This window comes from Sceloporus occidentalis, unplaced genomic scaffold (genome assembly GCF_023333645.1).
Source record: "Sceloporus occidentalis isolate IW3139 unplaced genomic scaffold, rSceOcc1.0.p SCAF_2, whole genome shotgun sequence".
In the NCBI taxonomy this organism is placed as follows: Eukaryota; Metazoa; Chordata; class Lepidosauria; order Squamata; family Phrynosomatidae; genus Sceloporus; species Sceloporus occidentalis.
In genome coordinates, this window is record NW_028316982.1 from 75,522,191 (window position 1) to 75,810,548 (window position 288,358).

The 288,358-nt window shown below is 40.4% G+C and overlaps 2 protein-coding genes across 4 annotated transcripts; one reads left to right on the top strand and one right to left on the bottom strand.

The window, feature by feature from the left end:
* The first annotated feature begins 5,284 nt into the window (after positions 1 to 5,284).
* Positions 5,285 to 241,664, top strand: GRK5 (G protein-coupled receptor kinase 5). 3 transcript variants are annotated; one of them, XM_089510030.1, is made up of 17 exons: positions 5,285 to 5,549; positions 75,444 to 75,539; positions 125,148 to 125,260; positions 145,336 to 145,413; positions 196,013 to 196,113; positions 199,305 to 199,397; positions 207,104 to 207,167; positions 209,521 to 209,661; positions 210,669 to 210,859; positions 219,008 to 219,045; positions 220,755 to 220,844; positions 222,744 to 222,952; positions 230,947 to 231,084; positions 235,865 to 236,002; positions 237,427 to 237,558; positions 238,872 to 238,940; positions 239,858 to 241,664. In XM_089510030.1, the coding sequence occupies exons 1-17, from the start codon at positions 5,498 to 5,500 to the stop codon at positions 239,876 to 239,878; spliced, it is 1,764 nt and encodes a 587-aa protein (XP_089366156.1). In that variant the 5' UTR covers positions 5,285 to 5,497; the 3' UTR covers positions 239,879 to 241,664. The 3 variants fall into 3 exon arrangements, with proteins under 3 accessions (XP_089366156.1, XP_089366155.1, XP_089366157.1); XM_089510029.1 differs by lacking the exon at positions 239,858 to 241,664 and having other exon boundaries at positions 238,872 to 239,369; XM_089510031.1 differs by lacking the exons at positions 220,755 to 220,844; positions 239,858 to 241,664 and having other exon boundaries at positions 238,872 to 239,369.
* A 22,609-nt stretch (positions 241,665 to 264,273) lies between these two features.
* On the bottom strand, positions 264,274 to 270,926 carry LOC149318563 (uncharacterized). Its single transcript, XM_089507819.1, has 2 exons — positions 270,574 to 270,926; positions 264,274 to 265,708 (listed from the first exon to the last, which is right to left on the bottom strand). The coding sequence occupies exons 1-2, from the start codon at positions 270,781 to 270,783 to the stop codon at positions 265,226 to 265,228; spliced, it is 693 nt and encodes a 230-aa protein (XP_089363945.1). The 5' UTR covers positions 270,784 to 270,926; the 3' UTR covers positions 264,274 to 265,225.
* Positions 270,927 to 288,358: the final 17,432 nt, after the last annotated feature.

Here is a 288,358-nt window from a genome sequence, read left to right on the forward strand (position 1 = left end):
TTTGGCATCTGCTTGCCCATGGGTTCCAAGAACCTAACCTCTCTGGGAAGGGATTTCCGGTGCTCAGGAGCAGCCATTAAGAAGACCCTCTTTCGTCTTCCTGCCTAAGGTACCTGTGAGGGTGATAAGACAGAGAAGGGCCTCTTCAGAAGATCTAAAAACACAGGCAGATTCCTATGGGAGAACACAGCCCTTTAATTAACCTGGGTCCATATAGGGCTTTATAGCTCATCACCAACATGTTGAATTGGGTCCAGAAAAGGACAGGCAGCCAGTGGAGCTTTTGCAACAAGGGAGTTGTGTGCTCCTTGTAGCCAGCCACCATTAACAATCAGACATTCTGTTTTTCTCTTGACATGGGACTCAAGGCCGTTTACAACAACATTAAAACAAAATGCAACTAAAAAACTGGCGATAGTTAAAAAAAACACAATTAAATTAGCTGTCATATTACAACACAAATAATTGAGAACTGTTTCCATTTAGCTCTACAATCATTTAGCTCTAAAATGCTATTTTATAGTAATATATGCCCATTTAATGTGTCTAATCTTTCCTCCTCCTGCTTTGTTTCAGTTACACTAAATAAATAAAATACCAGCTTGGCTTTAACTACTTGTTTACATTGCTTTAACGCACTTTTCTTTTTGACAGACTTGTAAATCAACCTGAGCATTCTGGGGGGCAAGAGTGTGGGTCAGAGGTTAGAAAATAAATAAAACTTTGAAAACATATTAAAGTGTTTGGTGATAAAGCACAAGTGGACCATCAATGACAAAGGCACAGAGCCTTGGCTATGTTTTATAAAGGCACAGGTGGCCAACTGTAGCCCTCTAGATGGTCTTGGTCTACAGCTCCCATCAGCCTTAGACAATGGAGCCACTGGTTAAGGCATAATGGTGGCTGGGGTCTTAAAATATCTGTAGGGCCACAGAAGACAACCTCTGCTATAGGACTACCCCCCTCACATACTGCACATCTACCTGTTCTCTGGCTCGCTAGACTAGAGGCAAAACCACATCAAGGAATAGGCTTCTGGATGTGTTCTTTTCCATCTCAAATAAGGAAGCCACTAGGTGGCACCATGGTCCAATTCAAGGTCTACCCTAGGCGTTGCAGTGGTCAATGAAGTGGACTCCAGCCCAGTTGTTGCTGAAGTGATGTTATTAATCATCCCTGAGAAGAGACAAAAGATCTGGATACATTCATCTCCAATTTGTAAGCATCTGAATCACATTTCTCATGGGATCTTGTAATCGTTCTTACATCTCAGGGAACTTACAGTAAACAAATTTAACTTTATACAAGGAAGAGCCAATCAGCTAAAGGTATGGGAATGAATAAAAGAGTACAGCTTCTCTCTGCGTGGAGACCACTGAAAATTGGTTCCATGTGACCTGGCTAATAACTCCAACAGAGCTGCTTTCCATGTGACTCAGCCTCATTTGTGTGGAATCTCCTGGCCTATGCCAGCATTGTGTAACGTTTGTGTTGAGTCAGTCCAAAAGGAAAGCCATTGATTGAACAACCATTGACACAATGTGGATGCTACAGTAATAGGACAGCATGCATTGAGTCTGATAGGTCCAGCTACCTACTCTAAAAAGGAATATCTTTAAACCACTTCTTTTTCATAAGATCTCAGCATTGCCATTGATCAGCCAGATCAAGAAGGCAGCTTCACATGTTTTTGCAGAAGCCATATCCCTGAAGTTTCAGATGTGTACATTTCAGACAAGATGTAATCAACAGCCATGGTAGAAACATGAAAAGTTCCATTTGTGAAGCAACCCTCACTTGGGCTGTGGTTTTCAAATGGCCAATGTCTGAATATTTCAAATGTAGCTTGAACCTATGCAATGGCTGTAACTCCCATGAATTAAAAAGGAAATTGCTTGCTACTAATTATGCAACTGGCAATCTTTTCCCCAGAGTATTATTTCAAAGTCAAATAAATGGGTCTTAGAGAATTGAGTCATGGCAGTTAAAGTGGTGTCAAAGTGTATTATTCCTGCAGTGTGGATGCAGCCTTGGAGGTACCTCATTCATGGGGTTGCCATAATTTGAAGTTGACTTGACAGCAGTTGACAACTACAAATTATTTCAAATGTTCTGGCAAAAGGTAGATGATTGTATCCATTGATGACAGTCCATTGTTATAACATGGGCCATGCAACACTAGTATATGCATGCTTCATATTGTTAGTTCAGCATGAAGCAGTATTTAAATGAAGCTGTTCGTTTTTGTTTTGCTTACTCAAAAATAAGTCCCATTTTGTTTATTGGGGGTTATTCCCAAACAAGACTGTTTAAGAATGAAGCCATACACTGTAGCTGTCATCCCAGCCTCTCTCTCTCCTTATTAGAAGCAAGATCAGCAAAGTGGTTTTACATAGGGATAGGGTTAAATATAGGGTTGCCATGCCTCCGGACCTCGAAACCGGGAAAAATGTAGGACAAAAGTTTCAAATGTAGGACACACAAAAATGTGTCCTAAATTTGAAAATTTTGTCCTACATTTTCCCTCGCCGCTTGGGCTCCGCCCCCCACCGCGATCGCAGCGAGGCCCGGGGCCCAGGCGGGGAGGGAAAGCCTCCCTGAGTGAAGGATTCCCTCCCCGCCTGGGCCCCGGGCCTCGCCGCGATCGCGGCGGGGAGCGGAGGCCAAGCGGCAAGGCAAAGCCTCCCTCAGCTTGCCACATCCTGCCCGGGGGCGGGGGCAAGCCGGGGCGGGACCGTGCGGACCCGCCCCAAATTGGGAAAGTCCCACTCCCAGGTGGGATATGGCAAGCCTAGTTAAATATCAATGAGTCTTTAGCAAAAACTGCCCTGTATGAAAGGCATTGCAATACTGTTCACTAATCACAACCTTTTTTTTTATTGATTCACACTGAGAACTAAAGATCATATCCTGTCCCAAGGCCAAGAAATGAAAGGTACTCTTATTTCATACTGCATGACAGAAGGGTTTCTAATAACAGGGCAGAGACCTTGTGGTGAAACCAGACACTCTGTGGGGCATGGATGCTTGCATCCTTCATTTTCTGGCTACCAGAAATTTGAAGGGTAGTTTCCAAATAGTACTAATAAATACCAATGTTTCCAAATACTTGGAAGGAATGGACTGGAAGATCAGGAGGTTTGATTGTCAGCTTTGCCCCAGGCAGAAATTCAACAAGTTCTGATTGTTCTAGTATGGAGATAGAGAAAAAGTAAAAACAGCACATCTGTGTTTTGTTGGATGCTGACATGCTAATGTGATGAAATACTTAACAAGTACTGTTCCTATTAAATAAACACAGTGTGAAGCTTCCATATAGCATCTTTACTATTCAGACTGGAGAAACTATTCACATTATACCTTGACATTGTTATCAGTATGCAAAGGGCACCTTTGGGATGAACCAAAAGAGAAAAGATGGTAGCACGAGCTTTCATAGACTTGAGCCTACTAGATTCATCTACGAAAAAACTCATGCTACCAACTTTACTCTTTCAGTTTGTCTCAAAGGTGTTACGAGACCCTTTTACATATTGATTTTCCAGACCAACATAGCTATGTTGTTGAATTCTTGCCATGGTTATGAAACTCAATTTCATGTATGAGAGCATTTTCATCAGTGTCTTATTTAAATGTCAGGTGGAGCACACAACTGATCTTGCCAGTGGTCATCTAGGCTTTTCATTGTTCATTGTCATTGAGTCTGCCTGGACTCATGCTGATCCTGTGGGTAAGACATCTCTAAGCCCTCCTGTCCTCCACTGTTCTGCAAATCCAGGCCCATCAGCCCCTGACTGAATCCATCCATCTGGTGTGCGGTCTTTCTCATTTTTTGCTGCTTCTACCTTCCAGAACATTATCGTCATTATTTTGAATGAGTCATGCCTTCTTATGATGTGGCCAAAGTACGGCAGTCTCAGTTTCATCATCTTGAATTCCATTTTGGGGGAAAGGTGGAATATAAATCTTTTAAATCAATCAACCAGTCAATCTTGGCTAAGTGTCAGTATGGAGGATGTCACCTGGAAAGGATACATGCTCACCCTTTCTGCTGCTCCATCACTGGGCTTCTTCCCCAAGGAGAAAGCCTGGTGATGGTGCAGCTGGGTGCATGATGTGGCCAAAGGATGACAGCCTCAACTTGATCGTCTGGGCTTCCAAGGAACATTTGGGCTTGATCTGTTTGAGGCCCCAGTTGTTTGCTTTTTGGCCACCCACGGTAACTTCAGCCCTCTTCTCTAGCATAAATTGATTTCCAATAAATTGATTTTCTGGGCTTTCGCAGGGTGACCAGACAATCCTCCTTTTCCAGGACATGTCCTTCCTTTTTACCTTCAGTCCAGGAGGCATTCCAAAATGTCCTCCATTTTGAGAAGGGCTAATAAGCTTACATTTCTATTTACAGGTGTCTTTAGCTTTTGTTTTGTAATCTCCTGCTTCTTTTTTCTTCGTTTGGTGGTGCCTGGCCTTGTTTAGCAGTTAGGACATCTGCTGACCCTGGCCTTTCTTCCCCAGTCACCTCTCCCATCCTTTTTCCCAAATACCCATCCCTCTGAATTCATTTCCCCCTTTTCTCCTGCTGCTTCAAATCTCCTTGCCAAAGGGTGCAAGCCACCTTGGGTCCTTTCGGTGAGAAAGGTGGCATACCAATGAAGCAAATAAATAAAACACCAAACAGTGATGTACTAAAACAAATGACAGTATTTGCCTATAGGGAAACCATACTTGCCCATAGAGAATCATTGGAGAATATTTTCCCATAGAAGATAATAGGAGAATACTTGTCCATAGGAATCATTGAAGAATACTAGCCCATAGGGAATAATAGGAGAATACCTGGCCATAGGGAATCATTGGGGAATACTTGCCCATAGACAATACAGAAGCTGGGTTTCTAAAACATTTGACTTTAAAAAGGGGGGGAACCCATCATAAGTGATTCTCTGTGGTCAAGTATTCTCCCCTGCTTCCCTCTAGGCAAGCGCAGTCATTTATTTTAGCAGCTGCAAAGATGAGCCTTCCTCTTCCAGGCAGGAGGATGCAAGAGGAGGGCAATAAGAGAGACCCCCCCCCATGCCTCTTGTCTTGCCCCCAAAAAACTACACACAAAGAGACTACATCTCCCGACATGCTCTGGGCTCCCAAACCAGCCAGCTGTGGATCCTGGCGCCTGCGCAATTGCTGCAGAACGACAGCTTGAGAGAGTACCACACCCCCGGGAAAAAGGAGGGAGGGAGGGAGGGAGGGAGCATCTGAAACCTTAAACCATCAGAGGAGGGGAGGAGGAGGAGGAGAATGGAGTAGCCCAGAGAGAGAGGGAAAGGGAAGGCAGGCAGGCGAGGAGGGGAGCTGGAAGGGCTGGAGCATTGCAAGCCTTGCAGGGAAGCCAAGGAAGAGGAGGAGGAGGAAGAAGAAGGAGACCATGCACTAAGGCTGCTCGGAGGCTGCTCTTTCCACCTCCATCACCCAGCGAAGGAAAACCAAGCAGTTGACATCCATGGAGCTGGAAAACATTGTTGCCAACACCGTCTTGCTCAAAGCCCGAGAAGGTAAGGGAACCAAAGCATCTTGGGGAGCATCCGCACTGCAGAGGTGATCCGGGTTGATCCCGCTTTCACTGCCATGGCTCAAGGCGAGGGGATTCTGGGAATGGTGCCCCAACAAACGACCATTCCCAGAATCCCCTCGCCTTGAGCCATGGCAGTGTAAGCGGGATCAACCCGGATCAGCTCTGCAGTGCGGATGCAGCCTTGGCTGCCTCTTCCATCCTCCCTCCATCTCTTCTTCCTGATCTGCCTTAATGTGGGTTTGTGATAGGAATATCTTTGCATCCTTAAAAACCAAAACTTGCAAGGAGGCTTGGTCAGGATTGGTCTCCCCCTCCTCTCCTCTCTCAGCCTGGCTGGTTTTGAGCCTTTTCCCAAATAAATTAAATAAATAAAGAGGCATAAAAGGTGGGCTGCCAATGCGATCCATGGTAGAGAGTTATAGGTCTGGGGGTCTGAGGTGGGGTGGGATGGGTAAAGGGATGGGTGGATGATGGGCTTGCAAAATGCATATACACACACAACACAAACCCCGGTTCTCCAAGGGTTTGGGGGGAGATCTGAGAGTCAGAGGGTGAGGATGGGAATGGGTTGACTGACTGGGATAAAGGGGTGGATGGATGATGGGTTTGCAAAAGACAAAAGAAAAAACCCACAAACCCTAATTCTCCATGGGTTCTGGGGAGATCTAAGGTGAGGGTGATAGTAATGGGTTGACTGAATGGGATAAAGGGGGTGGGTGGATGATGGGCTTGCAAAACCAAAAACAGAACCCCACAAACCCTAATTCTTCAAGGGTTTTGGGGAGATCTGAGAGTAAGATGAGGATGATGGTAATGGGCTAACGGAATGGGATAAAGTGGTGGGTGGATGATGGGCTTGCAAACCACTACCACCCTGATTCTCCAAGGGCTTAAAGTAAGATGGTGATGGTGGGATTGGGTTGACTGAATGGCATAAAAGGGTGGGTGGATGATGGACTTGCAAAAATAAACACACACACAGCCAACCCTAATTCTTCCAGGGCTTTGGGGAGATACTAAAGTAAGATGATGATGGTGGTGGTGGTGGTGATGATGATGATGATGATGATGATGATGGGTTGACTGAATGCCATAAAGGGCTGGGTCAATGGGTTTGCAAAAGAAAAAGAAAACCTAATTCTCCCAGGCCTTAAAGTAAGATGATGATGGTGGTGGTCAGAATGGATTGACTGGATGCCATAAAGGGGCAGATGGATGATGGGTTTGCAAAAAAACCCTAATTTTTGGAGAGCTTTGGGGAGATCTTAAAGTAAAATAATGTGATGATGATGATGATGCCTGAGGCAAGGCAAGGGGCACCTTCGCTCCCTTATTGCCCATGGGAAGGGTCTCCCCAGCCACTGCTCAAGAAAGCAGAGGCAAGCTGGGAAAGGCGGTTGGCATCGTTGCATTTGCCAAAGGAGCCCATGCCTGACTGCAGCCACAACAGACCTCTTGATACTCATGGCAGCCCCAGTGAGTATCAGCAGCACCATCTCTGGCTCCGTGGCTTTTCTGTTGTGAGCACCACCACCCTCCATCATCTGGGTGGGCGAACCATACTGAAGGCTGGAATGGCTTTCTCTTCTTGAATGACAGGATGTATATTTCCCCCTCCTCTCTTTTGTGCCCCCCTCCCTGTTTTCCTTCCTTCCTTCCTTCCTTTTTTTCTTTTCTTCTTCCAACTGAATCACAGAGGAGGATATCCTCTGGGAACCCAGCTTGCAGCATCTGGAGCTTTCATTCACTGTCAATGATGAATGAAAACATGGCTATTGTAACCATCATCACAAAGTCTTGTAATTGCTGTTGATCTGATCTGATGCTCAGGGTGATGCTCACCTGTTAGGTCAGATGATGGGAAGGGGAGCATTCCTTATCTGAAGAAGGAGGTGACCACTTCTAATGGAAAGGACTAATTCAAGGCACTCACCTCCCCTTGTGCCATAATCCTGTTGCCCTACAATGAAGCGATGGCTGCTGTCCTTAACGTCAGTTTTTCCTTTCTTTACCTCTCATCCCACCAACACAGTGTGATGTTTTAAAACTCCTCACCCTGCAGCATCCATAAGAAAACCTGATTAAAAATACACTTGACGGTCCCTCATTTATTTTAAGAGTCTGGTCTGGGTTGCATAAGCAAGGGTGAGAGAGCTTCCAGGCGGCTGCATTAGATAGCCTTTTAGTCCTTTTAAAATTTTATGAGCACAAGACGCTTCTCTCCTTTAACTTCTTTTATCACAGCATTACTTTATTGGAGTTAACCGACCATTGGAACAACATGTTAATTTTAAAACAGTGTTGACAGGTATTCAGATCAACAATATAAATCTAGTGAAATCAAATAGGTAGGTATAAAAATGCAATCTATTAAATATAGTAGAATTACATAGACAAGGATAGTCTCCTTGAAATATTCAGGTTTTAAAATTTTGCCCCTTGTGTGTAAGACAGGACTAAAAAACCCCATGTAACTCGGGCCAGTCCTGGACTTATCAAACCATCAAACTCCACTACCCAATTGCTGTGTTTAATGGATTTTCTTTTATCAAATCTTTGCAATCCACCTTTGCAACCCACCTTCCATGGGCATGTCTTACAGGACTACCATCCAGTGAGCATTGTGTTTTCTCCTTAAGGATTTACCCCTATCCAGTGAAAGTAAACATTATTTTATTTATTAAAATGATTGTAACCTGCCTTCTGTCAAAAGATCACAGAATGGAGATCAACCAATAAATGCTGCCCATGATTTACAGAAAGAACCAACATAAACTGTAGTCTAAGATCAACAATAGTAATCTGAACCAAGCTGCAGCAGGCAATGCTAAGGCTAATTTTTGTGATTAAGAAGGAAAAGGGGCTTAGGTAAAGGAGGCACATAAAGTGCATTATTTGAGAAAAGATTCAGGTACTATTTACTACAATGTCATCATTTGGTGAACATTCTTGTGCGTTGACAAGATCTTTCAGATCAGCTTTTGCACAGAAAAGCACCATGAGTATCTGTGAAGGCTGTAGCATATACTAGAGTGCCTTCTGAATGCCAAAGGAGGAAATGACCATACAACATCTGTGATGAGCCACCTAGTGGCTGAACGTTATTATGGTTGCAGCTTGGGAAAAACTTTTGAACCTTTCCACAGCTTAAAAAAAATTGAAATCATTATATGGTTGGTATGCTGTTCAGGTGTAAATATTATTGTTCCTCTCCCTTAAACATCTTGGTTCATCTACAACTGTAGCGTAAGTGCCAGACAAAGCCTGTGCAAATACTCTGTATGGTTTTTTAATTTCCTGAGTGCTAGACAGTATATGAAGTGAAGTTTGCCCATTTTGGACTGTTTCTTGCAGACTCAAACCTCAGGGTGTTTGGTTAATAGAATCCTAAGAATGATTCACGTATGACATTCTTTCTGTATGGAATGACTCTATAACACTTGAAATTATGATTAACTAGATGCATATTCCTCACATGCATTACTGTGTGTGTGTGTGGGGGGGGAATTCCCCCTACATTTTTCTTCCTACAAGAAAAAACACCTCTGAGTAGTGGTTCTTGGCACTGAGTGTTTTTGGTGATGGGTCTAGGCTGCCCCATGACACTCCCAGCGGAGAGCTTGCACATTTTTTGGACTATCCTTTATTATTCCCACATTCCTTCATAACATTTCTGGCCCTGAAGTTCATGGCTTTAATTTTATCTTTTGGAATGAGTGCAAATGTAAATGTAGCAAAGGCAAATGGTGGACAATTTTGACTGCATGGAATAGAACATTTAAATACTTGCCTGTGGTTAAGTTTTATTGAAGTACATCACACTGGTACATTGAGTTGGATCTGGTATCTGTCTTCTATGGACAGAAGGGCTATGGTATGCTCAATCTCTGGGCATCCCTATACCATGATTTATCAGAAGTCAGCAGCATTTCCAGGCACAGTTGCCAGCAGTAGAGGATAGAAAAAACATGATCCATCATCCCAGTTTCTAGTTAACCAGGACAATCTTAATTACTGTACATTTTTCAGCCTTCTTTCTCCATTTCAAGGGCATTTCAAGCCATACTTGTTTTCTGATAGCAAATTCCAAAATTATTCTCATGTGAATTTAGAGAAGGCTCTTGTTCTTCCTTTGTCCTCATACCTTTTTGGTAAGAAAATGTATTATGCAAGGCTATTCCGGGGTTGTTCATGCCATTGTATTTCCCAGCACTGTGTATAGGTGTGAGAGCTGGACAGTGAAGAAAACTGATCATATAGTGCCTCTGTTCATGGGACTACTCAGTTTGTGATGGTCCTCCACAGAGTTGTATAACAGGGCAGTGCAATAAATAATGTGCCTAGCAATTCAAGATATGGGTCAGGCAGAATAGGTTGATCTTTGCCATAATGTTGTACTTTCTGGTGAGAGCACTGAAGTACTAAAGCAAAAACAGTGCTTTAGTGCATACCCTTCTTGCACACCATTTTAATATTCCAGTGCTCTTTTTAAAAATATACAGATTAGCTATAGTCCTTGTTCAACATATAACTGGTCAACATCAATTCCTTTGTGGAATATGCTGGTCTGTGGAAAGACTTAAAATCCATTCATGCGGTTGTACGGTCACTATAAACCCAAATCTTATAGACGTTGCACCATACTGAATTATTCACAGGTCTCCTAAACTAGTATTGAATGTGGAGGCACAAATCAAAAGAAACGTCATAAATACAATATGCCTCCACAAACAGTGCTGCCAGGTTTTCAAAACAGCAATAAGGGACAGTTGAAATTCATGGCATGCAGGGTTGACAGTCAGAAAGCAGCTATTAACAAGTTTGCTTTCTTCCTAAATACCAAATGAAACTTTTGATTTCAGTTCACTCAGTCATGTATTTCTCAGTAAAATTAATATACTGCCTACATTCATATGTTACATGATGTATAGATTTCCGTCTTTATGGAGGGCCCACACACCCCAAATACAGGATTTTGGGGTATCTAATTTAGTCTGTATAGAAGGAAAAGCCTTCCTTTCAACCAGAGTGCTGCCTTATAATAATGGGCAATTGCCAGCCCTATCAGGGACAAGCTTTTATATTATCTAATAAGGGACATCTCTTACAATAAGGGGCACCTGTTATTATTATTATTATTATTATTATTATTATTATTATTTATATAGCGCTGTAGATTTGCACAGCGCTGTACATAAAAACAACAAATATAAAAGAGTAAACCTGCCTATGGCGTACAATCTAAGAAATGATAGGATGATACAAATAAAACACATAGCAATACAGGAAATGGTTCAATAAAACAGGCATCAAAAGAACCTCAGGTAACTCTATCCACAAAAGAATTCAGGTAATTGTTTTGGTCAGTACGCTTTAACTGATTCGTGTGCAGGAAGTCCTAGGTTTAATCTTTGACATCTCTGTGTAACAGCAGGGTAAACAGCTGCCTTAAAATCCTGGAGAGTGGATACAGCTATCAGCTACAGTATTGAGCTATGACAACTAATAGTATGACACTTGGTGTAAGGCCACTTCTTATGTTCCTATCATGGGCTTGGGCAGGGGCAGCACATTCATAATTAATTTTGCAGGAAAATTAGTCTATTGAGCATTTAAAAGGTTTCCTAACTTATTTTTCAGTATCTGCTACATGAATTATTACTATTTCAGGGGAAAATGCCTATGTTAGCTTTTTCTCTGGCCTGGTGATATACACTCCCTTTTATTGCGTAAATGAGTTTTAATAGTAATTTAGCATGTCCACAATGGTATTCAGTGAAAAAAATTCAAGTTATCTTAACAAGCTCAGCGCAAAAGGATAAGAAGTATGTATAAAACAAACCAAGTGATGTCATGACTTCTGGAGAGCTAGAGTTCTAAAAGAGACTTGCCCAGACACTTAAGATAACAGCATGGCGTAGAGGCCTTGATGTTTCAGAAATGAGAGAGATATGCTAAAAGCAATATCACCATAGCAGCAGCAGAGTAGACTAGAAAAGTAATGCAACACAAGCAAATATATGTTATCTTTTCCTGATTTGCTTCTGCTTACTTTTAAGAACTATTTTTTTAACATGGTCCCTTGATTTATTCAATACATTTTATTTATCTACTTTTTTAATAAAAGAAATTAATGGTATAACTGCAAAAACTTTTCCTATGATTTGTTAAAACTTGTTATATTACTTGTTGCTTTTCCATGAGGGGATCTTAAGGAAGCAAGAAAGGACCCAATTTTTGGGAAGACAACAACTTCCCAACATGTCCCAAGAAAGCATGTTTAAGTCCCAAAGGTAATAAAGAGATGTAGTATATAAATGTTAGTTGTTATATTGGGGGGTGGGGGGGGCACATATTACCAACCCTTGCTTTTCCTTCTGGGAAAGTGCTATAATTATTTCTTCTTTGCCCCTAATTTGTTGAAGGTGGCATCAGTATTTGTAACCTACTAGCTACATGCTTTGCTTCTGCGTCCCAGATCAAGTGCATACTACATTATAAAGAGTAATCCCAATAACTAGGGGAAGAATACTTTGCCTATTAGCCCATTAAAGTAAACAGGCTTACTTAATTTATCGCAAGTCCAAATCACTACAGTTGCTCACCTCAGACTAAATTGTGGGATCCCTCTGATCTGGATGTGATTTTCCCCCTAAAATATATTTTGTATTAATAATGTAGTATTCTGTCTAAATGAACAAGAAAATTCATAATACCTGTATAAATACTTGGTTCAAATGTAGGGTACTTTCAGATGGGGCACATATGTTGGGAGGGTGCAGTAATTGTTGTAGTTTTTCTCCTGCCCCGCTTTTAGTATCCAAACAATGTTTCTGTTCTCCCAAAATATTTTACGACAATTCCCAGCACCGGCTGAAACATTTTATTCCCACCCTCAAGTGGGTTAATTCTTAGACATACCAGGACCAGAAAAAAGTCTCCTTTTCTCTTCCTCTCTCTCCTTTCTTTCTTTTATTTAAAAATACAGAGTTATAGTACATCACTGAAATGACACTTTTGCATTATAATGCTGCAACTCTAAGAATTGTTTTTAAAAATTGAGAGAGGACCAAATTTCCCATTCAGACCATAAGATCATTTCAGCAAATGACGCCCTACTGTAGATCCAATAAATCTACCATAAATAGCTCTGTAAAGGAATGAAACATGTGGGTGTAGGGATGTCAACAACTGGCAAAACTCAATAACCTATATTGTGAGAACTCACACTTTTTGAAACCAATCTGGAAGCCCAGATAGCTATGTAGTGGACTCTTGTTATATGCTGGGGTTTGGTTCCAAGATCCCCGGTGGATAACAAAATCCATGTATGCTTAAGTCCCATTAAATATAATGGCATAGCAAAATGGTGTTCCTTATTAAAAAAAATGGAAAATCAAGGTTAGACATTTGAAATTTATACTTTTTTTGAACATTATGCTTGAATCCGTGTATAAAAAAATCAGTGTATAAGAAGGGCCAACTGTAATAGACTAAAAACCTCCAGTTCCAGTGCTGCATTTCCAAGTCATAAATGCCTCTGAATTTTTTAAAAATGGTAATAAATGAGTGTTAACATATATACTCGACTATAAGCCGACCTCATGTATAAGTCAAGGGCACGTTTTTGGGCCAAAATTATGGATTTAGCTATGGCCAATGGATAAGTCAAGGGTAAAATTTAAGGGCATATAGCAAAGGAGCTAAAGGCTGAAACAAAGCAAAACAATGTCAAAGAACGTACAAAATTCCAGCAAATATAATTCTTGGTGCTTATTCTTAAGACTGGATGGATGAGAGCAGAGGGGTTTGGTGCTTCGTGTATTATAACCTTTCTTTTCACCAGGAGATGGTTTCTTCTTTTAATTAAGAGTTAAGATACAGTACTTACATTGACCTGTGGATAAGTCGATTCAAGTTTTTTGGGTCAATTGAATACAGTATTTATTTATTTACAGTATTTATTTTGAAGGAAATAAAATCCATATGTCTGTTTATTTCAGTTGATTTTTACATGGTCCCCCCGCTCCCCCGGTTTGCTGAGAGATCTTGGTGTAATTCTAAAGTACTAACAAAAGGACTCCTGGAAATCCTCCTACAAGTGCTTTTTAGTTAAGTGTTATGAACAGCTTATATGACTGGCCCTGGGAAGTTTACATAGCCGTTGTGTTTAGCCATAACCATTTACTATGTTTGCTGGTGGCTTAGGTTTATAAAAGGGATTGAAGGAGCCTTTACCATCAGTTGAGGAAGAACTTGAATCAAATTACCATGACAGTGTTTGATATATATAAGACTTGTAAGACATTAATTTTGTACATAGTGATAATGTGATAAAATTTTGTCAGGAGGGCAGCTCCTGAGATATAGATCACAACATAGTTTTTGTTGTGTTTTTTTCAAGCAGTTGTCCATGAAAGGGAAGGGCCATAGCTCAGCCGCAAAATAATTGGGTTATCTAAGCAGCAATACCTCCATTCCAAATTATGCTTTCTCTCACATAAAGTACACCTTTTTTTGTAAGTGGAATTAACATTTATTAGTCTCAACAGAATCTACATCTTTGACTATTTTTGCAATCTTAATTTTGTTAAGCTAACTGGATTTCTTGTAAAGATAAAATACATAGGGGTCACATGGCTTTGCCCTGAGATAATTTAGTTCTTAAATTCACACTTGGTAACACCTTTAAGTCTACAATGTAGACTCTAGAAGGCCTGTTAGCACAGTGCAAGGCAGGACCTTGCCATGCATAAGGTCACATATTCAATCCTATCATCTCTAGTTAGTATTTCAGCTAGTAATAGCAAGGAAAAATTGGCATGAAACTTTGACGGTCTGTTGACTGACAAAGAATCTTAGGTTTGCTGGACCATTGATCACTCTGTGTGACAGTTTACTTTTTAATAAGCAATTTTAAACTTGCAAGTTATAAAAATAATTGTTGTCATTGGGATAATGGTATTAGTGTGTTACAACAGAAACATAAAAGACTTGTAGCATTTTAAAGACTTAATACATTAACTGTGGTATCATGCAGTAGAATGGATCTTGTGCCGTAATAGATGTTGAAGTCTTTGAGGTGCCACAAGAGTGTTTGCTGTAGTAAAGTAATCTACATACACCCATCTTTCCATTTTTCTTCTCCCTAATGGATGACAATTTAATTTGGGACTCATCTTGAATAAGTCTTTTCTTTTGTATCTTAAACTTTTGGGTGCACATGCACACATGCAAAATCACATCCAAAATATCTGACCACTTTATTAACCACTATTACCCATTGCCTGGTGAATGGTATCCTCATCCGACCCTGGGATGAACTGTGCCAGGACCAAATGAACTGCTTTGTGTATTTCTACCATGAAATTCAGTGTAGTTGTAAAGATAACTTTATAAGCTTATATGGTGAAGTATGAAGGCTGCAGTCCTAAAAATTCAGGCATATATAGACTTGATTTTCCTGCTACAACCATGCAAGCAGCAGAAGAGGCAAGGATATCTTAAATTAAAAAGCAGCTTGCCCCTAAAGCCACTTAGCCACAGAATCTTTAGGTATTTACACCTGCATGCCCCGTTTTCCCCCGTACATGTAGCAGTGCAGTCTTAGTGGCAGCCAAGTAAAATCCCTTTAAACATGGAAGGATTTTACTCCAACAGATAAATCACTTTTGGACATACTTATTTCCTTATACATGGATTTGTACTTCTCTTGAAGACTGGATAGCAATTCTATAAATTACAAAGAAGATAAATAGTTTTGCTTTATCATAACCAGTATGTTTTTTTTTTAAATTCCACACAAATTTATTTCTATGAAAGTAGAACTGAGTGACCAATCCCTTGTCAGTCAGCAGGAACAGCCAGAGTCCCTGGTTTTAACTAAATTTGCACAAGTGAGAGCTCAATAAATGAATATATAAATGAATATATTTGCATATATATTTATAATATGAGAAATGAAAGTATTAATATTTGGGGCATGTAAAAAATCAGAGCATCGCATTCCATCCCTTTGGGGAGATAATCAGGATATTAAATAAATATATAAGTTAATAAAATCACTCTATCGACCCCCCCACCCCCACACATTCTTCTGTAGGCATATGGCATGAGTTTGATAACTAGTGAAAGGGCTGGATTTATGCTGGAGGCAGAGGAAATGGAAGCAGGGAGCATCACTATTCACATTATTTCATGTTGTCAAAAAGATGGTTCAGAGCTGACCTCCTTTATTGACAGGAATAGTAAAACCTGACCATTTTACTTTTTTCCATATTCATTTTTTAAATCTCATTTTAAAAATGTGTATATTTGGGTAAATTCACTGAAGAAGAACTGAAATGAAGCTTTCCCTCAGTTGCACTTTCTATATTCATTAGGTCTAGTAATTCCCAGTATGGAGGAGATCAAATTGCAATTGCCTGCCCCTCGTACAACAATAAAGTTTGTTGACCCCAAGACGTCAAAGGGTTAAGCACTCAAAACCTAGTTCTGATTGGACAAATCTGTCAATTTTTGTGTCTCTCACATTTGAATTTTAAAATAGAAAGTTTCTTTCACCCCTAACATGAGGAAACTGGGGGATTGTGGGAAATTCTAAGAAGAAAGGGAAAGGAAAGGAAAATTTTTCACCTGTTTCTAGTGACTGACTCAGTAGGAAACATGACCCATCCATACTCTGCCAATGGAATGACTGGATGGAATTTTTGAAGAAACCTGCAGCTCTTCAAAATAATTATCTACTTCTTTATTGTCTTACCATGGGCCACTGGCATGTTTGTGTGCTGTAATGTAAGAATCTCTGGTGTGAGCTTGTTACGAAATACAATCCAATCAGTTGGTACTCTGGCTTACTAGAAACTTGGCTGCATCCCAGATATTCTCATTTCATCTAGTTGTGAATTATGTTTGTTTGGGATTTGGTCTTAGATATCCTTTTGGCACCAAGTCTTACCAAATTGGAGTTCAGATCAAAAACTGGGTCATTTTTCATTTGCGATGCCAGCTGCAGACTTCTAATGCTGGAACAATGCATAATCTATGTGTTTTGTGGGTTTAACACTTCATTCTAAGAAGGCAAAAAGGGAATGTGAGCTGATTGGAAATGTGTGTCATCTTAATAGATGTGGTGGCAACCCTTGTTGAATTTTGCTTTATCTGTTTTGCTCACAAAGAGAAAACAAGCAATTAGCCAACAAGCCTCACAGCTGCAGAGCACCCCCCATGTGTAAGGGTTGAGTAGTGTACTGTATACACAACTGGAACTAATTAAACTCTTCTCATTACAGAACATAGTAAGAATGAAAGCAGTTTGAGCCAACAAATATTCAAGTCTTAAGGAATTTCTGTAGCTTAAGTTTTTTTTCCTGAAGGATACCAAAGCCACAGTGTTATGAATAAGGTTATGTATATATGATCTGTTGGCCTGACTCTTCCAAACATGGAAGAAAAGAGCATAGATTGTTGAAATAATTTCTTAGGAATTCCACAGTGGGCTTCACCCAGTCTTGTGAAGACGTTATCCAAGTGTCAGTGCAAGTTATATTTTGGATCCTATGGCCTAGTTCTGCTGCTGTACATGTCCAACTAATCTGTACTCAGACAAAGACTGCAGTGTGCAACTGAGCACTAGGTATGTAATTAACACTAAATCAGACTCTTTTTAGGAGTCTGAACTCAAATTGTTAACTGAGGGGCTAAACAGACAGGCAAAAAGAGGTGCTTTCAGGCTGACATGAGGGTGTGGTGTTTAGATGACACATGTCTTGAAGCCAGCAGGAAAGTGCCCTCTAGGCACCTTATGCAAAGAAAAGCAGTTTCAAAAAGAAGCAGCTTTTTCCCGCTTCTTCCTGGCTTGAAGCCATATCATGTGGTCATGACATGAATACTTCAGCTGCCTTGGGAGCTAGGCGGTGCGGTTGGTGGGGTTTCAATGTGGCTTTAGAAAAGGCAGCGTCAAGCCACTTTTTCCTGCCCATCTGTTTTGCCCCTGAGTCTGATTTAAGGTAGTAAACAACTCCCTTGTTGCAATAGCTATATAGGCAGTTTCATCCATAATTCAGAGTGCTGTTGTGATCCATAAAGCCTTATGGCTTGGCTGTAGGCTGTCTGAACAGCCATATCTTCCCATATGAGTCTACCGGAGCTCTAAGAATTTTAGAGGAGGCGCTACTCTTGGTCCCACCACTTTCATAGACATGTTTGGTGGGAATGCAAGAGAAGGCCTTCTCCAAGGCTGCTCCTGGACTCTGGAACTCCTATTGTGGGGAGGCAATGGTAGGTCCTCCTTTGTTGTCTTTTTGGCAGCAAGTGAAGTTTTATTATTCCAGCAAGCTTTTGGGAATTGGTTGTTTTACAAAAAGGCCTTTTATGGTACTATACTGCTTTTATGCTTTTCTCTACAGTAATATTTTAAGTGGTTTTAATTTTTTTGTTTATTGCTCTTTTAATCTCAGCTTTTTGTATGTGTTCCACTGCAAGTGTTTCTATTGTGATTCTCTCTATTTTGTAAGCTGCTTTGAGTCCCACTTTGGAAAAAGGTGGGGTTTTAAAAAAATGATGAATGGATGGGTAGAATGTTGGGATCTCGCATTGTTTGTCCATCAAGCCCAGTGTTTTTTTTCCCTTTGATTGACAGTGAATCTGATTCCAAAGGCCTGTCCTATCATGATCTCCCTGATACTCTGCATGCAAGATACTGCATGGTTTTAAAACTCGTAAGGAACTTACTTAAATACAGTAGACTTCTGTTACAGAAATTTCCACTGTATTGGGTGGGGAATTGCATGGCCAGGCATAGGGACCGGAGTGAGCCCCACTCAACTGTATGGCTTAAAGGCCACAACAGAAAATCTGCTATGAAAACTCATGCTGATGCTGTACAAGTAGTAAAACAAAGTGGTAGAATCTTCAGGAGAAGAAACTGATTGAACTACAAGTCCCAGATGCCACTTTTGACTGTTCCCTCTTTCATTGTTAGAAAATTCACATTAAACCGCTGAAATGGGGTGGGGTGAAATAAAATGCTTGAAGTCAAAACCTCTGCTGAGAGAGTGTGACTTCCCTAAGGTCACCCAGTGGGTTTCCATGGCGAAGCAGGGATTGAAACTCAGGTCTCCAGAATTGTAGTCCACTGGCTCTGTTTATGTACACTCTATGGAAATTACATTTCTAAGTTTGAAACAATGTCTATTCAAATGTAAATACTTTTCTGCACAAATAAAGATTTAACATACCATAGACTCTTGATATCTCTTCATTTTGTTGCCAGGACAGAAGAAATGTTTATTTTGTATTTGCTCTCTGTGTATGTGTACATCTGCACAGACATAGATTGATTAGTGTATGTATACAGATGATTCCCAATATGCACTGTATGAATGTGAAGTGATACTAGTGCTTGAATGAAGCAATCATGGAATGTGGTTTTTCAGCTGATGCATTTTATAACTGATGTCAAAAATGATGCGAGCCATATCATTTTTAGAAAATGCGAAGATACACTTTTGCCATTGTTTTGTCTCATTTTGTGATAGGTCAAATGCGTGGGGCCTTCAGCATTTGTGATATCTGATGTTCTTTGATTTTTGACTTGGCAGAACAGCACTGTACTTATAATCCTCAAGGTTTTGGGTAAGGGTGGTTGAGAAGACTGTCCTTGCTAGGGGAGTTCTGCCTACCATGATTTAACACCACCAGATTCCAGAGGGGGAACTAGACTGAAGGTTAGGAGATAATGAATTCACTAAAGGCAAGTTCCTTCTTCCCCATCCCTAACTGTGTGTTGGATATTGCCTAATTTTTAGGAAAAGAGTTCCAAAACTACTTTGCCAGCTGTACTAATTCATTCAGCAGAAGAGGCAGAGTGGGGACAGTAGCACCAGCACCAGCAGAGGTCAAATCATGTGAACAATTAGAATTAGAATATAATAGATTTCTGTTTCAGACTCGTGCAACACAGGGACAGGATGGAGAGGCACTTCAGTCCTGTTTAGCTGACATCCCAGTTGATGATAAGCACATGATCTTCAGAACCCCCCTGCTTTTAGTAGAACTTTGAAAGTAAGCCTGCTTAAAAAAAAGTTACATTTTTGGACTCTAGCTTCCACAGTGTTTACTATTTATGTATTTCAGAAGATGTAGTGTGTATTCATATTATTTATATCCTGCCTTTCTCCTGGCATGGGACTCAAGGCAGTTTGTGACAAGGCTAAAACAAAATCAAGCTTGGATTAAAAACAAGTTAAAACACAGTTAAACGTGTTATATTCAAACACCATTCATTTTAAATAGTGTCAAATAATTTGAAAAACAAATTTAGAAAATTTAGATTGTTATGCAACTATGCCACTATGAAACCATTAAAACACAGTACTGTACATTGAATTAAAATAGTCATTGTTATTATCATTCTCCACCTGCAGGTGGTAATAATCTGAGTACCAGGAAGGCAATAACAAAATAAAGATCATTTAGTATACTTCTGACTGATGATTGCTGAAGGGACTCTACCACATAGAAGTCTTGATGATCCAGTTTTGCCTGATTTTGGGGGGAGTGGCTGAGTCCTCAGCCTGGCATCAGGAGGGTTTGAATCCACCTCTGTTCTGTGGTGCATGACCACCTGTCCGCTGCCAATTCTCTGGTGGACCATCTAATGCTGGAATTCTTGCTAAGAATGTTGGTCTAGGACAGGTAAACCTTCGTTTGAATCAGCAATTCATTGTTAAGGTAGAGTGCATATATGATAATCACTTTATGCTTGAGGCATAGCTGGTTTGTGTTAAGATATCCTTAGTATGCAGTCTTGCTTTGTAAATTTACAACACTTCTCTGGAGCCCTTGGCTTCTACTTGCTGTTTTAAAAATAGACCATGTATGTCATCTGCTATAGTTGACTTGCTCTAGATTTACAGAGTAGTAAGATCACCTGAAGATACTCTTCTGGGTTTTGAAGCTAAGGGGAAAAAAGATGCCTGCTAGTAGAAGACAAGACACATCCTATTTTAGTCTTCTCCAACTTTTTCCTTTTGAATTGTGTCTGGCTACAACTCACATCATTCCCTGCCAGGATTGCATTGAGAGAAGCTGTGTGCTATAAAGCATGTTTTATTAGGGTGGTCTGCAGGCTGGAATAAGCAACAGCTCTTACTCCATAAGCTGTACAGAGAAAAGAGCACAGGAGCAAAAGAGAAAAAGCAGTTATCAGAGGTTCAGTCTGGCACAAATCATTTTCTGCGTGTTCAAGATGCAGAGCAACAAATTTCCAGGCTTAGAGACAGGGTTGCCAACTCTTTCCCCAGCAGGTCTTTCTATACCTAGCATAGATAGAAAGCCACCCCAACTGCATTTTGTAGAGAGGCGGGATATAAATTAATAATAATAATAATAATAATAATAATAATAATAATAATAATAATTAGGCTGCACTGGGTCACAGGGTCTGCAGACAGGTTACTGTGCATGATGTTTCTGACCTATCCATCTTCCCTGATACCTGAAGTAAAAGAAGAATCCCAGCATTATTGCATTTATCAAAGAAGCAGCCATGTTAATCTCCTGTAGCATAAAAAGGAGAACAAGAAAGGGAAAGGGAAAAAAGAAAGAAACGTGACAGCATTTAAAACTAACTGGTTTTTATTTTTGTACGAGCTTTAATAGGTATAACGCAAGTACTTTTAGAATACAGTTTATGCCACTCAGTACTTCATCTGAAGAAGTGGGTTTATAGCCACAAAAGCTCATCCAGAGGAAAAAACAGTCTTAAAGGTGCTGCCACATTTCTTTTCCCCCTCCTCCTTCCTTCCTCCTTTTAAAGCAGTGTTGTATGTTTTCAGATTTGCTTCAGTTGACGTTGGACCCCAAAACAATAATAAGTATTTCTGATCTGATCAAAAATTAGAGCTTGCACACAGCCCCTGTGATCACATAATGTATAAGCATGAAGTTGGCATATCAGAAGAGTTTACATTTATGGTTCTCCTAACAATTGAAACAAGATTCCTATGGTATTGTATTACAAGGTCAAGTAGGTTTAATTGAGCTTAGCAGAATTTGTTGAGAGCTTGACACCTTGGTCAACAGAAACCTGGAAAGGCCTATATGTTGCTAGGTGCCTGGTTGTTGTAGAACTTGTGGAGGAAAGAAATCTGCATTCTGTTTTCTGGATACAGTACCAAGACATGGAGAGTTTTCTATTTCTACTGAGAGTGCATTGGGCACAAAAGTAATCACAGTTTGGATAAAGAATCAACAGCACAGTTTGGATCAATAGTACAGACCTGTTGATTTAAAACAGTGGTTTCCCAGCTTTGGTCCTCCAGATGTTTTGGACTCTAGGTCTCCAGAATTCCTGAGTGTTAGCCAAGCTGACTAGGGCTTCTGGGAGATGAAGTCCAAAAACCTAGGGAACAAAAGTTTGGGAACCACTGATTTAAAAGGATAAGGTTAATAGCAGGAAAGCCCCTGTGCAGGAGTTTTTTACCGATGAAAAGCAACATGAAGCAAACAGCTCCCACATAGAAATATTATGGCCTATTCAGGTAGAGGTACCTGATGGATAGGGCGTGAGCCTGGATTACTGACTGATGTTTAAAGACAGCTTTAACGATAAATCTGTAGATTAACTGGATCACATTCTTGTGATTGCAAGCAATGCACTACTTATACATATCATAAGAAGAAAGCCACTTTCAGAAGCACAGTGACAGACAGGGCCTACTATACTAAGCAAAATATCACCTGAAATTTTATTTATGTGATTGAATGCAGACTTATTATTATTATTGGCGGGGTACAAAAAGCGGGTTCTTTTTGCGGCGCCATAATGATGCCACGGTGTGCCAATGGTGCACTCACGACATCATTATGGGGGAGTGACGTGCGGATGCTAAGCATCTGCCGCATCAAAATGGTGGCACCCATGTGTACAGGGAGCTGCCATTTTGACGCCCTCGTCACGTGCTGGGGTGAAGCACATATGGGTGGTGCGCCCTTGGCCAACCCCTAGTATGTGACGAGGCCCGTCTAGATCGGGCCATTATCATCATCATCATATTTATTTATATCCCACTCTTCTCCCAGGGCTGGGACTCAGGGTGGCTTAAAACACTAAAAAACACCATACAGTTAAAAACTTACAAAAATAGTATATTAAAATAGAATTAAATTACTACAATAATTAAAACAAATTCCATGCTACAATCAAGTACTTTAAAAAGATTAAAATGCCATCTTCCAAATGTGGGGAAAACAGCCACAGATCTTCACAGGCAGGAATTGCAAGACTACAGTCCTGATCTGGAAGCTTGAGCAACCAATGGCGAGACCCTTTAACTCAGAATAACACTATCTTTCTAATCTGTCTGTTTTTGGAATTGTGGTACAATCTCTTTTAAATACGTTGGAGAATTTCTGCATCCACAGACTTAAGACCTCAGTGTTGCATACTCTCAACAGAGAGGATAATACATAACACCACCATATAGTATTCTGGAATGGATGCATCTCACTTTTGTTTTCAACAAACAAAAAGGCACAAGCCAAAATTACCTGCTAATTTGTTAAATTCTGTCTGTGAATCATTCATATATGTTTTAGTGATTAACTGCATTCTTCTGGGATCCAGAAAAAGTCTTATCAGAATTATTGCTTGTTTTAAATCATCCATATATCTATATGTTTGTGTATATCTCTTTATGTGGATGGATAGATGGATGGATGGATGGATAGATAGATATAAATTTCATTCCATATGCCTGTGTATTAAGGTGCCACATGATGGTGGGGAGATTTACTGCATTTATCATGAAAGTTTATGTGTGTTGTGGAATCATGAATGCAGATGCATATGGAGTTCATCCCCTTCATAAGAGGATTATTGATGGCTAGTACCAGTTTGCAGAGTGATTTTAGAATAACATTGACAGCTGACTAAAGGGAGAAATGGCTTGGTCTATTCTTCTGCATTTTTGAGAGATCAGCCTATAGCAATTAACAGGACAAAAATTCCATCAGGAAGAGTTAACCATTATCGCTTGCTAATGCCCACTGTTCAAGCTGTTGTGAATGCTATAGCTTTAACATTAATGGAAAATTTCACATAACTTTATTTATGTAAGAATATTAATATGGCACCTATCATAACAACATATGCAGCCAATGTACAGTGGTAAAATTACAATACAAATATATACATTTAATTAAAACAAAGTACAACTATAAAAAGTGATCAGTAGGCCATAAATTAAAATTTGAAAATTGAAACAGTTGTCATATTTGTAAATGCTAAGGCAATTTAAAAAACTTTCAGCAAGCAGAGCCTGGGTATAACCAGTCACAAGTGATATTGTTTCTTGTAACTGGTTTCCTTGGGGGCAAGGAGATGGAATTGTAATGATGCCACATTCCAGAAGTAACACAATAATAGTAACATTTATTGGCATAATAAATAATAGTTTCCAGTTACTTTTAAATCTTACTTTTAAATAATGTTTTAGAAGCATCTGGGCAGGAATGTTTCAGATTTTGTGCCATCCTCTTGTTGATTCTGAGATTCTTCCCCCTCCCTTTTGAAAGAAAGAGTAATATGCAGTTTAACAAATCATGCATCTAGTTTTTCAGTGTTGCCGTAAATAATGGTGGTGGCTTACTTTCGAAATAGTGAAATGACTAATGGGAATGAACTGGATTTTAAAAGAAACTTTTCAAGATCTGTTAACATGTGCTTAAGCTTCACCAGTTAGTACATTTACTTCTGGGGAGATCACCACAGAAAGGGGCCTCTTCCTGGTTATTGGCAAATGGACATCTGCAATGCATAATACACAACCAAGAGGTCCTATGATGATAATCATAACAGCCAGGCAGATCTGAATATTCTTTCAGAGCTCAAAATCTGTCCCTGCAGCTAAATGGAAGCCAGACCTAATTCTTTCAAGAATGGGGATTATATGGCTGGTGCCAGGTATACCACACAATGTCTTCTATACTTGTTTCAGCTTCTGAATTACTCATAGGAACACCTCCATATAGAGCACATTAAGTAGTCAAGATATGAGGCTGGCAATGCATGATTTACCATGGGTAAGGCATCGAGAATCCCATTCTGTACATCAGGACTGGATAGCATCTTGGGGCCAAATCTGTCCCTCTTTCTGTCCCACTCTGGTTCTTGGGGGTTCACCATATGGTTGTGTTTCCTTTCTCATGCCATCATTTGTTTCACTTCCTAGCTTTTCTGTTTCTCTCCATTCCAAAATTCCAAAAAGCTCTGCTTTTCTGCCCTAACACAGAGAGGGCAGTCATGCCACCCACCTACTCCTCACTTTTATGTGTCCACCTGGGAAGGAGAAGGTGAAAATAGGACTAGTCATGGTAACTCTACCTATAATTCCATTGATATATAAGGTGACCCAGAGGTAATGAACTGCATTTGGCCAGTTCTTTGCAATACCGTGGGCCCTTGGTGTTTGGTTCTAGGACCTCCCATAGATACCAAAATCCATGGATGCTCAAGTCTCATTATATGCAATGGCATAGCAAAATGGTGCCCCCCCCCCCAATATAAAATGGTAATATCAAGGTTTACCTTTTGGGATATATATATATATATATATATATGAAAATTTTCAAGCTATGGATGGTTGAATCCATGTATAAGTAATCCATGGATAAGGAGGACTGACTGTATGATAATGAGCTAATGATGCATGTTATCATATTCAAATAAGTGAGCTTATTCCCCATCTTAAGCTGTTCATCTAGTAGATGCATCTTTCACATAATATGCTCCTAAATATTGGATAGGAAATTGTCATAGAAACCCCCTGTGGTGCAGAGCTTGTATAGCAACTTTACAAATGTCCCCACAATCCCTTTCATCTTTTTCTAAACCACATCTCAGAGTACTATTTCTGGAAAAGATCTGGAACCACAAAGAAAGGGGAAGGGCTTGTATGCATGTTAAGAAAGATGCCTTGTGGAAAAAGAGAATCAAATTTAGACTTTAAAGTCATCCTTTTCCTACTGCCATCTTCTAGATGTAAGAAGAACAATTTAAGTAAACTACTTGTGTTTTAGCTAAAATTCTGAATCCCTGCCCCTAGTTACCATTACAGTTTTTAAAAGCACTGTATGTCTTTAATATTTATCAAAAATAAGTAAAATAGTTGCTTTATAAATTTATTATAAATAATAAATACTTTTATTTCTTTAAAAATTATATCTGTATGCTACAAGTTGCTGGCCATCTCATCATTGCTTCCGAATAAAAAAACAGAAAGTGAGGCACAGTACAAGCCGGAACTTCAACCATGTGACAGTCCTCATTCACTGTTTATTGAGGCCAAAGCTTCATAGTGATAAAAGTAACTGAAAAGTTATTGTCTGACAGCAAAAGGAGGTATTCCTTATTAAGTGACAACTGTGGGAATGTCTCGACTTACCATAAATGGATCCCAGGTTTTCTAGATTCCTAGTGCCCTGGGCTTGTCTACACTATTACTATGGACACTGAGTAAATAGTGGCAAATTTGGCTATATTGTTGTTGTGTGCCAAAACTAACAAAATTAATTTTGACAGGGTGAAATGTAGGGTACTACATTTAGGCAGTAAAAATGAAATGCACAGATATAGGAGGAGTGACAACAATACATGCAAATGGGATTTGGGAATCTTAATAGACCACAAGCTGAATATGAGTCAAAAGTGTCATATAACAGCTAAGAAAGCCAATATGATAATAGATTGCATAAATAGGAGTATGGTGTCTAGATCAGGGGAGGTAATAGTGCCACTTTATTCTGCTTTAGTCAGGCCTCACCTGGACTTGTAGTTCTTGACACTACAATTCAAAAAGGATGTTGACAAATTAGGGCATGTCCAGAGGAGGATGACCAAAATGATGAAATTTGGAAACCATGGCCTATGAGAAGTGGCTTAGGGAGCTGGGGAAGAGAAAGGTAAGAGGTGATATGATAGCCCTGTTTAAATATTTGAAAGAGGTGTCATTGAAGATGGAGCAAGCTTGTTTTCTACTGTGCCTGAGACTAGAACACAGAACAATGGATGCAAGCTACAGGAAAAGATATTCCACCTAAACATTAGATGGAACTTCCTTATGGTAAGAGCTATTCGACAGTGGAATATGATGCCTTGCAGCATGGTGGAGTCTCCTTCTTTGGATGTTTTTAAGCAGAAGCTGGATGGTTGTCTGTCAGGAGTGTCGTAATTATGTATTCATGTCTGGCAGGGGGTTGCACTGGATGGCCCTTGTGGTTGCTTCCAACTCTGTGATTCTGTGATTCTATGGTTCCTGCAGTATCATTTTAAAAACAGAATAAGTCCCTTTCTTCCTTTCATCCCTTGTGCGAGGAGGCATTCTGCTGCAGGTCTGTTTTGGGAGGCCTTTTATGTGTAGACTGCCTCTAATAACCAAATTTTGAACAGCAATACACTTAATTCTCCTTCCCTCCCTCTCTTTTTTCTGTATTGAATGTATGCGTACCTTTCCTGTTCACCCTTCTTCTCTTCTTCAGCAGTGTATGTACACTAATTATGGGTCTAGTAAAGTAGCCATCGGCTACTAGGTGTGTATGTTTGAATGGCACTGCCAGCATCTGTGCCCCATTTCCTGATCTCCTGGTTGAAGGCTTATCTTGGCATACTCTTAGTTATGGCATCCTGCTTGCCAGTGAACTGCAGGCCCAACCAAAAGAAAAGGCTTTGCTTCATTTTGTGGCCAGAATAGTCGGGGAATAACTGCTGAAGCCTGTTTAGTTAGTATGTCATTTATCTGCAAAAGGATATCCTGCCAAAAATAACGGGTGACATATTTGTCAAGACAAAATGTGTGCCAAGAGGTTGCTGCAGTTGTTAAAACAAAAATCTTGTGAATCATATGTGTGAAAAGCACAGCCATGTGTGCTTAAAGAAATATGGAGCAGTTTCCATTTGTAGAGACTAATTATTAAAGTTAACTATTTTAAATCTATACCTAGAACTGTCAAGGGCGAAGTGGTAAAAAACATTATGTCAGCCAAAGTTAATTCCAACTAATGCTTTGACGTAGCCTCCAGACATGGAAGGCTAGTAGCACCTTAGCTAAATGTTTTTTTTAATTGTATATTTTTCTCAAATATAATGGGTTTTACATAAGAAAAATGCTCACACACGTGTGTTTGGCTATAGTACAGTAATAATATCAGTAGTGCCAGTGGCTGCTGCTTATTCAAGTTTGGCCTAATATTCTTTTGTGATGAAAAAAGGAGAGGACATTCTAGACTAGAGCAAATACAATAAAGCTGCAGGCCAAAGAATGGCCTCTGTGTGGAATGGAACCAGAACAACTGTACTATACAGCTGAAGTGCAATAGCTGTAATCCTGTTAACCTGAGTCCTTTTCAGATAATGCAACCAGTACTGTGTGCTATATAGTCTGATGGCTATTATGCAATAAAACCTCTGTAACTTATCCACCTTCCAGATGGTTGATTTATAGAGCAAAAATAAATATGAAACTGCTTGGGGTTTTTGTATTAGCTTGATGTCTTCCCTCAAGCAAGTACTTTGGGGTTGTTATACATTTCCAAAGTTCAGTCAATAACAGTAGTGTTATAGAAGCACAAAACCAGGATTCACAGAGTGGAGAAAGAGCTTGTCTCTTATAACCCATGATGCAGACATGGTAGGCTTCAGGGCTTGCAAAGTTAATGTTATTTTTATTTTTTTATTTTTAAAAATGGAACTTGTTACAATTATAATTCCCAAGCCCCAAGTGGTAGCTAGTTGGCAATCTGGTTACAGTTTTTAAAAAGCAACTCTTGGTTTTCCTAGTTTTCATAAGTAATTAAAATTGATACTTTTATTAACATTGAAAAATACATTGAAAGCTACAAGCCAGTGACCTGTGGTACAAAACACAGTCTCCTCCCATTACCTCATTTTTACCTGAATACCCTCAACAAAACATAAAGCAGCAGTTTAACCACACTTCTGTTCACGTCATCATTGCCTCAAAGACCAAAACAGGCATAGCACAAGCCAGCATTTAGACATGCGAAATTCCTAGAATGTGAAGTAGGGGAAAGGAGCTAAATATATGTACGTAATCATTCACTGAAGAAGCCAGTGTGGTGTAGTGGTTTGAGCACTGGGCTAGGACTCTGGAAAGCAGGATTGAATCCTCACTCAGCCATGAAAACACACTAAGTGACCTCATGACAATCACACTCTCTCAGCCTCAGAGGGTAGTACTGGCAAACTCCTTCTAAAGAAACTTGCCAAGAAGACCCTGTGGCAGGGTCGCCATAAGTTATGAGTAAGCTTGCTTTTGGAGGAACAGTTTTGCCATGGAATAAAAGCAAATTCACCACACCTTTGATTAACTAAATGCCACCTTGTATAATAGCATAAGACAACTTGCAGGTTTAACAATTCACTTGAGTTGTCTATTTGTGTGAGCAGTGTAGTATTAGAAGACAAAACTGGGCTGATCTCCTAGGCAGGGCTTCTATGCTCAAAACCCATAAGATACTACTTCAATGGAATTTTGAGTGTTTATACTTTACACATCACACTGCTCACATGAAAACACTCCTCTCAGATAAATGGTAAGATATTTAAAAGAAGGTTGCATAGAGCATTGTTTAGAGACTGCTGAGTTTCCAAGCTCTGATACTAGTCTGGGTAGAACAAAAATGAACAGCTGTCTTAAATTTACTGAGGTAACTATCTCTAGAACTTGACTTTTCAAGGTTTGGGTGTATTTAACTGTGGATACACAGATTGCCATCTACATTTTCCAATTAAACTTGGTATTTGTGGGACGTTTGGGTAACCATACCTTCATCCTGTTTCCCACAGTTATTATTAATGCTTTCTGGGATTATAGCATCCAACAGAAAATTTTGGTTTTGATCATATTTTTACTTTCTGTGCATATTGTCGTATGAGATTTTTTACTCACCCAGTTACAGAAGGACCTCAATATAACTGCAAAAAGTATATTCAGACATTTCTGAATTTGGATAAAATCTGCATATCAGTTTTGCTTTAGATGCTTTGAAGTGAAGGGTTTTTGTTCTAGAAGCTGTTTTCTAAAGAGCTTGGTAATTTTGCACCCTCTGCCTTGTTCAGTGACAGTGGAGGAGCTTCAGACCAATGTTCCAGGAGCAAGAAATAGAAATGGGGCCCCTCCAATGCCTCTCATTGTTTTCCCATGAAGGCCCACTATTTTTTTAAAAAAAAGAACAGTTCTTACAGCCACTCCCTGTAAACATGCTGGGTCTTCCCAGCGCAAGAGGCTGATCAGGCAAACTAACCTCACCTTATCTTAAAAGGACAACTGCCAATCATATGTGTATTGAAGAAAGTCTTAAGGTGGGGAACCTGTAGATGTTGTTGGACTCTGACTAGTCAAGGATGATGGGAATCCAAGTCCAACAACCTCTTGTGGAGCACACCTGTTTTAAGAAATGTTTACCCCATTATAGTTACTTAAATGTATGACACACATCAGCATGGACTTTCAGTCTAAAGTCTGGTCTCCATCAGAAATAGATTGCTGAAATATGTTGGCTTACTAGTTTCTTATAAAGCCAAGCTGTTCTCAGTTTCCTTCATTTCTAGCCTTATAATCCAGAGTAGCATGTTAGCTGAGTATCATTTAAAAAGTACAAACCCAATTAATAATTTTAAAACAATTCTGTAATACATAAAAATAAAAACTGTGTCCCCAGAAACCAAAAACAACTTTAAATAACAATGGTTTTATTTATTATATAGATGTTATGTATTTTTAGGTTTCTTTGTACATAAGAAATCCAATGCAAGAATAACGTACAAGAATTGTTGTTTCCTTGCTCTGCACTCTCCAGAGAACCATTGCAACCACAGATATGTGTCTGGCTGCCAGCATAAATCAAGGATTAGCTCTTGTATTCACAAGGTGGTTCCAGAAATATCAATTAAGTGCTTTGATCTATAACCATACTGGGGAATGTGTGAGGTTGTTGCACTGCAAATTCCATCATACCCCACCATTGGGTGGATTGATTGGGTCTGGTGGGAGTTGCAGTCCAACATCTAGAGATGGGAAAAAAATAAAATACCTTCCTCAGTTTATAGGAAGAGTTCTACTAATATACTGCCAATTGCACAAACGTCATAAACTGTAACTGGTTAGGGTGCATGGAAATTTCCATATGAGAAATCATATAGAAGTTCACCTTATGACCATGTTTATAGTTGTTTATAGTAATAACAAGCCATAGAGTGATTTGTTGACATTTGGATAATGACATTTGGCCTGTTAGAGAACTAATAGGAATGTGGTAAATTCAGTATTAGTGTTTTATCAATTGTATTTGTATTACTGTATTATTTTATTGATGTAATCCCACCTTGATGCTTGGGAGAGGTCGGAAATATAAATAAACTTTATTATTATTATTATTATTATTAATCATGATAGGCAAACCTACCTCTGCCAGGAAACTGGTTAACCAGCCATAAACTACAGTTTGAACTCACAGTATGTTGTTGAACTACAAGTTCTATCTTGTTTAAACTGCAGTTGTTGTAATGTCTACACTTGCAAGCATGGTTCATTCCTGGTCTGTTTCCCCAGCTGCTGACCCTGAAACAGCAGCTGACCAAAAAGTGTAGGAGAGAAGCAAACCAGAAAAGCTGTGCTTTGTTTATTTTGTTATGCAATTCATGGTTTAAGCAATGAACAATGGCTTATAATAACATGCAAATATGTTCTCTAATTCACATATATTGAGACCTCACAAAATGTCCTGAACATTCATTTTGATCAGTGATTATTTTTCTGTTATTTTTCCCTTAATTAATTTGTCTGTTTTCCATTGGCTTGGGCATCACTGTACAGCAGAACTATATATGTGTCATATTAGTATCATATTCATATAATTTCCTGAAAACTTGCTGCAGACCAGCCTCTAATGATTCATGGATACATACTGGTCTACAAAACACAACTTTTAGTGGTAATGTGGTAGAGTTGGGCTTAAGTATTCTCGGCCAGTGTAATAGTAAGCATATAATTCCATAACATTTCTTGAAGTGTTTCTTTGGAACTTGGTTAATACAGATATTGGTTCCTGATCCTATGAAGGATTTTCTTGTTGTTAATTGTCATCAGTTTGGCTTCAACATATGATGAACCTATGAACGAGAGACCTCCAAGACACAATGTTATTAACAGCCATTGTTGTTGTTATTTCAGTATCCTATATGGGATTTACAGATGTGTAAGCACCATAGTTAGCATGCTATGCAGTAAATCCCAGTCTGAAAGCCCCATCCTCATTTATTGAGAAGCAACTATTGCAATCAATGGACTCTATTTCCCTCTTGCTTTGGGAGCTGCTGTTGGGTGCTGTATTCACCTCCTCCTGGAAGCAAACACCAGGGTGACAAGTAAAAGCAGGATTTCTGCTGCAGATTCCCTTTGTGCCAGAGATTGCTTGTGCGAGGGTGCATGGGACTACCAGCTAGCCGCTTCCCGAGGGACAAGGAAACAGACCCACATCAGTCACAGGGGCTGTTTCCCAGTAAGTGGAGATTGTGGGACTTTCATAGTCCCTATGCAGCCTTAAACTAGAGAAAACGTGGGGATCATGAATATGTAATATTCACATACATAACTCTAGGTTCTCCATTCATAACTGCCATAGAGGATTCTAGCCATCATTAATATGAATATGATGTATCAATTGGTGTACAGTAGGACCTTGATATCCTCCAGGGTTTGTTTCCAGGACTCCCCATGGATACCAACATTCATGGATGCTGATGTCCCATTACATACATTGGCATAGTAAAATGGTGTCCCTTATACTAAATGGAAGAATTAAGGTTTGCTTTCTGGAATTATTTTGAATATTTTCAAGCTGTGGATGGTTGAATCAGTGGATGCAGAATCCATGGATACAGAGAGCTGACTGTACATAGTGAATTTTACAAAGGAGAATAAGAGAAGCACAGTCAGCCCTGCCAAAGGAGTGCAATCTAAAATAGACATACAGATACGCACACACACATTTGGGGGAGGAACTAATAAAATATAAAACTAATGCAATACAAATGTAAACAAATTATCCAGATGAAATACAAAAACCCCATGTTTATAAAGCTTATAAAACAAAATCAAACTAAAATTCCAACAGGTTTGGAAAACAATAATTTTTAAATTGAGATCTAAAAACAATAAGGGAAGGAGAAGCCTGCAAATGCTCTAGGAGGTAATTTTAGGAATATGGAGCAGCAAGGATGGAGCTGAACTGAAGAAATTATTATAAGGTCTTGTAAAGTGAGGGCCATGCCTTCCTTCATTGTGTCTCTGAAATTTTGCCATGTTGGCTGGGGAATTCTGGAACTGCAGTAAAAAGAAAGTAAAATTCCTTCTTTTAACCATTCATTAAGAAACCAAGCCCTTCCTCCAGTCCATCTGCCTTGGTCCAGGCCTCGGAGGTGGAGAAGATCTGCTGGACCTGATCCTATTCCCCACCACCACTTCCTTCTCCTTTTGTGTCGTGTCCTTTTAGATTGTAAACCTGAGGGCAGGGAACGGTCTGACTAAAAGATTGTATGTACAGCGCTGTGTAAATTTACAGCGCTTTATAAATAAAGGTTAATAATAGTAATAATAATAATAATAATAATAATAATAATAATAATAATAATATTTCAAGTTCTGTAAGGGGAAATGTGTGAATTGCTCCCTTGTCATTTCTCTTATATGATATGATTGCTTTTTGTAGAGAGGGATATAAATAATAATAATAATAATAATTGTTGTTGTTGTTGTTATGAGTCAGGATGTGTCAGCTGAGCTGCTAAAGATCACAGAACAATAGAACCATAGAGTTGGAAGAGACCAACTCTATGGTTTCTTAGTTCCTAGCAGCGTTCAGGAGGAGGGTCTTCAAAAGAGGACACAAATTATTGGCTTATTGATATGTTACATTTTTATCCCATCCTTCTTCTGAAGAGATCAAGACAGTATACACATTACTTTTCTTAATTTTTATGCTCACAACTACTGTGTGAGGGAGGTTAGGCTGAGAGAGAGCAATTAGTCTTAGCAGATCCAGTGAGTTTCATGGAAAGTATTTTAGATGTCATGCAGGTATTGCTTTCCAGTTAGCTGATAACACCATCTACCCTTGTGTAACATACACATATAGACAACCTTTACTGATAATGACAGCATGCTAAGCTTTGGCTCAGTTTCTCCTTGATGGACATAATTAGAAATCAGAGATGCTTAGAATGAGAGGCATGACAGAATCTCTTTTTTAATACAGTGGACTTTTTTCTTGTAAACATTTCTCCATTTAATCTGTCAGCGTAGGTTCTGAGAACATGTCTGAGTTGAAATAGTTAACCAGCTTTGTGGGGAATGTAGGCGCAGTAGGTGCATTTCAGCAGTGACTCACCGCGGCTCCAAGTTTTATGCTATTGGGAAGGTCAGTGAAGATTTTGCAAGCCCTAGAGGCACAGTAGTGTATGGTTACTTAATGCTGTCTGATACTGGCGCTGAAGATTCTGCAAGCCCTAAAGGTACAGAAGTGTATGGTTACTTAATACTGTATATCAAAATGGGGATTCCTGCTGATTATGGGAAGGGAAACGGGCAGCAAAATGAATCTTCTGGAAGGGCTGGGAGATCAGTGAATAAACCTGAGCTGTTAAAAATCCTTCTTCTAGTGGAAATAGTGATGAATGAGTGTCTTTTTGATCGAAGAAGAATGAAGAAGTAATGTATTATTTATTCACTAAGGCAGGTTTCCCTAAGCCTTCTGAAACTGTATGCTGCTTCTCAACTTAATAGATTGCCAGCCCCTCCCTGCAACCTAGAAATCTCCTTGCACACACCAACCTAGCTCTTACATCTCATGTGAAGCTGTCCTCCCACCTATCTGGCTCCTGCATTTGCCAACACAATCCATAAACAGTTAGTTGGAGCTAAAGACTTATGCAGCTAAACAGATGGCTCCAGCTGATACAAAAACAGTGATGCTGCTAGACAGATCCAAATATAGTTCCAATATTCACAGTTTGTAAAAGTTACCTTTGTGGACTACAATTCCTAGAATCTCCCCCCTACAACTGGGTCATGGATACTGGGACTGGCAGTCCAAAAAGGAACATTTTCCAAGCTCTGGCTGTACATATATAACATTTATTCTCTTTGAGAACATTGGTCCCACTTCAGAAATTAGAATCACTGTGGCATGACAAGAAACATATTCAGGGGTAGGCGTGTTGACGGTATAGCAAAGTACAGTAACATCCAAAATCTGCAAAAGAGTGATACCTTTAATCGGCCAACCAAAATTGGCTGATAAAAGGTATCACTGTATGTGGATTTTGGATGTTATTGTACTGGGGCATTACAGTGAGTGGCCCAAGTGTCTGGTCAAGGAATCCGTGAAAGAATAAAGTTGCTGAGCAGTCCTGTGGAAGTGGTATGCCTAAAATTGGATGCTTCAACTTTTGCAAGGAATGTAGGGGTGTCTTGGACTCAGCTTCACTGTTGCTGTGCATGCTATGCTCTAACCTCTGCAGGGCTGTTATTTCCACACTTAAGTGGCAAAATGTGAAGGGGATAATGTGCACTTTGGGATAAGTAGGCATAAAACAAGTATAGTCTGTTGGACAAAGTACATTGTTGAAGGACATAGGAGAAGGCCTTCTTTCCTGTGGCAGCCTGGTTACCTTCCCTCTCAGGCCCCAAAGGCATCACTGCTGTTCTCATTCCAGCAAAAAGTCAAATCATGGCTTTTAATTAACATCCTTAGGATCTAACTGATTTTATCCCTGCGCATATGCTAGGTTCAGCATTCTTTTAAATTGTTTTAACGGATTTTTAAATTTCTGGCTTTAAGTGATGAGTGATTTAATATATATATTTAGTCTTTAAAAATTATTGTTATTTCTTGTCTTAAATTGATTTTATTGTACATTTCCCTGAGATCTTCAGATACAGGATTGGATATAAACCTAGTAATATATGAATATATAAATAAATGGAAACTTTTGTGTATTTTTGGCATCTTGTTTAGTTTCTTTAGTTGAGTTTCCTCCTCAGTTCAGGGAAGTTTGGGGTCGAACAAGCAGATACATGGGTATGTTGGGGTCAAAGTTGGTGAGTATGGCCCTAATGTCTAATAATGTCTGAACCAAAGCTGCCATCTCTTGAGCATGTGCAGAGACCCCACATTCACCACCGAGCAACTTTTTTCCATAGACTTTCCCGATGATGGTGTATCATCTATGGAGAATGAAGACCTTACGTTAGATGTTGGAGTTGGAGAACCCCAGCCTTCTTTAATCTCTTAACTCAACAATCTTCTTTTCTTTTCATTTTGGTTGCAACCACTCTTCCCAAAAACAGGTTTTGTTCCCCTCTCCTCCTTTTCTGTTTGTTATATTCAGTCTTTTCTTCCTCACTCCCACCTTGTGCCAAGATTGCCCTTTTGGTCCACTCTGGACAAAATGTCAACCTCTTCCTCATTAATTCCACATACAAAAACTGGTGAGATTGGCAACTGAATCTTTGACACTGGGGATCTCACAATGTCTTACCAAAAATACCAGATTAGTTGGGAGTAGCAGCACAGGAGAGATCACATGGACTTTACATCTCTGTCTTATGACAACTTGCCATTATCCTTCTCTTGCAATTGCTGTGCGAGGTGACCATTTCATGCTGCTTAATAGCAAGACTGAACTTGAGCCCGGGAGACATTTTTTAACTTCAGTGTGAGTATGGGAACACAAGAGGCCCTTTCACACTACACAGTTACAACACTGTGCTTCCACTTTAACTATCATGGCAAGATCCTGTGGATTCCTGGCTAAGAATGCTAAATTCTATTCCCCAAACTGAAAAAACCATTATTCCATAGGATGTTGTTGTGGCATCTTTAAGTAGAATCATAGTGCTATCACTTTGTTGTGTGAAAGGACCAAAGGAGAAGAGTGTCACTGCACTTGTACAACATGCCTTACTCTCACCATTGAGCAATTGTGGTCTTCCATTTTCCCACCCAGGAAAAGAACCAAACTACTGTTATGTTAAGGTGCTCAATCATACTACACAATTATAGTGCTATGAATCTACTTAACTGCTATGATTCAGGCAAACAGAATCCTGGGATTTGTCATTTTGGGAGGGGTATTTAGAATTCTCAGCTAAAGAGGTCTAGTGCATCACCTACAAACTACAAACCCTAAGATTCCAAAGGAAATGGCCCTGGTAGTTAAAGCAGAATCAAAGTGCTTTATTTCAGTAGTGTGAAAGGATCCAGGGTAACACTCATAATTTGTCAAGAGTTTTATCCTCTCCAGTTGAGAACTGAGAACTGCCCCCCCCCTCCCGCCACTTCTTGGTCAGTACATGGAGCTTGAATTGAAAGCTGGCAATCCTTTCTGAAGGATTATTCTTTGAAATTGCTGAATCATTTACAGAAAACAATTTTGATGTGCACATCCATGCACAATATTTTCTAACTTCTGCATTCACAGGATTAGAAAGTCACTTTATTTGAGGTAATGCTGTAATTATAATGGTATCTGTTGAGGTTTGGTTCCAGGATCCCCTCCACGGATACCAAAATCTGTGGATGCTGAACTTCAGTTATATACAATGCTGTAGTAAAATGGTGTCTCTTTTTATAAAATAGCAAAATCAAGGCTTGCTTTTTGGAATATTTTTTAAAAATATATTTTCAAGCCATGGATGGTTGAATCTGCAGGTGCAGAATCCATGGATATTGGGGGCTGACTTATTTGCCTAAGTAACTCAGTTAAGTTAGAGTTGTGTTAAAAATATTTTATTTTCCTGACTAACTTGTAAGATTTTTTTCCTTACTTAATTCCCCCCACCCCCGCATATACATACAACCGTTCTGTGTATTTAACTGTTTTCCAGTGCACTTGCTGACCCCTTTTTACTTGCGAATTGTTAATGGATTTTATAATCTCATTAGATTAATATTGTGTCTGGCTTCCACCATAAACGAGACTCTCTCATTTAAAAATTAAAGCCTTTGAGAATGCATTGTAAGTAATTTTGCTCTAAGCCTGCCAACATCATGCAGAGTTCTGCTCGTTTTTCTTCCTTATAACTGCATGGAGAATAACACATTGATCAGTGATGGTTACTCTTGAGAAAATCACTTCATGATCAGTCCACTCTACATGTAATGGGTCCTCTCTAGAAGACACTTGAAATAGCTTCTGAAAGGTAGCTATGCAGCGTATCAGATGGAACAAGTTATTACACTAGCTTGCATTATCGTGCTGAAAGTATGCTGAGTTTACTGGCATTTGTAGAAGTGGTACAGACTTAAAAAAAATAATACTAATAAATAATAATAATAAATAGTTTATTTATATCCCGCTTTTCCAATTTTGATCAAAGCGGCGTACAAGTTTAAGTACAAATTACATCAAGATAAAAACAATTCAAACAGTATCTAAAAACAGTCACAATAACAATAAAAACAACAGGTTCAGCTGAGTGGGGGAATCCATAAACATCACAAGGTCATCAAACCGAGGGGGTGAAACATGAAGGAACATCTCATGGGGGGAAGGCTTGAGAAAAGAAGAAGGTCTTAAGGTTCTTCTTAAAAGTATCTAACGATGTGGTGGAGCGGAGCTCATCTGGAAGATTATTCCATAATCTTGGGGCCGAGATGGAAAAGGCCCGTTGCGAGGTCCTTGCATAACGTGCAGTTGGGACCTCTAGCAGATTCTTCCCTGCTGACCTGAGTGAGCGGGGCAGATTATATGGGGAGAGGCGGTCCTCCAAGTACCCTGGGCCCAAGCCATTTAGGGCTTTATAGGTCATAACCAACACCTTGTATTGAGCCCGGAAGCGCATAGGCAGCCAGTGAAGATCTTTCAGGATTGGTGTTATATGATCTGACCTGGAACACCCAGCGACCAGTCTCACTGCCATATTTTGCACTAACTGTAGCTTCCGGGTTTGGTACAAGGGTTGCCCCATGTAGAGCGCATTGCAGAAATCCAATCGAGAGGTTACCAGAGCATGTACTACAGTTTCAAGGTTCCTCCGGTCCAGGTAGGGGCGCAGTTGGCGTATCAGCCGAAGCTGATAACAAGCGCTCCTGACTGCCGCATCCACCTGAGATGACAGCTGGAGCGACGAGTCCAGGAGTACTCCCAAGCTGCGAACCGAGTCCTTCAAGGGGAGCGTGACCCCAGTTCAGGACAGGATGGCAAATCTCACCGCCCGGACCTGGGGAACCTATCACGAGTATTTCCATTTTCTCTGGATTCAAACTGAGTTTGTTTTCCCTCATCCAGCCCATTACCGACTCCAAGCAGGCATTTAGAGGAGAGATGCCATCCCTAGTCACTACATCAGTCGGAGACACAGAGAAACAATACTGTTTCAATACTGCCTCAGAATACTGATGGTCTCAGTGCTTGTTCACCCTATACACTGTTGTCTCGATATGGCAATGCCACTGATTTTTTTTAGGCTATATTTCATAACAAGGCTATTATGTTTTGAACCACTTTATCATTCCAGTGTCACACGAGCCTTCTGTATGTAGTCTGCATGTAGATTTTTAAAAAATTAAAAATTAAAATTAAAAAAAATTAATCACTTTTCTCTCCCACTGAGCCTCTCCTCACCCACACCATCTCTTCAGCATTTTAAAGGGATGCAGGCAAACACCACAGCCTGTTACTGACAAAAGGCAGGTGTTTGGTGAGTAGTGGTGTCAATCTTTCTTAGGGTGTCACCTGGTGTGGCCTGCACCCCTTGCACTCCTGTAGTGATTTTCCTGCCTTGAGTCCCTCTTGGGATACAACTGTGGCCAGGAATTATTACAGGGAATAAATAACTTCCTTGTTTGAACAGCATCCCTGCTTCTGGCTCTTTTCAGAGCCCAATTCAAAGTGCTAATTATGAGCTATAAAGCCTGTTATAGCTTATATCCAGGCTGTCTGACAGATCATATGTCTCGATATGAACCTTCCCTGACCCTGGGACCTTCAGGACAGACCCTTCTTTAAGTCCCATCACCTTCAGCCACATGGTTAGTAGGAACACAAGAGTTTGAAGATCCTGGGGAGATGGGGCTTTCTCTCTGTTCCACCAGGCATGTTTGGGAAAGACAGGAGAGAGAGCCTTTTCAGTGGCTGCTCCTACAGTGTGCCCTCCCATGAGAAGCTAGATTGATCTTCCATCTGCTCTCTTTCACCTGACAAGTGAAGACCTTTTTGTTTTACTCAGGCCTTTGACAGCTAATTACCCATTGAAGAATTTCCTAATTGGAATGTACAATATTTTTTATCATTATTATGATGATATTTTAACTGCCTTTTAACCTGTTTTAAATTAATGGTCTTAATATGTTTATATTAATTTTTTTTAAAAAACCCTTCTGTATCAAGCATCATTTTAACTGTACTGGTTGAGTCACCCTTATCCAGAATTCCAAAATCCAAAATACTTCAAATACTCCAAAGAAAGAATTTCACATTTATATTTGGGTCCCATCTTCAAGATACCAAACTCTGAAAACCCAAACACTTTTTATTCCAAGCATTTCAAATAAAGGAGACTCAACCTGTGTGTGTGTGTGTGTGTGTGTGTGTGTGTGTGTGTGTGTGTGTGTATTAACTTATATTGTGAGCCACCTTGGGTCCCTTGTTAGCAGAAAAGTAGGATATACATTCACAAAAGAAAGAGGTAATTTTTTTCTTTGTACATGGGCTTTCAAGACTCTTCATTATAGATGTATGTAGGGCTATTTGCCTTATCTCCATTTAATTTATAAAAATGTTATTCTGCTCTCCACCAGCCGCATGCCCAAAATGATATACAGCAGCATACTCAAGATGTGTACAATAGTCTGTGACATCTCAGCACATATTTATTCCCTGATATTACTCTGCATGAGCAATAGCATGTGACTGAAACTGTGGGTGTCTTTTCTATTTCTCTTTGTTGCGAAGAAAGAACGCTTCATCACAGTTACAGTCAGCCTCATTAAGTAATTCTTAAGCTTTTCCTATTTATGTATTTATTTCTGTATCGCCTCCCAGCCCATGAGGACTCCTGAGGCAATGAATAAATGAAAACCAATTAAAACAATACCGAGATAAAAACATTTTTGAAACATGTTAAAATGCTCTTTAAAAACTCCTGAAAGCAGTCTAATAACAATCCTAGAAAACAGTTTTAAGACAGCTAAAACAGCTATTTCAAACACTAATGCCATGTGCAACAGCACTGTTTTGGCTACCCACCAGAAGGTAAAAAGAGATGGGGCCAGCATAACTTCCTTGGGTAGGGTAGGGAGTTCCACAGTTGAGCTGCAAAGGAAGCCCTGTTACATGCACCTACCAACCTAACTTCACAGGGTGTTTAGACATGTGGCATGGCCTCTTCTGACTTAAGCAATACTTTTTAAGGGGTGGGGTACAAAATAATAACCAAGGACAACCCCCCTAAGTGAAATACATATTATTATTGTGCTGATAGTTTATACAAGTAGAGTCAACCAGTAGTTGAGGCTCTGATCTGGAGACTTATGAAGGGCCTGCTTAAATCTGGAACTGGAGTTCATTTTAAAGCTGTTTTTTAAATTATACTCCCCAGTCCGATCCACTGGATATTTCCCATCTGCATTTATTAGGATGAAGCTGGTTGGAAGGACTGTAGGTTGCTACAGAGCTAACTGGTAGCATGCAAGGGGATGAGATAGAGGTGTTTTTCTTCTTCTCTCTCTCTCTGAGAAAGCTTCTGTCTGTCTGAGACCTTGGAGAAGTGTTGTTAGGCAGAGTGGACAGTGTTCGGTTTGATGAAGAGATTTAAAACTCCCTGCTAGCTGGAGGATTCTGGGAACTGAAGTGCAAGAAATTATCCCCCCCCCCCCCAGCTCTGCTTAGCAGTCTTATCTGATGAAAAGCATTTTCCTGACCAGAAACCAGGCCAGAAACATCTGCTTTGTTTATTTCTTTTCCTTTCCAGATTTCATCCAGCAGCCTTCCATTGCTGTTTCTTTGACTGAGAAAGGGCGCTTACTTCATCTTGTCACTAGTTTTGACTCTGCCACTTGCGAATACAGATTCTCTTTCTCTAAACAGATAGTTGTGGTATTATAATGGCCACATCAAGTTCTTCCTGGTTTACAGCTAGGACAAAGATATGCCTACAATAATATTGAAGAATGCTTCAACATTTGGACATTGTGGTTGTTCTTATTGTATTGTCTGGTTTTTTTCTTTTTTGACATTCCAAAGACCTTTCTCCTTCTCCCCTCACTCCCCCACCTCAGTGTTTGGTGGGATGTGTGTGTTAGGGATTTTGCTCTCACACTGAGCACTAAACCACAATGTAAGAATATGGTATTCACAAGAAAAGCAGATTGGGGTGAGAAAGGGGGCTCCCTCACATGAATATCCAAGGCAAGCCAACATTCCTGGGATTTTTATTGTGAGCAGCTAAGGAAGGTTGACAGGCTGCTGGACAAGACCTTGTAATGAAACATCTGTTGTGGTAGGCAGAGGAAGATGTAAACATGGACTGCAGTATTATTTTGTTTTCAAAATTATTTATTACATTTTGGTTCCAACTGAGATCATGTGGAGTAAGTATCCCAGCAGAGGCAAAGGCAGCAGAAACAGTGGACTAGTCTACACGTAAGTGTATTATGTGAACTGCGGTGGATTTTCGCTCATTGGCATTGACACTCAATTGTCTTCTCTGTGCAAATTCACATCTAATTGTCCTCCCTCTGCTGAAAATGAGCAGTCATGCAAATCCATGTGCAGTGGATGGATGGCCTCACATTTGATAATGCACATCCTCATAGATATGCCGATAAAAAACGTGATTCCCTTTTCTGCAGAATTTGAGGAGTCCTCTCCCCCACAAAAAGCCTGATGTCAACCAAATTACAGTCACATAAAAGAGGATGTGGCCACAGCTGCAGTGATGGAAGGAGGGAAAACACTTTGTTGCCAAAAGCCACTTGTTAGATGGGTTCCAGGATACCAGATCTGGGTTTTTAGGAGAAGTAGGTAGCAAAGATCCACTGGAAAAGCCACTATGTTTCATTGCTTAAAAGCAATTGAGACATCCTGTGTGAAATGAATGTGCAGCTGCCTAGTTCTCCTTCTTTGGACGTCCTTAAACAGAGGCTGGATGGCCACCTGTTGGGAGTGCTGTAATTGTGAGTTCCTGCATGGCAGGGGTTGGACTGGATGGTTCAGATTATTTGAAATACATTAAGGAAAAGGTCAGCAATTTCAGAGGAACTTCTTGCCCCCCTATGTGATTTAATTGTTTGCTTTAATTGTGAGTTCCTACATGGCAGGAGGGTTGGACTGGATGGCCCTTGTGGTCTCTTCCAACTCTATGATTCTATGACCTCTTGGAAAAATCAGTGTAGAAAGTGTGATGTGGGAGGACATGATTCCCACTGTTCTTAGCAAGCAGAAGTGTGTTGGCTGGGAGTAATGTGAGTTGCAGCCTAGTGCTGGACTCATTCATATTTTAAGGTGCTTGGTTGGGCTGGGAGGTTTGTCCTGCTCCTCTGCAGTGACTGCACTGCACTCTGGTAGTGCCAAGCAGTGAATTTCCCCCCCTAAAAATATTTTTTTTAAGATCAGTGTTCTATGTATATGTATCAGGGACATAGCCAGGATTTTGGGAAGGGGGGGTGTCTGTGGGCCTTCCATTATATACAGTGAATGTTGTGCACTGCTGCGCCACCGCGCCCAAGCCCCATTATAATGGTGGCACTTAGTCTGGACCCCTCCCCCCTTCCCAAAATCCTGGCTACGTTCCTGTATGTATGCATGTGCAGACAGCCATTCCAGCAAAGAGAGCCTGGCCTTGAATGCTTAAATATGGAAACTGACTGTGTTTATTTGCTTCAGTGTTTAATATGATGGCAAGAGATGTTATCACTGCTAATCCGTGTGGTTTTTGGAGGAATTTCTTGGTCTGGGAGGATTAGTGGTTCACTGGTGCATTCCTTTAGCTGGCTGCAATGTCTGCTGTAGAAGCTTTCCAAGGGCATCCCAAATGTATGAAAGCCCCATCATTGACAAAAACCACGGGCTGAGGCAAGATTCTGATGGAAGCTTTGGGCAGAACTGCATATAATAGCTTATTTCCTCCGTTACCTAGATAGGAAGCAGTTCCACACAATATTTTTTTAGAAAACAACTACAAAGCAAATATACCCTTCCCTGTTTCTTCTTCTGCAGTACACTACCTGTTCCCATCTCCTGGTATTCCTTTATCAAAATAAATCCCATCGAATTTCTAATTGATGGAGTAGAAGATGTTAGCAATGGTTACCACAGTGAAAAAGTATCCAAAGCTGGACTTGCTACTGCACAACCTAAATGTAGATCAAGATGACACAGTCTGCACCATAGTCAATCTCTTGGTTAGGAAACATCCATAAAAAGTCATCATCTGGTATTGCTTTCTTTATTTTTAGTAGCTTTGACTGATTCTCTCTTGCTCAGAATTAGCTGGATGAGAAAGGAGAACAGAACTTCATCCTCTAGCTCAGAGGCTGGCAGGTTGTGCCCCTCTTGATGATACTGAAACTCCCATTAGCCTTAGCCAGAATAGTCAGTGGTGTGAGATTAGGGGAGTTGATCTCACCTGATTTTTTTCAGCCTTTCTTAATCTTATGGCAGCAGTTGCCTTGGCTGAGGGTGGGTGGGAAAGGAACATTTAGTTCTGACTCAGTACTTTCATTTTTTTCAGCATTTATTCAAAGTCTGTATTACTCACCTATAGAACTCCATAATTATGAAATTCCTTGCTGCCACCTCTATAGCTCATTAAAAACTATTGTACAAGAAAACTGTTTAAAGTATATCTCGTGGCTTGGGAGTGTCCATCCATCCATCATTTTATTTATACTCATGCCTTTTTCGCAAGGTGGTACCCAAGACAGTTTACAAAACAGAGAAGATCGCAAATGAAAACACACATAGTTAAAAACATACAAGAAATGATTAAAATATTATTAAACTATCTACAAAATAAAACCCATTTTAAAAATTGATTTAAAGCAGAGAATTAAAGCAATATATTACACTTTAAAAACTGTTTTCATATAAAAAAAAATAATTTCCTCAAAGCCTGCTTGAATAAAAAGGTCCTCAATTGACAATGAAAAGGCCACAATGAGGGAACTAAGGGGGAGTACAGACCACTGAAAAACGGCACCGGAGGGTGCCTGTTTTTACTTTGGAGGGATGACGCAGCCCCCAAACCATGCGCCATCACTCTGGAGTAAAAAGAACCCAGAAAACCCGAGTTCTTTTTGTGCTGCCATTGTTATGTCATGAGCATGCCAATGGCAAACTCATGATGTAACAGACACACCATGTACACGGGACGCCACCATTATTGTGCCACTGGCACGTACTAGGGTTAGGGACCTAACCCTAAAATCAGCACCAGCATGGCGCATTTGAATCATCTCTTCCGGGCCTTAGTTGCCCTAGCAAGGGAGTTCCCCAGGCTGGGAGAAGCCATGGTGTATTTCCACCAAATGGGCTTATAGTGGTGGTGGTGATGATGATGATGATGATGATGATGATGTATATTCTGCCTTTTCCTTACAGAATCAAGGAAGGCTTGTGTGATATCTTGAAGGATGTGTGATATCTTCCCTTAAAGATCTTAGCATTTTCCCTGGATCATATGGGAAGATACAGTCGTTTAGACAGCCTGGATCTAAGCTGTATATATTACTTTATAGCTCATAACCAGCACTTGTAACCAGTTGTGCCCAGAAACAGACTGGCAGTCAGTGGAACTGACTGCTCCTTGTAACCGGCCCCAGCTAACAGTCTGGATGGAATTCTTTGGGCCAATTGCAGCTTCCAAACACTCTTCAAAGGCATACCATCTACTCCCCTTGTACAGATAAAGTCAGAAACACTAGGTCATCCCCTATGAGATGCCCATAACACAGCTATTTCTAACATCAGCATGGTCACTGTTTCTGGAGAAAAAGAAACTGGCTTGAGAAGGAGCAACAATATAATATCTTTCCAGATGATTGTGAGACTCTGACATTACCTTTGACTGAGGATAGGAATGACTCGTCAGTACTGTCCATACTTGGATAATAGCACCAGAAGATGTCCTAACCTGAACAGAGTAACAGTGTAGGATCCCAGACGTCTTTAGATTTTAAACAGGGGTTGTATTCAGGACAGTAGGTCAAAAGATTGTGTATATGTACCTTATGAGAAATAATGCTTCTTATATCATCTTCATCTTTTTTGAAGGGGTGAGGTGGGGAACAAAACCCAGCTGTTTGTCTCTGCCAATGAAAAGTAGTATAGAAAACGCCAAACAAGATGAGATGCGAGCCAGCACGGCATAGTGGTTTGACCCTTGGACCATGACTCTCGAGATCAGATTCGATTCCTTGCTTGTGCATGGAAACCAACTGCGTGACCTTGTGCAAGTCACACTCTCTCAACCCTAGAAAACCCCATAAGTAAGAAACAACTTGAAGACACACAACTGCAGTATAGATGGTGCTGTAGACAGCTAACTGGGGCAGATTGATTTGGTCAGCAACACTGTTCCTTGTGCTAGACATTTTGAAATAAATATTAATAGCATAGTTATTTATTCATGTGGGCAAAGACACAAAATGTCTTCACATGTTGCTGAAGTTGTGGCTGCTATCAATACATATTTTCTCTGTTAAAGTACAAATCTAAAATAGCAGGACATCATGTGGCTTAGATAGACAGGAGCCAGCCCACATGTTTGTATAGCATTTTTCTTGAATTAATCAGAAGATAGCTAAATCAGCTAACCTTCCTAAGGTTTGTAAATTCCTAGAGCAAATTCCCTGTTTGGAGCCACATGGCAGATCTCGTTTCTGATATGCCAAGTCTCCCAGCGTGTGCTGGGCTGCTATTGACGTCATTGAGAGATACAGTCTTTTCAGGGATAAGAGAAGTTCAGAATCTCAATTGAGCTTACCAGATGAGTTTTATCCAATATATTTAGAATGGGGAAGGGCTTTTAAAAAAAATGCTTAAATTTAATTATTGTTGATCTTTCAGTGGAACTTAACCAATAATTTTATAATGAGTTGTGTATATCTGATTAGCTGTTGGGAAGATCAAAAATTCAATAAATACTGTGATTAAAACATCTGTCTCTCCCTTTCTCTGTTATAGACACAGCTAATTAGTTCTACCAGCAAGCTTTAAAAAGGAATACTCACTTTCCCTTGCACTAAAAAATGTTCCCTCTTGAGATTGAGAACTGTACGGAAACATTCCATTCATTCCACCCTACTGCTTTTTTTTAAAGGCACATCTGTCAGCATTAAAGCCTTAGGCAACAGTCAATAACTGCATCATAGTGTGTTCATAACCCTTGGCATTTAGATTTGAGCCCTAAAGGTCAAGCTGTGTTCAAATCAAGGATTTGAGGTCTGAGAAGCTATTTATAGACTGTTATTACGTCTACAATCCTTTAAATGAATGAAAATATCTCACAAACATTCGATTGCTACAGCATGGGGCTACTATTAACACACACACACACCACACACATTTCTAATCTACTGTTTTCATACTAGCTTTCATAAATTAAGATAAATGTTAACAATAAAGGGGAATATTTCTCTGTCAAACTTTAGTCTTTGAAATCCTTTATGCACCATTCATGCCTCAAAATAGATACTGCAGAACTGGAAGAGGGTACAGAAAATGGGAACCAAAATGATGAAGAGGTTGGAAAAGCTCTCCTGTAAAGAATATTTATAGGATTTGATATGGCTGAACATTTTTAAAATGGCAAATAAGGAGATAAATGACAGGGGTGTGTAATGTTATGTGTGGTGTAGGGTAAACTTCACATCTTCCAGTGAAACTAAGAGGTAGGAGGCTCATTACAAATTATAACAGAGCATGATGACACTTTTAGATTTCCTATCACAAGATGCACCAGCAGCCACTGATTTAGAAAGAAGTTAAACAGATTTGTGGCTGTAGGTGTCTCCTGGGGTGCATCTACACAGTAGAAGTAATACAGTTTGACATTGCTTTAACTGCCATGGCTCCATTCTACAGAATCCTGGACTCTGTAGTTTTGTGAGGCACTAGCATTCTTTGGCCAAGAAGGCTAAAGATCTTGTAAAAACTACAAATCCTGGGATTGTGTTGATGCACCCCTAATCACCAAGGCTATTCATTCCTTTTATGCAAATAGGCAACTAATACTGAGAAGGCACAGTCAGAGCCACTTCTTATATTTTGTGAGATGATTCCCATGAAATGAAATAAATGCAAGTCAAGCATCTTGTATTCATGAGATACCCATGCATCCAACTCTCTCTGTTAGTACCAAAATCCATAATGTCCTTTGACTCATAGGGAAAAGTACATAATGAGCTCTTTCAAGACCTTTATACATGCTGCGGCACCTTGAGATGCAGTCTAAAGTAGTCAGTTGTTTTAGGTTTAGCTTTTTTTGCAAAGCACTTCACCTGGACTGGATTGCCCTTGTGGTCTCTTCAAACTCTATGATACTATGATTATATAAATGATATCTGGGAAGCACTAGGGTACTTAACCCTGCTCTAAGATCTCTCCAAACCCAGATCCATTGCTGCTTTGATTTTGGATCTCTTAAATCAGGTGTTGTCAAATTTGTCATGCATGGGGTCAGTTTGTAGGATACTTCATGGGTACATCGAGGGGCTGTACAGTTTGTAGGGTACCAACAAAAGTCCCAAACGACAAAAAACTTTTGTGTTCTTACAGTTTGTAGGGTACTTCATGGGTACATCCAGGGGAAAATTAAAAATGAAATCTGGAAGTACCCTGCAGTCCACTGCTAGTTTGAAAAAAATGTATTTTTGATGTTGAGTGGTGCAGGAATCGCAGTTTAAAAGATGAGCTGCTACTTCCAGAGGCTTCAACCCCCCCCCCTTCTCTCTTTGCAAGGAAATGAGGGAGTTCAGTGGAGGTCAGGAACTGCAAGGGGTTTGCATGCAGCTCCAGCCCTTCCCTTCTTTGAAATGATAGAAATGAAGATTTTGTCCTGTAATTTACATGACCTGATAATCTTGCCTATTACAGGGTCAATGGCTACCTTGAAGATTTTGTTATGGAAACCTGAAGTAGAAGCAAAGTTATGCAACTTTTGGGGGGGTTCTTTCAGAGAACTCTCAGTGTATCAAAACAATGGATATACAACATCAACAGTATTGTATGTTGTGCCAAAGGTGAGGGACCTTTTTGAGAATTCTTCAGTTGAGTAGTATGCTTGACGATGTGATGGACTTTGCTATTTGTAAAATATTGTTAGTGCAAATGCTATTTTTGCTAGCTATATTTAAATGCCCTTTTTGCTTCATGGAAACTTTCATGGGAAGGGAACGTTTTGGCTAAGTATTTTTGTAAGATCCTGACCTATGTCATCTACACATGCTTGCTGAGTTAATGGAAATGGAATTTCTGTTTTCTAAGCATTAGAATGGTGAGTTTTTTTTAAAAAAAGCTGGTGCATGAGGAAGGAAAATTCACACTTGGGTAGATTCTGAACAGGAAAATACCCTAAAGGCACCAAATCTGGTCTGATCTTGGAAGCTAAACGGGAAGACCACCAATGAATACCAAGTTCTGTAGGCTATATTTCAAAGGATGGGACTGGCAATACCACCTCTGAGTCTTCCTTGCCTAAGAAAACCCTATGAAATTCATGATGTTGCCATAAGTTGCAGATAAATCCAAATGCAACAAGAACAGTGCAAGCTTTCAAGTTCACCAGAAAAAGTTAATCAGACTCAGTGGTACAAGAGGTTAAGAAAGGATAACGATTCAATAGAGTCCCCAAATTAGGCAAGATGTTGTTCTGCAATTAGATTTCACCTGAAGAGGGAGATCACTGACTGAATTGGTGGTATGTGTGCAGGTATCAAATTAATACTCAATAGCATATACCAGGATGAACAAACAAACTGACTGGTTTCCATTCCTGAGAACAAGAAAGCTGTTTCTAACTTTGAGAATTATCCTTTGCTATCAACTAAACACACAGATTTCTGAATCAGCATAAGAAGAGAAGTATGCAGAAACATGACTGTCATGACCACCTTTAGATAAACATTGCTAGAAATGATATTTTAGGTGGTGCCTTCCACATTATGAGTATTACTATGGAGTCTTTCACACTAGAGATAAACACTTTGATTCTGCTTTAACTGCCATAACCATTTCCTCTGGAAATCAGGGTTTTGTTGTTTGGTGATGCATTAGAACTGAGAATTCTAAATATCCCTCCTTAAACTACAAAGCCCAGGCCGCCATAGAGTGGGAACCAGGCTGGTTAAAGTAGAATCATCATAGTGCTATAACTGTGAAAGGACCCCTGGTAGTTTGAAGGGATAAAACTCTTAATGCAGCCCTTTTTTAGCTGGTAGATTTTGCTCTGAACAACTGATGTGACATTTTCCAAAGCAGGTTAAACAAAAGCAAGAATAGATGTATTGGCCCATGAGAAAAACAAAACAAAACCCACAGTTGCTCAATACCTTATGTTTGGATAGATACTGGGGCTCTGGAATGTATTGTTGAAATTATTAATCTTTTTTCTTTTTGTCTGTTGTCAATTGTTATGCCTCTTGTTTGCTTCCTTTAGCAAAGTAAAGCTTGGCACCATGTTAGAGAAATTCCTGAAATAAAATCCAGAAAGTGTTTTAATAGATGAAAAATCCTGTAGAAGTAAAATTGATGCAGCTCATGTAATCTAATGACAAGAATGTAATGTGATGAGTATAATGATTAGAAAGTAACATTCTGAATCTCTTTGGGTCCCATTCAGGAGAAAGGTGGTACAGTGGGCCCTCCACATTCACTGCGTTTAGGGACACAAGACCCCCATGAAAGTGGAAAAACCACAAATAAAAAAACACTACATTTTTTTACCTGAGAGAACACCTCTCTAAGCATCTCTTGATCCTCCAGTGCAACTCTATGGTCAACATCCACCAGAGGCTGACCATAGAATTGTGCTGGGAGACCTACAAATGCCTAGAGAACGCTCTCTAGGAATCTCTAGGTTCTCCAGTGCAATGTCTGATGAAAGTTGGCTGTAGGGACATGCTGAACAACCTAGAGATTTTTTAGAGAGAACATATTAACCAAATCCACAAAAGTAAAGCTGCAAATGTGGAGGGCTGACTGTATATAATAAATAGAATATGCTGGTCAGGCTGAGCAATGCTAACTTGTTTTGTCTTCTTAAAGTACAGAACAGGGGTCCATTCATATTACAGAATTATAGCACTATTATTTCACCTTCAGTTGCCATAGTTCCATCCTTTGGAATCTTGGGATGTATAATTTGGAAAGGCCCTAGAACTCTCTAGCTAAGAATTCCAAATGCTTCTCTCAAAACTGCAAATCCCCAGGATTCTATAGGACATCTCAGTTAAAGTGGAATAATAGTACCAAAAGTTGACAAGCGCACAATTCTCTAGGCCCCAAACACACTCCCTTTAGAGCCCTACAGGTTAATTATATATAAACCTGCATATAAATCTATCGCATCACTACATGTGTGGAACCTGAACCAGTATGGAATGTTATTTCAGTTTTTTTTTTCTTGTTTTCTGTTGTGTTGTTGTTCTTTGAGGGAGGGGGTAGCCATTATGTACTTTTATGAAACCTGACAAAGGTAATTCTTTCTGGTCATTCTTTTTCTTCTTTTGCTTGTTACATACTTAACACTACTCACTACTTTTTTGCTCCTTTAAAAATCCATCTAAAAAGTAAGAAAATGACTTCAACTTTGGAAGAAAAAAAATCCCCTCAAAACCATTTTAGTTCTCAAAACGTAATAAGAAAAATGTGTAAGGATAATGTATTTGCAACAGAACATTATTATGCACTCATTATCTCAAAAAGTTGAGTGTTACAGGTAACTTGATTGTATGTAATGCATTATTTCCAAAATCTGCAAAGGTCAAAGCTCAACAGACAACACAGGATGTGGGAAAATGAGGTCAGATCCACTTTTAGCCAGCAATAAAGTTCACTTGGATTGTCTTGGGACAAGGTCTTTCTCAGCCTAATCAATCTCACAGGATTGTTGTGAAGGAAGCATAAGATAACTCATGGTTTCTCTTGGCTTTATTGGAGACTTGTAGGAGAACAAATGTAATGAAATGACTTTCTCTGTCAGTACTGCATTTATAATATATAATTACATTTGTAAATACGTTTAGGCTATGCATATGATATTGTAATTTAAAAGCATAATTTTAATTTTGCTAGTTGTTTATGTCACACCTATTACCATTACGTTCAGTGATGTACAGGAATTATGATTTATGAGTAACATTAATACAAAAAACATCACTAAGGATCTGGTATGGTATGGTATGGTATGGTATGGTATGGTATGGTATGGTATGGTATGGTATGAGATCAATGGGGGAGTGACACCATAAGTTACTGCACTGAGTGACTTCAGCCCTAGCCATTGGTGATGGCGGCTACTAGTCCGTGGAGGTAAATTCTGTAAACAGATACTAGTTATGATAGCTATATGCATCTTTAAGGGTTTGGAAGCAGTTTGCTTTGGTATCTATTCCTTGTGAACAAATACAAAAGAGAACTATTGCCTTCCTACTGATGGGCTTATCAGGAAGCATCTGACTGGACACTGAAAAACAAGCTGTTAGATCTGTCGTGGTGAACCTATGGCACGTGTGCCTGCTTTGGCATGTGAAGCCATCTGTGAGGGCACACAGAGAGATGGGAGGGCAGGGAAAGAGGAGGAACAGGCTTGTTCCTCCTCTTCCCCCACCCTCCCGTGCCTTTAGCTGCCTCCCCCAGAAGTCCTGTCCCTCTGGCACTGAGTGATACACAGTGCAGGAACGCCTCTGTTTGGGCACTCGATCTCTAAAAGGTTTGCCATCACTGGTCTAGATGGATTGTTGATCTGGTTCAGCAATGATCACCTAATGTCTTTGCTACAAGGATGGAAAGTGAGAATTGCAATGCAGACAGAGATATCAATAAGTGATTTGTGAAGCCACAGTGATGGTAGTGGTACAGACTGCTACCTATCTCATTCTTTTGTTCAAAGGCCAGGAATATAAAAGAGAAAAGAGAGAGAGAGAGAAGCAAAGCATATGGACTTGCACATTTCAGAAGAGTATTATCTAAGCAGAGCTAATAGACTCTCCTGGAGAAGATGAATCGTTACAACTTTTCAATCCAATGGGATCTTTCAAAAGCCAAATTGCAGGCACAGGAAATTATGTGTATATAGATTGTGTGTGTGTGTGTGTGTATGCACGCATGCGCGCGCATACAGAGAGAGAGAGAGAGAGAGAGAGAGAGAGAGAGAGAACTGAAAGAATGTCCACTCCTTTTGTTGTGCTGATGTTTCAGTCTTTCACATAAGTACTTTCCACATCTGCTTGTATTTTTCCTGTGAAGAGTTGAATGGAAAAACTCATTGTAAACAAGCAACTGTAGAGGCAGAGGCAACCTTGTGGCTGAGGACACAATGCAAGTGCATTATTTCTAGAGGTTAAGAGAAGCTTTGAAGCCTCACCTGCAAGAACAACCTGTCCAAGAACAGTTCTGTTTTCCTTTTGTTGTTCTGTGCCTTCATGTCTCCATTGGCTTATGGTGACCCTGTCATAGGATTATTTTGGGAAGATTTTTTTCAGAGATGGTTTGTCACTGCCTTCCTCTGAATATAGCCTATAGCAACTGGTGATCTCCCTTCCAAGGCCTGTCACTGCTTAGCTTCTGAAATCACACAGGATCTGGTGCCTTTCAGGTATTTAGGCAGCCTCAGTTTTCTGCTACTTTCTCCAGATCTCTGATCCATTAAGCCTTTGCCTTGGAACACAGAAGAAATAGGATAAACAATGCAGGGGGCAATCATGCCAAAATTTATAGTGACAGAAGCAAAGGATACTGTCCAAAAGAATTGGAATGCTTGACTTAGAGCAGGGGTAGGCAAGCTTTTTGAGCCGGGGGCCGGGTTGCTGTCCCTCAGACAACTGGGGGGCTGAAGCCAAAAATTAAATAATTAATTTTTTTTTAAAAAAAAAATTAAATAAATAAATAAACCAGGACAATGTAGGACAAAATTTTCAAATGGAGGATGTATTTTTTTTTAAAATGGAGGAAACGCAAAAAAAAATTGCTGATTTTTTTAAAAATGTTTATATAAATGCATGTTTCGGAGGCTTCTATAGACAATTGCCCCCCTTGCCCCCCCTTGCCCGCCTCCTCCTGATAGGCCAAAGGCCCCATGCCCTCATGCGAGAGGCCAAAGTCTCCGGCGGCAATCAGCAGCAGGACCGGGTGGGGGCCAGTCCCAAGGCCTTGCCGGGCCGCATCCGGCCCGCGGGCCGCAGGTTGCCTACCCCTGACTTAGAGTGTCTATTAGGACTTAAAGATATTGTGGAAGTATTAATAAAGACACTATTTCACAACGTGGTGATTTCTAGATGCATCCAGCCTTCCATATTTACTGATGTTAGGCATGTATGAGCACTGCCAAAGTGGAAAAACCACAAATAACTCTAGCGCCCACACACACACACCAAACCATAAAAGGTAAAGGTATTTTCCATTGACAAGGTTGTCAAATCGTGTCTGACTGTAGTGGGCAGTGATCATCTCCATTACTAAGCCAAAAAGCCAGTGTTGTCAGAGACTACTGTGTGATCATGTGGCCAGCATGATTGTTCAGAACACTATTTACCTTCCCACCAAAGTGGTACCTATTTATCTACTTGCATTTGCATGCTTTTAAACTGCTAGGTTGGCAGAAGCTGGGACTAGTGTTGGGAGCTCACCCCATCATGTGCCACCTCGGCTTTGAACTGCCAACCTGCCGATCTTGCAGTCAACAGAGTGAGCGTCTTAATCACTTGAGCCACAATCATATTTAACACAAAAAGTACAATCCACAGATTCAACCAAGTATGGATACTTCAAGGGTGTGGAAATTTCTTAGCTAGGCAGAAATAAGCAGTTGCTGCCACCTCCACTGTTGCCCTACACCATTTTCAGTAGGGACTTACAAATTTCTCTACACATTTGCAGTCTCTCAGTTTTTTAAGCTTGTGGTCCCTATTAAAAATGGCATAGGGCAGATAAATTAAAAAAAACAACAACAGCATGGGGCAGCAGTGAAAATGGCAGCAAGTAATCCATAAATAATCAAACCCACAAAAATCAAACCTGCAAGTATCCTCCAGGTTATGACTATGGGAACCCCCTAACCCAGTACAGTCAGCTCTTCGTAACCATGGTGGTTTCGTTCCAGACTCCCGGTGGATAGCAAATTCCACAAGACCTCATGTCCCGGTCTCCTCAATGGAGGCACAACATGCGCATGGCCATGTTGGTGCAGCTGCATGCATACACTGCCATTGTAGGGAATGGGGCAGGTCTATCCATGCATGCTTCAATCCGCAGAAGAAAAACTGTATGGTCAGTTTTGACTGACAATGTCTCTTCAGGGCAGGCTTTCAAGCATGATTCTTTTCTTATCATGTCTGGAGATCACTGGTATTCCCTCCCAGGTGATCTGCTGTCCAAGTCTAACCAAACCCAGTCTTCTATAGCTTCCAAAACTAAATAAAATCAGGAGTGTCCATGTGGTACAGTATAGTGGTATTCAGACATAAAGAGAAAATGAAAAGGTCTTTGACTCATGCCAGTGTAATCAAAGAAGACAAGTATCCCAGGAGAGGCCATTTTCAGTCAGGGTGCCACCACTGAGAAGGCCCTTGTCCCGATGATCAGTGTACCATAGCTTGGATTGCAGGAGAACCGAGAAAAAGGGTCTGTGATGGTGATCTGACAGCAGATTAACAGGAAGTCTGTCAGGTATCTTGGTCAAAAGCCATGAAGCAAAAATACCAATTGACAATGAACCTAGAAACTAATCAGGAGGAAATGTGATGGACATTATAGAACAGGGAAGTGTGAGGAAAATGGAAAGGGGACTTAGAGAATGTTCCCTGTGATATGTGGTCACAGTTTTGGGGGCTTTTTAACTTTGAAAAAAGCACAGTAAGGAATATGATACAATATGATACAGTGGAAGTAGACAGATAAATATTTTTGTAATACTGAAAACTACGATTGCCTGGTGAAGCTAAATGGTGGGAGATGCAGGAGAGGGAAAGGAAATACTTCATCACACAGTTCACAGTTAAACTGTGGAATTCACTGTCATAAGACATTGCGATAACTTCCAGCTTGGATGTCAAAGGCATAGAGAATGAAGCTGTCAATTTGTGCTAGTCAGGATCACAATGCCTTATCTCCAGTATTGGTGGTGATACACTTCTGTATACTAGTTACTAGGAAACATGAGAAAGAGAATATTGTTATACACATGTCCTGCTTATAGGCTTCCCTTCAGCATCTGATTGACTACTATGGGAACCTAATGCTGAACTAGATTTGCCTTTAGTCCAATCCAGTATTAGTCATCTATATTGGGAGTACTTCTTGATCCATCTCTGCAGTTGTCATCTCATATAGATGCGACGGCCAGGAGTGCTTGGTATCAGCTTCGGTTGATACACCAACTGTGTCCCTACCTGGACCAAAAGGATCTTGAAGCAGTGGTACTTGCACTGGTAACCTCTCATTTAGATTTCTGTAATGCGCTCTACTTGGGGCTACCCTTGTACCAAGTTTGGAAGCTTCAATTGGTTCAAAATGCGGCAGCCAGATTGGTCACCAGTACATCTAGGTTTGACCATATAACACCAGTATTAAAATCTCTTCACTGGCTGCCAATTACCTTCCAGGCGCAATATAAGGCGTTGGTCATTACCTTTAAAGCCCTACATGGCTTGGGCCCGAGTTACTTCCAGGAACGCCTCTCCCTACACAATCTGCCCCGCACTCTCAGAACATCAGGGAAGTATTTACTGGAACACCATAGTACCAGGTTAATGACAACTTCCCACAGGGCGTTTACAGCAGCGATCCCAAAATTATGGAATAGCCTACCAGAAGAGATCTGTTGCATCACTACCTTAGAGACCTTCAAGAAGGCACTCAAAACGGATCTCTTCCGGTGGGCTTATCCATTATATTCTATATAGAAGTTGATAATATCCCACTCTCAACTGTGATCACTGACTACTGACAAATTGATTTTAGAGTACTAATTGGGATTGGTAAATTCAATATTAGTGTTTTATTGATGCGTATTAATATTTTGTACCATTTGTATTTCCTTGTATTATTTTATTGTTGCAATCCTGCCTCGAACTTTGGAGAGGCAGGAAATATAAATAAACTCTATGATGATGATGATGATGATGAAGAACTAGTGTGCTATTATAGTAACAGCAGTAAAAGAAAATAAATGTATGCTGAGCTATCACTGAAAACATGGAGCCATTCTCTGACCCCAATTTTTTCAACTGTTTGTGGTAATATTTCAGCATTGTGAAGGGAAATGGTGGCTTATTCAAAAACATGGCAACTTGCTGTTTTAATGTGAATACTCAGATTAAACCAATATATAAAAATAGAAACATTAGAGCTGTGAGCAAATTTTTATCTCTACACAAAGCGGTTTAAATCCTATTATTAGTCCCTACTAGAGTAGACCCATTAACCCTGTGGGATTTACCTGTGTATTAACTCGCCATTCAGCAGTTGTTTTAATGAGTTTACTCTAGTTGAGACTTACCAACAGGAATCAGGCCATTATTAGTAAAACCACAATACTACCACAATACTGTTTCTTCTTTGCCAAAGTGTCAACAAAATATTGGCAGAGATTTGAGAATAATTGCAAAAATATTATCCAGTGGTCTCAACAGTTCATGCTGGGTAAGGAATGAATGGATGGCTTTGCTTCAGTTGATCCTTAACATTCACACAAGCCTCTGTTGTGTGGCCAAGTGGCTAAGTATACTTAAACTAGAAGCAAATTATGTTCAAACAAATGGTTTATTTCTAGTAAACAAAGTTAAAACCATGCTGGAAGTTTAAGGGTTCCTCGGAGTATGCATATAAGGTTATTACATTGTTCTTCATTTAATGCTTATGAAACCAAGATAGTAATTGTTCGTTGCATATAAATGTTGTGAGAATTAATTAATGTGTATAGTAGGCAATAAAAAATGAAGTGATTTGTAACTGTTAAGTGCTATTAAAACAGATGCTGTCATTTGGAACAACGCTGCTATGTTCTTCTCCACTTACGAAATGTCTTAAGAATAAGGATTTATGGTATAGTCTGTAGTCAACACCTCTCTTCCCTCGCTCTCTCCAAAGTGCATAATAATACAAGAAGAGGTTTAACTTCATCATGCAAGACTTCATGGCTGCTTAATCCTGTTCCATTTTGTTTAGTATCTATAATACACCTTCATTTGGTCACCTGGCCTGGAATGAGTGAATAAAAATATGAATGAATTGTAGTGGGGTTATTGTAGTGGGGAGGAAGAAGGCCACATAATCTGCCTTTCAGCCTCTTAGTGGAAACATAGGTTATGTGTATAATTAATCCAGAAATAAAATAAAAACAACTAGAATGATCTTCTACATGCTTCTGACAAGGCTGCTTATAAGAATTTCCTGTGCCAGTTATAAGCTGCATAGAAATGTTATGATATGGGCAAAATATAAATATTTTAAATAAATAACCAATACTGTACATCTTTTGCAAGGATATAGACTGTCTCATAGAGATTGGCCCTCCATTTTGAAAGCCTGCCCATCCTGATATAATATTCTACTAGAAGGCATTTGCTGGAACTGCAGTTTCCAAGGAATACGGAATGCCTTTTCACTGCAGAATTAAGCTGATTTAATCCTTGGTTCTTCCCTTCTGTGAATACCTGGGTACCTTGTAAGTACCTTGCCAAACTACAAACCCCATAGTTCTTTGAATAAGTCAAGACAAGTAAAAGTGCTTATGATATTGATATCAGTGTGTAGTGACTAGACACCTTAAGTCTGATATAAGAAAAAGGAGCAGCAACTTTGAAAATGAACATAAGCAGCTGCATGACAGACTGAGCAGATACACTGGTCTTTCAGTCACACTTGTTTCCTGTTATAGTGAAATATGCTATATTTCCATTTAAATCACATCAATTGCTTTAAAATGTGTACCACTGCATATGTGGTCTCTTAGCCTCTTGTCCTGATGTCTTAAGACTGAAACCTGTTGAAGGTAACCCAAAAATAGAAGTGGATGGGAGGATGTTTAAGGGGAAGGCCAAGAAAGACGTAAACAAATGTTTGAAGAAATCAAATCTCTTCCAGCAGGTCATTCCATAGTCTAGGAGTGGTTGAAGAAAAAGTCCTCTAGCTGGCAGTTACCAACCTAGTCCTGGCTGACTGAAGCAAATATCCACTAGAAGACCTGAGTGTAGGGAGCAGATTATATAGGAGGAGGTGATAACTGAAGGTAACCTGGACTCAAACCATGTAGAGCTTTAAAGGTAATAACCAACACCTTGTACCTTGCCTGGAAACTAACTGGCAGCCAGTGGGGTGATTTTAATATTGGTGTAATGTGGTCACTCCTGGATGTCCCAGTGATCAGTTTGGCTGCCATGTTTTGAACTAACTGAAGTTTCCAAACTAGGTACAGAGATAGCCCAATGTACAGTGCATTGCATAAATCCAGCGTTGAGGTTACCAGTGTGTGCACTACAATCTTTAGGTCTTCCAACTCTAGGTAGGGGCACAGCTGCCATAACAGCTGAAGCTGATAATAAGCACTCCTGGCCGTCACATCTATCTGCGCTGTCATTTGGAGCAACAGATCCAGAAGCATCCTCAAGCTGAAAATCTTGTCTTTCAGAGGGTGTGTAACCCCATCTAGGACTGGTTGACACACCTCCAAACCCAGGTTAGGACTTTTTATAGTAAGCACCTCTGTCTTCTCTGGATTCAGCTTCAATTTGTTTTTCCTCATCCAGCCCATTACCTCCTCCAGGCATTCATTCAGAGGAGAAAGACTAACCTTAGCTCAAGCTGTATCTGAAGGCATAGATATTTGGAAATCATCAGCATACTGATAGCACCCTGCCCTACGCTTCCAGATGGTCTCTCCCAGTGGTTTCGTATAGATGCTGAATAATATTTTATTTCTATTTATATTGGATTTATTTATTTATTTGTTGCAAAGTTCACAAATGTAAATTGGCCCAAGAAAATTTTATGCAAATCTTTTTCTCTTTCTCTTTCTTGTAAGGTTTTAAAATGATTTTATCTGTGAGCCATCTTGGGTCCCTTTCTAGGAGAAAGGTGGCATAAACATGAAATAAATAAATAACTCCCCTCATTTTTTTGGAGGGGCTGATGTATTTGCTCTTTGGAGGGAGTAATGTACTGTATTAGGCCATCTGTTTCTTCCCTCTTCCTCAGAAGTTCCATTAATTCCAGAAATTTCCAGACTCTCCTTTATCTTCACATCACATTGGTTCTCCCACAGCATTTGACCTCTGTAGCAAAATGGCCAATAATTCATGTTGCTGTGAAGAAGGTTGCTTGCCATGATATGATTGCCTGGGCTTATCATCACAACATCCTGTCAGAATGCTGTAGATTCACTAGGTCTTGTACTTTCTCCACTCAGACTGTTTGTGGTAACATTTTAGGTTTACAACCAGCCCCTCTTCAAAGAACTTTCAGTATTGAGGGAAAGCCAAAAACTCTCCCTTCATTATTTTCGCTTTAAATTTGCCTCTTGCCCTTCAGCATTATATTGTTTTGTAATTTTAAATAAACATATTTCAACCCATTTGATTTTTTCCCCTTTCTTGTTTTCCTACATGCTCATGAATGTCATATGACTTCAGGAAGCCACCTCCTTTGCTATCAGATGAGTGTAATCATTTTCCTTTTCCTCAGAAGTATAATAGCCAATTTTTATCAGACCTCAGTCATTTGTTTCTCATTAACATCCAATGACAGAAATACAACTTGGCCAGGAATTAGAACCATAGACGTCTTTCTGCAAAGGGAGGATACCTAGAGTACAAATGAGAAGTGCTGATAAATCTTATTCCCAAAAGTAGATATCGTTATGTGACATTTATATTGTTAAAAGTAAGATATACAACAAGATGAGAGCCAGTGTGGTGTGCGGGTTTGAGTATTAGACTATGACTCTGGAGACCAGGGTTTGAATCCCGGTTTGGCCATGGAAACCCACTGGATGACCTTGGGTGAATCACACTCTCTCAATCTCAGAGGAAGGCTATGGCAAAGCCACTTTGAAGAAACATGCCAGGAAAACCCTATGATAAGTTCACCTTAGGGTCGTCATAAGTCAGAGACCACTTGAAGGCACACAGCAACAAACTGCAACATACACCAAGATATATTCCTGTTCATTTTTTGAGCCCAGCCACTAACAGGAAGCTTGGAGTCCTGTTCAGGCAGTACCCAATGCAGCACTGTGGGGCATAAAAACTAGTACTGCTTGGTTCTCCTTAGCTGGGTACAGTGATGCCACAGAGCAAATCAGCCCAGGCACCTGGATGAAGGATAGGATAGAAGCAGCAGAGGTGTTTCTGCCAAGGTGGGTGGGGTATTAGGTAAAGTATCTGTCCTAGTAGAGTGCATACATTCCAGTAGTTGTCCAGTTATGCCAGCTACTGTTCCCAGTTCTGTGCTGGACTGTCAATCACTCTGTGATGGTGGAGCCTGTGCTCTCAAGCCTCTGAGGACATTACCACACAAACCCCATTTTTGCCGCAATTGCATCAGCTAATAAAAATGTAAATATACCAGTTTCATAGCAGAGTTTATCTCATGTCTTGTCAGTTGCACGACTGGGGCTGTTTCTGTCATTGCACTTTCTTCTGCACTCTCCTTTAACCCCACCTCACTGCCCTATGCTCTACCCAGCATACCTTTCAGGTTTTTAAATTTTTATGTTCATTTTCAATTTTTCATGCAGTTCCAAAGTTCTACTAATACAATTTAAGTTTTAAAAAGAAGAAAAGGTTTTTTGTTTTTGTTTTTTAAATGATATTAGCCTGCTTGGGAATAGCAAGGGGAGCAGGGACAGGGAAATGAGGAGACACTGATAGTATATGAATGCCAACATCACAACAGCTCTGGCAGCAATGTTTTGCACCCAAAGACTAGCATGAGTATGAGCTTATTGAAGGGTTTCCCCCATCAGTGAAAACCATGCATCGCAGACACAGCAGCTACGGGTCAGAGGTATTGTGTGATAAGTATTGGCAAAGACACTTAAAAGCCACATGTAGTAATCTCCTGAATGACCATGTTGACCTGCAAGCTTTACTCATATTTCAGTCCTCCTTTGATCAACTTCCCCCTTTTGTGATTGGATACGTGAGAACAAATTGCTGATGAAAGATTTCTCCTGTGTTTGCAGCATGACTGTGGCACAGTATGGCTTAGATGACCCTGTCCTCAACTTGTATATATCTACCTGAGATAATCAAAGGTGGTAGGCAATAACACTGAAAACTTTCAAGATAAAAGTTCAATTGGAAGGAAAAATACCATTATTTATTTGAAAAGATAACTGAACTGCATTAACTAGGATTCTGTGATCAACAGTATTAATAATAATGTTGTCTTAAATAGTACAAAGTCATAGGGTTATATATCTCAGTTTCAGCATAGGGGAAAGATACCCCCTTTTAGACTGCAATTTCTAGACTCTCCCACCCAGCATGATCATTGTTGGTGGAATTCTGAATGCTGTAGTCCAAAAACTTAGAAATCCCATTCCTTGCCTAATGTGATCAACTGAGCATATGTGACGCCTTTTTCTGGCTTGTTCCATATTTAGTGTTAAATGGGCAGATTGTAGTAGGAGAGAACTATTTTTATTTTTTATTTTATTTTATTTTTATTTTTTGCAGTTTTTGTACTATTATCTAGCCTCTATGAGTTTTTATGTTCTGTATTTGTATTTTAATTGTTGTAATCTGCCCTGAGAACTTGCTTAGTCAAAAGGCTGAATAAAACTAAATAAAACAAACAAAAAAGTATAAAAATGTATTTTTTACACAATATGAGACTGCTCAAAATCCCAATCAGTGACTTCAGTATGCTCACCGTTACTGTCACCCCTACACATTCGTGGGAGTTAGGGGCCAAGGACTCCCATGAAAGTAGGAAAACTGAGAATATGTTAGCCCCTCCCAACATGAATGATAAAGAGTCCGCTCCCACCAAGAGCACCACCTGTAACTCTCTTTGCAATCTTGAAACACATAACTTCCCCCATATTTCCAAACTGCTTCCACTTTCAATGGGCCACAGGTGCAAAGGATCCACATTCTCTTCTCTCCGTCCCTCCCGGCCAGACCAAAGGAACACCTTCCTCATTTTGACAAACTTTGCATTCTTCTCATTTCCAAAGTCTTTCCACTCTAATTATGATGTTTGCAGCCATCACCACAAAGGGAAGGCACAGTGTTGTTTTTGTCTGGCTAGGAGAGAGTGAGAGGAGGAGAAAGAAGTTGGATCCTCCCAGGGATGGCTGCAAACACTGGATTCAAAGGGAAGGTTTCTGGAAAGAGGAGGATGCAAAGTTTGACCAAGCAAGAGAATTTAGGTGTTGGTTTCAACTGGCTGGTAGAAAGAATGAAGTGAGGGGTTAAAGAGGTTAACCTTGTTAAGCAGCAGCTACAAAGTTGTAAATAGTCAAAACTGCAAATCTTAAACCTGCGAATGTGGAGGGCTGACTATAGATATACAGTGTGCCCACGTCATATGTGGGTATGTGATACGCAGCTTCCAGCATATGCTGGAAAAAGCCTTGCGCACCCTGGAAGAAGTGATGGGGTGCGGGACCATGGCATGCTTGCGGCAGGTACCAGCCCCATTACTTCCAATGGGGCTCGAGCTTACGTGCTTTTTCTTTTACATGAGGTGGTGGTGGTCCGGAATGGATCCCCCACGTAAAGAAAGGGTGCACTGTACTTCCTTTTCAACATGCATTTCTTGGAGGCAAGATTCTTGGTCATAATAGTACTAAATAAAAATAAAAGGCTTACTCCCATGAATTGTTCATTTCTTCATCCCAGTGAAAACTCGATCATTCCAGTGTGATTTTGCACACAGAAAAACTGTTCAAGTCCTCAAATAATTAAATGTACTTTAAAAAACCAAGAGAAAAAAGTATCATCCCACAAGACTATTGACTAGTAGACTGCGAAGTCTTTTTTTCTGTGAAGACAGAATTTTATTCAGCATAGAATTCCCATGTATTTGTACAAGCATCTTAGTACTGCTGTCAGAAGCTGACTCATAACAGGAGCGCCATCGATGTAAACGTACTGAAAAACATCAAGGCAGAGTTGTCAAATGCAGAAGTGGTAACCTGACAGAATGGAGCTGTAGCATTGTTATTTTTCCATTAAGGGGGGTTGTTTCAAGCCTTAGAAAACTTCTACAAAGAAAGCAGTTTTGTGCAGATGATGTGGATTTTTAAAGATATATCACATATGGAGTCATACGCCTCACATTAAGAGCAATTATTTATGTTGCTTGCATTTCCAGGAAGGTACTGCAAATTGAATTTAGACTTCTGCCATTTTAAATGCAGCTACTTTTTATTTGTGAAGGGATCACGTCTTTTACAGAATGCTGCATAAAGTCTCTTCTGACCTCTTGCAATAGACTTATGAGTTTCCTATGAAACTAAGGAACTATTTGTATATTTGCAGGTACACCTTGTTCTTGTTCAGCATTATAACTTGACTTGGGAAAACATTAATGAGCCTTTGAATGTTTCAAACAATAATGGTTTGCTGGCAGTGTACACAAAATTTTATTAACAAGAGAGGGCCTTTTTAGCGGTAGTGTCCTGGTTGTAAAATTGCTGTTTGCCGGGAGACTTCCTGGTTGTGTTTTTTCAGCAGCCGTTTTGTGCTATTATTTCCCCTGTTTCTGCTTTTACTCTGATGCTGTTTTCAGCTTGCTTTTGATACTCTTCTCTGTTTGTACTGTACACTGCCTAGAGAACTTTTGGTAATGGGTAAACAATGCAGTAAATAAATGAAAATGTGACACTGGAATTTACCTTCTGTTGTTGTTCCTATTACAATGACATTTCCTCTTTAAAATACAGTAGGTCAAGAGTTCCACAGGAATGAAAAATAAACTTTCTCTCTGAAAAAAAAAATCCTAAGTAAACATTGTTTCAAAACATGTAGAACATGGTTATTCAATGCTATAGATGGCTTATTTCAAGTGGAACAGGGATTTCTATTTCCTTTGACTTTTGAGTCTTTGTGAAAGTGAACTTTAATCCCCATCCATAAATTTGACATGAATTCCACATAATACCATATAAACTGAATATTCCTTTTATTTTAGAATATAACTAACTCTAGTGTTCTAGATACAAATTTCTCCTACAAGCTATCACATCCCATGCTTTCACGTCTTGTTCTTCCTCTAAATTAGGGCATCAGAATAGAGTCAGGTGCTATTGAAGTGGGCTTCAGGAGCTATTGAAGTGCAGGTCCTAGCAGCCCTTGCAGACTTCTTGATGGAAAGAGATGATGAGAGTTGCAGTCCATAAACATTTGGAGAGCCACATGATTTCATTTGGATCTGACTGTGGGACACCCATATCTATTTGAGTGACCATGGCCCATTCCGCACGGGCAAAAAGTACGTGCTCGGCACGTACTAGGGTTACGAAAAAACGTCACTTCCGGACGCCCTAACCCTAGTAAGTGCCGAGCGCGTACAAAATGTCAGCACCCTTTCTATATGGGCACCTCCATCTTGACGTAGCAGACGCTTAGAGTCCGCACGTCGTGGCGCGGAAATGACGCTGCAAGTGCGCCATTGGCGCCCTGTGGCGTCATTACCACACTGCAAAAAGAAGCCGCTTTTTGCGGGTTCTTTTTCCGCCGCCGGGAACCCTCCCCGTTTGGAGGCTGAGGCTTCCTGGTGATGGAAACGGAGGCGCCAGCAGACCGCCCTTTTTGGGCGGTCTGTAAAGCGCTCATGAGAAGTTGCAGCCTTCGAGAGAGGTAAAGGTAAACCTCCTCTGAATAAATTTTGCTAGGAAAACCCCATGATAGGGTTGTCTTAGAGTCTCCATAAGTTGGAAATGAACGCACACAACACAGCAATCTATGACGCACACTTCAGCAAATCACACAATTTATTTGCCACCTGTTCTTGCACATAGTTTGTTCCAACTTTGCTGTTTCATCTCTTCTTCCTGCCATCCTGAACATGAAGCCAAACCACAGAGATACCTGATTATCAGTGATAATATACTGTCCAACACATACAGTCAGCCCTTCTTATACACAGATTTTTTATACATGGACTCAAGCATTCATGGTTTGAAAATGTTAAAAAATATATAAATTTCAAATATCAAACCTTGATTTTCCATTTTTTATAAGGGGCACCATTTTGCTATGTCATTATATTTAATGGGACTTGAGCATCCACAGATTTTGTTATCCACAGGGGATCTTGGAACCAAACCCCAGCGTATAACAAGGGTCCACTGTATTATCCCCTTGTATGGCTTCTGTGGGGGCATACATACCCTAAAGCCTCCAGATCCTGTCAGATCTTGGAAGCTAAGCAGGGTCACATCTGGCTAGTACCTGGATAGGAGACCACCCAATGAATATCAGGTGCTGCAGGCTATATTGCAGAGCAGGGCACTGGCAAAACCTGCTCTCAGTAGTCCTTGCTTAAGAAAACCCTATGAAATTCATGGCATCACCATAAACCAACAGGTATATTAAAGGCACATGATAGTTCCCAGCTAGAAACCTCTAGCTTCGTTCCTTCCTTGGCTGAACATGGATGTCTAGGTAGTGTCTGCTGCAGAACAGAAATGTTGACCAGTTGTGCAGGTCCACCATGTCCGTATGTTAGGTGGACTGCAGTTTGTGGACTGCGTTCTTAAATACAGACACCATGCACACTGGTGCTGTGTACCCATCTAGTCTTGAGAAAACAGAGTCATGAGCAAGGGTACATATATCTGCCAGATGTGTAGTCACTCCGTGCGTACATATTGATACATTTTAGATATTTTGAAAGTTCTTTATTGCTGAAAATGCTTCAAGAATCTGCAGGTGGTTTTATACTTGTATTTATAAAGTAACAGTTGCCAAGTTGCTGAGCAGACGTGAAAGCACATTGAATAGGGAAAGTAATAAGAAAAATGACATTTTGAAAGGGCGTAGGGGAAGGAAAATGGAAAATAAAGTTTTGTTCTTGTACCCCTTGGCAAGAACAAGTTACAAAAGGTCCCAGAAGGCTTAGTGTGTTTATGCAGAAAACACCTCTCAAATATTTTCAGTCATAAAGGTTTGAAATATATTACTCACTGCAGCTCACCATTTATTTACTTAGTTTATTAGCAATAATTTTATTCACCTTCTAGAATGCATGTTTCCAAGGCTGCTTACATAGATTGAAATGGACAAAAATGTAAATACATATAAAGTTATAAAACATTTTAGCAAAACATTTAAAAAACACAGGATAAGCTCTAGTTAAATTTGTCCTGGCACTGTGTCTTCCAAATGAGAGAACAAACAAGCCACCATTTGAGAAACTAATGGCAATGTGGAATTGGAAAATAGCCCCAAACTATAAAGCTGGCCCTTAGGACAGAGAATAACTCCATCTAAGACATATATTTTCCAAAATAGAGTTACTTTCTGGTAGACTTTCTGTGAGCTGTCTTGCTATCAAGTTCTCAGCTGGTTAAGGATTAATAAATTTATCACTTAATTCCAGTATATCTGAAATTGATAAAAAAAAGCAGTCGGGGGGGGGGGGGAATAAATCTGGGCATCCCAAGCATACTATGATGCTTCTCTCTCTCCATGTCTCTGGACAGCTCTCTCAGCCATTAAATGTCTATGGGGCTCTACAGACTGCCCCTAAGGGGCGGCCTACACCTGCCCCTTTTCGCGCCAGATTGGGGATGTGGCTACTGCATACCGCAGCCCTGATTTGACCTTTCCAGGGCATGAAAGGGTGCCATAGCTGTGTTGCCACGGTTTGGCGGTGCTCCTTTGGTGCTGCATCATATAGACGCAGCACCAGAGGAGCGCCATGATGCCACATGCCATGTGGAGCGGTGCGTGAAGTCATGGAGCCCTGGGGGCGGAGTTGAGACGTGCATCATCTGGACACAATACCCCAACTCTGCCCCAGGCCAGCCTTAATAGCTGGTCTGAAGAAGGCCTGACTTGGGAAATGTATGGAAGGAATAACTGAACCTTACAGTTTCCATGTGGAGAAATAACAATATGTGCATTCCTCCTCCTGCCATTCAGGAAAAAGCAGGGACACAAAGCCTCTAACCTAGAAGATGGTCCAAAAAGTTGCCATATTTAACAAGAGGCACCAAGTGGTCCAGGAAAATCAATTGGGTCATTCTTACATCTCAGTTAACTTCTCTGAGTTTTGATTTTTGACTAGACTGGCCATGACATTTATGCCAAGCCCTGACTTTGAAAGGGATCTAGATCCAAACCATTTTGCCTGTGGTGGGAGTGGTATTTCAGAGCATCTAGAGGGCACTAGGTTATGGAAGGCTGAGCAGCATTACTGAAAAATTCATGGAGCATTGCAAATACAATTTTCTTCCACACAACTTGCCCAGAAGCTTGAGACTAGACGTATAATATATTAGTATGTTTTTCCTCCTGAGCCCTGAAAGAGGCATTTTCATTCTTTGATATAATCTCTGTAGTATACATATTTAATTCCAATTATAAATTCTGACATTGTATTAATTTTGGAAAGCTCAGCTCTGAAAGAATTTATTCAAAGAGCATGAGAGACTTAAACAGAACAGTCTTTAGCTGTTCTGTTAACAAACAGAATACCTTCTGACTTCGTGGAACCAAGTTGTTGTCCCTCATTTGCCTTAAAGGGCTACACGTCTTCTTCCTTATGTTTATTTTCCACCATGCCAGCATCCTTTTGAGCACATGGTGTTGTGGCTCATGTGAATAACTTTGCAAAAGAGGAAACAGTCATTAATCAATGTTAATTCAGTGGGTAATTAAGCCAGTGACCTCTGACTTCTCATCATTAGCTTCTGGGTGCAGGGAAGGATTCCACCAGAACATCTGTTCACTGTCAATCCCCCAAGCTGCCTTTTATTTACAAAGAGACTTAGCCTTTATCTAGTACCAGACAAACATATACACTCTGTAATGAGAACAGCTAATAACCCAAGGACCGGGGGCAAGAGCAAACAAGGGCCATCTCTCTGTCATTAAAGAAAAGTCCAGTATGGGGAGATTTTGGTTTGTTTACATTTAGTAATGTCTGTGCAGACTCCTCAGCATCTTTGAGATCTGTTCTAAATTAACAGCATGAATGCAAGGGAAGACTTGGGCACCACCGATGCACCTGGAAATAAGCTCTGTTGGGATTAAGCGTCCAAGAAATAATGTGAGTCACCTAGGTCCATTTGTTGTGGGAGTGGTGTGGGAGCTTTTCTTTCAAGATCTGGTTGCATGGTGCTCAAATAGCAATCCTTGAGAGATATCAAATGAGCCAGTTATGATTCTTTCTTCCCATGGAAGGGCACCAGGAACTAGAGAGGAAGGGTTCACTGTGGTTGCCTTTATCATCAGAAACAGATGAAAAACAGATCTAAAGATACAGATGTAAAAGAAGATATACTCATTACTAACTGAACGTTGAGGGCCAAATTAGAGGTCACAATAGCACAGATAAGGCTGTGGTGGAGCAATGTGTTCAAATCTTGTTCTCAAAAGGCATATATGTGATAAGGTTACAGGCCTTCCCGCTGCTCATCTCTCTTACTTCTCCCTTAAAGTCAGTCACTTGCCTTTTTAAAAAAACAATAATGCAATGCGCATCAATTACACAACAAGAAAATGAAGCTTCAATAAATCAAGCTGCATTTGTAAGTAAAAAATAAAGGCCATGGTTCTTGTTAAGCATTCCTGAGGGAGGGAGACAAAGTTACAGCATTGCCCCCCATAAGTATTCTGCCCCACCAATGAATATTTCCTTCCGTCCCCAAATTTCTACCATTGTGGACAGTGAGACGCTGAAAATAATTTCCAACAAAAACTCTGTATTCACATACCCTTTTGTTTGGATGCCTAACCTGTATTTCTAAATGTTCAACTGATTTTTTTAATTGACATCAATGCTAGAAATTTGGAGAGTGAAGGAAAATTTCATGGCGGACAGAATTGAAGAGGCAATACCCACATTTTACCCCCTTCTATAGCCATACCCCTGCTCCTTCCTCTTTGCCAGTTCTTCCCAATTCCTACATAAGACTTCATGTGCTTTCCAACCCTATGCTTGACTGTGTAATCATTTCAACAGCAGATAAGAACTAGATACATATTTGATCCATGCTTCCTGTTCCTCTGCAAATCCAAAAAGCTGTGTTTAGATGCACAGACATCACTAGACCTGCCACATGTTGAGAAAGCTGTAATTTATATGGGAAGCACAGGAATTGTGAGGATCTTGAAAATCCTTTTGCACTGGTAATGTCTGCCCTAAATACTCTAAAGGCACCAGTTTTTTTCTGATCATGGAAGGTAGCAAGGCCAGCTGTGATTATCACTTCAATGGGAGACTGCCAACAAATATCAGGTGCTGTAGGCTATATTTCAGAGCAAGGAGTGGGCAAAACCACTTCTATTCCTGGACTAAGAAAACTCTAAGAAATTCATGGTGTCACTAGAAGTCAACAAGTAACTTGAAGGTGGCATGCTCACACAGACACACAAAACCTGGAGCAATCTTGATGCCTTAAAAAGGTGTCTTATGTGTTTCTTTGCATAGGAAAACCTCTTAATTGTATTTACACAGGTAGTGCTTCTTGTACTTTTAGATGAAATGGAAAAGCTTTGATCAGAAGGTGTTATCAATGGTGATTAATCCTGAGGACAATATACATTCGGATGTATGCCTCTGAGCACCCAGGTGCTGGGGAGTACAAGCAAAAGGATCTTAATGCCTGTTTGTGAACATCTCTTAAGCATTTAGTTGGTCACTGTGGGAATCAAAAAACTAGTCTAGATATGCCTTTAGTCTAAATCAGTATCACTATATTCTCATTTGCTGTTGTTTGATTTTTTTAAAATGAGATTTCTACCTAGCCAGTAATAGAGATGCTAGTTTTAGCTTTTGGCTATTAAATTATTTCTGTAGAATAGTCTTTTAATGGAGGGTTCTGTGTTATCCTCATTGTTATGTTTTTAAATGCTTGCAAACTGTTATATTGGTGTTGTTTTAATAGGATAATGTATTTGTTTTTTAAACGTGTTTTTATTATTATGATAGGGCTTTTTTAAATATTGTGAACCACCTTGAGTCCCATGTTGGAAGAGAGATGGAAAATAAATAAATAGAAATGATCTCTGCATCAAGTTATAAGAACACCATGTGTTCAGGTGAATACAATGCTGAAGGGATGCTCACAAGTGGATCACAGTGCCATTGCACCTTTCTGCTTCTGCTCCCCAGGAACTGGTGTTCAGGGAAGCTATAGGCAATAACATTTTATAAAGCTAAAAGTTCTGTTCAGGTGAATATTTGAGGGCTAAAAGTGGGAGTGGGCTGTGCATAGAAGACCCCTTGCAGCATCCTTGCTCTGACTTGCATATTTAGTACAAAAGTCTGAAGGAGGTGCAACAGTTTTGGACCACTGTGCTTAGAAACTTTCCTGAAATTAAGATGCCTTGATGAGAGTTCCCAATTGCTTGGAAACCTCAGAACATATTCACCTGAAGTCTGCAAAAGTCAGAATCATAGAATCACAGAGTTGGAAGAGATCAGTTGAACTCCCTGCCATGCAGGAATATACAAAACACTTTTTACAGATGATCATGCAGCCTCTGTTTAAAAACCTTCAAAGGAGACTTCACCACACTTTTAGGGCATGGTTTCAAGATCTTTCACCATTTTGGTCACCCTCCTTTGGTCACCATCCTTCTTGAATTGTGATGCCCAGAACTGGGCACAATATTCCAGATGAGGTCTGAATTAAGTGGTACTATTACTTCCCTCAATCTAGACACCATACTCCTATTGATGCAGCCTAGAACTGCACTGGATTTCTTAAGTGCTGCAGAGTGGGGCAGATAAGGGCAATATTCCTTAGGATATTGAGGTGGAGTAAACATGCACATCTTAGGGCCCACTTCCAATTTTAAGCTCTTACATTCAGATTGAAGATGGGAGCTAAATGGGGGTAAACGTGTATGTTGGAGTGGAAACAGACATGTAAAATATGCAAAATGTGATAGTCACCCTTGTGGTGCATACACACAGAATCTATCCATAATGAAGCACTGAGCATTTCAGTTTCTTTGTTTGTTCATTTAGTATAGTTTCATATATCCACTGTTACCTTTCCTATTTTGTGCAAATTCTCATCAACCTGTAGTCTACTGGGAGTATCTTCAGTGGTTTAACACAGTACAAAGCTCTGTCCAAATGCTGAGTCTTTTTAATGAGACGTACAGAGACACCACATTCTAGTCGTGCAAACTGCCACACAGTGCAGCCAGAAAACTGAGCCATTAAATCCATTTAGACACCTTCAAGCCCAAGAGGCTCCTTGTGTGGTGCTTTTATCAGTTCAGAAGTAACAAAAGCAGCGGTGGAGATCTAGAGGGCCTTCCAACATGAAAAGACAGCTTGGCAGTAGGAATCAAGGCAGCTTTTGAAAAGCGTTCACTTTCACACCTATGCAATTACTATCCTGAGATCCTTCCTTTTAGCTTTTGGTTGAGCCAGCCAATTTACCTTGTCTCAGCTGTCTTGGTGCATTATGTCCTTCAGGTCCTCCTACACTTGCACGCACACCCACCCACCCACTCACCCGCCCACGTGTCCTGCTGAATTGTATTTGGAGCAAGTAAGCAAGGATGGCTTCAAGATATAGGCTGCAAGCTGGAAAGGTCAGGCAGACGAAAACAGTTGATTGGAATCTTTAACGTAAAGACGTCACGGGCAAGCAAGAGAGTGCCACTCGATTACGCTCGAATGCAAGCAAATGAGTCATCCAGTGATGCTGCTGTTTTTGTAGGACAAGAAATAGAAGGGGAGAAACTATTGGTTATCCTATGCACCAATCATGCTTGTGTAACTAGGGAACTTTTCAGCCACCCCCCCATTGCCCCCCAAATCTTCACAGAAATGCATGTTAAAAATACATTATTCTGATACGCTTGCACCCACCTTTCTTTTCTTTTATACGATTCAGAGTATTTACATCCTATTTTTCTCTCGTGGTAGCAACTTTTGTTTCTTTTTTATTTGTAACCTAATTATATTGCAAGGTTTTTGCTCTGCATTTAAGGCTTGCAATGATTATTCCATATTCTTCTTGCTGTTGGGAGTAAATTTAAATTACCAAATTTGATAAAGTTACTGTAGTCAACTGTTTAGTACTCTGTTTGGTAACTAATACTTTTATACTTCTGTGAATTCCCTTGGGTGATTTTATAACCAGGGAATAAGGGTATTTAAAAAGAAAATCCGTGAAATTCAAGACAACAGAGAGAGGATGACAAATAAGATTATTTGTGGGGGAAGTAAAACAATCTGTGTGTGTATCAGTAGATAGACATGCAGAAATTTTGAAAGGTGGAGGATGGAATTTGAGGGAGAATGTCCTTACAAGCAGACTCAGAAATGCACAGGAAGGTAAAATGATATATTCTGTAAAAAGGGACTGAGGGAAAGGGGGAGCAAAAAGATGAACTAGGGGTTGAGATGTGGATAATTAATTAGACTGCTGCTTAAACAGGTTATTCATACCAAATCTGAAAGTGTTTCTGTCCTTGGAGACATCTTCAAGTCTGATCTCAAAATGAATCTTATGAAGTTTTCTCATTTTGATTTAGGAATTCATTACTTGGCAAGAATTTATATTATTATTGTATTATTAATGGACATTATATAGGCATGGCGTTGTTGTATGTGTGGTTGGTATTTTTACACCACCTTTCAGTAAAAAGCACAAAGGCAGTCTATAACCAATCAAAACTAATAACAGCAGCAGCAGCAGCATCGAAAACAAAACTGTCTCAAAAATAACTTAAAGGACAAAATTTAAAAGATGTGTCTTGATAACTTTCTAAAAAGAGGACTTTTAAAAGGAGGACTAATTATAACTCTAAGGGAAACACAATTTGGGAGAAAGCCCTCTTGTGCAAGCCTGTCAAGTGAGCCTCTCTAAGTGGCAGCATCCTTAAAACCCACCACCGTTGCCCACCCCAGCTTAGACCAATACCCTGACTTGAGTCAAGAAAACAATTGACAACCAGGGCAGATTTTTTAGGTATCATAGATAGTATCCCGATACCACACAGACATCCCAACAGCTACATTTTATACCATCTAAAACTTCCAAATGCAGTTGGCCCCCATAATCACGGATTCAGCTATCCACAGCTTGAAAATACATTTTTTTTTAAAATCCAAAAAGCTAGCCTTGATTTTGCCATTTTATATAAGGCCACCATTTTACTATCCCATTGTATATAATGGGGCTTGAGCATCCACACTTTGCTATCCACAGTGAGGAGGTCCTGGAACCAAATCCCAGCAGATGCCAAGGGACCACTGTACTTTTCAAAGGAAAACCCACCCAGTACATTGCTAAAGTCTAAATGTTGTGTTACTAAGGCATGGCTAGTGCACTTGACACAGTTATGCAATAATCAGCCCTCTTTATCCACAGATTCTTTATCCAAGGATTCCACCATCCACAGTTTGAAAATATTTTTTAAAAATATTACACAAACCTTGATTGTATAATTTTACATTGGCAAGCTCCGACCCTGTTCTAGCAGGGGAAGTGCAAACCACTGCAGATGCCTATTCACATTACACAATTATAGTACTATTTTCCCACTTTAAATGTCATGGTTCAGTCCTATGGAAAACTGGGATTTGTAGTTTGGGGAGGTGCTGGAGCAGTCACTCTGGGAATTCTAAATGCCTCTCTTTGAACTGCCAATCTCAGGATTCCCTAGAATTGAATCGCTAAAGTGGAATACCAATGCTATATATTCTGTAGTGTGAAATGATTGAATCTCAACTTCTGAACTAGGCTTCAGGCACCTCCATCTTGTTCCAGTTTAATTTCATCTTCATTACATGTTGAGATTCAAACAGTTTAGTTTTATCCAAGATTAAGCATGGGCAGCATTCAAGAGCATTCACTGCTTCCTTGAAATAAAATAAGAAAGTGCAATAATGCTGTGAGTTTCAGAAAAGACAGCAAAACCAGACAACAACCTGCTGTAGCTATTGAGTTGCTCAGACTATTGGGCCATCTTAGCTCCAATGTTCTGTAGGCCTAGGTAAGCAGCAGCTTTCCATTGCAGCATTTAGCCTAAGCTGGGTTTATTAGAGAGGCCTTGATCAGGTGGCTCAGGAGATAAGGCACCAAATTATGATTACTATGTCCCCAATTCTAGACACACACAAACAAAACACAAACCGGCATGTGTCTGCTTTGTGCCATACATATGGCCGGCCACATTGCAGCTTGCCGCTCTGCCCACTTTTGGAACGACAAGATTAAAAACTGCTTTAAAATGCCCAGGATTCATCATATCGTAATACAGAAGTCGTTCCCGCACCCAATACTTTATGTTGATGAAAACAAATATTTATTTTCTTTTGAATGGTGTGTGTTTACATATTTTGTGTATGGAATTAGAAAAATAAAAAGGGTGTATTAAAAATAACCAACACCTTAAGCTCAATATATATATTTTTCTTCTTCAGGAGGTGGAGGAAAGCGCAAAGGTAAAAGCAAAAAATGGAAGGAAATCCTGAAGTTTCCTCACATTAGCCAGTGTGAAGATCTTCGAAGAACAATAGGTAAGGACAGATTTTCCAGGTTTGTTTTTAATGTTTTGATGGATAGTCTTTCATAATACTGGAGGTTCCTTTTAAGGCTGAATCCACACTACAGAAGTAATCCAGGTTGACACCACTTTAACTGCCATGGCTCAGTGGTATGGAATCTTGGGATTTGTAAGTTTGTTGTGGCACGAGAGCTCTCTGACAGAGAAGGCTAAATATCTAATAAAACTACAATTTCCAGAATTTTATAGTATTGAGCCATGGCTTCCGACCTCTTAAATGCATCATTTAAACAGCATACCTCCAAAGTGACCTGAAGCAGCTTTATTTTGGCCTGTCTGTTCAGGCCCATATCTCATCTTTTGTTCTTACACAGGAGGCACACTATGAATGGAGTTAGGCCTTATCTGTACAAACTTTCTGTGCACACCTAGTCGTGTTTAAATGAACCTAACATGTACTGAACTACTCACAAATTAATAGCAGCAAGGGCAACAAAGGATGACCTGAATTTGTGTACTGCTGTCAAGCTTTACATTCTATAAACTGTCACAAGAGTGGACTAATCCAAGAAGGATGGAAGAAGAAGTAGGAAGTAGGCAAAGGGAGATGATGAATGGATGGATCCATGCATGAATGAATAGACAGATAGATGCACAGAAGCGTATTACGTTAGATAGATAATTGCTGTGATATTTGTTGTGGATCTTAGATTTATGGAAAGTGGTTACAAATGATAAAGAAATGGCTAAGAGGGTCAGCCCTGGTTAGTACTTGGATTGGAGATCATCAACAAATACCAGGCAATGTAGGCTATATTTTAGAAGAAGGAACTGGCAAAATGACCTCTGAGTATTTCTTGCCTAGGAAATCCCTATGAAACCCATGGGTTCACCATAAGTCCACAAACATGGGCATGCGCGCGTGCGCGCGCACACACACACACACACAGTTCCCATATTTACATATCAAGGGTATATGATATAGCACTTTATTGTTTACTCAGCATATGTCCTGCTAAATTAAATAGATCTTATACCTAAGTGAATGTGTATAGCAGAGTTATATATTTGCATTCATTAATAGAATCACAGAATTGGAAGAGACCACAAGGGCCATCCAGTTCAAGAATATACAGTCATAGCACTCCTGACAAATGGCTATTCAGCTTCTGTTTAAAAACCTCTGGAGAAGGAGACTCCACCACACTCAGAGGCAGTGTATTCCACTGTTGAACAGGTCTTGTGCAAGCAGTGGTGGCTTAGAGGGGTGCAGCCATCATGTGAATGGGCAAGTGAGAGATGTGTGAGCAGGGTGACCAGATGGCATAATTGCACAGGAGGAAAAATGTAGGGTAATTTAAGTTTCCTAAGGCTTCAGCCTTTGTAAAGGAAACAAAAAGATTTAAATATCAAAAATGTCACCTGTAAGAGTCTAGCTTTAAATCAGCAGAATAGCAGAAATGTACCTTTGTCAAACTATGCATCCCTAAGAACTGAGAATGACTCCAAAAACAACACAAGTAGCTTGTAGTTCAAAGAAAAATTTACTAATGACTTTATATATACATAAAAGACATATCCTAATCTAGCTAGTGAATAGTGCAGGTAAAAAGAAGTCTTTATCTCACCATCTTTCCAAAGGAAGTTGGGAGAGGAAGAAGATGGAAAACATGCAGTTCTGTTGAAAATCTTTAGACAGAATGTCTGTTAGTCCCAAAGGGGGAGTGACCTAAATCATATGATTAGTTTGAATGAGAGAGACAGAGAAAGGAGAGGAGAGTTTGAATGGAGGAAATCCCTATCTATCTAAGGAAGGGGAAAGAGTGCAAAAATTTTCCAATAACAAGACACTGCAAAATGTAGACATTCAAAAATATAGGACGTTTCAAATAAAAGCTCACTAATATAATTTCATTTCATATGGTTTATTTATAGCTATAGTATTTATACTGTATTTTATTATGGACTCAACCATATTTTCCTGATGAACATGTTTGTTAAAATGCCTTGTTGGCTTACAATATACTTATAGAACTCTAAGCAAGACAAATGATTAAAATTGTACTTTACTAGCAACAAACCCTTGATTGGATTTATATTTCAATTATACCTTCCATTTGTCCATTTTGCTGAAATTAAGGAAGGAAACTCTTTGACATTTTCACTGTGTTCTCAAGCAGTCCATTACCTAACATGTTTGCTACTTTTTTCCCTCTGAGAAACAAAATGTGCCCTGTGCTCTGGAGGCAAGTCTTGTCTGCTGCTGTAGACAAGATGTAAATGACAACAGAACTTCGGAAGGGATCCATCCTATCCCCCTATTTGCACTGAGGACAGTCTGCCAGATAGATGCATTTCTCAAAGGGGAACAACAAATGGTGATACTGAATGGGCTTCTTAGTCATGCTCAAAATGGAAAACATTTCCTCCTGGACAGAAGGTTGGAATGCAGGATATGTCCTGGAAATGGAGGACATCTGGTCACTCTTTGCAGTTGTCTTAGTCTGCCTAATGATAGGGCCATCCCTTTCATGGGCTGCAGCCTCCTTCAAAGTATGGACTGTTTCTTTAGATGTTAGGTTCTTATATACATGCTTGGGTGGGAGGATGTCATTAGTGGGGCGAGAGGGAACTGAAATGCAAAAAGTACAAAGTTATGATCATCATAACATTGAGCAGTAGTAGGGTGGTGGAATAGACCTCCCAGCACATATGAGCTGATTAACACGTTTACAGTGATAAATATTTCAATAGGGCAAAGACAGTTAAACCAGAATATTTTCTACTTAAAATAAAATACCTAATCTGCATCTGTATATTCATTTTGTATTTAATTTGTATTTACTCTGAGTTTCCCCCTGTGAATTAGATGATATTTACAGAGTATCGTTTACAGAGCTTGCTGTGGTAGATAAGTTTTTACTATCAGTTGTTTTTTTTTAAAAAAAAAACCACAGAGAACAAAAATCTAACATTATGCCACTAAAATTTCCTGTCTATGACAAAATTGTTGCTGCTGATGTTGTACTTGTTAATTTCTGTATTGCCAGCAATGGACACAGATGTTTTGCATGGCTTCTCTCCTTGCATTTATCCCCACAAATACCCTGAAAGTTGGTTTGGTTGAGAGTTAGTCGCTAGCCAGAGGTCACTTGTTAAGCTTTGTGATTAAGCTGGGATTTGAATTTGGGCTGCTGTTCCAAGTCTAGTATTCTAACCATTACACTATACTAGCTTTCTCATATCAACACTTACTGTATAAATAGTTTCAAGCCTGGGATATAATAGTGGTTCAAAAATAATGTGGCAGTTAATGTACTTAATCCGCATAAAATGAAAATGTGCACAATATAGTCAATTGGCATATTGTACAAAATATACAAATTAGGCCACCTGAAATTGGAAAACAGGAATATGGAACTTGTACCCAGTGTTCTATGTGCTGAATGCTGTCTGTTTAAAAAGCAAGCATAGAAGCCTTGAGTGCCATTAGTCAATACTAGTGTTACATTTTGCAGGGAATGCTTAGAGTTGGTGATGCACATGATGGAGGGGCTTTATGTAATGAAAGAAAATTTTGTTTAACTATTAAAAATGGATGCCTTTCTGCTTCAAGAGCAGAATCACTGAGTGGAATCTCAATTTAGTCATACTTAGTATAGGCCCATCAAAATAAATGAAGCTTAAGTCAGTAACTTAATTAATGGGGATTCAGACCATTGACTCGTCTTCAGATAGTCATTTAAAATAATGCCAGAACGAAGATGGAAACTATTGTTACTCATAACTTTTCTTGAGGCTAGAGCAAGAGTAATTTTAAATTGCTTCAAGGAGGTAATTGTAAATTTGCGACCCAGAAGACTAATTTCAATAAGCACTGTGCTCCATTATTATTACTATTATTTCCAGTCAAACAGTGAACAGAAGGTCAAAAGCAAAGATGTCCAATTATTTCTTGAAGCACTTGGTAAGAAGAATAGCCTGTAGGGAAAACAAGGGAATTTCCATGTTATCAAAGGGAACTCAGATTAATTCCCAGTGAAGTTCCTGTGGCCTGTTGCCCAGTATGTTTAGTCAGTAAACATGGAGAAAGATGCTTATTTTGTGGTAGTGAGAAAGTTATATTTTATTTGCAAAAGCCCACAGGAAGACAAACAACAACAATAACAACTCTCTCCCTATCAAACAAATATCTTTTTGCTGGATGCTTACTTGATTCAAATACTGCAAAACTAATGTTGGTGGTGGTGCAAGTTAAAAGGCTTGCACCAGTTTACTATGAAATTCGATCCTCATCAAAGCACTTCCCACCATCCTGAAATAGTTTTGCAGCCCAGAGGTTGATAGAAACAGGTCCAAATTGTTTTGCTGCCTGAGTCAAAGGACAAGATGGTGACGATGTTCATCTCCTCCTTCCATGTACAGCAGCTGCTCAAATTAGTAGTGATTAGCAGCTTCCTTTACACTCCAGAAGCCAGATCATATGGCATATACACCTTTGTACCCTTCAAACCTCACTGCAATCCTCATTGTTACTCCACTGCATGAGGGAGCATCTTCACCCTGCCTGAACAAAAGTCAGACTAACATCTACTGGTAGATTGCTGTATGATCCTGGGTCCCAATTATTTCATAATAGCAGCAACGAAATGGCTTCTCCTCCTTCCTAGTTCCTACTGCCAAGAAAATTTGTGTAAACAGAGGTGGATTTTTATGTGCATCCAAGAACTGTGAATGCTGTTTAGGTCTGGTAGTTAAAACAAACTCCTGGGCTCATAATTCTTTAATTGTAAGAGTTTTCCCCCTTGCATCTGGCGGGTGAACCTTAGGGTTCTAGTAAAAACTAAACCTCACAACCCTGCAATCAACTCACTTTAAAAAAATAAGATAAAAATCCCTTCTTGGTGTTTGTTGGAACTTGAAAAAATTACATTTGGGGATTGCAGTTCCAGGACCCTGCAGCCAGCAGAGACATAGCTGACTTGAAGATTATGAGAATTATAGGGCCTGAACAGACAGGCCAAAATAAAGCTGCTTCGGGTGACTTTGGAGGTATGCTGTTTAAATGACACACACATCTTAAAAGGCCAGAAGCTGTGCCAAAGCTGGATTTGGCATGGGTTGCGGCCTCTTAGGATGCACGCATCATTTAAATAGCGTACCTCCAAAGTCACTCGAAGCAGCTTTATTTTGGCCTCTCTGTTTGGGCCCACGGTCCCCAAAAGTAAGTTTTCCAGGCTTCTGGCTGATAGCTTTGATGTTCCATAGCTCTTGCCTCACCTCACCTCCTCTGCAGTGGGAGGAAGAAATTCTGCACATGTCTTGAGTAAGCATCATGGGATTATGAAACAAATGCAGGCCATCCCTAGTTTTACCTTGATGACTTCATTGTGTGCTACTACCCTTGCTTCTTCATGTTTTAGTCTCAAGAAGGGGAGACAGATTTATACTTGGTCGTTTCCTACTGAGAACAACTTGTATTAAGAAGAGTTGGTAGATTATTAAAAACCATGAATTGAATTGCAAGAGGCATTAACTCTGAGCTACTTGTGTTGGTAATACAGAAGAAATTAAGTAAATCAGTGAGTTATTTGACCATCCAGATGGGTCAAATATGTCTGGAGGGTGTGGTATATTTTTTTAGTACTCAAGAGTTTCTCAAAATATTCTAGTGCCACCACTGTTGTCTGGCAATTCCCAGTACCAGCTGCAACATTTTATTTCTACCTTCAAGTGGCTTTCTTTTAAATTCCAAGACATGTTGCAACAATTAAAAGATTTTCCTTGGACTGTTTTTCTTTTTAAAAAAATCTTGCAAAAAGTGAGATGAAAGGGGTAATAAGAGAAATTGGAGAAAATAAATCACCAGGAATAGGTGATATTCCAATCGAATTACTATAGTCCACTTGGACAGATTCAATTCTAGTGATAACTAATATTTGTCAACCAATATGAAAAACAAAACAGTGACCAACAGACTGAAAGCAATCAATATACATCTCTACCCACAAAAAGGAGATACAAAAGACTGTAGCAATTATGGGAATATAGCATTAATTTCCTGTGTTTCAAAAATATAATAATAATAATAATAATAATAATAAATTTCCCATGCAAGCAAAATTACACTCAATTTTTTACAACACAGACTCCAATCATGCATGGAAAGAGAAATCCAAGAGGTCAAGGAGAGGAAGTTCAGAAGAGGAAAAGGCACTAAGGACCACATAGCAAACAAACAATGACTAATGGATCACACCAAGGAATTCCAAAAGAAAATTACCATCTGCTTTATAGATATATTAAATCATTTGACTGTATAGACCATGAAAAATTATAGATGGGTCTTAAGGACATGGAAGTCCTGATCCATCTGATAGTCTTGATGAAAAATCTGTACAGTGTGTCCATGTTATACATGGTTTTTAGCATATGCTGAAAGCCACTCAAGGCGCATGGGGCAGTGCGTCCCATTCGGATGAATGGGGCGCACACCCGTGGCGCACACGTGCCGCTGCATACACGAGCCCCATTCACTTGAATGGGACTTGAGCATGCATGGAATTTGGCTTACGCAGGGAGGTCTGGAATGGATCCCCCACGTAAGCCAAGGGCGGACTGTACTTAGAGCAAGAGGCCATGATTACAACAGAATACAGAGGAATATAATGGTTCACAATTGTCAAGGGGCTCAGGCAAGGCTGAATTCTATGACCTGATTTGTTCAACTTGTACTGTATGCAGAAAATATCATATGAAGAGTGGGCTTAGACTCAGAAAAGGGAGGAATAAAAATAGGAAGGCAGAATATCAACAATCTTCTTCTAACTAAGCTGTGATGGAGGATCCTCTTTTGGTCCCCAAATTGTTTATATATTAAAATGTGATCCCATAATTTTTATGTGAACATACCAGAGAATATTATGGCATCTCAGAAAACAAGTAACATGCCTAGATGGCCTTTGTCTTGTCTATTGTCTTAACAAATTTGGTACACTTCCCGCCAGGTGCATGGCCAGCCTGTTCAGTGCTGAATGTTAAGAAAACTGACCTTGCTGATGCTGGGGGGGGGAGGGGTTAAGTAATTGCTTTTATTACCCAATATATCTTTAATATTTAGCATACTACTTGAGAGGGCCAAGTTGTAGGCTAGCAGTTTCATTGGTTGGCCTCATTCTGTAAATCCAGTGCCCAATCCCTGACTGACCATGAGATCTAGTAGGACATTCGGCATCCCCCCCCCCCCAAAAAAAAAAACAAACATAGCTTGTTTCTCAGCAGCTATCGGAAATGAGTAAACTGAGAGAAATAATTTTCATCTTAGTTCAAATCCTGATTCAAACAAATTTCCTCAGCACCTTTAGAAATCATTTAAACAAATATGTTATTGTGTGACATCTTCCATATTACTTGAACTAGTGTTAAGCTGTGACTAAACACTGTCCTTTAGCTATTTTTGGATCTCTTCTTTTAAAATACTTGAATCTCAAAATTATTTTCTTTGAACGCTGTCCCAGTATTGGACAAAATGTGGAGTGTTTTCTGCCATTTCTGTCTTTGGATACGTCTGATTTATTGCGATGCACGGAATTAAATGAAAAATGTGTTTTTTCTTCTTCATACCATCAGAGAAAAGCAAGCCATTTTATGTATCTACAGAGACTGAAAACACTGAAAGATGTACAGTGCCTATACTTGATAGCTTCCAGGACTTTAAGGGGCCACAAGGGAAATGAGCTGAAATGATCTCAGCCCATGTTCTATTTACAGAATTTATTTCACAAAAGTTAATCCATTAAGGATTACCTTGGCAGTGGCAAACTAGAGAGAAACCAAGAAAGTTGTTGCTCCTTTTCCATAAAGGTCAGGGAACAAAATCCCCACCAATCCCACCCTGCACAAAACTAGAAGACCCATATTTGACCTGTTTTCACAACTGAAGCCTAGTAGTATTACCACTAAGTAGTTTACTTTATTTTATTTGTGGTCAAGAGTTGTAAATTGCCTACACTGAATTCCACATGCTACGTGAATGATATGACATAAGCTGAATTTCTTCCAAAATAAAGTACAGTACAATCACAGGGAAAAAATGACTTGCTTTGAATGAGTGTGTGGAGTTATAATTGAGAGTTTCACAGTTCGCCATGATTTTATTGGGTAATACTAAGTTATTAACTCCAGTTAGTACTTATACAGAGGTTAGGATCCAATAGTGCCAAGGTGGTTGTTCAACCACTGGATTATGGTGAACAGGTATTTCTTTCTAGAGGTTGTTCAAGGAGGCACCTGCAAGGTCCTTGTACAAGTATTTCACCTCTGGTCTTTCTTTCACAAGGTAAGATAGCCAGTGAAAATCCCATAGGATGTGGTACCTGATGTTCCCAGCCAGTTATGTAGATCCCACTGATGTTCCAGCCTCCATCCATTGTTCCCAGTGAGCCAGCTTAACTAGACTATTGAGTTCTTCACTCTATACACAGCCAGAACCTTTGCAGCTGTGAGGCAGTATATACGTCCTATCTGTTAATGCTGAGAAATAACTTTGGCTGAGCTCATTTAATAGTTTTTGAAACCAAATTTATGGGCCAAACTACACATAGTATGTGGGATTCATGGAGGGGGAAATAATATAGGGACAGGGACATCCTGTGACTTCCATGTCAAAGGTGTTGTGAGTCTTTTGTTTTTTAATTTTATTTTTATTTATTTATTTATTTATTTATTTATTTTTAACATTTATTTATAGAGCGCTGTAAAGTTTGAATAGTGCTTTACACAGTAAGGGTCAAATAAAATAAGAAAGAAAAAAGAGAATAAAAACCTGCCAAGCGGCGTACAATCTAAAACAACATTACATTATTCTCTAAAATAATACTAACTAGTATACAAAGAAGACAAAGTAAGCAGCAGATTATCAACCAGTCATTTGAAAGGCCTCCCTGAACAAGAGTGTCTTCAGCTCAGCCTTAACATTTGCCAAGGAAGTAATAGTTTTTAATTATGTGGAGTGGAGATTCCAGGCATGAGGAGCAACACAGGAGAAGGGACGAATTAGAGCAGAGGAGGAGGAGACCCTTGGCTGGGTCAGGGGACGAGTGTCTTAAGACCTCAATGTGCATGAAGGGCAGTAAGGAGATATGAGCACTGACAAATAAGAAGGAGCCAAGCCATGAAGGGCTTTAAAGGTCAGAAGAAAAATTTTATATCGGATTCTGAAAGGAATGGGGAGCCAATGGAGGGATAACAACAAGGGGGTAAAATGATCAAAGCAATGGGCAGAGAAGATGATCCTGGCTGTTGAGCGTTGCACACAGATTAGGGGGCTAAAGTAGGAAATAGGAAGACCCACTAGCAATGAGTTGCAATAATCCAGGCATGATGTCACCAATGCATGCACCAAGGTCGTTAAAAATATTTGTATTATTATTATTTTAAAAAATGGGGACCTAGAGAAGAAAGTTGCAGTATATTCCTGGCCATTCAATGGAGAGATTCTATTCTAGGCTCTAGCAAACCTGGAACAAAATGCTGCAATAAATCATAAAAGCCTCAAACGCTCATTAGTGAAATTCTTTCTGTTAGCAAGGCAGCTTAATAGGTTGTTTTAAAAAATCTGGACACTAGAAATCAGTACCAAAATATGCCACATGGCTTTTATTCCTGCATTATAAATTCCAGCCCTACTGGTGGTACTACAGTGGCCTCTCTCTAGTTTAAATTCTTTGGATTGGCTTTCATTGCCCTGCTAGTTACTGTAAGTCAGCTTGGAAAGGACCACACCTTGAGGAAAGGATCTAATCCTGATCTGTTAAAAGCATCAACACCATCCTGCCAGTCATGGTATTGTGGTTTTTCCATTTTGGACAATTTAAGGCTTGGTTGTCAATTGAATTTGCCAAATGGTTTCAGAAATTGCTCTGCCATGGACAAAACATCTCGTAAATAACATTTTAAAAGTTCACAGTCATTTTTAAAGTGTGCACTTTAATAAGACATTTACCAGGCTTTGGGGTGGGGTTGAGAAAAAATACATCCCATTTAAAAACAGAAAATAACTCAGTGGAGTATGAGCATCTTGGTACAAACACCAAGGATGCATGTACCAGATCTGGGCTGAGCAAAGGCGGATCAGAATAGCCCAGATCTATCTACCTCTAAATGCATGCATTCAGTGTGACTTCATACATTTGAACAAAATACCATTGGCGGCTGCTGTACAGCAGAAATAAAACAATTTGATACCACTTTAACATCCAAGGCAAAGACACTCCACTCCCTAATTCTGTTGTTCCTGTCAGGGCTGGCAAAGGATCATTTTAGTGACAGTGATTATTTTACAGTAAATGAAAAAGGTGGTAACACATGAACATGAGTATTCTTAAACAGAGATAATAAGTAACAAGTTTAAGTAATACAGTCACCTTAATGAATTATCTTGTGTGGCAACAAAACAGCAACAGAATTACATTTCAAAAAGACTATAATGAGTAAGAATGGCCTTACTTGCTTTTTGTGTAACAAATAAGATGTACTCTTTCCAGTCAATTTAAAAAGAGCATCTTTAGAGGCATATTGAGAGGGATTTTTCTAGTTTTCTACTGCTATTATTGTTGTTGTTTTATTTATATCGTGCCATGAATTTGCATGGCACTTTACAGGCATACTGCTCTCTCTTAATCCATCCAAGGTTTGAAGGGTGAGTGAGATACATACTTGTTAGTGGGGGGGGGGGGGGGTGCCGGTGGAGGTGGTAAGGAAAGAAGAGAGTCAGTAGATTAGTTGCAGAGCTTAAATGCACTGAGTGTACAATTGCCATTCTTATAGGGCAGCCTTCCTCAACATGGTACCAATGTGCTGAATTATAAATCTCACTATCCCTAGTAAGCAATTGAATTGTGGTATTTGTATACATCTCAAAAGTGCAAGGTTGGGGATGAAATTTACAGAGCTAGGCATAAAGGACAAAATATGCCAATCGTGGGCAACACTGGTAAATTTATATGCCTCTCTGTCAATCCTTTGGTTTCTAGCATTAATGCTGGCAATGTAATGGCATCTCAAAGTGTTTTTTCTCCTCTATCCAACATTAATGTGAACAGATTCCATAATCACAAAAAGTCAACATGGGTTTCAGAGAAACAAGTCATGCCAGACAAATCTGGTCTCTTTCTTTGATAAAATTACCAGCTTGGTAGATGAAGGGAATGCTGTGGATATAGTATATCTTGATTTCAATAAGGCCTTTGACAAAGTTTCCCATGACATTCTTGCAAACAGGCTTGCGAAATGTGGGCTAGACAAGGTAACTGTTACATGAATTTGTAATTGGTTGACTGATCGAAGGCAAAGGGTACTCAGTGATGGCTCCTTTTCATCCTGGAGAGAAGTGACCAGTGGGGTCCCACAGGGCTCTGTCCTGGGCCCAGTGCTATTCATCATCTTTATCAATGACCTGGATGACAGAATTGGGAGCAAACTTATCAAATTTGCAGATGACACCAAATTAGGAGGAATAGCTAATATTCCAGAGGAAAGGATCAAAATTCAAAATGACCTGAACAGACTAGAAAGCTGGGCCAAAGCTAACAAAATGAAATTCAACACAGGGAAATGTAAGGTACTGCACTTAGGATGGAAAAATGAAATGCACAGATGGGGGACACCTGGCTGAACAAGACTATGTGTGAAAGGGATCTGGGAGTCCAAGTAGACCACAAGTTGAACATGAGTCAACAGTGTGATGCGGCAGCTAAAAAGGCCAATGCAATTTTAGGCTGCATCAATAAAAGTATAGTGTCTAGATCAAGAGAAGTAATAGTGCCACTGTATTTTGCTCTGGTCAGGCCCCACCTGGAATATTGTGTCCAGTTCTGGGCACCACAATTCAAAAAGGACATTGAGAAACTGGAGCATGTCCAAAGGAGGGCGACTAAAATGGTGAAGGGTCTGGAAGCCATGCCCTATGAGGAACGACTGAGGGAGCTGGGGATGTTTAGCCTGGAGAAGAGAAGGTTAAGAGGTGATATGATAGCCCTGTTTAAATATTTGAAGGGATGTCACATTGAGGAGGGAGCTAGCTTGTTTTCTGCTGCTCCAGAGAGCAAGACCTGGAACAATGGATGCAAGCTACAGGAAAAGAGATTCCACCTCAACATTAGGAAGAACTTCCTGACAGTAAGGGCTGTTCGACAGTGGAATACACTCCCTCAGACTGTAGTGGAATCTCTTTCCTTAGAGGTCTTTCAACAGAGGCTGGATGGCCATCTGTTGGGAATGCTTTGATTGAGAGTTCCTGCATGGCAGGAGCTTGGACTGGATGGTCCTTGTGGTCTCTTCCAACTCTACGATTATGATTCTATGATTTTATGATTCTTTGAGATTAAATGTTTAGTCATTACCGAGCTATATTTACTAGCATTCCTATCTCTGTTTTTTGAAAGCTACAATTGATTGCCTTAAGAGATTACAGTACTAACTGAGGAATATAAAGGTGTCAGCATGATCACATCTAAATGTGATACAATATGAAGGGAGCTGTCCTCACCCTGGTTCCTCTAAATTGAAGCCCCTAGATCAGTGATGGCAAACCTTTTAGAGATCGAGTGACCAAACACAAAGGTGTTTCTGCACTGGGTATTACTCGGTGCTGGAAGGCGGGACTTTTGGGGCAATGGGACTTCCAGAGGGTGGGACTTCCTGTGGCAGGACTTCCTAGGAGACAGCTGAAGGCATGGGAGGGTGGGGGGAAGAAGAGGAACAGGTGTGTGTCTGTTCCTACATGTCCCCCACTCTCCTTTCTCTCTGCGTGCCCTCAGAAGTGGCTTTGTGTGCCAGAGAGGGCACAAATGCCATAGGTTCACTACCATGGCCCTAGATGGATCACTATAGGCCCTATGTAGACTGGCCTTAAAGGCTGGCTTGGGGGTGGAGTTGGGGCATAGCATCCACATGATGCACACTCTGACTTCGTCCCCAGGGCTGCATTACACCATGTGCCGTTCCACATGATGTGTGAGATCACAGTGCTCCTCTGGTGCTGCATCTGCACAATACTGCACCAAAGGACTGCCATAAAGCCACACGCCACGGCTATTATACCCTCCAAAGGCCAGATCAGGGCCTGGTGTGCAATTACTGTAGCCTCAAACTGGCTGTAAAAGGCCACCCCTTAGGGGCTGACTTATTGTTCATACTGATGTCAGCCGATGGGAGTTATAGTCCAAAACCTATAGTTAGCATCAGACTAGGGAAGGCTAGCAGAAGACATAAGGAAGTGGAATGGGACAAACATCAAAACCTAAAGATGTTTAGAGCATGAGAAAAGAAACATATTACATGTGGTGATAACTCATCCTTCTTGAGGCAAATTTTGTTTTCCTCACCAATGGATGAACTTTGGTTTGAGAAAATCAAGGTACATTGTCATCTTCCCAAGATACTCATACTACCTGCATCTTTGCAAGTTCTCATCAACTGGATTTAGTGGAATCAGAACTCAGAGTTGGGTGATAACTTTACTGGGCCATAAAAATATCAATTAAGATGTAAGCATTCAAGTTCTTTAGAACTTATATGAGCCCCAAATCATCTTGGTCAGATGTTAAAGCATTATGAAACTGCAGGCTTGAACAATCAGCTTGAGATGTGGTGATGTTAGGTTATATGTTGACGGATATACAATGAAGAGGGGTTTTGAAGGATTTGAAAGTTTGCCTTTTGAAAAATATTTTTAGTAGTCCAATAAAGGCCTTACCTAAACCTTGCTGTTGATTTTATGAACCACAGTTTTCTTTTTCATTTGATTTAGTCACATGATTGGGCTCTGCCCTAATGGAACTTTTATATTCTTTCAGGACCTTGAAAACTGGCAATTTACATTTGAATTGGCAATTTGCATTAGAGTGGGAGGAAAAAATGGTTTAGCCTTGATGCTTCCATTCTTCCTTGTTTAGAGCCTTATGAATGTTAATGTTGTTATTGCTGCTGTATAGGTATGGAGATTTGCAGTTTTATTAGTATATCTATCTTGCTGATAAACAGTGTCTCCTTGACTTTCCAGTAGTTGTAACTTACCTATCCACTGCCATTTTCTTTCATTTTACCGTTTTTTCTTTCTCTTGATATCTCCCAATGTTCTGGTCTGTTCACCTCTAGTTGTCAGCTTCTCTGTTTAGCTGGTCAGTGACCCCTTTGCTTCTTATATCTGGCTTATGATTTCCTGCACTTCTCTTTTCTCTGCTTATTAGTCTTTTCTTTTCCTTATTGCTTCTCAGGTTTGTGAAGGTCATAAAATCATGGATGAGAGAAGGGGAGGGGAAACGATCTGGAATAGGGTTGCCATATGTTACTCTAAGGTGGGAAAAATTGGGAGGTACCACCAGCAAAGCCAGCATCTCTCTAAAAATGTGAGCAAGTTATAGCTTAAGGATGGCTTGCAAGGGGAGAGTAACTGAGGAGACCTTTCCACCTATGTGTACTGCTACTGAGTGCAAAGAGAATCCAGTTTCCAGTACAAAAGTTTTTTTTTAATTTAAAAATGTGCAAGGTTGCACTCAGCTTTACAAGAACTGATTCAACCATATGAACCACACAAAGCTAAGAGAAAGAACGGTGTGAAAGATTTAGAGGGGTTGATAATTACCAGTCCTGAAGAGAGGTGTCCATAGGAAAATGTCTCAAGTGTCTCAGACAACAGAGAGTTGTGCTGGGGAAAGTGAACAACATGACTAGGGTTGGGGGGGGGGACGGGGACTTATATCCTTGAGGTATGTACTGTGTTACCAAAAAGTGTAACAAACACTTTAATAGCCTTTCCAAGGAGTGGGCAAAAGGGGCCATGAAACTTTGATGGTTTTGATATCAATGCATTGATGGGATCTGAGACAATCCCTTTTGTGATCGAGCAGGGAGAAATGAAGGGACATTAAGAGGAAAGACACAAGATAGAATCTCTGGATGTTTTAGTAATTGCTTTTCTTTGTTTCCACTGCAAGAAAAAATGTGAAGGAGGCAGGTGGGGGAAATGTGAAGTGTTTTGCAAAACTCATCTTTTGTTTCATCTAAGTCCCACTTGTCCTCAGTCAGCGTGAGGTCAACACTTCTGCAATTCTAGTCTCCTCAGGTTATCATGACTCCAACATATGTATCAAATCATCATTACCTCTACACATGATCCACACTATATATGAATTATGAAACCCTATATCCAGCAGAAGGGGGCACGCTAACACATATCAGCAGCATTCCGTTCCCTAATATTTCAGAGTCAAAACCAGAGGTTCAGTCTTTGCGACATCACAAAGGTGGAGCAGGCAAGAATTGGGAAGTAGATTAGAACTCTTCCTGGGTCAATTGTTTGTGAAAGTGAGCATGGGGACAACCTGAACGCCTTCTCAGTGGCTGCTCCCAGAGTGTGGAAATTCCTCCTTGGGAGGTCCAGTCGCCCTGCTCTCTGCTCTCTTTCCATCATTAGACAAAGACCTTTTTTATTTAGACAAGTCTTTAGTTCTTAAATCATGTGGGAGAAGTGATGTGCTGTGCTTTTATCTTTCATATTACGTTTACACATATTTACATATTTTACATTTAAATGCATTTTAAACTGTTTTTAGCCATGCACTTTTTTTAGACAAAATTATTTAATTGCTTTTTTGTAAAATAATATTTTAGCAGAACTGTGTTTTAAAATATTGTAAGGTGCTTTGGGTCTTGTACGAGGAGAAAAGGGATATAAGCTAACGAGCTAAGTAATTAATTAAACCCAGGCAAATAATGACCACAGATGATTTACATAAATCCAACCTAAATAATGCAGAAATGGTAAGAAATAATTATTTCCCATACCTTGGATCAATCATTGATCATAATGGAGATTGTAGTTAAGATATCAGAAGAAGACTAGGAATGAGAAGTAGAGCTATAAAAGAATTAGACAAAATTCTAAAATGCAAAGTTATAACACTGAAACACTAAAGCATTGGACAACCTATTATATTCTCCCACAACCATGTACAAATGTGAGAGCTGGACAGTGAAGAAAGCAGATAGAAAGGAAATCAACTCATTTGAGATGTGATGCTTGAAAAATGTACTGAGTATACCATGGATGGCCAAAAAGTCAAACAAATGGGTCCTAGAGATCAAGGGAGAGATCAAGCCTGAACTGTTCCTGGAAACTAAAATAATCAAATCAAGGCTGTCATACTTTGGCAATCTCATGAGAAGGCATTACTCATTAAAAAAAAAACAATAATGCTATAAAAGGTGGAAGGCACTACAAAGAGAGGAAGACTGAATGCCAGATGGTTAGACTCAATCAGGGAGGTCACAGGCCTGAACCTGCAGAACCTGAGTAGAGTGGCTGAGGATAGTAGGTCTTGGGAATGTCTCATTCACAGGGTTCTCATGAAGCAAAGGCAGTTAACAGCAGCAGCAGCAGCAACAACAACAACTGGGTAAAACTCAGCTGAGCAAGCAATATGGTATCAAAGAGCCACGAAGAAGAAACACCAAAGAATTTTTCAACAGAGAGCAACATGTACTCAGTTAGTAGCACTAGTAGCTGCTGCCCAGCCTGACACAAGGAATTTCCCCAGGTGTTACTGGGGCTTGTGAAAGATTTATTGCCACATTTTGGGGAGCCATTTCTCCAGGCTGGGTGTTGCTGTTGCCATTGGTTGTACAACATGAAGGCTCATGAGATGTGAAGCTGGTGCTCCATTGCCTGCATTGTTCCAAATGGGCCCAGATTTACATACCCACCATCTCTCACCAGTCCTCTTTGACACTGTGGTTCATTGGTGTACAAGGATGACACAGCCAAACCCCATGATATTGAGCAGAGAACTCAGATGAGAGCTTTGTTGAGATGAGTGCCCAGGCTCTTACAAAAGTCAAGCTTTCTCATCTTCTAGTGCTGCTTCATCTGTCTCCCTGCCTGGAGATGCAGATAACTGGAGCATGCTGATACCTGCTCTTGGCAACTACTCAATTAAAAATAATTGGGTAGTAAAAGATCTGGCCTGATGTCTTGTAATGTGTGGGTTCAGGGAAGATATTGTAGTGTGCATGCTTTTCAAAATCCTCAACAGCACAACTCTACATTTATTTATTATAATTTATTAAAAGGATTTATTTGCTGCACATCAGGTCATCCAAAGTAATATGTAATAAAATTCATTGGAAAAAACATTTAAAATTAGAAACATTGTTAAAAATCCAGCATTAAAAAAACAGAGGCCATATGGAAATATATAGTTGAAGCCACAGGCTGGAAGCTTAACAAAGAGGGAGCCAGACTAACTTCATTTGGGAGAGAGTTCCACAAGCAACAGGCTGCTGCAGGATAAAAGATTTCAGATTCATGACAGGCTCATAAATGGTAGGTGGCAGTCCTGCACATCTTGGCAGTCTTGCATATCTTGATTTCAGGCTTTGTAGTTCAAAATCTATACTTTGTTTTCAGCTTGCAAGCAAACTAGAAGCAGAGCATTTGGTTCAGGATGGGTAACATATGGTCCATAAAGCTCATGTCAGATCCTCCATCCTCCCCTAAATTCTGAAAACATACGTGGGAGTTACCCTTCAGCTCTTCTACATCATGAGTTCCTAAAAGGGAAATCTCTGTTTGTCTAGAAGAAACAAACATACATCTGCTGCTGATCTTAACATTATCAGAGTGCACAGTAGTCATCAGACACTGAAAGGAATGAGTATTTCCTTTTTTGAAAAAGAAAATAGTGCGGAGCAAGGCAATGGCAAACCTCCATTGGACAAAGCTTTAAGGAAAAAAAACTGTAATAGGGTTATTTTAGTGTCACCATAATAAGCCAGAAACAACTTGAAGACACACAGAGGCAACAACCACCAATTCTGGTGTTTTGACTCTAGCATGTCAGGAGTATGGAACCTACTGCTAAGAAAACAAAGGTGGGGTGGAGCAAAGAGGTGATATGCTCATGATCTATGAGTTATTTGAACAACTATCTCACAGGCCCATCCCTAATATCATCACTAATGATTTTGGGTAATGACAGGAAATGTGGTTGCATACAACTTATTTTCACACACCCTCATTTTGCCCAACTCCAAATGGGAAGAATGGAAAGCTAGAATGCACCAAATACATCAACCCATGCCTGTTGTTTTCTTCAAAGTGGCAGAGTAGAACCGTCATCTATTGGTATTTGTCATCAAGCTGGCTTCAAGTTATGGTGACCCTGTGAATGAAAGACTATCAAGAGCTCCAGTCATCAACAGCTCTGCCCAGGTCTTCCAAACTCAAGGCTTTGGCTTCCTTGTTTTAATCAGTCCACTGGTAGTGTGGTCTTCCTTTTTCCTACTGCCTTCACTTTTACCAGGTGATATAGTCTTTTCCACATTTTCTCATGATATCTTCAAAGTAAAATAACCTTAGTCTAGCTTCTAGGAAGGTTTCAGGCCTAATTTGCCCTAGAATCAATTAATTTTGCCCTCTTCCAGTTCATATCTGTAGAACTTTTTTCCAACACATTTCAAATGAGTTGTTCATCTTCTTGCCAGCATTCTTCCCAGTGCAGCTTCCACAAGCATACATAGAAAACAGAAAACTATGTCAGATGATTCTAACATTTTTTGGTATTTACTGAAATATCTTTACAATTGAGGATCTTACCTAGTTTCTCCCTAGTGTTCTGATTTCTTGGCTATATTCTTCATTTTGACTTTAGTTCCAGGCATTCCATCTTGATCCATTTCAACCTGGCCTCAGGCCTGCCTATGGGTCACCTTAGCAAATGACCTACACAGGGAACTAGACAGGAGTGTGTGTCCCTGTTGGTTCTACTGAGTCTCATAGTGGCTTTCAGTACCATCGACCATGGTATCCTTATGATCTGCCTCTCTGGATGGGGCTCAGGAGCACTGTTTTACAGTGGCTCTGGACTTTCTTGGAGGGGTGGACTCGGAAGGGGGTGCTGGGGGATGTATGTACAATATCCTGTGATGTCCCTCAGAGCTCAGGACTGTCCTCCATGCTGTTTAATATTTATATGAAACCACTGCGAAAGGTCATCCACAGTTTTGGGGTTCAGTGTCATCAGTATGCTGATGACATACACCTCTGTCTCTCCTTCCCATCTAATTCCAAGTAAGCTATTTCTATGCTAAACCAGTGTCTGCTGTTATTAATGGACTGGATAAGGGTGAACAAATTGAAACTTAATCCAGACAAGACAGAAGTGTTCTGAGTCAGTTGTAAGGCAGGGGTTCAGGAAGAAGGGATTCAGTTTGTGCTGGATGGGATTACATACTCCCTGAAATTACAGGTTCACAGTTTGAGTGTGCTCCTGGATTTGGATTTGAGCCCAGATGCCCAGTTTTTGGCAGTGCCCAGGAGTGCATTTGCACCACTTCCTTGCGAAGTCACATCTGGCTATGTTGAGGAATGCCTTGATTACATCCCATTTGGACTACTGTAATACACTCTATGTGGGGCTCTTTCAGAAACTGTTTGAAAATGTCAGTGGGTTCAAAATGCTGCAGCCAGGCTGTTGACTGAGGCTGGGTACAAGGATCACGTGGGTACAAGGATCTCTGATCTTTTTCCAGGCATGACTTTTAATTTTAATTATGGAGCAGTAGTGTTTGTGCAAAGTGGTGTGTTGTCTCTCAGTGTGTCTATGTGTGTGATATTGAAATTATGTTTTAAATATGTTTTAAGTGTTTTAGCTGTTCTTTTTTTTACTTTTGTAAATTAATGTTTTAGCAGGACCTTTTAAAAATTATTGTAAGCTGTCTTGAATCCCATTTTGTGAGATTAAATAAAAATAAATAAATAATGACTGAGCCAAGATGTGGAAGTCTTTAACTATTTATGTGTCTCCATTACCCACTTTAGAGTTCTATAAATTATCTGTTGTTGTTATTATTATTTTCCTTATATGCCCTTCTCTTTTCTGTTTATTCACTCACTCTTTTCATGGTCTCTTTCCTCTCTCAGACCTTCCATTTCCCATCAGAATCAGCTGACAAAAAACTCCTTCTTCTCAGAATCTCCTATGACAGCTTTCTAGGGCTGAAAAGAATTGTGCTCCAGGTATCTTGCAAGGGAAGAAAGCAGCCATGCTCTCCTCATCATATGGTGGAGTCTTGATCTGTGCAGCATTATATATCCTGACCTTGTGAAATTACATTGCCCAATTAAAGAAACAGGCTTTACACATAGAATGTACTAAAATCTTACTGCAACAAAGAATTCCTCTGAAAACACTGGAATACTGGCCATATTCTAGCTTCAGAATGAAACTGAGCATTCAGAAGAAAACTGCCCCAGGTTGCTACCATAGGCTTTGATGGTGCACTACTCAAAACTTAATGAAGCCAGCGAAAACTGCCTTCCTTGTGAAGCCTGAATAAAGTACATCAGTCATTTTCACAAAAATGTTAATAATGACAAAAGTATATGATATACCTATCCAAAAATGATAGTTAGGAAGGGCAAATATATCTACTTTCAGCATTTCTTTATTTGCTGTACTCAGGGCTGTTTGACATTTTGAACAGTTGTAGGCCCCATTAAGTAGATAATGAATATCAGTCTTCAACAGGTGCCACTTTTATAAGCAAAGAGATTTTGATGCTTGCTAATTTATTTATTTCATTTATATCCTTCCTTTCTTCCCGGAGGGACCCAAGGCGACTCACAGATGAAACTTATAAAATTATTATAAAATTCATATCATAAAATAATGATAGAGCCCCTCCCTTTTGCAAATTCCTGGAATTGAATGAATCCTCCTGTACTCTTCAAATATATTCATTTTACAGATAACATAATCACAGACTTTCCTCCTTTCCTGATGTCTTCAACATTTGTTGCAGATTGTCACCATTGATATGTGAGGAACATGCATGAGAGCAACTCTGTGATAGCAATAAATGAACCCAGAGACTGCAAACCATGCAATAGGTACTAATCAGATAACTCATAATATAATGGACTTGCTGTTTGTTTGTGTTTGGATTTTATCCTATGTTGTGCAAGTGGACCTCTACTTACATAGTGGGACTTCTTTCAATCCATTGAGTCCTGGAGAAGTTAATTCATTGAGTCCTATGCGCTAAGCATCTGGGAAGCATGAGGGAAACTAACGGTAAAGTGAATCCATTACATTCCTGATGTCTACTGATTTGATGGATGAATACTATTGGATTTCCTCCTCTGTTTCCAACAGTGGCCATCCAAATGCATCTGCAATACCAGCTTCATTTATATACTACTTCATACCACACTAAGCAATCTCCAAGCAGTTTACAGTTGTAAGCTAATTGCCCCCAACAAACTGGGTACTCATTTTAGCAACCTCAAAAGGATGCAAGGCTGACTCAACCTTGAGCCCCTGACTGGAATTGAACTCACAACCTTGTGGTTTGTGAGTGAGTGGCTGCAGTACTGGCCACTCTAATGAAATTGGGGAACTCAGAGGCAGGCCAATATTTTTAAATTATTATTATTTCCTTCCTTTCTCGCAGCATGGAACCCATAATAGGGAAGGCATCTACCATTCAAGAAGATACTAGCATTATTGAGAAGTTTGCTATCCATGCAGATTGATTCAAGAACAAGCCTATCAAATTTGTGGGCTAGTTTGCATATTGATATATCCACCAGCCACCTGTCCCACTAATCCAGTGATTCTCAAACTTTGGTTCTCCAGATGTTTTGGACTTCAGCTCCCAGAATTCCTCACCATTGACCAAGCTGGCTAGGGCTTCTGGTCGTTGAAGTCCAAAATACTTAGATAACCTATACACATACCGCTCCATCCATGGAGATAATTTTGCTGATCAAGGTTTCTTTCCACCACTGTGGAGGAGATATTACTGTTGATGTTCTCCTTCAGTGTAATAGTTTGGGCAGTGAGTCAGACCAGTATCTTGAGTTCGTTGAAATGTGTCCTGGTTAATCCCTTCACATTTGGTACAAAGCATGGATCCCCACATGCACTGTAACAGTAGCTTTATTCAGTCATCTGATATTTTTATCAGATGCCTGAATAAAGCTACTGTTACTGTACCCATGGGAATCCATGCTTTGTTCAATTTTTAGGAGACTACAACAAATTTTAGGCACAGGCTTAAAAGATACATTGGACTACTCTCTATCCACATTTCTAAGAACTCAAGGAACTAGTTGTAGGAGTTCCCAGCCATACCTAGTGTGTATGTGTGTGAGGAGTGGGGGCTGTTTGCTTTCAGAAAGCCCTTTTTATGTGTGTATATTATATATATTATATATACTTGTCTGTCAATATCTATATACTTTATTGGGCTGGTAATGCAAGTTTAGCAGCACATGAAACAAGAATGAAATAGCAATGGCAGTAGTCTTGAGAACAAATTCTTGCCAAGAACAAACCTCCAGCTGTTATCAATAACACTATAAACAGCTTTCCTAGTTTACAGATAAGGCAGGATAGGAGCTATAGTGGATGTGACTAGAAACAGATGCAAAAGTGGCTTGTCTTCACAGGTTCCCTGGCCAATGTGATGCTGATAAAAATAGCAGTACACACAGGAAACAAATGAAACCTGAGCCATCACAACAACTCTTCAGGTTAACAGGGCTGTGAATTCCTTGATTTTGTTAATGATAGGCAAAGTAAACCTTGATGGCTGCATTAGTGAACAAGTTCCCTTAGCCCCTTTGCAGTCTCATGTTTGCCTCTATCCTGTTAGATTGTCACTAGAAGAGAGGCTGAAAATGGGAAAAGGCAGAAGAGTGTTACTTTTAAAAGGCAACAGTTAACTTGGGAGGGCTAGAATGATTTAGTGGTTTGAGTGTTGGACTAGGACTTCTGAAGACCAGGATTGAAATCCTCACTTGGCCATGGAAACTCAGTTGGTGACCCTGGACAAGGCACACTCTTTCAGCCTAAGAGGAGGGTAATGGCAATCCTTTTCTGAACAAATATTGCCAAGATAATTTCATGATAGCTTAGTGTCGCCATAAGTCAGAAGTGACTTGGAATAAAGTTCTGCTGTTGTTAACTCTGATTCACATCCGAAAATTATGTTTCAATTCTGCAAAGAACTTGGCAGTCTACGAAAACAAGTCAGCTTTCTTCTTGATACAAATCATGTGACCTATTATTGAGCTCTGCTCCCTCCCTTTTAGAGATGCTAAGCACCATATGGAAGATGAAAAATTATTTCTCATCTAGTAGTGTTATCTGCTAGAGCTACTATCCAGTGGTGTCATTTTGTTAGCATAGATGATGTCGCATTTATGGAAACCTGGGCTGGTGTGGTTTAGAGGTTTGAGCGTTGGACTATGAGAGTCAAACCTGGAGACCAGGGTTTGATTCCCCACTCAGGCATGGAAACTCATTGGGTGATCGTGAGTGAGTCACACACTCTCAGCCTCCCAAAAAACCTGTAAAAGGTTTGCCTTAGGGTTGCCATAAGTCAGAAATAACTTGAAGGCACACAACAACAGAAACAGAAGTTCTGGACTACATGAAAGATGTAATCCATACCACAGTTCCTGTGGTCCAGAAGAATAAATGTACTACTACTTGTGCAAATCAGGAAACCCAGTTAATCTTCACTTAATGCACTGTTGTCCCCTGCTCATCTTACAGGATATGTTAGTTTTGGGTAGTTAGATTACACTGTAGGTTTTTTATTAGTGAAAAGGATTTCATTCAGTAGTGGAAAACTTTACCTCTTGCATAAGGTAAGGTACCTAGTTCTTTTCAGTCTTCTAGCAGTTCCCACATTTCCTCCCATAACTGATCCTTAGATGCAGAGGATATGGTTCAGATGGTTTCAAGAAGGGGACATCAAAAACCAGGGGACTTAGACCACCTTATGCAGTGGAAACACTTTCCACTAGCACAAAACTGGCATTAGCTTCAAAAAATTCAGCCTTAACACTTCTTTTGGGTTTTGCCATACTGGGCTAAAACTGTAGACTTGGGATGTGTGTTTCTTTTCTTCTGCTAAAATCATTCTAGTTTAAAGCCTGTTTAACTGAAACTAAAAAGACACCAACACCAGCCAGGCTAGAATGAAATAAACCACTTTTAAAGGGTTTATTTTAAAGAAATGTGGTAGGGCTTTTCATCCTGTGCATCAAAGAAAAGGAAAGAATGAATCAAGATTTAACAATAAAGACATTTTTAAAAGTGTTCAGTGTTTTGCATGGAGATGAGGGCAAAAACATTGAGGCCAATACCCTTGAAAGGTGAAAGTGAGAGCAGACCAGGACAAAAGCATAAGTCATAATATCTGAAACAGTTATGATGAATACAGTTTTACTGATTTTCTGTGTATGTGTGTGTATTTGACATTTTGAGCATGTGATTTAATAGTGGTTTGGCAGCTTATAGAAAATAGGGAAGAAAATGTTCCTGGCCTTTGGCAGAAGTGAAAGCAACAACCTTCCCAACACCCTCATTTCCTTTCGTTTTAACGTCTGGCTTCCAGTGGGTGGGAGGCTGCCATCACATCATCAGTAAGTTCAGATGAGAGCACCAAAATGCCAAGGAGCTGAAAAATGTGAGGGGTGGGGGGGAGATGTGAAAGTACAGATGACTTTGTTCCTTTCCTTTGGGGCATGTCCCGAGTGTTGCCAGGTGGGGAGATAAAAACCACTGGCATAATGAGGCTTGCCCCCATAACAAATGTCACTCACCAATCTGTACCACAATTTGGGAAGGTTGGGGTCAGTTCAGCTTCTTACAATGCCAAGACATATAAACTGTGGTCTGTTCAGTTTGCTCTCTGCGGATCTTTCGGAGGAGGTAAAAACACACACTAGGTTTCTGTCTGCTCTGACTCTAGACTAGTCAGTGTCTGGCATGTCTTGTCCATGTGCTTAAAACAAGTATTTGGAACAGGACCCTTTTTGGGCCTTTGTAAGTAGTTCACTTTAAGACTTTCCCTTGGAGTCTATAAATTAGCAGGTGACCAATAAAGGTTGTCTCCTAACTAGGAATTTGTTCTACCACTGTTTTCACACAATGTTTCAATGTTTTATTTTATACAACAATACAGTTCATGCTGACTGGGACATGATGGGAACTGTAGCCTGAGAAAAGGATACTGTTTGAGTGGTGAGTTGATAGAAATCCTTGGAGTGCTGGAAACGTGATTTCCTGCAACAAATATGCTAGCCATGGGAAACACATTTGGATTCTCTTCAAACAAGCAAACATATGGAGCTGAGTCATTTGTCTTCCTGGTTTCAGACTAGCAGATGTTTTTTAAGGTCTTCAGTCCAGATTTTCCCAGTTCTTCTATAGAGAATCTTTTTTTTTTTTTAAGGGAAATGCTGTGGATTTTCTGCATGCAAATTACGTAGCATGTTACTGAATCCTTGGCCTCCCCCAAAGATTCAGCTCCTTTCACACATTGCAGACTTTGCCTGGGATTTGTACCCAAGACTTCTCACAACCCAAGTAAAATTCACCCTTACCAGTAATTCACAGAAGTCAAATAATAAGTGCAGATATGTATAATTAAATTTATTTACTAGATTAAGGGGAGCCTTAATTGTTCTGGCATTCGCCATGTGGAATGATGTTTTCACAGATATTAGGTAAACTCTCCATCCTAAATGTTTCCCTTGTCAACTAAATACATATTTCCTAAGATATTTTTGATTGGTACTATTCTTCTTAATAATTTCTTTATAATAGCTTCATTAAATTAAAAAGAAACACACAAATAATTTTAATTAATTTTCAATACATATTTGCTGAGGTATTTTCTTGATTGCTAACATTGTAACTTACTTTTATTCTTAATGAATTGTTTTAATTGATTGTATTCCCTTTTTGTTTCTTTCATTTTTTTGGCCATTTGTTTCATTGTATATTCTTTAATGAAAACCTCTCTGAGATGGATAGACAGATAGGATAGACTGATAGCTGATAATATGCTGTCAACTAAATAAATAAACTGCCATATAAATATTATTACATATATATTTATTTAAACGCTAGTTCATACTTTTAAGCGTTGTCGTAAAAATAACCAACAAAATGTGATCAAAATATCAGTGAAGTAATGCTAACATTCACCGTTCAAAGCTGTTCTGGAAAGTCTCACAGTAGCAAATAGCTACAGTAGTGTGTGATGTTATGGTAAAAGAAATGTTGGCATTTAGCAAAAACGGCTCCTGAAACTTGGCAAGATATTTGAAGCCAATATACTGTAGTTGAGAAACCAGACCAGTCTACGTATTTGTTCATGTCATTGTATATTTCCAAATTTATTGTTAGTGGAGACATAATTGACTTGAAGAACTGGTTGAGCTTGTTGTATTTTTAGACATCTCTTGCCTATTTAAGTGAGCAATTATTTGCTTCTTCCTCATACTTGGGCTCATAGAGAGCCCAGGCAAATGAATACTATAATGGTATCTGTTTCCACACATGAAAGAGTAAATGTTTCAATACACATCTTGATTATGGGCCAATATTTGTAAACTGAATCCACTTTTTGAATATTTTGCAGCTGTGTTTTGAAATAAATGCATAGGTATATTCAGATGTCACCAGTATGTTTTATTACTCCTTTCTATCTAATCCCAAGGAAGCTGTTTCTGTGCTGCATTGGTGCATGGAATCCCTAATAGACTAAATGAGGGTGAACAAATTGAAATTTAATCCAGACAAGATAGAGAGAGGTTCTTCTCGTCCATCAAGCCTGGGGTTGGATGGAATTACACTCCCTCAGAAGATGCAGGTTCACAGTTTGGAAGTACTCCTGAATTCAGCCCTGAGACTAGAAGCCCAGGTCTCGGTGGTGACCAGGAGTGCGTTTACATAGTTAAAGCTAGTGTGCCAACTGCACCCTTTCCTAGAGAAGTTGGATCTGGACATGGTAATACATTGAAGAATGCTAGAAAATAAGAGGCGAAATCTGTTCACTTAATGCTGGAGATTCTGGCTATGAAATCAGAAAGAGAGAGGCAGAAGAATTACCTGGTGAAGAAGGGTACACCCAGAACACATCAGCTGAACAAATAAAAATGCTTTTTCCATAACAACATGGCTTAACATACAATTCCCCCTCACCCAAGAATGCCAGAGTATACCTCTTATTTTCTAGCATGGCAACACATGCCTTGTTTACATCCCATTTGGATCGTACTGTGTTGCATATCAGGCTGTCTTTAAAAAGCATTCACAAACATCAGTTGGCCCAAAGAGCTACAGCCAGGAAGCATACAGCTTCCTTGTTGCAATAGCTCCACTGGTTGCCAGTCCATTTCTGGGCACAATTCAAAGTGCTGCTGATGACTTGCAAAGTCATATATGGCTTAAGTCCAGTCTATTTGAAGAACTGTACCTCCCTTTATGAGCCCGTTAGAGCTCTAAGGGCCAAAACACACTGCAGAAATAATCCAGTTTGATATCATTTTAACTACCCTGGCTCAGTCCTAGGGAATTCTGGGAACTCTAATTTTGTGAGACATTTAGCCTTCTCTATCAGAGAACTCTGCAGACATTACAAACTATAATTCCCAGGATTCCCTAGCACTAAGCTGTCTCAAACTGGATTATTTCTGCAGTGTGTTTTGGCCCTAGGCCTTGCTCACTGTCTCACCTCATTGTCGTTTGGTGGAAACAAGGGAGAGGGCCTTCTTGATGACTTCTCCCAGACTTTGGAATTTATTATCTAGAGGGCCAGGATTGCTTTATCCTTGCTCTCCTTCTGACAGCAAGTCAAAACATCCTGATGCCATCAGCCTTCTAGAAACTAGGTGAGATGGGCTTTTAATTGTGTGCTGTGCTGTTTTATGATTTGCATACAGTCTTTTAATCAATTTTAATATTATAATTTTTTTAAAAAAAACATGTCTTTTAAATATCTTTTATATTCATACTTTTTTTCAAATGTTTGTATAGAACCATTCAGAAAATGACTTTAAGAGGAACAATTTGAGTGGAATAATAGTGTTGACTTCAAGCTGTGAGAGACAAACTTCAGACTTGTGAGAATAACTTGTATAACCCCAAGATACCATGTAAAAATGCTGGTTCAAGGGAGTAGATATCCACTTAGAATCAGATATTGGAAGAGTTACTTTCTCAGAATTGCTCAGTTAGGATGGTCAATGGCTTCAGAGCTATATGTTCAGTAGCAGAATTGACCTCGCAGTCATTTCATCCAAGAATTTATTTCTCCTTTTTTTTCATTTCAGTGTAACTGACATCTCTTCCACATGGCAAAATAAAGTAGTTTGACACCACTTTAACTATCATGGCTTCATCCTGTGGAATCCTGAGATTTGTAGTGTGCTGAGGTATTCAGCTTGGTCTGCCATAGAGATCTGGTGCCTTACCAAATCCTAGGAAGGAAGTTAAAGTGGTGTCAGACTGCTTTATTTCTGCAATGTAGACAACACCTCTAGAGGGTAGAAAGGAAAGAAAACAAGATGCTTATTTGTTCATCCTATTTTTTTAATAATTAGAAGTCAGAAAATCTTTGCCAATCTACTTTAAATAATTCAGAATTCTATCAGTAGATTCCAATCTATCTTCTATCACCTTGAAATCTAAACTGTTCTTTCTATACAGTCTCATGTTTTGAAGCAAGAATGAAGACCCTGTGGCCCTCTGCATAATTGGCTGTAACTGCCAGCTGTGTTAGCCAGTAGTCTAGGATTTTGAGAGTTACCATCCAATGGCCACTGACATCTAGAGGGCCCCAGCTTCTCCATGCAGTAGAGAATGTTCTTCATTGTATGGCAAGGCAATAGGTCAGTGTAAGACATTATAGTTTATATTCACATGAGTCTGGTTTCGTCCCTAGCTTTAGCAGTGAAAAGACTATAGGAAAAACAGTTACCTGCTATCCTGTCAGAGTATTTTGTACTGAGCTAGATAGACTGATAATCTGACTTTGTATTAATTAAGGAGCTTTTATATGTGCATGCCCATCAGGTTTACAAACTAAGAAAATAATTGCCACTTTCAATTGACATAACATTTACTCTGAACTAAACTGCAGGCTCTAATATGATTATCAGTACTGTAGAAAGAGAGTTCCAGACTTTTATTCTGTCCCCTTTCACTCTACTCCTCCATTCCCTGGTCTGCACTAACCCTGAATCTCACTATACTTCATGGAAACCACTCTCTTCTGCTTTGGTCAGAACTCACCTGGAATACTGTTTCCAATTCTGGGGCACCACAATTCAAGAGGGATATGGACAAGCTGGAGCATGTGCAGAGGAGGGCAACCAAAATGATGAAATGTCTAGAAACCATGGCTATGAGGAGCAGCTTAGGGAGCTGGATATGTTTATCAAGAAGAAGAGAAGAATAAAGTGGTGACACGATGGCTATGTTTGAAGACTTGAAGGGATGTCATATTGAAGATGGAACAAGCTTGTTTTCTGCTGTTCCAGAGACTAGGATGTGGAGCAGTGGATTCAAACTACAGGAAAAGAGATTCCACTTAAACTTTAGGAAGAACTTTTTGATGTTAAGAACTGTTCACAGTGGAATATATAGCCTCAGAGAGTGCTGGAGTCTTCTTCTTTGGGGTTTTTTAAACAGAGGCTGGATGGCCATCAGTCAGGAGTGCTTTGATTGTGTATTCCTGCATGGCAAGAGGTTGGACTGGAAGGCCGTTATGGTCTCTTCCAACTGTATGATTCTTTGATTCTATTCTATGAAACCTGGTTGGTGTTCTTTGTCTTGCTCATTATGGCTTCCCCATAATATTGGGTCTCAGGCTATTTTAACTGACCTTTGAATGCAGTCATACTAATTTGGACTGGAATGGTGACTGTTTTGAGGAGGTTCAAATGTGGGCGCTTGAACAATGTTTTTATTTTATTCATGGTGGTTGCTGCTAGCAACTACTATATAATGTGGGTGACTAGTTCCTGCTTTTAGATTATTTCAAATTATTGTTACTGCTGTTTAACCTCTTAAATTAGCCCCTGAAAAGAGAGCCAATGCAAGATTGTCTGTCTTCAGAGGCCTCAGCAATCTTCATCATATTTAATCTATCGGTGTGTTTCTTTCTGGAGCCTTAGATCATTCAAAGGCAGTTGTTCAAAACAAAATAATTTATTAAAGGAAGCCAGGGTTCAGCAGGTTATTTTATGCAGGGGCCCAGGGCTTGAAGAGTTATTTTTATGAACAACAGTTCCCAGAATGCCTTCACCCAACAAGAACACTGTTGTCCAAAAAAGTAGGGGGGGCAGTGATGGACAGGTACTGCTTTTCACCTACACCGTCCCTTTTTCCTACCACTTCAGACTGAGATCTGTGGAAAGCAAAATGGGAAAAACCAAGAGGTGGCAAAATCTATTGGTGGAAATGTACTTTTCCATGAATGCCTGGCCTGATGGGCTGCACATTCCTCTTTACCTGCTGACAGTATTATATGCTGGGTTGTGGTGGGTAGTTAGGCAGCTACCCAGAGCAGCAGATCCCAGGTGCCAATGAAACTTTCCATTGACTGTGGCGGGCTCTGTGCTAGTTGCAACAATTCTCACGTCAAAGCCCTTTCTTGCTGGCAAAATGCAAGGCTCACTTGGATGTTTTCTACAAGACATTATTCCCTATACTTCAGAACTCAAGATATATCTTTGCAGGATACCTGGACCTTGTAAATGATTGTGTAGAAAGAAATACATTAAGGTTGGCTGATGTTTCATATGTTGTTGCTTCTGCTGGCATTTTATAAGCATGGTCAGTGACTCAGCTTTGAGTTTTCTGAAGTTGGGCTGTCCAGGGAGCTGTAACCTTAGAAGCCCTTGCTTTGTGAGAAAAGCTGTTGAGTGTAAGGAGACTTTGGTAGAGCTCTACGTGCTGCTAGAACCTGTCCAGCGTACAGTGAAATGTAAATACAATAATTCTTGGATGATCTGTAAGTGCTAGGTATAATTGGTGATGTGTACACTTCCTTAAATGTAGATCACTAACATTATAGAGAGAAAGGGAGAAAAGAAGGGAGGAGCATATTGTAATGTGAACCTTCTTATTAAGGACCAAACTAAATGTACTGGTATTCATATGATCCCCAGCACTGTGAATTTTTAATAAATAAATAAATATAAAGCACAGTGCCCCCCCCCCCCCCCATTAACTGGTGAAAGTTGAGGAAGAAAGTGCTAATGCAGTACTGTAGCTGAATATTAAGAAAACAAAAGTAATGACCACAGATGATTTACATAACTTGAAAGTGGGTGAAGTCAACATAGAAATCATTAAAGATTCTTTATACTTTGGCTCCGTTCATCAATCAGAATGAATGTTGCAGTCAAGAAATCAGAAGGTTAAGACTTGGAAGGGCAGTTATAAAGCATCTAGTTAAGATACTCAAGTGTAAAGATATATAATGAAATTTCACAGTCATTTAAAGTCAATTTCAGAGTCAAAGACTACATTACAGGTGGATTGATTCAATCAAAGAAGCTACATTTTCAAGATCTGAGCAGGGCTGTTGATGACCTGGCATGGAAAGCTCCTTATTCATAGGGTTTCCATGTGTCGAAGCCTCTATTGTTGTTGTTGCTGTTGTTGTGTGCCGTCAAGTCATTTCCAACTTATGGTGACAGGGTTATCATGGGGGAGGGGGTTGACAATATGTGACTTGCCTAAGGTCACAGTAGGTTTCCATGGCTGAGTGAGGAATCAAACCCTGATCCTCCAGAGCCATCATCCAATTCTCAAACCACTAAACGACAAGCAACAAAAAAGCTTTTCTTCTGATACAAACATCAATCACAATAAGCCAAATTTGGACTGCACCCATCTATTCCTAACCCCCAGCTGTTCAGGTCCAGTCCAGATTGCAGGGGCATGCCTTCTGCTTTTAAAAGCATATACTACACAATAGCTAATTGTATGAACAGCATCATGTCTCTTTTAGCCTTTGTGTAGTTTACCCTGAAACTGACCATATATATATAAGTAGAATTCAAACATATAGCTGTGTTAGTCTGTAGAATCAGTATGTGGATAGATCTTGTAGCACCTTTGAGACTAACTAAAAGAAAGACATTGGCAGCATGAGCTTCCGTAGACTTCAGTCTACTTCCTCAGATGCATATGTGTAAGTGTTACTGTGTATGATTCCAATACATCAGTAGAATTTTTCAGTCGTTATATGTAACTGCTTTTGTGAAATTTTCAGTCACAGTATCATCATTTAGACCCACCTCTCCTTTTTCTTTTTATTAGCTCAAGTATGGGGGACAAAAAGGGCTTGGATGAGCAGATTGTGTCAGCATGCAGACAATAAATTTGGGAGTGTCTGCAAAATTTGGATGTAAAGTATAAACATGTCTTTTAAGCATGTCTTAGCATCTGTGTCCAGAAGTTGTGGCAGGTAGCCCATCGTCTCACTAACATTGGCTGTGTTAAAAGGATAATATTTTTGGATGAACTGTTCCTTCAGTGGCTCCTAATATTAAAACTGTTGGCACAAGCAGACTTTCAGGACAGATATACAATTCTGCCTTTTTCTATTTTATCCTCTAATCTTTTTAAAATAAATTATGTCACTTGTACAGCTCTCATCCTAGAGGTTTGTTATATACTTGGCCTTTTTGTAAATTGCAAAGTTAGATAATTTAGGAACATTTTCACAAGATAACATTTTTGTATGGCAAAAATCATTTCTGTTTTGCTGTGTCTATAAAACTGATTGATTTTGTGACAGGTTTATTCATAGTGGAGTAAACATTTCATCTCTGTCACATTTCAGAAGGCTGCCCATTGTGTATTTTTGTGTATGCATGTAAAAACATGAAGTGATATATGTGTAAGGAAAATTATCTTGCCTGACACAGTAATTAGTCCTGAGTTAGCAGGAGACTTGGCTGTCTGCTAGTGTTAATGCACTCCCCCCCCCCCCCCCAATTTTCTGTTTCATTTTCTCTGTTAGATTATGAATGCATGCATAGAATATGAATGTGCATATTCACCATGCAAGGGTTCATATTACAGCTTTTCAAAACTCGTGTACAGTAGATATTTGCATGTTCATCATTAACAATACAAAGTAAACTGAACATCTTATGACAGATTACCATATTAATGTCCTTTAAAAATTGCATTGAACATTTGTGCTGCCAGACTGGGAAAGAGTGTAATTGTTGTTCTACTTATATCCTATAATAAACCACAAGATAATTATGACAGTGGGCTAGTAATTTGTGAATTCTTAACATTGTATATTACAATTATGGGTAATACAATAAAGCCTTCCACTGACAGAAGCATGGGAGAGGAGAATTTCCACCCATCTCCCTTTCTCCCTGTGTCCCCCATATCTGCTTTAAAGCCTTGGACCCTTTCCAACATCCTTCTACTGTTACTCAGTAGAGGGCACAAGGGTCCATTTTGAATTTTAAAATGAGTTCAGTGCATGTCAGGAGAGCATAGCTGGGTGCAGCCCACTGGAATCTAGTGGAAGAAGGAAATATGCATTCCCCAGACCACTGGCAGTTACTAACCTCAGTTCCATTGTCTCACCAGTCCTCCTGCAGCCTAGGTAGAAGGAATCCTCTGTGTCCAACCTGCCGTTTCTGGTTTTACATTAAGTTGAGGTAGCAGCCCTATACATCCAGGTCATGTCAGTGTATCTTTGCACACTTTCAGATGGCCTGATCAGTTATCTCCTTGGTGTCTACTGCCGTACAATTGTATATAGCTATATGACAAAGTCCGATTAGCCTACCTTACACAGATCGGTGGGCGCAACATTATAGATTTCCCATTCTTATAGATATCATTTTCTTTTCTCTGTATCCTAAGTGTCTTCGGTGGTAGCCATAGCAGTGTCTATAGGGTCAGGTTGACCATATGCACAAAATGAACTAAGGATGAGCAACCTGTGGTCCTAGGCCCACATCTGGTCCTTGGCTTAATTTCAAAAGCTTTCTGCATGTAATGAATTCAGCTCTCTAACAAGAATGATCTGTCCTTCTCTTTACAGCCTGCTAGGGAAAAAGGGAGGGGAAAAAGACGGTACTGGAAAGAGGTCGAAAAAGGGGTGTTTATCTTGTTCTGACCATTTCAAACATGTGCTCCCCAACAAGTTACTCAAAGGAATCTGGCCCTTGACAGAAAAGGTTCCTACCCTGTCTTTAAAAAGTTACTTTTTTAGAATATAGCTACCAAAAATTTTCAGAATCATTCAATAGTCCTATTGGCTGGGGAGTTGCGTTCCCAAAAATAACTTTTCTAAGCCCTGCTTTAAACTAAGGTGGTCAGTCTTACCCAGTGTTCTCTCATGGAGTTTTAGTGACTTCTTGGGCCCTTTCTTGAGGATTCCCTCCCCCCTTTCCTTTCCAAATACCACTTAGTAGCTTTGCAGTCTTCTGTTTAGGAGGCATGAAATTAGTTGGAATATGCTTCCTTTAGTTTCCTGGAACCAAAATATTTGCTTTGTGCTGCGTACCACAAGAGTTCCAGAACCTTCTAAAGCATTCAGAGTAGCCCATTAACCTGAAATACTCTGTAAGTGGATATCATCAAGCAGACGATTAAATAAATAAAAATAAAAAAACACTAGAGAAGAAATTAAGTCATGTATTTCAGTTAAAGCAGCCATAACTGGACACAGGCATCCGGAGGTAGAAGCTATTTTATTTGTTCCCTCACTTGATGACAGAATACTTAAGAGAGCTGTTAGTGCCATCGAGACTAAGACCGAGGAGTATCTGTAAACTAAAAAGTGATTTTTGAGGTTCAGCATTCACCTGCCCCTAATCATAGCATTTGTCAGCTTACAATAGTATTGAAATCTTCTGAAGATGAAGATAAACCTAGCTGCAAAAGTAAAAATAAACTAATGTTTTAGAAACATTTCACTGACAGTAAAAATACAGTAGACTTAAGTATGGCATACTAATGGAAGAACAGCTGTTAACGGCAGGCAAACACAAAAACAGGAAGAATTCTGATGAACCTAACCGACAAAGCCATTTATATTACTGTATATACTCATCTAGAAATTTTAGTCAAAAAATTGACTCAAAAAACCAGGGTCAACTTATCCATGGGTCAATGTAAGTACTATTCTTTAACTCTTATCAAAAAAGGAACCATGCCCTGTTGAAAGGTGAGCGCTTAATCGCTCCTTGGAGCACCTAGAAGAAGCATCAACCCCCTCTACTATCTCATCCACAAACAGTTACACCTGTCAAAATTTGTAAAGATCATTAGCATTATTTTCCTTTGCTTCATCCTTTACATCCTTCATTACATGCTGCTAGGTTTTAGCCTTGACATATCCACGGGTCATATCAAAATTCATAATTTTGCCCGCAAAATCTGCTTTCGACTTATACATGAGGTCGACTTATAGTCAAGTATATATGGTACTGTAGGCTCTATATATTTGGCATACATGGCACACAGAGATAACTAAGAGTATAGCAAGAGTGTACTAAAAAAGTCCCACAATCCTGTATCAGTGGGTCTGCCTACCTTGGTAATTTACCCTGAATTCTCCCGTGCTCACTGTGCCCTTTTTATGTGATGCGGGACCAAAATCCAGAATCAAGTCTAGACTGTCTTCACGGTGTCTGCGTCCAATTTGGGGCTTCCTTCACCTAATTCGCATTTAAATAACACACCCTTATTTAAATGGGTGACAGAGGCAGCAGCCTTTTCACTCACAGTCCTTACAAGCTGCCCAGTGCTACTGCTGCCTGTTGAAGTCAAGCTGAGATCAGAACGAGATGTCCAGCATCAATAGCATGGCTGGGTGCCTCATTCTGACATCAGTAATGGTACCATGTGATAAATGGGGACTATGTGGGAAGGCAGCCACCTGTCATTCACTTTGAGAGGTGAAAACCCTCAGCAAAAGAAAGCAGGCAAAGAGGGGAATTTAAGGACAGGGGCTGCCCAGAGTATTCTGACAAGTTTAGACCCCCCCCCCCACACACACACACAGTGCTTTACCAATTTAACTGTCTTGCTGGTGCTCAAATAAAGTAGTTTGGTGAAGGCAACAGAATTTGCTGTTAGATATCTTTGCTGCATACATAGAATATATGATTGCTGGACAAAGAAAACAATTATTAAAACAGTTTAACTCTGTAGATCTGAACAGTTCTAAGGCTGCAATAGGGTCTAAATACCATAAAGACATCAGGTCCCATCCAATTTTGGAAGCTAAGTAGGGTCAACCCTGGTTAGTACTTGGATGAGAGACTGCCAACAAATACCAGGTGTTGTAGGCTATATGAGTATGTACCTTGAGGTTGCCCCTTGACTTATAGTGATCCACTTTATTTCATGGTGTTTTCTTAGGGAAGGAATAGTCAGAGGTGGTTTGGCCAGTTCCTTCCTCTGAAATACAGCCTACAGCTCCTGGTATTCATTGGCTGTCTTCCAGCCAAGTACTAAACAGGGCCAATCCTGCTTAGTTTTCAAGGTCAGACAGGATCTAGTGCCTTCAAAGATATCTAGGCCATAACTACTGTACATATAACTAAAGGAATATACTCAGAGAGAATTGTGAACACAGGGAAGCTAAGCAGATTTATTGCCTTTTGGATTGGCTTAATAATGATATTACAGCAGTTTTCAAATTGAGGAAGTCTTAAAGGTATGGTATACCTATCTGAGAGAGCCAGCATGGGGCAGAGGTTTGAGCACTGGACTATGACTCTTGATATCTGGGTTCAAATCCCCACCCAACCATGGAAACCCACTGGGTGATCTTGGGAAAGTTACATTCTCAGCCTCAGAAGAAAGCAGCAGCTTTCATCTGAACAAATCTTACCAAGAAAACCTTGTGATTTGGAAACAAATTGAAGATACACAACAAGAAAAATAACTATCTGGATTGGTTTCTGTACTGTATTTATTTTCCTATCTATTGGGTTCTCTATATATTCTTAATGCTGTATAGTTTTAATACTGGTTCCCTCTCTGCCTCAGCCTTGAGAACCTGTATTGAGACCTAAATTATATTTAAAAAAAAAACAAACAAAAAAACTTGAAATAACAATCATGGAAGCTTGAAAACATTTAATGTAGATCACTCTCTTCTCTATGGTGGCTGCGTATGTCTTGAAAAGAGATGTACTAATTCTTCTTCCTGTTGCTTTCCAAATTCTGCAAAGATGTTCCCATAAACATTTCTGGTGCAAATATTTGTATGAACACATTTGTGCAAGTACGTGTGGGATTCTACTTTCCAGTGGCATTATAAGAAGGAAAACATCCTCCAAATGTTTGTAGAAAACACATTTTAAAAAGGGATTTGTGGGCAACATTGAAGCACACTTAATTAGGAAGTCATTGAAATATTCTCCAAACACTGTTTACAATATTGGCCTGGTTTCTGTCCTGGAACATTTCCTACACTAATGTAATATAATGTGTTATACATGGTATGTTGTTCATCCTTGTAGCGTAACATTGTAAACGAAGGGGGGTGACATAAAAAGGGAAGATACACAAAGCAAACATTATTTGCATCTCAGTAATTAAATTTCATAAATAAAGATGGAAACTTATTTTTTTTGTTTGCTTTTGAGAGACACAGTTGACAAGCAGAAGAAATTAAGCTGGCAGGACTTAAATACCATTTTGAAAGAATTCTATTGTCAAATGTTGATTGCATCTATATTTTTAATTAATTAGACCAGCGTCATATGCATCAAAGCTGCACTCTCTCTAGGGGTTTAGTTGTGGATCTGTCACAGTTTCCATTATAAAATCCTTCATCCAAGGGGGAAATAACTCGGGCATAAAAACATGCTCCAGGCTGGAGCTGTACCGTACTAGGTCTAGACGGCTTTGAATTATGCAAGTGTTAACGGGGGGGGGGGGGGGACCTTTTACTTTGCCTCGAACTGGAAACGGTCACAGTTTAATATTGGAAATTTGGCAATCAATTAATTCTTCAAATAGTCTAAGAGATTGGAACGTATAACTTGAAAGAAAAAATGAAAATGAATGAAGTGAATTTAACTGCAGCGGAGATAGCATTTATTACTAGTATAGTCGCTTCTTCACACAAGCTGCTTTCAGATCTGATGTTCGGCACCTGTGTGCTCCTGATGGTATGTGGTGCTATGCAATCTGTTCAATCTCTGAAAAACAGAAATACTCCCCCTTCTTGCCATGTACATTCACATCAACCAACGAGAACTAGTTCAGTTTCACAGCCACAGCATGGATTCAAAAGAAAGATAGATGACAGACTCCTAGTGCACATTTTTAAACTTTCAGAGATTTAGAAGCAATGTTAGAGCTGTCGCTTCCTGGAATACATACCGAGTACATTTTAATCCTCCTCACCTGCCTCACCACTGCTTTCTTTTTCACCAGGATGTCTAAACAATCAGACCTTTATTTATTTGTTGTTGTTGTGTACCTTTAAATTATTTCCAGCTTATGGTGACCCTAAGGCAAAGGCAAACCCTTTCTGAATAAATCTTAAAATAAAATAAAATAAATATTTTTTTTATTTCTATTCCGCTTTTTGCCAGGCAAACAAAGCAGCGTACAGCAAGTTAAAATACGTCCATATATAGATAGTCACCCCTTAAAACAAGATTAAACAGTATAAGATTAAAAACTACATACTAAAATCCAAATAATCCAAATAATAGTCATCATGGGCAGAGTTCGATAGATGGAAAGTCTTATTCGTGGCCGAGTATTTTATTCTGGGAAGGCCTGCTGGAAGAGATCCATCTTAATGGCTTTTTAAAAGCTCTCTAGATTGGTAATTTGACGGATCTCGTCTGGCAGGCCATTCCATAAATTGGGAGCGGCTGCAGAAAATGTCCTCTGGGAGGTCACCATCAACCTGGTTTTTAAGGGCTGTAGTAAATTCCTCCCAGAGGACCTGAGCATACGGGGCGGTTTGTATGGAAGCAGGCGATCCCTTAGCTAGGTAAGGCCCAACCCATGTAGGGCTTTAAAGGTGAGAACCAGCACCTTGTACTGTGCCCGGAAACTAATAAGCACAGTACAAGGTGCCAAGAAAACCCATGAGGAGGTTTGTCTTTGCCTTCCACTGAGGCTGTGTGACTCACCCAAAGTCACCCAGTGGCTTTCTATGGCTGAGCAAGGATTTGACACAGGGTCCCCATCTTGAGAGAAAAGCAGGAAAATAAATAACAGCTCTGCATCTCATTCCTATAATGTGTTGTTTGTTGTCTTTGTTATCCTGCTCTCCAGCCAAAAAGGTTCCTAGATTAAGTGCCTACAATTAATAAAATATCATAATTCATGCCAAAGGCTTACAGTTTTAAAGACACAAAGCAAAAAGAAGAAATTGAGAAGGAATAGAGAGAAAACAGACCCAAGACACCAAATTTTTAGTTTAGTAGTTCTTATAAGGACTAGCTGTAATGGAAATTCATGAAATGTGTTCAAAATATACAATCCTGTCTTCCCATTAAGCATAGGCAAAAGCAGACTGCTGCAGCCTCTCCTAGTTTGTGCGTTCTTCCTCATTAATAACTTTTGTAAGGGAGGCAGTTCTCTCTATCCCACCACTTCACAGGCATGGATAGTGGAAATATAGGAGAAGGACTGTCTTGTGGCTGCTACCACACTTTCAAATTCTCTTCCTAGGGAAGCCAGGATAGCCCCTTCTTTGCTGTCCTTTTAGCAGCAGGTTAAGATCTTTCTTTTCCATCAAGGCTTTTTGGAAATTTATTTTAACTAAAGGGCTTTTTATGATGCTGTACTGTTTTTTTATTTTTGTATTAAAGTGAAATTTTAATTCTCCTGTTATTTAATACACTTTAAATCTTAATTTTGTATTTTAACTACATGTGTTTTGTTGTATTTTATGATTTTTTTTTGTAGTCCACCTTGAGTCCCAGCCTGAGAGAAAGATGGGATATAAATGGAGTGACCACACTCTGATGTTGCTTGACCGCATGTGTCCCAGTTTTCATCTGTGAAATGTTGGGAGGCACGGTTTCTTTTCCTGCCTCCTTGTTTTTCTTTGCTCTTATATATACAACAGTGAAGTACTCACTTTTAATACAGTGCAAACACATCTAAACTGCATGGGTCTGGAACATGGTGGGAAGGATTGCTAATTCTTCTCCTACATGGCCACTCTTCCACAAAATCAAAGGCAAGAAATTTACTGTCTAATTAGTTCATGTTTTCCCCCTCCCACTTGTGACATTACATTTGGAAGCCAGTTCACTTGCCATTTCATCCTATTTCTAGTATCAGATTGGAGAGTTCGAGATGACACCAGGTTTTTATTACTTTGTCCATAAGTTGTTGACATAGTAGATGTAGATTCCATGGCTAAAACTTATATCATGGTCTGCCAACATGGTAGTGAGAGGAGTTATATTATCATATGCCCTAAGGTTGGTGTCTTATCAGCAGTGATTTAAAAAAAAGCATCACATGGTAGGGTTCCATTTATTTTCTTGTTTAAGTGGACTATGGCAACCTTAGTATTGAAAGATTACAAAGATTGCATACCACTATTTGTAGTGTACAATGCTTACATCATTACATTTTAAGTAACTTTGGCGGGTTACAGACCGCCGCAGCGGCGGTCTCCCGCCGGCGCCATTTGCTCCGTGAGGGAGCTGCAGCAGCCACACCGCGCGGCTCCCGCGTGGAGCAAAAAAGAAGCTCCATTTTGGAGCTTCTTTTTGCGGCGCCTCTATGACGTCGCGAGGCGCCTGGGGTGGACTCGCGACGTCATAGACGCCGCGCGATGTCCAGACGCACAGCGTCCGATACGTAAAGATGGCGGCGCCCGTATGAACAGGGCGCTGCCATCTTGTACGTATTCTATACGTACTAGGGTTAGGGGGGTGCGGAAGCACCGCCCCTTCCTAACCCTAGTACGTATAGAATACATACTAAATGGCGGTGTGTAACCCGCCAATGTCAGTTTCACTTCTGTCACTGCTTTTTAAAGTAACGTGTTGGTTGCTATGTCACTTTGTGAGAGACACGTTCCTGTCATGTTAATAATGTGTTACTTTTTATTACTTCTTAAATTATTTCTAAAACCCCTTAGAATTATTTGCAATAATTATTAAATAGCTTTAGAAATTTCCCCCCAATAATCCCTCAGAAACAGCATTGCAAAGGTAATGAGGTATTACTCAGTGCACACACAAAAGTAATGATATAATGAGTCATTGCATTATTTTGCAAAAAATATAAAGAAGTGAAAAGTTAATTTTTTTTAAAAAAAACCTTCATTGTTGCCTCCTTCTTACCTCAAAAAGTAACATATTTTATTTGTCATTATTTGTAACACATTGCCTCCATTTTCCAACAGTGTACATTGAACATTGCTTTTTGCTGGGGGGAAGTACATTTTCTCATTAAATATTATGGTTCTTGCAAGGCAGGTACTGCATAGTGAGTTCTTTGGCTTTGAGGGGAATTTGAGTTTGAATAATAGTTCTTCCTACTCCATGGCAACTGCTTTTCACTTGGAGGGGAATTTTGAACACAGTTTTTGTTATGGCATCCGGGTGCGCTGTTTAAAAAACCAAAGTCAGTATCCCACCAGGTGTGCAACAGCCATTTAATATCCCTAAAGTAGCTCTTTGGCATCTAGCCATAATGTCTTTCTGTGTAAGAAAATGATGGAGGTGATGTAAGGAATAATGAACTTGACTTAGAACTCTTTGTGAATTAAATGCCAGGATGATCTTTAATGCCTACACCCTATTATTGCAAGCAACTAAACTCCTCTTGCCCCAGCGCTGCCCCATGCCTGACTTGCAGTTTTATGTTTTAACCTAAAATACAATAGTAACACAGATAATATGAACTGGTACGAGCAAAACAACACACAAGCCCTTATAAAGAGCCCATTAAGAAGCTTCTGATGGGAAGCTACTTTCATCTTATTTATAATCATGGTAGATTAGTTGGCTCTTTATTGGCTTTAAATGGAGACAACTGCACTTGCATTTGTAATTTGGCTGGAATTTCAGAACTAAAGGAACAAGTTGGGTCCTGCAACAAAATGTTGCTGTGAGCAGGGCTTAAGAAGGTTATTTTTTAGGATTATCCCCTTTCTCAGACCTCCAGTTGGTAGGCAACTTGCTTGTGAGAAATAGGGAAGCCTACCAGCATTGGAAAGGAGAGATGGAGGGACAGATGGAGTCAGTCTGAGTCAAACCTTCTCAAGTAGGACTTCAGAGACTGTTTCCCACACATCAGCCTCCTGTCTTGGAAGGGGGAATTTTGACGATGAAGACTAGGAAAGGGGAAAATCAACTTAATCCATAATTTCCAGCACCCAGCCTGGGACAACGCATGCCAAGATTTGAGAGTTTTGAAGGAAGCAGTAATACAAGAAGCAGAGTGGGCTAGAAAAGGCTAAAGCCATAATCTGAAATTCAGCACACTCTTGAGTAATTGTTTTATGAGACTTACCTTCCTCCCTTTCCATGTTCCATGCATACATGTATGTAGAGATTTCCTCCTTTTTTATTGGACACAAAGTAGATAATGTGAGTTAGTTAATTAGTCTGTGGCAGAAGATATGGCTTGAGCATTGTAGCCACAAAGACCTTAAACCAAATGTCATGGGTTATGTCTTTTCTTTAAATATGGATACATTCTGATTTATATATGTCATTTTGAATACACTCAAATTCATCAAAGTTCTGTGGCACCATGTATGAGGATTGAAATACCACTTAATGGAGCACACCACTTTGACCAAGGATCTTTGATCAATTTTGTTTGGTATTTGTAGTAGAAATATTGGGTGAGTTGTAATAAGTCCACTGAATTCGGGTGGTGGTCTCCTACCTAATGGTGTATACGATTGCAACCCCATTCTTACATTGGGCAGCTTCCCAAACCAGACTGGACATTTTTTAACATGTAATGGCACATTTATCTCCATTATAATCTATTGTTCAAATGAAAAAGGTGCTGATACCTGTTACTTTAGATGGGCACTTCTTGCTGCATTCCTCCCCACATGTCATGGCATCTTGGAGGATTCCTTGATCGTCAGGACTGACTGTTTGGCATACAAGGCATATGGGGATGGTGAGGGAAGGGGTGAGTAGGAAGACACCATTCCACAAGCACCACAATCCAAAGCAGTTTCTAGACCTGGCTTTTATTGCCCTGGGCCCTTTGACAAAACACAATTATAGTTCCATGATCCTACTTTTAATGCCATGGCTGCATCCTGTGGAATCCTGGGGTTTGTAGTTTGGGAAAGCAGCCGGTGTCTCTGGGTGAGACCTGTAGATGCCCATCCCAAACTGCCAACCCCAAGACTCTATAGGATGCAGCCATGGCAGTTAAAGTATAATCATAGTGCTGTAATTGTATAGTGTGCCTCATTTTAGGGATTTTACAGTGATATCCACATGACATCATCTTGCATATGTAACCCTCCCATGTTTTTCCATTGGTTTTTCTCACTTTTTTGGCTTATAAGATATAATCTTTTAATGAGAAAGATATGCTGCAGATTGGTGCACAGTTCCTTTCAATTAACAGTATTCATTGGCAGCTATTATCACCTGTGTCAGTGGAGCTGTGAATCTGCTTCAAATTTTATTCTAAATTTTACAGGAGGTATCCAGGATGTTGAATGTGTTTTGGGGAGAGAGTCTAGCACCTTGGATATCTCATCTAAAATGTAGACTAATACCTGGAACAGATTCAACACCATCATGGAACCCATCATCTGCCAGGGTTTGCATTAAATTCCACCCATTTGCTTATTTTTAAAAAGTAAATATTCTTAAAACTGACACTCAGTGGTTTGCCTAAACTTTCTCCTAACTCTAGGGCTTCTTCTTTTCACTATCTATTGTCCACACAAGTGTTATGTCTACTACATCTTTGCAAACATATGGTTTCACTTCCAACTAGTTAACATTTCCTCAGGAAATCATTTTCTGTATTTGTAAAATGTTTGAATCAGACCTGCTGTTTTTATTGGTGGCCGCACAAGGAAAAATATATTTTAGTCCAAGGCAGGTTATTTTTTTAATGCTCCAGTTCTCTCTTGTTCCCATTTTTTTAAAAAAATAACAACACATTGTTATTATTATTTTGAGGCTGATGAAGTGGGAAGTAAACAGTGTGGATGATTTACTGTAGGTCTTACAACTTGGATTGTGTTGTAATTTTAAAAAGAAAATCCCAGAAAAGAAAGACACCTGGTATGAGGATAAAAGACAGAAGAAGCCATTAGATGCATGGTACTGTAGTTACTGAGTACTTCAAAGACCAATAGTTGGATGTCAGATGTTAATACCTACTGAAGGTGTTTAAAATACATCGGACTCAATAAATATCTTCTTTTGCCTCCTTTGGGTGTGGTTGGAGGACTCTTAGGCTGTGTTGTGTGCAGAGTTTCAAAGTAAATTGTTACAAATTACAAGGAACTAGTTTTGTTTCTCAGTAAATAAGGTACAGTTGGCATTACCTTACAATTCTAACTTAACAAAGAAGATGATTGCTGCTTTTCTGTGTAAGTTACTTTTTAGGGTTTTTTTGCCCTCCCATGGAGGTGGCCTTACTAAAAGTTGAAGAATATCACATGGTCAGGTATTGGCTTGTGCTGTGTTGTCAGTGTTAAGGCAATAATGGGGTAGATGGGAAGAGCGTGTTTTGTATCACAAGCCAGTGGCTTCTGGCATTCAGATATATATTTGTAAAGTAACTAATGGACAATCATTTTAGTTCCTTAGGAGAAACGAGAGAGCAAAGAGTTATTTTTAAAAAGTGAAACTGCAGGTTGAGCCTCCCAAAATGCTTGTGACCAGGACTGTTTTGGATTTCAGAATACTTGTATTTGCATATATGTACATAATGAGGTAACATGGAACTGTCCAAACACAGTTATATTTCATATACACCTTATACAAATAGCATAATGGTAATTATATATTTTTTTATAATCTTGTGCATGAAACAAAGTTTGTGTACATTGAACCATCAGAAAGTAAAGGTGTCACTATCACAACAGCCCATTAAAATTTTTGGTTTTGAAATATATTTGGATTTTGGAATTCCAGATAAGGGAGACTCAATATGACAAAGACAATTAATTACATCTCTTTTGTTGCTTTGGAACTGTAAATAATTGTTTTTGAGTTTTTTAAAAAATCCAAACTCTGAATGTGTCACTAGGAAAAACTCTTTTAGGTTTGTATTCACATAATAATGCAACTTAAATTAATTGGTAGGGGGGCCCAGGACCCCAACATACCAAATGCAGTCTTTCAGTCCTAAAGGATTAGAAATGATTTTGCTCCATCTCAAAGGAAAAGAGAATTTCATTTATTATTTTACCAGCAAGTTCATCCTGTTCTCATAGATTAATGTTGCCAAGGACTGGATGACTTAGAGCTGTTGTACATGCTTTTGCATTTATCTGAGTTTATTTTTTGGCATGACACTTCTCCTTAATAAAAAAATGATGAACGTTTTCCTCTTTTGGCCAAAACATTATAGCCACAATCCAGAGAGCCCTTTAAAACATGCAAAAGATACAGAAGCCTTTGTAACATACTGCTAGCTGGGGGTTTAAAAAGCTCCTTTAAAAAAAAGGTTTTATGCAGTCCACAATGATTTGCAGAGCTTGGAAAAAGTTAATTTTGGGAACTACAAGTCTCAGAATTGCTCGTCTAGCATGTCTAGTTTATGAAGGGCAGAATACAGATTAAATTTTGCTAAGTAAAAACAGAAACCATATTTGATACTTATGCCTTGATAAGTTTAAGAGGGATGTGATACTTTGATGTAAATTGGGAGATGCATTTTCTGACTTGTTATGAAAATCTTAGGGAAAATTGTGACTTGAGATGCACATTTCTATGCCCAGATTATGCAAATTTAAATTAGTGCTGTGTAAGATTAGAGTAGCTACAGTTTGTTATAAGCCTTCAAGATACTTCCAATTTATGTTGACCTTAAGGCAATCCTACCATGGCTTTTCTTGGCAAGATTCATTCAGAGTGAATTTTGCCATTGCCTTCCTCTGAGACTGAGGCCTGTTACAGACAGCCAAAATAAAGCTGCTTCGAGTCACAGTGGAGGTATGGTGTTTCAATGATGCATGCGTCCTAAAAGTCCAGAAGTTGCACCAAAGCCACGCTCCAGCCCTAAGGACTGGAGTGTGGCTTTGGTGTGGCTTCTGGATTCTTAGGACGCATGCATCATTGAAACACCAAACCTCCACTGTGACTCGAAGCAGCTTTATTTTGGCTGTCTGTAACAGGCCTGAGAGTGTGTGACTGGCCCAAGGTCTGCCATTCCTGGTCTCCCTGAGGCGGGATACAGACGGGCAGGGGAAGACGTCTTGGAGGTGTATTCTGCTGAATACGGAACCTCCAGACCGCCCACCCCGGGGGCGTGGCTCAGGAGATGGGGCTTCCACATGGGGGGCAGTGAAGACGCCTCACCTGGGGCCGTTTCTGACCCGCAGTTTCCAAACCGCCACCTCGGAGGACGCTGCAAAGAGAGAGGCAGCTTCCTCACGGGCGGCCAAAAACGGGGCTTTTTTTTTTCCTTTGCCGGCTGGCGGATGCGCAGCTGCGCAGCTGCAGTACTAAGCAGCGGCGGCAGAAAGCCTATGGGCACATTTAAAGTGCCCAAGCCCCTTTAAAACTTTTTTCCCCGCTCTGCCCAAGAACAATGGTGGTCTCCTGCCAGCTGGTGATCAGCTGGTGTTGGCATCCTTGCCCGCTTGCACTTTGCCAGTGTCACCAGCATCATGGATGCCTCCTCTCCTTTGGTCCCCGCGCTCCTGCTGAATCTGCAATGCACAGCCACAGCTGTCGCCGCTGCCACCGCTGTCCCCCTGCCATCCCCCATCACCTCCCTTGTACATATGTAAATATTTACAGTTTTAGGGTTTTTTATTGTTAGGTGAAAATGGCACAGGAATGTGTGTAGGGGCTCACTTTAAAGTCCAAACTTTCCAAGCAGCGCATGCGTACATGTTGCTCTAGGGTTAGGGTTAGGGTTAGGGTTAGGGTTAGGGTTAGGGTTACGAGTCTTAAAATGCGCTGCAGCTGTGCTGCAGCTTCCACACCTGCATGGCAGCTGACGCTGCAATTAAAGCCTGACTGCAAACTGCGCATGTTCCAGGACCCCGACTCATTATGCGACGCAGCAGACACGGAGCTTTTAAATGGGCAACTTAAATTAGCGGCGTAGCAATTCTGGCGTACCGGTGCAGCAGCTTACAGACGGAGCTGCACAGCTGTGCATCAAACGGAAAAGAAGCGGAGAAAAGCAGCACCTTTTTAATGCCGCCTCTTCCCGCTTGGGGCGTGCGGGGGGCGTGTTCATGGCGGCATTCAGGTAAGGCCCGTCTGAAGGCTCTACCTTCATGATGTCATGAATACACCCCTTTTTGCCCGTCTGTATCCCGCCAAAGACATAGTCGAACACTCAGACCACAACACCATGCTGGTTCTCAGCTACAGCTAGCCACTAGATAAAATGTGAGTCCACTGTCCGTAGTCACAAGCAAAAATATGTGCTGTGTAGCTATCCTGGAAACCTCTTCTAATCTTCATAAGTCTGAGGAACAAGTGGCCCTCCAGAGATGGATGATGGGAACTGTAATTCCAAGTCTGGAAACTTTCACATGGCTCAGAAAAGCTCAAACAATGCCAGAAAATAAATGTCACTATAATATCACAAAGATCACCTGAAAGTATGGGATGTGTCCTCAGTTCTAAAGATTTAGAGTTAAAGTTGCTTTTTACATTTTAAGGCACAATTAGGGATATTTTGACAAGAAATGTTTAGGTTTGATGCCATTCTCATAAACTTTAAGCCCCATCCCCTGGTGTAACTAGCAAAGCAAGATGCAACACAGCTAGTTATGTTTGTTGCATTCTAATATGTTAGGGCAAATAAATAAATCAACTGTAATAAACTAATGATTTTAAAAAAGTAACCTACCAAACTGTTTTGTGGTCTGCATTCCAATATGTTTGTTTTTTATATAGAGAAAATATAAACATTATCAGACAATCCACATTTTAAAATGCCCTCCCCAACATCACCACAACCATAGGAAGCTTAAACCCAGAACCTCCAGCCTGAGTTGGGAGCCTGGTACTAAATTTTCCTCCATGTTCAAGCTATTACAGTACGTAATCTGTAATAGGTCGAGCTAGAGAATTTGTCTTACTGCCATGCAACATCATGTGTTAAGGTAAGGAGTGGGTTGTTGCTGCAACAACAAAAATTGGCATATGGTTCTGAGAAAACTAAAGATGAGAACATTTGGAGGAAACACAGTCTGTAGTTTAATATTTTGAGAAGAGGGTTTTTACTCATAATTTTATATCAGTAACAACCTTACATACCAGCTGGTTTTATATTTGTGCCAAGTCAATTGAACTTGATGTATATTTCTTCCATACATATACACCAATTTGAGTGTTTGGTTGAGGTGGTGATGACGATACTGATGACGATGTAAACTTTCATGAAGTCTTTGTTCATGGCAGAGAAAGATGGGAAAATATGTCTCCCTAGTTTTTAGATAAGAGAAAACAAAGCTGCCGCTACCTGTAAATGGAATATTGTGCACACTTGAGAGGGTCACATGAGATGAGCATTCATCTGAGTTCTGTTCTTAGATGGATATCTGTCTGGCAGTAGAGCATAGATCATGGTATGTAGAATGTTACACACTGTAACAACAGGGTATGTGTAGTCAGTAGTGCCTGTATTCAGGCAGCAGAGACAACATGGGTATGCCCTCCATGATGTGGCAGACCACCTTCTCCCTGGCCATCTTGCCTGGGTCATTGGCCGGAGTCCTATTGGTAATCCTTGCTAGAGAAGACTCATCAGATCAACTGGAGAGGGAATTGTTCTGCTTTCCACTTGTTGGAAAGGTCACTTCTTTGGACTATGTATGTGTATTTTCCTTCAAGTCACATGTCAACTTATGGCGACCCCATTTACTTAGGCAAAGAATACTCAGAGGTGGTTTTGCCAGTTCTTTTCTCTGAAATACAGCCTATTGTACCTGGTATTCATTGACTGTCCCTCATCCAAGTGCTAACCAGTGGGACAGCTCCCCAAATTCCCAGTCTCACATTTTTGGCTCACTGGCAGTGCTCCCTCTGGGATTTTGGTGGCTGTAATCCAAAAACAGGAAACTCACCCCACCCTATCCCCATTATTGCTGTTTTTACAAGTTCTGGAAAGGGCAAAAAATTATGTATTGGCGCTCAAATTCACTGGAAACAGTGCCCACCCTCTCCTCTGCTGAATTTTTTTCCGGGATTTCAACAGACGTTGGCCACTTACTTTCAAGGCTAACTTTGCAGCTGTGAGAGCCAGCAACATGCATTCTTTTCTTTCTTTCTTTCTTTTTTTCAGTGGTGGGTGGAGAGGGGGAGGAAGCCGAGAATCTCAGGATGATTTCACTTCCAAAAGCAATTAATCTGTGTCCAAGGCACAATTGCAAAACACACATAACCTTGGCTGCAGTCTCTGTTTCTGCAAATCAGTAGTGTGTCTCTTTTAGATTATGCTTGTTGGTAAAGAATTTTTCGAAGTCCTTAATACCCTACACACACTCAGACCCCAACTAGACTGAAAACCATTAAAAAGTACCTAATTTTTTTTTCATCTTCCCTCCTCTTCCTCTTTATTTCCTCCAGAGAGAGATTACTACAGTTTATGTGACAAGCAGCCAATAGGAAGAATTCTCTTTCGGCAGTTCTGTGAGACTCGCCCGGAGCTTGAGTGCTGTATTAGGTTTCTGGACTCAGTGGTAAGTTGGTTCTTATGACTCTTTCAATGGTTTATTGCACCTTGTTCTTTGGTTAAAAACTTTATGGGCCCTGATGTGCTGGAACAAAAAAAATTAAGCCTTTTTTCTGGAGGATAATGTTCTCTGAACTACACCCTGGTCTTTCTATTCATATCACAGACTGTACCATTCACATTTCATGGCTCTATGGGGCTTCATTTCTCAGTCCTCCCCCCCCCCCAGGTTGTGTATGTTTGTGCACACACAGCAGAGCTTGGAAAGAAAAGTGGCCTCCTTGTAATTCATTCCCCTTTCTAACAACAAGGGTATAATTAAGGCTGCATTCGCACTGCAGAAATCATCCAGTTTAACACCACTTTAAATGCCATGGTTCAATGGAATGGCATTCTAGGAATTGTAGTTTTGTGAGATTTCTCTGTCGGAGACCTCTGGTGTCACAACAAGCCACAGTTCCCAAAATTCCATAGCATTGGGCCATGACAGTTAAAGTTGTGTCAAAATGGATTATTTTTGCCGTGTAGACATAGCCTAAATTACGCACAATTGTAGTTTGCAGCAGGATAACATTTTTGTGGTATATTTGTAATGGTTTAGTTGCTTTTAGTTATTTCTATAGCATTATCAGGAGGAGAGGAGGAGGAATATCCTATCATTCCAAGTGCTTCCTCATACTTCTGCTTTATGTTGTGTTGTGAATTTTGAGGTAGTGATATGGTAGATGGAAGGAAACTGTTGCATGATGCAGGCTAACAGCTTTATAGCATTCCAGGCTGGCTATTTATTTATTTTAGCAACTAAAAAATAACTGCACCACTTTTAAAAATGTCATGACTATTCAGGTAGTTAATTTCTTTGTAGCATTTTTTAACTATAACTGAGTGATTTTTTTAAAAAAAAATCCACAAAACAGTGATATTTGGTGTGTAGCAGGATATCATTGCAGGCATGTGGAAACCAGGGACAAAGGGCAGTAAAATACAGGCAGTAAAATTTCAAATCCATTAGCAGCAGCAATGTCCATTGAGGTATTGTGGGACAGTGTTTGCCTGGATCTCAATGAAAGATACTTTGCTGCTGCTGTTAGTTCTGATAATGACCGAGAAGAAGAGTGGCCTTTGCCTGCACTGATATCCCTCTCTAGACCGGTGGTTCATAGAATCACAAAATCACAGCATTGGAAGAGACCTCAAGGGCCATCCAGTTCAACCCCCTGCCATGCATGAACACACAGATGGCCTTCCAACCTCTGTTTAAAAACCTCCAAAGGAGGAGACTCCACCACACTCCAAGGGAATGTGTTCCACTGTTGAACAGCTCTTACATGTTCAGGTGGAATCTATTTTCCTGTAGTTTGAGTCCATTGCTCCAGGTCCTTTTATCTGGAGAGCTGCAGAAAACAAATTTGCACCATCCTCAGTATTTCAAATATTTAACTAGGGCTATCATATCATCCCTTAACCTTCTCTTCTTCAGGCTAAACATACCCAGCTCCACAAGCCGCTCTTCATAGCACATGGTTTCCAGATCTTTCACCATTTTGGTCACCCTCCTGTGGACACACTCCAGCTTCTCAACATCCTTTTTGAATGGTGGTGCCCAGAAATGTATTCTAGATGAGGCCTGACCAAATCAGAATAGAGTGGTACTATTACTTCCCTCAATCTAAACACTATACTTCTGTTGAGCCTTGAGTCACATTGGCTTTTTTAGCTGCTGCATCACATTGTCAACACATGTTCAACTTGTGGTCTACTAGGACTCCTAGATCCCTTTCACATGTAGTCTTGTTAAGCCAGGTGTCCCCCATCCTATATCTATGCATTTCATTTTTTTCTGCCTAAGTGCAAGTACTTGGTACCAGAGGAAGAGGGGAGATTTTCTCCTCCTTCTCCATGCCAATTTGAGACTAGAACAGATTGAACAGCAATGCACAGGCCCAGCCAGCCCTTGCCATAGGTCCTTTCGTGTGGCCACTTGGCTGCTCAGCCAGCCTCCCACCTTCCAACTCTGCCCATCCTGTTTTCACTCTTGATTCCTACTCTAACAAAGCCACCACCACAGCAAGAAAGAGAGAAAAAAGAGTACAGACAGTGAAAGCAAGCGGGAGAGAGGGCAGTTTCTTTATGCTGGAGTAGTAGTTGGGAGTGAGGTGGAGATATGTGTGTCTGACCCATACACTCACTTCTCTCTGAGCCTGATCCACTAGTGGAGATTGAGGGACTCTGCTTTTGCCTAGGAAAGCCACCACTGCAGTAAGGAAGAGAAGGCGGAAAGGAGATGGGTGGGGTGGGAAGAGGGAAGCAACGAGAGCATTACCAGGCTAACAATGTCTCTTCTCTGCCTCCTCCATTTCTGTTCCTCAGCTGCACTTCCCCATAGAATCTGAGCCACTAGAAGCCAGAAATGGGGAGAACTAAAAAAAAGGTGCACGAGTGAAGCTTTGAAAGCTTTCATGATGTATTTTATGCATTTTACTTGTTCTGATAAAGGTATCTCAATTTGTGTTTTCTTGTATATGAATAAGTTTCCTGATTTTTAAAAGTAACTCCAGGTTCTGTGGAATGAATGTAGCTATTTGGTTTTATTTGCACTACACAATCTGCCCCGCACTCTCAGAAGATCTGGGAAGAATTTATTAGAATACTCAAAGATGAGATTAACAACAACTTCCCACAGAGCTTATACAGCCATAGCCCCTAAGTTATGGAACAACTTGCCGGAAGAGATACGTCTTATTACCACCTTAGATACCTTTAGGAAGGTACTAAAGATGGATCTCTTCCGGCGGGCCTACCCACCTGATCTTCTATGAAGAACCTAAGGAAAATTCTACTTTTGGCTGTAATACTGCATGTTAGATTATGTTTTTATCGTCCTGAATTGTATTTTTAAGTGATGATATTTTATTGTAATCAGATATTATTGTGGTTTTATGCTTGTAATCCCACTTCGATCCATTGGGAGAGGCGGGAAATAGAAATAAAAATATTATTATTATTATTATTATTATTATTATTATTATTATCCCTCCACATTTGCTGGGGTTAGGGGCACAGGACCCCTGTGAATGTGGAAAAACCACAAATAATAAAAATACTATGTTTTTACCTGAGAGAACATCTCTCTAAGAATCTCTAGGTCCTCCAGTGCAACTCTGTGGTCAACATCTGCCAGACATTGACCATAGAATTGCACTGGAGGAGCTACAAATGCCTAGTGGAATGTTCTCTCTAGGAATCTCTTCAGTGCGACTTTTGGTTAAGGTTGACCATAGAGTTGCACTGGAGGACCTAGATATTCCTAGAGAGAACATATTAATCAAATCCGTGAATGATCAAATCCACAAAAGTCAAAGCCACAAATGTGGAGGGACAAGCGTACATGGTATACAACATGGCACTACATGCTGCATAACCATATACAGATGTGAGAGCTGGACAGTGAAGAAAGTGGATAAAAAGAAAATCAACTCATTTGAGATGTGGTGCTGGAGAAGAGTGCTGAGAATACTGTGGGTAGACAGAAAGACAAACAAATGGGTGCTGGAACAGGTCAAGCCTGAAATCTCCTAGGAAGCCAAGATGATCAAATTGAGGTTGTCGTACTTTGGCCATATCACGAGAAGGCATGAATCATTAGAAAGAACAGTAAAAGGCAGCTGATAGAGAGGAGGAACACACACCAGATGGCTATTCCCAATCAGGGAGGTCACAGGCCTGAGTCTTCAGGACCAAAGCAGAGCAGTGCAAGATGGGGTGGCTTGGAAATGTCTCATACACAGGGTCTCTATAAGTTGAGGTTGACTCAAGGGCAGCTAACAACAAACATGGTGTAGTGGTGTGAGTGCTGAACTAAGACTCTAGAAGGCCAGGGTATTAATCCCTACTCGATCAGGGAAGCCCATGGATGACTCTGGGCAAGTCACACACAGTAAGCCTTAGTGGAAAACAGTGCAAGCCTCCTCTGAATAAATCTTGCCAAGAGAAGCCAAGGATAGGGTTGTGCAAATCAACTTGAAGGTGTGTTAAGAGAAGAAAGGATACTGATCAGGTGAATTTAGCAAATTAGTGCCAATAATGTTTATTTATTTATTTATTTATTTTGTATTTTTAATGGTGTTCTTTTGAATTGTTAGCAGCTCTGAGTCCTAATTTGGATGGAAATGTACTACTACTACTTGTTGTTGTTGGAACCTACCCTTTCTGATCAAGCTGTTGTATGATATAACTGTCATGGATAGAAGCCACATGAGTTGAGACCATTATTTTCCTAAGGCATATCAAATATAATCTAATTGTAAATGTTCCAGGCTTCAGAATTTACATTCTGGTGCTGTAATGTAAAAGTGTGAGCTTCCATCATACAGCTGTCATTGCTGAGCTTTGAAAATGCTGCTTTGACAGCTTTATGGGTTAGTTGGTCCATTGAAGACGATTCTGGGTTTTGCATTAATAAGTTGAGAGCTGAATGAACATAGTCTTCCAAATGGATAACATAGGCCCTGAACAGACGGGCACCCAAGTATGTACTCCGTACGTACTAGGGTTGCCTGGGGCATCTCTTTTAGATGCCCGCAATCCTAGTACGTATGGAGTACGTACAAAATGGTGGCGCCCTGTTCACACGGGCGCTGCCATTTTGACGTAATAGATGCCTAGTGTCCGCACATCGCGGTACCCAGGTGACGCCACGAGTGCGCCAGTGGCGCACTGTGGCATCACTTGCCGCTGCAAAAAGAAGTCGCTTTTTGTGGCTTCTTTTTCTGCCGCTGGGAAGCTTCGCCTTTTGGAGGCTGAGGCTTCCCACTGGCGGAAATGGAGGCAGTGGCAGACCGCCTTTTTGGGGCGGTCTGTATCCCGCCATAGTCTTCCAAATGAATTGCAGGGTTGCATTCATCCAGACATTTTTTAAAAATTAAAAAGCAATATAAAATGTTTTAAATAAATAAAATACAACATATACTTAACAAAAAATACAAAGCCGTGTTTCTCCATTCCTTTGGTTTCTACGTATTTTTTTCTACACTGCGAAATGCTTCTAATTTTTATTTTCTAATTTTATTTCCTTTTTTAAAAAAAGGAAGATTGGGTGGGGATGGGTAGAAAGTGAAAGGAAAACACCTGGGAGGGCAATCAATTAAACAAGACAAGAAAATTAAGTTCTTTGAAAAAACAGCCATTTTTGATCAAGCATTTCAGAAGAAATCAGGATACATTGGGTTGCAAAAATACATGGCAAGTGGATAGAGAGTATAATTATAGTTGAAGCACTAATCAGCCAAACTGTTTTGAATGTCATTTTATGATGGAAATCAAATAGATTCAAAAATGACAACTTTAAGTCCACATTCCATTTAAAAAGCCAAAGTAAACCAGTTGCCTTTAGTACCACGGTGAGAATGAGGAACTAGAGCACATGGTGGTGGTGGAGAAATGATGGCAAAAGGGAGGTTTCACATTTGGGATCCTACTTAAGCTTTATTACCTTTGCCAGAACATGGCTGGCAGGTTGCTGATGTGCTGCCACACCTGGTTTCTTATGTGTGGGCGGGGTGGGGGGGGGGGGCAATATGAAGATGCATGGAGAAGGAGAAAGAGGAGTATCCGGAGTACCCAATTATTTGACATAGTCATTTGCTTCTCTCAGACTGAGAGTCCTTCCTCACTGGGGATAAAGGTGGGAAGCCAGCTGTGCCCTTCTTCTCTCGGGCAAAGGAGGATTAAGAGTCCTTCCTTGCTGGGGAGAAGTTTCTCCGTTTGCACGTTGGGAGCAGCAACCAAGTAGCTGGTCAAGCAGCAACAGAGAAACCTCTCACCTGTACTGGCCTTTGCTGTAAGGCTGACAGAGGTGAGAGGCTTCTTGATTGCTGCCCAGTGACATGATGACAGGATACAAAAGGAGCAGCTACTGAGAAGCTTCTTGTCCACACCAGCCTTTGCCTCAAGGCTGGCATGGGTGAGAGGCTTCTCAGTTGCTGCTCAGCCAGTTTCTTGATCAGGTGTAAAGGGAGCAGCAATGAACAGCTCAACAATCAGTGATCAAGAACTGCAAGGCTGGCATGGGTGAGAGGCTTCTTGGTCACTGCTCAGTTGCTGCTCCCAGGGTGCAAAAGGAGCATCAACCAAGTAGTCTGCCAAGCAGCAATAAAAAAGGGTCTTGTATGTTCCAGTCTTGCAGCAAAGGCCCATGAGATGAGAGGTTTCCCGGTCGTTGCTCAGTTAGCTCCCCAGTTGCTGCTTGACCAGCTCAGTCACTGCTCCTTTTCACCCAGTTACCCTGGAAGCAGCAACCGAACAGCTGGCCAACCGACCTTCCTTTTGCTGTAAGGCCAGTGTGGGTGAGAGGGAAGAACAGGTCTGGGCTGCTGCCACTGCTGTATTCACATATGAGAGGAGGTGGCAATGGGGAGTTGGGTGCTGCTGAGATAGACACTGCTGACCAGCTGTCTGCTCCACAAACAGTAAACCTAATATCAACAAATAGGCATGGTGGTGCTAGCATTATCACCTAAAAGGAAATGGGGCAGTAGCCTGAAAAGGTTTGGGGACCACTGTTCTAGTGGATGTATGGGAAGCTGCCTTGAACTGGACCAGACTATCAGTAGCGTGTTTGTGATGACTAGCAGTGGCTCTCTACGGTTTCAGGTGGAAATATTTACCAAACCCAGATGGAGAGATCAGGGATTAATGTTGGGACCTTTCCTGTGCAGTACTCTACCACTGAACTGTAGTTTCTTTTCTAATTTAATGAGGCCAGTTGTACTAAATGTTACTGTTAGGCTTGTTCAAGTCACTACTACTCTGTCCCTTTCAGCCATCTCTGTCATTAGGCAGTATGATTCAGCTCTCTCCCCGAGCCCTAGCTATGCCTCTCTGTTGGAAGTCAGAGCTTTATACATCACATAGCCTGTTTTCTACATCCTAAATGATCATCCTGACCATAGGAGCAGTGGAGGACATTATCCCACAACAAATACTGAAATAAAACTAAACCAGGAATCTGCTTCACTTTTGTATGTGGGTGGAGAGAGGGTGTAATCTTCTCCTATGCCTCAGCCAGCAAAATACAAAATAGGCTGATTCTGAGAAGTGTTTAGACAAGCATACATCCATATAAGTACTGACAAGCCAATGTACAGATTACAAACATGTAAAATGAAGTGTGGACCAAAATGGTGAGGGAATGGGATATGTTCAGCAAAATCTACAGCACCATTCCAAAAAAGCTTCCATCTTACTACCTCTTCATTAAATTGACTTTGAACACAATGGGTCCTTCTAACTAGGCAGCATAGTCTGAGGATGATACATGCAGATTGTGTAATAAGTGAAGGCAAAAAAGTTGTTTATGTGATCTGCTCAAACAGTTTTTAAGTATGCTAACCTATGTATAGAAAAAAATGTGGACATCGCCCTGGTGGCGCAGTGGTTAAATGCCTGTACTGCAGCCATTCACTCGAAACCACAAGGTTGCGAGTTCAAGACCAGCAAAAGGGCCCAAGCTCGACTCAGGCTTGCATCCTTCCAAGGTCACTAAAATGAGTACCTAGACTGTTGGGGGCAAATTAGCTTACTTGCTAATTAGCTTACTTGCTGTTCACTGCTATGATCTTTGGAATAGCGGTATATAAATAAAACAAATTATTATTATTATTATTATGTTATTAGACTTGAAGCTCAACACAATATTATAGACCTGAAGGTTCCATCAGTAAACCTTTGCCTAGAATAAATTCCCAGTAGGCATCTACTGGAAAGCTAGCAGCTGTCACACTAATTCTCTTGCAGCTCAAAGGCACTATATGTGGAGATGCTATTACTGAAAGGTCCAAAGGACTAGTAAAAACAAAATGGCTGTGCTTATGAGTTTCAAAACTACAGTCACCCCAAACAAATATATCCAGTCTTTCTGTGCTATTGATTTTGCTCCCTAGACTTTGGATTATTATTGCATGATTGTTGCACTGCTACTTAAAGATTTGCATTGACAGTCGTCATCCTATGTGCAAATCCTAAAATTCCAGTACCTGAACTTACAAAATGTCTCTTAGCTTGTGCAATTTTCTTTATCACTAAATCAATGCTGAGTAACCTCTGACCCTGCAGATGTTGATGAATTACTATACCCATTGTCCCTCAGTATTGACCAGAAAGTTTCCCTTTGCAAGTTGCCTTAGGTAAAACTGTATATGTTGGAGGCAAAGCAGCTCAACTAGAATATAGCACAGATCTCTTCCACTCACACTGGCTGATGCCTTGTCCCAGAAAATTGTACATTCTACACTGAGGAAAAGTGGAAGTTAACCAATTGCTTCCATGGCATAATGCTCTTCTATAAAACAAGGAACATCAGTTGAGAAATGAATCAGTATTCAGAGAAGTTTTTCCCTTGACTTTTATTAAACTTGAATTTGTGGACATCTAGATATTTCTTCCACACACAGAGAGATAGTTGTAGCAAACAGAACAGACAGTTGGATCAAAAACAACCTATACCTGAATTCTAATTGTGTGTGGGAACTGGCATAGGAGAACTTTCCTGAATATTTTGGCTGAAATTCAGGAGTTGGCCTGATGGAGCTTAAAATTCTCTCCCAGTGTAGCTGCATGGATCCAAAAGAGATTATGTCTTCTGTTTGTCCTGGTTGCTGGGTTCTACCTCCCATTTAGCCACTGAATGGCAGAATCTACCTGCCTACCTTTGAGAACTGGGAGGGAGGCAGGTAAGTGGCAATCAGCCCCCAGAAAAGGATGGAAACTGCTTCTTTCCTCCCAGATGTGTAAGGACAGCCAGGTGGTTCCTGGATGCACACCCACAGACATTTAGTGCTTCACTGTGAAGAAGCTGCACTCAGGCAGACTCTGGCTGTCCTTCTCTATCAGCAAGTTATAGTTATTCTGCAAGAAAGTGCACTGGAAAAGACTATGATAATCAGCAAAAAGAAGGCAGCAGGAAAAGAGGAAAACCCCACTACAGATAGATTAAGTCAGTCAAGAAAGCCATGACCTTGAGTTTGCAAGAGCTAAGCAGGGTTTTGATGACTGGGGCTCTTGGTAATCTCTCATTCATAGGGTAGCCATAAACCAAAGCAAGTTTGATGGCAAATAATAAGGAGGAGGAAGAATGCATCTGATAAAGTAGACTCAAGTTTACAAAACCTTGTGTTACCAGATTCTTTCAGCTGGTCTCAAATGTGCTACAAGATCCCTTTGCATATTGATTTCCCCAATTAATATGGTGTCAGGGTCCAAGGCATGGGTGGCCCAGATTCTAACGTGTGTTGTCAGGGCCAAGAGCATAGGTGGTGAAAGAGAGTCCAAGGACCTGTCACAAGAGGAGGAGGGCTATCCCACAGGCCAGGACATGTCCAGGTGAGGCAAAGCCCCGGGACCAACACTGCAAGACAGTGTTCCAAGAGCCTGAAGGGTCGGAGGCTGGGACTAAGGCCAAAACAGAGTTCCAGGAGTCCAGTGAGTTAGTGGCAGGAGGCAAGGTCTGGAAGCAGATTGAGTTCTAAGCACAGCAAGACAGAATTCCAGTGAGCTAGAGGCAAAGGACAGAGTCAGGAATCAGTCCAGGTCTAAACACAGCAAGGTAGAGATGCAGGAGTCCAGTCAAGAAGCAGACTAGATCCGAGCACAGCAAGGCAGAAGTTTAGGAGTCCAATGGGCCGGAGGCAGAGTCAGGAAGCAGACTGGGGTGGGATATGGCAACAAAAGGCAAAACACAACCAGAGTGTCTACAGGCAACCCAGAATGCCATGTTGCTGTGACAAGGGTTGAGAAGCTAATGCAGCCCCTAAACAGCTGTACCTCCAGCTGCACTGCATGAGTAGAACCAACTGTGCCAGATGACTTAGCCCTGATCCTTCCAGGACTTTGGCACCTTGAGCCGGGTCCTGCAAAGACTTCAGCAGCAAGGCTCCAGCAGCCAATGTTTCCTATCCTTTAAAGACTTACCTGAGCAGACCCTTATATGCAGTGATGTCTTTGAACAAAAAGGAAGTATAGGATACTTCCCCGCACAACATCCTTGATGTTACACTCATGTAACTATGCAGTTCAGAAGCCTCTGAACCTGGATCTGTGAACTGTAATTAATTATTATCAGACTAAAGGATTATTTTTAAAACAAAAATACACAGTTCCTTATTATTTCCTCCATTCTAAGACTTAATAAAGTAGATGAGAGCCTCTCTGATTCTTCTTGCTGTTTTATGGTTTAGATACAATGTAGGTCAACATGCCAGGGATGATTTATTTTAAAATGTATCACTCTGATTGATTATGTTGTGTGTTTGTGATGATCAATATTTTTTAGCAAATATATTTGAATAACTGACCCAAAAGTCCTGGAACATAATCCATAATCACCACTTCAGAGACAATTGAAATAAGGCCTCACCCAACTGTGTCTTATAACTATACCATTTATTCTGTTCTGTTTTTGTTTTGTTTTTTAAAAAAATCTTTTTAAAAGGCCATCATATCCAATTCACAAGAATCCCTCTCACTGCTCTTACTTAAAGGTCAGAATTGATTCATATTGTGTTGGGATAAACCATAACCTTGTCTGGCTGTCACTACTGATGTGATTTGAAATGGCTTTCAGAGAAAGCTCTTCAAAGGAAATCTAATTTTTTTTGTTCTTTTAGTTTAAAGGATGAATTTTTTTCCTTTAGGTTTTAACATTACTCATACTATAAAATAACAGCAATCCCCCTACCCCTAAATCTCCTTTATGTGTTGTAAATTTTAAAAAAAGAAAAGAAAAGAAAGAAAAATAACTCTCCTTTTAGGATGACAGGGAGTGGTTTAAATGATTAACACAACCCAAACTGTAATTACTGGATTTTAAAAAAAATCTATGCTGGAGGCCAAAATAAGAGTTGCGGTCCATTGGCCTTGTCTGGTGGCCAGACCTTCATCCTTACAATTCTCTTGAACTTTCTAATTCCTGGCAACTGCCAATCCCAGTATTTCCACAAAAGCAGAACAATTCCCAACATTTGAGTGAGAATCATTCAGTCTCCAAGGAGCCCATCTAGGTGACTTCCATGTCAGTGGACTGGTGGGTCCACTCCAGATTTTAGTTTGAACTAGGCTGCTAATTGAATTTTTCTTGGAGATTGGTGTTTGGATGTTATCTTCCACCATCCCCCAGGGTAGATTCATAGAATCAGCAAGATATCTTGGGGGATGTTGAAGAATACCACATCACGTATATAAGTCTGTCCTCCAGTACTTGCAGCCTACTTCAAGAGCTGAGGTGACTGCCGCACTCTGCCTAATAATAAGTGCTGGTCCTGAGCCCTCAAAAGAGTATACGATCATCAAGAATTCAGTGCAGCTCCTTCTTTCTTCAATTTACATTTTTAATTTTCTAAAGTCTTTTTTTTTTGGGGGGGGGGGGGGTTAAAGGTTTTGATGCTAGATAGGTGAAAGGGATTAACAGCCATTGTGCAGAGACTGTTTCAGGTGACTTCTGTGTTAGGATCATAATCTCCATGCTTAGCTGTTAAGTCTTCTACTACTTTATCATCTATCATCATTGTAATTTACTGTGTATAAAAGCACTTAATCTGTGCTAGACATTTTTTCAAGAATAAAATGAGCAAGTACCTGCCTGCAGCTTTGCAATCTTAAAAAGACCCAGAAAGTGAGAGATAAAAGAAGCAAGGGAAAAATTGCAATAGCTGGGTAAGATTAAAGAAAACACAAAGACTTAGTGTTAAACCTATGCAGTGATTTCCATATGACTAGGGAAATAATAAAAGAATTCAAATGGTGAATTAAGATGTAAATGCAAGAGAGAAAATAGGATATTTAATAGCCTGACTCAAGCAGTAGAACCTATACTTTGTCTGAAGACAGTTCCAGGTTCCAGAATGTTTGTCTGGGCTGGGCCATATCTTCTGCCTGAAGACCAGGATATATTTTAATAGTCAAAATATTCACACACCACACATTCTGCATATATCAATCTCAAACTATGGTGCTCAGCTAGAATTGACTTGGTGTAAAGTCATTTTTGGCAAAAAGGTAGTATGCTGGCATCTTCTTTGCAGTGATGCTCTGGATACCCTCTTTAAGATAAGTTAGTAAGAAATCAGTGTGCATCACTTACAAAAATGTTTAAAGAGGTACAACTGCACTTTAACCTCATTAATTGTGATAAAGGCACAGTTTATTTCTAATGTACATGCATGGCAACTGCAATAATGTCAAAGTACATTTTATCCATTGGTTTCTTGTAATTTGCTACTGTCATTGTTTGGTTACTGATGGAAACATTTTAATCCCAAAATGGAAATGATTATGAATGCTGGTGGCAGGAATTTTTTTATGAATGGACTAAAATTATTAATCCATTTGGGGGGAAAAGCTTAATCTATGAAGCATCATTGAAAATTATGGATATGTCATCAATATCTTTGAGTGACAGACTTGGAAACCAGAATCATTTAAAATTCTATACTAAACCATGTATTTATTTAATATTTATTAATTGTATTTATACAGTCAGCCCTCCTTATTCACAGATTTTTTATCCATGGATTCAAGCATCCACAGCTTGAAAATATTTTTTTTAAAGTATAAATTCCAAATAGCAAGCCTGGTTTTTCCATTTTATATCAGGGACACTATTTAACTATGCCATTACATTTAATGGGGCTTGAGCATCCATGGATTTTGTTATCCAAGGAGGATCCTGGAACCAACCCCCAGTGGATAACAAGGACCCAGTGTACTTTGCTCTTCAGAAATGTTCTTAGAGCACCTTGCAGAAAATCCCATGAATGATTTGTTGCTGGAGCATTCCTTGTTCTTCCTGGGGTAAGTCCTGTTAGATTGCAACGTAGTGTCAAAATCTTAGCTGCAGTCGTGCAACTGTCCCTGGATAACGCCTTTTAAATCCTCCAATTTCCCCCATGTGATAAACTCCTTAGACTTCTTAAGACAAATTGTCTTAAATTCCATTTGCCTTTGTGATGTACTCTTAGTCATAGCTGCACAATCTTTTTAGTCCTGAGGGTTGTATTCATTGCTGGCTGGTTTATGTAGCACACACTGCTCAAACACAGAGAGAAATAAATGTACAGTGTGCCTGCACCAGGCACAGGCTTGCCATCCACTTTTGAGCTTCCACAGATGGCAAACTCCAGCTTTTTGAATGGCCACGTGTGCATGCGGTGGTGCAATCGGGAGCACGCACCCATTCAAAAGAACAGGACCTAAGGTCTCGTGTTTTTTGCTACCTACGCGGAGGTCCAGAATGGATCCCCCACAGATATCAAGGGTGCACTGTATTTATTTCAAGAGTGCTACCGACATGTCCACCAATTTTCCAATGTAATTTAATTTAATGTATTAAAATATCTTTCATTTTGCTTGATTAAGTGAGCAAAAATAACAGCGCTCCTCTTTCTTCTGTATTTTTTTCCACATGTTCCCAACATATCCATTTTGATGTGTCCTGTTTTTCTCCCTCCTTTGAACTTAGCACTGACTCAGGGGCTTGCAAAGCCCTTTGACAGCAGTTGCCAGAGCATTTTCGAGGAAGCGCTCTGGCATCTGGTACTCAGAGGTTAAACCTTCTGACCCTTTCTCCACTTCATAAAGGATCCTTGAAGTGGTCAGCACCTCCCAGAAGCTTCATTTGCTGAGTGATATTCAGACATTGGGGGAAAGGTAGAGAGGCCATAGGGGAAAAGATAGAGAGGAGTAAAGGCTTGGAGATAAGATTGAGAAGGGAATCACTGGTGCTCTTTCAGCAATTACTGCCGAGGCACAGAGAGGGGGCATCGGCACTGCTTTTTAAAGGAGCTTTATGAGCAATATTATTGTTTGTTGTTTTTGTTGTTGTTGTTGTTAACTGTCCTCCTGTCGATCTCAACCCATGGTGACTGTATTGACCCGTATATAATTTGATCCCAGATTTTAGGGTCAATTTTGGGGCATACATTTCTTGACTTGTAGTCAAATATATACAATAATTTAAAACAGCTGTTTGTTTCCTATCCATAAAACTATTTAGGCAGGAGTCATTCTGAGTGGAAAATTAGGAAGCAGTGGGTTTGTTGAAACTTTCCCCAACTATGGAAACCACTTGGTTTGCATAATGCGCAAATTATTTGAAATGATAGGTGCACAAGGCTACCCAGATTTGTGGGACTGGAATATGACATCCTGGAAACTGGATGTTCTGTAAATCCAAGTAATTTAACATTGCTCAATGTGATCTGTAAACCAAATCCTATATGAGATTATCAGTTTTTAAAAGAGCTAAATATATGCTTTGAAAGGTAGTGAGGGGAGCAAACTGTGCCATAATTATTTGGTAATCAGTTGTGTTGGATGAGGGCATGATTTGCATTTTGAACTGTTTTACTGCTTAGTCCTTTTCAGGTCTTTGTGTGGCTATAAAGCACATAGAAGTTGAAATACAAATATTTTCTTTCATATTAGCAGTGCTTTTGGATTTTAATAGTTCTTTAGTCTTGCTGGTGCCTGAAATCCTGTCTTTGTGGTGATCATAAATTGTGACAGCTGAGATAAGACTTCTGGTTTTCTAACCTTTCTAAAAGACTTCTTTTATCCATGTGTTTTTTTATTCTTTAGAATAGGTTCAAAAGGGTAGGTGTGGGAGGAGGGAACAAATGTCGTTAAGATGCCATAAACATGCCTGGGTATTCATGCTTTCAAGAGGCAAAATGACCTGTAGTCAGATAGTATCTAAATGGACAGGAAATTGGATGAAAGAACTTTGAAAGCCCTTTTGTATTCAGTTTTATGGGTATTTAATTGGTCCATCCCCATACAGTTATGATAGTGGAAGGTCTGTAGTCATGTATTTCCTCCATCAGTGCATTCCTTATATGAAGCATAGCCATCTTAGAAGTTTATTTTACACTGTGTGTGTGTGTATTTATATATATATATATAAATGAATTGTAACTTTACTCTGAAGGTATACTGGCAGGAATAGTAACTGAAACCTACCCCAGGTTGTATGTGTCCATCTGAGATGGTACCTAAAAACATACAGCGCACCCGAGCCATACGCAGGCTTGCTATATGCAGACTCTAGGTCATGCGGACAGCAAGCCCAGGAAGAATGAATGGTGCTCAGGGGGCGCCCTCATTAAAACAAACAGGGCTTGAGTTTACATGTTTTTTGCCATATGCAGGAGGGGAGTCTGGAACAGATCCCCCGCATATAGAAAGGGCCCACGGTACTACCTTACATTCATCATGGTGTTAAATGCTTTTCAGAATGCCACAACATTTGGTATGTCAGAAAGAAGCTTATTTGTCATAGGCCTAAATCCTGTTGTTAGGCCTGACTATTCATTCAATCAGTGGGATATAGTTGTGTTTTGACTCACCATTCAGAAAGTGGTTGGTCTACTCTAGCTGGGACTAACGAAAAGGATACCAACCATAGTCTAAAAGATGAGAGGGCTTCTACTTTGTGAGTATACTGTATAGTAGAGTTGTCAGGTCAAAAGGATACTGGGTCCTGAGATTTTCGGGCCATAATCTGAGACCTTAACTTTAGAGACCATTAAATTTAAGTATAAAATAAAGTATTAAGTATAAAATTGTTTTTAAAAAGTAACAATGACGTTAAAATACAGAGGGGCCCTGGATATCTGCTGAGGTTTAGTTCCAGGACCCCCACCCCACCCTTGGATATCATTAAATACAATGGATAGTAAAATTATGTTCCTTATATAAAATTGCAAAATCGAGGTTCACTTTTCTGAATATTTTCAAGCCATGGATTCTTGAATCTGTGGATAAAGAATCTGTGCATACAGAATTCTGACTGTGCAGCACACACATACACACACACCATAAAAGGCTCTCCATCACAAATTAATCATTAAACACCTGTATTTTGTCCACTAGCAAAAGGAGAGCAGAAAGGGAGCCAGCTTAGCTTCCCATAAACAGGAATTCCACAGTTTGGGAGCAGCCACTGAGAAGGCTCTCTCTCATGGTCTTCTCAGATAGACCTGTGATGGTGGCAGGACTGAAACTGTTCCCCAGAATCTCAAGACTCTCGTAGGTTCTTATAGGGAGATAAGATCTTTCAGTTAGCCTGGATGTAAACCATATAGGGCTTTATCAATCACAACCAATTGTGTTCCCAGAAACAGTTGTGAGCCAGTGAAACTGTTTCAGCAAGGGAGTTATATGCTCCTTATAACAGTATGTCCTTTGTTTAGATTATTTCATAATATCTAAGATAGCACTGGCCATTGTCTTTTAGATCATCTTTATCATAGAAGAGCTCCAGAGCAACATGACAGACCTGCATAAAATAAAATCTAGAGAAAAAAAGGGTTAGAGTTGGAGGGGGGGATAAAGAGTAAGAACCTCTCCTACCTGAAACCTAAAATGTTTCATCTTGATAAAAACAAAACTTTCCCACATCTTCAGGGTCATAGGGCAATTCAAGCTAGGTAGATGATGCATTAACATCACACGCCAGAGCAGAGTAACCACATTTTGTTAGATTGACTAACCATTTATTAACCTCTCACTTAAGAATTCCATTAAGCACAGAATTTTCTCCCTGACACCTCTCTGCCATAAAGCCTTATCATACTAGACAAATCCTGCTCAGAAGTGGGATTTTAAAAGTAGAAAAACCCTGCAAATGTCGAATGTTTTTCAGACATATTTTCACCAAACAACAATAACACGAAAATAAAGTGAACAGAAAGTGGACAAAAATGACACCTTTTTACTTTCGGGAAGTTCCTGAAAGTAAAAACGTGTTGGTTTTTTCCACTTTTTGTTCACTTTATTTTTGCGTTATTGCTGTTTGAAAGAAACATTGTCTGAAAAACATCCCGCATTTACTTCTAAATCCCATTTCTGAGCAGAATTTGTCTAGTGTGATAAGGTCCATTGTCCAACCAGTTCCATCCAGTTGTCTTGGTGATAGATACAGTAATGCTTGTAAATAGATAGTTTTGCTGGCCGACAATTCAGTTTTGCCCCTTTAAAAGAGGAAACTGGTAATATCAAGTTGTCCAAACCTTAGAAATGATGGACAGTGTAGGCAAAGCTCATCACATTTGCAGTCAGCTGCATCTTGCACATGTCTATATATGGAAGCTTGTGAATCCCACAAGAAAAACCCATTAAATTTTCCAATGAATCCCTGCAGCATAGGCCAAACAGATCTCAACACAAATGACATTATCTTCACTGTTGGCATCCCTTTCAAATGTAAGCTCAATGTTTTGGTCAATGAACCTTCTAATGACCTAGGATACAAGAACCTATATATTCTTTGGAAAGGAATGCTTATGTGAAATTCTTAACAAAAGTGAATGTGCAAGCAGGTCAAAGTAGAAGAAGAAAAACTGTTTTCATCAAATAGTGCTTGAGATAGTTCTAAGTAAAGTAGATCTCAACATATAGCCTATATACATATGTAGCCTCACAGTTGCTATCCATGTATTGGTAAAAATCTTATCACAATTGTTCATAATAATCTAAGAAGTGGAATTTGGAGATACCGATGCCAACTCAAGCCCATCTTGAAAAAAAGGATGCAATTGCTTGTATTCTTTCTTTGTCCTAAATCTTTAGTTCCAACTAGAGTAAACCTATTAGTAATATCTAGTTCCAGCTACATCAAACCTATTGGTTCAGTGAAGTTTATGTAAGTGCTGACTTAGGAAGTTCCCACTGATTTAGTGAGTCTACTCTCATTGATAAACTGTGATGCTTCAATGGAAATAACACCATCCAGCCAAGGTGTTAAAAATTCTTCAGGACTTTATGTCCCATGAATACACCAAGACTACTGTTTTTTTCACTACAGAGATGGCAAAGTGTAAATACATGTGTGAAACATTCCCATTATCCTCTGAGGGGAGTGATCCCAACATTATGGAGCTCCCTGGCTATAAAGTCCATACTTAAACATTTAAAGAGTTTGAGGACCAGAATATTTATAAGTGCTATACTAGCTTTCCCCAAATTGGTGCCCTCCAGAAATGTTCATTTACAACTCTGCTCAGCACCAGCCAGCCTGTGTGTGAGTGGGTATAATGACTGCGTGTGTGGACAGGATTTATGCATTACCAAAAAGAACAAAGATTTGCAAAAAAAAAAAAAGTCTATGCTAGTTTACAGAGTGCAATGTATATTTAGCAATAATTAGAATAATCTAGGCGGGATACCGCCCCTTTGGGGCGGCCTGCACCCGCTCCTTTCCCCAACGGAACGGGGCCTGAGCTGCCACAGAGGCAGCCCCAGAGGCCCCGATCCGCCGCTTTTCCAGGCCTTGGGGAAGCAGCAAAATGCCGCTTCTCCGTGGTCTGGAAAGGGGTGTCTTTGGGGCTTCATGCCCCAAGGACACCCCGACAGTGGCGAGGAAAGAGAGAAAGGGGGCACTCAGCCCCTTTCTCTTTTGTATCGCTGGCGCAGCCGTGTAAAAGCTGCACCAGCGATACATGGCGCAAAAGGAGCTCCGTTTCGGAGCTCCTTTCGGCGCCGCTGAAAGGGCGCCACAGGCGCCCTGCAGTGGCACCAGAACGTAATGGTCGTGCTGTTTGGACGCAACGCGGCCATTATGTCAAAATGGTAGTGCCCATGTAGACAGGGTGCCGCCATTTTGACATCCTGGCGACCTACTAGGGTTGCGGGTCGTATGTAAGCAACGCCCCGAGGCAACCCTAGTACGTTGCCAAGACGTGCTATCAGGCCATCAGGACAGGGCCCTAGTTAGGTTAGGGTCTACTATGAAAGTCCTAACTATGGAAAGGCCACTGGTTGGGTACCTTCCTGTGATTCTAGGACTTGGACTACACAGCCCTTTACATGGAAGATGCCTTAAATATTTGTTTAGCCTCTGGTTATTTTTTTTATTGGGTCTATCCATTTAAAGGTAGGCCACAGAGTCACCTTAGTAGGACACATAGCTACACATAGTCAGACCTGAGTTACTTAGAGATTTCTAGGAATTAAGGCAGAATGTCCTGAAGGCTTCTCCCCAGCTAATTTGCTGTGAAGCTTTTTGTGAACTGCAGCCCTTGTCCAGAATATATGGTCATTTTTATTCATGCTACCTGATACTTTTTTAAATCTTAGAGATTGTAACTATTGAACCGAAGAGCTTCTGTGTGAAAAAAGGCTGTGCTCCATCAATGAGATGTGGTACTTCCATAAATACATAATCCCTACATAACCGTAACAGTGTCAGGGAGAGGAAAGTGTGAGGTTAACATGAGGATTTTGCTATTCTTGTTCTATATAGATTTCCCCACCACACCTCCCTCCTGACCTGACATGTAGACTGCAGGCAATCAATGTGTGTGTTGTGCAACTTGTTAGGAACACATTCATAACCAAAGAAAAGAGCAAGTAAGGCTGCTGTCACACTGTAGCACTAATGCAGCTTGACGCTGTTTTAACTGTCATGGCTCCATCCTATGGAATCCTGGGGTTTCTAGTTAGTTGTGACACTAGAGCTCTCTGACAGAGAAAACTAAATATCGCAGAAAACTATAAATCCCAGAATTCCATAGTATTGTGCCATGGCAGTTAATGTGGTATCAAACTACATTAATTCTGCAGTGTAGATGCAGCCTAGTGAGTGCAAGCATATGTTTTCAGATTGTGTGCATGGACACGTTATTACAAAGCAGTGAATTTGTTTCGGTCTGGTTGTTTTGAAATTGAATGTTGGCTTTTAAATGGGATGACATGAAGTGTACAGGTAAGTCTCCACCGGAAGTCTATATGGTAAAAATAAATAAATAAAAGAACTCAGTTGCAACTCTGGAAATAACTGGATAGAAGTAGCAGCTTCCAATATAAGGTTACTGAATCCATGAGAGCTTATGGAAGAAATTTCTTCTTCCTTGTTAATCTTAAAAGTGCTGCAGGATCTGTTAATATCCTTTTTGTTCTAAAACAGACTAACCTACCTATGAACAGAAGCCTATAGATTGTTCTCCATGTTCTTGAATGTAGCAATCTCTCTTTATATTGTGAAAATGAAACTAGAAGGCATAACTGAAGAACATTTCTTATTTTCTTTTCCAGGCAGAATATGAACTTACACCAGATGAAAAACTAGGAGAGAAAGGCAAAGAAATTGTGATGAAATACCTCATCCCAGAGGTAAGAAACACCTGAAAAAGTAGTACTAGAAAAAAAAATTATGCTGCCAATAAAGTAAGGCAAGGAAGGATACAGGTAGGGAAATCGAGATCTGTTAGTTTTAGAAACATTGCATGACAACCTGTCCTGTAATTATATTTATTCAAAATAATGGTTAACAAAAAAGCAAGGAAGCATACAGTATTGATTAAACACCAACTAAATTAAAAGAAAATACAAAAATAAAAATTCACAATAAAACCATCTTCCACTCAAAGTAAAATCCCATATAGCCGAATATTTTCCCAAGCTCCTTACTACACCCACCCTTAAAGACACTACATCCATGACAAAGAGATACATAGCAAGGAATAACCCCAACTCTTATACATGTAAATATACCATGCAAGACTATGAAATGAGGGAGGAACAAAGGTTCTCTGCTCTTCAAAGAAAAGCATTTCCTGCATTTGAACTGATGGCTTATGTGTCAAGATAATATTCTCTTCACTAGAAGGATCATGTTGAGCAGCACTGTTGGTAAAAGCTCTCTGATCAGTAGCCACATATTACTTCTGACAGTTACCTCCCCTCAGCACAGAGACAATTTCTTATTTTTCTCAAAGGGCTAGAAATGTAGCCAAAATTCTCTGCTTCTCTTCAAGAATCACTGATTTTCTTTTACTCTGAATTAGGTGCCATCACACTTAAGTTGACTTAAACATTTACAGCTGTTTGAGGCAATGTGACAGCATTTGTCAAGTTCCGCATAGGTCTTAGTGTTAGGAGGAGCATATGTAGTAAAGTATGTCCACTAAATGGCATAACTAATAGGGCACAGACCCTCACTGCTATGGTTGAATCATAGCTGAATAGAGTGTCCTTTTTTTGCTTTTGTTCTCAGTGCAAAAAGCTCTGCACTAAGCGAGAAGTACTGGGTTTTGAGTACCCAAATTATCCTAGGATAAAAAACAACACTCAACCCTGGTTCCAGTGGTGCATAAGCATGGTGAAAACCCTTTTCTACATTATCATAGCAGCCAGAATCTTTTATGCAAGAAAATGGAAAAAAGATAATCTACCAGACACAAAAGAACGGTTACTAAAAATGCATGACTATAACAAAATATATAAATTAACAAGTTTAATCAGAAATGGATCAATAGACAAATTCAGGAAAGAATGGTCAGAACTTATAGAGTATTTGAAACATTTCTGGGAGAATACAGGAGCAATAGGGATACAGGATTAAGAAGAAAAGGAAAAGATAAAGAACAATATTAATACAGTATATAAATATAAATTGATAAAAGATAGGAAAGAATAAGAAAAGTACACACACACACACACACACACGGGGGAAATGTAGAACAGTTAGAATTATTTCCAACCAGTAAAGATTAAGAAATCATTTTATGATGTTGAATGTATGTTGAAAGTTGACAGAGGTGTATATCAGGTAAGTAGGTAGAAATGTTTTGGTAGAACTTGATTGAATGTTTTTGATACTTTTTTAGTAACTTTTAAAATTGTTGTTTTATGTGTTGTCTATCATGTGTTTCAATGAGTGTGATTAAATGATTTTTAAAAAAACAAAAAACAAAAAACATATCCCTGCTTTCAGTGATAACTGCTTAGATTCCTTTTCAACAGGAACATGTTTGACCCTGGAAACAATGTGTTACCCCCCCCCTTTTTTTTTTTTTTTTTTTTTTAAGTCTTCCACTTACATTTTAAATGCTACAATATGCTTGGCAGGAGAAAAGGCAGATTTTTGCTTTGCTTTGTTTAGTCAACAGTTTTCCTACCATAAATTTTTCACTAGTTTACGCTTTCTCTTCGAGAGCTATGTGGAACCTGTTCTCACTTATTTAGTCTGGCTAGTGTCAAATGCATGAGGATGTAATGGTATTGCTATGTGTAGTTATGAGTGCTAAACTGTGGGACCCAATCCAGTTTTGTTTTACTGAGGTGGTATTCTGATTCTTAATGGCAACTGTAAAGTAATGCGGGGTATGGACTGAATACTGTATGGCTTAATGTTTAGTGAAGACAAATTGCCTACTTTCTTCTACCGTTTTCCCAGTGGTCCACTCAGTTTACTTTCTCTTGGACTTTGGGAACAAGTACTGTACTGAAGATAGTAAAAGTTAGGCATCTCTAAACAAAATGGCCAAATGCAGTATTTTCCTCTCTTCGGTACTGCCAGAGGGGAAATGGTGATTCTCCAGTTGAGAAGCAAAACAGAACCAGAGGCTAGGGAAATAACCTCAGTAATTGTGATAAAGGGACAATTTATTTTTAATGTACATGCATGGCAACTGCAATAATGTCAAAGTACATTTTATCCATTGTTTTTTTGTAATTTGCTACAGCCATTGTTTGGTTACTGATGGAAACATTTTAATCCCAAAATGGAAATGATTATGAATGCTGGTGGCAGGAAATTTTTTATGAATGGACTAATATTATTAATCCATTTGAAAAAAAAGGTTAATCCATGAAGCTTCATTGAAAATTATGGATATGTCATCAATAAATCTTTGAGTGACAGACTTGGAAACAAGAATCATTTAAAATTCTAATAGTAAACCATGTATTTATTTATTGTTTTACTTATTAATTGTATTTATACAGTCAGCCCTCCGTATTCACAGATTTTTTTATCCATGGATTCAAGCATCCACAACTTGAAAATATTTTTTTAAAAAAGTATAAATTCCAAATAGCAAGCCTGGATTTTCCATTTTATATCGGGGACACTATTTAACTATGCCATTACATTTAATGGGGCTTGAGCATCCATGGATTTTGTTATCCAAGGAGGATCCTGGAACCAAACCCCAGTGGATAACAAGGACCCACTGTACTTTGCTCTTCAGAAATGTTCTTAGAGCACCTTGCAGAAAATGCCTTCCACTGGAACTAAGGCAGGCAGGGCTCACCATAAATGAGCTTGGCCCCTCCTTTCCTCAACCAAAATACACTGCAAAGTACAAAATTTCCATTCCCTTCCCCTTAGTATTCAAAGAAATAGTTGTGTCAAGTCTGTTTTAGCATAACAAGACATAATAAATAAATAAAACTTTTATTTTTATCCCGCTTTTCTGTGACAAGACAATCAAAGCGGCTCACAACACATTAAAATACAGTGGACCCTTGTTATACGCTGGGGTTTGGTTCCAAGATCCCCCGTGTATAACAAAATCCATGTATGCTCAAGTCCCATTACATATAATGACATAGCAAAATGGTGTCCCTTATAAAAAATGGAAAATCAAGGTAAATTTATACTTTTTTGAAACATTTTCAAACCGTGTATGCTTGAATCTGTGTATAAAAAATCCGTGTATAAGAAGGGCCGACTGTATCCACATTCAACATTATGTCCCAAATTCCCCCCCCCTTAAAACTGGATTAAACATGATACAATTAAAATTGGAGATTAAAATATCTATTAATAACACAATAAAAATATATATATAACAAGGACAGAGTGGTGGGCTAATACATGATGTGAGGGGCAATCATTCTGTAGCCAGACACTTTTATTCAGGAAAAGCCTGCCAGAAGAGATCCATCTTGACAGCTTTTTTAAAGCTCTCTAAGCTGGCAATTTGATGGATCTTGTCCGGCAGGACGTTCCATAGTCTGGAATCAAGAGTTACCTTAGAGAATGAGAAAAAATAATTTCCATTGTGATAGAAATATATTTTCCTCAATTATTTTAATGCTCACATTGTTCATTTCGGCCAAGCCTCCAATTTCATAAAATTTGTTTTCTACAGTTCCTTAATCTCCATTACAAGGCTGGTATTCATCCCAATCCACCAAGTGCAGTGCAGTGATAAAGACTGAATTCAACTGGTAGTCTCAGCTAAAGTAGACCTATTAAATGAATGGAACTTACATAAATGTTGACATAACAAGTCCCATCCATTCAGTGAACCTACTCTAGTAAGGAGTAACAACTGAATTTCACCCTCTGTATGTACATGAAGAAAATCAGCTGGACAAAGCAGATAGCTTGTTGGATATAAACATGAACATAGCAATTTAAGATTCCTACTCTGGCTCAGACTTTACAGGTTTAGTTGTGTATCCTGTAACTCAAAGTATATAAGCGCCTTTTATATGGACTTTTCATGAAAAATGCTAAGATGTTTATTTCAGTTTTCTCTGTCTGTAGGAGAGAAAAAAGCGGTTGCCCGACTTGGCAGGCTGACCGCTTTGCCGCTAGACCCACCGAACGACTACAAGCCCCAGAGTGCTCTTGGTGCGCGGGGTGAAAGGGAGGCCCTTCCGCCCCGCAACGCTCTGGGAGCTGGGCTCGGTGATTGGGAGTTCCGGTCCTCCAGGGCAGATGATTGGTTCAGCTGCCCTGGAGGAGGAGTCTCCTGGTCAGGTGGTACTGAGGGCGGGGCTTAGGCCTATATAGGCCGTGCTGCCAGCCCCGGCCCTCAGTCGGCACTTGGCTCCGGATGGTTAGGAGCCAAGCAGGAAGGGAGGAGGAGCTGAGCCTTCTCCCACCCACCCACCGCTTGGGTTTGGGTTTTTTGTTACAACTTTGGGGCGGCAGCATAGGCCAGGATCTGCACGGTGTGGTACCAGGGCTACGGAGCTCTGGTTTGGGAGTCAGTCGGGACCCGGGGGCGAATAGGGCAGGCGTATGGCCATTGAGGGGGCCATAACGCGAGAGCGCCTCCCGGTGACTAGGGGCTTAGCGAATATGTGAACGCATGGCAGAGATGCGGTCATACGGTGGTCCTTAGCCCCTAGGTCATCCCAATGCCTGGTGGGTGCCAGGTTGTGGTTAATCAGACAAACGTGGGGTTGTTTGATTTCGCAGATCCTGACCTCATGCTTTGTGCCAACCCTACCAATGGTTTGCTTAATAAAGTTGTGGCCTTTCCTCCAGCACGGTCTCCTGTGGTTATTCGGCAGCAGCATCTGAGGCAACAATAATTATGAAGATTTTTTACTTGTCTACACCACTCGAAAATCCTTTAAAAAACCCCACAATGTATGAGCCTATCCACCTTTGATTCAGGGTATCCTATCTTATTGCACAATTTTTAAACTTCAGAGTTTTTTCCGGAGTTTGTGCCACCATTTTAATGTACAGGTCAATTCCCTTACTAGTTTCCTCCTCCTCAGACCAGGCACCCAGATCCCATGCTGGGTGCATTGCTTGCCTCAGAGGAATAGGCGTGCCACCAAACCCAGAACTGCTGAGGGAGGAGGACGGAAGAACCTCATAGTTTGGGTCAGGAACTGACATAGTCAAGGTCTGAAGTTTGCAGTCATGGTACAGTGGCAGGGATAGTGGTAGCAGGAGCAGCAGTGGCCGACCCAGGAAACTCTGCAGGGAGAGTCAGGTAGTGTAAACAATCTACTTGAAGTCACTGCAGAGAAAGGGGTACACAGGTGACTCTGGGGTGGATGCAGGGGCAGGGGGGATAGGAGTCCATTCGAATTTTTGCCCCTAGTATAGACTAATCTTTTGTTGGAAAACCTAGGGAGAACTTTGTATGCTAGCTGCATTTTTTAACATTATTCATTTTTAAAGATAAAAGTTACATGTTTTAAAAGTTTAAAGTGTTTTTAAAGTTAGAAGTTTAAATGTTAAAAGTCCATAGCAAACATTTGGTTCAGATCTATTCTCATGTATGGTATTAATAACATCAGTACTGTCTTAAGCAAGAACTCAGCTGTCACTCAGCAGACGATGTTTTAAAGAGAAGGTTCAGTACAGAATAAAAGTTAATCCTCCCATAAATCTCACTTTCCACCTCTCTCTCTCTCTCTCTCTCTCTCTCTCTCTCTCTCTCTTACACACACACAGAGAGAGAGAGAGAGAGAGAGAGAGAACTGCATTGCTGCAATAGCCAGATCGTATCATCTGAATATATCAGGAACATTGCACTCAGTAATTTGGAAAAAAGACAGTACAGGTATTAGAGTTATTTGGAAACTTGAATCACTATAAAAGCTTCAGATTCAAACTTTTAATTTTACAGCTCCACAGGGTTTTTAGGCTAGTTGAGCTGCTGCTACAAGAACTGATGATCAATGTGATCCTGACCCTAAGAATGTGAAAATCTCTCAGTTTCAGTCACACTGAGTTTCACCCATTCTCACTTACATTTTCTTCCCATCCTGTTTTGTACTGGATTCTGAACCTTTGTGTTTTCCTCTGGCACTGAAATTCACACACACTTGTAATGTGAATGAATGTGTGAATAAACATACACATTTATTTCATGATTGTACTAAGCGATCTTAGAACATTTTTTTCCAGTTTGGTGCATTTTAGCTGTTTGCATTTTAAGATATGGACATTGCTTTTGTATATGTTTTATTTTTCAGAAACACCTTGTTAGCCTCACAGATGAGACCACGTAAGGTGCAGCCTGCATTTTCTTGCAATATGTTTTGAAAATACTCTTATATCGAGCCAGTCAGGCCCAACATGATGTAGTGGTCTGAGTGTTAGACTGTCACTCTGGAGAGCAAGGTTTGATTCCCCGCTTGGCCATAGAAATGCACTGGGTGACCTTGTGCAACTCACACACTCTCAGCCCCAGAAACCCCATGATGACTTTGCTTTAGGGTCTCTGTAAGTCAGAAATGACTTGAAGGCAGACAACAACAATAACACCAGGCCCAGTGCAATTTCCTTTCACCCCTACCTTCAACTAAAGACCAAACTGAATTATTTGGGCATGATCCCTAAGCAATAGTCTGAAGCCTATAAAAAAAAGTCTAAAAGGTGAAAAGAAGAGCGGCAACATTGTTCTTTGTTTTCTGTACCTAAAGTAGTAAAGAAGATGCAAGGTCTTCATAAACCTCAGTGATTTTTGAAGGACACTACAAAAATAACTGAGGAAAACTATGGAAGATTAACACTTTGTGACAATAATCCAAAAATTAGCAAGCAGTCTGGATGTGAATACGAGTCTGAAGAAAGTAGGATGAATGCTCTCAGGTAAATCTGATGTTTCAATGTAATTGTTTAACAATTTCATGGATGCAAAGTGAAGTTGGATGTAAGGCATCACTAATCCATGACCAATGTGATATATTTTATTTAGGAAAGAATACATGTGGAAATTTCAGTGCTAATTTTTAAAGAATATTCTGCATAAAAAAATCTATGAGTAGGATGCTATGACTGTTCAGCCATTAACTTAGAATTGCAAAATAATAGAGTTGGAAGGGACTGCAAGGAACATGTAGTCCAACTCCCTCCCATGCATGAATGCACCATTTAAGCCTGCCTAGGAGATGGACATGGAGCCTCTGTTTAAAGACCTCCAAAGAAGGAGGGACCACGGCACTCCAGGGAAGTTTATTCCAGTGGAATGTACAGAGGACTAATAGAGCGATGGAGAAGCAGAAACATATGTCCATCTCTGATATACTCAGGAGCCTCACAGACCTGCATGCATTGAACACAATGTCTACAGAGAGGGCCATAACCATGTTGGCTGAAGACCTGTTTTATCAGAGAGTGCACTGCCATTTACATTCAGTGCAGAGAGGTCTAGCATACTTTTAGAAGTGTTTGGGTATGGGGTATAGGTCATAATAATAATAATAATAATAATAATAATAATAATAATAATAATAATTTGTTTTATTTATATACTGCTATTCCAAAGATCATAGCGGTGAACAGCAAATAAGCTAATTAGCAATTTGCCCCCAACAGTCTGGGTACTCATTTTAGCGACCTCAGAAGGATGCAAGCCTGAGTCGAGCTTGGGCCCTTTTGCTGGTCTTGAACTCGCAACCTTGTGGTTTTGAGTGAATGGCTGCAGTACAGGCATTTAACCACTGCGCCACCGGGGCTCCATAAATAAAATAATAATAAATAATAAAACTTATTTATATCCCGCTTTTTGTAAAAACAATCAAAACGGCGAACAGCATTTACAATCATACAATAATTTACACAATATCCCCGCCTTAAAAAAAGAATTAAACAGGTTAAGATTAATATTACATAAGTAAACATTAAAATGTAATAATGGTGGGCAGAATCATGACATCCACCAAGGTATCCCTGGTGTATGAGAGTGGTCAATGTATGGCCAAATACTTTATTCCGGAAAGGCCTGCCAGAAGAGATCCATTTTGACAGCTTTCTTAAAGGTGTCTAAGTGGGTGATTTGATGGATCTCATCTGGCAGGCCATTCCACAAACTGGGAGCGGTTACAGAAAACGTCCCCTGGGAGGTAGCCACTAACCTAATCTTTAAGGGTTGCAATAGATTTCTCCCAGAGGACCTGAGTGTACGGGCTGGATTATATGGAAGTAGGCGATCCCTTAAATAAGTTGGACCCAAGCCATGTAGGGTTTTAAAGGTGATAACCAACACCTTGTACTGCACCCAGAAACTAATGGGCAGCCAGTGGAGTGACTTCAGAATCGGTGTTATGTGGTCCCTCCTAGTTGTTCCAGTGACCAGTCTGGCTGCCATGTTCTGTACCAGTTGGAGTTTCTGGACTAGGCACAAGACAATGAAATGGTTTTGGGGCTCTAAGTGCTACCAATCAAAAGGCATTGGGCACCAACTCCAGGTTTTCCTCTTTTACACATTTATGGAAGGGAAAAAGACAGACGAAGCAGTAAGAAAACAAAGGATGGTTGCAAATGAGACATGGCATTGTCTGGACACACACCCACAGATACACATGTGCATGGACAAATGAACACTGAAAAATTCCATGAACAAGACAGGGAACATCTTTCTTTCTTTCTTTCTTTCTTTCTTTCTTTCTTTCTTTCTTTCTTTCTTTTTTCTGTATGGAAACAGATGAGATTTGCTGAACAGGTTTGCAATTGCCTGATTTAATTTACAGAAAACTTGAAGGGTTTGTATTGAATGTACATAGAGATATGAGTAGGTATGTATGTAATTCCGAACCTGAAAAACTAGCCATACAGCATATCATGGTTCTGCAAGCTTGCCTTGTGTGCAGATTTGTAACATTGTAAATCCAAGGTAGAAAATGTCAGAAGCATTCTTTTCCTGCTCATCATTTCAGCAAAGTCTCTTTTGGTTTCAGATTCCTTTTCCACTTTGGAATCCAACTGTAAGGAAAGGGGAGGTTGGGATGATTTGGCATACTGCCATCTTTGTTTCTGCTCTATATATTCTACTCTTAATTGTGCACGGGCTAAAGAAATGACTTATAAACACTGTGTACCATTTTTCCTAGCTTGTCTTGACCATCCCTGTTTTGGCTAAATCATCAGCTCACCATCTTCTCCTTCCCAGCATAGCTGCCTTTGAACCTTTTTCTGAAAGATACTATACAAAAAGCAAATTGATTGGAAATTGCTCTTAAGACACTCTGTATGTACCATTAGGGCTTACGTTCTGGACTCAGCTGGGTACAAAACACATTGCTGAATAGGAAGGCTAATATGCACTGTTACTGCCATTAGTGTACTTTACAGATTCTGAAGAATAACAACTGCATAAGCTTTATGATCTGAATTCCTGTTTGTTATCCTTTTCTTTAAAAAATACATGTAATAAAAGCAATGTTTGCAGGAGGTAAACAGGACAAGAGTAGAAATTGGAATCTACCCAAAAGGAGAAGGGCAAAGGAGAGCAATGAGTGGTTTTGTTCTGTGAAATTGTTTGCTTTGTTTTCTAGAACAATGATCAGTTGAGGAAGGAAGGGCTTGCTCTTAGAAAAGGGAAATTGCCTGATGTTTCCAACTGGTATAGTAGCTAAAGAGTACATAAAGGCTTTGTTATACTCTAAATGTATATATCCACATTACAGAAATAAAGCAGTTTGACACTGCTTTAACTGCCATGACTGTATTCTACAGAAACCTGAGATTTGAAGTTTGGTGAGGCACCAGGCCTCTCTGACAGACCAGAACAAATACCTCTGCCATTGAGTTTGAATCTCTGCTCTGCCATGGAAACCCCACTGGGTAACTTTGGGGAAATCACATTCTCTCAGCCTTAGAGGAAGACAAGGGCATACCCCTCTGAACAGATCTTGCCAAGAAAATCCCATCATAGGTTTACTTTAGTTTGCCATCGATCAGAAACTACTTGAAGGCACAATACACAGAGCTTGGAAAGTTACTTTTAAAAATAATTATTCACAGTTATGACTCCAGAGCCCTCCGAAGTAAAGCTTACTTTTTAATAAATACAAAGAAATACAAATGCCGTAGCACACTGTGATATTCCTCTTCTTCTAGTAAGTGAAATCATACAAGAAAAGTCATTCTAAAGTAACAGATACCCACAAGGAGTGAGCAATTCCATGATAAGTTACAGGTGTAACTGAATTATACCTTTGTTATGGAAAAGGAACTGAACTACCTTATTCATTTGTATATCGGTAGTAATGGTTATGATCAGACAAACAAAATTATTTGCAACAGTAATATGTCATTTTTCATAGGGTGGTCATATGTGCCTCATTAAAAAAATACCACAAATTTGCATAAAATGTGCATCTGCTAATTTATAACTGTACAGTGCACCTGCATTATATGCGGCTTTGATCATATGTGCAAAGCCACACAGGAGCACACGGGCGCAAGGGGCAACGCGTCCCATTCACATGAATGGGGTGTGCTCCCGTGGGGTGTACCCTGCGCGCCACCACTATGCCGCCGTGGGCACAAGCCCCATTCATTTGACTGGGGCTTGAGCATCCACGTATTTTCTCTTACACGGGAGGGTCCAGAATAGATCCCCTGTGTAAGAGAAGGGTGGACTATACATTTCAAAATAATTGTTGACATTTACTTGGAAATATAGTGCATCTAATCATCATGAGAAAGCAGTGTACCTGCTGAGCCTGCTGTCTTGATGCTCACTCTTGATGGTCAATTTCAAGGTCCCTTTCTCTCCTTTGTTACATTGCTTGGATGAATGGGCTTGGATGTACAGGGGTTGTATGGCTTGTTTTACGAAGGGTGGTCTATTTGAAGGATTGTCCATAAAGAAGCATAAGGCCTAAAGCTGGTGTCATCAAAGAAGCACCTGGAAAGAAGACACACATAGCAGCCTGGAGCCAGGGCCTTGAAGCATTCTTGTACAGAGGTAGTCTTGTGCCATATCTCTAGAGTGCTCTATTCCTGGAAAATATACCATTAGCACTTCTTGGGATGCTTTCCAGAGCATTTCAACATGAGAAGAAGCTGGGGGGAAAGGACAAATAGGTCAATATTCTAGGGAATGGTTGGTGGCTGGCTGCTGTCTCCAGCTTCCTGCCATTGTTGGGTCGGTGCCCACAAGGGAAACAATAACTAGCGGCAATGTGTTAGTAATTGACAATGTTTTAAATATTGTAGACTGGTATTGAAATGGTTATGAGCAATGGTACATTGGAGAAGAATGAGTAATACAGTGGATTCCCTTTTTCCTTCAAGTAACATTCTGGGTTCTGATTTTCTCTTCTTAGTTGTTGTTGTGTGTCATAAAGTAATTTCTAACTTACAATGATTGTAAGGAGAACCTATCACAGTGTTTTCTTGGCAGAATTTGTTCAGAAAGGGTTTTCCCTTGCTTTTCTCTTAGGCTGAGAGAGTATGACTTGCCTAAGGTTACCCAATGGGTTTTCCTGGCCAAGGGGGATTCAAACTCTGGTCTCCCAGTCCAACATTCAAACCACTACACCAGTGATGACGAACCTATGGCACATGTGACAGAGGTGGCACTCAGAGCTCTCTCTGTGGGCACACATGCTGTCGCCCTAGCACAGAATTTGCCAGAGTTTCTTACTAGAAAGCCAGAGGGACGTGGCACTTTGCAATAAATAAGTGGGGTCTGGGTTGCAGTTTAGGCACTCTGTCTGTAAAAGGTTCACTATCACTGCACTACACCATGCTGGCTCTCCCTCCTCTTCTTTAACAATGCATTTCTGACTTGAAAACACAACAAATGACCATCCCAGCTGGGCATCCATTCATACAGAGGATGCCTTCAATCAGAAGAATATCCTTTATAGAAGGGATAAGTAAAGCTCATCCTGAGGGCTTCATAGAACTCACCCGCCTAAAGGCTCCAGATTCTCACATTTTAAAAATAAAATAGCAGTTATTTTTTGTTGACCCAAATGGCCAAAACACCTCAGAAGTGCTGCACAAAACAACCATTTCCACACACAAACTGGCAAGACCACCACAACACTTAAAACAACAACAGCAACAACACCTCACCCTTCTCCCCCACATTGGCCAAATATCAGTAAAAATTGGAAGGGGCATGACATCAGTTCTGGTTGTATCAAGTGCACCGGTGTGAGGTATCAGGTGAAAATAGCCCCCTTTTCTCCTCAGTTGCCCACTGTATGGTCACCTATAGATTGAGCATGGCTTTTGAGAAGAATGAACTTCAGGTTTTGAGGGCTCCATTTTTATTGCACTTATTTGAACTTGCAAGTTGAAGAATGTTTATGTAATCCCGAGTCTCATGGCTTGCTAGTACATTGAATGATGCTTTACATCTTAAAGCCTTATCCTCTTCCCCACTCAGCGCTTTTAATGCTTGCCTAGGTACAGGGTTTTAAATTACAGTTAGAACAGCAAAAGAGTCATGCTGAAGCATGCTGGAAATGTAGTTCTGAAAGGCAAAGGAAGTTCTTGTGATGCTATTTTTCTGTGATAGGCATCTAGAGATTGTTTTTCACAAAGTCCTCATTTCCTCAAGTAGAACCAGCAAACTGGTCAAATATCCATCTGGCTTATTTTCTGTTTAAAGGACTAACTGGTGGCAATAGAATATACATACAGCCTGGATTGCAAATATGAAATACTGTACATCTAGAATTTCATTTTTTTAAAAAAAATATATTCAGGCAAGTTTATGTTACTGTTGCTTTAAATTCACCTCCTGGGAATCACATAAAAATAAACTGATCAGATAAGAAAGAGTTGGAAATGAGTTCACCAAAACCTGAATCTGGCAAAGAAGCTTGTTAGTCATAATGGGTAGCCAGTTTTGTTGTCTTGATTAAAAATATCTGGCTACTACATCAGATTTAGGTGGAAGTTACAACTTTGGATGTATGGTTGTTGTTTTCTTGCTGGTGCTGTTAGTGCTGTGAATTTAGAGAGAAAGTCAGGTGTTTGCAATAATAAATGCTTTTTTACATAAGGAACTCTAGATTCCAGAAAATGGCCTGTGGTACAAGACTCTTTTAAAATGAGAACATTTTGGCCCATGCTTGAACAGACAAATATCCTGGAGTTCCACGAAAGTCCCTTTTTGCTCCCCTAAAACCAGCTCCAGTATAGGAATGAATCTAAACTAATCCCATTGAAACTAGTGGGACAATTTATTTATAATGAAGACTTCCCATAGATTTCAGTGGGATTAAAACAGCTAACAGTCTTGATCCAACTTGTAATAAATGTGTGACCTATGCCAAATCTTCTTACATAGGCCTAAATCCATTTGCAAATCCTAACAGAGTAGACCTAGTGAGGCAATTGCTGAGTGCTAAGTTAATACTTCCAGATCGTTTAGTTTAGTTGACTTTGAGGCAGTACAGACCGGCACTTTGTGCCGGCCTGACTGCAGAGTAGAGCTGAAGAAGGGCTGAGTGGTCACATGCTCAAAGCCCTTCTTTCTCCACTGGGGTGCCATCTTGTCATGTGCCCATTTACACAGGGCATGCCACGATGACATCCCTCATGCGCAGCACCCAAACAGTGCTGCACGCAAGGGGCATCATAACGCCACATCATGGAGATTGTGGCATCCCTTCTACAGCATAAAATGAAGCCCCTTTTCAGGGCTTTGTTTTGCTCCGTGCGCAGGCCATGGTGTGCAGTTGCCATATCCTGCTTCCAGGGCAGAAAGGGGCAGTGTCTTGCCGCCCCTTCCTGCCAATCTGTTGAGCCCCTTTGAACCTTATTGTAGGAGAAAACAAAGTGGAAACAGAGCTGGAGAGTAGCGGCTTTCTCCATGCCTTACTGCATGATGTTGTAGCACTTCAGTTTTCTTACTGCAAGAGATGGTGGTTAAAGTGTGTCCTGTGTCAAACAGTTTTTTCCAGCTAAACAAAAGACTCACTTTTACAATTATCTCCCATGAGAAGAGAACTGAAGCACTACGACATCATGCGGTAAGGCATGGAGAAAGCTACTACTCCATGGCTCCGCTTTATTTTCTCATGTTATCAGGCTTTTTATCCCACTGTTTCTATCCTGTATTTTCTTACTTTGTGAAAAAATACTGTTGTCTACCAGATGTCACTGACTAGAGTTTTGGTCAAAAATTTAAAAATCTATTAAAAAATCTTGGAGTCACTCAGATATCATTTGATATCTGAGTGGAGGTGGGAAAATATAAATACATTTTATTATTACACTGACCATGTAGTGATTTATTTTGGCAAGCTTCAAGGAGATTTTTCATAATTTTTCCATAGATGTCTTTTGTTTCTTCATTGTTCACTAAATATCTCTGTGTACATCTATTAATGTTTTTCCTTGCTATCTTTCATATACTTGTTCAAGTCTCTGTTCTCTTTGTCAGCAATTTGTTTCACTTATAATAATCCCTGGCCACTAATACTGTGTAGTAGTCAGAACTGATCAATATCACTTTAAGGATGTAAAACACAGATTGCTGTTATAGGCTTCCTGTCTACTCCATCTAGTTCTGCTTGCGTCCAATCAATGATTCCAGTAGTATATTGGATAACTGGCATGGTCCAGGAATTTATGATCTGAATTATATTTCTACCATCAGGCTTTGACTGTGAATCCTCTTTTTTACATACCTGATATCAATAATCTCTTTCATTTTCTCAGGATGAATATCCACAGCTTGTAATATTCCCAAACATGTGTAATTTCTTTCGTGGTTCAACATTTTAATGACATTTCTATCAAGGGCTGCATCTACACTGCAGAAATAATCCAATTTGACACCACTTTAACTGCCATAGCTCAATGCTGTGGAATTCTGGGAGTTTTGTGAGACATGTAACCTTCTCTAGATGAGTCCATACTGCAGAATTAAAGCAGTTTGATACAACTTTAACGGTCATGACTCTATCCCACAGAACCTTGGAATTACTAGTTTGATGAGGCATCAGAACTCTCTCAGACACCAGGCCTAATACCTCATCAAACTACAAATCCCAGGATTCCCCAGGATGGAGCCATACAGTTAAAGCAGTGTCAAACTGCTTAATTTTTGTAGTGTGGAAGAACTGTCTGTTAGAGAGCTCTGGTGCCGTATCATTGAGCCATGACAGTTAAAATGGCCTCAAATTGGATTATTTCTGCAGTGTGGATGCAGTTGGCTCTTTTTCATCTTGGAGAGAAGTGATGAGTGGGGTCCCACAGGGCTCTGTCCTGGGCCCAGTGTTATTCAACATCTTTATCAATGACCTAGATGACAGAATTGGGAGCATACTTATCAAATTTGCAGATGACACCAAATTAGGAGGAATAGCTAATACTCCAGAGGACAGGATCAACATTCAAAATGATCTGAATAGACTAGAAACTAACAAAATGAAATTAAACACAGAGAAATGTAAGGTACTGCAGTTAGGGCAGAAAAATGAAATGAACAGATACAGGATGGGGGACACCTGGCTGAATGAAACTACATGTAAAAGGGATCTGGGAGTCCAACTAGACCACAAGTTGAACTTGAGTCAACAGTGCGATGCGGCAGCTAAAAAGGCCAATGCAATTTTAGGCTGCATCAATAAAAGTATAGTGTCTAGATCAAGAGAAGTAATAGTGCCACTGTATTCTGCTCTGGTCAGGCCCCACCTGGAATATTGTGTCCAGTTCTGGGCAACACAATTCAAAAAGGACATTGAGAAACTGGAGCGTGTCCAAAGGAGGGCGACTAAAATGGTGAAAGGTCTGGAAACCATGCCCTATGAGGAACGACTGAGGGAGCTGGGGATGTTTAGCCTGGAGAAGAGAAGGTTAAGAGGTGATATGATAGCCCTGTTTAAATATTTGAAGGGATGTCATATCGAGGAGGGAGCAAGCTTGTTTTTCTGCTGCTCCAGAGAACAGGACCCGGAACAATGGATGCAAGCTACAGGAAAAGAGATTCCACCTCAACATTAGGAAGAACTTCCTGACAGTAAGGGCTGTTCAACAGTGGAAGAGACTCCCTTGGAGTGTAGTGGAGTCTCCTTCCTTGGAGGTCTTTAAGCAGAGGCTAGATGGCCATCTACTGGGGATGCTTTAATTTGGATTTCCTGCTTGGCAGGGTGTTGGACTGGATGGCCCGTGCGGTCTCTTCCAACTCTATGATTCTATGAGATTTATTCCTATATGGATGCAGATACTGTATTTTACACTTATTTATTGATAGTGTAGCATATTGGTTAATTTCAAATTCCATGCAAATATCTAAATTAGAAATTGAATTCTCTTCACTTCTCTTGCTTTGTTAATATTATTGCTGTTTTGAGCACCTGAGGTCTTTCAAAACAAATTGAAACTGTAGATTGAGATTGAAAAGTTATTTTAAAGAGTAATCATTTCCAGTTACAATTATGATGCTGCCATTATAATTAAAGTTGTAGTTAACTTTTTAAAAAATCGTAAAGTAACTAAAGTAGTTGCTTTTAATTATTTTTCTTTTAAATATTTGAATGCTACAATGCTGGGACTTGTGGTATAAAACTCACTTTAGCACTGAGGCTATACATAGATCTGACTACTAAAATAACTGAAAACAGTTAAAGCTGTATTGCCAAAGGAATGAAGTTATCCTACACAGTGTTGCAATTGAAATATGGCTGATTTATGCTTAAATTATTGCAAAAAAAGGAAAAAAGAATTACTAGGAATTCATCCTTTGTAATGAACTACTTCCACTCTGGATATAGATTAAATTGTAACAAAATACTGTTTTATTTTGGTGAGATTTAACTTTCTCTGCCCTTGTGCCCTTGATTCCCATTGGTGTTTGGCATTGACTGCTCTAGCAGGACTGTTAGGGTAATACCTTACATCAGTTTTCGGTAATTAAGATTTATTATTAATAACATTTTTCCCATCAATGGGGCTGTGCTCTAATATAGGATGTCATAGGAATCCAAAAATGGTGGGGAGGGAACTAGATTAGGGCACATTTTGCTTATAGTCAGTGGTTTTCTCACGGTCTGCTCTGGCCATTTTTTAATCCCTTGCCCACTGTTTATAAACTGAACATTACTTTAGCTAAACATTTCTGAGTATTCCTCTTCTGATGCAGTACTGGCACCAATATGGTAGTCTGTTCCCTTCCATGTATTGTTGTCGTAGGAACATACTAATAATCCAAGTGTGGGATTATCCAGGAATTTAATAAGGGGGGGGAGTTATGTCACACATATTTAGGACACTAGAGCTGGTTATTAAATGTGTTCTTTTGTCAAACATCCAAACAGTGTCCCTGTTGTAGTTAGATTCAGCCTAACCAGAAGCAAACTGACGGTGATGAATACAGGTTATGTCTCTCTGAGTGCCAGTAGAGATACAAGACAGACAAACAAACAAAATAAATTTAAAAATGCATATCCTTTAATCCGAGATAAAATATTGGTTAGCACTGATCAGAATTAATTCATTAATGATTCACGACATTCACAAGGAAGTTCCTTCCTTGCCTTTGCCCAGCAAACCACACTGAATGCAAGAAGAACACCAACCATTAAGTCTCCTTAAGTGAACTCTTGTAGGATGGAAGCTTCCTTCTGCCAGATATTCCTTCTGACCTAGTCCTACAGACTTATAGAGCCCCCAAAATACTGAGCAGCTAATCTTACACATGAGGACAACAAACAGGGCTCCTCCTAAAGATGTATTCCTTAACAACTAAAACAAAATGCCGTGGCAGAAGGGCAACCAGCAGCAATTTCTAAGTTGTCTGTGTGCTTCTGCCAGATCAGTGTGGGTGACATTTTCTCTGGGGGAAATGTCTCTGGGTGACATTTTCAAGACCTGCTTGTTCAGAAGGCACTACTCAATGAATTTTAATTTTGTGGTAAGTATTGCAACAAGAACTGGTTTCTGAACATACTTGACATTTTTTTCTTTATCTTGTCACACAAAAGCAATGGTAACTTGTTGGAGGAGGAGGGGAAACCCTTGATATCCATATTAGGGTTATAGTTTCATTAGTTCAATTAGAGGTCATAAAAATGTACAAGGATTCCAATGCTTTTCATTAGCCAAGCTGATACAAAACATATGCAGGAGGGAGGCTAATTTAATATTGATATAATGATGAAGTTTTGGACAAAATGAGAGACTCAGGGGCTGTACATATAGCCCCTAAGGGGCAGCGGGGTGGCAGGGCAATGCCCCATTTCTAGCCAGATCGGGGCCATGTTCCATTGAGTAGTGGAAAACCTTTTACTACTTCACTGCAGTGAAAATGGCAAAATCCTTCTTACATTACATCTCAATTCTTGTACCTCTCAATTTTTTTTCAATATTAGAAGAAATAATATGAGAAGAATGTATCAAAATATCCAGTGGCGGTTTGCTGAAGAATAGAATTCCTTCCAATATTTGAGACCAAGAATGCAAAAAGACGAACTGCCTCTAACAGATAATGGTAATATGTGTCCAACAGTATTACAGCATATTACTAGGTTCAGGAATGGGGGTGTCAGGGACGTAGCTAGGATTTTAGGAAGGGGGAGTCCAGACTAAGTGCCACCATTATAATGGGGCTTGGGTGCAGCGGCACAGCAACACACACCATTCATTTTTCTAATGGAAGGGGGGTCCGGACCCCAAGAACACCCCCCCCCCCCCGTCCCTGGGAGTGTGTAGATTTCAGTTTCATTTAAACTCTCTTTTTCATTTTCTTCGTACAACAATTAGTAAAGAAAGACTATTCATTCATCTCTTGTAATATTTGTTAGACTTTTTCAAATCCTTTTCTCATTCATGTTCTGTTGTCGCTTCAACTTAAAAGTATTGACAAAATCACAAGCAAAACATGTTCTTTCTACTTGACTATTAAAGTTATCTATAGCTGCCTTCTCAACCCCTCCCACCCTAAACAAGCTGTTGCATTTCCACCAGTGTAGTCTTCTGAATCTTCTTCTTATGGGATTACCATATTAATTAAATCATAATTAAATCATTGGCAAAATGTTCTAGAAGTGCGGAGGTGTGATAGCTGGTCATGCTTCTGAAGCATCATTGAGCTGTCCCACTCCTCTCCTGTCAACATAGCGTTTTTTCTTCTGGGAAATAGTGGATAATTTGACATGTTTTCTTTTGATATTGCAAGCTAACAAAAAAAATGTGCATTTTAAAATGTGTTTTGAGACCTTTTTTTAATAAAATCATTTGTGCCCCTCACAAATCCAGTCCTTGACATTTGCATATAAAACTATTTTTGCCACAAAACACATTGTTTTCTGTGCAAAAATGTTTTCAACTTCTAAATAAATAAATAAATATTATTGCCACTGTGGACCATTTTCTCAAAAGGGCATCTCATTGTGTTAAGACACCTTTACTTGTCAAGGTCTTTGTTCTAGATAGAGACTATGGAGCCATAATTATTTCCCCTCTTTATATCAGAATATTTGTATACTCTCTTCTCTAAAGGTTTAAGGCATCTCAGCTGGGTTCAAAAAGTCATGCCTGATCCTGGTAATTCACCCCCAATGGACTGGGAAAGGAAGTACATTATTTGGACTTTAAAAAAAACTGATCAGTACAGCCACAACTCCTGCCAAATCCCAGGACTTTTGGCTGGCCTGGATTGCAGTGTTTGTAATCGCAATGTTGAGAAAAACTACATCCAGCAAAGCACTTGACCTGCTCGCCAAGTCTTTCCTTGTAAATTAAACTAATATCATTTAATCAGACCCAGGCTGGACTGTGTTCAAAATCCAGCGAATCACAGTTGAAATATCCTAGCACAGCTGTTGTTTGTCCCAGACACCAGAGCTGAGGAAAAACAGATTATGCTGCTGTAATTCTGTACCATCTCTCACAGCAAAGCTCATCCTCCTCCAAGCCACAGTAGGTGTTAGCCGTGAGCTGTCTTTCACATGGGATGAAATGGTGACAGGGTTCATTTGGGGGGAGGATTGGCCTTTAAATGTAGACTATTTCCAAAGCTTTAAGAAAGTGGATCCCAGCTGTTGGTTTATTTCAACTCTCCTTGTTTCCTCAAATGCTCTTTTCACAATCATATCAATGTTCATTGAGCACAAAAGGGCTGTAGGTGGAAAAAAAGAATTGTGCCTACTGCCTCACACATTCCACTGAAGGCTTTAATGGAGTCGATGCATGTGCAAGCTGTATACACACAGGGCTCTCCCCACAAGACTGGGAAAGCATACCAAGACCTTTTGGAAGCACAGCTGTAAACATATGCTTTACTTTCCACAGAAATGTGGAAGGCTGGGGAGTGGGCCGGTGAATGCAATCCTGCACCCTGAACTTAGTAACATTACTTTTGGGGGCTACATTCAATAGTGACTAGTGGCTCTGATTCCAGTGGGACAAGGAATCCATATCTGGTTTTATGCTGAAATTTAAATAAGCCCAAGGTTCCAGATCCAAAATAGGTTCCACACCTTGGATAACTCTTTTGGAGTGTGGACTAAGAATTTTATCATACACCTTTTTCCCCCCCGTTATGGGAACTGGAAGGGGACTCTCGGGGCTGCGCGCGACCTGCAAAAAATGGATTTTATCGCACAGCAAATCGTCCTCAAAAGGGCCCCGTTGCATCTCCTGGCACCAAGCCGTCCTAGTTCAGTGCTGAGGGGAATTAAACGTTCTGGTTGGAAGTCTTCCGACTGAGGAAAATGGTGCCCCTCAGCACTGAACGGGGACGGCTTGGCGCTGGGGGAAGGAATGGGGCCCTTTTGAGGATGATTTGGTGTGTGATAAAATCCGTTTTATGCAGGTCGCGCGCAGCCCCGAGAGTCCCCTTCCAGTTCCCATAACGGGGGAAAGAAGGTGTGCGATAAAGTTCTAAAACAAGTAAATTCACCACCCCCACCCCCGCGTTATTGGAGCCACCAGCTGTCACTGACTAAGCTTTGGTCCTTTCATATCTTCCTGAGTGCAGCCATATGTCCTATGAAGAGAGCTAATGTTAACATTTTCCAAATATTTTTGTTTACTAATACTGTATCCCAAATATGAGTCTCTTTGGCTTTTGTCCAGATTCTGCATTTAGCCAGCAGCAAGAGCTTCCTTGACGTTAGCTGTTGAGTGTGCATTGTAAGTAAACTAAAAAATGAAGATGGCTGCACAAGTCCCATGACAGAGAACATCCCATACGAAATTATGAGCAATACTTTTAGTAAGGCCCACTGAAATTATTATTATTATTATTATTATTATTATTATTATTAACCTTTATTTATGAAGCGCTGTAAATTTACACAGCGCTGTACACGCAATCTTTTTAGTTAGACGGATCCCTGCCCTCAGGCTTACCATCTAAAAAGACATGACACAGAAGGAGAAGAGAGTGGTGGAGGGAAAGGGTAAGAGGTCCAGCAGTTCCTCTCTACCTTCAAGGCCTGGACCAAGGCAGATGGACAGGAGGGAGGGCTTGGCTTCATAATGGATGATTAATCATTTTCCAGGGAAAATACATACTCTCAAGTAGGACAATGCATATACAGTACATAGCAATACAGGAAATGGTTTGATAAACAGGCACCAAAAGAACATCAAATAGTAAGCGACAGTTATGCAATGCCTGGGAAGGCTTCTCTGAACAGGATGGTTTTCAACTCCATTTTGAAGCTGGTTAAAGAAGTGATGGCTCTTGCTTGTGGGGGAAGAAGGTTCCAGGAGTGAGGGGCAGCAAGTGAAAAGGGGTGAATCTGGGATGGGGCAGAGGAAATCCTGGGCTGAGACAGCAGACCTTGACTACCAGAACGGAGGGTCCTGGTGGGAAGGTGAGGAGAAAGAAGGTCTGATAAGTAAGGAGGGGCCAGTCCATGGAGGGCTTTAAATGTCAACAGCAGGAGCTTATACTGAATGCAGAAAGGGAGGGGGAGCCAGTGAAGGGATGCCAACATAGGAGAGATGTGGTCAGAGCAGTGGGTGGAAGTGATAATGCGTGCAGCTGAATGCTGGACAGAAATTAAAGGACGGAGGTGAGAAAGAGGAAGCCCAGCCAGGAGGACGTTACAGTAATCAAATCATGAGACCACTAGGGCATGGACCAGGATCTTGGCAGTAGAGGCGGAGAGATATGGTCGGATTTTGGCAATATTGTACAAAAAGAATCTACAAGCCTTGGCTGTGGTCTGGATCTGAGGGATACACGACAGAGAAGAGTCAAAGATAAAACCAAGACTGCGGGCTTGCTGGACTGGTTGAATAGAAATGTTGTCCACAGAGACAGAAAAGGAGAGTTGAAGGGTGGGCTTAGGAGGAAAGACAAGAAGCTCCGTCTTGGACATGTTGAGCTTCAAACGCCGATGGCGCATCCACTGCGAGACAGCTGTGAGGCAAGACGAAACTTGCTGTTCAAGCCTTGGAGAAAGGTCAGGGACGGAAAGATACAGCTGGGTGTCATCGGCATACAGATGGTAGGAAAAGCCAAAATACTTCCATAGTGTCTGTAAACTTTGGAGTTTCCCCCAAACTCTTCATTAAGGTATCTGTCAGAGAAATATGCACAGATATTACGATCACATGACCCACAATTTGGACCCATTCTCAAGATGAAGATTGCAAACTGTCTAAAATATTCACTGGTAGGGTTGTAAAAAGTAGTAAACCCCAGCCAAATTCAAGCAGAGATACTACAAAAATAATACTGAACAATGTTGAGCTTGCCACATGGATATTTTCAGTGGATATCTTAATTGTGTCTTGGGTTTTCTCATTTTTCTACTGTTCATGCAGTGGTGATTTGATTGGTTAATTATTATTCCTAGAGTTGCCATTATTATTCCTAGAGTTGTTCCAGTGACAGCAAAATCTGTATGGGTATAGAGGCTCTGACAAATAGGCGTGTGAAGGTTATTCATCTAAACCAATTAAGTTTGATGTACTTTGTAAGAAATATTTTGAAAGCTATTCTTTTGTGGCATCTCTTCACTTGATTGCTAAAATTTTGGTAATGGCAGAATATGCCGAAATAAATATTTTAAAAAAGTTATCTAAACTGTTTTGAAACTGAAAAACAATTTTCAGTTTAACTACCATTAAAATGGGCAGGAGCCAAGTTTGGAAACTGTGAAGGCAAAGGTTTTGTTTGGCCTGTTGCAAGGTGTAAAGAATGGCCAGAGGCAAACCTGAGGCTTTATTACAATCCAGGCTTTCCATAAAGATAATCAGTTCCAGAGCTGGATGAAAATATAGTTTGAGCTGGAAAAACTGAGATAGGTTCCAACTCCCCCCCTCAAGCAGTATCGTTTCCATTCCTTAAGGTTTTTTTCTTCTTCTCTTCTAAATATATAGCTCTTTAGAGATGGTTGAACAGAATTGTTTTACTTTATTATTACTGATTCTCAGCAGAAAGAAAGAAAGAACTAAAAAGCCATTTACACTTGCAGAAAAGAATTAAATATCCCCCCCCCTCCACAAAATGGGAACAACTAAAACAAAAGGCAACTTCAAACAGAGCGAGAGCCAGAATAAAAAGCAATATGCAATATGGATGTAAAAAAACTGAGAGTATTCAAAACATGGAAGGTAATGCCTCACAGTGAATAAAATAGACTTTTGGGAATCTATTCTGCTAGCAGTAGTGGCAGTGCAATAACAGCCCCTGCTCCAAGCCACACTTATGTTGCTGTGTGCCTCAAGTAGTTTCCAACTTATGGCAACCCTAAGGCCATGGGGTCTTCTTGGTAATGTTTGTTCAGAGGAGGTATTCTGTTGCCTTCCTCTGAAGCTGTGACTTGCCCAAGGTCACCTAGTTGGTTTCATGCCAAGCAGGGAATCGAACTCGCATCTCAAACCATTATCCCATGCTAGATTACGCAGGTCACATTATATCTTACCATTTGAAAAGAAGGAACCAGAGCAAGGCTTCTTCTGAAGAGTAAGCCCAAGGTTTGTCACCCACCATCACTCCTATCAGTGAAGAGATGATGCAGATTCCATTCTTAATTGATCTATCATGGCTAAGTGCCCTGACTTATCCCATGCTGAGCCAGCAGGATCTGCCAGTATGGTCCTTTTATAGCATGGCTAGTTTTCCTGTACTGGGGTGTCCTCTCAGCTATCTGTCCAAACATCCCTTTAATATCAGAGGGAATGTGGAGGGAGGCTAGACCTTTGGGTAACAAAATTCCATAGGACAGAGCCATAGTAGTTAAAGTGGAATCATAGCACAAGTTAGCCCAGAGCACGTCCATCTCTTTGTAAGATATTGACCCTGCAGGGCTCAGTGTGCCACTCTCCATGCAGCATATAAGAACAGGTCTAGCAATGGATGCATCAGTCACTTTTGCTTTCTCTCTCACTTATTTTTATAAAACAATCTTAAAACTCTGGACTATACAAAAATTCTGAATAGAACAAAATGTTTAACTCACCATAGACCAAATTCAATAGATACAGCTATTCCCAGTGTTGAGGAAAGTACATGGCACTTAGAATCATACAGTTGAAAGAGACCGCAAGGGCCATCCAGTCCAACCCCTTGCCATGCAGGAAATCTAAATCAAAGCATCCCCGACAGATGGCCATACAGCCTTTACTTAAATACCTCCAAGAAAGGAGACTCCACTACACTCTGAGGGAGTTTGTTCCACTGTCGAACAGTCCTTACTGTCAGGAAGTTCCTCTTAATGTTGAGGTGAAATCTCTTTTCCTGTAGCTTGCATCCATTGCTCTGGGTCCTAGTCTCTGGAGCAGCAGAAAACAAGCTAGCTCACACCTCAATATGACATACCTTCAAGAATTTAAACAGGGCTAACATATCACCTCTTCTCTTCTCCTGGATAAACATCCCCAGCTCCCTAAATCATTCCTCATAGAACATGGTTTCCAGACCCTTCACCAATTTAGTCGCCCTTCTTTGGACACGCTCCAGTTTCTCAACATCCTTTTTAAATTGTGGTGCCCCGAACCAGACACAACATTCCAGGTGGGGCCTGACCAGAGCAGAATAGAGTGGCACTATTATTTCGTTTAATCTAGACACTATGCTTCTATTGATGCAGCCTAAAATCGCATTGGCCTTGTTAGCTGCTGCGTTGCACTGTTGACCCATGTTCAATTTGTGGTCTACTTGGACTCCCAGATCCCTTTCACATGTAGTTTCATTCAGCCAAGTGTCCCCCATCCTATATCTGTTCATTTCATTTTTCCGCCCTAAGTGCAGTACCTTACATTTCTCCGTGTTGAAATTCATTTTGTTAGCTTTGGCTCAGTTTTCTAATCTGTTAAGGTCATTCTGAAGTTAGTTCCTGTCCTCAGAGGTATTAGCTCCTCCTCCTAATTTTGTGTCATCTGCAAATTTGATAAGTATACCCCCAATTCTTTCATCCAAGTCATTGATAAAGATGTTGAACAGCACTGGGCCCAGGTCAGAAACCTGTGGGACCCCACTGGTCACTTCTCTCCAGGATGAAAAGGAGCCATTGTTGAGCAACCTTTGGGTTCGGCCGGTCAACCAGTTACAAATCCATGTAACAGTTGCCTTGTCTAGCCCACATTTCACAAGCTTGTTTGCAAGAATGTCATTTGAAACCTTGTCAAAGGCCTTACGGAAATCAAGATATACTATATCCACAGCATTCCCTTCATCTACCAAGCTAGTAATTTTATCAAAGAAAGAGAATAGATTTGTCTGGCATGACTTGTTTCTCTGAAACCCATGTTGACTTTTTGTGATTATGGCATTGCTTTCTAGATGTTCACAGACTCTCTGTTTAATGATCTGCTCTAGAATCTGTCCTGGTATTGATGTCAGACTAACTGGACGATAATTGTTTGGATCCTCTTTTTTCCCTTTTTTGAAGGTGGGGACAACGTTTGCCCTCCTCCAGTCTGCTGGCACTTCTCCTGTTCTGCAGGAGTTTTCAAAGATTATTGCCAATGGCTCCGATATTACATTTGTCAGTTCTTTTAATACCCTTGGATGTAGTTCATCTGGTCCTGGAGATTTATATTAATTTAGATTAACAAAATATTCCTGTACTATCTCTTTACTTATTCTGTGCTGAAATTCCCCTATTCTGTCCTCTGCTCCTTTATCCTCGTGTTGAGCACCCGTTTCCTTTTCTGAGAAGACTGAGCCAAAGAAGGTGTTGAGTAATTCTGCCTTTTCTCTGTCCTCTGTTAGCATTTTGCCATCTTTTCCACACAGTGGCCCTACCATTTCCTTCTTCTTCCTTTTGCTGCAGACATATCCAGAAAAGCCCTTTTTGTTGTTCTTAATCTCTCTAGCAAGCCTGAGTTCATTCTGCGCTTTAGCTTTTCTGACTTTACCCCTACACAGGCTAGCTATTTGTTTGAATTCCTTTTTCGTGATTTCCCCCTTTTTCCATTTCTTATACATGTTCTGTTTAAAACTTAGCTCCGTTGAAAGTTCCTCAGTCATCCATCCTGGTTTCTTGAGACATCTCCCATTTTTCTTCCTCATTGGAACTGTTTGAAATTGTGCCTTCAGTATCTCCCTTTTGAGAAACTCCCATCTGTCCTGATCTCCCTTCTCTTTTAGTATTCCTGACTATGGGGTCACCCCCAGTATTTCCCCAGTATGTTACAGACTGCCAAAATAAAGCTGCTTCGGGTCTCTTTGGAGGTATGTTGTTTAAATGATGCATGCATCCTAAGAATCCGGAAGCTGCACCAAAGCTGCACTCCAGTGCTTAGGAATGGAGCGTGGCTTTGGTACGACCTCCGAACTCTTAGGACTCATGCATCATTTAAATAGCATATCTCCAAAGAGACCCGAAGCAGCTTTATTTTGGGAGTCTGTAACAGGCCTAAGTTTACTAAAATCAGCTTTCCCAAAGTCTAGAATGTGTGTCTGACTGTGCCTGGCTTCTCCTTTCCATTGTACAACAAACTCCAGGAAAACATGATCACTCCCACCTAAGGATCCCACCACTTGCACTCCATTAACTAGGTCATCCCTGTTGGTTAGGATCAGATCCAAAATAGCTGACCCCTTTGTTGCCTCTTCCACTTTTTGGACAATTAAATTGTCTTCGAGGCAAGTGAGGAATTTGCTAGACCTTGAGGATTGGGCTGAGTTTGACTTCCACTAAATATCAGGATAGTTGAAGTCACCCATCACTACTACATCTGTTTGACTGCTACATAGCTACTGCAGATGAGGAACCTGTCTGAAAAATAAAATAGGTGATAAACCTAATTCATCATCACAATGGAATTTCAAGCCAGACTCTTTTAGAGCTGAGAACTTTTTATAGAGAGGTTGATCTGTAATTTTCACTTTTTCCCAAGATTTCAAAAGCTTCCTGCCACTTTGCTGATAATATCTGCATATTTTGAAAAGTTATAGGGGAAAAAATGAAACAAAATGAATGTTATAGTAGGCCCAGGCTTTCAAGCAGAAACAGGAAACACATAGCCTTCCGATGTTGTTGGACTGCAAGTCCTATGATCTCTCATTTTCAGCAGTTCTGGCAAAGGTCAATGGAATCCCCATTAAAGATGAGTGATGCAACCAAACTTACAATTAGTTGATCTGTCCATACTTTGAATCTAGGCTGTTTGTTATTTCCATATGTGTAACAACTCCTGGTTTTTATCCATTGAAATAGTAATAATTTGTAATTAAATATACAGTGGACCCTTGTTATATGCTGGGGTTTAGTTCTAAGATTCCCCGTGGATAACAAAATCCGTGGATGCTCAAGTCCCATTAAATATAATGACATAACAAAATGGTGTCCCTTATAAAAAATGGAAAATCAAGGTTTGATATTTGAAATTTATACTTTTTTTGAACATTTTCAAACCGTGTAAGCTTGAATCCGTGTATAAAAAATCCGTGTATAAGAAGCGCCGACTGTATTCCACTTGTATGCATTATACATTGAGTCAAACTCCACCTGAATAACTAAGCAGCCACTCTACCATGTTAACACCTGTCCTTATTAAGAATGATTTCATTTTAAACCTTTAGTTATTCTTTACCAAACTATATTTGCAGTGTGTACCTTGGCTGTGTGTACATGCTAAAATATGGGCATATTTTGAGAGATTGGAATGTGAGACTGCTTTGGCGAAAATTCATGACATTAAACTCATAAATGAACTGTTCAGTGTCCATCCCTATGCATAATCATTATTTAGCAGTCTAAAAATGTCTAAAAAGTGGGAAAATATAGTTTCTACTTTTCAGAATCAGAATAACAATCTGAATTTTATGAATATTGACACTGGTGGCCAACTGACATATATTGAGAACTCCTACAGCCAAACTATCTTTGAGCATCTAAATTAGGGTACCCATGTGTCTTGTTCTACAAAGGACAGGTTCTGTTTCAGGACTGTCAGAGTATAATCTTCAATTTAAACTTCCAGTACAAGATTGGATTAAAGATAAAGAAGGGAGAACAAGTGCCTTGAAGTTGCCTTTCAACAGTTAGCACGTGGATAGCAGGTCAAGAGTAGCACACAGGTCACTGGGTCAGATTCTATCATGCTACAGTGACATGGATATTATGACATTGGACCAACTCCCAGCAGTTGCATTTTTATAAGCTTTCATAAGGAGATATCCAGCATCTTCTTCTGCAAGCAATTATGTAGTTGTTAAAAAAGCAATTCTTAGGCACATTTCCCCCATCACCATGAAGACCACTTGCTGGAACTGTCTGGGTCTCTACAGGGCTGCCTGCCTCCATTCTCTTTACAGTCTCGTGTAAGTATACCAGTAGACCTTTCTATTCTGCCAGTTCTTAATAGGATCACACCTTGTTTCTATTTAAATTATAGCAATTACTTTACAGGCCTACTGTAAAAACCAATTAAAACAATAGAAAATCATCCAAAAATATTAAAATACTCTTTAAAAATTTCTAAAAGTAGTCTAAACACAGTCCTGAAATCTGGTTTTGAAACAATTAAAAACTATACATGTACAGTATATGTGTAAATTTAGTCAAATTTTGCAATCGTCTAAATTTTATTTAATTTATGCAAATTCCATGCATCTTTCAGTGATGTATAAATTGTTACCTTAGGCTCAGTGAAATAAGAGTATCAAATTTGTTACTAGCCAAAGGCCTTAGGATTTAAGGGGTAGTGCCAACAATTTCTGTTGTTTTTTAAAAATTATTCGTGTAGATTTCTGCAAATGAAAACATTACTTTGCTTGGTGACCTACAGAAATGACACAGTTCCAAGCAATCAAGCTTCAAGCATCCTGAAACATGCAAATAGCAGTAATTAAAACTGAAGGATGGGTATTATGTACATTAGGGAACATTTTTGCAGAATCTTAGATATTTGTATATAATGACATAAACTGAGAGATATACTTGCAAGTATAAAGAAAGCTGAAATAAATTAGTTTCCATATAAGACTGGAATAATAAAACAACCCTAAGTCTGATCCAAAACCCATTGGAACTAGTGGAATTTTCCTCTTTATTTAACTAAGCTTTTGTTCAAGCTAATCCAAGGGATGTCCCTGGGGTAGGAAAGGGATTTTTTTAGTGCCAGGCAAATTTCCTCTAAGTACCATGTGAATAATGTATGATATTCCAAGGGACAGTTGTAATTATATAAAATAAAGAAGGAGAGATTTGGTTGGATTCAGACACATTGTGAAATGTCAGAGGCATTTAAAACTTGATTTGGGATTATAGAACACAATGTATGCTGTATTTTGAATCAGCCATATTGCATCCATTAGAACTAGTAAAGGCAGAGCAAATATGTTCATTCAGTTTTCCCACTTTCCTTTATGAGGGTTGGGGGAGTTTGGAACAAGTACAGTAATAAAGCAGATTATTCAAAATGCCCAGTTTAGCTGTCTGGTTGTAAAATAAATCTTCATAGTCAGTTCTGCTGGTTGTGCATTACTAAGCTGCCAATTCAATGTTGTTGAAGAGACATCTACTCTGTGGCAATGTCATACAAGTGAATTGATCCAACCGGATGTGGCAGACCAATCCAGAATGCTGGGATAGTCAGCAGTTTGGATAAACAGGATTATCTATTCACCCCTGAGCTCTGGCAGTGAAGCAGAAGGTTAGAATACAGAGTCCCAGAGCTGACAGACGCCTGCAATCTTCTGCAGCAAACAAGCCTTGACCTCCACTGTTAGAGCACTTGTTGCCATTGGTTTCCTTGCACAAATTCAACCCCTGTGCTTCAGAACAGTCTTGCATGAAGATCAGTGTGGGAATCAGAAAGGTGAAGACACAGGCATTTATCAGATGGGGTCTTTGCAGCTCAGATCCGGGGCTTCTGCAGATCGGGCGATTCGCAGTCACGTGATAACGAGAATGTATTTTCATACCTGGTAGTTTTAAATGTGAGCCCCTTCTGCGGGACTTCCGAACTGAATCCTTACTGGCTCCTCATTTTGGCGTGTTTTGGCGAGTGTGCTAAATAAGTGGATCAACGCGATTTACATTGGGGCTCTTTTCGATCTCACTGCAAATTGGTCTGGTGTGGAATCCCAATTTGCTTGTGCTCCTGAACACCGTCTCAAGACTGCCAGGTTGCAAATCTTCCATGACGCCCTGCTGCAATACTTCCGGTGGCCCTTTTCGCTTTCAGGGCAACTGGGGCTCCATTGGAGCTCTATCTCTGCTTCCCTCTCCTTCCTCGCAGAGCAGCCTGGCCAGCACGCTTTCTCCCTCCCTGCCTCTCTTTCTCTCTCTCACACACACACACATATCCCTGGCAGCCAAATTCAAAGGGATCCTCCGTGTCAGAGCCCCATCCATTTCATCCATATGTACATCTATCCTCCTGTCAATCTCCTCATCTATCTCATACACACACACACACACACACACACACACACACACACATATCCCTGGCAGCCAAATTCAAAGGGATCCTCCGTGTCAGAGCTCCATCCATTTCATCCACATGTACATCTATCCAAGGATGTATACTAATGTTTTTGAAATAGATGTGAAGGAAATGAAACATGAGGATGGAGGGAGAGATGGAACTCCCAGAATTCCATAGCCTCAAGCCAAGGATCCCACAACAAACTCCAACTCCCATAATAGTAAAACTTTATTTTTAAAATAATAATTCTTATTTATTATTTAATAATAATAATAATAATAATTTAGGTTATTAGTTTGCTGAGGCACCAGAGCTCTCTGGCAGAGAAGACTCAATGTCTCTGGACACTACAGTTCCCAGAATTCCATAGCACTGAGCCAGGACAGTTAAACTGGAGTTAAACTGGATTATCTCCCCAATGTGGATGCAACCTAAGAAAAGGCAACTGAATGACAGGAGGATGGATGTAGATATATATAGATACTGTATAGCTCTTTAAGGGCTTTTGGACTTCAGCTCCCAGAATCCCAGGCTATTGGCCAACATGGCTGAGGCTTCTGGGAGCTGAAGTCCAGGATCCTTTAAAGGGCACAGTTTGGGGACCACTGGGATAGATGTCGATGTGGCTGAAATGGATTGGGGTTCTGACACGGAGGACCCTTTGAATTTGGCTGCCAGGGATGGGAAAGTAGAAGAGAGGAAGAAAGGTGCAGCTGGCATTTACGTGAGGCTAGCATTCGCATGAAAGTGGGGCCAGATTCCCTTCTTAACCCCGGAAGTGCAAAGGTTCAGGATGCCTTCAGGGCCCCACTGAGCATGTGCAAGGGTCCCAATTCGAATCGTTGAATCCCCATGGTATGCACCGGTGTGGAAATACAGTTTGCACTCACTCCGCTTTGCCTGAATCCACATCACGTGACTTCCTTCGATTCAATTCCCCGTCAGTTCGGAAGGGCATCGGAACAGAGACCAAGTATGAAAATACATTCTCGTTATCACGTGAATGCGAATTGCCCGATCCGCAGAAGTCCCGGATCTGAGCTGCAGAGACCCCGTCTGATAAACGTCACAGTCCCACATTGTAAGTGGATGCTAAAATCCAAATCCCCTTGTGTTAAGTCAGATGCATGTATGTAAAGTTAATTACATTGTTAATTTAAATGGAATGGGAGTTTGTGTTCCAGATGCACAAGTCCTCACCTAGGTGCAGAGTTGAGCATGTATGTGACTCTCCAGATGTTAAATGTAAGAGTAGCCAGTATAGCCAATGGTTAGCCCAAGGTAAGGAACATCTGGAGGGCTACAAGAAGGGCTGCTAGACTGGCCATCAACTTTTATTTCATTGAAAGTTTACATCTATCTGATGCCCTTGCGGTCTCTGCCAACTCTATGATTTTATGATTATCTGGATGTGTTGTTTTTTTATTTACCATAAAAAGCATAACATCACAAGGCACTTTTGCCACATTTCAATATTTTAGCTTACGTTTCAGATATTAGGAGATGTGGCGATGGGGTTGATTGCCGTTGTTATTATGTACCTTTAAATCACCTCCAATTTACCATAGGGCTTTCTTGGCAAGATTTATTCAGATGAGGTTTGCTGTTACCTTCTTCCAAGGAAGAGACAGTGTGGCTCATCCAGGCAGAGTGGGGATTCAAACCCTGGTGTCCTCAACTAATGCACCAGACTGGCTGTCTTGGTGTTGGTAGTGATATTAATCAGTAAGTTAAAGGCATTGTTCAGTGAAACACACATCCATACTTTATTTAAGTGTGTTGTAATCAAGTGGCTTTAACTTTAAATAGTAAAGGCTAAGATTGGGCATTCTTTTCCCCCTTAAGCTATCACTCCTATGGCTCAGCATACACCAGGTACGCATACTACTCACTCTCTCATTTATCACTGCTATTGAGGAGAAATGAGGCAAACCAAGAAGAAAAAAGGAAGAAAATTATGGAATGAACTTAGGAAAATATTTTTTTGGAACTAGAACTCCCAGACTTCCCAGTCAACACGATCACACTGTGCTTACTAGAGCATTCTGGAAGTTGTAGTACAAATAAGTACGTACTGTTTTCAAACTCTAGAAATAAGCCGCATGAGCATCCATAGTAACAGATTAAATGAATTAAGTTCTAAATAGGTTCCAGCACTATCTTGCAGCTTCCAGTCATCAACTGAGGAGATCGTTGTATGTTCTGGTTTACACATTCTCCTTTTTAGTTTCCATGAGGAAAAAGCTTTATTTTTAATTTCAGAGCTGGTTCATCTCTAAGCCAGGTTTAGGCAGCTGCTGTGGATCTAGGAACCAATTCCCCTGCCAAAAGGCTGCAGAAGATTGCACTGTTACTGTGATACCAAATTTGTCAATATGATAATGGTAAAAGTAGCATTTTTACATTAAAAATAGTCTTTTCCATTTCAGCTAAGGTACATGCTTCTTTGAGATCCAGGAGTGCAAATCTGATTATAAACAAAGTGTATGCTCCTTTTCATGCCAAAATATATCCCCCTTTTCTTCCTGTGCAACAGAATTCCAGTAGCAAATTTAGTAGCAGTGAAAGTCTGGTGTGTGTGTGTGTGTGTGTGTGTGTTAGATTTGGAAAGCTGAAAAAAAGTGATTGGGGTTACATGTTACCCAGGGGATATGTGCTACCCAACTTTGATATAAGGAGCATGGGCACCACAGACATGTCTTTTCCCCATAGCAGAGAGCTTTCTGCAGCCTTGACAGCATCAGATTGTTTTCAGTCTTACAGGCTATTGAAGTGAGTTTGCTTCTGTTCCTATATTCAAGAGTATGGGATTTCTGAGAGATAGTACAGCCCAGCTGGAACCAAATTAGAACTCTGCAGGTATGGTCGCCTCACCTCTTAACAGCCTGCTGCCAAGGTCTGCCTGACTGTTATGCAGAGGAGGAAGCTATCTCATGCGTTAGATAGTATTGGTAAGGTAGTAGAAGCAATGCTCACTATTTCCCTGGGCCCCTTAAGCTTGCCATCTGCCCTTTAATTTGGAATGGAATGTGGCCTGAGATGTCTGCTGATCTTTCACCACAGACAGCAGTTGTATTATGTTTGTGTATTAATTCATATACCACCTTTTCCAGTAAAAATATCTTGTATCTTACTCCTGTTAACAGACAAGATAACTCAGTCTCCCTTGAAAATCTCAACCTGCCAAACTAGCTATTCTGCCTTTCCGAACCTGCATTGCCTTCTTCTTCCAAAGGGTTTGTTTCTTCTCTTCTTTTGAGCTCTAGGATTTTTCGTGTGTTAACTGCAAGCCCTGGAAGCTGATTATTTCACTTCACCTTTTCCCTGCTACCTGTCCATCCTGACATTCCTAGATTCAGTCCTACCTATGCCCTGAGGATGATTTCAACCTAGATCTAATTTAATTAAGGCTCTTCTCCTCAAACTTGATTTTACATATGCTTCTTGCTTCCTGGACAAGGAAATCGCCAGCGTCTCAGTAGCTGTGACTATTAGGGCCAAATATGATATGACATTAAGTATCTTTAACATGTAGGTTTGTAAAAAGGAAAACAGCATGAGCTGTGGAGGCAAATAAATGTCAGGATCACAGAGGGCTGGAAGGGTGAATGCAATCGTCTCCTCCCTTGCTGACATCCTGAAGAAAATCACTTAGAGACTGCATCCTAGCCAAAATCTGTAACCAGATTTAGTGGATATGGCCACTCGCTTTGTGTGGGGAACAAAGGCCTTATCATTCATCTATGCTTTCTCTTATTACTAAGTAATAGCAGGGGATATAAATTAAGACTTAAAATATGCAAGAGACATTCTGGTGTTCAGATGACAGTTATCTTTGACATGTTAAAGGGTTCTTACAGGCTTTCCCGTAATACAAAAAGCAAATAATGTTTTTTCTCAAACTATTTTTCCACACAGAAACATTTCTGATTGTTTATATGACAATGTCAGCTACCCACATCTAAGAATATACACATCTTCTTGGAGTCAAATGTAGCAACAGATTGGAAAGAGTTACTGCTTGACCTTTTGTCCAACTAGTGATCTATTTTAAATTTGTTTCTTAGACCACGTTGTCCCTAGACTGTTTTCTGAAATTGAAGCATAGCATATGTTAAAGTTGATTTAATACAAATGAGATTTAAATTGCTCATCATCATGTAAATCCACAATGGCTTCTACAACTTGGGTATGCTTTACACATTATGTAATACAAGGTGCTGTGTGTTCTGTGTCTGAATCTGTGGAGGTCTGGAAAACTCGTAAATGATTCAATATGATTTAGAATTACAACATGTGCCTGTATGGATACTTGGCACCTTCCACCTAAGTCTGCTTCTTGATGAGAAAAGAAGACATACAGGTTTATTAATTATTCCATTTATAGTCTACTAGTGTTCCATGGACCTCAACATCTTATATACAGGGTTATTGGATTGTCTACTGTCCAAATATTAGCCATACCTGGGGCCTGTTCACACTACAAAGGAGCCCTGGTGGCGCAGTGGTTAAATGCCTGTACTGCAGCCATTCAATCAAAACCAGAAGGTTGTGAGTTCAAGACCAGCAAAAGGGCCCAAGCTCGACTCAGGCTTGCATCCTTCCGAGGTTGCTAAAATGAGTACCCAGACTGTTGGGGGCAAATTAGCTTACTTACTAATTAGCTTACTTGCTGTTCACCGCTATGATCTTTGGAATAGCAGTATATAAATAAAACAAATTATTATTATTATTTACATAATCATTGTGGTACATTCCACTTTTACTGCCATAGGAACATCCCATGGAATCATGGGATTTGTAGTTTTGGTTGTAGTGTGCTTTCAAGTCATTATCTTGCCAAAGATAATTAAAACTGTTATGGTTGGAATCATATGATATGGCACTTCAACTCATTTCTGACTTACGCATCCCTAAAGTGACCCTATCATGGAGTTTTCTTGGCAAGATTTTTTCAGAGTTGGGTTGTCCTTGACCTCCTCTGAGGTGGAAAGAATATAAAGTCACCCAGTGGGTTTCCAAGTCCCAGGAGGGCTTTGAACCCCGCTCCACTGCTCAGACCACTACACCACCCTACCTTATTTGAAGTTTAGAAAGTGGCATTTAGAATTGCTAGCCAGAGTGCTCTAGTGGCTCATGAAACTAAAAACCCAAGGATTCCATAGGAAAGAACTATAGTAGTTAAAGTGAAGTCACAGTGCTATAATTGTATAGTGTGAATGGGTGGATGGACTTGCTTCTATTCAGCATGCATCATGTGACTAGAATTAATTTGGGCCCAAATTAGTAGTATTTGTTTATTTGTTTGTTTATTTGTTTAAATTATCCCTGTATTATCTCCCAGCCCACAAGATCTCCCAAGCAATCAACAAATAAACACCAATTAAAACCATTTGTTGTTGTTAACTGCCATCCACTTCAACTTATGGCAACCCTATGAATGAGAGACCTCCAAGTCACCCTATTGTAGATAGCCTTGATCAGGTCTTGCAAATGTGGGGGATATTGTCTATTTGATTTTTATATTGGCTGTCAGATGATGTCCACATATACACTCGCCTTTTGGGTTGCTTGAAGAATGTGTTTTCAGTGAACAAACTCTTGACTTAAAAAATTCAATCACTTCCTCTCCTGCTTCATTTCTTGATTCCAAGCCAGATTTTCTACAGTCTTTGACTGTGCTCTGTTTCTTTTGCATTCCAATCACCAATGATTAACAAAAAGTCCTATTTTGGTGTGTTATCAATTTCCTCCTAGACTCCAGCATAGAAACTTTAAATTTCATCTTCCTCTGCCTCTGCAGAGCTAGCATTATGGTTAAGTCAGTGAGTTTTCTCTGAAGTCTTATTGATATTATTTGGTCAGACTGCATTATATCCTTTGACTGTTTTTGCGACCTCTCCCCTCACTATTAATTCTACCCTATTTCTCCTTAGATTTCCATTTCCTGAGTAAACACTGTGTAATTATGTGACTCAAAATGTCTCATTCCAGTCCACTTTAGCTTTCTTATCCCAAGTATTACAGTTTATATATTCCATTTCTTGTTTACTATGTACAGCTTCCCCTATTTCATACTGCTCATGTTCCATGTTCCTAAAATGTGCATTGTGCAGCTTCAGACTTTCCTTTCACCTCTGAGCATATCAAGATCAGAAAATCCTTTCGGTTTAGGTCCAGTTGTATCATTCTCCACAGTGCTACTCCTAGTTGTCCTCTGCTGTTTCTCAGTGTCTTGTTGAGTGCTGTCTGACCTGGGAGTTTCATCTTCTGGCACGATCGCTTGTTTCAGTTTGGATTATTTAATCATAGTGTTTTTATGGTAAAAGACATTCAAAGGGATTTGACCATTCCTCTTTCTGTGCTGTGTTAGCTATGGTGTAACTGTTCTTGTCTGAGAGATCCTCCACCAGTTTCACCCCCACTACCACTGCTGCCCCATGGCACATTTAGTCTGGCTCCTCATCGAAGGCTTGTCTGACATTGGAGCCCCTACATCAGGATAACCTCTTGCCTCATAGGGACACACAATCTCACCACTGCAGAAAGGTAGTGCCGTTGGCACTATAGTTGAATAGCCCTATACAATACAAATATAAAAACATTTTGAAAACATATTACAGTACTCTTTTTTTTAAAATTCCTGAACGCAGTCTAAAACAATCCTAGAATCCTGTTTTAAAACAGCAATTTCAAACATTGAATACCAGGCGGAACAGCACTGTTTTGGCTGGCCTCCAGAAACTTAAAAAGATGGGTAGCCTAGCTTTTTTCAGTAGGGAGTTCCACAGTTGTAGTGCTGTTACTGAGAAAGCCCTGTTACACGCACTTACCAGCCTGACTCCATGAAGTATTGGCACACTCAACAAGGCCTCCTCCAAAGAGCTCAGAATTTGGCAAGCTCATATAGGAGTAGGCAATCTTTCAGATAATCTAGCCCCAAACCATTTTGGGCTTTGTAGGTCAACACCAGCTCATTGAACTGAGCTTGGAATCAAATTGGAAGCCAGTGCAGTTCTTGCAACACCAGTATTGTATGATCTTTAAAATGCATATCTGACACCAGTCAGGCTGGCTACTAATGACTATCAAGTCATAAGAGTAGATGGTTATGATGATAAATAGGAATTAAATATTATTTTGTCCTGGAAATGTTGTGGTAACCTCATGATCTGAAGTCAGTAATGCTTCTTTAACAGGAATTGTTTCCCATTATTTTTAGATTTTTAAAAAATTTAAGCAGGACTCATGGAGGTATAATAAAACAAGACTTTGCACATCAAAGAACTGTGCTTCTTATGACTCTAAAAATGAGTAATGCTGGCAGTAAATTAAAAGCTTTTGTTTTTCTCTGATGAACTGTACTGCTTTAACTGATAAATCACATCTATGAGTCACTTGACAAACCTCAGTATTATAGAAGCTTAGTACCACAGGCACACTGAAGTATTTTCTCCTCTTTGATCTCCCAGACCTAAAGAGAGTGCTCCTAGTCACCACCTAACAACTGCTATCAGTTAACAAGACATTTCTCTATCACCATTTCCTTTCATAAACTGCTTGGCATTATGTGGTGCCAAGCAAGAGTGTGCAGGACTAGAATTCTGTCTGAAAAATCCATTTTGTTTGCAATGCTTGCAAAAGCAGAATAATGTTCACTCTAGCTAGGAACAATGGAAGAAATAAAAGGTAAAAAATGACTACTATCTTATTGCAGTCCAGTATTGGGGGTGTGGAAAATGTAGGGATGAAAGCTAAGAATCATCTAGTGAAAACCTACCTTTAATCTGTGTGAGACCTTTAAATGCCTCAGGCTGCATCCACACTGCATAAGTATTCCAGTTTGACTATTTTAACTGACATGACTCAGTGCTATGAAATTCTGGGAATTGTAGTTTTGTGGGACATTTCGCCTTCTCTGTCAGAGAGCTCTAGTGCCATGACAAATGATAATTCCCCACAATTCCATAGCACTGAGCCAAAGCAGTTTAAGTGATGTCAAACTGGATTATTTCTGCAGTGTGGATGTATCCTCAATCAACTCATGCTTTCAACTCTATGTGCAAGCAGTGAAAGACTTCAAAATTAGTTCTAAAATTTTAATCTGCATCTGAGGAAAAGCTCCAGAATTAAGACATGTGCATACTGAGACATTTCTTTGTAATAAGTATTAAGACATTTGTGTGTACAGTATGTAAGTGTGTGTGATACATTGAAGAAACTTGCACAGATGTCAGAGTTGGATGTATTGTTTCCATCGCATCTGACTCAAGCCAGAGTTTCTGGGACTCCTACACCCATCTCCCCCCATGATGCAACCTTCCAGCCCCCTGAATTCTGTGGTTGAGGTTACTTATATGGAAGAGAGTCAACTTTCAGACTGCTTAATATGAGTCAAGTTTTTAAATTAAAGCTTGGAAATATTGCTTCCTTGGACTACAACTCTCAGAGACCCAGCCACCTCTGCCAGTGAGCATGCTGGCTGGAGTATTCTGGGAATTGTAGTCCAAGATAGTAATTTATCAAAGTTCAGGTGTTAGTTATTTTTATTTGTATGATCAATGTTTCCCTTTGATTTCAAGTTGTTTCCAATTTATAATGACCCTAGAGTGAAGCTATCACAGGTTTTTCTTGGCAAGATTTTTTCAGAGTGCCTTTGCCCTCTTCTGAGGCTGAGAGAATATGATTTGTCCAAGGTCAGCCAGGCGGTTTTCTGAGTGGGGATTCAAACTCTAGTCTTCTAGAGTCATAGCCCAACACTCAAACCACCATACCATGCTGGCTCTTTTTATACAACATAGTTATTAGAAAGGCAGGGCATAAATGTGGGGAATCATCTGCCGCTACACATGAGTATCATGCAAGTGGAGGATTGTACTAACCACTGAACTGAGTGAGCTTAGAACAAGAAAGTTTTGGAGCACACCACGTCCCACCTATCTTTCAACAGTTGCAAAAAAGCATTTATTTTAACTCTCTCTCCTGCCTCTGCCACATGGTAGTCATCGATTTCAAAACACTGAGATGTAACTGAGACCATTTGGCTAAATAAGTATATTTGTTCTTGCAGAGCTCTATTAACTTTGGCCAAAAGTGGAAATGCAAGAACATGTGGAAGCCATTTCTCAGAAGCACATAATAGTGTAAATACTAAGAACAAGAGCTGGAAAATACTCCTGTTGTTTTTCAGCATTACAACGTGTCCATCTGACTGAGTATAGAAAGCTGGGGCTATAAATAAAATATTGGGACTCACCACAACCAAATCAACATTGACAGATTCCTCTCTCTTTATCAATCGTTTTAAACTTTGCAAATAGTTTCTGTGATTTCTCCCATTTCTGGAGCCATCATATTAAAAAAGAAAGAAATAGTTCCCTACTTCAATATCTTAATAACTGTTAAATCTCAGCAGAACAGAAGTGAAAGATTTATCCAAGATGGAGATAATGAAAGTTTGTGTACAAAGCATAATTGCAGTCCCATGCTGAACTTGGAATGTAGGGACAGTCTGTCTTCTGGGCAAAAGCAGATAAGGTGACAGGAAAAAAGAGTCATTGGGGAGGGTGATACATCATCCATCCAAGTTCAGAAAACTGAATTGCTTTCCTGGGTCACTATTTTACTCCACTAGTGACTGTAGAGTGTAAGGGACTTTTCAAATTCACAATGATAGCAGTGTGTTTCTACTCTGTCATGTGACAGTCCTATGGAATCCAGGGATTTACTGTCTGAGGAAGGACATTTAGTATTCTTAGCTGTAGTGTCTTTCCTAACTATAGGAATTCTGTACTATGCCATGATAACAGTTCAAGTGGAATCATAGGACCTTACCGCACAGGGGCTCCCTGGAATGGGACGAGAACAGAATGGAAGGGGCCTGGAACGAGTGGGGAACGAATGTGGGATGCATTTTACTGCACACAGAAGTCCCTCACTCATTCCGTTCCCTTCCATTCTGTTCCCAATCCTTCCCAGAGGACTGCGATTTTTGAGAACTCTTCAGAACAATTCTCAAAAATCGCTCCCTCTGGGACAGATTGGGAATGGAAGGGAAGGGAGCGGAAAGAGAGAGGGACTTCTGTGTGCAGTAAAATGCATCCCCCACTTATTCTGTTCCCTTCCCGCCTCCTTTTGGACCGTTCTCATTCTGTTCCAGGGAGCTTATGTGGTAAGGGCCAGAGTGTTGTAATTGTGGAGTGCAGTGGTTCTCAACCTTTGGTCCTCTATTTGTTTTGGTCTTTGGACCCCAAAAGCCCCAGCCAGCTTGACCAACACACAGGAAATATGGGAGCTGATGTCAAAAACATCTGGAGGATCAACGTTTGGTAGCCACTGACATAATGTCAGGCCTGAAGTGGGCTGGAATCAGTTCTACTGAAGACTGCTTCTAGTGCTACTGGATCGTTGAGCAGAGAAAGACCAAGCCATTTTTCCTGATATAAAAGACAAGGTGGTACCCTCCTCACCAGTCCATGAACAGAACCAAATAGGATTGGCAGTCGATAGTATCTTTCATCATACACATGTCAGTAGACTAGTTCAGGGGTCCTAGGATAGGTTGTGTGGCATACCCAGTTTTCTCCTCCATGAGACTCCACAAGCAGGAGACAAGAGGCTGCTGCTGCTACTGCCCATCTTCTGTCACCTGAGATGGTCTTCATTTCATTCTCTCTACAGTGGTCACCTCAAACAGCCCAGTGGAACAGCTACCCCTATGATATATACAGTCAGCGTGGCATAGTGATTTGAGCGTTGGACTAGGACTCTGGAGACCAGGGTTTGAATCCCGGTTCAGCCATGAAACCCGCTGGATGACCTCAAAGGCTGGCAATGCCTTGTCTCCTCTGAAGAAACATACCAAGAAAAACCCTTGATAGGTTCACCTTAGGTTCACCTTAGGGCAGGGGTAGGCAACCTTTTGGAGCCGGGGGCCGGGTTGCTGTCCCTCAGACAAGTTGGGGGGCCGGAGCTGAGGGGTGGAGCTTCCACCCTCCAGGGGCGGGGCTGCATGCTGGAGGCGGAGCTTCCACCATCCAGGGGTGGAGCCACCCTCCAGGGGCGGAGCCTCCACTGAAGCCCCGCAAGGAGGAGGAGGCGTGTGCCCGCCCTCTCCTCCTCAGTCCCTTTCTGGACAAACACCCCCAACCTGCATTCCAAAACACACACAACAGCACATTTGTGCATTTCACACTTTGGAAGGTGACACTCTCTCGGCTTCAGAAACAGTAGTTGCCTGCCTCTCAAGCTCACTCATCATCATCACCATCATCACACTATCATTGTCAAAGCAAGGGAGACTTGTTAGCATTAAAAGCACACAAAACACACTTTGGAAGGTGACACTTTCTCAGCTTCAGAAACAGTAGTTGCATGGCTCTCAAGCTCACTCATCATCATCACCATCACCACACTATCATTGTCAAAGCAAGGGAGACTTGTTAGCATTAAAAGCACACAAAACACACTTTGGAAGGTGATGCTTTCTCAGCTTCAGAAACAGTAGTTGCATGGCTCTCAAGCTCACTCATCATCATCACCATCACCACGACCACCACTATCATTGTTATAGCAGACCTTTTAGCATTAAATGCACTGAAAATACACAGAAATGCACTGCTCCTCCTTCCTTCCTCCCCTTTCTTCCTCCTTCCTCCTCTTCTTTCTCCCTCCTCCTCTTCTTCCTCCCTGCTTCTCTTCCTCCTACTTCTTTCCTTCCTCCTCCTCCCTCCTTTTCCTCCTTCCTTCCTCCTCCTCCCTCCTCTTCCTCTTTCCTTCCTCCCTCCTCTTCCTCCTCCTCCCCCTGCGCCTTCCTTCCCTGCCTGGAGAGAGCCGGCCAGGGCCAAGGAGACCTTGCTGCAGAGGGGCTCCTTGGCTCTGGAAACCCTCCCGCCGGCGGAGAGAGCCGGCCAGGGCCAAGGAGGCCTCGCTACAGCGAAGCCTCCTTGGCTCTGGAAGCCCTCCCGCCGGCGGGGAGAGCCAGCCAGGGCCAAGGAGGCCTCGCTACAGCGAAGCCTCTTTGGCTCTGGAAGCCCTCCCGCCGGCGGAGAGAGCCGGCCAGGGCCAAGGAGGCCTCGCTACAGCGAAGCCTCCTTGGCTCTGGAAGCCCTCCCGCCGGCGGAGAGAGCCGGCCAGGGCCAAGGAGGCCTCGCTACAGCGAAGCCTCCTTGGCTCTGGAAGCCCTCCCGCCGGCGAGGAGAGCCGGCCAGGGCCAAGGAGGCCTCGCTACAGCGAAGCCTCTTTGGCTCTGGAAGCCCTCCCGCCGGCGGAGAGAGCCGGCCAGGGCCAAGGAGGCCTCGCTACAGCGAAGCCTCCTTGGCTCTGGAAGCCCTCCCGCCGGCGGAGAGAGCCGGCCAGGGCTAAGGAGGCCTCGCTACAGCGAAGCCTCCTTGGCTCTGGAAGCCCTCCCGCCGGCGCCAGCGACGGCCCCAGCCTCACAGAGGCCCGCTGCCGCCGTCTGAGCCCAATTCGAGGGCTCCGGCGGCTGCAGCGGGCCTCCTGGAGGCCGAAGTCTCACGCGACCTTTTCTGTGGTCGCACGAGACTTCGCCTCTGGGCACCGCCATTTTTCGCCCAAAATGGCGGCGAAGTCTCGCGCGACCTCAGAGAAGGTCGTGCGAGACTTCGACGCCATTTTGGACGAAAAAATGGCAGCGTCCAGAGCGGCAAAAAGCCGCGGCCGCCGGTGGTGGCGGCGGCGGCAGCAGCAGCAGTCGGCGCCACTCCAACAGCCTCCTCGGGCCGCATCCGGCCCGTGGGCCGGAGGTTGCCGACCCCTGCCTTAGGGGCTTGATCCTTTCAGTACCAAGTTAGTTTGGTTGGTTTGTCTTCTTTTTCCCAGGCATTTAAAAGCATATTTTGAAAATATTTCTGCACTTTAGGGATTTTTAAAAAATGGTATATATATCTTCTAAAATACTGTATTAAGAACTATTTTAAAATTTGGTACATCACAGAGGGTCTTGTTGGGAATTATTTTATTATCTGCTGTTGAGCTTTAATGTTGTATTTTACATTTTGGTTTTATGTGGGTTTCTTTTAATGTATTTTTATACTTCACTGGCTTGTGAGCAGAATGTGATTTTAAGCCACTGTTATTGAACAGCATATAAACAAGAGGTGCAGATGTCATTGCATTGCAATGCCCATCAAGCACCTGGTAGCATGGCTAAATGGGAAGGATGATGGCAGCTGCAGTCAGTTAACATTTAGTAGGGTACAGTACAGGTTATTTCAACCCAGAATGAATGCTGTGAATAAAAAAAATACAATTTTCAATGATGCTGTTGGAATCTTGGAGCATAGATGTACAGTCCTATAGATGATAACTCAGTAGTAAATTCCATTGAGTTCAGTAGGATTTAACTGCAAATTGTGTGGGATTACATTGTGAAAGACTTCAAATACTTGTTGTAAGCTAACATTTAGTCCTGCTTTAGGCAGATAGATGTGGCTTTGGTGAGTGACAAATATACAGTACAATGACAGCTGAGCTATGTATCGGTGTGCTTTAGATGATTGCTCCTTATTTGATGTGCAGCTTAAGACCATTTAAAAATCACCAGGAAGTCAGCTGTTTATGGAAGGACAGAGATGATACAGTGTGCCTGCCAAACCTAGCACTCTGACATGCAATAAAAATCCCTGACATGTTCTAATTCTTTGCAATAATATAAGAGAAAATAAGCAAATAAAAGGAGCTAAGAAAAGAGGAAGAGAGTTTAAAATACGAGCCTATGCAGATGATATAGTTTTGATCATTGAAGACCCTCTGAAAGGGGTACCAAAGACATTGGAAGTTATAAATGAATTTGGTCAATGTGCAGGGTTTAAGATAAACAAAAGTAAATCGGCGCTTTTAACAATAAATATGACAAAAGAAAAACAACAGACACGTCAAGAAATAAGTGGAATACAAATTCAAAATAAAATAAAATACATTGGTATAAACTTAACAAAAAAAACCTAATGAACTTTGACAACAACTATAAACCAATTTGGCAAGAAGTGAAAAAGAAATTGGAAAAATGGTCAAAACTATATTTGTCGTTAATGGGGAAATTGCACTTTTGAAAATGAACATATTGCCTAAATTACTGTATCTGTTTCAGAATCTCCCAATTATATTAAATGATTTGGTATTTACTAAATGGAAACAAGAACTATCTATATTTATATGGGCAGGGAGGAAAGCAAGGATAAAATGGAGGTTTATCAATGATGAATCTGAAAATATATTATCATGCATTTAGTTTAGAGTGGGTGCGGGAATGGATATACCTGAGCAATGAAAATTTGTTAGATTTGGAAGGTTTTGATTTGATTTTTGGATGGCATGCATTTTTGCGGTATGGGAAACTGGAACAAACCAAACAATTAAATGAACATATTATTAGAAAGGCATTTTTAAGAATTTGGAAAATATATAAGGGAAAAAATATATAGGGAAATCCCAGACTGAGTATCACCGCAAGAAGCTTTCCTAAGAAGGGAGAAATTAAAAGGGAAAGAATGGTTAAGATATAAAGATATGATCAAAAGAGAAAATGGGAAATTAAAAATGAAAAGCAGGGAAGATTGGGGCAGGAAGGAATGAAATAAATTGGTTCCCCTACCAACAATTAAAAGAAAGATTCTTAATAGATACAAGACAGGAAGGTAGAGGAAGGAACAAGAAGAGCTGGTTTAATGATTAGCTGTTAGAAAATATGATAACGGATAAGTGGAATAGGAAAGGGGGTATGGGGGAAAGAAATTTTTGAATGTATATTTCTTATATTATACAATCTATTGTACAATTTAAAAAATGTTCTCAATAAAATTTAATTTTAAAAAATCCCTGACATGTTCTGTTTAGGGATAGCAATTGCTCTTAGATATTACTTATTAGATTATCCCTTTGAAATGAATGTATTGTAAACAGCAACAGCATCCCAGTAGGTAGAAACATAGGCTATGATCCAGCATTCAGTTCAGTGGGGTTAAGCTCATTAATTTAAGCCTTGTATTGAACTGTGGTCCCTCTTTTATCTTGCATCTGCTGATTTAGGTTTTCTAAAGTATGCATGCACACACACAAACGTATATATGCTGAGAGAGAGAGAGAAAGAGAGAGAGGTATAGTGGTTTGGGTATTGACTGCGACTTTGGAGACGAGGGTTCAGTTCCCCGCTTGGCTAGGAAACCCACTAGGTGACCTTGGGCAAGTCACACCATCTTAGCCCCATGATAGATTTGCCTTAGGTTTGCCATAAGTCAGAAGTGACTTAAAGACACAAAACTGTGTGTGTGTGTGGGGGGTGTGTTTAGCTATTTTAATTCATAAACTTTGAACACGTGTCTAAGATCTTTGAAAAAGAAAAAGTCTCAGTGTTTGCAACTGAATAACTCATGCAGTGCAGAAAAAAGTGAAAAGAATGAGTAATGTTGGTGTTTCAATTATGCACTAAACTTTCTTTGGAACTATAAAATATTTACTAGGTTACTTATGCTGATTACACCACTTGGAAGGGCATGCCTGATCTCAGCTTGTATTTATAGACCTTCAGTAGCTGTGCGGAGATTACATAATTCAGTCTCTAGGTGGCAAAAGACTTCATTGTAACTGGCTGGAGTCAGGAGTTTCATCTTGCTATTTTATCCTTGTCTGAGAGAGAAACAATAAACTTCTTTAGCATCCTGACCTGTGTGCCCCTTGAGACTTCCATGACCATGTAAGTGAGCATTTTTTGAGGGAAGAGTGATTATTTCCATGTGTTTTTTTAAAAAAAAATAAAATGGATTGTGCATACCATAGTGGAGTCAAAACAATCCTAGGACTTGAAAAAATTATATTATTGAACTTTGTTGTTATTATTATTATTATTATTATTAACCTTTATTTATGAAGCGCTGTAAATTTACACAGCGCTGTACATGCAATCTTTTAGTTAGACGGTTCCATGCCCTCAGGCTTACAATCTTGTGTGCCTTCAAGTCATTTCCTACTTATGGCGATCCTAAAGCAAACTTATCATGGGGTTTTCTTGGCAAGAGTTGTCACATTGTTGGACTACAACTCCCAGAATCAACTTGGTAGCACTAGCTGCCAGAGTCTGTGAACTGAAGCCCCAAAAATGTATTTCAAAGCTTTGGGTCATCCATATGCGCAAATGTAATGCATTAAGTAGAGAATGCAAGTGTTTTGTAGAGCCTTGACTCACACTGATAAAACAAATACTAGATATGCCTGAAAGGGATCAGAGAGAGAGATTAGATCCAAAGTAGTTTCGAGGGGGGGGGGGATGAGTCTAAGACTGTCTCTCTCATGAACTTGCAGTGGGAAAGGGCATGGAAGCCTCCACTGTTCTCTTTTATTTTGGATTGTGCTTTTTTTGTTATTATTATTTTAAAGAAAACTAGAATGAATCCCATTCTAGCAAGCAAGAATGTCACAAATTTTAATATCTAGCAGCGAATACTGTAGAGATTGAAATCAGTTTATTTCTGTTCCTTCTCAGTTCTCATGTGTACATTTATAAAAACTCTCCTCCTTCGTTTTTCATTAATGTGTTTTGCCTTTAAAATAAAAACCCACAATGCAGCATCCAAAGAATGGTTACAATCCAGTCCATCTGCCTTAGGGTGAGTCTACTCCAGGGGTCGGCAACCTCCAGCCCGCGGGCCAGATGCGGCCCGCGGGCACCTTTCTGCCGGCCCCCGGTCCCTCCTGCAGCCAAAATCGCCGCCGATTTCTGAGGCTCCGGCCGCCATTTTGAAGGGCAAAATGGCGGCGCACATTAGGAGGCCCGATGCAGCCTCCAGAGCCCTGAAACGGGGCTCCAGGAGCTGCACCGGGCCTCTGGGAGGCCTGATGCGGCAGCCGGAGCCCTGAATCGGGGCTCCAGCAGCCACACCGGGCCCCTGGGAGGCCCAATGCGGCAGCCGGAGCCCTGAAACGGGGCTCCAGGAGCCGCACCAGGCCTTCAAATGGGCGCCGCCCACCTCCCTCCTGGCTCCGCCCTCCCTCCTCCCTCCTGTAAATGGAGGGGAGGGAGGGAGGGAGGAGGAGGAGAGAGAGAGAGAGAGAGAGGGTGGGAGGGGGAGAAGAGAGAGGGAGGGAGGGGAGGAGAGAGAGAAAGGGTGGGAGGGAGAGGAAAGAGAGGGAGGGAGGGGAGGAGAGAGAGAGAGAAAAGGTGAGAGGGAGAGGAGGGAGGGAGGGAGGGGAGGGGAGAGGAGAGAGAGGGAGAGGGTGGGAGGGTGGGAGTGGGAGGGAGGAAGGGAGAGAAAGAAAGTGGTTTGAGACAGTGTGCATGCGTTTTTTGCTGTTTTGTGGCCTTGCCTAGTTGCTTCCATTCTTACAAATATTGCTATTATTATTGTTGTTGTTATCCTTTGGTATTCTCTTTGCAAAATCCCCCTGCCTACATGGACTTGCTTGCTCTTTTCTGGGTTGAGACAGTGTGCATGCATTTTTCCTGTGTTATGGCATTGCCGGCCCTAGTAGCTTCTTTCAAATATTATTATTATTATTATGCGGCTCCGCCCCCGGAGGGTGGAAACTCCGCCCCTGACATGTGGCTCCGCCCCCCGGATAGTGGAAGCTCCGCCATGGCATGCGGCTCCGCCTCAGAGGGTGGAAGCTCCACCCCCCATGTGCGGCTCCGCCCCCAGAGGGTGGAAGCTCCACCCCCGGCTTCGGCCCCCCAGTTGTCTGAGGGACAGCAACCCGGCCCCCGGCTCAAAAAGGTTACCTACCCCTGGTCTACTCTTTACTGTAGAAATAATGAAGTTTGGCACCATTTTAATTGCCATGGCTCCATCCTATAAAATCCTTGGGTTTGTAGTTTTGTGAGGCACCAACACTCTTTGGCAGAGAAGGCTAAAGACATTGTAATACTGCAAACCCCAAGATTCCCTAAAATGGAGCTACAGCACTTAAAGTGGTGTCAAACTGTACTGTTTCTATAGTGTAGATGCACCCTTAGTCCTGGAATTGTAGATGAGGTCTTCTCACATTAAAAAGTGCAATCATCATATGCTTCAGGCATCTGGCAACTTCAATAAGCAAGACCCTTAAACAAGCATGTTGCTACATAAAACCTTAGTGAAGTCGAAGGCTTTCATGGCCGGCATCCATGGTTTTTTGTGGGTTTTTCGGGCGATGAGGCCATGTTCTAGAAGATTTTCTTCCTGGCATTTCACCAGCATCTGTGGCTGGCATCTTCAGAGAATGCTTGCCTGGAAAAAGTGGGTCTATATATACTGTGTGAGCCTGGGAATGCAGGAGTGATTTGCATGTGTATTGTTCTGTGCTGATGGCCGGCCTCAGGCTGGGAGGCTAATGCAAAAGAGGATTAATGTCTGCTAATTGGTGATCATTATCTGCTGGGAACGCTCCTGACTCTGAGTGGTTTCCCAGTCCTGAGGAATAGCAAATTAAGGACTCAGCAAATGCAAATCTTCTAGAACATGGCCACATAGCCCGAAAAACCCACAAAAAAAACCATAAAACCTTAGTGATTTTCATTTTTCTGTCAATTGCACGTCCATCGTTGCCACATTTGATGAAGACATGAGTGAGAGACTTGGCTGCCCCCAAGTTGTGGAGCTCCCTCCCATGGGAGGTCCATTTGGCCCCCTCTTTTCTTTATCTTTGGGCAGACCTTTGTTGTAGCAGATGGAGCTTTTAATGGGGTGTACTGTGTTTTTCACATTCTGTTTTAACAATTTTAACGGTGTTTTCAACAGAACTGTTATTTACTTGTGTATTTTTTTAGTATTTTACTAATAGTATTTAGCTGTACTTTGTCTTAATTTGTTGTAAGCCACCTTGAGTCTTGTCATAAGAGAAAGATGGGATATGAAAAATACAAACTTTCACATCATTTGAAGAAGTAGAGTCATGACTATGAAAGCTCATGCTACCAGCTTTCTTTCAGTTAATCTCAAAAGTGCTACAAGAGCCCTTTGCATACTGATTTTCTAGACTAACATGGCTATGTCTTTGAAACTTTCATGTAGATACAAAACTAATCCCCCCAGCACTCCATGTAAAACCAAACTCAGATTACCAATACAAAACAGGTGCTAGTGCTGCATATTGAGGGGCCCCCTAAAATTGTAGAAGCCCCCCCCCAAAAAAAAACACATTAAAACAAACAAAAAGGTTTTAAAAGAAAACAAAGTGGGTAGCCTGACCATGCTGACTGCCAAAAGTGATAAACTAAATAGAAGGTATAAATGGAATCATTTACTAGAGACTAGGAACAGCTGCCTATCTGGAACCTTTTGTTGCTGGCCTACCCATGAAAATATGAAAATATGAAAATATGAATTCAGTTTCCTGTAATTAACTGATACCTTTTGGAATTTTTTTTACTTAGGATTCTAGAATATCCCATGTGTTGTACAAATGGGGTTTTCCATTAAAAGAAGACATAAATCCTTTAGTTCGTCTCTATTCAAGCTGGCTTCCTCTTTAATGAGTTTTCATTGCAAGTAAATGCCAGATTCATGTGACTTAAATTTTTCTAGGAAGCAAGGTTATGTTTGTGTTTTAAAGCTTGTAGTCATCAGTCATATGAAGATAAACTCTAGTGAAGTTTTAAGACTGGGAGTATTTGGTTGCCTAAATGAACTTGGTTATCAAGGAAGTGTTTTCTCCTATCATAAGATATGTTGATGATGTTTCTTTGCTTTTTCCTAGTCTCCAGTTTATGTAGCAGAGGTCAGCCAGGATCTTGTCCAGCAGAGTGAAGAAAAACTTGAAAACAGCCCCTGTAAAGAGCTCTTCTCACCTTGTGTGAAGTAAGTATAGTGTGACAGCCAAATGTCATGTTATATTTTGGCAGCTGTCCGTGCAATTAATTTCTATTAAGGTCTTGGTGAGAAAATTGATATTTGTTTCAGCTCTTTATTTGATGCCTTAAACTCTGGGTGGGCAACACATGGCCTGTTATTGATGTGTTCTCCCCGCCAGACTGTTTGTGTGGCCTCACAGCCCTCCTGCCACTGGCAAAATTCAGCAGCAGACGAATTTTTAAAGTGCATTTGCCGCTTAAAACAAAGCATATGGGAAGCCTCCAGGAAGTGCAGTTCTCTTGCAAAACAAGGTGTGTGTTCCAGCAGGCCTTCTTTTAAGCCACCAAAATAAAGTTTTCAGTGGCCTCCCTCCCACTGCTGTCATCAAATTCCATCAGCACAAAGAAGCAAAGAGGTGTCTTGTCCCCAGCAGATGCTGGGAAGGTGAGCAAGAATTGGCCTTTGACCCTGCCATATTCTCCCACTGTAGTGTAAATGCACAGAAGTGGGAGGGAGGCCTAGTGGTGAGCTTAAATCCTGCCTGATGTTTATTTATTATATGATATGCAGAATGCAGTGAGCTGGGGCCAGATAAGTAAATAATAAATAACTTTACCCCCTCTACACCATTCTACAGGTTGTTTGTATGCTAATGATAAAAAGCGAACTTATATTATTTGTTTACTCATTCAATTTATATTTTGCCTTTCTCCCAGAAATGAGACTCAACATATAGTTTTCTGTGGGACAGCTTCACTTTCCATGAAATACCTTTGAGTATGCCCCTTTTCAATTTCTAGTTTCATTTCATTCTTTTCTAAGGTCAGGTGTAAGAATTGTGAGGCCCTCCAGATGTTGCCAGACTGGAGATCCCAACATTCTGTATCATTGGCTGTGCTGGTTGGCGATGCTGGTACTTGCAAAAAAAACCTTCCAAAATCTTCTGGAATACAGCACATGATTCCCCCTAGCACTACAAGGGTTTCGTTTGGAGTAACATTATCAAGCACTGTAAAAACTACAGAAAGATAAATGCTATAAGCACAACTTGGTGGCATTGCATAATTGAATGGAGAGTTTTCCTTCAGGCTGCTTTTCATCCTAGCATGGTCTCTGAGCCAGATGTTAACAATACTATCATGCACCTGCAAGGTAAACACTTTTTTCCACCCAAGCATTTTGATAGACTTTATTGCTCAATTGTGTAAATTTTGTCTAGTCTAAGTATTCAAATTTTACTTGCTGTTTTTTCTTTTTGAATTATGCTTTATGCTGGTTTGAAACCTAATGTAAGGAAAGGTGGCATAAAAAGCACTTTAAAAAATTAAAGAAATCTGCAGTTTCATATCCCCACTTGCTTGGGAGGAAAACCTGTTGAACAATTGCATTCAAGGTTCTGACTCTATGTTTGACACACTTTACTTTTGCCTCTTATCTATCTTTAACTGCTTGAAGAGTTTTTTCTATCCTCCATTGAAGCTTCTGTTTCTTTTTGGCTGTATATAGTGTCTTTTGCATTCCTCCCTGACAGTGTCCCTGGCTTCATTCCAGAGGTCTTCTTGTTCTCAGTCAATTAGGCTTAATAGTGCAAACCTATTCTTCACATTATCTTTAAATTCTACAGGGAAGTTCTTCATGTTTTATTTCAGCATGATGTTTAGTTCGGTGTTCATATATTGGATTTATTCTAATTTTTGATATTAGTAGTTCATGGTCTGTGCCACAGTCTGGTCTTGTTTTTGCAGAGAGCATGGAGCTTTGCCATCTTTACTATTGTATTACATTACTACTGATATTGAAAGGGACAGAACCAAACAAAAAGACTCCATTGTTGTGCATCTTGCCATCTCAAAAGAAAAATAGGGAGTCTACATCCCTTTGTAGAGAAGGGCCCTTTCACACCATGCAGTTATACCACTAGTTTATCTGCGAAGGCTTCATCCTATGGAGTCCTGGGAATTTACGGTCTGATAAGATGGCAGAACTGTTTGGCTGAGAATTCTAAACACCCCTCTCTGAAATGCAAATCCCAGTGTGCCATAGGATAGAACTATGGCTGTTAATGTGGTATCATAGTGCTATAATAGTGTAGCGTCAAAGGATCCCAAGTTGCACAGAGTTGTTTCAAAATAAAGAAAAAATGAGTGAATGTCAAGTCAGCATGGATAACTTGGAGGGCTGTGGCACTGAAATTCACATGTATTGTATCATCTTTTTGTTTGGGAAAAGGCTTATCAGTTTTGAAGGCTTATTGCAATTCTGTGTGAGCCTCTCTATTCATAGATTTGCATCTGCAAACTGTGGCTCTTGTATTTATCCAGATAGCAGGGCCCCGAAAAAGCAGCACTTCCAAAATGTAGCGATTACTGAAAGCCATCCCCATCAAGCTTTTGGCGGGACACCTTCTGTTACTCCTATGGATATTTGCAAAATATATCCCTCTATCACCCAATAAATCTGCTTATGTGTTTAAAATATTTTTTCTCCTGCAATTACTTGTATTTTGCTCTTTGTTGTGGAGGAAATGAGAATTGTTTGTGACATTAACAACATGGTGGTTCTGTCACGGTCATTTTATTTGTTTCATATATAACAATATAACATGTGCCAGATGGATAGAAGTCTTATAAGTAATGTACAATTTACAAAGCTAGGCTTGAAAGCTGGTGGTCATTCCTTTGGTGTGTGGTGATTTAAAAGCTTAGAATTTATTGTAAAAGCATACAGTATGTCAAAGTGAACAATTAAAAACCAAACTGAGCTGTGAAAGACAGCCCTTTAAGAAATGAGCTTAGTTGTGTAGCTGAAATAAACATGTTTCGCCTAGCCTATGCTTAGCTACTAGAAGTGCATGAAGCCATGGTGCCTGATTTGTTTGTATTTCATTAAATTTGTCAGTTTTAAAGTCATAACTAGAAAACTGACCAGTCAAATAGAAACAGTAATCACTGGTTGATTGAATATGTTGAAATTAGTTATCAAATGTCACATCCAGACTTCTATTGACATCAAACATTAACAATGGCAATATTAACCTTCACAGAATTTTATACCGGCCATAACATTGTCTGTCTGTCTGTCTATGTAAAAACTAGGGTCCCTCACATCAAAGAGAATGGAATATTTGTTTCTGTTTTTTGTAGTGAAGCTCATGATTGTAAAATGTTTGTCATGTTTTCTTTTTTCATCTGAGACAGATCTGTGCATGAGTATTTAAGTGGCGAACCTTTTCAAGAATATTCAGACAGCATGTATTTTGATAGATTTCTCCAGTGGAAATGGCTGGAAAGGTAAGTGTTACATATATGATATAAGATGGGACGTGGGAATGACTTGATGTAGAACAGTCCTTTCAGCATTTGTGAGGGAATCAGTGTTCACACGTTTGGCCTCAAGAACGTAAAAAGAGCCCCACCAGATCAACACTAAGCCCTAGTCCAGTTTTCTCTTCCTCCTCCACCTCTTCTTTCTCCTCTCCCTGCTCCATCATCATCATCATCATCATCATCATCATCATCATCATCATCATCATCATCATCGATATCCTGTCTTTCCCTCAAGACTGGGACTCAAGGCAGCTTACACATTAAAAATATTACAGTTAAAAAAACATATAAAAAGTCATATTTAAATGGAATGTGAATATTATATGTGAGGTTTTCCATAGACAACAAGATTTTTTGTGATAAGTTCAAACTCTAATTTTAAATCGAAAGACTGTACTTGCCATTTCACATATATCCTTCTGCGTTCTCTTTGCAAGCTTAAATATTTAGAAATCAGCAAAGATCCATGCAAAGTTTAGGAAAATGCAGCAGGTTTCACCAGAAGTGTTAAACATGCTTTAATGATATGCAAAACCAATGTCAAGACTTTAGGCCTGGGCCCTATTTCTAGTGCTGAAAGGATGCAAAGTAATTTAAAAAGTGGAAAACACATTTGAACATCCACAGAGTGCCTTTTCTGTTGCCAGTTTTAACGTTTATTATTAACAATCCAGTCCAAACAATGTAAGAATTCAAAGAAATTTTTAAAAACCATTTAAAGAGAAATAACAAGGATTCTAGATAAAACACATGGTCTCAGTTTTCCCTATTTTGAATTTTACTTTGTTGCCAGTGTCTGAGAAGTAAGGGAAGTCCATGGGCCCTCTCACATCACACAGTCACAGCACTGCAATTTCACCTTAACTGCTGTCATCCTATCCTCTGGAATCCTAGGATTTGCAGTGTTGTTGTTGTTGTTGTTGAGTGCCTTCAAGCCCCTCTGACGCAGGGTAACCCTATTGTAGGCTTTTCTTGGCAAGATTTATTCAGAGGAAGTTTACCATTTTCAAATATTTTTTATCCTTACTTTTTATAAACTATCATTTGTTTATATTCTCCAATCTGCCTGTACATGAACCTATGTTGTGTTTTAAATTGGAATTTTGTAATTGTGCTGGCCAAATGGCTGTAATAAAGTTGTTGTTGTTCTTGTTGTTGTTGTTGTTGTTGTTGTTATTATTTTCAAATAGAGACCACAACTAATTTTACAGTTAGGCTACAATCCTGAGCATGCTTATCTGGCATTTACTATCTTCTGAATCAAGGGGGTGATTTCTTACTTCAAGGAAAATACATGTGAATTTAGAGTGTTAATAAAGTGCATTTTTCTCATAACCAACCAACCAACAAATAAAATCAAACTTTCAAAATAATTCTCCCATCCTACACATATACAAATGTAAAAAAATTATCCAGTATAAACTCCCATAGTTTGGGCAACTGTTCATCAGTTAATAATTTAACTTCTGGTTTTCTAAGAATCAAGGTATCTTTTGGGGGCTTTTTCATCTTAACAAAACAATAATTGTGAAGTCGAAGGCTTTTATCACCGGCCTCCATAGTTTTTGTGAGTTTTTCGGACTATGTGGACGTGTTCTGGAAGAGTTTATTCCTGACATTTTGCTAGCATCTGTGGCTGGCATCTTCAGAGAATGTTGGCATGGGAATGAATGGGGTATATATACTGTGTGACCCTTGGTTGAGAAGAAATGATTTACATCTGTCAGGTCAGAATGCACAGGGAAGCCATTGAAATTTACAAACAACTGGACAACTTCAATAGGAAAGAAGAAATCCTTAAAGTAAACAAAGTTTGGCTACCAAACACTAGAATCAAGACCCAGCAAATGCAAATGAAAACCACCCAGGATCAGGGGGATTTCCCAGAAGACAATGGATCGCTAATTAAATGGACACCTTGAGGTCTTGCCATTCACCAACAGACCAACACACACAATAACATGTAAATTTGTTCCTCTCAACCAAGGATCACACAGTATATAGACCCCACTCACTTCCATGCCAGCATTCTCTGAAGATGCCAGCCACAGATACAGGCGAAACGTCAGGAATAAACTCTTCCAGAACATGCCCATATAGCCCGAAAAACCCACAAAAAACTACAAAACAATCATTCTCTCCTGTTATTATTTTTTTTAAAAACGTTAGTAACATAAATAATACTTTAAGAAACACAAATATTTTCGCTTCACTGTGAAGATTATGTACAGAAAAGATGTAAGCGCCCCCCTCCTCCAAACACATACATCTGAAATTTGAAAGAAAGGGAGATGGGTGTAGTTTCTCGTAGGCTTGTGTCCCTTTCACATTCACAATTTAGCACTCTTGATATGGGGATTTTAAAAAGGACATTTATGGGGTTTGTGACCATTTTCTCAGAAACTTGAATAGCACCTCTTTCACTTTGAGTTTTGAGCTTTTCCGTTATTTCTTTTTCTTCTTAAAAAATTGCAAGTGCTGATGGTAGTATCCCACGTTATTAATGCTTTTGATAGCTACATTAACATACTGCCCCCTAGTGACTGGATTAGTAGTGACAGGAAAACTGTGAGTATTTACTGACTTGCTTATTAGAGAAGTGATGGGATTGTTGTTGTTTTTAAGTTGTTGGAAGGGAGGTTTGGCAGGAGACAAAAACAGGGAAAAATGTTTTTCCATTAAATCACAGAAATCAGGCTACAGATGGAAGTTGAGTGACTTGGTTCTAGATGTAACCTTTTTTCAAAATTTCTTATGAAAAATATAAGCCAATTAGCTCCACAGTCAATACACCAGGGAAGAGGAAGTGATGACCCTCCAGATGTTGATGAACTATTAGTCCCATTATCTGTTGGTTGTGTTGCCTGGGGCTAATGGGAACTAGACTCCAACAATGTCTGAAGAGCTCTCTCGCACTGCAATACATCTTCAATGAAGAACTCATAGACCAGTAGGAAATGAAATTACAAATGTGGCTGTTCAGTTTTCCAACTCAGCCCACATTCTTTTACTGAACTGGCTCTTTAAGTAACAGGAAATAACAGTATGGAGATCCACCTAAATCTACAGGGCATCAGCCCAATATTTTGATGATCTAGTTGTACTCTTCTATTCTATTTAACGAGGATGGAAAATTAAAACTTCTTTTATACTCATCCAATCGTTGCCTAAAGTGAATCAAGCATTAGCCCCAGAAAGGGAAGAATGTTTGGGATAGAAAAGGCATATTTCCTTTGCAAATATGTATGTACCCCTAGACTGTGAACACAGTCCTTTGAGGAGAGCATGACCCCCATCTAGGACCTGGATTAGGGGCCTCTACTGTGAGTACCTCCGTTTTGTCTGGATTCAGCTTTAGTCAGTTTTTCCTCATCCAGTCCATTGCCGCTTTAAGACATTCATTGAGAGGAGAGATGCCATCTGTAGTGAAAGCTGTAGACCGAGACATGGAGAAATATATCTGGGTGACAATGTGTTAGGCAGCTGCTATGTAGTCCTGAAACATCACCTGAAAACTTCTTAGTTTATTTCTGCATAGGACTTCACCAGTGATGATATCTCACTTCTGTCTTCCAGACATCGATTCAATACTCTGTGCAATCTACCACACTAACTTTGCATTTCACAATGATTTCCAGAGCTCTGTATTGCAGCTTTGCCTTAATAAATCTCTAACTCATCACAGAAAATTTTTACAAGCATGTTACTGCATGTTTGCTCTTTTTTTTCTCTCTCTCTCTCTCCCTGGAATTCTAAAGTACAGATCTGGTCTCACTGAGACCTCGTGGCCTTCTTGGGAGATAGTGTAGCTAGGGGGAATTGGCACAGTCCGCACACAGGGAAGGAATCATGAATGCTATGCAACATGAATCCTGTGATTCTGATTATGTACCAAAATACCAGCCCAGGATATTTTTGGCCCTCTACATTTGTAGCTTTGACTTTTGCAGATTTTATTATTTGCAGATTTGATGTATATGTCCTCTCTCAGAATCTCTAGGTCTTCCTGCGTGACTTTATGGCCAACTTTCATCAGAGGTTGCACTGGAGAACCTAGAGATTCCTAGAGAATCTTTGTACTAGGCATTTGGAGGTCCTTCAGCACAATTCTATTGTCAACTTCCAGAGGATGGTGACCATAGAGTTTAGATGGAGGACCCAGCTATTCCTAGAGGTGTTCTCATGTTTTAAAAACCAGTGTTTTTTTATTTGCGTTTTTTCCACTTTCAAGGGCTCCTGTATCCCTAACCACAGCAAATGTGGAGGGCCCACTCTATCTTAAAAACTGTGCTTGCCTTCTCTATACAGCTCAGAGATTTAGGATGTTAATAACAATTTATCAAGATCCTGTATCAATGTGGCATAGTGTAAAGGAGTTATTGATTGATTGTATTACAAAATCTCTTGTGGTGAATGGCAATGTTCAGAACCAAATGCACATCTGGATGCCAATGGCGGCTGGTAGCTTCCATGTCTGTGGAATGGTGAATCCACTCCAGATATGTGCTAATATTAAAAGAGCTCTCCATGGTGCTGAAACCATTCAGGAATAAAGTCCAATACTTTGGAGAGCACATTTAAACCTTGCAATAAAACCTGGAGTGGATTTACTGCTTTACTGGCATGGGAGCCACCAGCCACCACTGTTGAATAGCCACCTTGAGGTGCAATGCAATGCAATGACGATGCAAGCTCCATGTGCTCTGAGATGGACAACTGTTTATTAGGTTCTTTTAAAAAGCCCAATGTATTTCAGCCTCAGTAAGATAAGACCTTCTTTAGGTACTAGAAACAAACATAAGTACATATATATTATAGGTATTAAAAAGACAGGCATAGGTAAAAAGGTAAAAGTTTCCCCTTTGACAAGGTTGTCAAGTCACGTCTGACTGTAGGGGATGGTGCTCATCTCCATTACTAAGCTGAAGAGCCAGCATTATCAAAGACTGCACAGAATGCTGTTACTTTCCCATGGAGTGGTACCTATTTATCTAGTTGTACTTTTACATGCTTTCGAACAGCTAAGTGGGCAGAAGCTGGGACTAGTGATGGGAGCTCACTCTGTCACATTGTACTTGGGACTTGAATTACTGACCTGCCAATCTTGCAGTTATCAGAGTCAACGTCTTACCCACTGACAATCCTCAATTAACTATAACTCATAAATCACATGGGAATACATTATTTTTCATATTAGAAATATACATACCCTTCAACTGAAATCAGTGAAGTTGAGAATGCTCCCCAAAACACAGGACCATTGATTATAAAAACAACAGATTTTACAGTATTTCATTAAATATACATATTCCAGGTAGTTGTTGAAAAGAAATAGCCAGTGATATGTGCTGGAATCAGTCACAGGGAAATGCAATCTCTCCAGGTGATTGCTCAGCCCATTCCCGGCATTATTGTTCAGCCATGTACATTATATTACAATCATTCTCTATAGCATTTAGATTTAAGATTGTATGTACAGATCTTGATTCAGACCTGAGGGCACCAAGGATTTCAATTTTAGAATCCATTTCACCACTTTTTTTCCTTCCGAATATATTATTTGTTATTATAAATTCTTGCTATTACCCCAAAATGGAAACCTGATACAGAATGTTGCATTTCTTCAAAATGACGAGCTAGAGAAGCCCCCACCCTTCTATTTTTCAGATTGCAGGGATGTTCTGTTCTACATTCTTTTGTATGCTTAAAACTTTTAACTTTTTTACTGTTTAATTAGGCTATTTTAATTTTTTAATGTTGTTTTAATGTGTTTTTATATCATGAGCTGCCTTGGGTCCCTTTTTGGGAGAAAGGTGGGATAAAAATAAAATAAATAAGATAATAAATGAGTCTGTAAGTCCTTCCCACATAAAGGGTTTTTTTCATAAACATTGTGGGTTAGATAATACAAAGTAGATTTTATCTAATTACTTAGCCTTATATGCTAAGAGGAAATGTAGAATGTTTAGTTAACAACTGCAACAGAAGAAAGCTACAAGTCTTTCATTGTGTTTACTATTAGTATGTTCATAGTATGCATGCTAGTATATGTTTATCAATGTTTGTAGGTATAAGTATGTAGAGAAATCTTGTAGCACCTTTTAGACTAACTGAAAGAAAGAGGTTGGTAGCATGTAATGTAGGTATAAGTAGTAATTGAATGTTTGTTTACTTGTTTGTTTTTGCTTTTTCTTTTCTGTGTTGGTGTGTATCTAACAATAGTTTCAATAAACTAATAAAATGTACACAAACTTTGTTTAATGAACAACATTATTAAAAAATATTTTGCATAAAATTACCTTCAGGCTATATGTATAAGGTGTATATGAAAAATAAATGAATTTCATGTTTAGACTTGGATCTCACCTCCAAGATATCTCACTACATATATGTAAATATTAAAGAAAATAATAATCCTAAATCCGAAGCACTTCTGGTCCCAAGCATTTTCAATAAGGGATACTCATTTTGTATTGGACAAAAATGTCCAAATGCTTTTGTAGAAGAATTTATGCAGAAATAAGAAACCTACAAGATTCTGGCCATTATGACACAAACATGACATTGCTAAACAAGATAGTTCAAGTTAAGTTTATTAATGCTTAAGCCAAAGGCCATTCGCATAATATATATTTAAAACCAATCACAAAATTTTAGTATTGCAAAATACTACATCAGTTAATTAAATAATTAACATCCGAATCTTATACTTTAGATTTAGATTTAAAAAAGCAATTCCAAACGATTAAACAAGATACTTCTTGTGATATACCGAAGGGCTGAAGAGTCATTTTACAAGACAGAATTTAATCCTCCCTGTCTATTGATTCTTCCTTTCTGCTGATTTGACTTTTTTGTTGCTTTTTACTTATCCTTCCCTGTATCATACTGTGGAATATAGTGCTGCATGGAAATATGGGTTGGAGATAATTTGTGTGAGAGAATAAATGGGCATTAAAAAAGGTTAAATAAGCTTTCTAACTCTTTTGCAGATTCTTCTTCTTGCCCACAGTTGAAGTTATTATGGCAAATGGGGCTTGGGAAACCATATTTGTCATGGCAAATGGTAGTTCTACCAAGTTGTACAGTGCTTCTGCTGCATTTAAAAAGAAGGATGTGATGGTACAGCTTACATGAAGCCATTTCCTGCTACCTGTCAACTTCCATTTAGCATGTCCAACAGTAAGGGATTGTTGGAGAGCCACTTTCCCCACCCTGATCTAGAGGAACACTAAGTAACTAAGAAGAATGGCATCCTTTGAGGAATGTAAATCCATGTAAAATAGGTGGAAATCAAGTAACCCTCCAGACGTTGGTGGATTGAAACTCCAAGCTTTCCTCCAATTGGCTATGCTACCTAGGGTAATGGGACTTTCTATCCAGCAACATGTGGAGGGTTTTACAATTCCTGCTCCTATGCAGAATTTGAATTCTAGTAGTAGCCACCATTGTACTATACATTATTATGCTGATAACTGGCTAACTTTTCCTTTTCTGTGTTTATTGAGGGCCTCTGAATGAAATGAGCTACTATAATGATTAGTTAACAGGAGGAGGTGATTAGGAAATGATTTCATTAAATCAGCTATAGATCTGCATTTTTAAAAATAAACAAAGTGTTTGGAATATTATCTATCTTCTCACTCACACTTTTTCTTTTATACTTTCAGACAACCAGTGACGAAAAATACATTTAGACAATACAGGGTATTAGGAAAAGGTGGTTTTGGGGAGGTGAGTAATTTTGAAAACCTCTGTTAAAAATGTCCAGGCTCAATAACTCTGACAGATTGAGCATGAAAATATCAATGACTACTCTTCTTTTTTAAATGAGATGGGAATCCTTATACTTGACCCAAATGTGTGTGTGAAAGAGAAAGAGAGAGGGATGGCGTTAATTTTTACCTGAATGTGAATGCAAAGTGCTAGGAAAGTGTAACATGTGTGAGGCTTCACTTTGAGTGGCATTGACTTTGTAGTATGTTTCATGTTTTCTTATCCCTTTGAAATTGGTTCAAGAGAGTATTACACTTTGTATTGGAATTTGGTAGTCCATGCCTGTTGCTGTGTGACTGAACCACAGCCTGAAATTTATTTATATTTGAACTATAACTCCTAATGAGATTGCAGTCCAAAGCTGTAGACGGAAAAAGTAGTACCCTGTAGTCCAAACAAGTAACTGGGGAATTGTCCAAATAAATAGCTTTTCCAAGTTCAGGGTTCAATCCTCTGGAAATGGTGTTTGCCTTAAAGATTTATGAATGTAATTACTTTACCCAGGGCTTCCAGGCTGAACTGTCTTATGGGGAGTGCGCTCTAGAAGCAATAAAGTACAGGTGCCCCTTGCTTTTTGACAGCCTGCTTTTCAACAATCCACTTTTTTTACCCTTTTCAGAAGCATGGGCTTTTTGGAGGTCTTTAAACAGAGTTTTGATAGCCATCTATCAGATGTCCCTATTCTGCCTTGGTTGGGCCTCACCTAGAATACTGTGTCCAGTTCTGGGCACCACAATTCAAAAAAGATGTTGAGAAGCTGGAACGTGTCCAGAGGAGAGTGACCAAAATGGTGAAGGATCTGGAAACCATGCCCTGCAAGGCAAGGAGAGACTTAGGGAGCTGGGTATGTTTAGCCTGAAGAAGAGAAAGTTAAGAGGTGATATGATAGCCTTGTTTAAATATTTGAAGGGATGTCATATTGATGATGGAGCAAGCTTCTTGTTTTCTGCTGCTCCAGAGAATAGGACCTGGAATAATGGATGCAAGCTACAGGAAAAGAGATTGCACTTCAACATTTGGAGGAACTTCCTGACAGTGAGAGCTGTTTGACAGTGGAACACATTCCCTGTGAATGTGGTGGAGTTTCCTTCTTTGGAGATCTTTAAACAGAGGCTGGATGGCCATCTGTCGGGTATGCTTTGATTGAGAATTCCTGCATGGCAGGGGGTTGGACTGGATGGCCCTTGTGGTCTCTTCTAACTCTGTGATTCTATGATTCGAAGGGCCTGTACAGACAGGCCAAAATAAAGCTGCTTCGGATCACTTTGGAGGTATGCTGTTTAAATGATACATGGGTCCTAAGAGGCTAGAAGCCGCACCAAAGCCATGCTCCAGTCCTAAGGACTGCAGTGCAGCTTTGGTGCAGCTTCTGGCCTCTTAAGATGTGTGTGTCATTTAAACAGCATACCTCTAAAGTGACCCAAAGCAGCTTTATTTTGGCCTGTCTGTTTGGGCCCTAAGTTATTTAATTCTGTGGCAAGGAATAATTAAGCCCTTGTCAACCTCCTATTCATCTATGATTCCATGAAAAAATATCTAGAGTGATTGGGTTGTTGGAGCTGTGATGAAACTACCCCTATGTCAAGGAAGCAGTGCCCCAGCAAACCGCTCCTGGCTTGAGGTATGTAGATGCTGGCCCACCCAGCTCAGGAGATTATTAAGGCTGCAGTAGTCTGGCTGCTGAAAAAACCTTAGAGCCTGCCTCTGTGCTCCTGAAGCTGGGAGAAAAGTACTGATTTTATCCTACTTTGGTTGGAGTTACATGTGGTGCAAGACCTTAGGGAGAATGTCACAATGATGAGATAATAATGACAACATTATTTACATTATTTATATTATTTGTTGTTTTGGTCTCCAAAATGCCTATGGAAGCTTTTAAAAGGCTTGGATTCTTCATTGCAGCTATATCCACTCTGCACGCTAACTTGTCAAATAAGTAGGGTGGGGGAGTCAGTTACTTTAAATTGAATTACAGCTTCTCCTGACTCTCTTCATATGGTGATATGCATTATTTCAGGATGTAGCCAACCCTGCCACATTTGAAGGCCTTCCTGTGCAGCCTTGATTCTAGTCAATATAACTCACTTTAAGATCTGGAAGGAGAATCAATGGTCTCTTAATTTCTCTTCATAACCTGCTCCTCTTTCCTCCTCACCTCAGGCCTTGTATTCTAGTCCAAGTAATCCCCTTAAAAACTAAAATAAAGGAGTTGCCACATGTGAAAGAGAGACTTTGCTAATTAACTTGCTGGTTTCTTTTCTACATTCTTTCCTTACTGCAGCAATTCTTTGTTTCTGTTGTTTCCTTTCAGGTGTGCGCTTGTCAAGTACGGGCAACTGGGAAAATGTATGCATGCAAAAGATTAGAGAAAAAAAGAATAAAGAAGAGGAAAGGTGAATCCATGGCCTTAAATGAAAAGCAGATTCTAGAAAAAGTCAATAGTCAATTTGTAGTAAGTATTGCCAAATTTACCGTGGGCAACAGCTTTAGGTGACATTTCCATCAGTGAATGGGGTTGATCACAGGAGGTGTACAGAGCGTGCCTTCATTCTAACCAGCATTCTGATGTCGGCGACATATGATACTGACTGGTTGTCATTATCGTTGCGGCTACAATTGTTTGTGTGTGTGTTGCTTTGTTTGTTTGTTTGTTTTTGAAGTATCATTTCCTGGCTATTGATAGGCTTTGAAATAACTAAGTGATTTCATGGTTATTGACAGTCATAGATTCCAAGTCCCTGTGTATTGCTGGTAACAGTCTTCACCAACTGTGTAGCCTCCAGAGATATTGGGAGTACAAAAGTAAAATTCCTGCCGTGGTAGCAAAATGTACTAAATGGAATTCTTTCCATATCTATAGTTCTATGTTTATATGATTCTCATCATCCAACAAATGATCATGCTGTTGGAATTTTGGCAATTTTAGTCCAACAGATCTGAAGAATGCCAAGTTAGGGAAAAGGTGGCCTACAAGTACCTGCTAGGGCACGAAACTCCAGAATATGAAGTTCTTCATTTGTTAGGTCTTGAGCTATTGCTGACATAATGAGGTTATTTGTGTGAGTAAATAAGATCTATGTTGCAATTTAGAGAGCCTAGAAAGTACTTTTTGGAGCACAATTCTCAGAATCCCCTAGCCAGCATGTCTACTGAGGAATTCTTCAAGTTGCACTTTTAAAAGAAAGTTTTCCAAGCGCTGTCACATAAGTTTATTTCTTTAAAGTATTCATGAAAGTATGGCTCCATAGTTATTCATGGACTGTGTTTCATTGTATACTACAATAAAAAATACCTGGCCACTTTTAAACCTTGAAGCACTTTTTTATAGCTGGCAGATTTATCCAGCTCCATTTTCTTCCTTTTATTTATATACTGCCTTATCTCATTATATTGGCGCACAGCAGTGGATGATACGTACTTTTTGAGAATTTTCTTAAACTGTCCCAATTGCCTTTCTAGGTCAACTTAGCCTATGCCTATGAAACAAAGGATGCACTCTGTTTAGTTCTAACCATAATGAATGGGGGTGACTTGAAGTTCCACATCTACAATATGGGAAATCCAGGCTTTGAGGAAGAAAGAGCTTTGTTTTATGCTGCTGAGATTCTTTGTGGCTTAGAAGATTTACATAGAGAAAACACTGTATACAGGTAACTGCTGTTAAAAAATGCTTTATAAATTTCTCTGTGTGTGCTCTTTCCAAAAAACATGGTATGATCCACCTGTAGTGTTTCCACTTGTAGATATCCACAAGATTCTCCAGTTCAGTCTCCACTGTATTTTTATAAAGGAGCTTAGGGGTAACAGGGCTGGGGCCTTTGTTCAAGGCTTGAGTAATCTCTGTACTTTGTTCACAATTGACCATACTATTCAGATAGGTAGGCTTCTATGCTCATGGTAACATATGAGGAAAGGTGCTATAACTTAGTGGCAGAGTATGTGCTCTATAAGCAGAAAATGGAAAATTGGCTTCTTTGCATTTACAGCTAGAAGAATCCAAGGTAGCAGGTGCAGTCCACAGGCTTGAAAAGCTCCCCAAGCCTAGGAAAGTAACATGTCAGACAAAAGATGATTCAAGTGCCCTTCTCTCTAACATGCTGTTTTTCTAAGTTCAACATTTCTTTTACAATGGAAGAAGAACATTCAAACAAATAATTGCTTACCAGAGCTTGGAAAAGTGTCTTGTTGGACTATTAACTCCTGGAACCTCTCCTTCAGCCAGTATGGGAAGCTGTCGTTTAACACCACTACCCTGCTTTTCCAAGCTGTATTCCTTACCCAGCATCTCAGTGGGTCTACACTGGCCAGAATATTCTGGCTGCTCCCAGAGTATTCTAGCTGTTAAGCTGCCTTGAATTCTCCCTGTTATCTGGGCACTCCATAGCAATACTGGGCATCTACCCTATGTAGCTCTGGGGTGCTCCAGGTTTTCCGGGAAGATCTGGAGCAAATGGTGAGATTTTAAAAAGCAGATTAAGGGAGGGGTGGCCCAAATTCCTTGCAGGAGTACCCTTCTCACATGATGACACTACACAGTTGGTGGCCTTTGGCCTTGCATTGTGTGGACAGGGTGATGCGAGGGGCAGTAGGAAACCAATGCAAATGGCCCGTGCAGATATGCCTTCTGAAGCAGCACATTCCCAATAAGACTCCATTACATTATTTCTGTGGATGTGTAGATCAGCCCTAGGTCTAGTCTAGAAACTCCAGAGCTCCTTGTATGCCTCTTTTTTCTTTTTATCTTTTTACCATACTGAACCCATTTTCATAGTTTCCCTTTCTGGTACATAACCAGGAAATGGTGCCCCAGTGTAGTGCTTATGTTTATGTGCTTCTCCTTTCCTCTGAGAAGATTACTGGCATCCTACTGTCAATAAATATGTAGAAGAATGATACAGCACTGCCACAGGAGCATGATTTATGAGGAAATAATGGGTTTTTATAAATAGACCACAGTTTAAATCATTCATATGGTCCATGGCTGTTGTGATATTTTTGGCATTCACTTTGTCATAACCAGTATAATAAAGATTTAGGTTTTACCTGCCTCTCACACTTGTGATCTTATTAAAGTTGTTCTTTAGAAGACATCTGCTTAAAAGAATTTGGCAAAAGGAAGCTGTGAGAGTCACTCCATGAGGGTGGAGTGAGAGTCTTGAAAAATGATAATTCTATTGTACTTTCTAACCTCCGTGTAATTTTGCAAAACAAAAAACCCTGAAAGATACTTAGAAAGCTCCCTATGTTATCCTTCTGTGTAGTTCTCATGGCAGATACAGTGGCAGGATGCATCAACACTTTTGAAGGTTTTATTGGCAATATTATCATTAAGGAAAAAAGTAATATCTGATTTCAAACATGTTTTTGGTAATGGCTTTTAGAAAGACAGGTATTGTGTGTGGGTTTCCCACCTCTCTTTCCTTTGCTCTTCCATTTTCTTCATCTTTTTTTTTTTTTGCAAGAAAAATCAGTTTACATGACAATTAGAAGCAAGAAATAGTCTCCTGTCTTTATTTCCATATAGGGGGAATACAGTCACCCTCTAGATCCAACAAATTATGGTAGAGTAGCCCTACAAACCCAAAGAGCTATATTTCCATGTTATCTATCAGTTATGTATTCATTTTTGCATATCATGGTCAACATGGTCTTGAAGAGTCTGGTGAGTGTTTGATTGGGAAACAGTCCAGGAACCCAGTCTCTGAGGCAGAGGATAAATTGACATGAATCAGACATTAGGAATGGGAATACACAAAAACTGTCAGCAGAACATTTCAGTCAGTCTTCCTGGATATTCCATCTAAGAACAGCAGTCCTTGAACAAAAAAACTACGAAGGAAGATTGGAAAGAGTAACAGCAGAAATGAAATTTATCCACAGACTACAGTCCATCAGCAATGGGTTGAACAAAGATAATGGTTTTCTGCCACACTACACACATTTCAACACTGTCTAACTCCCATCCTCATGAAGGTGTTCATCACATCACTCTCTGTTTCCCACACTCATTCCTTCTCTTCATCTACAGGCTACAGCTTCCACTGCCTTTGTCCACCAACAACTGTCGACTGCCATTAAAACTGGACTTGCCGTTTCATTTCCATACACCAAAGATTTTGATTTTGAATTGACATTCTCATGCACTAATTGCATATATAGGTCTTTCCCTTTTCACTCCACCAAATGCCTCTGAGGAAGTAGACTTTAGTCTACCAAAGCTCATGCTGCCAATTCCTTTCTTTCAGTAGTCTCAAAGGTGCTACAAGATTTCTTCACATATTCAGGCTGGTAGTTATCAAGACATGACAAATGGGCCTTGGCTTCTTGATTTATGCCATTGAAAACCCACTGGATGACCTTGGGCAAGTCACATGCTCTGAGCCTTGGGGGAAGGCAAAGGCAAAGGCAAACCAGCTCTTGCCAAGAAAACCCCATGGTAAATTCTTCTTAGGGTTGCCATAAGTGAGAAATGACTTGGAGGCACACAACAAGATTCCTCATTCTAGGGTAGATTTTATTCTTCTCCCTGCTCCCTAGCTGCATACATGCATGTGAGCAGCATTGTATCTTGTAAGATAGTGCCTTTTTCCTGGATAGTTGTCACTTGTGATCATGCCTTGCCTACTGATTTAGAATCATAGAGTTGGAAAAGACCCCAAGGGCCATCAGGTCCAGCCCCCTGACATGCGGGAATACCCAATCAAAATACCCCTGACAGATAGCCTTCCAGCCTTTGTTTAAAAAACTTCAAAAAAGGAAACTCCACCACATTGCAAGGCAGCATAGTCTCCTGTTGATCAGCTCTTACTGTCAGAAAGTTCTTCCTAATGTTGAGAGGGAATCTCTTTTGCTGTAATCCTATTCCTATAGTTTTATCTCTTTTCCTTGTTTTATTCTCGGCACCTGCAAAAAACAAACTTGCTCCATCCTCAGTTTGACATCTTTTCAAACATTTAAACAAGGCTATCATATCATGTCACCTCTTAACTGTCTCTTCTCCATGCTGAACATGCCCAACTTCCTAAGTCGCTCGTCACAGTGCATGGTTACCAGATCTTTCACCATTTTTGTCTCCCTCCAGTTTGCAAAGTAGATGGATAATGAGATCATGACATCATGCTCCCAGTAGCTGCCATACAGCTGAATTTTGGAGTAACTCCTGTTCCCAAATCACCTCCAAAGCCAACCCCACATATACACCATTTATAGTAGTTCAGTCTAGTGGCTAAAGGTAAAAGTTTCCCTTTTGATGTGATTGTCAAGTCATGTCGAACTGTCAGGGGCGATGCTCATCTCTGTTACTAAGCTGAAGGAGCCAGGTTGTCAAAGACAACTCCATGGACACATGACCAGCATGACTAAACACCGAGGCACACAGACCACTGTTACTTTTTCACTGAAGTGGTACCTATTTATCTACTTGCACTTTTACATGCTTTCAAACTCCTAGGTTGGTAGAAGCTGGGACTAGTGACAGGGGCTCACTCCATCACATGGTGCTTGGGTCTTGAACTGCCCATCTGCCATTCTTACGAATGTCAGAGTCAGCATCTTAACTGCTAAGCCACCGCTAGTGGCTATCAGGACATAAGTAATTGGGATAAAACTAATTCTGTCCAGCTGCAGTCTCAGCTGACACATATAAACCGGGAGAAGATGCACAGATTCAACTAGTGTCTCCAGTTACATGGATGGGTCAGAGATTACTCCAAGAATGATTTTTTTTTTCAGGGAGATTACAACTACTTACATCTCAGGATGAAGTCTACTAAGCCAGGCAAATAAACCATCCACTAGCTAGGCTTTTTCTTGTCAGAATTGAGTTTGGGTTTCATGTTAAACTGTGGGAAATATTTTATCATAATATGGTTCAAATCAAGTGTCTGCCTGTAAAGGACAAATACAGTGTTGTGTGCCTCCAAGTCAATTCTGCCTTAACGGAGATCCCAAGACAACCCTATCATGGGGTTTTCATGGCAGAATTTGTTCAGAGGGGGGAGGGGGTCACCTTTGCCTTCCTCTGAGGCTCAGCAAGTGTGATTTGCCCAAAGTCACCCAATATGTGTCCATGACTGAACAGAGATCTGAACCCTGATCCTAGTCCAGCACTCAAATCACTACATCACATTGGCTCCCACAAATATAATACTGCCTTCCATTTCTCTGGGGTTCATTTTGGAGTTCAGACTGTATGAACACGCTTAGAAAATTCAACTATAGTTTATGTGGCACACCAAGAGATCTGCCTTTCTGCTGAATCCCCTAGGGAAAAGATGCTATTCCTGTTTCTCCCCAAAGTCCTTGACAGCAGTTCTGCATCATTTTCAGTAAAACTCATATGTGAAAGGCCACAACATGAATGAGTAGACAACTTTTAAGTTGCTAAAGTCTAAGAAATCTGTATAAATTCTCCTGACATCCTTTTCCTTGCTCAAAGTGGAAAATTTGGATTGGGGCCATTTTTTAAAATTATTATTATTATTTTAAAATCTTTTATCTACATGGCATACTTGTCAAAATTACAGGTGATTTGGGAGGGGGGTAGCTAATACGCTAGAGGATGGTATCAGAATTAAAAAAAATCTTGACAGATTGGAGAGCTGGCCCAAAACTTAGAAAGTGAATTTCAAAAGGGATAAATGTACATGTAAAGAAAGGGTCAAGGGTTCTTAGTAGACCACAGACTAAACCAGAGACAATAACTATCTTTAAATAGCTGAACAGTTGTCTTGTGAAAGATGAAGCCAGTTTGTTTTTTTCTGCTCCAGAGACTAGAACACAAACCAATGGATTTAAATTACAAGAAATGAGATCCCACCTAAGCATTAGAAAGATTTTTATTCTATTGTAAAAGGTGTTCAACAGTGCAATATAATATCTAGGTGGGTGGTGGACTCTCCTTCTTTGGAAGTTTTTAAACAGGGATTGGATAGAAGTGCTTTAAGTTATGTATTCCTGCATGGCAGGGGACTGGACCTGATGGACATTATGGTCCCTACCAACTCTACGATTTTGTCATTTTATTATTCTATACCAAATTATCACATTTAAATGCCCCCCCCCCCAAAGTTGTCCTTGCCATGCAGAATGAAGAAGCCATTTATCTACTCTGTGGCTGCCTTTTTCCTTTCTATGGCTGAAAGCAGCTTCATTGTCTACCTAATATAAACCAGGCAAAGGGTGTGTTGGCATACCTTACCACAGCACCATGAAACCACCATGAAATGCATCTCCCAGTTAGGATTTTGAAGCATAAACCAGTTGTACTTCATCATAAAGAGGAGAAACAATCTAGGGTGCAACAGTCTCACAGAGAAATAGGGAAGAGAACTATTTAATTGCTGGAGCAGGAAGCTTGCCATTGATTTGGAAAATGAATCAGAGTCTATTTCAGTATGACATGCACAGAAGCTTGTATCTCTGTCCACCAAACCTGTTTTTTGGCGTTCTATGAATATGTAGAACTTTCCCTATATTTCATTTCTGTAGGCAATAATTTAAATGCTAAAGACTTGGCTCTTGATCTTTTGCTGCTGGAAGCTGACTTCTGGTTGAATTGTATGGTTGACATTTAGTATCCAGAAGTATAGGTAGCAGGTTAGGTTAGCAGATGCAACATGAACTGTCTTCCAGTAAAGGTGGAATCAAAGGGGAGTGGGTTCAAGAGGAAAAGGCATGAAAGCTTTTAATGCTTTCTCCCAATACACACATCTCAGTATCTGCTGCCTCAAGTGACTGCTACCTCAAGTGCTTCTGTCTAATGACAGGGATGGTCCTGATGTTAATCATAAATTGTAGTATACAGTGCAAGAAATTTAAACTATCTGGGTTCTTCAAGGAAATGTTTACAATTAAAATGGGGAAAAATATGCTGAGAAAGACCTTTATCACCTCACTCCTGCGTGACTCTTTCTGTTAACAGTGAGAATAAGCATGAAGTTGTATTTAAAATAAAGCCATCCATTTTCTCCTGCATCCTTTTGCCCTTCACATATTTTCTCAGAACTGTTTGTTTGAAAAGTAGGCCCGTTACCATTGGTTTTTCTTGTGAAGTTTATCTTGTGAGGTCAATAGGGATTTAAACCAACAAAAGGAAGGGAACAGAAATGTTCTTAGTACATGTGCCTTGGCTTGTAATAATAAATAGCATGCATGATATATTTTGAACAAACAAAAATGTTCTGTCCTGATTAACAGGGGGGGAAACTATTAAGTTCCCTGTCAAGCAACAGCAAAACTTAAAATATTTGAAAGTAATTTAAAATATCAGAAGTAATTTAAAATATGAGGAGAGTGGACCCTGTATGTTGGATAGTCTCTGACTTTTGAATTCAGATATAATGTAACCAATTCCAACGTGGCAAAATTTCTGTAACATGACTTTCTCCACTTTATTTTCATGTTGGAAAGGCTTGAATTAGCCCCATTCCACTCCCCGCCCCAGCTTTAAAATTCATATCAGTGAAAGCATTTCTTGACTAGGGTATTCTATTGTATTAACTTACATTGTTTTATTTAGACAAATGGTTGTATATATGAAATGGAAAGATAAAATCACTTCTAATTGGCTCTGTCAGGATGGAACAACTATTGCATAAAAATAGGAAGTCTGTGAAGATGTAAAGATACTTTTATATATTTTTTTAAAAAATGGCACATTTCTTTTAAAAACTTAGACTACTGAATTTACTTAGTGATTTACTTAGCGATTTATGATTCACTTAGTTGGACATTTTTATGGCATACAATGAAGGAGTCATTCTGCATCATGAAGAATTGTATTGGAAAATTTTATTTGATATTTATTTAACTTTCTTGAAAGTAAAATAGTAAAACATCATCACAAATATAAATCACTGTTCATTCAGGAAATATGATAAAAATGATTAAAGCATATATAAGCAAAACACTAATGAATCTTTATGCAATCTAATGTTATCAGTTATTTCGCTGAGCAAAGTATTCAGCTCTTTCAGAATCCAAGTATTTCATTGGAATGACCAAATTAAAACAAACATGCTATGGATATTTCTATTAATCTGTTTTATCTATTGTCATCAGGTGGTTAAAGATCTTTTTATGGTCCCAGTTCGGACCATAGGATCATGTTTATCTTATGTGAAGACAGTAGGCCTTTTCACACTACACAAATATAGCAGAATGATTCCATTTTAACTGACATGGCTCCGTCCTCTAGAATCCTAAAGGTGACCATATGAATAAAGATTTCCAAGATCATCAACTCTTCTGCTCAGATTTTCAGATCCAGGGTTGTGACTTCCTTGATTGAATCAATCTACCTGTAGTGTGCTTTTCTCTTTTCCTACCACCTTCCACTTTACCAAGGGTTATCATCTTTCCCAATGAGTCACATCCCATGATATGTCCAAGGTACTATAGCCTCTGTTTGATGATTTTCACTTCTAGGTGCAGGTTTGATTTGCTGTAAAACCCATTCTTCTTCCTTGTTGTTGTTTTAGCAGTCCATTATATCTGTAGACCTCTTCTCCAACACCACTCTTCAAATGACTTGATTTTCTTCTATTGCATCCTGTTAAAGTGAGTGAGCATGTGCCAGCAGAGCAAGCAGTGTTATTTGGTGGACCAGGATCTTTATCTTGCCTCAAAACCATGTTTTTTTAATTGGCTTTCTGAATTCTTTACCACATAAGCTTGCTCCCTGCTGTTTAATGGCAAGAAAATGCATTCTGATGCCTTGCTATTCCTATGTTATCAAAGCTACTTTCACACAATAACTGCAGTCTTCCCCTCCCTCCTTTCCTTTCTTTCTTTTTTAGGGATTTGAAGCCAGAAAATATCCTGTTAGATGATTATGGTAAGTATGAGTGCTTTAGGCAAGGCCTCATCTTCCACAGTAAAGTGGCTTATATTTAGTTGTGCTACATAGTATTGTACAAGGTGAAATCATTATCTGCAGTGGTTGAGAGACGGAGCAGTAACTAATGCTTGTCTTGAAATACAGAAAATGATAGAACTTTAGCCAGTATGAATGAGAAAGAAAAGCAGGGTAAGTGTAGTTATGAAAAGCCATGTTTGTTGGGTTAATGATAACATAGTTGACAATGACAGATTGTCTTCATTCCATTACTCTGAGAATCTTCCCAAATAAATATGGTACCCAGATTTGGATGGTTCACATTTCTTTCCAAATGTATTCCATCCTGTTCTTCAGAGTAATCTCCATGACAAAGCATCACCTTATTTTTTTGTATTCGCTGGCTAAACAAGAATCCAACTCAACATTAGGAAAGAGCTTCCTGACAGTAAGAGCTGTTTGACAGTGGAACACACTCTCTTGGAGTGTGGTGGAGTTTCCTTCTTTGGAGATTTCTAAAGCGCTGGATTGCCATCTGTCAGGGGTGCTTTGATTCTGTATTCCTGCATGGCAATGGGTTGGACTGGATAGCCCTTGTGGACTCTTCCAACTCTTATGATTCTATTATTATAATGTCAAATAACATAGGGGTGAAGCACACAGTCAAAATGAAGTGGCTTCTGGCTGCTTTGGAGGTGTGGCAACATGCACCTACAAAGCAGTTGGAAGCTGTGCTGAAGCCGCACTGCGGTCCTTAATACTGAAGCAAAAAGGAACCGGAATAAACTGATTCCTGGCAATGCCAATCTGCCCCTGTATGATCAGCCTGCCTTTGGAGCAGGCCTTGTGATCAGCAGAGTTCCAATCTGCTTGGGTCCTGAATGGACTCAGGCCACTCTTTCATGCCTATCTGCTCTGTCCCATGTTCTCTGCTTTTCAAAGTGGATTTGGACCTTAATAATAGAACATATTTTTGAATGCTGAAGGCCCCAGGTATCCCCGATAAAGTCAAATCAGTAATAGCTGAGGTTAAAAGCTCCTGTTTAAGAACATGGAGAAGAGCTGCTATGCATATCTTGCCAAGACAGTCAGATAGTCTGCTATAATGTAGTGTGAAGCCAAAATATTCAATCAAACAGTTTCTTTACATTTGAATGAAGGGTGCAAAAATCCAAGCCCTTGAAGACTGAATTAATCTTAAGGAGGTGGGGAAATTTTTCTTCTGCCTTAAACAGGAATAGACCAAGAGTCTGTCTTTTCTTTCATGTGGTTTAGCTGCTCCATCACAGAATGCCGTATCTTGATTTAGCATAACTTCCAGTAGCATTCTGTTCCAGAAATATGTTCAGTTCTTGTTTTTAAAATGACAGAAAAACTCTGCCCATGTCATCTTTAAGCTAAGATGAACATTTGTGAGATGTATGCCAACCTCTCAAATTTGGAAAAAAAAAAATCTGTCTCCCCTTTTATGGAGGATTAATGGTCCTGCAGAATGGGAAAGATTTTTGGCCCAGCCTCTAATAGAGAACCATTTCCTATGTTCCTTTGAGCAGTTTTCCAGATGAGGTCCTCCAAAAAGCTAGTATTATTTTTGTCCTGCAGCGACAAAATGTTCATTTTAATAATGCTCATTTAATAGGAAAAAATACTGTTTTCTACAGATTTTGTGTTTGTGCTAGAACATTTGCTTTTTTTTCTACCCCATTTAGGCCATATCAGAATCTCTGATTTGGGTCTAGCTGTTAAAATCCCTGAGGGTGAATCAATCCGTGGACGGGTAGGAACAGTTGGTTATATGGGTATGTGATTTGGTGTCTTATGTTTTCTTGTTACTGGGTTTGAATGTTGCTATTTCAAACTCTGCAGTGCAGAGCAATCAAAACATAATAATGCCTGACAAAGCAAGCATAAAGCAGCACTGGTAAAGTATTATCTGGGTCATCTTCTGATAAGTGGAAACACTAATTACAATTTCCACTTCCCTGCCACCAAAACAGTGCAGATTATCATATGTTTACTTAATGAAATCTGTTCTTCTTCCAAGATCCTGATTTCCAAAGATTTGAGAATTACTTTATAAGAATTGTGGTGGCACAGAACAAACATGTGTAAGGGATGTCATTAGTAGACATGGTGTTCATGAATAGGAATTGAATGGATAGCATAAAGAGAAAATGGTGGCTCAGTTTGTACTGCAACTGTGAGTATATGAGAATACATTCAGTATAGGAAACAGTTCTCCATACTTGATAGGAGCAATTACATTTACATGTCATAAAATTGAACCATTTCAGAAGGAATAGAGTGTTAGAAAAAATAGAGCACCTAGTTCATATGTTTGCAAGAATATAAGCTACTTGTTTGTCAGTGTTAGGAAGCTGTGGTCAAACCCAAATTTCAAAGTACTTCCAGTAAAGGGAACAAATATGAGATTACTTGAGAAAAGGGATAGTCAGTGGGTTGCATCTGGTTCTTCAAGGCTAATTTTATGGCCTCAGATTCCCATCCCTACCCCATCCCAAAAAACAGGCTGTTGAACTTTAGCAGCCAATGGGCAAACACATTAAAACTGAAAGGCAATACTTGTTTTTGTAGTTTGCCATCATACCACAAAACATCCTTTGCGATTAGCACTTGCCACCAAACTTGAGCAGTGTGGTTTCCTGTTGAATGGCATTAATGCAGCAATGGGCTGGTGATGGGAACGGCAAGTTCTCTCTAACATACCAAAGTTGTCTGCCCAGCTTCAGAATAATACTGTGGACATTTCCAGATTTTCTCTTACATTGTAAATCACTGTGGGGATACAGCTAATTTCCTGCTGTGTTGTTAAGGGAGACTGATGTGAAATGTTTAATAAATCTACTTTAATGGATAATGTTGATGTGAAAAAGCTTGTGCAGGCACCAGATACTTTAAATTTACATTACATAAGTTGAACTGGAATACTTTGATTTCATAATATCATAATATTATTTAAGTTAACTTTTTAAATTTATGAAGAATTTGAGAGATTTGATCCTAGTAAACTAAATCATAAAGAGTTTATGAAAGAGGTCTGACCCAAAGAAATATCTGTTCTTCTGTCTCTCTGTGTATACTGTCATCTCAGCAGAATTTTGAACATATTTCTCTATAAGAGAATTCATCCTATATTTTCTGAGAAGTTAAAATTCAATATATGAAGTGAATTAAATCACTCCACCTCATGTGGGTCTAGGTTTCTATATTTTAGTTCACCACATGGTGGGGCAATTTCTTCCCTGCTTATGCAAACATCTGGAAATAAAAATATGGGGTAACGTGCAGAAAATTATTTCCAACTGCCTGGTGAATCACTCCATATAAACGCCTTGCCTCCTGATTACAACTGCATGTGGAATGACTTAAAGTTCTGTCCCAGTGGTAGCTGTAACATAAATTGATTCTTAGCCAAGGCCCAGATGGAATCGTTTATTTAATTCTTTGAATTTAAGCCAGACCTTGAATAAGTAAATTTTTTTGGACTACAACTTCCAGAATCTCACAGCCATCATATGCGAGTGGCCATGATGGCTGGGGGATTCTGGGAGTTTTAGTAAAATAGTAACTTTTTAAAACTCTGAATGTGACTGGGAAATGTTTATTAGCTATCAGTGTGACAATGTCAACATATGACTGGCTGCCTTTTATGGATTTTGTCTTTCTGTCTTCTCCAGCTCCCGAAGTTCTGAATAACCAGCGATATACACTTAGCCCTGACTACTGGGGTTTAGGCTGCCTGATCTATGAAATGATTGCAGGACAATCACCTTTTCGTGGAAGGAAAGAGAAGGTGAAGCGAGAAGAAGTAGACAGGAGAGTCTTGGAGACTGAAGAGGTGTATTCCCATAAATTCTCTGAAGAGGCAAAGTCAATCTGTAAAATGGTAAGGGATGACTCCTTTTTTAGTTGTGAGGCTCACAAATAATTCACAGATTTTATTGTGCAGGTATGGTTTAGCAGATGATGTTAAACCAAAGTAAGACTCATATTTCAGGTATGCACTGAAGTGGTACAACATAAGAGTGAATCCAATTATGGCTTTCAGAAACTCATGAGTGTTGTTTCTAGGCATTTGAAAGGGAAGGGGCAGCTTCAGAAAGTAATCACTCTCTGTGGCAATTCCAGAATTTGTGGGGCCCTTGGTCAAGTCATTCCCTGGAAAAAGCAGGGAAAAGGAGAGTGCTGTCACTTGCCTCTCACCTTCTTGGGTGCACTTTGCAAAATGAGTATAGTGGCACTTATGGACCCTTTCCATGTTTTGATCCCAGCCAACACCCGGTCTTGCTGTCCTTTTGCAACCAGCCATCTGTCACTCATATGCATTAATTTGAGTTCTGGTAACAAAGGGCCTGAACAGACAGGCCAAAATAAAGCTGCTTCTGGTCACTTTGGAGCTATGCTATTTAAATGACACATGCATCTTAAAAGGCCAGAAGCTGTGCCAAAGCTGTGCTCCAGTCCTTAAGACTGGAGCGTGGCTTTGGTGTGGCTTCCGGCCTCTTAGGACGCATGCATCATTTAAACATCAGGAGAGGAAGAGAGACCAAAGCACAGTGGCATCATCTGTGAATAGATTTTAAGGCCTGGTACCCATTACCATTTCTGAAATAAGGGAGTCAAAGAGATAGCAGGGGACACAAAGGTCTAACTCCTGTTGTTTATCCCTAGAAGAGTAAACTTGTTGTTGTTGTGTGCCTTCAAGTTTTTTCCAATTTATGGCAACCCTAAGGCAAACATGTCATGGGGTTTTCCTGATCAGATTTGTTTGGAGGAGGTTTGCCGTTGTCTTCCCCGAGGAAGAGCATGTGACTTGCCCAAGGTCACCCAGTGAGTTTCATGGCTGAATGAGGAATCAAACCCTGGTCTTCAAAGTCTTAGTCCAACATTCAAACCACTACACCATACTGGCTGTGATTCCTCCAAGGGCCTAAATACCCCACAGACGAGATCCCATTTGATCTTGGAAGCTAAATATGGTCAGTCAGGGTTAGTACTTGAATGGGAGCCTGCCAATGAATACCTTGTTCTGTAGCCTATATTTCAGAAGAAGGAACTAGCAAAATCACCTTTGAGTATTCAACAGGCAACTTGAAGGCACACGCACACAGAGTTTGTTGTTGTTGTTAACTGCACTTGAATTGGCCCCAACCCTGTGGATGCAACATCTCCAAGACCCCCTATCCACCACTGCTCTGCATAGTCCCTGCAAATTCATACCCGCGACTATACCCATTCATTCACTAGGACTCACCTATGCCTGTGTTGACTCATCATTCAGCAGTTGAGTCAGAGGGTCTACCCAAGTTGGAACTAACCAAAAGGATTCCATCCTACACTTCCCCTGCCCTTTATCCAGCAACAAAATGATCTACTATGGAGTGGCTATTGAGGCCATAGTGTTAATACTAATACTTGGAGGGGGAAATGAAAGAGACTTTTTCCATGCATTGTTCCTATGCTGTGGTCCGAATGCTTTCATAGCTGTATCTTCACATATTTTGTAAACTGGTGGAACAGGACCAGCAAAAATAGACCCCAGTGTAATGGCAAGACTTACTTTGCAAAAATTTCTCCAGTCTATTTCCTACCTTCAGTAAACAATGCTTGTGTTATGGCTATGTGGGCATAGTGTCATCCGCACTGTCTTTCTGTTTATATCCTTCTCACTTTGTGAACAGTTTAGCAGGAGAATTTTCCAGAACCATTAGCCAAATTGTTTCTAGGATTTCAGCAAGCAAGAGGTTGCCCCTGTCTGTTGATACTGAAGAACATATGAACCAATCACATGGAACAATGAGAGGAGCTCAAGTGCACAGTGCTTTCTGTTGTCTGTGTAGTCAGGTCCTAACTGCATGTATTTGATTATTAAAATAATGTCTTAATTTGCAAACCCATATAAAGATTTGATGTTTATACTGTGTGTGCTGAAGATTAGCTTTTCTACTGGTGCCATCTAATGGACACAGGGAAACAGCTGTATTGCAGCTTTTGTAAATATTTTTTCCTTACAGTGGTGTTTTAATTCTCTTATCATCTTAAGTATTTTTATTTAATAATTTAACAATGCAATCCAACACATGTCTGCTCAGAAGTAAATCGCATTGGCTGGCACCCTATTAGTAATATATGCATTTTTAAGTTACTCTACATATGCCATAGCACAGTGGACTCATTGTGTTAACAGGGACAGAAGTGGAGATGTGCATACAGCAATGTTGTCCCATTATGTTTGTGTGTTATGTTGTGCACTGCAGTTGTACATTGCATATTGGACATGGTGGTTGTGCATTATGCATTGCAATTGTGCATTGTGCAATGACTTTCAGATATTGACCTTTGCATGATTCTGCTATTCTGCATGAGTCATAGAATCATAGAGTTGGAAGAGACCGCAAGGACAATCCTGTCCAACCCCCTGCCATGCAGGAAGAGCCAATCAAATCACTCCTGAAAGGTGGTTATCCAGCCTCTGTTTAAAAACTTCCAAAGAAGGAGACTCCAGCACACACTGAGCCAACATCGAACAGTTCTTACCATCAGAAAGTTGATCTGTATATTTAGGTGGAATCTCTTTTCCTGTAGACTGAATCCATTGCTTCATGTCCTAGTGTAGAGTAGTAGAAAACCAGCTTCTTCCTACTTCAGTATGACATTCTTTCAAATATTTAAACATTGCTTTATTCTGCATGAGGGTATTCTGCTGGTCTATGTACACTACATTGAAGGGATGTTGGATTGTAGCTAATGAACCCAGTAGGGATTCATATCAGGTAAGCAAGTACAGTATAGGATTTCAGCCTCATCACTCCATCATAAACATCCACTGTGTGACCATGGGCAAATCCCACTCTCTCAGCCTCAGAGAATGGCAATGGCAAACCCACTCTGAAGAAAGTTGCCAAGGAAACCCTGTGATAGGTTTGCCTTAGCATTGCCATAAGTCAGAAACGACTTGAAAGCAAAACAACACAACACACACATGCACCCACATGAGCTTCAGCAATGTGAAGAGAGCAAGCATTATGACTGGTTGCTGCCTCTGGGAATCACCACTTAGTTGGGCAAGGAAGGAGTGGAGGAAAAGTTCAGGAATGTCTCTAGATACAGTATGCCACTAGTACAGACAAGGTGACCATATGAATATGCGAGGGGTGAGATTGGGAGGAACAAAAGGAAATCCAGATTATGTGACAAGTTTGCCAATCATCTGACTGCATTGTTTGGCCCTCTGGTTGGCTCTGCCCTCTCAGTGGTCACTGTACGTGTGTAGCGTGAACTCCTTACTGTGCTCGAAAGCTTTCATGGCCGGCATCCATAGTTTTTTGTGAGTTTTTCGGGCTGTGTCAGGAAGAAACTCTTCTAGAACATGGCCACACAGCCCGGAAAACCCACAAAAAACTACCCTTACTGTAGAATTGCATTTAGAGTTTCAACCTGGAATCCCAGGTAGGTGGACCTTTTAACATTCTGCTTAATTACACTTCCTCTCACAGCAACATTACCATACACCTATGTATGGATCTTAAAAAGGGCAGGGCAGGCTGTATAGCACACACAGTTATTTCCTACCACGCCTTGCTGTCACTCTTCATTCCCAAGCTTCTGCTAATACTAGGGATGACCTTGGTACTACTGAAAATCATTTTATTGTTTTAGTGTGTCTTCAAGGCATTTCCAACATGATAATCCTAAGGTAAACCTATCATGGAGTTTTCTTGACAGGTTTCTTCAGAAGGGGATTGCCATTGCTATCCTCTGAGGCTGAGAGAGTGTGACTTGCCCAAGGTCACCCAATAGGTTTCCGTGCCTAGCTGGGATTGGAACCCAGCTTTGGCAATTTGGAAATCTCACCAAGGCTCGTGTATCAAATGTGCTACTGGTTAGTGGGGACATTAATGAATAAGTTGTTTTATACAGAAGATAAGAGTCTGTAACATGGGGAAATGAGAACATAACTACTGGTCCCCTTCAAAATACACCAGGCACTCTCTCTGCATTTCCAGTCCTTAGCCCTTTTCCTTATAAGGCAATATGTGCAAGCAGGATTCTAGCTAATAGCCACAAAAGACTAAGGAAGAAAGGAGAAACTTGTTCTGTTCTGAGCAGTTTTTGTTCTGAATGAGTTAACCCCTTCAAATTTCTTTTCCTCTGCCCTCTTCTATGATCTTCTACCTCTTTTGCCTAGCTCCCTTTGCCACTTAATTTCAGCTTGTCTGATTTTGTTTTTGACTTTTCGTTCTGACTAAGAGCAGAAGTTCTGAATAAAATCTAAACAGCATCTGGGGAGTTGTTACATGGGGTGGGGGCAGGAGAAGAACAAGTGTCTAATCTATTCCCTGCTTTTAAATACTCATTGCAAGCTACCTTGTTGTAATATGCTGTCTGAAATATTATGTGCCTCCAAACATGTGCAGAGTGCCTTTCACTTACAAATGAATACATAATCACTATCCAGACCTATCTCCACCTGTCCCTTGGGATTAAATTCATTAATTTGGCACCATAAATCTCACAAAGGTTTAAACCTCCAGAACCTTTCATTACAAGACAAAAGTTTGTACTGTGCTAAGTGGGGACATTCTGGGATATATCATCCAAAGCAGTAACTTTCCCAGACTCTTCCTGTATTGGGTAGAATGTTTGAAGGACCATACAGTATCCCAGGCTGTCTGAAGTTCCTTTTTGACCTTCCATTACAGAAAAATAAAGCCCTAGGTGGGATCTAAATAAATTTGAACCAGATAAGAGACAAGTGTGGGTGGGTGTAGGTTTGTTTGCACACTTGCACTGTGGATGAATGGGGTGCTTGATAGCATGTCTATGAATGAGTAGGTTGAGAAGCCTATATGTTAGAAAAAAGGTGATAAAGAATTTAGCAGTGATCTGTAAGGAAAGAATGCACGTGGCCAGGAAGCGAGCCAAAGTATGAGAGGGAGATTCATGTTTATTTGCAGTGTGGTTTGTGGGTTTGTTGTATGTGACTTGTGGTAATTTCCCTAGTTGGAGAAATATAATTGGTAGAATGTATTAACTTTAGATATGCTTTAGGAGATTATTGGCTAACCTTTCTCTAAATAGCTGGCCCTTCCAGATCAAAATCTCTGGGTTCCAAAGAGTGGCTTTGTGGCCAGGGGCTCAGCCCACAGCTCTGCTTTGGACTTGGGATCTTGTGCACAATGTCTTTTAGCCTCAGTACTTTGCCTTTTCAGGAAATTGTTGTTTCGCACTGAGACAGCGAGACTGCAGACCAACATTATGGGACAAATGTGGATGGCCACAACTTTATTAATTGTGGCCCAAAATATTTCTCAGTCAGCTCAGTCAGGAAGGGAGTGAATACAATGCTCTAACTAACCCAAATCAGTGTGTGTCCAAGCAGGAAAGAATATAGTTAGGGAGTCTGGTAAAAGACAACTAATTGGCGTGATTTGCCAATTTGAGGAGCAGTCCAAACAATCCAACAGGCATGTGTCAGAACTGCAGATGCCTAAACTCACACGTTAGCTACTCTTGATCCACTATTCTGACCCCCCCTCCCAGGCTTCCCCTTTTCAAATTTGTGTATTGCTCAGTGATTTCACTAATTCCTCGATGACTACAAGTTGTGACAAAGCAACCCCTAGACAACTTCATATTGTGCCAGAAACCATACAAACTGAAGCCAGTCTAGTGTGGATAGAACCCAAGATACCACACATTATGTAGTTAAATCACCAAAGAAGGCAAAAAAAAAATGTACCACACAATATCACAGAAAAAAAATCCTTCCAAGCTCTCAAAGGGAACCAGACTAAACTTGAGAAATCATGCTGGACACATGGAAGCAGACAGGGAGGCTGGTTACTTCATGTTGAAGGCTTGGCCAAACATTGCCAACTAAAAAGCCCTATGTATAGGCCCACCAAAATACCAGGCAAATCTCACAAGACATGTGATGTTGAGGGATTTCTCATGAGAGCTCAACCAAGATCACTGAAGTCTTTTGATGGCTGTTGCTTGGCCAGGACTGGCAGCAGTAGTGCCAGCCTCCATCCCGGTGCAATGTGCCCCCTCCATGATGTTGCCAGGTGTGAGATATGGGACCAGGTGCACTTACCACAGCAGCCCTGAGCCCCCTCCCATGTCAGCCATTTTGTGATGGTGCTTGTGACATCCACCCAAAATTCCTAACCTACCTACCAAGTCAAAATGAGTCCTGTCTATGAGTTAGAGGATTCTAAGATCTTGGGAAGCACAACCTACAAGATGTTTCAATCCATCCTGAACATTTTTTAAATTCTTGTCTCCATTTGCTGAGGGTCCAGGATGAAGAGAGGACTGAGTTGTTGCCACAGAACCTGGAGGTGCCAAGTGAATTGAGGTGCTAGTCAAGTAAACCGACAGTGTGCCTACCTGGTGCTAGACTGAGCCAAAAATCAGCTCTTAGTGCCAACATTTATACGAAAAAATATCCCTTGGGGGAAGATACTAAGAGGTCGAGAGGCTTAAGTAGTTTGGAATTGGTTTTCTAGGGTAGGAACAATGGAGCAAAACCGAATTGAAAGAAGAGTGATAGACATGCATTCCACAGGCAAGAAGGGATTATTGCACAAGATTGCTGATGCATTGTTTGTGTAGATTTCCTGATCCTTGCTCCTTTGTTTAGGCCCCCTTACCTTCTCCAGGTGTGTCATGATCCAGTCTAGTTGAGTCCCGGGGCAAGCTTAGTGCAGAGATTTACTTCAAGGCATCCACATAGTTGTACAAGGATCACTCAACCTATATGTTTTATTATATTGTTTATATATAAAAATATGAGGGGTAAATCCAGGACCCATGGGATAGTAACACAGCTGTGGCTTTCCAGGGTTTCAGGAAGGATTTTTTCCTGGTCCCCTCTGGGGAACTGGGTATTCCTTGGTGGGGTGTGCTTATTCAAACCATTGTTGTTCATGATGTCTGAATACAGAATTATGACTTATCTGTGATTCCTCAGCAGGAGCTGACAAAATGGCAAGAGGGAAATGCTACACTGTTATAGTGCTATTGTTCTACTTTTTTATGCCACTTTATCAGCTATGGCTGCCTCCTTTGGACTCCTGGGATTTGCAATTTACTAAGGAACATTTATAATTCTTAGCCAGAGAGCTCTTAGGTATCACTAAATTACAAAATTCAGAATTCCACAGGAGACAGCCATAGCAGTTAAAGAGTTAAATCATAGCACTTTAACTATGTCGTGTGATACTGAAGGTGATGCATGGCTAATGTGACATGAGGCATCTCTGCTTTCATTCTGATTAGTACGGGTTGGGTTTGTGAATAAATGTATATAGGAATCATTGAGTTTTCCAATTTAGGTCTGAGTGTCTCTGGTTGTTGTTGTTGTTGTGTGCTTTCAAGTCATTTCCAACTTATGGCGATCATAAGGTAAATCTATCATAGGGTTTTCTTTGCATGTTTCTTCAGAGGTGGTTTGCTATTGCCATCCTCTGAGGCTGAAAGTGTGACTTGTCCAGGGTCAGCCATTGGTCTTCATGGCCAAATGAAGATTTGAACCCTGGTCTCAAGAGTCATAGTTCAATGCTCAAACAACTATGCCACATTGGCTCCTGGTTGTCTGTACCTAAACAGATAAAATACAGTTGTCACTCCATTTGTGCAGACTTTGAATCTGTGTCCCTCACTTTCTTGCAAGGGGAAAACGGAGGGACTTAAAATGAGGTGCATGCCCATGGGAGCGTGCCACCATTCAAGCCAATAGGGCTTGAATATCGGCAGATTTCCATTTTTGTGGAGGGCTCCATAATGGATCCCCGCGAAAATATGGGGGGAGCGACTGTAACAAAGAAACCCTTCCTTTTCATTCTCTTGTGGTTTTTTCCCCTTTCTCCTCAGCTACTGACCAAAGATGTGAAACAGAGATTGGGTTGTCATGAAGAAGGGGCAACTGAAGTAAAGAGGCATCCGTTTTTCAAGAATATGAATTTCAAGCGCTTAGAAGCTGGAATGCTAGACCCACCTTTTGTCCCTGATGTAAGTAATGCTTGAAAGAGAATCGCAGCACTCAAGTGGAACTTGGAAGCAATACGCAGAACACCACTTGAGATTGTTCTTTTATCTGAATATCTGCTCTTTTTTTGTGATCCCACTGAGGATCCAAGAAGGTTAAGTGGCATATGTTGATCTGTGATGCCAGGGTCCAGTGCCTCTTTGTTCAGTCACAGATGGAGGGTTAATTTCAGATATGGCAAAGTCACCCTGGGGTATGAAAGGGTTTTAACAGGGATTGAAACTTCTCTTAACAAATGATACAGTCTCCAGGATTCTTTGCAGGGAAGCTATGTCGGTGAAGTTGCTATAAAGATAAGATTATAGTATAGATTACTGGAGACAGTGTGTTTTTAAAGGTAAAATAAGTGGTGTGTTGGGTTGGCTTTAACCTTTTAAACATTGTGATCTTAGTATATTTTAGTACATTCACATTACTTTACTCCATCAGAACTTCAGAGAAAACATCACCAGAGTCCTTTTACACTAGATAATTATGGTATTATGATTCCACTTTTACTGCTATTGGCAACATCCTCTAGACTACTTGGATTGGCACTTTAAGGAGGGGTACTTTGAATTCTCAGCAAGACAACTCTAGTGCCTTTTCAGACTACACATCCTAAGATTCCACAGACTTTTGACCTGGCAGTTAAAGTGAAATCATAGTGCTATAACTGTGTCATGTGAAAGGGCACAAGAGGTTGATGGAACAATTTCAGTGCAGCTAGAGAGAAACATAACTCCTTTATTTTCAACCATGTTGGCTTGCAGTGGGCAGGGTTTTTGTTGTGTGCCTTCAAATAGTTTCTGACTTACGGCAACCCTATGGCAAACCTATCATGGCGCTTTCTTGGCATGTTTTTTCTAAGGAGGTTTGCCATTGCCTTCCTGTGAGGGTCAGAAATTGTGACTTGCTCAGAGTCACCCAGTGGGTTTCATGGCAGAGCTGGGAGTTGAACCTGGGGCTCCAGAGCTGTTGTCCAGTGCTCAAACCACTACGCCATGCTGGCTCCCTACTGGGCAGGGTATAAGGGGTTTTGCTAGCCTCTTTAGTCAAGCAGATTTATGTATTTCCAATTCTCCTCCCCCCCCCCCCTCCCCATGACAGCTGGAGCAGAGGAATTTGGCTCATTTGATGAAACAGATTGGCTTTGGCTCCAGTGGAGCTAAAGCAAGTCCCATGCACACATAAAAACCCTGATGTCTCTGCACAGAAAACAAGATTTTAGTATCAAAAAGTCATGTAGTTTTTCTATGCAAACTTTGTAACATTCAACTATGAGGAGAATATTGAGAAGTATTAATTCTCTTTAGTAGTGGTGAGAAAACTACCGTAATCATTTGCCTTCACATGAGAAGATGAAATAACCAAGAATTTACATTCTTAATCTTGATGGCAAAAGGTGATTGTGCAGCATGACAAAGATTGCATGTTACTTTTTCTTGTGCACAAAAATTATTTAAAAAAATAAATGAAAAGAGATAAAAGAAAAAAAGAGGAAAATAAATTTAGAAAGAGTAAAAAAACAGATATAAAATAAACTGAAAATACAGCAGTGAGATTCCAACTATAGACAGTTGGGATCAAGAAAAAGTGACCAAATACTTAAATATTATCCATATTATCCATTATTCTATGTATGGCAGATTACAAACATTGACTTTAAATGTTGACAGAGTTCTAAGGTCTTCAGTCCATTGAACAGTAGTAGTATTATATCCTTTGCTGAGTAAAAAGTATTATAAAAATTACAAATAAGCATCATTTTTATTTTATTAACTTTGTACATGAAAACCTGGGTACAAAGTCTTGTTCTGTCTGTCAACTAAAATGTTTGACCCAAATGGAAACTGATAATGAAGCATATTTGAATATTAATATTAATATGCTTACCTCTGAATTAAAAAATTGAATATGCCCTGAGAGTAATATTTAATCAAGGTGAGATTCTTTTCTCTATCAACCCAGTGGAGGGGAGGTGTATGTTTTGCCAGTTTCTCCTTAAAATGGTTTGAAGGTTCAGTTTTGAATGGCTTCAAAGAGCTTGGTAATAAATGAAAAACAATTACTAGTGCATTCAGGTGTTCTAAATGGTATCAATTTTATTTTTAACAAGTTTTCTCACACAGGCGAGGAGGGAGAGGGTTTGGTATTTTAGGTTAAGACTGAAAAAAAGTTACTTTAGAGCAGGGCCCTTCCTGATCCTGGGGGCTCTTCCTCAGCCTTTCCCAGGGGCATGTGGGGCATTGCACACCCTCCCCAGGTCCAGGAGGCTCCTGCCTGGCTTTTTCTGGGGATGCACGGGGCATTTTCCACTCTCTTTGGATCCTGCGGGCTCTTCCCTGGCCCTTCCTGGGGGCATGTGGGGGAATTCCAGTTGTGTGCACGCGCTCCTGCAAGCACTGGAAGTCCCACCCACCCCGCCATGACTGACCACTCCAGGTGACACCAATCCTAGAAATGCCACTGCCCCAGACCACCCCAAGTGTCGAAACAGAATGTTGCAAAATTTTGCAAAATAAACTGTTTTTCTTTCAGATTGCCCTCTAAGGGCCCTGGAGGGCCCCAAACATACACCCATGTCCCCAGAAAGTGTTTGGGGGCAAAAAAAAAAGAGGCATTGATTATTTATTTATTTATGTGGGAACAGGTGCAATGAGGTGTGTTGCTGTCCAAGCTTTTCTAGAAGACTAATGTAGCTCTTTGATCTTCCACAGTTGCCCACCACTGTTTTAGAGGTACCGTATTAGGTACATTTAGTGACAATTTTCTTTGAACAGCAAGCTTCCATGCATATTAAAATTGCTTTTTGACACCCCCCCCTCCTCAAAGTTCAAAAGAAATGGTATCAGTTACTAGGTGGACATGCAGAGCAACGTTTATGGTCCTCTGGTTCATGACCTACCTAAGTCAGTTGAAATCGTCATTTAATTTGCTTTTAGGTGTTGGTTGTGCAAAAGAAAATAACACACACTCTCTCTCTAGATGTGTGTGTGTGTGTTGTTGAGAAAAAGTGCTTTTCTATCATAGAAGTACTGTACATTAGTTGTAACACTGAATAATATCTCTCCATTTTAGAAAAGAGTTCAGGCCATTACAAACTGAGGACTGAGTTTCTAAGAATGCTTGAAATTGCTCTCTTTTAGAATGACTAAGGATAGGATATATTTTGATGTGGTGTTTCATTTCATTTGAATAGTCCTTTTAATGGCAAAGACTGAAATCCTGTTGTGCCCCTGTTCTGACATAAAAATTGCTGTACAATTGGTTGTGCTTTCTCAGAGGGAGTGTACACAGGTCTTTAATGCAGTCAGTAATTTCACAAGCACTTAGAGCTCTGTCTCGCATTTTTGATTCAGTGGGTGGAAAGTTAATTAACTGATGTGCAGCAAGCTAATTCAAGGCAGTGGTCCTTTTTGCACAACTGTGAGATGTAGTTTAACTATTCTGGCTCAGATTAACAAATCTATAGGATCTTGGCCATACTCTTTTTGGTCTTCGAAAGCAGCCCATAAGCAACATGTACTGCCTCTGTTTATTTCAATGAAACTTATTAAAAATTCCTATAGATTAGGCCTGCTTTATTGTTTCCCTGTTGTCCCATCTACCAGCCACCAGTCTGACTTCTAGCACTTCTAGCATGTATTTATAAAGCTGGCTGTCATCCTGTCCAGTATTTCCAATTTCAAAAGCCAGATTTACAATCTTGTAACTTTGGGGATTCATTCTTTATAGTCATTAATGACCTAATATGATTCCCAAGAGATGCCTCTTAAGCCAGACAGTGATCCAACCAAAGGGTTTCTGAAGCACCACAGGTCAGAGTGACTTAGTCAATTTTGTGAGGCCAACTGTTTGTTCATAGCAAACACATTCTTCTAGCAACCAAAAAGGTGACTGTGTACATGGACATCACCTGATGGCCATCATAGGAATCAGATAGACCACATAATTAGAAGCAGAAAATGGAGAAGCTCCACTGTCTCTGCAAAAAGAAGACCAGGAGCAGGCTGTGGCACAGGCCATGAACTACTAATATCAAAAAATCAGAGAAAATTATGGTTTATGGGAGAAGAAGTTATCTAACAGGATACAGGTCAAGGGTAGGCATCTACTAGGGTACCTATTTGGAGGCCTGCTTGGGGGCTACACTGGCTCCGTCCCTATCCTGAAGAGGTGCACCCTCATTTTCACCCATCTCCCATACTCAGAATTGGGGAGGTGAAAAACATTTTGCTCCCATTGGCCAATAGTGCCCCACCCCCAGCCTCTGAAGGTATGCTCCTGGCCATTTTGCCACATTTTTAGCCATATCCCCTCCAGCTCAACTTTTTTAAGCCTATAAAGACCTTCTACCAAAGAAGAAAGCAATCAGATGTTTTGCTGTACTCACTTCCTCTTGAAAAAAAGGACTGTATCAAATATGGGGCACCTGAAGAATATCTCATGACTGTAACTGTTTGCTTGGAATAAAAACACAGATAAATAATTTCAAAGGGAATAATTAGATTTAAGGTACCTCAAGACTCTATTTTGGTTTTGGTTTAAAGTTCACATGTGTATTCCAAGATTAGCAAATTGATTAGTTGCTCATACTGATTCATATAAAAATGCTTTTAGAAACTGATTATTATAATACCTAGGAGAAATAGCAAGGCATTGTTATTCTTACAATACAGCCTTACTCTTAACCCTTCTTACTTGTCACTTCAACTATGTGTTCAGGTTCTCTTATATTCTTTCCTTCTTGTGCTGGGGCAGCCTCGAGCAGTGTACTGCAAAGATGTATTGGACATAGAACAATTTTCAACTGTCAAGGGAGTGAACTTGGACCAAACAGATGATGATTTCTATTCCAAGTTTTCCACAGGCTCTGTATCAATTCCCTGGCAAAATGAGGTATATATTGATATATTCTTCTGGTTATTCTAAGGCCCTATGAATCTTTCACACTTTAATAAATAATAAATGAATGATTTTTTGGTTTTGTAATCCCTCCCCCCCCCCATGTTTATGATATAACAATCCCCCCCCCCCCCCCGTAAATGATGTATGCATTGCTTTCCTCTGCAGAATAATGTGCAGATTTGTGTTTAGGATTCAACCCACATCCTTATGTCATACCTGTTGCTGGTAACTAGTTTATTCTATAACTTGTTTTTTGTTCTGTCTCTGACTGTCAGTGTAATTCAAAGTGTTGCAGAGATCAAGAATAGTTCCTAACCAGCAAGTGTGAGGTTGCCTCCTCATTTACATTTCTACTGCTTCTAGCAGTACAAGTTGAATAGACTTTACCCAAAATGATTGGGATCAGATGCGTTCTGTATTTTGGAGGGGAAGGGGGGATTTCAGAATACATATATATATATATATATATAGAGAGAGAGAGAGAGAGAGAGAGAGACATAGTGAGACTGAGGATCTGTGAAATGGTAGGAATCCAAACATATAGTGACTGGCACAGATCTACACCTCCCACCACTTCACAGATATCATGCCACTCTTAGCCTCACAAATACAATACAGGTACATAGCATAAAAAGTTTTAGATTTTGAAAGATTTGAGATTTAGAAATTCTGAATAAGAGATACTCAACCTGTACCAGCTCTTCCAACTTTGCTCCAGATGACACTAAGCAAGCTCACAAGCACATTTGGTGTGTTTTATTTAAGAATAACACCTATGCAGGCATGTGTCATCATTAATGTTTTTAAAAATGGCAGTTGAGACTAGGATGCCACATCAATGGAAAGGAAGGGCAGATAATTAGAAGTGGTAAAAGATTTTGCCTACTAAAGAATTGATCTAACATGTAAAAAATTGATGTAACGTATAAAGCTTGTGTCATTTGTAGCAGAGATGGGATATGTGTCCTTGGAGATGTTGTTCGGCTGAAACTTCCATCATCCAAAACAACATTAGCTATGTCAGCTAGGCCAAAACTGGGTATTTTTAGGTTAGTATTCTGTAGTAATGTCCTGCCAATGGACTTGGTACTGTTTCACCAGGTTTCATCTCAGCAGACCTTCACAAAAACTACCTACCAGAACAACTGAAGAAAGTGCACCTGATGGGCCACTGTGTGAACATATGTGGGACTAGATAAGCTGTTGATCTAATACATCATCCAGAATAGTTCTTTTTATAATCTCATATCCAGTAATTAGATCCTTCTGTTGAACTGATGTCCAATATTCAGTCTCTGTTACGTCAACATTTGTTTGGGTAGGGATTTTATTTTCCTCTTTTCTGTAGACATTTCAAAGGATGAGGCTTCTGGACTAAAATGCATGTGTGTATTTCTGTTTTTTCTTTTCTCTAGATGATAGAAACAGAGTGTTTTAAAGAACTTAATGTGTTTGGACCAAATGGTACTATTTCACCAGACCTTAACAAAAGCTACCCACCAGAACCACCGAAGAAAGGATTACTGCATAGAATATTTAAACGTCAGGTGATAGCATCTATTCTTACATGAGCAAAAGCTATTCTAAATTGTCTGGAGGGCTGCATGGCTCCCATCCCTGCTGTAATGATACAAATCATGAATCACAAATGCTTTGTTTCAGGTTACTAGCTGAACAGTTGTCATTTGTATAAGTAATAAAACTTGGAGGCTTATAATAAAAGAACATTTTTGCATGGGACTTGGCTTAGCTTGTGTGCCCCTTTACTATCCTACAATTCAAAATATACACCGATTCATTTAAGAATAACAGTATTAATACCATAGTGATGATGGGAATATATTTTTAATCCAGTTTATTCGGGTGAATAGCAAAGTCTAGAGATATAGCTTGGAGATTAGAGAGTGATTGCCACTGAGGGTGAAATGAAACATGATCAAGGCATATGTGATATGGGGAACCTACAGAGTTAGCTGTGATGCAAGCAAGCATGAAATAGAGTCAGAAATAGGAAAAGCAGTGTTCAATTTGAACAAATCTTGGAAGAATGGGTGAGAAGTGAGGAACATCCAAGGCGGGATGTGCTAGAGCAGGATTTCTTTCACTTCAGGTGAAAGAATTCTGATCTTTGCTTCCCTTTACAAATTATCTCTTTTCAGATCAAGGGGGATGGCATCCATCAGAGAACACACTTTAATAAAATTTACTGATAGTTCTTTACTTCTTCCTGACTGGATCCTTAGCCCCACTATCCAACTGAATGAGTTAAATTTAATGCTACTTCCAAAGGATGCTCAGGCTTGGATTGGAGCAAGCCAATGACTGGAGCAAGCCAAGAATACATCTCTTCACACCCTCACTGTCTGAATCTGACCTTGTGTATATCTTGGGCCAATAAAACAGGCATGAGTAGCGCTCAATGCAGACCTTGCTATGTGGGGCCACAAGACTGGGGAATGAAGTGGGAAAGGGGACACTGGAAGGAAGAAATCAAAGCCTTGTCCCTGTAGCCCCAACACATTCTTCTGAATGGCTGCATGGGACTAGAGTAGATATGGGATTGTAAAAAAAAAAAAAAAAAAAAGGAAGCTTTGAGAGACAGGCCGTCTTGAAGAGAGGAAAAGCTTATCCTTTTCTCCTGCAAGTGTGCTTCAAGCAAAGATTGGAGAAATTACTTTTTTTGCCATTCCTGCTTGGGAGATTGTGGGAGCTATAATCCAAAAAAGCACCTTTTACAAGCTCTGGATTTAAGACATTTAGTTCTTGCAGTACATGTGATGGAAATAACATCTCTAAATATAGAATGATCTGGAAATCTAATTCTTTTTTCCCTTTTTCTTTTTTTTTTTCTTTCCTTCAGCATCAGAACAATTCCAAGAGTTCTTCAAATTCAAAGGCCAATTTAAATCATCATATAAATGCCAACCATGTAAGTTCAAACTCTACTGGAAGCAGCTAGTTCTGCCTTGGCTTTTGTGAACCTGCATTTGGCATCCCTCCACTATAATGTATGGAGCTTCAAGGATGAGAGAACACCTGCCATTGAGCTAGAAGATCAATGATCTCCTTCCTAGGGAGATTTTCCCCCTTCTCCATTCCTTCCAGAGGAGCTTCCCAATTTACAAAGAAATTTCCTCTCAGGTCTGTTTTTGGAGGTGGCACTTGAGGTCTTGTGACTCAACGTTGTCTCTGTAGGACATTGCAATAGAAATCAGAGTCTGACAGCTTGCACGTATTTAAAATAGTATCATAACTAGAACTGAATTTTGTCCTTATTATTTTTAAAGAAAAGGTTTTGTAAATTTCTCTATTGTCTCAGTTTACATTTTGTACATTTGTATTTAAATGAAAGTCGGACTTGGGGATGTATTTTTTCTGAGCAGCAGCTTGTAAAGCCATCTGTTTTAAGACTTTTGTTTTTTTTAAAAAAACAAAGAAAAACACAAAGTGATCAAGACTTCCAGAGCCTCAAAATGAGATGTTTAATTTTATTTTTATTTTGCAGATGTAGAAAATTATTCACAGATTCCTCTTTTCATATCAGTTTTGTCGATACAATTTTTTATTGGCATCTTTTATTCTTTTTTCATCCATTGAGTTTACAGCAACACTGCAGATAAGTGTCTTCCTTCTTTTTTCTCAAAATCTTGCATTTAATGCATACTCAAACATACAGTCAAGATTAACCATCTGTAAGGAAGCTAATACATTATATCTAAGGTACATGGGACCAGCATTGTTGCTATTTGCACTTTTTGTAGTTAAGTTATCCTTTAAGGCTGTTATTGAAAAATCAACCCTTTTTAAAATCCTTCCTCTTTCTCCCTCCCTGATATGGTTTTTCAGACTTTCTGTTGTTATTGCTAGAAAGAGAACAAATACACACGATCGCAGACACGGGTAGACACCTGCTCTCCATGTGAGAAATTCAACCTTTGCTGCTCCTCTCAAGAAGATTCCAAGAGGTTGTCTTGAAGGCTTTGCCTCTTCAATATTGTTTTCACCATTAATTGGGTTTGTACAGGCCACTGGGGAGGGAGAGGTGTTTGATATGTCTTGGATGTGCACTCATGTGCATTTGACTCCTGAGTTCCCATTGCACTGATTTACGACTCCTCCTGGTTCCCATCCTTGTACAATGCATCCTGTGGCATGAGCAGTATAGACATGCCAAGAGCTGATCCTCAACATTCCTGACCTTATACTGTAGGTGCAACTTTTTGTGTTCTGTTTCTTTTCCTGTTTATGAAGTCATGAATTGGTAAAACTGAAGAGAACTGAAAAGCATATGGCTCAGTTCTTAATGGTTGCCTCCTCACATAACAGTAATTCTTTTCTTTCTCATCTCCATTTTTCCAAGAACATCAGAGACAGAGCATTGCTATATTTTGTACCCTTGCCAAATAATGGGGCGGGGGGACTTGTTATAGTATTATGGATCTTTGAGACCTTTGGCCACTTTATTCAGGTCTTTTGGGTTTATGATGTGTAAATGAATCATGTAGATTCTTTTTTATCCTAATTGGATAAGTTAAGCTTTTTACATTAGGATATAATGAAGAATGAATAACAATACAGTTTCTTATGTACAAATGTTCATATATAATCTTTTTTAAAGTTTTCCCCCCAGTGGGGCATTAGAGAGAAATGTCCATTTTTACTGTGATCTTATGGATGAAAGTTCATTTGTGTGAACTTCGAAGACTTTTCAACTACACAAGCAGTGGGAAATTAAATATGAAAATAAACATGAATTTTGGTTACCAGTTTCCACCAGATCTATTCTAAGGAGCTATAATCATTTCCCCCGACATTGACTTACACCCAGTTACTAGTCAGAGTTAGAAAAGATCTCACTGAACTGTTTGTTGAAGACTTACCTATGTCCCACTGATTTAGTGGGTATACTCTATCGGGTCTAATGGTTTGATTTAAGATATTATTTTTTTCTTTTTAAAAAAATGGTGTTAGCCATAGCAGCACAATTACAGTAGGTATACCTTTCTAACCAGCTGGAGGGTACAGCATTTCAAATATTCCATAAATCAATCACAATTTTTGTGACCTCCAATATATCTGAATCCACTTTTCTTAGGGTTCCTTCTCCTGTTATGTGTGACAGAGGAGTTGAGGCTGTGTATAAATGAAGATTTGTAAAATATAGTAATTTGCGGTCATAATATAGTAACCTTTCTAAGTGGTAGCACATGAAGATCTCAGAGTTGCTTCCAGGGGCTAGTATACATGTAAATGTACTATACAAATTGGTGCACATTTCCACACATTTGCATTGATGGTTAATTGTCTGCACTTTCTGGTGCAAATTTGCAACAATTTGCTTCTCTTTTCCCTCCTTCTGCTGAAAATGCACTGCCATCTGAATGCATGCAAAGCAGATGGATAACCACACATACAGTAATGCAGATTTCAGCAGATACTGAAAGGCTTTTCTATAGACTTCAAAGAGTTTTTTGAGGAGGAAAGCAGAAAAGGCCCAAACTCCTGCAAATTGTGTGTGGCCAAATCTTATTCTGTATGACTGGAATGGGGTGTATTTTGAGCATGTAGACGAGCCCCAGGTTTCTGCCCTTCTTCATTGTTTACACTATGATATATTTAGATGATATGGAAGATGTGGGGAAGATATGAGAAATTAAAGCCCGCAGCCTTTTGCCGCTTCCCTGCAGCCCGGAAAGCGGCGGATCGGGGCCTCAGCGGCTGCCGTTCTGGCCGCTGAGGCCCCGATACTCCAGGGAAAGGGGCGGGTACAGCCCGCCCCAAATGGGCAGTCTGTAACCCGCCTAAATCTCTGTGTTAAATTCTTCCCCTTACATATAATAGCACATCCCATTTCTCATCTCCATTATTTCAGGGAAAGGCAAATTGACATACTCTAGATGTGTTGGATCACAGCCTCCAACAGCCCTGGCCAAAATGGCCAGAAGATGGGAGTTGTCAGCCAAAACATTTGGAGGTCACCAGCTGGCTAGCCTTGAAATAATGTATTTCCTTGCAGTAGGAATCAATGTTGTAGTGCAAGAGCAAAGAAACATGTCATCTGATGATGTCAGGATATGAAATTACACAGAAAAGGGTGAAGGTGTAACACATAATTCCTCTCCAGAGAGAAACAGAGCTAAGTTGTGTTTGATTCTTTGTCCATAACGTCACTTGCATTCAGAAACACATTGTAGCCCAGATATTTTTGTCTTTTGCACATTTTACATAAGTAGTTAAGCAACTCTGGATATTTTAGAGATTGAGCTTATTAGTTAAGTTTATTTTCCTACTAAAAATTGTATATTTCTAAACCAACTTCGCTACTGACTTTACCCCCTAAACAATCCCATAGTTGAATAAAAGGATAATATGTCAAAACTTCATTTTTCATATAGATCCATCAAAGCATGTTTCTCATATTTGCAAAAGATCTAAAAAAACTTGTAAAAACAAAATGTTATTACTTTGTCACGCACACTCCCAGTTCCTGTTGTAGGGCCATATTATATGCATTGTGTGATTATAGTGTAGACACTTATTAATTGCCAAAAAAGAAGGAAAACATCAAAAGTAAACGAGGACATAGATTTACAGACTATTTGCACATGCTAACTTATAGATGTTTATGCAAATTTAAATAGAAAATAATACATCTTACCCTTGTGGGGGGGTCCTGTGACTTACTTAGTCTGATGTGCTTACTTAGGTCCTAAACAGACAGGCCAGAAAAAAGCTGCTTTGGGTCACTTTGGAGATATGCTGTTTAAATGACACACGCATCTTAAGAGGCCAGAAGCTGTGCCAAAGCTGTGCTCTTGTCCTTAGGACTAGAGTTGGGCTTTGGTGCAGCTTCTGGCCTCTGAGGACGCATGCAGCATTTAAACAGCATACCTCCAAAGTGACCCAAAGCAGCTTTATTTTGGCCTGTCTGTTTGGGCCCTTAGTCTGATATGCAGGTGGTTTTCAGTTTATGGGCAGCTTGTTGCCTTTTCTTAAACTTATGTACTTTCAAACTGGACTTGAACTGGACAGCCTTTCACATGGAGGACACTTTCAGGCAGAGGATTTTCTTCTGTAACAGGGCCACCCTACTGGTTGATACAAAAGGGTGCACATTGGTTAAAAATATCAAGTTGAGAAAGTAACAGAAGTATAGGTTTGGGTGATATATTTGCCACTTATTCTTCCTCCTGTTTCCCCCAAAATATAAACATCTCAGCTTATTATTTTCTCTTGTATCCCCACCTAATACACTGAAGACACCAGATCCCATCTGACCTCGGAAGTTAAGCAGGGTCAGACCTGGTTAGTATTTTGATAGATCACCAAGGAATACAAGGTGCTGTAGGCTGTATTTCAGAGAAAAGAACTGGCAAAACCCCTCATCGGTATTTCTTTTCCAAGAAAATCCTATTAAATTCATGGGGTCACCATAAGTTGACAGGTGACTTGAAGGCACACATCCATACATCTTTGTCGTTTCTTGACTCTGCCCTCTGGTTCAAATTGGGCCTTCTTCTCATTCCTCCTCTTTCCAAATAATATCATGCAAAAACAAACATCGTTTTGGCTGTCTCAGTGAGCTTAAAAAGAACAAAGGAAAGGACACTGGTAAACTTCTATAGCTGCTCTATAGAGCTTATAACCTGTCTCCTTCAAGAAAGTGTGAATTATCCCTTAACTGCTCCACTATTTGTTCCCCATTGTTTTTGGTAGCTCTCCCCCCCCCTCACCCAGTAATAACATAGACCTGCTAGAGCAATAAACACACTACTTAGCACAATTGTGTGGGGTGTGTTTTGACATCATAAAAAATGATCAGGTCATGCACCATACCATTTTGTGTGCTTTTAAGACTATTAAACTGAAACCATTGTATTCTTTTATTCTGAAACTTCTAAAACTGTTTATGCAATTCAGATTTATTATTTTGCACCACCTTCATAAAAAGACATGGAGTATAGGTCATCTGTTTGACTTTGAGTTCTCCCAGTCCTCAGTCAGATAAGTTTCTCTGTGATAATGCATTTTAGATCAGAATAGTGTTAAAGTCATACAAGTACTGATTTATGAATTTACACTGTCATTTGAAAGATTAGTATTTTGACTTCTGTTTAATGCTGTCTCCTGGTTGAGCTGCCTGGGAATATTCAGGCAGATAATTTCCTGGCCCTCTGAGCAAGAAATCCGTACGCACATGGCCTCAGGGGCCCTGGAACTGGCTTTATTTTATTCTATTTTTAAGGTAGGGGTCAACTTGTTACCAGTTTTGATGGTTTGCGAGTATGTTTTTACAAAACAATGAAAACAAATTATGTTGCATTAAAACAATCTTCCTTCAACTGAAAGTGGTAACAATCAGTACCATGAAAGCAATAGCAAAATATAGTCAACCCTCTATATCCACTGACTTTTTACCCACAGATTCAAGTGTCCACGGCTTGAAAATATTCTGAAAATATATAAATTCACCAAACCAAACCAAAGGGATACCATTTTATATGCCATTGTATATAATGGGACTTGAACAATCACCGATTTTGGTATCCTTGGGGGGGTCCTGGAACCAAGGGACCACTGTAATGATAGTTTCATACATTTCTGATTGATCATTCCTGAGGGGGTCCAGCTTCATTGGAGTCTAAATGGTCCTATTTTGCCTGATTGTTGGAGGAGCTTATTCCTTCAGCTGGGGGAGCTTGAGCCTCCTTGACCACCACTCCCAGTTCTGGGGTCTATGAGGTGCTCTCTAGGAATTTAGGTAGATATTTTCCCAATCAGATGTTGTCTGATTCATTTAACAGGAGAAGCTTGGAACTGAACCTGGGACCTTCTACATGCTCTTGTCTATAACTATGCTACAAGCTGGTCCATCTGGTTTAACTGGGAATGGGAAAAATACTGAATTTATTGCCCTCCCTATAGAACAGGGGTGGGAATTGTGTAGTCCTTCTGATGTTGCTGGATGGCAAGTCCCAGCAACCCTAGCCAGCATAGCCAATGATGCTGGGAGTTGCAATCCAGTAACATCTGGGTCAGAGCCTTGATACAAACTCCAGCTTTAGAAGTACCTCTCGGGGTCTGTGTGTTTCTGGAGTTGAGTGCCAGATATTCAGGATCAAAGGAACTTTAAAAAAAATCACAGGCCATCTATCCCTTAGCAAATTAGGCTGCAGTGTTAGTGAAGCAGGAACAATGTTTTTGCATCCCGGTGTTTTAGTGCTCTTTTGAAAATACACACACACACACACACAAACATGGAGAGGGCAAGATGCCTATTGACAAAGGACAATATCACATGACTGAAATTGGAAGTATAATCCAGTGTCATCTTGAATGTAATCATGCGTATTCACGTTATTGCGTGAAATGTTACCACACACAATCACTGGCAGTCCGAACGCACTCCGAATGCAATCGCACGTCAATCCACACTTAAGTAAATTTGGTGAACTAGCAAAGTCACAAAACCTGTTCCTAGGCAACTTTGCACTCAGTGCGCTGTTGTTTGGCATGATGTGCATGTCTCCTTTGGCCCTGGTCCCCCCCCCAATCCAGAAGGGGGGGTTCCCATGAAACCACACTGCAGCTCCACTTCAATTTTGCTTCCACTTGTCCTTCAGTATTGCTGAGGGGGGGGGGGGGGTTGCTGCCTGCTAATTAAGAGGCATGGACCAGGAGCTATTGGATAACCATTATATTCATGTTTTAAGGTGACAAGAGTGAATATGTGTTTGTTTTAATATGAATAGTGCATGTTCTTTCAACCATTCTTCCCGCTCCCCCTCCAACCTCTTTTGTAAATTGAGGGGTTCCTTGGTTCCTCTCTCTCACTTGCCTAAATAGGCTATGCTTCAGTCATCTGGAGTCTCACTGAGCATGCGCAAGGGTGCCAATTTACAATTAAGAACCCACCGATGTGATGGCTTACTTCGCACAGAATCTGGGTCGAGGCCATTACAGTGAATTTAAGGTGTGATAAGTAATCACGTAATTGTGTGAATTTTTGAATTGACCTCACTACCTTCTCTTTCAAAATTCAGAGCCTCCCGTCCCGTTTGATACAACTCAAAGTATACATGCAGCTTGACATTGCAATGTTGGCAAACAAGGTCCAAATTATATCACACAGAATTTAAAACAGGATAACATTCCGCCGGTGTATATTGCAAGAATTTGTCTTTATGCCTATGAAGGCAAGTGCCATATTTCAATATGAAAGTCAGAGCTTGGAAATGGTTAATTAAAAATTAATCTGTTATTCCTAAATTATTATAAATTTCATCCACGATTAAAAAAATCATTACTTTTCATTGTTAAGTGCCAACATTACTTTTTAAAATTTAGTAGGAACAGGAGCTCTCTTTAATTCAGTCCATTCCTGGCTATTTGTAGTAACTTCAGTAACTATTTAAAAAAAATTATTGTCATGCTTTAATGAATCAATTAATGGACTAATTCCATAACCTGTTTTTAACAATTTAATAATAATGAATTCTTGAAACAAGTTAACTCTGATGTGTTAGTGTGAACAGGAATGTTTCCAAGCTCTGCAAAGAATATTTTTTTAAAAAAGCACTCCAAATCTGAAGCTAAAGAAAACCATATTTATATATATATATATATGTTGGTAGAAAGCTAATATAGTAAAGATCTTCTATTTCTATTTGTGCCACAGCTCACCGTGTTTATACATTATTGAAATTGTTTCACCTCTGCAAAGAGGCAATGGATGTAAGTTCACAGTTGCATTTCTGAGCAATGAACACTTTCATGAATTATGTACTTCACCATAGTAGACTATCAATTAAATTATTAGACAGAGAGCCATGTTAGGACTAGACTTATCACTGACCTTCATTAAAAAAAAAAAAAAAGAATCACCTGATGACACAGCTGCATCATGGATTCAATAAAAACCATATTCAGGAATCGATATTTTAAAGCACTTCTCATACTGTAGACTCTAAAAGAAGCAGACACTTCTGACGTAAAAAAGCTGTTCATAACTTAATCAACAAATTATACATTTATAATAAATGGAACCAAATGCTCTCAAGTAGAAAAAGTAGTTGCTGTTTGGTATTGTAAAATAATGATGATGATAATAAACTTAAATGATAATAATTCTAATATCCAAAGGATTTTTCATTTTCTTTTAATTTTCAGGGAGGGTTTTGTTTTGTTTTGTTTTGTTTTTCACATTGTTGAAAGAAAATAGTTTTCATTTTGAGGTTGTTACTGACAATAATGGCTTCTGTGTTTCCTGGCTGCTTGTACATGTCTAATAATATTGCAGTGCTGCTGTATCTAGATCAAACCACTGTTTTGTTTTCCAGTTTTGTTTTGGAAAGGTTTTTTTTAGAAAAATAAATTCCTTTATTTAATTATATCAAAGTGTTTGTTGTTTTCCATGTTCCTTGTTTTTTAAATTAATTATATCCTTGTAACTGAACCAGATTTTTTACTCTGTTAAACATACTATAGAGATAAGCAGGCAGGAATCTTATTGCTGATAAACACTGGTGTAACTTGGAGAGATGCACAAATATGTCCTTTTTAAAACACTGCTGAAAGAGGTATTCTCTACCTCCTTATACAATGTTCAGTAGCTCCTTCCCAGGGCATCCACCAGGCACTGGAGTGAGCTGCTGTAGCCATTTACTGGCCAGGAATAAGGAGTGGCCAGGAATACTTGGTTGCAGTCCAGCAGCCTGGAGAAGAAGGCTGATATTGCTGGACATCTGGGAGGGTGACATAAGCTGTCTTCCTCCCTCCCCAACCAATAAATGGTTGTGTCCCTTCTAGGTTGGAGGAGACATAATTTTGTGGGTAGAGGGTTACACTCAATCTGTACGACAGTCAACAAACAACAGTCATGTTAATAAAATATTTTGTTAATTGCTATCAAGTTGACTTCAACTTATGGCAACCGTATGAATGGTCTCCAAGACAAACTGTCATCAACAGCCCTGCAGATTCAGGGTTGTGGTTTCTTTGAATGAGTCAATGTATTTGTAATGTGGTCTTCCACTTTTCTGCTGTCTCCCACTTTCAAAAGGTAAAGCTTTCCTCTTTGACAAGTTTGCCTAGTCATCTTTGACTGTAGGAGGTGGTGCTCATCTCCGTTACTAAGATGAGGGAGTGAGCATTGCCAAAGACTACTTCATGGTCATGTGGCCAGCATGACTAAATGCCGAGGTGCACAGAACACTGTTACCTTCCCACCAAAGTAGTACCTATTTATTTACTTGCACTTTTACATGCTTTCAAACTGCCAGGTTGGCAGAAGCTGGGACTAATGACGGGAGCTCACTCCATCATGCAATGCTTGGGGCTTGAACTGCTGATCTACTGACGTTACAATTGCCAGAGTCAGCATCTTAACCACTGAGCCATTGCCTCCCTTACAAAGCATTATCTTTTTTAATGAATCACGCTGTCTCATTTATATGGCCAAATTACAATAGCCTCTGTTTGGTCATTTTGGCTTTTGGGAGAGTTCAGACTTGATTTGCTCTAGGATCCATTTATTGGTCATTTTCGCAGTCAGTTATACTGATTAGAATTCTAGGTATGTCTAGGTATGTACATTCATTTTGAATGAATTAAATAAAACCCTGTCATGCCCTCCTGCCTTGAAAATTCAGCTTCTGAAGATGAAGCAGACCCACCAATTGGGCCACATCTTGAGAGTTCAGCTTCAGAAGATGAAGCAGACTTAGTACAGCCATGCCTCCCCCTCCAGCTCAGTCTGACAACCACCTGAATGCTCCACAGGACAAAGAGATAGGAGAAATAGATCCAGCTCCTTGAAAAAGGCGAAGGCTGTGGCATCCCCACATGGGCAGTGAGAGGCTGTGTGAGGAAATGCCCTTCTGAAATGCGGTCTGCAAGTTAGGTGTAGCTAAGTGAGAGTGCTTTATAAGTCAAGAGTCTTTCCCCTTTTGGTTACTGGAAACAACCTGTCCTTTGAACAATTATTCAAACACTATGGAAGATATCATGCAACAACGTGTCTAGATTAAGGATGAACAATTGTTGGGGGTTGTGGATTACATTGCCACCTCAGGGCACCCCCCTCTGCATCATCCCCCAAAAATGAAGGCATCCTACCCCCCAAAGCCCCCAGCATCCCTTGGAGGACAATTTCACCATGTTTGGGGCCCTGGGCTTGCTACATAGCAGGGGCACAAAAGATTCTTGTTAGTGAATTGTGAAGGTGTGTAATGTCCCAATGCACAATGGGACGAATACACAACTGGACCAATGTACATTTTTCCTGAAACACATTGGACCCATTCTGCATCAGTCCAGTCATGCACTATTCCCAATGTTCACTGGATACTTTACTGGCTCTCCTACATAGTAATGAATAGCCACCTTTACTGGATATGAACATTACAGAGCTGCCCATTTCTAATGCCTGCAGAAAGCCTCTTTTCCAAAAGGAAGTGACCCTGGGAGGTTGACAAAAGTGTGCCAAAATTGCCTCCTACATTCCTAAGGTCCACAGACAGATATTTGAAGGCAAAAAATCTGTGGCTGGGGTACCTAAGACCCATAAAAATGACCATGACCCTACATGTGGCCCACAGACTGTGCTTTTCCCACTCCTGACCAAGAGCTGGAGCACTGTATTCCAAAGGTAGAGAGAGCTTGTAGCAGCTTTGAGAGTAACTGAAAGAAAAAAATTGGAAGCATGAGCTTTCATAGACTTCAGTCTGCTTCCTCAGATGCATTCTTCCCCTAAATCCATCTGAGGAAGTAGACTGAAATTTATGAAAACTCATGCTGTCAATTTCTTTCTTTCAGTTGGTCTCAAAGGTACTGTACTACAAGATCTGATTCTGCAAATTAACACGGCTATATCTTTAAAGTATTCCAAAAGGTCACACAAGCTATGCAGCTGTGCATGCATGTGCATTCAGTTCCTCATTACAAAACAAGCCACAATTACTTTGATGGGTTCCCTTTATGCTCCAACCAAAAAGACCTGTTTTGCAATGGAGAATTGTGCATGTGTGTGTGTGTGTGTGTGGCCATTACGACTCAATAGCTTCCATGTCATTGGGGTGGGGATTCCACTCTGGGCTGAATTTAAAGCTTAAATGTGCTATTCAAGGTGCTAAATCCCACCTTGAAGTAAGTCCAGCACTTTGGATGACTCCATTAAAATTCAGACTAGAATATGGGGGAGGGGGAGAGAAAATAAATTTGGACTAAAACTCTTTTACAACTTTCTTCCACTTGGACAAGGACATCATGAGATTAAAGCCCACTTCCTCTTGTTCAGTCTCTGTGTTTGGACATGCAAGCACACATACTATATCTTGTAATGTTCCTCAGTTTTGCATTCATTTTCTTTTTTGTTCTTTCTCTCTCCTCCTTTAGTTTTGCTGTCTCTCCAGTTCAGACGTTTGGGGCTGAATTGCACTGGCATGCTCATATGTACACTCACTGCTCTAATGTGCTGATTGCTGTATATAGGCAAATTCTCAATGCAGGTTGTAGTTACACTAGTTGCAGCAATCTTGCAGAGATGTAACTTCATGCCAGAGAGGACCCAGAAGCCTATCCAAAACATGCAAAACTGATTTGGCTACTCACCTTGTGTTCAAAAAGCTGAAATATTACAGAAGGTATTGGGCATAAATGACATGAAAGAGAGTCCTTAGCCCTGTTATTATATGGCCAACTTTATTATTTCTGATGTTTACTGTATTTTTTGTTTCATTTTGTTTTATTTGAATGGGTTGATAAAGTTTGTTGCACAAACGTCTTTTAACAAAGTTATGCAGCCTGTTCACTGCTGGCAGAGCATAAAGCTTCACTGGCATACTTCCACCAGGCTTATCCTCCCCTCCACACTCACCTGTCCACAGTGCACTCTCAGATTGAGGCACATCACCAGTGGGTGGCTGGGGAAGGAGCAAGTGTAGTCCAGCATCACCCATCTGTGGGAAGTCTAGGAGAAATATGGGTTTTCCTTTTGTATTTTAAGGGGAGGATTGTCCCATCCTGTCACCACTGATTGGTTAGCACCTCAAACTGAGGTTGTATGGAGAGGTTCATTGTGCAAGGAGGTACTAGAAATGTCCTTCCTCAACAACTAAAAAAGAGCATACACCAGTATATGTCATCTGCAGGATGCCAGCCTTTTGGCCCACCCTAACTGAGCAAAGCCACTGTGATAGGGATGAGTAGGCATACCCATTGTAATGGTGCATATTTACAGCCCCTTGAAGCAGGTATCTGCCCACTCCATGGCAGTGATGAGAAGGGAGAGTCATCCAATTAGTTAATTAATTCATCACTATCCCATTTTTATCCTGATGGTGGACCCAAGGCAAGGAAGAATGGCAACCCTTTGACTCTCCCCTTAGGTTACTAATGGCTCCAGATTTTAATGACTGCAAGCCTATGCACTGATTAGGGAAGTCTGCCACCTTGTGAATAATGCTGCCAGGTTCAAGTACATATCTAAATCAATTTAAATTCCATTAATGTGTTTTAAAAACCAAATGAAACCTCACTCCCAGGTGCACAACCCCAGATCTCATTATGGACATCAGGTTGCAGGTGTTCAGGCCTAATGATTTTGGACTTATGGCAGCCACATACATCCTGCTATGTTTATAAAGGAGTATATTTATATCCCACTTTTCCTCTGAGGGTTTCAAGGCAGAACCCATTTCTTCTCCACCCTCACTTCTTTATGCTCGCAATAACTGCCTGAAGAAGGTTAAGTTGAACGACTGGTCCACTATCACCCAATCAATTTAATGGCTGAGTGAAGAATCTGGGTCTCTACTGTGCTGATGTGAAACTAAGAACTAGTGTGTCTATACCAGGAAAACTTATATTTTGGGGGGACCTGGCAGATAGGGGATGGTGTTGGTGCACACAGACACGCTGCACTCTCATAGAGTTTCGACAGAAGCTCATTGTAAAAAAATAATAGTATTTATTATGCACCACAGGAAGTTAAACACAGCTTTTCATTTATATGGCAGAAAAGCTATAAGAGAAAGCACTAGGAATAAGACAAAATACATATTTGATAGCTAACATGCAGTTGTATTATATGGTACTGATAGAATTCAATGGAAGCCAGTTCACATATGATAGCTGACAATATATGATATATCTTGAAAATGTAGGAAGCTGCCTTATACTGAGTCACCCCACTGGTCCATGTTGGACAATACTGTCAACTCCAACTAGCAGTGGATCTACAGGAATTTTTCCACTTGCTAAATGGATATCGCTGGTACTCCATGATGGTCTCTTCCCCAAGTAGGGAACTCCATGATGGCCTCCCCTCTCACCCAACCAGCCCTCAGCCTGCTTAGTTTGCTATGATGGTATAAATCCAGAAGCTTGAAATATTTGAAGTCTGACAAAATCTACTTTTTTAATTCTGTGGTTAACAAAATCATATTCAAAATACAAATTGGAATGTTGTACCGTGGTTTGCCATTTGAAACAATGAAATTTTTGTAATTTTCAAATATTTGCAAATATTTATTTCACAGCACCTCTATTAAAATAGGTATAAATTCATGATGTAAATGAGATATACAATCACTTGAACTAATCAAAATAACTAGATCAATTTTTCTATGTATTTAGAATGACAAATACTGTGGCTTCTTAAGGAATCTGGAGAATATACATAATGCAACCAGCAGTAAAATGCTTGCATATATAGATCCAGAATGTGGCTGAATATTTATCACAGCAGACTGTACCACCATACATCGTCCAAGTTTTTTGTGTATTATGCAGCATAAGAGATAGAATCATAGAATCGTAGAGTTGGAAGAGACCACTAGGGCCATCCAGTCCAACCCCCTGCCATGCAGGAAATCCAAATCAAAGCATCCCCGACAGATGGCCATCCAGCCTCTGTTTAAAGACCTCCAAGGAAGGAGACTCTATCACCCTCCAAGGGAGTGCATTCCACTGTCGAACAGCCCTTACTGTCAGGAAGTTCTTCCTAATGTTGAGATGGAATCTCTTTTCCTGTAGCTTGCATCCATTGTTCCGGGTTCTGTTCTCTGGAGCAGCAGGAAATAAGCTTGCTCCCTCCTCAACATGACATCCCTTCAAATATTTAAACAAGGCTATCGTATCACCTCTTAACCTTCTTTTCTCCAGGCTAAACATCCCCAGCTCCCTAAGTCGTTCCTCATAGGGCATGGTTTCCAGACCCTTCACCATTTTAGTCACCCTCCTTTGGACATGCTCCAGTTTCTCAATGTCCTTTCTGAATTGTGGCGCCCAGAACTGGACACAGTATTCTAGGTGGGGCGTGACCAGAGCAGAATACAGTGGCACTATTACTTCTCTTGATCTAGACACTATACTTTTATTGATGCAGCCTAAAATTGCATTGGCCTTTTTAGCTGCCGCATCGCACTGTTCACTCATGTTCAACTTGTGGTCTATTTGGACTCCTAGATCCCTTTCACACGTAGTTTCATTCAGCCAAGTGTCCCCAATCCTATATTTGTGCATTTTATTTTTTCCGCCCTAAGTGCAATACCTTACATTTCTCCGTGTTGAATTTCATTTTGTTAGCTTCGGCCCAGCTTTCTAGTCTATTCAGGTGATTTTGAATGTTGATCCTGTCCTCTGAAGTATTAGCTATTCCTCCTAATTTGGTGTCATCTGCAAATTTGATAAGTTTGCTCCCAATTCTGTCATCCAGGTCATTGATAAAGATGATGAATAGCATTGGGCCCAGGACAGAGCCCTATGGGACCCCACTGGTCACTTCCCTCCAGGATGAAAAGGAGCCATTGTTGAGCACCCTTTGCATTCGACCGGTCAACCAGTTACAAATCCATGTAACAGTTACCTTGTCTAGTCCACATTTTACAAGCTTGTTTGCAAGAATGTCATGGGAAACCTTGTCAAAGGCCTTACTGAAATCAAGATATACTATATCCACTGCAATCCCTTCATCTACCAAGCTGGTAATTTTATCAAAGAAAGAGATTAGATTTGTCTGACATGACTTGTTTCTCTGAAACCCGTGTTGACTTTTTGTGATTATGGCATTGCCTTCTAGATGTTCACAGACTCTCTGTTTAATGATCTGCTCCAGAATCTTTCCTGGTATTGATGTCAGACTAACTTGACGGTAATTGTTGGGATCCTCTTTTTTCCCCTTTTTGAAGATGGGGACAACGTTTGCCCTCCTCCAGTCTGCTGGGATTTCTCCTGTTTTCCAGGAGTTTTCAAACATTATTGCCAATGGCTCCAATATTACATTTGCCAGTTCTTTTAATACCCTTGGATGTAGTTCATCTGGTCCTGGAGACTTAAATTCATTTAGATTAACAAAGTGTTCCTCTACTATCTCTTTACTTATTCTGTGCTGAAATTCCCCTTCTGTCCTCTGCTCCATTATCCTCAGGATGAGCACCCTTTTCCTTTTCTGAGAAGACTGAGGCAAAGAAGGTATTGAGTAATTCTGCCTTTTCTCTGTCCTCTGTTAGCATTTTGCCATCTTCTCCACACAGTGGCCCTACCGTTTCCTTCTTCTTACTTTTGCTGCGGACATATCCAAAAAAACCCTTTTTGTTGTTCTTAACCTCTCTAGCAAGCCTGAGTTCATTCTGCGCTTTAGCTTTTCTGACTTTATCCCTACATGTGCCTGCTATTTCTTTGAATTCCTTTTTCATGATTTCCCCCTTTTTCCATTTCTAATACATGTTCCATTTAAAACTTAGCTCAGTTGAAAGTTCCTTAGTCATCCATCCTAACCATCTCCGATTTTTCTTTCTCACTGGAACTGTTTGAAATTGTGCCTTCAGTATCTCTCTTTTGAGAAACTGCCATCCGTTCTGAACTCCCTTATCTTTTAGTATTTCTGACGTTGGGATCACCCTCAATACTTCTCTAAGTTTACTGAAATCCGCTCTCCTAAAGTCTAGAATGCGTGTTTGACTATGCCTGACTTCTCCTTTCCACTGTATAAAAAACTCCAGGAGAACATGGTCACTTCCACCTAATGATTCCACCACTTGCACCCCATTAACCAAGTCATCCTTGTTGGTTAGGATCAGATCTAAAATAGCTGACCCCCTTGTTGCCTCTTCCACCTTTTGGACCATGAAATTGTCTTCCAGGCAAGTGAGGAATTTGCTAGACCTTGAGGATTTTGCTGAGTTTGACTTTCAGCAAATATCAGGATAGCTGAAGTCGCCTATCACTACTACATCTCTCCTTTCTGAATGTGTGGTCATCTGTTCTAGAAAAGCATCATCCAATTCCTCAGTCTGACTTGGAGGTCTGTAGTAGACTCCCACCATAACATCCTTGTTGTTTTGTAGCCAAGGGTCCGTTTAGGGGAATTTTATTATTATTGTTATTAGCTCAAATATTGCAAGAGGAGGGCCTGCTACGACGGCCCTTGCAGAATCGTCTCCCATTATGTATACGGAGTAGACCAGGGGATCCCAATAAATGGAGCTGAGACAAACTTCTAGAATTAATAACCAATTTATTTATAAGGGGAAAAACACATACGATTCACTAGCATACACACACACATACAAGGCTCAGGAAAAGCATAGGTTAGCATGGAATAGGATTTTAGGCATCACTGGGGTGATACGTACCAGAATGTAGACTCCCTCCAGGAATCCAAATGGAATATGATGAGGATGGCATGATGCTCAGCCTTGGAATGACTGGCCAAGAGTCAGGAGTCAGTAGCCAGGTCAGGATTCAAAGGGACAGAGCTTCCCCCTGAAGTCCAGACTGGCCCAGTGAACAGGCAAATCTGGGAGTATTTATAGGCAAAATCTTGCTTCTGGCAAAGGTGCTTGATGGTGAGAACAAAGGTGTTTAATTACTTTCTTTTCACCTGGATGTCCCTGTCTGATTGTCTTAGTGGTCTTAAGCTGCTCAGACAACAGACCTGGGGAGGGGGTAAGAGCCTCAGGCAAGGCAAACATTTGCTCTTCCTGGTCCTATGATAATCCTTTTATGCGACTCCCTAGATATGATGATGTGGGTGCCCCTCAGGGGTGTGTGTACATGTCCTCATGCCTTGCTGGCAATGGTGGACAGGCTGTTAGAGTTCATCTAGGGGTCATTAAGGGCTATCATTTATACCAAAATTTATATGAAGCAGCATGGGTAACATTCCCCCCCTCGGAAATTACGAGGACTCACAGGTGGGTGAGGATGAGTATTTTCCGAATTAATCTTTGCCATAGAAATTTTGGTGTGAGAATATTGGAGAGGGCATCCTATTAAGGGACGTATCACACTTGCAATGCACATGGAAAGCCTTTGTTTGTCGGGAACCGAATCATACACCATACATACCATATTATATAAAGTCAAAAGTGGGGGTGAAAAAGGGGCACATGAAACATAAGCAACAGAAAAAGCCTTCAATAGGCCAAAAGAAAAGCAATGAGCAATCAATATATAGTATGAAAGAGCAACAACCAATGGAAATGAGTCCAGTGACTGAAAAGAGCAAATGAATGTGACATGAGTCCAAACAGTTGGTGGTTTGTATATGGGATGACAGAGTTCATAACAAGTCTGCTTAGTAATGTGGATGCCGAACAGCTTGGACTTTTATCTGGAACGGGTATGAATGTCTTTATGATATGCCTGAGAACGCGGGCACATTGATGTATCTTATTGGGCAGTAAGGTCGGTGGATGGCCTGCAAGAAACAATTTCTTTGCAGACAATGTCCATTAGGCTAAGGATGAGCCATAGATCCTGTATGCGGGCATTTGTCATGGTGAAGTAGGCTAATGTCCATGAGATGGCAGTTTAAGTCCAGTGGCGAGTAGATCCACATGTGGAACACTTGAATGCAGGCAATGAGATTTTGGAAAACATCAATGAAAGCTAACAGCGATAGGTCTGTGGAGCTTGTCATCTGGACAGACAGCAATAAGAAAGGCATCTGAATGTAGGTAGGGCCATGGAGGACCATCTGGAACAGGAGCAGAGTGTGAGGACACCGGTTGTGTCTCGAATGAGCCTTTGGAGGATGTCCATGGCAGCAAGGGATGGAGGACATCACAGGAAGGATGCAGGCAAAAGAGTCTCAACCCTGGAGCGGGGAACATCAGGAAGGCTGGGAAACATCTTGGAGAGTCCTGTATCGTGGCATCGATGGGATAACATCTGTGGGGTCTGGTCTGGCTTTTGGGAAGAATATTGGGGCTTACCTTCCCCATGAGGATATAGGAGAACAGAGCAAAGACAGGATACAATTTTACATGCAGTGGGGGTGAAGGAAGACAGACTCTCCCCCCCCCCCCTTGCTCCCGACAGAGCAGGTCAGCTTCAAAAGAAGGAGTGTAAAAGAGAGATGGTTTTTACTTGCCTTGGAGGATGAAGAGGACAGTCTCTTCTCTCCCCCCCCCCCCCCCCGGCCTCCTGCAGAGACCAGGCTGGCTTTGCTATAAGACAGTTTTGTAAGAAAAGGATAGGACCGCCAAATTCTATCTATGTGCCATGGGAATTACTGAAAAAGATAGGAATTTTTCCCTGGCTTCCCGCTGGAGTCAATCCGATAGGTGAAGAATGCGGGAGAGGTCAACATTTAAAGCGGTGGCAGAGAAGTTCAGTAAGGCCACTGTCCGGCACTTAAATAGGCTGACAGATAGTACATAGAGGTCAGGGATAGGACTGGCATACACATGAAGAGTATAGAAACACACAACATTAATAACAGAAAACCAAGGTGTTTGTGAGGCAATGCATTGAGGGCACTGCACTGTTTGGTTGTGGTCAATTTCCGGGCTTGACCAAGGCTGCTGTGAGGATGTGGAAATTTAATCTAACTTTTAGCAAAACTACATCCAAAATAGCCAAATTATTCATTTTTGGATCCCAGGACCTGGGTATACTTGCACCATTTGAACAGAGGAGTCCAGCCATGGGTGTATTTTAGAAACATTTCTTTTCAAACAGTGAAAATAAACTGGAGCAGTCTAGGAGGGACAATTTTAACTTTGGCAAAAATCTCTAACCATTGGGCTTGCTGACCAGCAAAAATGAAAAAAAAGCAAAAGAAAAGCAAAACAACAACAGCAATTAACATTGAGAAGTAATGTGACTGGAAAATAACTCAAAATGAAAACAAAGTCACACAGCCAGGCGATTTGACCACTAGGCCTGCTGTTAACAAAATACTGCATGGGAAGCAGCATTAAAAGACCAATCCAAAGACCAAAACTCTGCTAGCCAAAAATGTGGAATCCAAAACAAAGGTATTGCATTGGAATGTGTGGGGCTGACAGCAAAACTAAAACAAAACAATAACAAAAATGAGAAGGCACAGTTAATTTTTGGGCTGAGAGAGTGTGACTTTCACTCAGTCTCAAAGTCGCAAAAGAAAATGGACATAAAACGACACACATAAAAATAAGTCACCGCCTTGTGGAAGAGATCACTCAGTTCTCTGAGCATAGGCAGAGCAAAACTGGGTATATTTGCAGCATGGTCCTAGTCTCTGATCATGTGCAGAGAGCAAAGTAAAACCTTTAGGAGGTGCTGTGTGTCATCTTTGGCAACACTCACATCAAAGAACAAAGACCAAAGCAACTATGAGAAATCTATCCTTCCCAATTCCTAGGAGAAAAGAAGAAGATTCCTGAGCATGCTTAAGAGTGCATAGTCTCTGAGCATGTAAAGAGAAAAGCAGAAGAAACAACAGCTTGTGACTGACAGGGGACCTGTGTGAGGCAAAATTGTGAGAACACACCTCAAATTAAACAGTGGATGTGCTGTCCTACATAAATTGTGGAGGACAAAAAAAGGAAGACTGCTCAGCCAGTGAGGCTCATCTATGAATTCCAAGACTCTGAAAATAGACAGAGTGCAGGGAGTTTCTTCTACTCCCAAATCTCAAACAATTAAACAAGCACAAATACCAATTCTATGTATGGAAGCACCAAGCAGACAAAAGGATTTCATTTTGGTTGAGAGTCAGCAGCTAAGACATTTTTCACAGATAGACTATGCTGACCTGAGGCTCTTTATAACTACTTAACAGACAAACAAAGACTCTTGGGATCATGAATTAATGCCTACAGATTTTAGACAAAGAGGAAGTTGCCTTCAGACTCCTGAATCCCAGGCAGTCAAGCAAGCAAACAAACAAACAAACCAGAACAACTTTACAATGCCTGACCCTGCTGGGCCAGCCAAGCCTATGCAAATTAAGGCAAGGGAGACAAAAGGGGCTCCCTTTTCAAGCAGGCTGGGTATGGAAAGTGTAGTTTCCCAAGTACCTAAGTACCAGATTTATTTCACAAAATGCTATGTTTTCTTATCACAACCAAAACGACAAAAGTAGCCCAAATTTGGGTCAAGAGAAACTAGAAACTCCTGTCCCTTTACATTCTCCATAATTACAGAAGAGATCTATAGTCTAACCAAGTAACATCCAAATTAAAGTTTGAAAGCCTGTTGTAGAAGAGGGGGAGCTCTTCAGCTAAGGACTCCATGGACGAAGAGACCAAAACTTTGGAATTGGGCTGAGACAGTGTAGCTCTGTTGGGTCATCCTCTCCGGGAAGGAGGATGTAGGACAAGACTCATGGAAGATGACCAGATCAGGCTTATAAGAGCAAAAGAAAAACTTTTGGCTGAGCAGAAGGTCTACAAAAACTTTACACACAGTACTGATTATTGAAGACAAGACAAAAGAGTAGATCTCTCGAACAATGCAAGAATAACAAAAGAGAAGATGGGGGTGTTGGGTGGCAGGAGGCCTCTGAGCATGTGAGGAGAGCAGAAAAACTGAAACAGGAAACTCATGCTTAAAACTCATGCAGCCCCGAGCACATGGCAGCAGAGATACACTCTGGGTCCAGACCATGGGTTCCTAAGAACTGAAGGGCACAATATGATGGACTACATGCCTATACTCAAAAGGCAAAATCCTAACAGCATAAACCTATACTAAAGAAAAGACAGATTGTGTGTTCTTGCCAAAAGTAGAATCAGGACACCAATACCAACCATATAGAACTGCTACAAACCCAGTACTATCTAAAACCTTCAAATACACAAAAAGACAATCCTAACTATACCAAGCTATGTCAAGAAACTCAAAAAGAGACCTAAAGGACAACACAAGGTGAATGGATTTGAAACCATACCCTCAATAGACTAAAAATCCAAACTAGTTCTATGGAACAGGGGGTGCTGCAAACAACTTGAGCCTGCAGCTCTGAGCTTTCTGTTCTGCATTGCATCTGAGCACATGCAGAGTGTCAGCAAACGGAAAACAATGAGGCATTTCTCAATCTCTAATTTGCAAAGCAGGAAAAGAAGAGGGGGGGGGGAGTCTTTTCCCCCAAGCCTTCACAAAAATGGTGTTGCAAACTTTACAGAGATAAACCATCTTTCCCTTGTTGACAAACCCTCCACTCACACCAGAGTGGTATAAGTCACAAAAGGGGAAACAAAGGCAATTTGCCATTAACTGAATTTGAGTTCTAAGCTAACCAGGATGATGGGCTTTGCAACTTCTTTTGCCCATGATACGGTTTTCTTGGCTCCTCACAGCCAAATTTTCCATGAGGCTGTGGCATTAGGCAAACTAGGCTTTATAGCAGAGAAAAAGAAAACTCCCTGTTTTCTAAAATCTCAACATTTACAAAAGTTCTCTGCACATGCCTGGAGTGCCTGTAGGGTTCTCTACTTCTCAAAGGGCAGTCTCTAAGATTCCCTTTTCGAAAGCTATTTTCTGGGGCCTTTCTTCCTTGCCATGTGGTGGGGGATGGGGGAGCTGAGGCTGAGACAGTGTTGCTCCCCTCTCGGTCAAGGAACTGGGTTGAAACAGTGTCACCCATTCCTGTTGGTTTTTTCCAAGGAGCTGGGCTGGTGCCTCCTTGGGGGAACACATCTCCCAGTGCCATTCCAACTTGAACCACGGGGATGGGATGGGTGACCTCTAGGGTTCCCTTTCTCTGACATGCCTGACTGGAAAGGTTTCCAAGTCTTGGGATTTTGGGAGGGAGTCCATGTCCTACTTTCTGGGGTTTTGACCATTCTGGCCCCTGGGTGCCCATGTGGGGCCTGGCTGTGACCTTTCTGCTTGTGGACTGTAGTCCGAACTGCAGCAAAAGTGTTTCTAGAAGGAAGAGGGACATTTTCCTTTTTACGTGGGCAATGAGGGGTTGTCTGCCTGAGGTCTGCAGTACAACTGCGGGTGTCTGTCCCTTGGGAATGAGGGGAATGAAGTTTTTGGGGGGTTTCTGGGGGCTGTACGCTGGGAAGATTTGGACCTTCCAATGTTGCCATCTCCCTTTGGGGAGTGGGAGCAGGCTGACTGGGGCTTCTAGGTGGACCAGAGAAGCATTCTCTTGGGGCACTCACTCTACTTTTCTTTTTATTCTCCCTTTTTTGAGCTAGGGGGTTCTCTTGCCTTTTTGCTACTTTCACACGGAATATCTCTGTGAGACACCTCAACTTCAGGAGATAGCTGTCTCGGTTTGCATACAATTCTTTAACTTGGTGGTCAATATATTCCTTGCTCTTGGGATGGAGTCCCCTATATGAGACATAAATAAACCTATCTGTCTTGTCCCCATCCTCAAAACTGAAGGCTATTTTTGTAAGTAGCTTCACTCTGGCAAAGTATGTCTCAGGGTCCTCATTTGTTTTTTGTTTCTGTTCATAGTATAAATCCTCAGACGCTTGTCCTGGCCACAATAGCATCACGATTTCTCCCATCCAAGAGTACATATCTCTGGACAGAAGGTCCTGAAACATTACTGCTGCTTCTAGCATATCTCTGTGTGCAGGAGACATGCATAATCTGGCTAGCTGTGTTAAATGGAAGCCTGTGGCAGATGGGAGGCTGTTTGCTGCCCGAAGCATCCATGTGAGGCCAGTTTCTTGATTCAGGGGGCCCAACAATTCTGCCATCACACAAACTTCTGTGATGGGGAAAAGGGATGGTTCTTGCTTAGAGGCTATTTCCAATTTTTCGATCCTAGCTGCTAGAGTGGAATTTTCCTCTCTGAGGAAGTTGACTTGGGCTACCAATTCTCTAATTTTCTTCTCCATTCTAGTGGGGAAGTCCTTGATATCTTAGGTATCTCTGTGCCTTGACCTCCAGTGGGAGGACAATGAGCTGGGAACTGGCTGTTCTTTTCCTGGGAGGATCGTCCTCCAAGGCTGTTGCAGAATTGCAAAATCTCTTCTGTGTGTGCAGGGCTAAGGGTTTTGACCCAACTGTAGCCCAAATTGGTGGAGACCTTAAAAGGCTTCTCCACAGCAGAGCTTGGGTTAAAACCACTTGCTCAAAACTGAAATGACCAAGACCCTTAAGGGGCGTCTTGGTATTTTCCTTCCCTTTTTGCTAAGGGAGAAGTTCAAAGCCAGGCAACCTCTAGGGTTCTGACTTTTGGGGTCCTTCTTCTATACTACGCTCCAAAATTCACACTCTTGGAGAGCAGAGCCAAATTTCCAGGGGAATCTCCCTGGAGGGAGGCTGGCTACTCTCTCCCTGCTTGCTACTATTGTTCCTGGAACCTCGCGGAGAGGCTTCCAGCAACCCTTATTCCTTCCACATCGAATCCTGTGCTGGGGGGGGGGGGGAATTTTGGAACCTCCGCGTAAGGCTTCCAGTGAATCCTCGCTCCTAATGGGTATGGGAATCTTGCCTTAAGGTCTCCCACAGACTCTTTCCTCTGACTCAGCTCTCTGTCCTACAGAGAGCTGCTGTTCTGGGATCCTCCCTGAGGCCTCCACAGAACCCCTAAAATGTAACTCTGGGTCAGGGATGCCGCCCAATTCACGCGAGGGCCCAGCGCTGCTGCAGTGAGCGACTTAAGGGTAGTCCTCCGTTTAGACCCAGGCAGAAGTCAGTTCGGCCCCACCTCACTTTCACTGGGGAGTTTAGATGCTGTAGTCCCACTCAGCGCGGCTCGGCTAACAACACCAAACTTGGGCCCCCAGTTAGACTCCTGCCTGAGTTTTCCTTCCCTGGGACCTCCCTGAGGTTCCCACAAAAGGCACTCCTTGGAGCTGCCTTTCCCTCCCTTGAACCCGGGCTTTGGCCTCCGGTCAGGGACATCCTCCTGCCTTTGCCTACTTCACCTGTCCAAGGGGGATTTGTGACTGTGATTTTTGGGTTATGTATTATGGGACCTTTATTCTCTGGCTTTGTTTTGGGATAATACAATGGGAACGGATCTGTCTGTTCCCAAACCACAATTCTCTAGCTTCTTTAGTGGTGACAGGCTGGGGTTAAAACCAATGCAGCCAGATGGGGTGTCCCTTAAAAGGCACACTGGTAAAGAAAGCTCTGGGTTTTAAACCAACTTGGCTAGGTGGACTGTGACCTTTAAGAGGTACACACCTGGGGGAAGCTAGGAGTTAAGACCCACTGGCTTCAAAACAAACATGCCAAGACCTTAAAGGTTCCTTGGCTCACCATTTTAAAATAGGCTTTTCCATGTGAGGGATGCCTCAAACTGGAGGTTTGCCTTGGGACTCCTGTTTGCACTGCAGCCCAAATGCTTGGATTTGGCTGTAGTGGTTCCTTGCACTAATTTTTAACTGTAAGCTTAGGTTTTGGAGTGGGGAAGTTTTCAGGATGCCTGGCCAGGGTGTCCCTAGTAACTTTTTCCAACCCACAGATAGAGAAAACAAAAATAGGGCGTTGGGAGCCTACTCCAACAATCACGCCCAGGGGTGACTGGAGTCCACCACTGGATGGCATACCAGAGCCAATGAGCAGAACATCCAGCCAAAGCCAGAAATGGGATCAGCCAACCCAAGATAGCCCTTTTGCCCTTATGACCAAGTGCACAAGAACACACACACACCCCTCCCTATTTATTCCTGTCTGCAGCGGCTTCTTTGGAATCCCTGTTCTCTCTACATTCTGAGATCTAGACAGCCAAAGTGATCAGTTTGGAAAGTCCAGATTTCAGGGGAGAGTTCTATGCCGGCATTCTCCACCAATTGTAGCCAAGGGTCCGTTTAGGGGAATTTTATTATTATTGCTATTAGCTCAAATATTGCAAGAGGAGGGCCTGCTACGACGGCCCTTGCAGAATTGTCTCCCGTTGTGTATACGGAGTAGACCAGGGGATTCCAATAAATAGAGCTGAGACAGACTTCTAGAATTAATAACCAATTTGGAGCAGCATGGGTAACAGTTTCCCTCTCCTTTAATTTTTATCCAGATGCTCTCTACCTGGCTGTCATATTGATGTCCTGGATCTATTCACTGGTGTAAATTATCTCTGACATATAGTGCTATTCCTCCTCCTTTCCTGTTTGGCCTATTTCTCTTAATAAGGTTATACCCCTCTATTTCCACATTCCAATCATGAGACTCATCCCACCAGGTTTCAGCGATGCCTATTATATCATATTTGCTTTGTTGTACTAAGAGTTCGAGTTCATCTTGCTTATTTCCCATGCTCTGTGCATTAGTGTAGAGACATCGCAGACCATGGGTCCCTTTTACTTGCTGCCTGTGCAGGTTTTTTTGCCTCCCACTGTTGGGTCCTTGCACTTTTTTTTCTTGTTTCCTCTATGTCAGTTTGACTATTTTCGCCATCCCTTTCGCCTTCCTTAATATTGTCTCCCTTCCCCTCGGAACTCAGTTTAAAGCCCTCCTGATCAAGTTCTTGAGACTGTTGGCAAAAATATTTCTTCCAACTGGCGTGAGATGCAACCCGTCTGTTGCAAGAAGTCCCTCCTCATGGAACCGCAGCCCATGATTGAAGAATCCAAATCCTTCTCGGCGGCACCATCTGTGAAGCCAGTTGTTCACATCCGCTATTTTCCTCTCCCTTCCTGGACCATGCCCTTCGACTGGCAGAAGAGATGAGATGAGAACCTGTGCATCCATTCCTTTCAGCTTCCTACCAAGCGCCTTGTAATCCCTTTTGATGTTCTGCAGCCTGTGTCTTGCAGTATCATTGGTTCCCACATGGACCAAAAGGAAGGGGTATTGGTCAGTAGGCTTAACCAGTCTTGTCAGCCTCTCTGTCACATCACAGACCTTTGCCCCGGGGAGACAACACACCTCTCGAGACATCTTGTCAGGCCTACAAATCACTGCTTCTGTACCTCTCAGATGTCATATTCAAACATAGTTCCTGATATATTTTTAAAAAATAGCTACTGAGTATCAATCATTCTTTCTTAAGAATCTGTTCATCAATGTCTGCTGAAAGTGCACCAGTTATTTCCTCCGCACAAGCATTTCTAGTGGACCATTGATGCTCATAGTCAAACTTTCCAAATAGTTCCTCTTACAACCCTCCTGACTGGTGCCTTGGTCCTCAGTGCCAGTTGCCATGCTTTTGGCGATTTGATCTGCTGAATCACAGGCGTCTTCAGTCAATTTCATGAGGTTGGCCTGTAACATTGCACCACAGCTGTTTCTCCGACTTAATCCCTGGCTGGTGAAACTGGGTTTCTGGTTCTCATCAGTGTAACCTTTGGCCTTCGCATTTGACTTTTTTGTTCCATAGTTTCTAAGCTCCATGAGCTTATTATTGTAATACTCTTGCAAAGTTTCATTCAAAAAATTATTCTTCATTTTGCAGTGCCCTTTAGTGAAATGACCTGCTGGATAGCCCAGGTTTCTATTTGTACTTGGAGAGTTTTCCAGTCTTGTTCTTCCCACATCCTGGAGCACAAAGTTGCCTCTGGAATATGTCATCTGTTTTGGAATAAAGATAAAATGTATAACTGTAAAAAAGCCATTCTGTTTTTAAAAAACCATTGAGGATTATTCTCAACAGTTAGGATCTCTTTCTGTTTGTTTCCAGTGTAAAAGTGGCATTCTCACTCACCCAAGTTGTGGTCTCCACCAGAACAAACAAAACAATTAAAAGTAAGCCAAATAAGAGCAGGCATCCTATCCAGCACTGATGGGATGGCAACTCGTAGCATATCTCACCCAGCCTTGCCATTGGCTGCATGGCAGAAATAATGCAGTTTGACACCTCTTTAACTGCCATGGCTCAATGCTATGGGTTTCTGGAATTTGTAGTTTGTAAGATATATCGTCTTCTCTATCAGAGCTCTCTGGTGCCACAATAAGCTACAAATTCCAGGCTTGACTTCCATATCACTGAACCATGGTAGTTACAGTGGTGTCAAACTGTATTATTTTTCCAGTGTAGGTGCAGCTACAGGCTCTGTTGGGTGGCTTATTCTGGGTGTTGAGTTCAGAAAAATAAATTTGTCCAAGCTTGGGAACTGCCCCACACTTGACACTGTTTGTTTTTCTTAGGGTAGGTGAATGTACTCTGACACTGAAGAGGAAGAAAAGTAAAGTTAAGGGCCCTGTGATCTGACAGTGGGGGCCCTGGTAGCGTGTGGCCCTTGGTGAGTGTCCTATGGATGCTAATGGCAGCTCTGAATATTATTAGTGGATTGACTCATAAAAACCAGCTCCATATTTTAAAAATTATTGAGTTTTATGATAAATCTCTTGTACCAACAATATCATTTTTAATATAGCCATACATTGCAAATACACCCCATTTTGATTGCAGGGGAAAAGGTTTGTGGGGAAAGGCAGGGTTCTAAGAGTTGGCAATGGAAATCAGTAAACAGAGTAAGTTTGTTATTACTAGGAAATACATGACCCACTGAAATTTGAATGCATGATTAACTCTCTCCCTGAAATAAATAGGCTTTTGAAATAATTCTCTTTGTTTGGATTATGGCCCAAAAGTTGCAAAATTTCATTTGCATGACATAGGACACTATCTAGAAAAAGATAAGCCTCTTGACGTCTTTGAACTAATACAGCTTAAGTGTTTTGCTGTATACCGAATTCTATTTATTTCAGTGGATACAGGTTTGTTTGCTTTTCACAGGATTGCATCTACATATTTCCCACACAGACAAAAATCTAGCTAATCTATCACTTGAATATTTTTGTAAGCATTCCTATGGCAGCTCTCTTGAAATTAAATTACAACATCAGTGACAACCATGACGGTTATTTTGATCTAATGTCATGGATGTGCATTCAAATTATTTTTCCAGGGTAGTCACAGACAGATGCCTATTGTATTGCATCAACTGCCTGGAATTATAAACAGCAAAACAAAAGGAGGTGGAGTTTTTTGTGTTTTGTTGTTGTTGTTGTTGCAGTTGTTTTTTAAGAAAATCTCACCTGCTATTGATCAAAGGAATGGGGCAGCAACACAAATGTTTTTGAAATTATTTTATCAAATATAATTTTTTTAAATAAAAAAAAATTCTCAAAGTGAACAGCTTTGCTGCTGCTCTTTTTCTGCCACATATCCAGATGCAGCAACGAAGAAATCACTTATTTTAACACTGATCCTAAGGAAATCAGTATGGTCTAGTGGTTTGCATGTTGGACTAGACCTCTGGGAGACCAGCAGACTGTTCATACTAGACAATAATAGCGCTATTGTGCCACTAGGGATGGAACTATGGTAATATTAACACAGACTAGCACTTCACAACCCCCAGCGCATAACCAAAGGAATACATTTCCAGCCAGAACTCAAGAGAAGGGAAGAATGGGAGGGTTATTAACACTAATGTTAATAACGGTAATATTACCAAGGTTAATGTTGTATTTGTACTTTTTCCATTTAGACATACACCTGAGACATTTTAAGTGTAAATTGAAATTCTTAAAGGGCCACACCTATATGAAACAGACCACTTCCTAGCAAACGTAGTTGTTAGGGTTTAGACTCTGAGTGACCTAGCTTAACGTTAGCCAACTTTGGATGCATCTGCACTGCAGAAATAATGCAGTTTGACTCCACTTTAACTGTCATGGCTTAATGCTATGGAATTCTGGGATTTGTCATTCTGTGAGATAGTTAGCCTTCTCTGTCAGAGAGCTCTGTGCCACAACAAACTATAAATCCCAGGAATCCATAGCATTGAACCATGGCAGTTAAAGTGTGTCAAACTGCATTATCTTTGTTGCAATGCAGATGCAGCCTATGTCAAAATAGCCTTTATAACACCTTAAATGGATCTATTTATTCAAGGTTTTTTGTTTGTCACTGAGGACTTTATTTCTTCAAACCCAAACTAATACTGAAAGAGATACACCAGGATGGTATTCTTCTTCAGCCAGTGTTTCGCAGTTAATTATCCTAGCTGCATGGTTTTTTGAACCACATTGCAGCAGATCTATTATGAAGCCTTTCTGTTTGTCCATCTTCTCATGTCTAAGTAAGACATTCCACTATCAAGCATCTGACCTTTTGCCAAAGGCAGTCCAAGACAGTTTGCTGCCTGAAGCAGAGCAAGATATGATGGGCTCTATCCAAAGCAAGGTGCATAAATTCCAAAACTTATGCACTATCCAAAGTGCATAGAAAAATCCACAAGAACCTCTCTCCTTCTTTGAACATTAAAAATATAAGAACAATGGTGGGAAATTACAATTTGGTGCTCTTTCACTCTGTCTACTAGATATCCCATCTCTGCCTTTTGATCTTTGGAGCCATTATAAACTATAACGGTGGGTGAGTCATATTATATACTTTAATGTATACACTTTAATGGATGATAGCTAAAATATAATTGGTTTCAATACAAAAGTCTGACTGAGGACTTTTTGTCAAGAAATATTAATTTCAAACTGGATTATGTTTTTTAAACTTGAAGCTTGCTTGTTATAATTCTAAAGATATAACCTAAGAATGAAATCTTCTTCCTATTTGTTTCTATATGGTTACTTTATGCAGAGAATATTGCAAATATGTTAGGAATGGTCCTATTTTAGCAACTTCTAATAAATTTAATAATAATAAATTTATTTATATACCGCCTTTCCAATAAGATCAAAGCCGTTTACAAAATTACAAAAATACATAACACATAAATGATTAACATAAACAAATAAATAAATTACCTAAATAGTACATAACGTATACAAACTAAAATTCCATCCCTGATCCCTTAACTAAAATACACCCATCATTAAACATTAAACAAATACTCTGTGTGCTGCTTTTGTAGAATCAATCAAGTATGTCACAATTCAAAATAGCAGTAAGAGCTGAATTATGGAGCAAGATGTTTTGCTTTCTGAATCACATTAAATTATATGCACATCTTCACTGCATATTGAGCACAAATCATAATTTGGCATCCTGTTCTCGACCCCATATTAGAAATATATGCAGCCAGGTATGCATTGAATCACTGTTTGTATTCATGATAAACCATCCAAATAACACATGAATTCCAAACCAATTTTGACTGAGACCAAAAAGAGGCATAATAAGTAAGATTCTTAGTCAAACTTCACAGTGCATTCACAGTCTATTGAACTAGTGAAGGCTGAATGTAAAGCCTGGTGCCATGAGCCCATTTCTGCCCTGGACTGTCTGAAAAGGGCTACATCAAGAGTTTCGTAGCTTTGTGATTTATTGCATAATTTCCTTCTCTGTCTCAGGGCAAAACCTGTTACTTTGGATAGCTTCTGCTTTGCCTTTGTTTAGCCAGAAGGGAGCTACCAATCACTGTTGTATGGATATGGTTGTTGCCAATGGTCAAGAAAACCATTTAAATTTAGGCATGAACTGCATATTAACAAACACCAAAAGTGACAAAGTTACTTGTTTCTATGTTGCAGTCTCAAGTTGCCTTCAAATAGTTTTAACTTATGGTGATCCTAAGGCAAACCTATCTTGGGGTTTCTGAGCCTGAGAGTATGGCGCGTTACAGAGTGCCCAAAATGGGCGCTCTGCCGGAGCTGCCGGTTGCTGCGTCTGGGAACTGCAGCGGTCAAACCGTGCGGTTCCCAGATGTAACAAAAAGAAGCCGCAAAAAATGGCTTCTTTTTGCGCCCCAGAAGTTGCGCCGCAAGTGGCCAATGGAGCACTTGTGGCATCACTTCTGTTGTGGGATGTGCAGATGCTATGCATCCGCAACACCAAGATGGCAGCGCCCATGTAGAATGGGCGCCACCATTTTGTACGTGCCTAGCGCGTACTAGGGTTAGGGGCGTCTAGAAAGGACGTGCCTTTCTAACCCTAGTATATGCTCCGCACATACTTTATGCCCATGCGGAACAGGCCTATGTAACTCACCCTAGGCCACCCAATGGGTTTCCATGGTCAAGCAGAGAATCAAACCCTGGTCTCCAGAGTCATAATCCAATGTTCAAACACCACACTATGCTGGCACACTTTCACATAAATAGTTTCATATCATTCATTTGTGAGGACAAAGTTTTGACTGAACTGTTGAACAAAAGTCAAAAACTGAAACAGGACAGCATCATATCAAGGGAAAGGAAAGAGTGGTGGTTACTGGAAAGAATTTTTACTACCAGCCCAACATGTTTTGAATAATGTCATTTAGAGGCATTGTATTCAAATATACATATATGGAAGGAATGAAAAAATACAATTGCTATTCATAAATCAATCTATCTATTCTTTCCAGCATCAGACTCATAATCAAGCCATGGAATCACTTTCTTGCTCTCCCAAGATTCCATGGAAAGAGGATAAAAGATTCCCATCTGAATCTTGTATATTATTTCAGAAATATCAGGATACACACCTTAATATCCTGGAAGCCTGGGTATTCTGGGATGCTTGGTAAGACACACATGCTGAAACTATTTGATCGCCTCCGTGCTGTTAGTTGCCGAGACCTGCTCTTGGACAGATGGCATTGTCCTGGATCTGTTGACTTTTCATTGTGGTAAACCAGTTTACCATCATTGAGAAGGCAAGCCATTGAGTACCTTTGTAAATCTCTTCGCTCCATACCTACACTTTTGCAAAGTTTTCAATAGCAAGGAAGCTCTGCCTTTCACCACCACAACTATTCAATTAGCTGTGGTTTAGCAGGTGTGTATCCCTCCACTGGTGACCATACAGAGTCACTTCTGAAAGGCTGCAGGTGTGTTCTCCCTTTACTGTCTGTAATTCTGAAATGAAATGGCCCTTGATGCTGTATTTATCAGCGTCAGGTCTCCATGGTATGACAACAAAGCCAAGTCACCAACGTCAATGGGGGTTTAGGTGTTTGGAATTTGCAGGGATTATGAAAGCGCTGCCTTCTGGTGTTAAATTCCCTTTTGCCATCATCCACACCAAACCTGATGCAAGTGCTGACGTGATGATAATTAGATTGGATCAAAAGCAGACTGCGTATGCAAGCAGAGGACTGTTAGACTCCGATGACATCAATGAACATAGAGCACAACCTTTGAGACTTCTGTTCTTCTCCCCAGCTTAGAAAAACATCTATGAGCTTATGCTAAATGTGAGATAATGCCAGAACATGAGCCCTGCTAACATACAGGTCAAAATGTATACCAGTGCATGTGAAAGAGTACAGGGTGTTATACGCATTAGAGCTGTTGTTGCTGCTTTTAATCTCATAGAAAACTCAAGCCATTGATGAGATTTTACCTTTGGAAGTGAAGTGAACATTTCCGTTTAGCTTGAACAAAAGTTGTATTTGCTCTGTACTAAAGAAACACAGTACGTTTCTGTGAGCACACTTTCACAATAAATAGCACAGGCTGAACAGACACTCTCATTGAAGAATGCTGACAAAAATCCTGGGCCAAAAGGAAGCACCAATGGACCCTTCATATTCTGGGTGCTACTAGTGAGGATTACTATAATCCTTTATGGTATTTTTGATGACCCTGCTGCTTTCAGGGACTCAGGCTAACTATTTATCATCTCTATAAATTTGCTAAGAATTAGCCTACAATTCTATGCACACTTTTGCCAGAGTAAGTCCCAGTGAACTCAATGGGATGTACTTTTGAGTATACATATATGATATAATGGCACAGTTAATGAACACTATACTCTTATAGACATCCAAGATGCACGGTGTCTAAGCCTACGTCATAGAACTGCACCATAAAAAGGCAACTGGGATTGTCATTTTGTAAGCAGCAACCCGGATTTTTAGCTGAAAATTGCAGTACTCTATTTACATCATTAATTACATATTTGTCTAGGCATTATAATTATTTCTTTCATCATTCATAAACTACATACATGTTTGCATGCTTCTTTAGTGGGTTCATCCAAATTGTGCAAAGACATTATTTTCTCTGCATTTTTTCTCTCCAAAGTGTCTAACCTTCAGGGAGACATTAAACCAAGACTAGGGAAGCATGTTGTTTCCTAGTTGTTAAACTACAGTGCCTATCAGCTCTAGCCAGCATACCCAATGGTGTGGAATGATGGGAATTGCAGTCCAGCAATATCCAGAATTGTCTCCATTCCTACATTAGGTAAAGATTATTGATTACACAAGATTTGGCATGCGATGTTGGTAGCAGAATCAGTCATATCCTTGAATCCATATCCAGTCATATCCATTGAATTGTTTGCTACAAGGAGCATGGATCAATCAGAATAAAAAGAGGAAGATGCTATGCAAAGGATTCTGTATTGCCTTTGAGACTAACTGAAAGATGTGGTCACTTTCCTCTATTGTCAGCCTTACGGCATCAACACTGTGTGCTTTTGCATGTCATTTGGGGGCTTTTCCTTCTTTTTAAAAATTCCTGCTAGGTTTCAGACTCAATGGAATTTAAAAAGAGCTTAGTAGCTGACTGCCTTAGGGTCACAGTTCTCTGTTTTTAATCTGACTATACTTGCCATCTCTGTGCATATCGGACTGCAGCTATCGCTGTTTGTATATTCTGTGACAATGGTGTTATTCACACTTCTCTCCCACAGAGGTGAACTGATCATATTTATGCAGGTAAGCCGTTGCAGGAGGTTATGGTGACACATTGCATCAGTCCCTGAGCGACAAGTGGGATAAAATCTGTTTTGTGACAGAAGGTACTTTACACAGCCAAGGAGAAAGAAAAACAGCAACAGCAGGAGTCAGGCTAATTCCACATGTGACACAAGGAATTATTATTTCCTTCTTGTAAAGCTAGGGATCAAGGTGCTAATGATATTGCTCACAGTTGTCATCTGATTCAGAGGAATAATTAATTGCTCTATGAAATAGCTGCACTTAACACAGCTGCTTTCATGAGAGGACGCCTGTTAGGGGCCAAGTGGCTTCACCAGGGCCGTTCTACCAATGCAGCACTTACTGTCAACTACTCACCCCCTTCCATGGAAACCTGCAGATCCCCAAGCCTGTTATTATAATGTTACCTTCATCATCGAAACACATTTCCAAATCTTTCCCACCCCACTCTCCAAAAACGTATGGAGAAGCCAGCATATTTTCATTATAATAGCTCATTGTATTTAATGAGAGTGTGATGGAGCTGCTAAGAAGCTGTCACTTGCACAGAAGCTTGGGGAGGGGGGAAATAATGGGATCTTGCTTTAATCAGGGGTTTGGACTCTCCTCCGAAGAGGCTGAAATCAGAGTCCACAGTAAGCATTCCCTTCTAATCCCACACACTCTACCACACTCTGCCATTACTGCATGGAGGGGAGGGCAAGAAATGCACTTCTGTCTCTGCAGTCAAGCTCAGTATCCTGTTTAACATGAACAATTATAATTAGTCTTGTGATCACAAATGTGTTTGTTTTTTCCCCCAAATGGAAGGAAGCCTTAATTTCTGTAATCTGTAGGGTCCCTTTTAATGCTGAAATTGGGGGAAGCAATGTGGAAGAGGGTTGGAATAACCAGACTGTGGGTGAAACTATACATAGATATTTACTTTGCATAGCTGTGAATGCAGTGGGTTTTTTCTTTATTTCTTTCCTATTTCATGTTAAATCAAAGTAACTATTCACATTAATTCTCAAAAAAAGTTTCTTTTGTTCCCATGATGTATGGCTTTTCACATGCTCTTTCAACAGTTTCAATTTTCTCAAACTTGTAGTGTTTAGAAGCATGAATAATCCTGTGGGTGTGATACTATCTATCGCACAGTACATACTGCCAACAAGCAGTGTACCGGCGCCAATTTTAGGATTAGGGATCGTGTGGCAACCGCACGGTACCTAAGACTAATACACCACAGCAGCGTTACAATGGCAATGCCCTGTGTACACGGGCACCGCCATTGTGATGTAAGCGACGTGCCAATGGCGCACTCGTTACGTCCGCCCTGTGGCAGAAAAAGAACCCACTTCCTGCTGGAATAAAGTAGGCCGCTGGCAGGCCGCCCTTTTCGGGAGGTCTGTCCCAGGCCTATGGTGCCTATTCTTTCCTCTACCCACAACATTGCCTGCTCCATATTTGCCTAGATCAGGCCTGCAGAACATACAGGCCAAGGACTGCATGCGGCCCACCAAAGGATTTGGTGGGCCGTGAGGATGTGGAACAACTTCAAGGCTCCTCTGCCATTTGGCCCTCTCGTGAGGAAAGGACCATGTGGAGGGGGAGAAATGGTGAATGTTCATCTCTCAAGGCTCCTCCACTGACTGGCTTTCTCCTGAGGAGAGGAATGGGCAGAGGAGGAGGAAATAATTAATATTAATTAATTCTAATTAATATTTAATTAAAAATTATATATGGCCCAAAGAAGTTTAGGCTATTTTAATTTTGGTCTCTACCTACTGCCAAGTTGTGCAGGTCTGGTCTAGATGTTCCTCTGCCGTGTGATGGGCTTTTCTCTTTCACAACTCCAAATCAAATGTTGAAAAATGTATGCTCCCCTTCTCTTTTAGAAAGGAGCTGTTCATATCCCCTCTTTTATGAAAGAACTAATAAATGGGTGCACATGCACGCAATTGTCCAGCTTTCTTAGTCTGCCTTCTGGAAGCCAGCCAGAGACCTCAGTTATCTCCCCAAAGAGATGGTTCCCACAGAAAATTCCCTGGGGGAATAGCAGCACCTAGTCCCAGAAGGATGGGAGGTATGCTCAGAGGCTACAGCTAACCCTCTTACTTAAGGTGCATCCACACTACAGCAATATGGGTAGGGGCACGTCTAACATCTAGCAGCTAAAGAATTCAGCTTAGTAGACAGGAATGGTTTCTATGAGCACCTGTTTTCTGTAGGAGAGGGTCCTGCATAAACCAGCCTCCCTGGGATCCAGCATTCAGGTGGAGTGGAAGGGGAATTTCCAAAAATATTGCTTGTCTTGCAAACAGGTAACAAGCAACATCTGAAATTCCTCTTTCAACCCACTATTAAAGGTACAGGAGGTATCTCCAGTTTTCATTCTGACAACCTTATGCTTCTACTGTGTAACTGACTGAGAACAAACTCTACCAAACCAAGTCCACAGCCTCCAGGTATGTGTAGGTCCAGGCCAAGTCCATGCCTCCCTCCATGCCGGCCATCTCTGACTCCTCCCAGGTACTTTTTTTCTCCTTGGCGAGTGTGGGTGCCAACAGACCCCTGCACACACCTGCCATGCCATGCCATGCCCCCCCCCCCCTCCAGCATTGGGAGACCCAGCAGGAGCAGGCAGCATCAGCATTCCCCAGCAGCCATTACACCACTCAGCAGCAACCATGAAGATCCTTGCTTCACCTCGACATTAGCACATACTGTGTTTACCTTGTCCATTGCAATGGCACAACCATCCCCTATGGTAACTCACATCCATACATAGTGACGAGGAATATAATGGCTTGGATGATCCTAACTTTAGTATTCAGTGTTATGACTTTGCCATTTAAGATTTCACAGCTGTCATTCCTAGTCCTCGTCTTCTTCTGTTTTCTTGGCTACAGTCTCCACTCTGATAAATGTTTGATCCAGGGTATGGGAATTCTTTGACTATTTCTATTTTGTTGTTGTCTTGAATGAATTCATGTAGTTCTTCCATGGTCATTATTTTTGTTTTCTTTATATTTAACATTAAGCCTACCTTAGCACTTTGAGTGTCTTTAGAAATTGTTCCACATCTTTGTTGTTTCATGCCAGTAGTATGGTATAATCTGTGTATCTCAGGGTTTTAATGTCTTTCTCTCTCTAGTTTTTACTCCTCTTACCTCTGAGTCTAAACCTGCTCTGCATATCATATTTTCTGCATACATGTTGAAATGATAGGTTGATAGAATGCACCCTTGCCTTACTACTACTATTACTACTGAAGTGATTCAAGGGCCATTTCACCAAAAGCTTTGCACAAAGCATCTGCAGGACAAAGCAACCACTAGCTCTCTCTCCCGGAGATCAATATATGCAAATTTATACTGAAGTATGCCAGAAGACAATAACATAGTACCATCTGATTTAAGTAACAAAAGTGTATAGAAAGCAAACACATAAGTGTCTGTGCTTGTGTGTATGTGCCTTCAAGTCACCAACCAATCAGTTAATGATGGGGAGCAATCCATAAATTGATGTGTGGTCAATAAATAAATTACAATAAAATATAGAGCCTGTAATCAATTACCATTTCTATGTGATTTCCACATATAGTGGATATATACACCAGGGCACTGGTATTGATACAACCAAACCAATTCAATCTGGGATACATTTCAGTTGATACAACTCCCAAATGAATGTCATCAGAAATCCTCTATATAGGAAAAGCTCCATATAGTGGTTATAGTACAGTACTTGCATTTATTTGGGGTTTTGACTGATTGATAGATTGATTCTCTACCCCCTTCATAAAAGCTCAGGACATCTTACATGCTTACATTAAAACACAGAGTTAAGACACAATAACACATAAAATCACCAGTCCGAGATCATAGATTGTACACATCTAATATTAAAAATCTCCAAAGTCATAAACTATAAATATTAGCTAAAATACAAAAAAAGCAATGCAGTTGAGTATTATTATTATTATTATTATTATTATTAACCTTTATTTAGATAGTGCTGTAAATTTACACAGCAATCAAAAACAAATTAGACACTTACTCACTGAAAATATATCTGGAGAAGAGTTTTTAACTGGTGCATGAAACACAAAAGTGTAGAAGACAACCAAATCTCTGACAGAAGGGAGTTCCACCACTAGAGTTCCATCAATGAGAAGGCCACACTGTTCCAGGTATCACAAACTGGCTGGGGGATTATGGGACCTATAGACCAAAACATTAGCTTTCCCAAGCCTTGGTCTTGATATGTGTTTATATTACCTACCATCTTTCCTTCTTCCAGTCCTTCTCTTTGAGAACGTCAGTACTGTCACAAACCATCCTTCCAGTTCTTTGGATTCTCACCACCATCTTTTCTGCCTCTTTTCATCTCCATTCACAATTTTGGTCATGTTCTTGATTCCTCTTGCATAGGTTCATGCAACTAGCCATCATGCAGGGCAGCTTTTAAAAGCTTGCTATTCGGTCAGCACCAGAATCATCAGTCATACTTTTTATGATGTTGCACAAGTATTGTATCCTGATGAAGAGCAGAGTTAAGCCAATGTTAAAAACAAAACAAAACAAAACATGTGAGTCATTTTATAAGTGCATCTCCAGCACACTATGATTGGAGGCCTGTTGGACATTGTTTGATGGGAATGTTCTTTGACATGATGAAAGGTGAGTGATCAAATGTGCAACAGTGTGATTCATTCTACTAGCGGCATAGCACACCCATGGCATAGCTATACTGGTGTAATTGTGTACTATGTAACCCCTACATTGGATCTTGGCATTAAACTAATTTTTATTAATGCCATCTCCATTCTCACATGTGATATGTGGCAGTGGGAGGGCATAAATCATCCAAGGACTCATTATGAAAGTCCTCTTTTCACTTAAGGATGTCTAATTAATTTTAACAGGTTTTGAGTGAAAACATATTCTACCAGAATTCATTTGTGAGTAGGTTGTGCTGGGCAAGAGCTGAGCCTGCCTATAGGCAGAGTTGGGCAGGTGCTGAGGGAGCTGATCTATGTATCATGTGTGAGAGAGGAAAAAGTTGTTGCAATATTACTGTATTTTGATTCAACAAGGAGACACACCATTCTTTTTTCCAGCATCAGATCCCAAAATAACTTGGGCAACTATGGGCACTGTGTGTTATGACTTTATTTTAGGAGCTGGCATTATCTGCTGTTTCACCTCAAACAACAAAATAATTTATCCTGACCCCAGAAGAAAGGTGGGGGAGTATGAATTCCCCATAGTGTACCTTCCAGGTTTGTCTGCTTGATCTACTGTAAAGGGTGTTTGAATCAGAGAATGTTTGCATCACATAGCATATGGCTCTCCTGAGGAGCAGCAAATCTCCCCTGTCTGATGCTCCACTTCTTACACCTTTCAAAGTGGATGAGAGAGGCAGTTAAAGGCAATTCAAACAGACAAGACAGAATGTGTGCAAACCAAGCAGTAGGAGGAGCACACCTGCATCAACAGGGGCTTAAGTTCAGACCTCATCCTGCTAATGACATACTTAACTATGCCTTCCCCTCCTGGCCTTACTCCCACTATAAGGCAAGAAACTGCCTAGCAACAGTGCTTTAAATACTGCAAAGAACAAAGCTTTGCATTGGTTTTCTTCTTTGCACTCAGCTGGGGCAGTTTGTGTTCCCTGCATTTACACAGTTGTGTCAGATCACACTTGCATGTAACAGGGTTATGTCCTGACCCAGGAAGGCTAAATCTCTAGAAATAAGTCCTCTATAAGTCTTCAATATACCAGACAATTTAACAGGGATCCTGGGATTAAGAGACCAAAGTAATGACATCTTCTTCTACTGCATTGTGACTTAGCCTCTGTGACAGAATGTTCTTGCGTGGAAAAGAACCATGTGCTGCCCTTTTGGAATGTGGACTGGGAGAAGGCAGTGGTGAGAACACAGATTCTAGGGAAATTGCTTTTTGGAGGACTATACCAGCCAGCATCCTCCTGGAAAATTCTGGGACTTGAAGTTCAAAAACCAGATTGTCCAACTTCTGACCAATCTAAGCATTACACAAATTATGCAGGTGAATGAAGTCCTGAGGTACAACGAATCAGAATGAAGTCCTGAGATACAGCTAGTCATTGTACTGGCAGAGCCAGGCTAGGCTCTTTCCAGAGTATGTTATGTTCCCAGGGGAGGACATTCAATCAGTCAGTCATTCAGTCACTCAGTTTCACTGCCACTATTAGGCTACATCATGAAAAGGCATAACTCACTGGGAAAGACAATAATGGTGGGAAAGGTGGAGGGATGAAGAAAGAGAGGATGGATGGAGTCTATTAAGGAAGGCGGGATACAAACCGCCGCTTTGCGGCGCTTCCCCGCCGCCGCCGTTTGCTCCGCGCGGGAGCTGCAGCAGCCAAACCGCGCGGCTCCCGCGCGGAGCAAAAAAGAAGCTCCAAAATGGAGCTTCTTTTGGAGTCGCGTTTGCGACGTAGCGAGGCGCCAGGGGCGCACTCACTACGTCACAAAGGACGCGACACGTCTGGACGCTATGCGTCCAGTACGTAAAGATGGCGGCGCCCATGTGGAAGGGGCGCCGCCATCTTGTACGTATAGGATACGTACTAGGGTTAGGGGGGTGCGGAAGCACCGCCCCTTCCTAACCCTAGTACGTATCCTATACGTACTATATGGCGGTTTGTATCCCGCCGAAGTCACAGGTATGAATTTGCAGGACCTAAGCAGAGCAGTGGAGGGTAGGGAGCCTTAGTGATATCTCACCACAGGATTGCCATAAGTCAAGATTGACTTGGAGGCAGTTAACAGCAACAACAAAATTTGCTGATCAACCACCATATTTCATAAATGGAAGTGGGAAATCATTCTCTCTCTCTCTCTCTCTCTCTCTCTCTCACACACACACACACACACCAGCAGCAGCAGCAACAACAACTGGCTTTCCACTATATTAGGTCACTCTTTTAAGCAAATTTTAAATAAACTTTAACTTGCCTAGCACAATTTAAATTTCCCAGGCTCATTGCTCTCTGTAGGTATTTTCTGTATCAATTTTGTGCTTCAAGAGCTGATAAATGTGTATGATTGGGGCAGCTATGGTAGATGAATGGTCCTGCCCTGTACAAAAGGAGGTTTAAACTGGTACCTTCCAGCATCCAATTTTGATGCATGATACTATCTTTTGTTGTGGAGAAAGGGGTCTATTCCCCCGCCCCACTCTTATCTTCTAAATCTCCATGTGCTGCCAGGCCTCTAACTCTAATCCTTTTTCACTCCATGCCAAATTTCACACATCTCCTTCCGTTTATTAGACAGATAATTCTCTCAGCGACTGAAACAGATGATGCTCATTTACAAATGCTTGTCTGCGTAGTAGAGATTGACTGATAGGAGTGCACCAGTGTCTCAGGCCAGATGGGTCAGATTCCTGTGGCACAATTGTTTCTTAAAAAATAGATACATAGATCCACTATGATTACTGTATGTCTGTATCTCTCTTTGTTTCATGTTTTTTTGTGGCTGTTTAATGTAACAGAAGAAATTAATTCCACATGCTTAGCAGCCAGGAAGGAAAGCATTAGATATGGCTGACATCCTGTTGGGAGATTACGTCATTGTAAACGTACCATCACATAGGAAAGTTGAATTGTCCCACTGTGCAATGTTTGCATTTTCAGGAGGGGAGGGGAGACCATCAAAACCATTGCACAAGTGGAGCCAGCAGTGTGGTCATTCAACAACTGTCCTGTTGTGCAATGGACCCTGTTGGGCAATGGGTCATCGTGCACAGTGCTCTGTTGTGCATTTTTTAGTCCACTAGGAAGGTTGCATATTGAGTCAGATATAAAGCTATGTCATTGTAAAACTGACATCTAATCTCTGGTGCAGGATCTTTTTAAGCCCCATTCTCACCTCCCGAAGCTGCATTCTTCCTTTTTAATAGTGTTCACCTTTCAACCTGGTCCTTTCCTCCCCTTCCTTCTCTTTCCTGTTATTTTCTTAGTGAATCACACTGAACAGATCACATCTTATACACAGATACTCTCTCCAAGAACTGTTAACTCACATGTTATCCTTATACAGTAGTTGCAAACCCAGAGGTTGTACTCACTAGGGGAAACCCCGCGTTCTGAATCGAATCCTAGGAGTGGCGTTCCTACTAGGATCCGATTTAAACCTAGAACGGTTCTAGAGCAACCCGCAATCATCCCCACTACAATTCAAATTGTAGAGCGGTTTAAAATTTTGAATCGTGTTTTCGTCATTTAACGCGCGTTAAAAAAATACTAGGGTCTGACCTACGTTTTTCCCTTGATTCGAGTTAGGAACCGGAGCATTTAAATAGGAACGACAGCCTTTGAAATCGGGTTAGCTGGATGGGAGGAGCGGAGTGCGATGGGGCTGCCCTTGGGGGAGTTGCCCTTTCTGTCCCCATCCTTCGTGACTGTCGCCATTTTTGCTTCCCTCACCCCTTTGTCCGCTGTGGCCTTTCAATAAGAGATAAGGATTTTTTTAAAAAATTTTTTAATGGTTTACAGGCGCTTAATCTCTTCAGCGCTTTAAGTGCCTGAAGTCCCGGCTGCTCAAGCGCCTGCATTTGCCAAAGGACTACAAGACTTCCCCCGGTGGATTGCAACCTCCCCTCTGTGTGGGGAGAGCCCATTTCTAACGGAGGAGAGGCAGGAAGGGAAGCCTCCTCTCGAAGAGGCATTCCCTGCCCGCTTGGGCTCTGATCTCGCCCAGGCAGGGAAGGGAAGGCTCCTCGCGAGGAGGCATATGATCTCGCCCAGGCAGGGAAGGGAAGGCTCCTCGCGAGGAGGCATCTGATCTCGCCCAGGCAGGGAAGGGCTGTGATCAATGGGGGGGGGGGGGGGAATAGAGCTTTTCTCCCTTCCTTTCTCAAATGGAATCTGCCTTCTCCTCCAATCCTGGAAAGAGAATCTTTGGGAAGAGTGCTCCCTCCCTGCTTTTCCAGCAGCCTCCTTCATTGATCTCTGGGCTCTCTGAAGGGATTCTCCCTGGCTGTCTTGGGAGACATGAAGAGAGGATGCTGTCCTGCAAAACCCATCCCATAGTTTCTCTGGAAACAGCTTGGGCTCCCCAAATTTGCTTTGCCAGAAGCCTCTCCCATTGATCTTTGGGCTCTCTGAAGGGATTCTCCCTGGCTGTCTTGGGACGTCTCTTGCTCTTGCTTAATTTGGCTCTCTCTTAGGTCTGCAGCCTCTTGCCTTTTCCCCTTTTCTGTCTTGTGTCTCTATCCCACTAACTGACTGCCTTCTCCTCCTTGATCCCATTTTCCAATCCTGGGCTTTGGATGCAGAGTCTCTACCCACTTGAAACCCACTGCCTTCTCCTCCTTGATCCAATTTGACAAACACACACACACACACACACACACACACACACACACTACAGACAGACAGACAGACAGACACACACACACACGATGATATATGAATACTCACACACACACATGCATATATATATAAATGCATACACACACAAACATATAGGTTTTCCAACCCTGGGCTTTGGATGCAGAACAGTCTCTACCCACTGAAACCCACTGCCCTCTCCTCCTTGATCCCGTTTTCCAACCCTGGGCTTTGGATGCAGAACAGTCTCTACCCACTGAAACCCACTGCCTTCTCCTCCTTGATCCGATTTGGCAAACACACACACACACACACAACAGACAGACAGACAGACAGACAGACACACACACGATTATATATGAATACTCACACACACACATGCATATATATATAAATGCATACACACACAAACATATAGGTATATATACACATATATATTTGTGTGTGTGTGTTTGCACACATGTATATATATATATGCATATGAGTGTGTGTGTGTGTGTGTGTGTGTGTGTGTGTGTGTGTGTGTGTATAAGGTAATTCTAAAGTAACAACTTTTTTAATTTATGAAAAACCCCTCATCTGTAGTTCCAAACCCACTGTAGAAATAATACAGTTTGAGACCCCTTAACCTGCCCTGGCTCAGTACTAAGGAATTATGGGAACTGTTGTGTTTGTGAGACATTTATCCTCCTCTGCCAGAGAGTGCTGGTGCCATAATAAAGTACCATTCCCAGGATTCCCTAGCACTGAGTTATGGCAGGTAATATGGGGAGACGCAGAAGAGGACGTTTGAGCGATTAAGCGCCTTCATTGGTCCATTTGGGGGGGGGGGGGGGAAACTGCCAAAAATACATCAATTCACAAACGGTCAATGAAATGGAAACGATGCTAAAAGATAAATCGCTTCCAAATATTCCGGATTAACGTTACGTCATTCTGACGTACTATTGATTGACAGCTCCAAATAAGGTATGGAGGAGAAGAATCGATTTATTTAAACACCGATTTCATGCCAAGTAGGAACGCTAGCAGGTAAAAACTTCGATTTAAAAAACCAGATAGGAACGAAGAATAAAAGCAATTCAGAACATGGGATAAGACCAGGGTTATTTTGAATCGGTTTTATTAAAAACGTTGTATTTTAAATCGTTTCAAACCCCCCCAGTCTCTTTTTTCTTCCAGAAAACAGTTGTATTTTCATAGCCTTAGCATTGCTTTTAAAGCACACTTGCTTGCATTAATTTCATTTTGTGTGCTTGCCTTTAAAATAAGGATTCATCTTAAATTTACTCCAATTATTTACAGATTGCAATCTATTTCTTAACAGTGGTGTTTAATTGCACAGTTAATTATGTCAGCTTTAATCTCCATGATATTTACTATCAGCTTTTACAGATAAGAAGGGAGCAGAAAAGACAAGCAAGAAGAGTTTTTTAAAAGCGCAACATTTTCACATAGGGAAGTGGATGACAGGTTTTGCTCCTATGGAGTTATTAATAATTTTTTTAAAAATGAATGCTTACTTCTATTACAAATGTCTCTTGACTGGTTACATTTTCCATGACTGTGTCCACATGGGCCAGAATACTTTGGGAGCAGTTCGGAGTATTCTGACCCAAAGTTGCCTCAAATTTTCCCTGTTACTGGGGTACTTGAGTGATGCTGGGTAGCTGTTCATATAAATGTCCCACTCTGCTGCTTGCAGCAGTGGCAGCACAAATCACACCATCTGAGGCAGAAAACAAGGCACCCAACATCAATCACATGGCTGGGCTCCTTGTTCTGACCTCAGAGGGAGTGACTTGTGCCAGCAGTGGCAGGTGGCACTGCAGAATGCGGGTGTGAATAGCTGCCCAGCATCGCTTTAGAGGGCTTTGGATTTTCTGGCAAAATCTGGAGCAAAAGGTGAGTTTTTAAAATCCGTTTAGTTCAGTGCTAAACTGGCCATACATCACTAGGACAGGTTGCATCAAAACTGGGGATTGGGCCCTGCATCGTTTGGGTACAGGGATTACTGATCACTGTGAGGACAGTGGGGGACGAGTGTGTTATTTGTCACATGCAGACATGGCCCACAGACAATGGTCAATACAATATAAACCTTGTAAAAAGGCTTCATGATGATAGATACCCAAGGATTCTAAAAGGCTGGCCCATACCTGTCCATATCTGATAAGTAGCAGTCAATACCAATGTGTTATAAAACAAGTAAGAACAAGTGATGTATATCCAGTGCTTGTTTAACAGCATAGTTGCCCACCAGATTTCTATATTTCCCTACACACACACACACACACACACACACACACACTACAGCACCCCTGTTTGGTGACTGCAAAGTCTTTAACCCCCTAATCTCCAGAACTACTGCTGTCAGGATTCTTTGGGAAAGAAGGAATAAACTGATGCAAGTTTAAGATGCAAAGGAAAAAAAGAAAATTTCCCTTAATGATGTGTTCTATGCTATGCGTTGTATTCAGCAGTGGCTTTCTTTTGAGAGGAGGTCAAAAGATGTTTACTCCTTTGTTCTAGTCACAAGCTGCAAATCCCTCCCCTTTCCCATTTGTATCAGCAGTTATCTGTTTTGGAGTACCTGAGACATGAGTGCCCCACAAACTGTAGACTTTCTGTGATTGTTTTTAAAAATGGAAACCACAGGGATCACTGTTCGTTTATCACACAGCATGTCCCAACAGAATCTTTCTGCCCCAGTTGATGGGTTGTCAAGGACCAGCGAGAAATAGCAGCTGCAAATTGCCAGAAATAAATGTGTCTTTCCTGCTTACCCACCACATCACAGGCACACTCTCCACCCCACCCACCCTCTGCTGACCTTATTGCAGAGTTAGAACATCTATATGTAATTGGAGTGCCACCTACTGACTATTTCTTGCTATAATTCCAACACATACCAAAACATTCACATTTATTATTTCTAGAAGGTAACTTCCTTGGGGCCAAAGTTATGATATACTTTTGTATTAGAACTTGGGAAAAGAAAGGAGATTGTTACAACTTTAATTTGGAAGACCAGACATGTAAGGAGCTATACACAGTGCTCTTCATAGCACAGCTGAAAAACATATGTGTCCCTGGTTTGAGCCTTATATGTTTATCTCTTGCTTTTTCTTCCATTGGCCCACAACTTCCTAAAAAGTATTTGTGATGGATCCTAAACCAGAGAAAACTGCATGGAATATTGCCTGCAACATCCATTTTCCCCAAATGCATTTACCACACACCTTTTTGAATATGTTGCTTTGGACGCCAGATATACTGCTTTTGATGCCAAAATGTTTATATCCTGGATAATGTCAGAGGTACTCAGGTTTAAAGGCAGGCTTTGCTGTCATATAGAGTAAGGTGGTCACCTCAGGTGGCAGATACTGGAAAGTAGCAACAAGATGTTGGAGCAGAGAAGTGCATGTCACATAATCTGCCCTGTCCCTCCTAACTAGCCTGCTACATTCAGAAGCCCTTTCATACTATACAGTTATAGTGCTATAATTCCACTTTAACAGTTTCATCTTATTGAATTCTAGGATCTTCAATCTAGGGGGTGGTACTTAGAATATTCAGCCAGAGATCTCTAGTGCCACACCAAACTACAAAACCTAGAGTGCCATATAATGCAGCCATAGCAGTAAAGGTAGAATCAGAGTGCTACAATTGTATCGTGTGAAAGAGCCCCAGGTGTGGTGATGGATATTCTCCCATTCACTATGTTGAAGAAAGATTCAGCTGCTAGTCACATCAGCTTTCATACATGGAACGGATGGGTACTGTCTTGCTTTTTGCCTTGGGTAGCGAAATGTTTTTGGACAGCCATTTTCAAGTTTCACTCAAAAGCCTGCTGTCCTTCCATATGTGTACAAGGTGTCAAGTCTGTGAGGCAAAACTACTGTGGAAATAAACTAAACTGTTGAACTAAGATGCTGAAGCATGGGCCAGAATATTCCAGAAGCAGCCAGGAATATTCTGCCCCCCAGATCTGCCCTCATGTCCCACCATTATCTGGGGTCCTCCATTGGGATGCCAAGCAGCTCTCTGCATGTGTGTCCCACTGTGCTGCCTGGTGCAGCTGGCGACGTCGTGAGTCACTTGATCTAAGGTCAGAATGAGGTACCCAGCATCAATGCCATGGCTGGGCACCTTGCTCTGATCTCAGAGTGAGTGACTCACAGCAGGCACAACAGCAGTATGCACTGTAAACTGCCATCCAGCATCACAACAGAGAGCTCTGTATCTTCCAGGAGGATCCAGAGTAAAAGATGAGTCATTTTATTCTGTTATAAGGGAGGTATACCCCAGGTTCAGAGTTGAACTGTCCAGATGTTATCAAGACTGTTTGCACTAGAAATGGGTTTTAAGCCATGCATCATGCAGACTGCCAAAAGGATGGCAGGAAGACATATTTGGTCCATGTAGACAGGGCCTAAAATGAGCATAGAGATATGACTAATCATGCTGATGTTGCAGTTCTGCCATTTCATACAGACTCAGTATGTTAGAGGCTTTTGTATATTTGGTGTCAATGTTCATGTTTCATTGAGTTTTAGGATCATTTCTAGATGATAAACGATCTATGCTCCATTTTTATATTAAAGAGCCTTTTTAAAAGCTCTTCTGAAGTAAACAACAAATAAAACCAATTTTTAATATATCCATGATGCTCAGAATATTGCATCATTGTGGAAAAAGCTGTGACTTAAAGTTTTATCCCAGGTTGAGAACATTTATTAAAGTTTACAGCATTATTGGCTCATCTATAAAGAATTGTTTCCTTTCTGCCTTTGCCCAGGACCTGATGATGATTCCAAAAACAACAAACCTCCTTGATGCTGGAAAGTTAAGTTCAAAGAGTTTTTATCCATTTATTGTAAACGATACACAAGTATTTTGCCAAAAGAATGGAAAATACTTGAATGGCCTAAATGAGAACATGTGACATATAAAACAGACCAATCCTAAAATGGAAATAATTTACTAAATTCTCTGCAGGTCCTCCTGCACTGACACTTAACAAGTAGTCTATTTGTTTAGCCTCTTATCAGCTCCAAGGGACTTTATAAAAACACAGACCAGAACCAGTTGTATATTGATTTCTCCTCTAGCAAGATAGCAAGATCATCACAGATGAATAGACAGTCCATTTATGGGTATGAAACAAAATGCCTTCATTTTTATTTATTTATTAAGAAAGAGAAGGATCTTCTTGATTAACCTCCATAACAAAAGTTTTACTTTGGGTTTTTCCTTTTTAAAAATCTATTACACATAATAGAAAATATAGTTTAATGGCAGTTGTGCCAGGAAGAATTTACTGTATACTGACAATTGTCATATTTAAAAGAGGCTTTTAAATACTAAAGCTGTAACATTCTGGAATAGTTTTCTTGCAAAGGTGTCATGGCAAAGACAATTACTGGGCTCAGCTATTCAATTTGTGAAGGACACTAAGGGCAGGAAGTAAGTGTTCCCAACACAGAGAGAGTGAAGGTCTCTTACACACATACACATGCATGTCTCTGCTAGGAATGCCATCTGGATGTGCTGGACTCAGGGACAGGATTTTGGCTGAAATGGGTGTGTATCCATTACATGTTTTGGTTAGTTGGGTTTTTTTCCCATTTGGCATCTGAATTATTATCATAGCTCAAAATGGGGGGGGGGGGGGGGGGATTTCCAGCAGATTAAATCAGCATTGTGACTATGGTCCAAAAAACACTGCAGAACTAATCCAGTTTGCGACTGCTTTAAATGCCCCGGCTCAATGCTAAGGAATTCTGGGAAACTGTACTTTTGTACAGTTAAAGTGGTCTCAAATAGGATTATTTCTGCAGTGTGTTTTGGACCTATGAGATTTTTCTTATATTTCCTAGCTTTTTCTCTGTTTTTCCTATCTGTAGTTTTACTTGTTTGAGTGAGTTGTGGTAAACTACATATTTATTACTTACTTATTTTCTTGTACAGTTTATGGAGGTTGCTCATCAGTGTATGTTCTCTAGATGTTCACAGAGCCAAGACATTTCTGTACACATCACTTTGGCTTTTCTCTGCTTAAGCTGAAACCTAGTGTGTTTATCTGAGACTGGTGGATCAATGAGCCTCCTATGAGGCACTGACCTGAGTTCAAAAGCCAACTCTATTTTGGTTTATCTTTATCAATCAAAACTGCCATGGACAAATGAAACTGTGCTGAATCCAAAACCGTACCAGCCTAGGCATG

Bases quoted from the DNA above. Each gene is read 5' to 3' on its own strand.
- GRK5 (XM_089510029.1), top strand. From the start codon at position 5,498: ATGGAGCTGGAAAACATTGTTGCCAACACCGTCTTGCTCAAAGCCCGA. The intron at 210,860-219,007 runs GTAACTGCTGTT...TTTCTTTTTTAG, and splicing joins AGAGAAAACACTGTATACAG to GGATTTGAAGCCAGAAAATA. The intron at 237,559-238,871 runs GTGATAGCATCT...TCTTTCCTTCAG, and splicing joins ATAGAATATTTAAACGTCAG to CATCAGAACAATTCCAAGAG.
- LOC149318563 (XM_089507819.1), bottom strand. From the start codon at position 270,783: ATGGAGCGAAGAGATTTACAAAGGTACTCAATGGCTTGCCTTCTCAAT. The intron at 265,709-270,573 runs GTGTGTATCCTG...ATTCCAAAACAG, and splicing joins CAGGCTTCCAGGATATTAAG to ATGACATATTCCAGAGGCAA.